At 44.0% G+C, this 238795-nt stretch overlaps 7 protein-coding genes and 1 non-coding gene across 22 annotated transcripts; 4 read left to right on the top strand and 4 right to left on the bottom strand.

Moving 5' to 3' along the window:
- The first annotated feature begins 4887 nt into the window (after positions 1-4887).
- Positions 4888-37288, top strand: LOC103764104 (E3 ubiquitin-protein ligase RNF103). 2 transcript variants are annotated; one of them, XM_018086549.2, is made up of 7 exons: positions 4959-5208; positions 7352-7491; positions 28549-28609; positions 32574-32753; positions 34828-34949; positions 35732-35846; positions 36740-37288. In XM_018086549.2, the coding sequence occupies exons 1-7, from the start codon at positions 4983-4985 to the stop codon at positions 36871-36873; spliced, it is 978 nt and encodes a 325-aa protein (XP_017942038.1). In that variant the 5' UTR covers positions 4959-4982; the 3' UTR covers positions 36874-37288. The 2 variants fall into 2 exon arrangements, with proteins under 2 accessions (XP_017942035.1, XP_017942038.1); XM_018086546.2 differs by lacking the exons at positions 28549-28609; positions 32574-32753; positions 34828-34949; positions 35732-35846; positions 36740-37288 and adding exons at positions 16987-17102; positions 18798-20945 and having other exon boundaries at positions 4888-5208.
- Positions 37289-39175: 1887 nt separating this feature from the next.
- Positions 39176-69188, bottom strand: KDM3A (lysine demethylase 3A). 3 transcript variants are annotated; one of them, XM_018086545.2, is made up of 26 exons: positions 69004-69188; positions 68136-68324; positions 65429-65578; positions 63207-63317; positions 61604-61706; positions 60607-60731; positions 60069-60141; positions 59896-59984; positions 57571-57722; positions 55998-56569; positions 54581-54782; positions 52266-52480; positions 49080-49232; positions 48766-48861; positions 48307-48434; positions 46828-47014; positions 46167-46336; positions 45559-45795; positions 44982-45153; positions 44373-44463; positions 43680-43810; positions 42771-42890; positions 42543-42682; positions 40621-40797; positions 40386-40520; positions 39176-39922 (listed from the first exon to the last, which is right to left on the bottom strand). In XM_018086545.2, the coding sequence occupies exons 2-26, from the start codon at positions 68304-68306 to the stop codon at positions 39842-39844; spliced, it is 3981 nt and encodes a 1326-aa protein (XP_017942034.1). In that variant the 5' UTR covers positions 68307-68324; positions 69004-69188; the 3' UTR covers positions 39176-39841. The 3 variants fall into 3 exon arrangements, with proteins under 3 accessions (XP_017942034.1, XP_029821181.1, XP_017942033.1); XM_029965321.1 differs by lacking the exon at positions 69004-69188 and adding an exon at positions 68833-68848; XM_018086544.2 differs by lacking the exon at positions 69004-69188 and adding an exon at positions 68704-68748.
- A 16159-nt stretch (positions 69189-85347) lies between these two features.
- Positions 85348-153830, top strand: REEP1 (receptor accessory protein 1). 10 transcript variants are annotated; one of them, XM_018086553.3, is made up of 10 exons: positions 85348-85448; positions 112342-112414; positions 115275-115351; positions 117175-117295; positions 118900-119013; positions 125869-125919; positions 131828-131996; positions 140336-140371; positions 148446-148585; positions 150002-153830. In XM_018086553.3, exons 1-10 carry the CDS (start codon positions 85417-85419, stop codon positions 150071-150073), a joined length of 885 nt encoding a protein of 294 aa, XP_017942042.1. In that variant the 5' UTR covers positions 85348-85416; the 3' UTR covers positions 150074-153830. The 10 variants fall into 10 exon arrangements, with proteins under 10 accessions (XP_017942042.1, XP_017942051.1, XP_017942044.1 ...); XM_018086562.3 differs by lacking the exons at positions 148446-148585; positions 150002-153830 and adding exons at positions 143984-143992; positions 144309-144357; XM_018086555.3 differs by lacking the exon at positions 125869-125919.
- Positions 153831-154628: 798 nt separating this feature from the next.
- On the bottom strand, positions 154629-157719 carry MRPL35 (mitochondrial ribosomal protein L35). Its single transcript, XM_029965325.1, has 4 exons — positions 157639-157719; positions 157422-157586; positions 155238-155495; positions 154629-154997 (listed from the first exon to the last, which is right to left on the bottom strand). Exons 1-4 carry the CDS (start codon positions 157717-157719, stop codon positions 154809-154811), a joined length of 693 nt encoding a protein of 230 aa, XP_029821185.1. The 3' UTR covers positions 154629-154808.
- Positions 157720-158636: 917 nt separating this feature from the next.
- On the top strand, positions 158637-179236 carry IMMT (inner membrane mitochondrial protein). Of its 3 annotated transcripts, none has more exons than XM_018086551.2 (15): positions 158637-158726; positions 163941-164017; positions 164123-164312; positions 164759-164879; positions 167527-167604; positions 168655-168756; positions 169308-169444; positions 170410-170513; positions 172375-172510; positions 173080-173209; positions 174925-174939; positions 175962-176185; positions 177477-177608; positions 177819-177948; positions 178277-179236. In XM_018086551.2, exons 1-15 carry the CDS (start codon positions 158682-158684, stop codon positions 178900-178902), a joined length of 2247 nt encoding a protein of 748 aa, XP_017942040.1. In that variant the 5' UTR covers positions 158637-158681; the 3' UTR covers positions 178903-179236. The 3 variants fall into 3 exon arrangements, with proteins under 3 accessions (XP_017942040.1, XP_017942041.1, XP_017942039.1); XM_018086550.2 differs by having other exon boundaries at positions 158682-158726; positions 167524-167604; XM_018086552.2 differs by lacking the exon at positions 167527-167604 and having other exon boundaries at positions 158638-158726.
- An 859-nt stretch (positions 179237-180095) lies between these two features.
- PTCD3 (pentatricopeptide repeat domain 3) lies at positions 180096-197142 on the bottom strand. The gene is made up of 25 exons (XM_029965319.1): positions 197004-197142; positions 196843-196954; positions 195387-195436; positions 194681-194720; positions 193964-194009; positions 193173-193241; positions 192625-192729; positions 192109-192232; positions 191310-191428; positions 190493-190566; positions 190102-190189; positions 189953-190013; positions 189585-189667; positions 188768-188912; positions 188121-188171; positions 187197-187280; positions 186386-186414; positions 185987-186090; positions 185212-185290; positions 185028-185118; positions 184275-184360; positions 183450-183598; positions 182553-182594; positions 181504-181662; positions 180096-180774 (listed from the first exon to the last, which is right to left on the bottom strand). Exons 1-25 carry the CDS (start codon positions 197140-197142, stop codon positions 180696-180698), a joined length of 2208 nt encoding a protein of 735 aa, XP_029821179.1. The 3' UTR covers positions 180096-180695.
- LOC112841382 lies at positions 189739-189880 on the bottom strand. Its single transcript, XR_003212977.1, has one exon. It is a non-coding gene; the product is annotated as a small nucleolar RNA SNORD94 (small nucleolar RNA).
- On the top strand, positions 197068-229374 carry POLR1A (RNA polymerase I subunit A). The gene is made up of 34 exons (XM_018086573.3): positions 197068-197217; positions 197863-198067; positions 199700-199849; positions 199940-200047; positions 200983-201068; positions 201178-201287; positions 202869-202955; positions 203596-203698; positions 204134-204293; positions 205495-205668; positions 205863-205985; positions 206565-206792; positions 208715-208969; positions 209313-209504; positions 210241-210384; positions 210853-211036; positions 212228-212310; positions 212422-212580; positions 212896-212994; positions 213884-214036; positions 214227-214309; positions 215068-215233; positions 215743-215964; positions 217195-217409; positions 218049-218216; positions 218891-219026; positions 220005-220162; positions 221106-221220; positions 221828-221944; positions 222648-222929; positions 223531-223731; positions 224478-224595; positions 225771-225935; positions 228367-229374. Exons 1-34 carry the CDS (start codon positions 197141-197143, stop codon positions 228465-228467), a joined length of 5127 nt encoding a protein of 1708 aa, XP_017942062.1. The 5' UTR covers positions 197068-197140; the 3' UTR covers positions 228468-229374.
- Positions 229375-238795: the final 9421 nt, after the last annotated feature.

The raw sequence follows: 238795 nt of genomic DNA, 5'->3' as shown, positions 1-238795 counted from the left end.
GCAGTGTCAGCGCTGAGGTGACCCCCCCGGGGTACACAGGGTTCGCTCCCAGCCAGGCTGCGAGGAGCGCGTCTCCCCTCAGACATCGCACAAGTGACACCGAGCAGCGGCTCTAAACAACGCCAGGAAACGCGCCGTGCCGGAAGCGAAGCGTTTAGCCCTTCGTCGGGTTGTTAATTGGTCGGTAAACTTCCGGGCGGTAAAGTTTTTGTGTTGAGTTAAAGGCTGAAGTGGCTTATTGGACTGGCGGCGTCTTGTGAAAAAATGTGCTCAAGGAGATGTCTGAGCTTGGACTCCACCTGGTGAACGCCAACTCCAGAGGATGCCACCAAGTTGATCGGAAGGATAGAGCACCTCTCCTGTGGGGAAAGGCTGAGGGAACTGGGATTGTCCAGCCTGGAAACGAGAAGGCTCTGGGGAAAAATTTCACCCTTCCAGCACCTGAAGGGAGCTTACAGCAAAGATGGGGAAAGACTATTTACAAGGGCATGTAATGACAGGACAGGGAGCAATGGCTTCAAACTGAAAGGAGGTTTAGATTAGATATTAGGAAGAAATTCTTCCCTGTGAGGGTGGTGAGGCCCTGGCACAGGCTGCCCAGAGAAGCTGTGGCTGCCCCATCCCTGGAAGTGTTGGTTAGAAGGCCAGGTTGGATGGAGCTTTGAGCAACCTGGGATAGTGGAAGGTGTCACTGCCCATGGCAGGGGGTTGGAACTGGATGGGTTTTAATCACAAATTATGTTTAAACACATCACACGTCTTCTGGTTTCATAGGTCAGCACAGTGGTTTAGTTTGTGAAGTTCTGTGGGCTTCTTGTTCATCTCAGCACACTCAAGCAAGGTCTCCTTGTTTATTTATTTGTTAACATTAAACAGAGCTTTATCTTCTCCAGGGGGCAACAAATCGTTTTTCCCTGTTACAAAAACAGAAAATTTGAACTGCCTAGGGAAAAAAATTGTCTTTATTTGAAGCTTTAATTAATCTATTCTGCTCCTGAAAGTTGTTTTGTCCTCGAATGGTGTCCGTTTCTGTGCAGTTAATCACTCCGTGTTTATGGGCAAATCAAATTGCCACAAGGGGCGACCACGAGGTGCAGCTGCGACTGTAAAAAGCCCCTGAGCACCTGCTGGGGTGTCGCAGCTGACCCTGAGCGGGGGGGGGTTGAGCTTCAGAACCTCCCCGAATTCCTGCGTGAAGCACCGCCAGGTCACCGAGATCGCCTCACCCGAATGGGAGGGGGTGGGACTGGGTGGGTGGGCGTTAAGGTCCCGCCCAACCCAAACCGCTCCATGATTGAACTTCCAGCGCCTTGGCTGAGGTGTCGGTGCTGGTCACTGTGTCACAGAGTCACCCTCTGTGTTAAATCTTTGGCCACTTGTACCTAGTAGGAAACATCTGATTTAAAATTCCTCTGCCTACAACACAGTAGTGTCTGAGCTGCTGCTGTCTTGCTTGGAGACTCACATAGGCTTGTTGGTTTATTTAATACCAGGCAATGACAGGGAGTCACAGTTTCATAGCACACATAAAAACGTGTTAGGATGTGCCCGTGTTGATCAAGAGGCACCTCAAGAGATTGTGTCAGTGAGCTCCTAAAAATTCATAGAATCAGGATATCCTGAGTTGGAAGGGACCCACCAGGATCATCGAGGTCCAAACCCTATCATTGAAGTAAATTGTATTTACAAAGTTGGCTCTTAGGAAAACTGGGTTTCAGGTCGTTTAAATGTTAGTTTGCTGAACTACATCTTGATAAACTCAAAAAAATTAAGACAAAAAAGGTATAATATTTTAATGTGGTAAAGGATTAAATTAAGATTTTAAATCCTTGGTTTTACTGACTTTGAAATGTTCCCTGTGGGGTCTGGAAAGTAGATTATTGTCTGAATTCCCAGGCTGCACAGTCAGCAACTGCTCCTAGGAGAGGGTGGGGGAGGAGAGGGAATCCTTGCCATTTATCAAGGGGCAGCAGATAAAAAGACTACAGGTTTGGCTGTCTGACAAGGGAAGGTGGCTGTCCCAGTTCTCAGGATTTGGGCTCGTTTGCTTGTAATCATAGTAAAAATACTTTTGCTGCCAAAAATATTTAAAACCAGATCCCTGGTTTGGGTTTTTGTTTAAAGGTGGAATTTATGTTCTCCATTAGCTTCACATTTGTAACATTTGCTCTGTGATCATAGAATTGACTGAGTGATGACTGTTTACTGCTGTTAATTAGTAGTGTTAACCTTGGGGTCTTTAAAAATGTCACTGTGTGTCATCTTTGTGTTCAACCCAAATGAATTTTAAGTCACTGTTAAAATATTTAGATTTTCCAGATAATTAAAACTCCCTGAAAGATCGTTTGCAGGTGACACGTCAAAGACATTCTGAGTTGTAACTGGAAACCAAATATCTAGAAAACAGCACATTTTCTGGTAGGGTCAGCTTAGAGCATCAGGGATGGAAAGGTGAGGAGGGAAAGGAGCACCAGAGAGCCTGGGAGAGGCACCGGATCCGTTTGGCTTTGCTCTGCCACGCCTTTGGTGAACTCATCACCTGCAATTCTTGCTCCTCCTTTGCAGCTCTGCCCTGGCCCATCCTGTCACCCAGGTGCTTCTCTGTTGGCAGCTGCTTTGTTTTGGGTTGTTCGGGGGGGGGTTTCGAGTAGAGGCCTGAAACATTATTTTTACTTTCCTAAAACGACTCCGAGGTTTTGAGTTCTGGCAGATGATTGGCTTGGTCTCTGCGGGGGCCTCGTCAGCAGTTACCACTGGGGAATGTTGCTGATGGATTTAGCTCAGCCCGTGAGCGCTGGGAAGTGACACACCGGTGACAGCCTCCCCAGCAGGCGGTGCTGCAAATAGTTCAGCTGTAATTGCTGTGAGGTACCTTCCTGGTGCCTTCCTGCCGAGGGAAGCGAGAGCATCCCCGAAGGAGTTACAGGGGAGAGAAACACGGATCGGGTGGAGACGGGTCTGTGGGGCTCTTGAGAAACAAACCAACAAACAATGTTTTCTAACTAAAATATACAAAGTTCCTTTTCAAATATGCAACTCCCACCCATCATTCACACTGGTGGGAGCCACTTTGCCGCTCACTTGAAACAAAAGGTAGAGAAATCAGGCAACGTCTTGAAGGTGTGACCAAAGCAATGGGCCTTCACAAAGCTTTTGAAAAAGAACCGTGTTCCTGGAGCAGCTCAAGGCTCAGAGCCTGCCTGGGGCCCTCTAAGTGTGTGTTTTATTGACTGTGCCCCGGCTCCACGAGCTGCAGGGACAAAGCCACTCCCTTGTATTTTGCCACGAGAGAAGGATTCATCTTATTGATGCTTTGCCACCTGCTCATCAGGGAATGGGCCCTGGCTTTTGCAGGGAGAGCTTCTCAAGCTGCAGTGGCTGTGGAGGAGAGAGCAGCACCTCACCTGGACTTGCCTCCAGTACCTTCCCTCCCAGCTGGACCTGCCACTTGAGGCTCGCTGCAACCCCAGCAGAGCTGCTGAAATCCCTTTGCATTTGCTTGAGCAGTGCCAGCAGGGACAGGGTTTGCAGCCCACTTTTATCTTTTCCACACAAAAAGGCTGAACAATAAAGTCGTATGTGACTCCCGGTGTGAGGCACAGCATTTACCAGCCCATAAGGGCTGTTTGTGAGGAACTATGTCTGCAATCCTTCCACTCTTCCCCTTTCAGGAGCCAAAATGAGCCCATTCCTGAAGAACATACAGTCGTGATTTTTCTTCTTGAAGAGGCTGTGGTGGCTCCCTGACAAAACAGGCTAAACCTTGGTTGTTTTTTTTTTCCTTTTTAAATCACATCAGCACACTGAGAACCCTGTAAATGTGTTTTAAAGGCTCTGAGGGGCACAGCGGTTTAAATGCTTTTTCCAGATCAATATTAGCGTGCCTTTCTGAAAATTGATAGTACAGAATTACAGCGCGTACGCTCTGGAGGGTTTGTCAGTATTTTTAAAATTAAGCTGTGCTATTTCTGTGCTCATCTCTATGAGCTGCCAATTTTCATGCAAATTATGGATTCTTAAAATAACTAAACATACAAAAGCAATGTTGAGTTTCCTTCAGAGGAGAGCCTTCATGTCAACGCAGCAGCTTGATTTTAGCATGCTTTTTGTAGCAGGCTAAATTGTATCTTTGCAGCCCAACGCTCCGTGTACAGCCTGGGATGGTTCTTTCTGGATCCACTTAAACGGGGATCCAGACTGTGCCCAAAACGCTTCCCATGTGAGCACAGACCCAACTTAGAGTCGTGTCAGAAGTCGCAGTGGTGCTCGCAGGTTGCATCGGGCTTTGGCACAAGTTCCCAGCGCCAATGCAAAGCTGCGGAGTCCGAGTTCCGACCCGTGCAGATGGAGCTCGCTGTGGAATTTGGTTTCGCGCCAGCCAAGGGCTGGGAGCAGGGTTGGGAGCAAGCCTAGCCTGCGGGAATGAGGAGTGGAGGGATCATCCCTACACCCAGCAGCCCGAATCCAAATAAACTGTGTCCACTAAGCTGTCCTAAAACTGCCCGAACAAATCGTCCCCGTTCTGGCTCCGTAAATATTTTTCTTCTCGTGAGCCGCGTGGGTCGGGGTCGGATCCTGCCCCCTCCCTCCCCGATATTCGAGGTATTTCTATATTATTTTCCTCGCAGGAGGCGCAGCCGCAGGGTCCAAAGTTGCCGCGGGGGGCAGGGACGCTGCCGCCCCCCGAGCGCGGCGATGCGGGGTCGCGCCGCGGTGCTGAATCACGGCGGGGGGGAGGAAGGGGAAGGGGAAAAGGGAAGAAGAAGAAGAAGGGAGGGGGGAAAAAGGGGAAAGGGGAAGAGGGAAGGGGGCGGGTGCCGGCCGCTCACGTCATTGTTATGTCTCCGCGGCTCCGCCGGCGGGGGGACAGCGCAAGCGCGCGGGCTGAGGGGGGGGGCCTGGGCCCCCGCTCCCCTGACAGCCCCCGCTCCCCTCCCTCCCTCCCTGCCCGGCCCGGCCTCCGGCTCGGCGCTCCCGGGAAGATGTGGGTGAAGCTGTGCTGTTTGCTGCTCTACTTCCTGGCGCTCTTCGTGCTCGCCCGGGTGTTCGAGGCCGTGGCGTGGTACGAGAGCGGCTTCCTCGCCACGCAGCTGGTGGACCCGGTGGCGCTGAGCTTCAGGAAGCTGCGGACCATCCTGGAGTGCCGCGGTCTGGGGCACTCGGGGCTGCCCGAGAAGAAGGATGTGCGGGAGCTGGTGGAGAAGTCAGGTACGCGGGGCTCCCCCGTGACCCGGAGGGACGGACGGAGGTCGGTCCCCGGCCACCCCGCGGGGCTCGGGCGCCCTTGGGATGGAGACCCGGGCGCTGCTTTCCCTTCGCAGGGCGGGTGTGGGGGAGCGGCTGGACCCCCCCAGCTCGGGGATTTAGTGAGGGAGGCCGGGGAGCTCGGGGGGACGGTCCAGACCCCGGCGGCGTTGTTTGAGCCCGGGCAGGCTGAGCGCCCGAGGGAAAGGCCTTGCCGCGGACGGGCACCAGCAGTGGCCCTTCCCTTTTCCTTCCCTTCCCTTCCCTTCCCTTCCCTTCCCTTCCCTTCCCTTCCCTTCCCTTCCCTTCCCTTCGGGTTCCGCTGCGGGCGGTCGGGTCACCCAGGGTGGCACAGATGGGAGCGAATGTCGCCTGCCGTGAAAAACAGAGGAAAGAACCCCAATAGCTGCAGTGGATCACTGTTTACAGCTGGGGCCAGGTCCCTTCCCTGTATTCCTGCCCGCTTCCCGGGGTTATTACAGGTACGGCTGTCAAGATGGGCCCCGAGGAAAGCGGTGGTTTCATAGATGAGGAGCAGAAGGGTTGGGTACCCAGGGATGAGGTGTTTTTATACAGGGGGAGCAGAACTAGATCTTGCATATAAAAAATAGCCTGGAAAAAAAAAAGCAGGGAGGCGTTTCGGGAAGAAGGGAAAACCAGGTGAAGGAGGTGGACTTCTGGGGGGAGTGATGAACAGCGGAGGGTGAAGAGCAGTGGAGATGCAAGGAATGGCAGAAGTGTCCTGAAAGTAAGGGTGCTGCCTGGAGCAGGGGGGAGCTGGCCCCGAGGACTGGGAGATGGGGCTGATGTAATAGCTGTAGTGCCAGCCAAGCAGGAAAATGTGAGTAGCTGCTTTTAAATCAATGATCGAAGGGCTGCTGATCCAGAAGAGAGAGAAATCCCAGCAATCAGGATAGGCAGTGAGGGTCTCTTAATGTCTGGACAGAAAGGGAGAAGGATTTGGATGGATAACAGTGAGTTCCATTTAACTTTAAAAATGCTAGTTTAAATAATTGATATTAATCCTGGGCATTTAAGTCCAATTTGCTGTTATTGTTCATTGTTTATTTATGTTTTTATGTTGTTTACTAGCTTTGCTGCTACAACAGTAAAAAGCAAAAGTAAAAAAAAGCGGTAGGTGTTTCCAATCCCTTTCACTCCTTGGCTGTCAGGTACTTTCATGATGTCATGATGTTTGGGTTGCATATGCTGCAGGGAAGTGTTTAACTCCAAATAAATTGTATTAACCAACTTCTTCAAATGTCATGGAAACACTTCTCATACCAGCAGGCTTTGCAGCATTTTTCCGTGTTTTTTTTTTTTTTTTCCTTTCCTCTTTTGGAAGCCCCTCAAGGGTTTCAGCTGTTACACTTATTTTTATATTTTGAAAGAAACAGCATTTTTGGACGAGACTTCATTTCTTAAAGCTTAATAGGTTAGTTACTAGAATGCTGGTTGTCATTAACAGCGTTTGTAATGATTGTGAAACGAGACATGAGAAGGAAATGAGATTATGAAGGAAACATTATCGGATAATTTTACTGTGAGCTCTTTAGGTCGCTGCAATTGGAGTTCATGGGAACTTTTCCCAACTGTGCAAACAGAAGCCAACAGCTAAATTATTCTGCCTGAGATTCTTAATTGCAATAGGATGAGCAACACTGAGTTTTGGTACAAAATTATTGATTAAAATTTTGGAAGTCTGAACTATCAGTGTAGCTTGCTGCAAAACTGCTATCCAGTGAAACGAAAGCAAAGATGCATCAAACTGAATTGCTCTCAGCCACTGAACGTTGTTATGTGCAGAGAACAAGGCTTAGAAAATGTTCTTCTATTCCTTTGTGTGCTCAGTTGCATGTGTGGTACCTCTGTGTAATCAGAAGCAGAGCATTCATGTCTTCTGTGGTCTGACAGATGAAGTCAGGTTGTTCATAGTCATATCACTAGAGATGGAATTATAATAACTTTAAAGTTTAGCTACCTTTGCACTGAAAAGGCTCTCTGAGCAACCACGCAAATACAGTTAGTTAAACTGTTACTAGAATTTATAAAGTGATCTTTCTCGAGTGCCATTTTAACTGAATTTCTCCAATTGTCTCTTTTTCAGGAGACCTCATGGAAGGAGAGCTTTATTCAGCTCTCAAGGAGGAAGAGGCCTCTGAATCGGTTTCCAGTACAAACTTTAGTGGTGAAATGCACTTCTATGAGCTTGTAGAAGACACAAAAGATGGGATCTGGCTGGTACAGGTATAGAAATTCAATCGTTCCTTTTTATATATTTATCACACTCCAAATGTGTTTCAAAGGAGGAGTTTATGAGGGTAGTTAACTAGCTGTAAAAATATATAACAGAGAGATCTGGTGACAAAGATAAATTATATCCGGGAGATAAGGAATAGAGGAATAAATCTGTTAAAAAAAAAAACGCAGGAGAGGCTGGAAGTGCCAGAATTCCTATACAATCAGGAAGAAAAATAAAACCTGTTATTCTGTGGATTGCTTTTTGAAAAGCAGGCACTTTAGAACCAGAAAACAAGCAAAGCAGCACACACTTAAGTACACAGAGTATGCAAGTCCTTGGCCCTGGTATTCTGAGAGCCTGTGTGATGTGAAGTAGGTGCATTAGCACAGATGCTCCCAGCTGGCACAGGAGAGGTGCTTCTGGTGCTGCTCTTCCTTTTGGCTGCCTTACAGGCTCAGACCCAACCGATTTAAGTTTCTGTTTATCTAAGTGGCTTAGAGCACTTGTAAAATCTCTGTTGGCTTTTCACAAAGGCAAGAGCTCAGTGTGCTGCTTCCCAGGCTTAGCAGGCTGCTTCTACAACACACTCTTGGGGCTTAAAGTTAACCTTCTCCCAAACCTGTTGGGCCCACCAGTTATGGAGTGTGCTCCCCCAGGGCTGCATGAGAATAAGAGATCAATTAGTAAAAGAAAGAAAGACTTTTTCAGATTGGATTCTGAAACAATTCATCATCACTCCTGAGAACATAAGTAAACCAGACCAAAACGTAGAATTATTTTCTGCGTCAACTTTTCTGTTAGTAAGAGGTTGTTTTTTTTTTTTTTAAGGCATAAGTTTCCTGCTAACAGTCACATCAGGCAATCAGAATTCCCCACCAGGCAATTAATTGTTCAGTTGATAGCTCCCACCTGGTTTTTCTGGTCTCGCTTCATGTTTTCTATGTAACAGGAAGTCATTAAATCTTGATAATCCATTTATTAGACCTGCACTGTCACCACATCACATCTCACCCCCAAATAGACAGTGAGAGAACAGATTACCTTCAGACTAGAAATGGCAGTTGTGTTTTGGAAAAGATGTATTTGCAGTTTATTGAATCCAAGCTTGAGGTTTAAATCATGCAGAAGAGCATTCTTGAAGCAGAGTGCTGAAAGGAAGTTTACATGTCTCCAAGCTAGTTGATAAGTACAAGCATGAATATGCTATGAAAAACCTTCCCTTCTCCCCATGCAGCTCAAAAGAGTAAAATATGGTAGTTCTCTGTTGTCTGTTGCTTGCAGAATTTTACTTGTAATATATTTTCCACTGGCTTCCTAATAGCAGATCAGATAGGCTGTGCTTTGATATCTCTAGTGTGATGAATGTTGTCATCATTCTGGGAATATTTGCACAGCTATTCAGTTGGTCACAATAGCTGTGGAAAAAAAATTAGTGGAATTTACTGAATAATTTACTGAACGCTATTTGTCTGTTTCTCTACAATAAAAACCACAAGACATGTCAAATTCCTATTTTTCATTCTTGCTTCTCGAGTTTTCATCACTTCTGAGTTTTCATTTGCTCCATTCCCCACTGTAACTCCTGTGCTGGGTTTCTTCATGTCCTTCCACAGGTTTTTCCTTGTTTTTTCTTAGGCCTTGTCCCTGCAGAGCCAGTTTTTACCATCTCTTCCCTGTTCTAACCCTTGCCCATCCTCCTTTACCGTTAGGCATCCTGTGGAAAGTTCACAGCTAATTAACCAGCTCGATGATTTAGGCAGGGAACAGTGGAGAGTGAGGATGTCTCGTGGATGGGCTTGGGAGCACAGGCAAGGTCAGAGATTCCCCTGCTTTGTTGCTACTGACTGGGAAGCAGAAGGGATCTCCAGATCCTTTTCAGGAGCAGAAGGAGAGGAGCAGTTCTGGCTCAGCTGGCGCAGTGGCTGTTGGTTGAGTTGGTTTTGAACACTTCATAACTCTGTATGGGAAGACTGGGACTCTGAAGATGATTTTTATTTTGTAAATGAAATGTCTGGTGTGGCACAGGCTGGCAGTGTGATAGCCGTCACTGTCTGCAGAGAATCAAAGGGAAAAGAGGAAACAATTTCTACTTCTTGATGTGTTTGACACAAATTGAGATGTGAATTTGTCATCCAGAGTCAGCGAGATGAATTCCTTGAAGAAAGTCCAAGTCAGTACACAAGGAATCAGTGTTTGTGGGTTTGTTTCTTTATTTTCTGGAAATCCACATGCAAAGCATCCCTGTTCAGTGGTAATTTGTTTACCAGTGTAGCTGTTCACAGCTCCTGTGTGGCGCTTCCGTAGAGCCACAGACAGCAGCATGTTCTTTCTCCTATTAGCTCATGATCTCATCACCTTTCCCTTTATGCCGTTCTTCTTGCTTGCCAGCTGCTGCTGTGCACTGCTCTGGCTGGCAGGGAGGGTGAGTGGTAGTTTGTGGAGCTGCTTCTCTTGTTGGTAGAGGAGTAACACGGAGTGTTCTTACTTTTCCAGACTCTGGTATGGCTCATGCTCTCTCGTTAGTCTCTAGAAACCTGTAACATCCAACAGTATCATAGCCATTGTGACTTTTTAAAAACCTGCAGTAAGTGAGCTGCAAATAAAAATCCTCTTTGAATGAAGTTAAAATCTAAGTTAATGTATATTTTTATTTTAAAAGTCCCTACTGTAACGTAGTGGTAGAGAGAAGTAAAGGGAACTTTCTTCTTGGCATTGAATTACGGGAACAAACATTTTGATTGTGTCTAGTAGAAGTGAAAAGACCATTATTATGGATGTAAAATGCTGCAGGCTATTCTGCATCTCAGCTCCTAGTTCAGGTGGTGTAGTCACAGTGCAAGGGATGTGCCTACAACACTTTGGTGGTGGTGGTCTGTTCGTTCTTTCTTTTGCTTGCAATTGCTATATTTGCCTTTTGGATTTTGCCAGGTGATTAGCTGTTCTTGCTAAAAGGAAATGAAGTAGAAACACTCTATTCATTTCAAAATACATCATTCAGTATTTCTGTCTTTTCCAATAGACCTTCAGGATCATTTACCACAGGATACCTGATTTTTAGCTTTCAGTTTCCTTCTTGAGAGGCTTCACATCCAGCCATGGGTGCAGAATACCATCAGCTGGAATGTAATAGTTCTCATGCTGCCTGTGAATTGGTGTTAATTCATTACAGAGGCTCATTTACTCTCAACCTCTGACTTAACTGACAGCTTAACTGAGCTGTTCAGATCAGGTGCATAGATCACCCCACCTCCCTTGAGAAACTCCACGTAATTTTGAGGTGGTTAATTGTTGTGTGCTGTGATGGATGTCATCCTTTGCCTATTTTGATCTGATTTCTCAAAATCTCTTTTCTCAGAAAAGCAAGAGATCTCCAGATATCTCCAGTCCATATGGGTGGATTCTGAACCAGTTGTGAGTTCTTAGGAAAGAGCAACTATGCAGAAATTCAGTTCCATCAGCACAATGAAAGATAATAAACAAGAGAGTGAGATGTCTCAGAGTTAATAAAAGTGCAGACAGTCATGTAGAAACTCATTGACATTCTCTGGAATAAGTGAGCTTTTTTCCAAGCTTTTTATAAGTAACTCACCAGTCCATTTATAATTAATTGTATTCCGAATGAGAATTTTCCAAGAACTTTTACTTCTCTTTTATCTACGGGAGCACAGTTGGCAACATAGCTGTTGATTAGAAAGGGCTCTATGAAAAGCACGTAAGAATTAATTAATTAATAGAGTTTTTGAATCTCTGTGGAGCCCTAAAAATCTTCCAGTGTGTGCATGGACTCTGTACAGTAATATTGGGCTTTCTCTGCTCGTTTACCCTCCGCAGGCACGAGGAGTTTGTGGGTATCTCAAACTGGAAACTGCTGAGCCAGACTGACAGTTCTCACATACATACAACCTTACCTGTTCATTAAATCAGTTAGAAATCAGTTTTGACTTTGGCAAAGCCATAGTTTTTTTCCAATTCGAATGTCTGTATTGCTTCGTGCAGAGAGTGACTTGCTGGGGCTGGGTGAGGACTCACTGCATCTGGGAGAACCCTCTGTATGTGTGTGTGTGTGTGTATGCAACAGGGAATAGTGTCTCTCACTTCATAGGTTTTGTTCTTCCTGAAAGTTTAAAGCCTGTCACAGTGCCCTAGTGCCCAGAGTTGAGGAGCACTTTGTGGCTAAGCTGTAAACCCACATTTTGGCTGTTCATGTGTATTGAAAATTGTGTGCTCTTGGTGTGAGCAGGTGTTTCTGACACCTGGAATCTCAGCTAGAATTGGTTAAAATAATGAGAGCTGGAATACCATGAAGAGCCTGTTCTACATTTGCCCCTCTCTGACTCATTCTCATGCTTTGTGATATTTTAACATTTTTAGTTGTGAGGGAGGTTCAAAACTTACTGAGACCAAATCTTGTTACTGTGACCTGTTTTGAGTTCTCTACATACCTGCCTGAAAGAGATTGAACAAGATCTGATTTAAATGCACAGAAAGCAGCAGAATGCTCAAGTGAGGTCACTATCATGTCATGCTGAAGTCCTTCAGGGGTACCTGAAGAGGAGTCTGTCTTTGCATTTTGCATTGTTATAGCAAACTCTTAACGTAAGCTCTGTTTCCTTGAGCCAATTTCAATTTTTACTTTTATTTTAACAATGTATGTTTGATAAAATAATCTTTAAAAATGCTTAATGATAACTGCAAATTAAGGAGCAGCTGGATTGATGATGGTTCTAAAGTAGCTGTTGCAATACCGACGCACCTACACAATACACTTTGGTTTTAGATTAGGCAAGAGAGGCAGAGTGCCTTGCTGACTTTGTCCTATTTTTCCAAGTGTTTGTATTTTTCTATGTCTGGGGTAGTTGCTCTTCAAGTCTGTTTGCTTCTTTAAGGTCATAACTGTGACTGCTTTAACATATAGATCAAAACGATTCTATTCATTACTTAATTAATCTCTTTTGGGATAATTCTGTGTAATTGAATGTCAGGAGAACTCTTCCAGTGCAAAAGCTCCCTATTCAAATGTTGGTTGAAATCAGGATTTCAGCAATTGCAGTATTGTGTGTCCCTAGTCAAATTCTATTTGCATTTTGTTTTCCTGGAAGCCACCTTCTTTGGGATTTGTGGAAGCTAAACAAGAAATCTCAATCAGAACATGTAGCAATAAAGGAGATTTCCAAACCCCCACCTTTCCATTTTTACTTTGCACATCTTAGTGGCATAACTTATCCTGCAGAATTTCATAGTCATTGGTTGAGAATCTCCCAAGCTCTTGGGATATGGTGTGGTCCTCCCAAATTCACAGATGGAGTATGAAGAAACTCGTGGTTGAGACTTCAGAGGAAGTTTGTGGGTGGATGCTCAGTGAGAGCCCGTCCTTCTCTCCAGCATCTTCTCCTACTAAAGAAGTGAATAATTCAAATACAGAGATGTGAGTTCAAACCCTGCAGTCAGAGCCAGTCCTCTGGCCTGTTTTAGGTGTAGTTTCGGGAGCAGATATGTTCTGTGATGTCAGGTTGTTAAATGGCAGGGTTACTGTGATCCTGTTGGATTCTCTTAGCCCATTAAGATGATTAATGGATTAATTGAGTTACCCTCATTGTCTTACCTGTCACTCTGACATGTGATACGTTACAGATTGTGAACATAGCTAATAATAAGAAAAGCTGGAAGGGTTTGTGTTTGTGTTCCTCCAGAGGTGGTGTTTGTTTCTCAGCTGTGCCAGCCTGCTCTTGTGAGCTCGGGCTTTATTTCTATAACATTAAATAGTGTGTCCCTCTTACATTGTAAATTGTCCAAATACTCCTGTCGACTGTTCTCTTCCTGGGAATGTGTGTCTGACTTCTGGCTTGGGTGTATTCATGGCTAATTTGTTCCTATCCGGCATAAATTGACATTGCCCTTTAGTTTCACTGACTCCTGATGTCAGCCCCACTCCTCCCAGTATGTGCAGTCAGTCAACCAGTGTGTTTTGTCGGGTATAATATATCCTGGGCTTTGCTTATTTTGCAGCCAGTTAATATTGATGGCTCATGTTTTCTTGTGGAGCAACTGATAGCCCCAGGCTTTTCCTCCCATTGCTGTTCCTGAGTGATGAACTCCCCGAGTGTCCTGTTCATTACTGAACTCAATTTCATGTGTGACACTCTGCATTACAAGATTTGTGCAGCTCTTCCTGCATGGTGTTATAATCCTCTTTCCTACACAGATGTGCCTTCCCAGTTTTATGTCGTTTACAAATGGCTTTGGGAGACTTCAGGCTCCCGCAGGAAGGGCATTAGTAGGAATATCTGCTGAACTGAGCTCTAAGGTAAATCTGTTAAGAAGCCTGTTAGCACCTTGCTGGCATTTTGATGTCTTCTTGCCATAGCCAATTTCTTACTCACTTTAAAGCTTTTTTTTTTTTTTACTCAATGTAGAAGTTTATCTCTAGTTCTCATGTAAATTTTCCATGTGGCATAATTCATGATACTCTACCAAACTACAAACGGGGTACTGCATTTTCTTACACTTGAAATGCGGTTCTTCTTCTCCAGGAAAAGAGGGATGTTTAGCTCTCAGTCAGGAATGATACATCTTCAGTAATTGCATGCTGGAATGGGGTGGAAAATGCAACCATCTCTGCAACTTTAAAATTTGTTCTGTAGTTTTGCATCCTACTTAGATCAAACTGGTGGGATTTTTTTTTTTTTCATTTGTTCTTAAATATAGCTACTAACTTGTTGTTCTGCTGTCAAAATGTGAATTAGCCTGACGGGGTTATAAGAAATCTTCACAGGTTCTCCTGTGATTTCGTGTGCTTGTGTTACAGTCCTGGGATGGAGGTTTCCTGCTTACTCTGGTGTGTGTTATTTGAGTTTTGTTTCCATCTTCGGGTGATAGTCTCTTCCCATGAAGTTGCTAACTGGTCCATGGCCAGCCATCTCCTCTTCATTGAAAGCTGAGTCATAGCAATAATTTAACTTTAAAAAGAAAATTATCTTACATTTCTATCCTGTCTTCATTGTATGGTGATCCTGCTGCTTTTCCCCCAGTTCTGTTCCTATTCATATGACTGAAGAACCTTTTGGTACAGCTTGTAATAGTCTTTGTACAGTCTAACTTGAATTGCTCATTTCTCCTTACTCTTTTTTTCTTGCATATCTTGCTTTGATAGCTCTTCCTTTTGACCTTTTCTTTAAATCCTTGTAGATTGTCAAACTACTTCTAACATCTCTTTGGAAGTGATTGCTAGGAAGAGGTACAGGACTTGACAACCCTTCTTTTTTTCCCCTTATTTAAAATCCTCATAGCTTTAACATTATGGACTTGAAGAATTTTCCAGGCCTCTTCCACATTCAAATTCCCGGACTCCTCAGTCACAGGTTTTTAAGCTACGTTTCTTTCTTATCAAAATTCACACTTCTTAAATAAAATCTGTTACAAGTGTTTGCAGGTTATTTTTAATTTAAACTGAATTGCATTGTGATTGCTTAACCTGCAGTATTTTCTTGGACTCCCTCATCCACAGAGGTGATGACTGCTTTCCAAAATTCCAAACCCTTGCCTCCATGTGGTGAACTCCCAGTGCTGTAAGTGGGTGTTGCCTGCGAGGAGCAGCTGCAGTGGATATGTTTATTTGGATTTTTTTTCCATAATGATATAAAAAAGCATGAGCCCAAGGAATTTTACAGAGCTTCAGTGTGCAAAACCACAGTAGGGTTCCTCTGTGTAGTTACAAAATACAGACTGCTGGTTCTGTCATTGTCCTTCAGCATAAATAACTTTCTCCAGAAGGAAAGACTTTTTCTTAGGAAGGGAATTAAACTGGTGCCAAAAAATTCACCAGTACAAACAGCCAGATGACAGTAAAACATAGCGATGACTCTTATTTGCAATAAATCTCCTTCTCTTGACACTTTAAGTGAATATTTTAGTGTCAGACAGAAGAAACAGTGAGCAGGATCTGTCTTCCTGTACATAACATTAAAATGCTCTCAGTAGTAGCTCTGAGGATATTCTGGCTTTAAGGTGTCTATGAATTTGTTCTCTTTTAATTGAAGTGTATGAAAGGAAGAAGTTTAAAATATACGAAGTAATTGCTTCAGTTACATTGGGTGATGTAAAGAAGCCTCAGTAATACAACAGATTTCCCAGTTGGTCGTCTTGGTGCTTGAAGGTTACATTTAGCTAATCAAAAAGGCTTTTCTATGTGATACATGTGTTTTGAGAATAACTTGAAGGATTCTTACCTAGATGTTCACCTCTGGTTTTATTTAAACATTCTAGGCTCAGTGGAATGGGAGTGTAATCTGTGACTTCAGTTTGTTTCCCTTTGTAGAGCGTTCTGCTTGGTGAATTATTTTAAGTTTCTGAGAGGATGTTACTTACCACAAAGCAGATAATATTTCTGAGTCTCAAAGGCCAGGCACACTTTCCAGGTCTGTACATAGAGAACTGTTAATCATGGTGACAGACGAACTTCCTGGGGCAAGCTGACATTTGAGGTTATTAAGTCAGAAGACGACTGGGATAAGTTTAATGGCGGGTAAACAAATATCTAACAAATGGAACTTTCAAAATTTAATTTAAAAATATATTTTAAGTGGTTGCCATTAAGCCTGCAGAGGCATGTGAGGCGCTTCTAAAATAGATAACTCGACGGCCGATGGAATAGTGCGTGATCAGTCATGTCATTCAAAATTACCTGCCAACTGCAGGCACAGGCAGGGTTTTCTTTTCCTTGTGGGATTTTTTTTCCCTTCCCTGTACAGTTATAGGTCGGAGGATGAGTGCTGCTTCTTTATCATCTGTGTCAGCAGAAGCTCACGGCGAGGTAACCTGAAGTACGACTTTAATATACTGGGTTAGAACAAATTAAACCTTGGGATATATCACGGCGAATTATCATCATGAAATGGCCAGATGGGGCATTGGAGTTGGTGGAACAGTCATATAAAGTTACAGAGTGAGTCACTGGCAAAGCTTGAAGGAGTCAAGATTTTTAGGCATTATCTGGGAGTTTAATCACTGTTTTCCACCACTCAGGAGTGGCTGTTGGCAGTTTAATCTGGTACCAGGTACGTGCATTATCCAACTCATTTAGTTGCTCCGAGACAACATTTCTTTGGCATGTTGTAACTTTTGATGGAGAATTATAATAAAATTATGGTCTTTTTTATTGCACAGAAGAGGAACCTGCTGCACCCTCTTCCTTTCTCCCCTACTATGAACTGGTTAATGATAGTTTTGTTATTTTCACAAGGGTTTTAGTAACTACCGCTCCTTTTAGGTACTTAATATTTTGATGCACTTCTGTCTTTCTGCAGAAACTGTATTTGTGTCTTAGAGCTTCACTCTCCTAAGACATTTAGGGTGATTCCCAGTTGTACACATCTATTCTATGTCCTGAGAGAAGGGGAAAGCAGTATCGAGTGTGACTAGCTCTCTGTTTTCATTGAATTTCCTTTTTATTTCAGGAAGCAAACTGACTGTGATACTAAACTAATATTTCCTTTTGGCAACAGGTCATAGCAAATGACAGAAGCCCACTGGTGGGTAAAGTCCATTGGGAGAAAATGGTGAAGAAAGTGTCAAGATTCGGAATACGTACCGGCACTTTTAACTGTTCCAGTGACCCCAGGTATATCCTTAAAGGATTATCTGAATCCCAAGAATATCTTAAGGCTCAGTTGTGTTCCCTTGTTGTTACAGCAAGGGCTCGCTGTGTTATAAAAGTAACTGTGACAGAAGGTGACTTTATTCATGTTTTTATCTCTACTAAAGTCTGCTCACAGTTCTCCATTACATTATTTATCAGCCTCATAAACACAGTTCTGCAGCTTCTTAAAGCATTGTGTGGGAAATGCATGATTAGACCATGGAGAGCATGACACAACAATGGAAAAGAATGAACAGGAGAGTTTGGCCTTACAGTCCAGGCATTCAGGGACTGGAACTATGCTTGCTCAGGACAAAGGCGAATATATCAGTTGTAGAGTTGTTGTATCACCATCTGGAAAGGGGAGACCAGGTTAGCATGAACCTTGGAAACAGTGCCTGCTTCCTGGAGTTACTGACAAATCCTGTTCCCTGACAAATGTATGTTTATATGTAAACTGGCACACACCCTTGGACAACATGCAGTGTGCTGTGCAGGAGTCACTGTGTTTGCATATGATTTCAAACAAGGAAGAAGAGGAAAGCCAGGGAAGCTATTAATAAATCTCTGCTGCTGTAAAAATAGGCTTTTTTTGAACATTTTGCTGGAGGCATTTGCTTTACATGACTGGAGACTTTGTCTAGAATTCCAGCAGCATGTATGGATACGCACATCTTACACAGCTTAAGTCCTAAATGCTTACAGAAATCTCAAAGTTAATTGTAAGAGGAAATTCTTAGGCTTTGTAGTGCTTATGCAAAATAATCTTGTCTTATTAAAACGCTGGTATTTGAACATCTTAAAAAATTGGCAGTGTTTCTCTTTGCACAGCTTGTAAGTAGTCTTAATGTTCTGATCAAATACTATGTTTTAAATGAATTAGATTTTTTTTAATACAAGAAATGTTTTGCTGAGTAAACCCTCGTGAATAGTTTTATTCAGATTGGAGCTGAAATTCAGCAGAACACTGCACCCTGCAGTAGTCAGGATACCTTCATTAGCAGGGTAATATCTTACAGCTCTTTCTAAAAATGTTACATTCAGATTCCTGAGGTGAGGAGTTGTCATTGTCTAAACACATGTTGACAGATCAAAACCAGAGAGAGTGTAGGTAAGATGGATGGTGAATGAGGCTGGTGGTTCCTATTTTCATATGCAGAGTTCTCGGAACAGTCTGGGTGCCTGTTGACTCTGTCATGCTTTGATTGTTGAAACTTGCCAGGCATTTCCTAAAAGGAGGACTACATAAATTGGGTGTAGTGATCCTGGTAAGAGAGAAGGGATCTTCTGAGTAATCAGGTTCATCTCATAGTTAGGGAGGTCTGGACCATGACTTGGGGTTCAGCCGTGAAGATCCTCTTCTTTTAGGTGTGGATTTGGGGTTCATCCATCTGCCTTCCAGACAGTGTGGATATTCTTTTAGGCCAAATAATCCAGCAGAATGTGTCTGCTTCCTGCTGTGCTGGTTTTGTGGCGAGCTCCCTCACCTCACCCTTTAGCCTGTCTGCATCCTGCCAAAATGCCCCAGTAGGAAGTGGACACGTGTCAGCTTCATTAAAGCAACTGCAAACAGACCAGGTGCTCAGCATGTCTCATTTTTGGGCTCAGAACGCAGATTCAAGGACTCAGCTCCGGGCCTGTGAAACTCTGTGGTCTAACCTGCCGTTTTCTTTGTAGATACTGCAAGAGGAGGGGTTGGCTGAAATCCACCCTCATCATGTCGGTTCCACAAACCAGTACCTCCAAGGGAAAAGTCATGATTAAGGAGTACAGCGGGCACAGGATCGAAGTGGAGCACATTTTCAAGTGGATCACAGCCCATGCCGCTTCTCGGATCAAAACCATCTACAACTCCGAGCACTTGAAAGAAGAATGGAACAGAAGTGACCAGTACCGGGTGAAAATATACCTGTTTGCCAACCTGGACCAGCCCCCGGCGTTCTTCTCTGCACTAAGTGTAAAGTTTACTGGGAGAGTAGAGTTTATTTTTGTGAACGTGGAAAACTGGGACAACAAAAGCTACATGGCAGAAATTGGTGTCTACAAGACGCCATCGTACATACTTAGGACTCCTGAGGGGATTTACAGGTATGGAAATAACACTGGTGAATTTATATCACTACGTGCCATGGATTCCTTTTTGCGCTCGCTACAACCAGAAGTTAACGATTTATTTGTTTTAAGCTTAGTTTTGGTTAATCTGATGGCTTGGATGGACCTGTTTATTACCCAAGGAGCCACTATAAAGCGTTTTGTGGTTCTCATAAGCACTTTAGGGACGTATAATTCATTGTTAATTATTTCCTGGCTACCAGTGTTAGGTTTTTTGCAACTACCCTACCTAGACAGCTTTTATGAGTACAGCTTAAAACTCTTCAGGTACTCTAACACAACTACTTTGGCTTCTTGGGTGAGAGCCGATTGGATGTTCTACTCCTCACATCCAGCCCTCTTCCTCAGCACGTACCTTGGTCATGGTTTACTAATCGATTACTTTGAGAAGAAGAGAAGACGCAATAACAACACCGATGAAGTAAATGCTAATAATCTGGAGTGGCTGTCGAGCCTGTGGGACTGGTACACCAGCTACTTGTTTCATCCTATTGCTTCTTTTCAACACTTCCCTTTCGACTCGGATTGGGATGAAGACCCGGATTTGTTCTTGGAGCGGTTGGCTTTCCCCGATCTCTGGCTTCACCCTCTGATACCAACCGATTACATAAAAAACTTACCCATGTGGAGGTTTAAATGCCTCGGCACCCATTCCGATGAGGAGATGCTGGAAACCTTTCCGGACAGCGAGAGTGACTCTGACAGTGAAAACAAAGAGGTCTTCAGCAGCGACAGGGAGGCCTCAGAGGACGATGAGCTGAGCACGTTTCACAGGTGCAGCGGAGCAGAGCATCGGTGCGGCGCCGGGCCCTGCCCGTGTGCCAACAAATATTGTCATCCCGAGCCATGCGGACGGAAAGCGAGGTCCTACGGCTCGTGCAGCTCCGCAGGCGACATGGAGCCAGACTGGTCGGCCTGGCCCCCCGAGATGTTGCACTGTACAGAGTGTGTGGTGTGTCTGGAGAATTTCGCGAGCGGCTGCCTGCTCATGGGCCTGCCGTGCGGCCACGTGTTCCACCAGAATTGCATCGTGATGTGGCTGGCGGGGGGGCGGCACTGCTGCCCCGTCTGCAGGTGGGCTTCCTACAAGAAAAAGCAGCCATACACACACCCTCAGCCTTTGTCGAGCGACCCGCCATCTTAGCTGTGTGTCCTGCGTAAGCTTTCGGGGTATTACTGCTTGCCTTTTAAATGTTAGTCACTTAAGAGATTATGTGGTTTGAAGTTTTTAGTTTAAATGTTAGTGCAGTGAACTAAAATATACATGATGCTAACGTTAACGACAGAATCATTTGGTTGCCTTGTATGTTGAACTGAATGCAAACTTGCCGTACAATAACTTGTTCTTTTCAACATCTGGAAACTTGATGCTGTTTTTTTGTAAGCACAAAAAAAAAAATCAAGCCTACAACAGAAGTGTATTCCAGCAAACGTTTACAAGTTAGGATGTAGGTGAAATCAAAATTCTAATCGGAGACAATTGCTTAATTTAAGTGTTTCTTATTTTAGAGTCTGTTCAGCACATCTTTGTTGAATAATGTATGTTGTAAGACAGTACCATTTAAAAAAGAAATCAGTGAAATAAATTATTTTAAAAGGAGATTTGTAATGTTAATTGTTTTGATAAATATTTTGTGTGTATGGTTACGGATGTCTTGCTGGCCTGATTTATCTGTGAAGATAATAAAAATATAACACAACTTTTGTGACTAATAAATCATCTCCTAGTGATACAGGAATTCATTGCTCCAGGGTTATCCACTGGCCAAGCAGAAGGCAATGGTGTTTCACTGGGAACTACTTCCTTCATAAGTCTGCTGCATTGAGGTGCTTCTCTGCTTGACCAGTGGTTTTCCAGTTGATTACAAACTGCTTTTCCACATGGAAACCTCTTCTACCAGCTGTCTCTGCAGCAGCCTCATTTGCAGATATGTAGGAAGCCTTTAGGGCAGCTCCTCTACAGCCTCAAAGTAGACTGTCGTGGGGGAGCAGAATATTGGCATACAGTGAGAAAAGTGGCTTGTAAAGGTAAAAATTTCCAGGTTCCTACTGTGCTGGTATTTTGAAGTGATTTATGATTTCTTTGATAGTTCTTCAATGCCATAAAAAATTGACTCTGTTATTTTCTTTATACTTCAGCATGAAACTGTGGGTTTGATTGTACCTTTCAGAAATCATCTGGCTGAAAATAACAGAGGAAATGTTGGTTGGAAAGAAAAAGTTGTGGAGGGGAAGAGCAGATGATGATGTAAGCAGAGGAAAAGGCCAAACTAGAAAGGTGTTTTTTCAGTTGTTTCATTGTTTATTCCTTTCCTAGATCTTGCCCATGTGGTATCAAAGGAGGATAATGAAATAAAGATGATAATAGGAAATAAAAGCACAGGTTCCTCTTGCAGTTACAACGCATCTCTCTGTGCCTTTATAGAGTTGGGAGGCTGTTCACAGAGCTCTGGCACTGTTTTATCTGTCCAGGGTACCTGGGCATTCTTGTTTTTATTAACAGATGTTTCATGGCTCCTGTCACCAGGTGTATTCCCAAGAGGATATCCATGTAATGATCAGAAGAGCTGTTTTTAATTGTGAGTCCTTTTTCCTCTTCTTGTTTCCTTTTTCCCCGTGGCAGCACTGAAGGAGGGAGGTGGAAGGGGCATAATATCAGCAACTCTCCTGTGGTCCAGAAAGTCATTTTTATTCCGCTTGAGGGCTGCCAGTACATGCCCTGTCTCTGTCATTACAGCCTCGGCAGAGCAGCGGAGAGGCATAATGAGGGCAAAGATCATTTCTGCTTCCAGTCTGTGCAGCAGTTTGGCGTATGTGCCTGTCAGGAGTAGCTGAAATCCACCTCGTTTCAGGACTGCTCTGAAACCTGCACTGAAATGAGGCCTTGCCAGGGGAAAGGGGGAGAAGTTCTGTGAGTATAAATAAGGCTGTAGCCGAGGTGCTGACGAGCCTCTGTGTTACAGCCCCGCTGTAGCGTTTTGCCGGTATCTCGGCAATTTGCCCAACGCTGTGAGTGCAAGGCTGTGTCCTCGGGGCACTGGGTGCTTGTGGAGCTCAGCTCTGCTGCTGAAGGCTCACCTCCTCACCCTCACACGCAGCCCCAGCAGCTCCACTCCTCTGCACAGGCTCAGCCTTGTTCGCAAACCTTCGTGCACACCTGCTTTTAGCTGAAGGCTTGTTTTAATGACCTCCGTTGCTTTACTCGCAAATTCTTTTGATGGATGACCCAACCTGCTGTTTAATTAGCAGGAGAGCCACTGAGGGCACATCCGTAGGAGCAGGTAATTATGACCATAGGTAGCTTTCGGTCCCCTCGTGTCTGGGTTATATAAATTGTTGTGATCCAGTTCCTGGCGATGCATCTGTTTCAGAATCTACAGCAGCTGGTGTAGTGTATTGGGAGTCCCAGCAGGAAAGAAAAAGCAGTTGGATGTGTTTATTTTACGAAATGCTCATGTCAGTAGCAGCAGAAGCATCCAAGTAAGATTGTTTTCTACCGAGTTCAGGATCTCAGACGCCCTTCCCCAACACGTTGACAGTTTCACATAAGGAGAAGGAAGCAAAGACTGTGCCTGTAACAAGGTCAGCACTTTCCCTGCTCGCCTGTTTTGCCTCGCAGGGCTGGGTTGTGCTGGTACTTGTGAAGAATCTTAGAACTGAGATGCTAAACATTCCTGAAGTGGTGTTTTGTTCCCTGATGTCTCGTGCCTGGAAGCTGGAGACCAATTATAAACAGAAAATTTCAGATGACTGAGGTTGAGGTTACCTATTTCAGAAGGTTTAATGAGGCTGATGGATGCTTTTGTACTGCTGTTAAAGAGGGTGGATTTAAATCATCTCTGAAGGTCTTTGCCAGTCTCAATTTCAGCTATTCCCGTTTTGTTAACACTGGCTTTCCCACTGATGGTGCCCAGCCCAAAACGAGAGCTCCCCTTTACAAAGCTTGTTTAGATCTTTGTTCTGCGTTAGACTTTTGGAAGGAAAAAAGACAAAGGTGAGCTGTGCATTTTTGTAACTGTCATTAAAATATCTTTCTCTGGTAATTAAATGATGAGGGTAAGTATAATTGTGAGGTATCGAGAGTTATGTTTAAGCTAATAGCACCTTTTTCTTCCTCAGCTTTTCCACTCAGTCTGTGCATCAGTGATTTATTTCTAGTCCTCTCTGCCTCAGCTTGTGCACCGGGGCGTGATTAGATGGAATGACTCGCTGGAGCTCCAGCGGGGCGGCTCCAAGCTGTCCCTTCATTTCGGCCAGGTGACCCTGCGGAGTGGAGGGTGGAGATGAGCCAGGCCTGGCCGGTGGGATATCTCGGAAAGAGCAGCTGGGGGCGAGGTGGGCACCGGCTTCTGTGAGCTTTCCCATCTGATCTCCCGTGGGACTGGAGCGTGGTGTGAGTGAGCCCTTGGACGAACAGGAGGTCACTGAGGTGCTGGAGCGAGTCCAGAGAGGGGCCACGGAGCTGGGGAGGGGTCTGGAGCCCATGTGCTATCATGAGTGGCTGAGGGAGCTGGGGGTGTTTAGTCTGGAGAAAAGGAGGTTCAGGGGAGACCTCGCTCTCTGCAGCTCCCTGACAGGAGGTTGCGGCCAGGTGGGGGTCGGGCTCTGATCTCAGACAACCAGCGACAGGACGAGAGGACACAGCCTCAAAGCTGTGCCAAGGGAGGTTTAGATTAGTCTTAAACTGCGCCAGGGGAGGTTCAGGTTGGACATTAAGGAGGCATTTCTTCACAGAAAGGGTGATTAGACATTGGAATGGGCTGCCCGGGGAGGTGGTGGAGTCAGCGTCCCCGGAGGTGTTTAAGGAAAGACTGGACGTGGTGGTGTTGGGTCATAGGTTGGACTCGGTGATCTCAGAGGTCTTTTCCAACCGCACTGGTTCTGTGAATACGTTACAAATACCCTCAGCCTGCGAGGTGCCAAGCGACCCTCGCCCCGCCCCCTCCCTCAGCCCGTTCCCGCCCCTCACGCGCGGGGCGGGCGCGGGCACGCGCCCCCGTGATTGGGAGCCGAAGGGCACGCGGGCAGTGGGCGGAGCGATGGTCTCGCCAGGGCCGCCTGCCCGCGCGCGGTAAAGGCGGGGGCCTGCTGTGGCAAGCGCGCAGGCCGCAGTGCGGGGGCCCCCGCCGTCCAACAGGGAACCCCGGACCGCGCCGGGCGGGGCGGCCGCCTGGGCTGGTGCGGAAGACCCCGCGAGAAGCCGCCCAAGGAAGACTGGTGAGGGACCGCCCGCCCCGGGGGGATCGGAGGGGGTGGGGAGGTTGCCTGGGCGGTGAGGCTTCGTGGCGGAGGCTGGGTGTGTGGCGTTGCCATGGCGGCGGGCGGGGGTGAAGAGGGGCCGGGCCCGGCCTAGGCTTGGGTACGCCCGGGGAGGCGGCGGGGGGAGACCGCACAGCACCGTCCAGTGTGTGAGGGGGCTCCAGGGCAGCCGGAGAGGGACTGTTCGTCGGGAACTGTAGTGACAGGACAAGGGGGAATGGGTGCAAATTGAAATAGGGGAAATTTAGGTTCGATATTAGGAAGAAATTCTTCCATGTGAGGGTGGTGAGGCTCTGGAACGGGTTATGCAGGGAAGCTGTGGCTGCCCCATCCCTGGAAGTGTTCGAAGCCAAGTTGGACAAGGCCTTGAGCTGCCTGGTCTGGTGGAAGGTGTCCCTGCCCATGGCAGGGGGTTGGAACTGGATGGCCTTTAAGGTCACTTCCAACTTCTTAACATCCCATGATTCTGTAATTTTAGCTCCCCTTGCAGACACAATTAAGAACAACTGCAATATTGGGACTTGGAGGGGGAAGGTGAGTCTGCAGACAAACTGAGTGAGCCTTGTTTCTGCCAACAACTTTCTCATGTCACGGTGAGATGAAATAGTCAAGCCACGGATGGATTTCATTGTTGCCTTTCATAAATCACTACTAATATGTTAATTTTAAAAAAAAACAGTGTGTTAATAAAAAATGTCTGCCATATGGTGAAGGGAAGATCAAATACATTAGAGATGCTGGAAAAGCAGCAGGATGGCAGGCACACGAGTTGAGGGCTCAGAAAAGCTGCAGTGTCACAGATCTTCCCTCATCTCATTTCCCAGATCTCCCTGCTTTGCAGCAGCCAAGTCCCAGGAGAGCAGGTTGTGGTTGTTGCTTGTTGGGTGACAGAACTGGATGAGGAATGTTCCTTTGGGAATGTCTTTTCCCTTCCTCCTCTGCCTGTGTTGGAGCACCACATGGGCTGGTCATAGTCTCCTCTGTTCCCAAGTGGTGGTACAAGATCCCACAGAGGGAGCTGGGATTGGAGACTGATGTAACACATTACACAGCCGAGCAGCCCACACCACGTGGTGGTGCTGCACTGATGAGTTCTTAGCTCATGTCTGATGGCCACTCTTTTGCCCTTCCTGACTGATGAGCTTCTCTGGTGTTTCCCAGCAGCACAGCATGTCTGTGGGTCACCTTGGAGCTCTTGGAGGATGGTGCCAAACTCTTCTCAGTGGTGCCCAGTGACAGGATGAGGATTAGTGGCCATAAACTAAAGCACGAGAAGTTCCACCTCAACATGAGGAAGAACTTCTTTACACTGAGAGTGGGAGAGCACTGGAACAGCTGCCCACGGAGGTCCTGGAGTTTCTCTCTATGGAGACATTCCAAACCCACCTAGATGTGTTCCTGTGTCACCTGCTCTGGGTGACCCTGCCTTGGCAGAGGGCTTGGACTGGGTAATCTCCAGAGGTCCCTTCCAACCCTGACAATTCTGGGATTCTTTGCAGAAAACCCTGCAAAGGCACTGTGGGACAGGTGTAGGGAGAGGTGACGTGGGTCCTCTGGCTGTCCTGAGCACTCCCTTGGGGTGAAGGCTGTGAGCACTTCACAGGCCCTGAGAGTGAGAGACCCATTAATAAGAAATGCCTTTCCTCCTGTGTGTAACAGCAGCTTTAGAAGGAAGCAGAAGTAGTTGTTTCTGCTCCCTAGCTGGTGGGGGAACAGCACCACTTACCTTGTGTCTGACTGCACAAGATGCAGTCCCAGGGTAGGGCTGGAGAGAGTGATTTGAGCACTGTAGGAGCTGGATGATGATGGGGAGGGGCTGAGATTTTTGGAGTGGCAGTGATTTGCCCTGGGTTCATTTGTGTGCCCACTCTGTTGATGGGAGATAATTCGTTCATGAATGATACAAGGCAAATGTCTTCATTCCTTGTGAGGGGCTGGTGCATTCTGGCCTGCCTAAAGCTGGGGATCTGCTATACATTTAATGCCACGTTGGGACTGTTTGAGTTTAAAAAGTGGTTTTCCCTCCACTGTAGTCCAAGTTGGCTCTTTCCAGCCGAGTGTTCTGTTGGCTGACTCTGGTGTGGTGCAGTGCTGTGAGAACGATGGTTTTGTTTAGATCAGGAGTGGAAGCAGAACAGTGTCATCAGTGTGGAGTTGTGCTCTGGGCCCCTGTGTCCTGGGTGAGATGGGCAGTAATGGCTTTTTTACAGCTCAGCAAATTGCTGTGTCTGATGTAACTGGAAGCATGGAGTAGCCTGGGTGAGAGACAATGGGATTTCCTCCTCCTCTTGCACACAAAACAGGAGATGAGTGTTGGGAGCACCAGGGAAGGCAGAAGCACCCAGCTCTGCCTTTAGGACAGTCCTGCCAAGCAGCTGATTGCTGGGCAGGGCTAGGGATGAGCTGTCCAAGAGGTTTCTGCTGTCAGAGTCAGCAGGGATTGGTGACAGCACAGAGCCAGTTGTGGTTTAATGGTGTCTTTGTGCTGGGTTGTACATCCCAGAGACAGAGGCTGCAAGTCCTGCTGTGGTTCATGTGACACTTGCTGATTGTGCTCCTGCAGGAAGGCCTAATATGTGTTGGTTTGTTCTAGAATAAAAGTTGTAGAGCAAATCTCTGTTTTACCTCAGTCTCTTCCCCTTGCTTTTTTCCTCCCTCACATAGCCCATACTCAAAAGAAGGACCTTCTTAGCTTCCTGTCAGGGTGAGGAATGACTCAACATGACATTTTCTCCTCTGTTCTGAAGAACAGGAGAGGAGGCTGCAGTTGGTCCTGCAAGGGTTGGGTATTTTACCCCTATAAAACCACAATTTAACTAAAGACTCAGGAGCTTTCTGAAACCCTTGGAAGCTTCTGCACTTCTGTATATGCACAGATCTCTACAGGGCTTTGGGTTTGTTGAGTTTTTTTCAGAAGATTTTGTGCTTGGGCACCTCAGCTGGTGGTTGTTGTTCTGCAGTCAAAACATGGTCTTGTTCATTGTGACCAAGAGCATTTCTGAGACCGGTAGAAGTCTAAATCTGTTGCCCTGCTGGGCTCATGCACTGGAGAGAACTTGTTTTACAGTTCTTTTGTACAGCTTATTAAGTTAGACAAAGCTTTTCATTTGAATTGAAAAAAAATAATCACATAAACATCGAGGTGGTTTTCATAGGAAACTACTTGTGCAGCCAACTAGACTCGTTGAGTGGCCTGGGCACGGGCAGGAACAGTGTGCCAGTGGGTCCATCAACTAGAGATCATTTAATACTTAGGGGTTTGTTTAGATAATGGGGCAAAATCTCTGCTGCAAAGAATAAAAGTAGCACCAAAGCTTGTACTCTAAAGGTCTAAAGCCTCTCAGTGCCTCCAGTGGGGTTGTAGTCAAGACAGAGAAGGTACTTCTGAGGTGTGCCCAGTGACAGGAGAGGGGCTACAACCACAGGGGGCCAGAGGAGAATTTTGAATCAGATGTGAGGGAAGGTCTTCACTACAGGTGAGATTCAGTGCTGGAACAGGTGCCCAGAGTGGCTGTGAAGTCTCTGCTCTCAAACAGTATCAAAACTCAGTGGAGGAGGCCCCAGACAACCTTTCTGAACTCTGAACTTGATTGTGCTTTGAGGAGAGGGCTGGCTTGGAGACCTCCTGTGGATCCTCCTGACTGAAATAGGGAGTAGCACTCTTGGTGCTGTCATCCTGCGCCAAAGTCTCTCTCTACCTTATGCTGAAATCCCCTGTGGCAAGTTCCCTCTGCACAGTGGCATGGGTGTGATGTGAGAAGTTTGCTCAGCAGGGAGTGTCTGATTCACAAATCACCTCATAGAATCATAGAAGCATTTCATTTGGAAGGGATCTATAAAGGGCCTTCTTAACTCCTTGTCTGAATGTTCAGAGCAGTGCAGTAGCTGGTGGTATCTCTGCAATGTTTTGGGGTTTTTTTATTTGAATAATGAAATCACTTAAAGCTTGGGCATTTTGAAGTTCTGCTTTTGATACCGAATGTTTAGGTTACATGAAAGTATAAAAGCATAGTTTTAAAGCTGGAATTTCAAGTAACTCTCACTTTCTCTTTTTAAGGTCAATGAATGGTCCTTGAAGATAAGGAAAGAAATGAGAGTGATTGATAGACAGATCAGAGGTTTGTACTTGTGTCTCATTTTTTGGTTTTCCTCTCCTTGTCTGTCTCCAAGGTTTTGGGTTTTTTTTGCTTTAATTGGGGCAGGCTATGAAATAGAGTACCTGCTGTACTCTCTCATGTCTGGAATAAAGATGAATGTGTTGGTCTGTGTTACAAAATGGTGTCGCTGTGAGGTTCTCCAGGTAAAATTTTCAAAATAACCTGAAACTGTATGCTCCCATTAAGACATAATGCTGTTAAATCCCTTTGGATAACATGAATCAGACCTATTGTCCAGAATTTCACCCATCTTGATTTAATGAGTAGTATCAGTGTGGTATGTAATTCCACAGGTAGAAAGTTCCACTGGTATGTGCTGCTGTGAAGTGCACATGCCAAACAAAAGTAGCTTGCTGGCAACTTGGGAAAATTACAAACAGAAGTGAGGGAGGGAAAAAAAGAGTATTTTCTCAGTGGGTGGGTGTTTTGCTCTTAAATTATGAGCATTGCACTGCTGAAGGTGTCCTGAAAAGCAGAGGAGTTGCTTAGTATTACACTGCTGTTTGTTCAAAATTTGTTCTCCCTTCTGCCTGCCTTCCCTGAACCTGAAAATGGGTTTGGGGCTAGGTTTTGTTTTCCCCTTTTTGTCTTCGACCCTGCCTTCAGGCTTTGTCCATAGGATGTGCTGGTAAAGGATATTTTGTGTCAGCATCTGGTTACCAGGAACATGCCTGCTTTGAGTGACTCCTCAAGGAGTACGTTCTCTCTTCCTAGTTTATCCCCAGCCAATGCCTCTGCAGTAGCCTGGCAGGGTTTGTGTCTTCCCCCACTTGTGGATTTATATGAATTGGTTGGAGAAAGATGCTTGTGGAGTACAGAGTCTGTCTTTTTCGTTATCTGTAAAATGAGGAGCAGAGTTTATGCCTTTTCCAGGAAAACTGATGTACAGGGATGTTCGTTATGCTTGTGAATTGTTTTGCATTCTCCAGGGCACTTTGTGTGGCTGTACCAGGCACAGAAGAACTGCAGTGTGACTGATCTTATTAGCAAAATATGTTTCAGAAGTCACATCTTTCAAAGGAGCAAACTACCCACGTGTTCACTATTGATGTTTTATGAAATTTTGTTTTCTCTTAACTTTATCCATGCCATAATACTTGTAATGGCTCATATAGGTATTGAGTTATGGGGTAATCTGATATTTTGGCGTGGATGTAAATGTGGTTATTGTAACAGCTTTAAACATGTCTGTATTTCAGAGTCTTACACTCAAAGAAATACAGTTCAGCACCAATCACCTGCTATTCTGATAATTCCCATTAAAGTACAGAACAGCTTCATGCCAGGATTTCACGTCTTACCAAGTGTCAGCTATAGAAGTTTGTGGTTCTGCTGGACACTTCCCAGGCTAGCAGGCTGCTCCTGAAGGGTGACAGGCACGTGCCACTGGAGGTTTTCTCAAAAATCACCTGCTGTAGTTGGATTCTGCTGTGCTTTGTCCTTTCAGCTGAGCCTTACACAGGAAATCCCTGCGGTCTTTGACTAAGGATGCTCAGCTGAGGCCTGTCTTAGTTTCCTTGGGGAAGGCTGTGCAAGATGTGTTTGGATATGGCAAAACTAGATCCACCTGGGATGAACTGAGTGGGCTTGGATCACTGGAACACTTGGCTCGCCCAGTCAGCGCAGTTACTAAAATAGCAACACACTGCTTGGAACCATCTGTTGTTGGACTCCTGTGTGTAGGCTGCTTTGGAGGGCTTAGAAGGTTTGGAGAAATGAAAGGTGTCCTTGTTACTTCAGAATGGAATTTTTTGAGTTGATGCAGTTGGAGTAATGCAGGAACTTTGTGCTTTGCTGGGCTTGCAAGCCCCTCTGGCAGGTGCTTTGAGCTGCTTTGTCCCTCTGTGCTGCAGAGGGACTGGGGTGGTGACTTTGGCTCACTTGAGGGGCGTAGCTGGCATTGACCTTCAAAGATGGAGCTGATTGTTCTTGCCTTCTTGTGCCTCTAATCTCATATTCAGCTGTTGGTCATGCCAGGGAAAGCACTCGAGTCTGGATGTAGTAACACAATACTTGTGGTCGTTCTCAGCCTGACAGAGTGAATGTTGTAATTCCCCAGTACTGCTGGGGTTCTTCTGGTGCTTTCTGCTTCCTGCTGGGCCACTTCAGCTCTTTCCTACCTACTTGGCTCAGTCCCGTGTCTGACATACAAATGTCATCAAGCTTGTGACATTACTGCAAATATTAGTGAGGAAGAAGCAAGGGTATGTTTTTCTAATTATGATCCTACAGTTTTCTGCCAGTCCTTCAGGATAAAGGCCCCCTTGATATTGAGAGAATGACTGGTCTTGAGTACAGGGTTCATTAACTCCAGCATGAAAAGCTGCATCAAAGTCTCCAGGTCAGCCTGTGCCAAAAAGTGTGTGTCAATGCCTTTGTTTTTATAAAAGGGCAACTTCTGGTTCTTACCAACGTGTAACTTGTCAGGCATAAACCAAGAAGACTCAAAACTAAATCTGAGCTGAGCCTTTTCTAGAAATAATTGTTCTTGTGGTCATTTCCATCAACTCTTTGCAGGAAGGTGAGCCTAACCCTTACTGTCTCAATTCTTTATTTACTCTGGGCTTTTTGGGGTACCTGGCTCCTGCTGTTCTCAGCCAGTGTTACCTGACAGGGCAGAATTGTGAACAGCCACATCAAATGTGCCTGAGAAACTGATGGTATTTAAGGAAGCCTATTTAGGGTCTAATAGTTCAAACCCACCTCTTTGGTGCTCATGCTTAGTTTAGTAGTCCTGCTCCAGCTCTCTCTTAAAAAAAGCTATTGAACAAAGCTGGATGCCAGGAGAGTTTGAACAGGCTGTTTTGAATCAAATCTAATGATTCTCCAGCCAGACTAGTTTTTCCTGATAAATTATCCATAGCTTCAGCCCTGGCCAGCCTGTGATATGAGTGTGCCAGTTTAGAGGAACACCTAATGCATGTGGGTTTAAAGTATGAGCAGTAGAAACTCAGGACCTTGACTCCTTAAGTGCAGGTGTACTGGCTGAGAGTTCAGTTGAGGCTCAATAAGTTAGACCTGACAGGGGAATAATTAAGTTTACCTGCAGGGATTAAGGCTTTTTTGGCAGTAATTAGCAAATCTGTGGTTCTAAGTAACTCCTGAATTTGTGGATACACCCTTATAAATTCACTATACAAGTGGTTATGCCTTATTTTTTTTTAAAGCAGTGTATATGTAAAACTTTCTAGAGATCAGCCTCCTACAATCTTACTGAACGTGTGTTTTTTCAGAAAAACACGATTCAGGGATTTAGGAAAGTGTCAACAGTTTTGCCTACAACAGCCCTCAAATTCACTTGAAGGTGGGCATGTGGGTGTAGGATTTGAATGTGGTCTGACATTTTTGCTAGTAAAATGCCTGTCTGTCTGCTGAGACTGATAGTTTGAACTCCTTGTGACATCTTTGTTCCTTCCTGGTGAAGTGGGTTTATCTGGTGAGGGACAGAGAAGAGGAAATCTTGTGAGCAGAAAATCAGTCCAGTAGTCTTAAACTGTGCATGTATATATTACATATGTGTGCATTTGTTTTTATATATTTATATCAGACCAGTTTAATAATCAGCAGGAAGTTATTTTGTAAGTCAAGTAGTCATCTCAGAGTGCTTTGTTCTTGCTGGACCTTTTTTGCTTCTTAAGAATTCCTTTTAGTCAGCTAAGCGTCATGCAGTAATATTCCCAGACAGTCCTTTAGGAAATTACAGAGCTGGATGTTCAGTAATGAGAATTTTCCTATTAATATTTAGTTGAATTCACCAGCTAACATGCAAATCAGCCTAGAACAAGGTCGTGGAGTAACAGAGAGAATCTGAAATCAAGCAGAAACAATTCTTTGTGGCACTGAAAACACACCCCAACAAATGACTGATCTCTCTTCCAAATCCTTAGCAGTTTGTCAGTACATGCTGTGTTTTTCTGTGCTCCAGATATCCAGAGGGAAGAGGAGAAGGTGAAGAGGTCAGTAAAGGATGCTGCCAAGAAGGGTCAGAAGGATGTGTGTGTGATCTTGGCGAAGGAGCTGATCCGCTCCCGGAAGGCCGTAAGCAAACTCTATGCATCCAAAGCCCACATGAACTCTGTTCTCATGGGGATGAAGAACCAGCTGGGTAAGAACAAATTCTGAGCCCAAGCACAATGACTGTTTCAGTGTTAGGGGTGAGGTCTGAGGTTTCTGTGTTCAGAACTGAGGTCAAATGCAGGCAGAGGTAGTTCCCCTAAAGTTCAGTCACGCTCCTGTAATCCCCTTAAAATATCCATAATAAGTTTTTCCTGAGTCCAAACATGCTCTTTTCCTTTGCATCCCATGATGAGTGGTATATTCCCGTAGGCAATAACCCCTGTCAGTTTGCAGGATATTCTGGAGGCTGTTTCCCCACTCCCCTGCCTGGATAGGTGTCCCACTCTGAGCTCTGAAGTAGTCAGGGAGCTCCCAGTTCTAGTTTCCTGGGGTTCCTGCCCCTTGTTTTTCCCTAGATCCTTGCTGGCTCCCCATTTCCTCTGATTAGCTGCTCAGCAGATCATCTCACACCTCTCCTCAGAGCCTGAGGGTTGCAGTGATGTGAGAATTGCGTGTGCTGAAACTGAACTCCCTTGCAAGAATTTGGGGCACATTTTTAGTGTGCATTCCCAAACAGTGTGAATGCATTCCTAATATTCCTTTATCCTTGTGGAGCCTGTGTTACTGATTTTGACAGAATCTGTAACAGGAGGTTAATTTCCTTCCACAGAATTCCCTTTGTCTTGTAGATGATTGTTTCTCTAGCAAGAGTCTGGGGACACTTAACAAGTGTTAAGTGGAGATGGGTGAACAGTGTTTGATTTTCTTGGTGTGGATGAATCCATTTGCCCCTTGCCTTAATACCTGTTCTCTGTAAACCCTCCTTGGTCCTCTGTGCACCTCCAGAACCACTGTATTTCCCTCATTCCTTACCCACATCAGAAATCTGTTGTAATAAGACTTCTTGCAGTGTTTTCCATAGCTGAAAACATTCCAGCCTGTAACAAGCAGAGCAGAAAGCTTTAAAGAGAGGGAAAGACTTGGTGGAGGTTAACATACAACTGAAATGTCTAAGTATTCTCCCACCCCAGCATTCTCAAAGTAGATTTTAACACTGGATGAGTGGTAAATCAGGAGCTGTAGCATGAACCTTCAGTGTAATCTTACAATAGGTGAGATGTGGCTCCCCATGTATTTCACTCAGGAAAGGGAAGCAGGACCATCTTTGCAGCTTTGAGGTGTCCCTTAAAGGGAAAAAACTCAAAGCACCCTCCTCCTTGTAACAACTGCCAGAATCTTTATCTTCCTGGAAATGTTGTGATACGCTTAGAGAGGAAATAGGAAGGAATCTAGAATTCAGTCTGGGATTTGTATTACCTTGGGAAATGACCACTCAAGGCAAGGTTTCTGTCAGTTTGTTAACATTACAAGTGTGAGGCTCTTAAAGACATTATTAAAATGAAAAATAATATATGCTGTACCTTCATTTTGCTTCGTTGAGGAGTGACCATTTTATATACAAACAGGTAAGTTCTCCATATCTAGGAAGCTACAAAGTTAGATGGCAGAATTCAAAAACCTCAAAGTTCCCTTAATTATTGCTTTTTGATCTTGGTGTATCGACACATATGAGGAGATCCTATAAATTACATTATGAGAATAGCCTCTGGAAAGAGTATTGTTAAATTCAGTTTGAACTGCTTCAGTATTAATTTTCTAGCTTACTCCTTGCTGTGGAACTATTGCAGTAGAACTTCTGCCAGAATTAGTTTCCAGTACCCAGTGTTGGGCAGGAGGTCCCAGCAGTCAAATGTGGGGCTGGACTGCAGCTCCACTGGTGAAACCCTCAGCAAGGCCTCTGGCTGCTGAGGGGCCTGGGCAGGAGCAGCTTGGGGTTCTCTGTTTGATGAACTGGTGGGTTGAAATCTCTCTGCAGGTCATCTGGGTTGCTCCAGATAATCATACAGGACCAGTAGATTTGCTGTAAATGTGGCTTTTCCAATGTGGGTACAAGCTGGGCTTTTCCAGGAAGATAGTGAAAAATGAAGAAGTGGGATGCCTGTTTCTTTTTTAAATGAAATTGGCTGAATGTAAACAAATTTCCATGCAGGGAGGATGTAATTTCTCTGCTTTCAGCAGTGCACAGATTGTTTAAACTTTTTTTCTATGCCTCTCCTTCACAGCTGTCCTCAGAGTAGCAGGTTCATTGCAGAAGAGCACAGAAGTCATGAAAGCTATGCAAAATCTAGTGAAAATCCCTGAAATCCAAGCAACTATGAGGGAGTTGTCCAAAGAGATGATGAAGGTAAGATCTAGCACACAAATCAGGCTTAGGGGAACAAGAGGTGGTCCCTTTTGGGTGGCCCCTTTGACAGAGGGCTTGTGTGAGCTCAGGGCATTCTGTGATTCTATGGCCAGTCTGATACTGGGTTTAAAACATCTACACATCAGTGTCTCCATGTGATGAAAGTGCTCCCATTTGAAAGGATACCAAGCCTCTGACATGACTGTTACATTTTCAATTACCAAAATTGTTTTGCTTTTTCCCCTCTTACCACTACAGACTGTTTAGTTCAAATCAGTTTATTTCCAAATAATTTCACCATTGTGCACCAGGCAGTTTGGCCAGCTCTAGGTTGCAGGCCCTGCAAAGGAATGTCTTCAAACGCAGATAGAGAAAAGGGCAAGCTGTGTCAAACAGCACTTTCACAGTGTGTTACACAGCTCATGCTGCATGACTGAGGTTTGCAGTTGTATTTCATATGCTTGGAGAAAGCTGGTTGGTGGTGTTTGGATGTGCAATGACAATGAGTAACAGCTTGAGGGTTTCAAAGTGAGAACACATGTATTTAATCCTCAGTTTTCTTCCTGCTTTTCCTGTGCAGCAGTTGTAGAGATATGTGCTTACACTGAGGTGTGTTGGCCACCCTCCTGCAACAGGACAGCCTTGATTCAAAAAGCTGGAGGAGTGACCAGGGGGTTATGAAATGCCTGGATAGGTGTAACTTGATCTCCAAAGCAGGAAGTGTGTCCTCTTACTCTGATGTTTCCAAGGGCATCACATACTGCCATGTTGTTTTCTGCTAGGCTGGAATTATAGAGGAAATGCTGGAGGACACCTTTGAAGGCCTGGAGGATCAGGAGGAGATGGAAGAGGAAGCTGAGATGGAAATCGACAAAATCCTTTTTGAAATTACAGCTGGTGAGTTTGTGGGTGTTGCTGAGAGCAGAGCCCCTGCTCTGTTCAGTAAGACACAGCAATTTCAATCTTCATCTGTTCTGCTCTCTCATCTCTGCCTTTGGTAATGGGCAGAGAGCTCTGACAAACTGGTTTCTCAGGGAATACTGGCTGAGGTGCCCAGTAGGGCTCAGTAAACCAGAACTAATATCCATCAGCTGCTGTCTGTGGTGTTCTGTAATTGAGGCTCTTAACAGATCAGTGTTGGTTTGTGCAGTGAATCTTCTTAACAAGGTGAAACTTATATGATTGACTAGATACTGTTATTAATGAAGCCAGGAAATAAACTCAGCTGCACTGCCTTCAGCTGTAGGCTGTGGGGTGAGTCCTGGCACTAAAATGCTGCATCTTGAGTTGTTGGGGGAGAAAAAACAACAAAACAAACACACAAAAAACCCTCCCAAAACCACATCTTCTGCCTTCCAGCTCATGAAGTAATGATCTGCTGGTTTAGTTATTTGACTCAGCTAATGCTTAGAATGCTGCTTATCCAAATTTCCTGTGACAAGCACAGGGCTGTGTTCAGCTGTACCACAGTGAAGACGCAGCTCTCTGGCTCTTGCCCTGCTGGCACCTCCTGCCCAGGGCCTGGCACGCTGCCCTCTCTTGTTTCTTGCATCCTAGTTTGCTTTTCCCACCCTGTTTCCTGGCTGGAGCAGCTCCCCTCCTGCCTGGCAGGCAGTGGATGCTCCCAGGCAAGCAGTGGGGCTGTGGGGGGAGCTGGGAGTGTCCTCCCAGCAGTTGTGGGAGCACAGAGGCTCCGAGGGCCTGGCAGGTCAGTGCTGCTGCTGTCCCTGAAAGCTGCTAATCATTAAATGAAGGTGTAGCACAACTAACAAGCCTGTTTGTTGTTGCAGGGGCCTTGGGTAAAGCACCCAGTAAAGTCACAGATGCTCTCCCAGAGCCTGAGCCCATGGGAGCAGCCGCTGCTGTGGATGAGGAGGAAGATATCGAAGCGATGCAGTCCCGGCTGGCCACACTCCGGAGTTAGGGACAGGAGGGATGTGTACAGCTGGCTTTGCCTGATTCTGTCCTACCCTCAAAATGCAAAACTTATGTGAGAATACTTTATGTAATATATATATTATTTTTTTTTCTTTCTGGGGATTGTATTCTCCAAGAAACTACTGTAATATACTTCTTGGGGAGTGCAGTCTGTGAGATTTGCTTCCCATTTTCTGTTCAGCCCGTGTTCCTGGGAGGGGCTGTGGTGACATGGCACTGGTGGTGTGATGTTGCATATTTTTAGATATAAAGTCCTGAAATATATTCTCAGCTTCAAGCAGCATCTCTTCCTAAAAGGCACTTTGGCTTAATCTGTTACCAAAACCCTTCAGTGGTGTAAGATCTTTGTTTTCCTGAATCACTATAGATTTTATTAAAGCTGCTTCTAACGGTCACTGCCATGCATCAGTTTAGTTTGCATCACTTCAGACTCTTAACAAGCAATACCTACTTCCTACACCCCCCTTTTGGTTTTATAAGACCCTTCTTTTGTTTCTTTTAACACATTTAGGCCTTTCACTGCATAGGAAAAGAGAAGCTTTCAGTCAGAGCAGCTGTTACAGAGCTGCTCCGTTCCAGCTCTGTATGATCAGAGGGGAGCCTGTCTGAGTCAAGGCAGTGTCACAGTGAGGGCAGGGCAGCTGGCATTGCTGGGAAGGTTTCTCCAGACCCTGGGGCCATGGCCAGCCCTCTCTGCTGCTTAAATGACACATTTTCGAGTCAGAGAAGAGGTGTGTCTTCCCAAGGGAAAGCTTCAGGAAAAATGGATGTTGTGGCTCACAAAAGGCAGTTTGCAAAGCCAACCATGCCTTTCACCTGAATTTGTCACTGCCCCAGGCCCCTCCCAGGCAAAGGACAGAGTTTCTAATTTTAAGGAAGAATTAACGAAAACTAAGTCTATAAATAATTGTATCACAACAACAAGGGTGGAGAAACAGATGAGGCAGAGATTCTCACATGGTGTCCAACTGCTCCCAGTTGCAGCCATAAAAAGCACCTTTGTGCCAGGGGGTGGCAAAATATCCCCACTGCTTCAGGGCTGTGCAACCCAGGTGCTCCATCTCCACCCCCAATGCAACAAGAACAGGCAAGTGGGACAGTTTACTTCCTGTGATCTTGAAAAATCCAGAAGGGACATATCAGAAACAAAAGCAGTTGAAGAGTGGGGTGGGTAAGAGCTGCAATAAAACTCGACTGAACCAGCGCCTTGGTAAGAGCTCAAAATCCAGCTTCAACAAGGAGTCTTTTAACAGACATGCACACAGGGTGTGATGTATCCTTCCTGATGTGACTCATCTCACTCTCCGGGCAGTACCTGTACTGCAGCTGCCCACAAAGCTCCAGCTGGCTCCAAGGAAAGCAATTAGCCTGCTTTATTTCATTTACTTCAACTTGGTACTGCAAGAGAACGTCCAGCTGAAGTGTTGCCTTTAAGGATACTCAACCAGTTCAAGCATGAAATGCCAAATCAAGCCAGCTGAAGGGACTAGGACAAGGTATTTACTGTCAGAGGCCTCAGCACATGGATGTGGGGGGAAGCTCCACTAAGCACAGTGAGGAGGTGTTGCTGCAGACAAACCTCCTTCAAGTCCACTTCAGTTATCCCCTTTAAGAGATTCCTACTCCTTGTGTGTCAGTGGAGCCTGTCCCCATTTCAGAGGGACAGAGCAGAGGAAGTTTCTCTGAAAAAGAATCCTGTCACCTGAGACAGACTGAGATCAGTTAATGCTGATGATAATCAGCAGGTGAAGTACTACAGAGTTCATCAATTTGTTGCATGAAACTCAGAAAAGGGACTTTTGGCTATCTAGGAGGAGGTTTCCTCTCCTGCCTGGCTCTTCCCAACAGCCATCCAGCACATTTCAGTGCCAGGAAGGAACTGAAGAAGAGAAAGGTTTGTTTTGTCTCAGGGTTGTCTTGGCAGATGAGAAATGCACTTTTCCACTCTTGTCCCCTGTGCCTGTTTTAAGTTTTGTGATGTTTTCAGTCTTTCTCCAAGTAATTCTAGAGTTCTGTCTGTGCCATTTCACACTGAAACTCATTTGACACAGACCACACAGCACTGGCAGCAGCTGAGAAGCAGCAGTCAGTCATCCAAGTCAATCTTGGGTTAACCAAAAGTAGCTATAAACAGATCTGTCACTAAATTCAGTACCCTAAGCCTTCAAATACTTTAGAACACAGTGTGAACAGTTTATGATACACCATTTTCTTTTGCGTTTCAAAGCACTGCATCAAATTAATTACACTTTAAAGAGTCAACTGAAAAGGGCAGGCAAGGAACAGTATCTGAAATAGAAGAATTTTTATGTAGACCATTCAGTGTTAAAAACCAGAGAATCAAACAGTTCAAATTAAAGAGCAGTTTCGAACAGAAGACATTTGATCAAAAACTTCTTTTAACATTTAGAAATTTAAATACATTTACCTAAAGATGGTTAACCCCCATCTCTATGTTACTATACAATAGCTTAAAGCTACTTTTAAATGCTAGTTCTATGTTAATGTGAAATTCCAGAACTGCATTCTTACTCTTTATGTAAATTGGTTATTGAATTCAGTGATTCCATTACTTCCTCCCACCCCAAAATAAATTTTGAAAATTGAAGCTTTACAATGCCTTGAGTAATATTTTTCAAACGAGTAATTTGGAATAGTTCCCAACAGTTCTATAGGAGGTATTTTGTACAGTTTGGAGAGCAACTCCATATAAAGTTCTATCGCAACTGAGCATTCACAGTATGCCACAGTCCATACATATTACTACATATACATATCAGGTTTGTAAACATTGGAAGAATACACAGAACATAGTACCACAACCCTCTGGTACTGCTGAAAGGAAGATGAGGTAACATTCATATAATCTCAAAGTCCACAGAGGTCCTGACTGAGTAGGTAAAACAGCTGCCAACGCTTCTGTTTCATAGTGTGTGTGGTTAAGGCGCTCTACGTCACGGTCTGCTAAGGCTGGATTCGTTAGCTCTCAGTATCCCAACTGCATCTTTAACAGCGTGGTATATGACATTCTTCACCTGGCAGGAAAGTAAGAGGTCTTTGGTTATACAAGCAAACAGCACAGGTCACTCCCCACCCCCTGTGCCACTCAGTTCAGACACAGCCTTCGCATAAATCACCAGCCTGTGAAAACAAGGTTCAAATTTTAACAGGACATCAAGTGAGCCCTGTGGGCCGAGGAGAGTGCTGCAAGCTCAGCTGGGGGGGTAAACAAGAAGTGACAGAAGGAAATAATTCAAAACAAGCTCAGGAGAAGCTTCAGATGGCTTCCTCAAAACTACTAAAAAAGCCAACAGTTCAAAAACTATAGAAACTCCTCTCCGAGGTCCAATGTGTTACAGCTGATCTGAACACAAAAGCATTTGGGTTGTGTGGCCACAGCCCTTCTGGGTTTGGTAGGGGCTTGTCTGTTGGGTTTTGGTGGAGGTTTTTTTTAAAGGGTCAAGGGGGACAGGGTTTTGTTGAGCACTAGGAAGTTACCTGCAGTTTATCTTCATGGTTCGTATGCGTATGCGACAGATACCTAAATTCCTGAGTGAGCCAGAAGCAGTGTTTGACATGCTCTGGGGATACAAAGTCTTCTGCAACTTTAATACAACTGTACAAATTATGAACCTAGAGAGAACAAACAAGCATTAGAGAGAACAAACGAGCATTAGCCACATGCTCAAAGGGCTGCCCAAGCAGTCAGGCCATAAATGTCCTTGGTCCTTGCCTGGTGTGGAGCTCCTGCTGGGATGAAAACTACGTCTCCTAGAAACTGTACAATAGCCCAGCCTTGAACTCCGTACTCCTGGTGAAGGCGTTTCCTCAGCGGTCGGTCCAGGTACCAGCTCTGGTCATGAATGGGATCGTGATCCACGGGGTTTTCTTGGCCTTGTTCTTCTGCAACCTGGAGAGTCACAAGACAATGGGCATTTTACCACACCAGTCTGACTGCACAGTCCAGCTGCATTCCACACACACATGTGCCAGAGTGACTTGCACCGTGTGTTCAAGTAGGAGAGTTACACAGTGGAAGTGTGGATTCTTTGTTTGTCCAGGTTTCTACATTTGTCAGGTCCCTCTGGCTTCACAGAGACATTGCAAATGTGGATACAGGACATACAGGTAATCCCAATTGATATTAGAAAGGAACAGAAGGGTTAAGGAACTGGTGTGTTCACAGTGGGAACAACTATCACACATGGGACTAATGTTCTGATGCTACTAAAGCTGCAGAGGAACTGTTTCCAAGGGCATGGAATGACAGGACAAGGGGGGGGGGGAGGGCTTTAAAACCAAAGAAGCACAGATTTAGATTAAAGTATTAGGAAAAAAATTAGTGGTGAGACACTGGACCAAGTTTCCCAGAGCTGTGGCTGCCCTATCCTTGGGAGTGTTCAAAGTCAGGTTGGATGGGGCTTGGAGCAACCTAGTCCACTGCAAGGTGTCCCTGCCTGTGGCAGGGGGGTTGGAACTGGATGATCTTGAAGCTTCTAACCCAAACCATCCTGATTCTATAGCCTGTAACTGGAAGAAACTCCCAAGTGTGGAATTCAGCAGGTGTCTGCCCTGGAGGCCACAATCAGTCAGTGTGCTCACTGACCCACATGATACAAACCAGATTTTCAGGAGATACAAGGCTGGGAGGTACAAGGCAGAAATTTTAGGGCTTTAGGGAGAAAGTTTCTGCACAAAATTCCTGTATAAATCCAACCTGGTGCAGCAGTCATTTACACCCAGGAGCATAGCCCAAAAACTCATTTGGGAGGAGATTACCAGCTTGGTTCTAACTCCATGACAAGATACTGAGAGCCTCACACCTGCCACTGAGTGAGCTACAAGGGACTGAGGTGTGAGACAGATGTCAAAACTCCAAGTGCTAATGCTTATCAAACTGATTATCCTGTTTTATCAACTCTAAGATTTGTTCATTTGTTAATACTAAACAGATCTGCTGCAGCCTCTCCAAGCTTCCACTAAGACAGCAGTCAGGCTGACCACGCCAACAGTTGTTAAGATCATCCCATTTATCCTTTTAAACTCAACATATTGTCCCTTTCCACTTCAGAGCACCAAAGAAGTTTCAGAATTAAGACCACAGAGAACTCTGGACTGTTGTGGTGAATTTAAACACTGAAACAAGCCCTTTGGATGTAGTAGCACATCTCTATTAAACCCTTAACTCCCATGAAAACATCACCCAAAATACCTCATTTTTCCTTTAACCCAAACCTTATAAAGGTATGGAGGAAAAAAAAGGTAGGAAGAGGGATGGAATAAGGAAGAACTTTATGCAGCATATATTGCTCTGACATTTCTCAAGAACATCTCACAGGCTGTTAAGGAGGGTCTACTTTAAAATTTAACTATGGTTTTGTTTTAAAGAAAACAGTTCTTTATCATTACAGAACATCATTAACCATGATGTAAGAAGTGTGGGTAAAAGGAGTATATCTACATACAAGGTGACTTTAAGCTTCAACTCCTCACCCTCCTCAGACCCTACAAGACTCATGGCACACAAGTTTTGTCTTGGATACAACTCGAGCATATTTGTTTCCAGAACTGCTGGCATAGGAAGGGGGAAAGCCCAAGGATATAAATACTTGCAGGGCCACACAGAAGGTCAGTCTCTAAGATGTAACAACTTACCTTTTTAAGGAATTCCCGGATCTTCTCTGTATCTTTAGCAGCATAAATGTGCCACAGAGCTCCGGGCTTTTCTCGGCTTTCAGTAAAACGTTTAATTGTCAGTTCATCAGAGTCACCATCTTGTATGGTTTTGAGCACTTCTGTTGAGAGTCAACATGAGCAGTTACACTAAAGGACCTTCCCTCCAACCACAGAAATACCCCCCTCAGAACACAGCAAAGACTTCACCTTCTTCCTGATCAGCCTGGCCTTTGGGGATCCCCACGTAAACCATGACATTGGCGGCATCAGACACATCCAAATGGAGGTTTGTTGTGCCATATTTTCTGTCCTCTGGTGTTATCAAGCCTGGGAGGGGGGAAAAAACAAAGAAAGAGAAGCAGATCCATTAGTAAGACAGAGATAAACATTATACCACTCTCAGCAGCACTCTCTGAAGAGATCAGAGAGCTTTTACTTCTACCAACAAATGCTTCCAGAACAGCAATATAGTTTCTGTCCAGGACCTTGCCCCATCTTGTGTCTTCCCAAGTGATCTGCTGACAAGCTGACACCATTGATCTGGATCTATATCTAGCCTGTATGATATATGGAAGTCATATTTAAGTCCTGCTAGAAAAGGGTTTCTGTAGCAGTTTAGAATAAAGCAGCCTCTTTCACTCTAAAAGGCAGCTGCTGCAGTATTTATCAGCCACAATCTCTATACTGGCCATGATGATTAGTTTCAAATGTCTTTCAAGTGACAGCAAAGGAACCAGCCATGGAAAACATTGCTGAAGAAGAGATTAAAAAGGAAATGACACAGCTCAAAAAGGAGAGTAACAAAAGCTATACAGCCAGAAGTAGAGAAACAGCAAATACATGTGGCCAGCTACAGGAAAGAGAGGCTGTGGAGCAAGTTGATTGGAAGACTGGGAATAACTGCTATTGGGCTTGAAACCAAGTGGACAAAAAGACACTTAATAAAATAAATCATATCATGCTCTGGATATCACTAATACCTATAGGTGAGCTAAAGTTAGGTTTTCAGATCCATGGGATTAATCAAATTACCTACAACAGCATGGATTCACACAATTTACAGTAAACTTCAATTTGAAATGTGTGGCCAACATGACCTTTAGAAAGATTCCTTACCATAAGCATTGTACATCTTGGGACCCAAATCCGGTCGCACAAAATAGTTGGGAAGTCGAGAGGCAAGGTTGAGCTTCCCACCTCTCCTGGTGTATTCTGGCAATGGAATATTCTTCATCAAATCATCAAACCTAATGTAATACAACAAAATATAACATTAGGAACTGATAAAAAAGAGTGCAACAAAAGCTTTCTCCAGTCAAGAGACTGTACTCCTTCCCTCAGGGAGTTTACTGGACGTCATGAAAAGGAACAAAAAAAGGCATAGCAGTATAGCAGATAAACAACTTTAACCTCTCTGGACTAATGCTATTTTCCTTATGTAATCATCTCAACTAATTCCACTCAGACTAAGTCAAAATACTTAAAAATGTTTGGAAAAAAAAATAAGCTCCAACTGAACTCTGGACTTCAAAATGATCCAGGCTTTTAGGAAGCTTCCAAAACTTAACCTCTCCTTAGCAATTTTAGGTGCTCACTTTACTTGGCAGTAAATACAACCAACTACATAAACTTTCAGGATGAAACTTTTTTAGGATTTCCATTTATGGCAGGCATCTCAGAAACAAAATGTGGCACACATGGCCAACTGCTGCTCAAAGTTGAAGCAGGTTTCTAAATGTGACAGTATTCCTACATTCCATTATTTTGGGGGTATACCACACAATGAACAGTTCCTTTGGGAATTCATACCGAGAAGGCATCATATCTCTGAAGTCTTCTCCTGGAGGCCAGTCTTTGAGCTTCAACACCATCGGCTCTCCCTCTTCTGTTCTCAGGCGACCTAATTTGAAATATTAGTAAGTCTTAGTTTTTAATACTTGTACTACTCAAATTCCAAAGATTCAAGACAAAGAAACTCTCATCTTAGTTTAAAATCATGTTCTTCCCACAATTATTAATCCAGAACCAAAGACACAGAAGTTTGTCACAACACTGATAACAAACTCTGGTGTCACATGAACTTGCCTTCTTGGCTCTTCTGCTTCACTCAACTAGGGAAAAAGCTGACCAGATGAACCTACTTGCTAGGAAGATTCCAGACTTTCTCAGAATGCCTCCCCAAAAGACTAAAGGCAGCCAAACATACTCCTGAAGGAGAGTCCTCCATGGGAACAACAGTTTCTATCCAGTCCACAATCCCACAAGCATAAATTGTGAGAATACATTGCAGACACTGTCCAAGGTGAAGAGGAAGCCTGGAACATCTTTTATGCTGCTTAAGGGTCACAAATCTGTCCTAGGGCAACATTATTGCCGCTGAATATTTTACCTATTGGAATGATGATTCATGGTACTTACTTGAAATATCTTCAAATCCATCCCAGAAGTCCCCCACAGTAGCTCCAGTGATGATTTCATTGGTCCTGCAGTTAACCAGATCTACTTCCTGTTGGCCAAACTCCTTCCTGAAGGACTCTGGTCTCCAGAGGTCTGCATTTAATTTGTGGTGTACTCCTGACACCATTACAGGCTAGGAAGAAAAAGAACATATTCTGAAGAATTATTAAATGCCCAAAATTCTAACTACAACAGCGTAATGCATAAAATACACTGAACTGAATGCTGGCACTTTGAAAACATATTTTCCAAACTAAGTGCTCAGCCTGCCTTAACCAGAATTCTGCCATGCATCTGATCATTCTTTATTTCAAACAATGAGGCAGCTTTTTATATAGAGCCATAATTTCACCAATATGTTTAGAAACTGATTTAAATAGTAAACCACACACCCTTTTATCAAAGGCTCTACCAGTGCTCATGTTGTACTTTGATGAAGGCTTAGTGTTGCTTATCATCACAGCAAGCTGGTACCTGTGCTTCAATCACAGAGCAAAGCACACTAACCACAAATGGAAAAACACAAAGCTTAAAGTACCTGTCCCTGCTTCCAGCACTCCCTGAAGACATTCCAATTACTTTCGTTGTTGGGATCTTGAAGACACAGCAAGCGGTTATCACACAACCAGTAGTGAGGGGTGTCAAAGCCCATTATCGTGGGCTTTATAGTCAGTCCTTGAGGCTTCTTAGGCAGGTCTGTAATGGCTCTATTTTGCACCAGGGAAGCAAAAATGTCATCAAGGATTTTGGGTGTACTCTTGAGTCCATTGTCTGTCTGATAAAAAAAAGGGAAAAGAGAAAGAACAACAAAAAAAAAAGTTGGTGCACTTTTCTTTTGCCTTGTCCTTCAGGCATTTAAGAAGGTATTTGCCACTTCCAAAATTTTAGCCTAAGGAAATTAATTTGCTTCATCACTTGGTTCCCAATTCCTTATCAAGCAAGACTTGCTGATAGTACCACTAAGCCACTACTCTGGAAAGCACTGACAGGAGCACTGAGACACAGAAACTGAACTAGTCCTTTTTCCCAAACAAAGACAGAATTTCACCTACTGTGACAAGTGCCTGTGGCAGTTGCTCACAAGTTTAGAACACCTCCCTAAGCCTGGAATGAACTCAAACCTGTAGAACAAATTTTTTCCTGTACCTTTCCTCCAGAAGAGTTCAACAGATTCCGCAAGAAGCCTGTGTTGTTGTTGCTCACGGGGGTCAGTATTGCACTGTTGAATGTCTGCAGGGCTGCAGTTGGCTTGGCTAAGCTGGGGAGTGTCTGCAGAGGTTTGTTTTCATTCTTTGAAATTGGTACGAGGAGTTTCTCTGAAGTGAAGGAAAGAAGACAACTGACAATGAAGCAAGGCTTAATCCTCTGAAGGATGAAAAGTATATACTTTGGATTTTTGCCCCTTTTTTTTAAAGACAAGATATTCCTATATGCATAAACAGATATGTATGCACATATATATAAATCTCCTGTCAATACATACAGATGAAATACTCCTTTCACTTAACTTTCTTCAATACTTCAAAGTTTTTAAAATCACACATTTAAAATAAATACATTTTCAAACTGAATTTTCAAGAATACTTGCATCAATGGGATTTTAATCCAGTTTTCAGAACAAAATATGATAACCCTGGTAGGTTTTACTCCCAGCCATTGCCATGGCCAGTTCTGCAGCACAGGCACTGAACATCCATCCCAGCAGGCAGATGACATCATTCTCAGCACAAGATGCTGCTGGGTCTGACCTATATTCTTCTGACAAACAGCCACAGAGGGTTTACTCTTCACATGGTTCTGCACATACCTTTGTTTTCTTTATTCACATTTCCACTTGTTAGATTTGAAAACCAGTTAAATGAAGGAGGAGAATTTACTGAAGCAGTTTGTTTGCTTCCAAGTGCTGATTTGAGAGGAGGATCATGCGTAGTGACTTGTGGGCTCAGGACAAAACTGTTATGTTGAAGGCTGGGCCTGTCTCCAGATGCCAAGTGCTGAAAAAAACCAAAGTGAGAACTTGATCAGACACAGACACGCTCTACTCAGAAAGGGAAAGCAGCAATAACATGTCCAAATACATTCTTTAAAAAAACAAACTAACATGGTTTGGCCTTTCAAAAAAATCTGATCTCCACAAGAGGTCAGCATTGCAGCTCAGTGTCACCCAGGGATGACAGTTCAGCAGGATTTGGGATCTCCCAACTTCAGGAGCAGCCAAGAAGGCACAGAATGCTGAGTTTCCCAACTGCATTTTCTGGGACTGCTTTGGGAACCAAATGCATTTTTAACAGCAGTACTTTCACAATTCTAGTGGTATTTGATGCTCACCCAGGGCTAAGCTGGAGCTCTAGTTCAGTGGACTAAAACAGATACTTAGCTCTCATAAACTTTTATCTTAAGGTGGCAGTAGAAGCCCACTCACCTGCCAGGTCTGAACTCCACCTGCATGAGCATAGCACCAGCCTGGCCAGCAAATTCCAAGCACAGGATTGTACATCCCCTTTGCAGTTGATTTATGTGCTTGTTTGGAGATTCTGGGTAACAGACTAACCAGAGCTACTGCTTTGCCCTGAGATTCCTGTGTGACTGGTGATGTTTCTTCTCTCTACTCAAAAGCTTTCAAGTCAAGAAATTATTCTGCTCCTTTGTCTGCTTATTGCTATGTTCTATATTTCATCTCTTATTGACTGCTGATGCTCAGTAAGAACCCCAAACATGACATAATAGGAAATGTTTCACACTTTAATGAGCTTATCCTCACACAACAAGAGCAGTACCTAATTCTACAGAGACAGCAATAAATTCCAATACAGCTGTTTGCCCAGTCACAGGAAATCTCAATGCAGAAGACTGAAGCCAAGTCAGTCACAGGTTAACTTTTGAATCATGTAACCATCTCCCTCACTTTTAACACTTCACAGTATTTTTCATCTCTTCTCTTCATTACTAACACCAAAATCAAGTTTAGCCACTTCTTAGACTTAAGATAATACATTTCTTTTCAAAATAAGTTTAAAAATAAGTATATGAGCATTTGTCAAGGACAGGTCACTACCAAGGCATCAGTGTGTCAAAGGCACAAAACGAGACGTTCCCCAAAACTTAAGGAAGGACTTAAAGACCCAGAAAGATGAACAGTGAATACAAACTGTCCCTACATGATGGGGTTATCACAGAGGTCAGGGTTGGCACACCCACAAAGACAAATCAGCAGTGGCTTCAAGCCTATGCAGTAGACTGACACAAACATATACTGCACAGACATGGTGAGAGGCAGTAACAATACCTGTTTTGAATCCTCCTTTAGAGTTGGCTTTGATAGTGCTTTGAATTGCTTATTTGCACAAGGACAATTTGCTTTTATTCCCCATTTTGTTCTCACTGAGTGAACGATATCACCAACATCATAGAGAGCTGCAGGAAGAGAGTCATTAGTGAGCTCACATGTAACCAGAACATCCAGCATTCACTGAGTTTTTAAGAAATTGTGTGTGCTGTGCAAGTAAACAATAGCATGTGAATACAGTTCATCATTAAAACAAGAAGTTCTGCTATTTCTTGGTAAAGATCAAAGATAATAAAATAGTGCCAAACACATCAGGCTGTTCCAGTCTTCAGATAATAAATACTAAGCTTTTATTAACATTATTACTAAAATAAAACCTCACTCAGTACAACATCAACAACGTACAAAAGACAGCAAAGCCTACAGAATGTTTCTATCCCAACCAATTACTCCAAATACCTTTTCCGGGAATTATTTGTGTAGGCATCAGATTCTCCGGTTCATGTGCCTGCCCCTTCACACATTTAAACCAGGAGAAAGTATCCGAGTCATCATCTGTAAAACAAACCGTTACACTGTTATTAGTGCACCCTGCTCTGGAAAGCCCCATATTTTACTGTTATTGATATATCAAACCACAGGTCTACAACACGCTCTTTTTGTTGGGAAGGCTTTTTGTCTTGTTTAAAGTTGTTACTGACTTCCAAGTTCAAAACACAGATTTTCCTTTCCCCTCCTCTCTCTTTGTCTACAGTAGCAATAAGCATTCCTACCTTCATGTGAGTTTTTTTTCCTCATCCTGTAGCAATCCACACAGACCCCAAAGCCACACTTGGAGCAGACCCAGTGGAGGTTGAAGATCGTGGTGTCACAGACGTCGCACATCTCTCGGACGCCGCGGACCGCGCGCTTCCAGGCCACCTGCCCTGTGGTCAGAGACACCTCAGTCACTGTCAGCTCAAACAAAACTCAGTATTTGCATGTTAAACACAGTTACTTAAAAACTACAGATATGACTCAGGCTTTTTTTTGCACTGGAACTCCGAAACAAAGCCTTTGCCCTTACAGACTCACAAAAGCAAGTCCGGGACAGAGTCTAAACAATCAAATCCACTTTGCTTCCTCCTGTGCAGAACCAACCACATCTCTTTCCTGACATGTATTTGCCCGAGTTAACAAGTCATCTGCTACCACCTTCCTAAGTGGAAATTCCACAGCTACTCTAGGAAATAAATTAAGGTACTGCAGCAAGCTAAGCTTAGTGTCTAGCTTGCCACAACCAACTTGTCCTTGTTCTCTATTCAGCAGCACAGTGGGCAGGTAATTCTCTTCCTTCTAGGAGGTTTTCTGTGTTTATAGGTGTATATTTGACTGTGTCAGAATGGTGAATTTTCCTCCCCAAAGCACTGAGCACTGCTGTTCAGGTTTCCTATTATACCCATTATATTCCACTTTCCTCACTCCAAGTCACTTTTTCAGCTCACTCCAAACATGGACAGTATCCTCCAAAAAAACCACATGGCAATACAGGGCTGTATTATTTTTTTCTGTGATTATATACAGATTTTAGCTTGATCTCCATTTCATTATGTTGCCAGGCAGAAAAACAGACTAGACAAAAAGCACACACCTGCCTCCTCCTACCACCTTCCACACTTGCAATTTCTCTGAAACTTTCCTGCCCACAACATTTCTTAATTTTAAAAGAAAGTTATGAGAGACCATGTCCTAATGTATGCTAAAAAAAAACACACCAGGATCCAAGACATCTGTTGCTTTTCTTCTGAATAATGCCTATTAACTATGTATGGAACAACACTGGAATAGCTTGGCACAATTTGTTCTTAAGTAGGAGGTAAAAATTGTTTGACTACTTGCTTCAAAATTCTTTCAGGAGACACAAGTCTAAATACCACCAGCTCCATTCTTCTCTGCCTTCTGAAACCATAGAGGATATTTACCATTTTAGAGGTCAACCCTCCAATTTCCCCAAAACAGGATGAAGTAATTTGTTATCTTTTGAATGTCACTTCATATTTCAGCTCTTGGAACCTCGTCCCTTTCTACTCCTCCTGTTTCTTTTGGTTTTCCTCTGTAGTTTGATCCTGTCCCTCCTTTTGGCACTTGGTGGCCAAGGAGCAGTGTGACCTAACAAGCTGTTCCTTCTACACTGGTCAATGTTTTACTGCACAGGGATAATTTCACTCCTGCTTTACTACCAATCCTTTAAAGGAACTCTCTTTAAGGAAGCTCTCCCAAAGAATTTTCTCCCTCATACTTGCTTTGTCTTGTGGCTTTACCTACCACTCACTGGTGTTTAAAAAATTGTCCCTTGTAATTCTATCTGGTAAAACAGAGAAGGGCTGGACTTGATATACACTGTGAAGTGCAAAAATATTCAAACAAATGATTCCCTTAAAGTAGCTGAACAAAATATTGTCACATTTTTTAAAAGGTCAGTTTGTCAAAGAGAGAATTCTTAAGAAAACGTATTATTTCAAGTGAATTCTACCAAGAAAAATTTATCATAACTTCAAACCACACTGGCAGAAAAATCTCCCTTTTCCCTGTGCTGAGTGAGCACTTTTTCACTGAACTGTTCAAAGAACAACACATCTAGACTGTAAATTATTTCTTTCCTACGCAGGGCATTAAAAATAACCTCCATTTTAATGAAACTGAGTTTCCTTACTCTCACCAGCCAGGGCAATAAACAATCAAAAAGGAATTAATGAGATTTTGCTCCTTTCACACCAACACCAGAACTCACATGTGATTGTTTTAAAGAAGAGGATGTTTCTGGTAGCTGTGCTAACAGGTGCATCTTCTGCTATTAAGAGACCCCTCCCCATTGTTGCATGAATTCCACCCAAAAATTCACCCTTCTGAAAGTGTTCCAGTATTCCAGTCTGCACCTCTCACTCTATCACTGGATACTTGGGCTCCACAGGCCAGAGTATCCTCCAGTTCAAGGGAAGAGCAGAGTTCACAGATTCCAAGTAGCCCAGGATCAGACCCCACAGCAAGCATTTCTGGAATATCTCAAGTCTTCTCTCCCCTTCTGAAGGGCATTTAAGCCTGTTCAGCTTTTCTCCTCTTCTATTCAGGGCTGAGGAGTGACTGCCAAACTCATACAGTCTTTATCTAATGTCAACAGCACCCAAACACAGTAGACAGTGGGCAGACAGTCTCCTAAACTGCACTGCAACTCAGTTGTGCACTTATAATCCAGAACACAAATATGGTTTTAAGAGTCATCCTACTTTGAGAAGTGATTATGCAAGATCACAGACTTCCCCCTTTGCCTGCTCACATTTGCTACAGAAAAGTTTCGATGTGGCCAAACCCAGTGTTTGGGGATGCCAGGTTTGCCCTGTCTGCACTAATGAAGTTGCAAGTCAGTCACCCCATCACCAGCCCCTGTCTGGTCTGTGCCCAGTAGGACTGGATATGATCACTCCTAACAGTGCCACTGGAAACTTGAAGGTGGAAGAAAAATATCTCTTTGTTGTCCTGACAGGCAGCATTAGGTCCATGATGCATTACCAAAATAGGACCAAAGCAACTTAACAAAACCTGGTCAAAGTCAAAGCTGTATTTCATTTACATGCTAAGAACAAGTTTTATTGTCAGCTACCTCCTGGTTTCCTTAAATTCTGGGGTTTCTTTACACTTTGTTTCATAACAGAATTACACTCTCTTTAACAGGAAAAGTAATTTGAGATATTGAGAAATGTCTTCTGACAAAGGGTAAAGTTACCTTTCCCCTTCCCTCTGCCTGCAAGCAAAGACTTGTTGACACAAGTTCACAGTGGCTCTCACCACTCCCGGTCTCTAAGAAGGAAACACTCAAATCTTATATGACAAATACATGTAATGTATTTTCACACAAGTCAGAAGCTTAAAGCTTCACATAAAGCTGTGAAAACACCCATTATTTCAACACAAACTGATCTTACTGTGTGGTTCAATCGTTGCCATAACTTCCTTTTCAGATATCACCAGCTGACAGAAGTGGTCTCCAATGTTGGCAAGGATGTACTTGGCTGTGTCAAGATCCAGACCCACAACATTTTTGGATAAAGGCAGCCACAAGCTAATAGCCTCAGGGTCATACTTATTTGGAGTTAAGAAGCCTTCCTCACGCAGTATTCCATGCTTATTAAACTGCAACCTGAGGAAAGAGGGGGAGAAGGAGAAAAACTCATAATCTGAAACGTTTTATTGGTTTAAATTCATTCCAATCAGTCAATGCTTGAACTGCAAACGTGTGTACTGTATGCCAATGAGTTTACTCAGTGGTTACAACAGACATGGGTAAACATACTGGTCACTAGGATGAGGCATGTTTAATGTACTGCTTGTTTTAAATAAAAAAGACTGAAAATATCTAGGTTTTGTAGTAAGGTAGATTTCCTAACTAAAATGTTTGGGTTTTTTTTTTTTTTATTCACATAAAACCAAATCAGGTTAACAATTTTTAAAATGCACTGGCATTAAGATCACATCTAGGAGGAGGCAACAGCAAGAGTTTAATCTAGAACTATGTACAACACAAGAGAAGTGAGAATGCTTTAAATATAGAATATATTTCACTAACAATTCACTTGGAAGTAGCTGTCAAAAAGCACCAAGCAAAATTTGAGTAAGAGATTCTTGAGTGATTCTGAGTAGGTGGAAAGAATGAGATCTGTACTCTTAGTAGTGTCTTAAATTAAAACATGAAAAAGTTCTGCTCAGGACTTCAGGAACCTTTTTACTAAATGCTGTAGAGGAAACTTGATTCTGATGACAACACGTGCTCACTTAGAGTGTTAAGTGTGGCATGAGAACATGTGCTGGCAACTGCCATCATCAGACAAATGCCATCTCCAGACTTGGGAGATTTCACATTCAATAAAAAGGGACAGTTCCACCAGCTTCAAGGTCTAAACTGAAGGATTCAACTGCTTTGAACTGCACTGCAAGTCTGGATTGTTACCCTGAGAAGATGAATTAGCACAGACTGTTGTTACTCTGGTCTCACACATCAGGTTATCCCAAGACTTAATATGGCACAATCTCTAATCTGAGGTTAAATAACAGATTATTAATACATCTTCAATTTTTTAAACTTTTAGCAACAAAACCTGGAAGGGAACAGTGTTGCAGTGATAAAATAAACCTCAATAAACAAATGAAAGAGTGGAAGAGTATTTTTTCATGATCTTTGTAATCTTTCTGCTTTCAATCTTTTCTCTTCAGAAGGTCTACAGGCCTACAGTGTTTTATTCTACCCAGAGACCCAAAAGAAAGGAATTCCTCTGAAAAAATATGATAATAAGTAAGGTTCCCATCTCCCTTGAGATCACTAGTATTTTTGGTATTTGAAAACAAAGGAAGAACATGTTAAAAACCAGTCAGGCACTGCAGTTTGACAACAACCACCCTGGGCTTACACGTGGGTTTCAAGTCACAATTTAACACCTTTCTGAAACTGTTCCTCATGGTGTCTTAAGAACTAAAGAGTTCAAACATCAAAAGATGGACTGTTAACTCAAGAATCAGGCCTGGAGGAGGGTTGGGGTGTAGGTGGGGAGGGTGTAAGGAAGTAGGTGGGGGAGTAAACGAGTGAAGTTGCAGATTAGGTTTGGAAAAGCAACCACCATTTATCACTCACTGTTTTCCCTGATGTTATCTCCTCCCCATCTGCCCTCCTGAAATCTAGTGAGTGCTGTGATGAAATGTTTCTGTGGCAAGCTTAAATGCAGTTCAGACTCCAGCTGAGAAGACCCAGCCACTTACTGCAACTCTTCCATAGCTGTGGATACATGGGTAACATTTTGTGTCCAACCAGTAAACTTCAGGAGACAGAATACTTCAGGGTAGATGCACAGAATCTACCCTCTTACTAGTATCTCCAAACTAAACTCACATTATCCCGCTGGCACTCAGCCCAGAACTGCAAAATAAAGAGCTTAAAGTCCTGCCAAAATACTTTCTACTCAAATTAAGCAGTTGTAACATTTCTAAGGGCTAAAAAAACCACGGGCAACCGCTCATTAGTTGGGTATATTGGCCTCATAGCTTCACACCATATCGAGCAGCTTTGAACCACAGACCTACAGGAGACCATTCTGTCCAAATAACTGGAGTTTTAGTCTGTCCTGGAAGATTAGATCCATGTCATCCCTAACACTGAGCACTCAACAGCCCCCCTTTCAGGAAAGGTCAGATGTCCAGCTCAGACACAGGCACGTTTTTCACACTTAAGGAGTATCCAAATTGTTCTTACCTTCTAAAGTGAAAGAATCTGCAGAAGACAGTGGAGTCTCTCTGGTCCTTGTTCTTCCTGTAGCTGTCCAGGCGGCACTCCCTGCACTTGTGCAGGTGAGGGGCGATGTTATTGCAGGAACCATCCTGCACAAAAGCCTCCCCACTCTGCTGCAGCTTCTTCACTTTGGCAGCATCGGATAAGATGGATTTGCGTGCAATTACTGTGGGGAAGAGCACAGATTAGAAAAGCTTCAGCTTCTCACACACAGGTGCCAGCAAATGTTATTTTAGCGACAGATCCACATAAACTTTTCACATTACATTGAAACAAAGTTATGCTAAAAATATTTGCAGTCGGCAGAAGCCTCTTCTCCAGTCCCCACAGCCTCAAGTTGTAGCTCCACTGGAGTCACACAGTCTGTGGACCCAAGTTTCACAGCTTCTTTTAGTCTTCCACAGAGGCGTACTTTGAAAGACCATCTGCTTTTAAAGGAAGTTCCTCAGCCATTAGAGCTGGAGGCCTGAGCAGATCAGAGCACACAGCAACATTTCACAAGAAATGAGGACAGAAGTAAAACCTGGTTGTTTCTCAGTCCTGTTTTCACCCTTCATGATGCAACAGCTTTCAGTATCTTTCTGTAACATGCCAAACATCTCCCTTCCTCCCACACTCCAGTGAGGCCTCACAGGGCACAACAGTGCCTGCCTGGCTGGCTATGTACATGTACTAATTATAGAACAGGACACAGTAATCCAAGACCAAGCAACATAAGATTGGAAAGAAAGGGAGATTTCCCAGAATCCTGAAGGATCAGCTACACCACCTGATACCCAGCAGGACACAGGACAGCAGGAGTGCGGCTCCTTAAACAACAACAGCCTTTCCCATTCTGTCCCATATGAAAAACTGAAGAGTTCACCAAGTGGAAAAGAGAAACAAGGTGGGTTGTTTTGGGGCGGGGCTTGATTTTTGATGGTGGTTACTGGGTTTTTGTTTGTTTTGCTTTCAGGACAGTTTTTTTTAAATGAAAGCTCCTCTTGAACAGAGCTTTGAAAAAAACTTCCATCTCTCACCATGCTTGTAAAACTTAGGACTGCTGCTAAGAAAAGGCAGTCTCATTATGCCATCACCATTTTATTGCAAACAGAACCTTGATTTTGTAACCTCTTTTGCCATTCTGTCCCTGCACACATTTTGTAACAACTTATTTCTAAGAAACTAATGATCAGTCCTTTTCCTTTATCAGAAAGGGACATTTTTCTCAAGTTTATTGCATTCTCTTTGTAAAAGAATGCACAAAATGACTTACATTCCTGATTCACTCAAACAATTTAAAGTACTGATTTTGCATATGCAACAAAGGACCCATCTGTACGTAGCTAGACAGAAAACACAAGGGTTTTCAAGTGACAGGAAATTTTAAAAAATAACTTACTATTATCCTGGACCTTGGCACTTCCAGTCCAAAAGCTTTCGCTTTCATTTCTGTCATAGAGAATCTCATTTGAATTTCTTCTAATAAAAAACTCCATGTCTGCAAGTTCATCGATCTTGTTTCCTTTGTGGCTGTTCTGGCCACTGCAGGGGCTCTGTGATTTAGCTCCAGACTCATTAAAGGAGAGAAGATGAGCATCTGAGGTCGAGGGTCTGCAGTCTAAAGTCCGCTGCAATTCAACAGTGCCACTGCTTCTGGGTATTGCTATGGAAGAGTTGGGATTCTGCAACTGTTTCACAGAAATGCATTCCTTGGGGAAGTTCGCTGTGGGCTTCAGGAGAGGTTCGTTTGCGTTTTTCAGGTTGGTTCCTTTTTCATTGGTTGGATCAGTCAAAGGTGAGGATCTTGAGGTTTTCAGAGAGGTGTATTTACCATTTTTACCATTAGGATTTTGCATTTGTTCCTTAGACACAAACCCCACTTTAGGAAAGGCCGTCAGATCTCCCTTCAGTGGTTTAATTCCAGTACTAAGACAGGAAGGATGAGTTTCCGGTAAGCTCCGTCTACATGTGCTGAAACACACGACAGGCAGAGAAAAAGGTGTCAAACAAATCAGGGCATCAGCTGCTCAATCGAGTCATGCTTAAAGCTTGAAAGAGTAAATTTAGTTATTTAATTCTAGTTACTTAGTTATTGAATTCTGATGTTTCAAGACTTTAAATTTTGTGTGAGGCCAAATAGGTTTGTGTTTTTGAGGTGGGTTTTTTGGGGTTGATTTTTTTTTCCAGAGTTAGACAGAATGATAAATCTCTACGCCTGTGTAGGCACACACAAACTTGGGTGCTGCACCTACTCCGCTACCTTTTCTCACAATTAAATAGTTGCTTTCTCGTTTTCCCCATGCAACTGCTGAATAACCAAATGCATTTAATTTGCATGTCTGTGTGAAAAGATTCTCAAGGAACTTCTGGTTGGCACCACAAGTCTATATCAGACACAGCAACACCTCTCAAACAAAAAGCTAAAAAGAAGAAAAATCATGTTTTCCACATTTAGCATGTGAGACAAGACACAAAACTAGTAGAACCAACCCTAAAGCACTTCAAATTTGAGTTCTCCTGTCACGCTATTTCTACCATTATGTCCATTTTGTGACAGAACTGGGGGTAACAGTTCAAAGCCACTGGTGTTCAGCAGAAATACAGCTGAGTAGGAGTACTTGATCTGCAAGGAGGTAGACACCTGCCTGAATGTGTTCTGGTTTTCTGGCAGGGGAGGAATGCATTTGACAAGCAGGGACCACACTTGTGCATCCATGTATGGATGGGTACAATGAGGCACTGACATTGGCCTGGGACACTGAAAGGGCCATTACCTCCAAGATAAAGATGAACATGGCATCAGAAAGTAAATTATTTATCCAGGGCAACTAAGTCTAACACTTTTCTACATCAATTTTACAGAAGAGTAATCACTACAGCTATTTAAAATGACCTCTGAGTTTGTTGTGCTAAGAATTGGGAGTTACTTCTGAAGGCAAAAACAGCTGCATAAGCACAAAGTCATTGCTTACCCCTGAGGAGTTTCTGCACCAAGGTTGGGTGGTGAGTTTGCTGGCAGGGGCAGCCCTGGGTGCCTTTGGTCTTTATTTGCAGGAGTACATCCCAGCAATGCTTCACCCAGCACAGTTGGTACTGACTGCACATGTCCCTGGCTGGGAGAAACCTGCAAGGGAGACATGGACAGTTAGGAAAAGGTCAGGATAACAGAAATACTGTTTTGCAGGGTTCAGCTTAAAAAGAAAAATATATTAATGGTCTTCCTACTATATTTAATAAAGCAAATTAAAGACTCAGTTCATAAGACGGAAGGACTTTAGAGTGTCCTTTTAGACCTCATAGGTTCCATGAAAGACTGTTCATGTCAATTCATTTTCCCCCAATAAACAACAAACTTTTTTGGGGGAAAGGAAGTATATTAAGCAAGTAGACAGGAAGGCAGAAAGCTCTGCTCTTGGTAACTGCCAGTGCAACAATGTTTCTAAAGTAATTGCAGTAGCTGGAATTCAGAAATAGATTTCTGAGCTCCTCTGAAAACCCCAAAGAAAATGAAAACTCTGAAGTTAGTCTGACAGCATTACCAAAAATCTAGATGTGAACTTCCTTGTAGCAAAAAGATCTTTGTACCAGGATTCTAGAAAGTGTTAAGCAAAGAAATCCTGTCTTGATTAAATCACCAGCCTCACAAATCTATAATCAATTTAGGAACACAACAGGCCCACCAAGTTAGCAAGTGTCTTGAAAACAGCAGTTTTCTGTGGGGGTCCTTCCTCAGCTCCAATGTCCATATTTTACTCCCACATGCTCAACTTACTGCTGGAAGTTACACTACAGGCTTGTTAGAATCAACTCCAAAATATTTCCTCTCTGCTCTGGTATTACACAGCTGTCAAGCATCAAGTCAAGCTCTCAAAAACAAATGCTGGAGATAATTAACTCCACATCAGAAATCCCAGTACTATCACATTCCAAGTAAAACAAAACAACATTACTTCAGCTTATCACTCCCATATATTCACACCCATCAAAACAAGAGAAACCAACACAGCTCATGCTTTCCTTTCTAGAAAGTACACTCACTTGTAATCCTTTTGAGAAAACAGTTGCAAAACATTTCCCAAAGAGTACAAAAGTGATAAGGGTTCTAGTCCTTCAAAGGAATGCAGACTGGAAAATTCAATGTAACTAACTTTACTACTTTAAGGAAAAATTATGTTGAAACAAGCTCTGAACGGAGATCATGGCAAATCTTCTGCAGGGGACTTGCAATGTGAAATAAAGACCAGCTTTGTGTGTATCAAGCAGGCTGCTCAATGGCTGGATGTGCAGAAAGCTGAAGAAAGGCAAACTGAACACCCCAAAGCTGCTAAAGGTGCTCAAGCACGAGCTGTAGAAACACAAGCAGACTATGACTGCAATGCACTGCTACTCCATTCTGACTTGCTGGTGGTAAATACAGGACAGGACACTCTCTTCATTGAGAAATCTTCTCCTGTACTTGCTGCCTCATGCTGTATCTTTGTGAAGCCACGGAAGATTGCTAATAATTATATCCACTGATAAATGAAATACACAGAGCTGAGTCTGCACAGAAGCAGAGAAACACAACCCTCCCACACCCCCACCATTCCAGAGCTTTCAGAAGTCTGGCTACTCCTGCCTGAAGTGCAGGTTTTAGCCTGAAACACTGGGTCAAAATAAGAGGGTAAGTCTGATGCACTGTTCTTCAGCCAAGCCATCATTTTTCATTTGCATTTCTACACTTAGCAACATTGTCTTTTGACCTTTGAGAGTTTATTTACCTCAGTGATACCTGGCAGGTCACTCACAAAAGAAATGAGAGTAGATATGGAAGTACCAGAAAAGCAGCCACACTCCCTTTCTGTACTGAAAAAACCTTCTTCTACACTGCTGCTTATGTAGCTTGAATCCCCAAAGGATGCAAGTGTAGCTGAAGATTTTGGGTTCAAGTACAAAACAGTTTAAGAAGGAACATGAAAAGCAAAGGTTATAGACTTGAGAACTGCTCTGTGTTTTCTCCCACTACAGAATACATGACCAGGCAGGCCAACTCCTAAGCAGAAAGAGGGGGTAAAAAGTGAAAAAAAAAAAAATAAACCAAACAAACAAAACCAACACACCACCAACCTTCAAGGCTTAGTAACTTTTGCTTCTATTCTCACAAGGCAAGATGTTCTACTCATGCCCAGACAAGTCTGAAAGGACTCAACACACCCTCCAAGAGATTTATTATTCTACTTTCCAATCTAATCCTTATTTGTTTTGAGAAGTGACATAACCATTACATAACAGTCATATATAACACAGCAAGACATTACCTCAGGAGAAGATTTTGTGTGTTTAGCATCACCACTTCCACCATTCTCAGATGACTTCCTTTTCACACCCCCAATTCTTTTTGATTTATCTGGAAGAGAAGGTGATCAGGATCAGTCTATTTATCACAAATACCCTACTTGGTGTTTGAAGGACAAACAATAATAGGTCTTACCACACTTTCCATTGTTGTCATATATGATTTCAACATGAATTAACTCTGGATCAAGAGTTTTTAAAGCTGGAATCTTGGAACAAGAAACAGAAGCAGTCATTTAGAAGGTGAAAGTTACTATTTGAATATATTTATCTCAGATATTGTGGTATGGACTTAAGACACTTCTAGGATCTCTGAATACCAAGCTGAGTTTAACAATATGCCCTGTGACAGTGTCTCTGCAGGAAAACACACACAAACTGGTGTTTCAGGGCACTGTCTGCACAGCACAGAGAGCAAAGAAACCAGAGTCACATTTGCTTCACTCTTCAAATACAAATTCCAGGTCTCCCTCATTTTGCATAAAAGGACATTTGTTACTTAACAATCTACCAGCAGCACACAGAAACACTTTGGGTAATTCTGCACTACACCAATCCCTGTGTTTTAAGATTACAGTAAAGACAGAAATAAAAATGGTGTTGGTGGGGATATAAATACAAGTTCTTACCCATTCCCCATAGCTGTTTGTAAACCCACAGCAACTGATTCCTACCTCCTGGCAGTTGACTTCCAGAGTCCTGGTAGCTGGATTGCCATTGACAACAACTGCTGTGAACCACTGAGTAGATGGATCCAGGCTATAAATTCTAATTTTTGAACCAATGATATTTTTTCCACCTTAAAAATTGGGAAAAAAAAAAAAAAAAAAGCTTGAGACAAAGGAGTCATGAAGATCATCATAGTTATCAATATGAATTTGCCAACAGTATTGCATGCAAAATGCAAGAAAGCAAAACAAACTGAGAACCTTTAGACAACTTCCACATAATCTGGAAGAAAAATTATACAACTATGTTCCAGCTACCTCCATCCTGGAATAGTTCAGTGAAGTTGTGTGGAGGCTAAGACACACAGCAGAGGCCAGACTAACCTCCAGATTTCAGACTGTGAGGCAGATCAGTGGACACAGAAATGAAGATTCAATGACTAGATGTGAATTTTTCCTTCCTTTCCAGTATTGGAAATAGCAACTCTTAAGTTGCAATATTTGCCTTTCCATAAAAGCAAGACATTCCTTGTACATGCAAGCACATGACTACAAATATGCTCATATGAACCCAGCAATTAAGAATTGGAAGCTGGCAAACCTAAACCCAACAAATTTAATTTGATGAAAAAGGAAGTCTCTATTCAAAGCTTTGGAGGCTTTTATAAACAAGCAGCAAACAAAAAAAAAAAAAAAAATCAAGTTACTTGAAACAATAAACTACTCCAGCTAACTTCAGTTGAGAATTTCTACAAGTTTGGTTTCTCTTTCACAAGTAGCAGGCCTTCTGTGTGCACTTAAATTACACACTCACTCTTACAAGGGAAATATCTGAAACTTAAATCTCTACAATCCTTCACATTCTGCATTCACTGTCAAAGCAAAATTAGTATTATTAAAAAGCTTTTATCCCCTAGAACAGGTTACCAATGAATTAAACCATCACTGAAGAGATTTCCCTTTGGACTTGTTGTCAGTTTGCTGCTCCAGAGTCTGCTCATACCTTGGACCAAGCGTGTCTCATCCAGGTGTTTCTTAACCAAAGCCTGGATTTCTTCATTGACATGTTGATCATCCTTAAGAGAAAGCCTGGAACTGTCCACATCCTATTTAGGAAAAAAAGAACATAAGTTTGTATTAAGGATAATGCTTTTGACTAACAAAACCCCATAATATTTAGAAACAAGATGGAAGCAACTGATACAAGTCCAACAAGTTTCTCATTACTGTTACTTCAGCTCCAGGATGTCAGATTTGAAGCAGACACCACTTTCTTACCACTAATTTGCCTCAACCATCTGCAACCCAGACTGAACTGAGCTCTCCAAGTCCACTTTAACACTGTTCTGAAAACAACCCAGTTTTGTTTTAGTAGATTGCTAAGTTAAATTAAGAAGTAGATGGTTCAATGTAAGATTTTAAGTTCCCAGAAGTAGTAAATTATTTGTCCTGAGCAGATGCAAATATTTAAGTTTTATGTTTCTATTCATGACATTAATGTCAAGATCCAATCCATCTCAAGATACCATTATAAAATGTACATATGAATGAAAACAGAGTCAGCTACATCTAAATCATCCATAATTATTGGGCAATCATGTATTTATATTACAGTTGAGGGGTTTTTTTCCCTTCCTTGGTATGTAAAACAAGCTGCTTGTTGAATTCTTGAATTAGAATTGATTCTGAAATGGAAAGTTCAGAGCAAATTTCCACCCAAGGCTCAAAGAGTGCTGTTAAGAAAAGAGTTTAGGGTTTTTTGGGGTTGGTTGTTTGGGTATTTTTTTTGTCCCATGCACTGCTCTGGTATTTGTAAGAGACAAAAGACTGAAGGGCCAGAAGTCAATAAACTTATTCCAGACGCCAGCAAAGCAACCTTCTCCTCTGCAGTGTTGAGATAAGGCTTCTACATAAAGACACCTCCACCCTGCTTGTTGAGCCAACACAGGCAAGACAACCACATACAGCTCAAATTTAGCTTTTAGTGATTCTTTGGTTAGTTTCTCAAGAGAACTTGTGCATTTGCTGACTGCTTACAAGCCAAAGCAGAAACTAATGATGGCACTACTGGCAGTCTCAACCTGGGACATCTATTACTATTTTTATTTCAGCCTGTTTATAGGTCCTGAGAGTAGTTTCCTGAAAAGGCTAAATCCTTTATCCTTAGCAGATACTATTCTTGTAAACACCTGACCAGCCAGTCAAACAGGGCAATCTTTCAACCCATCTGTACCTAATTTTCACTAATAAACTGTCCTCATGGTGCTCAATGAAGGGACTGTAATTCAACCATCTCATTTGCATTCTGCCCAATTCCTCATTTGTTTAGGATTAGCAGTGATGTGCTTCTGTTAAATAGCAAGATTAATTCCTGACTCCTTTTATGGTAATGACAGTCCTGTTCACAAGAACAAAGGGAAACTATTCCAGGTTATCCCCAAGATCAACATGATGCAACTGCTGTCACCTGAGCTGAGTAACTGTCCCAGCACACTCCCTCATCCAGCTCTCCTCAGTGACCACGTCCTGGATCAGCTTCAGGAGGTTTTTAATCGACACATCACATTCAGAACAGATATTTATGAGTTATGGCAATAAACACCTACCTGGATGGGTGTCAAAAGGTCCTTAGACAGAAAAATACATCTCTCCTCGCCCAGATAGCGCACTGAAACCAGTGATCCCATACCAGCTTTGTCCACCAAGGACTTGTAAGTCTACAAAAGTGATAAACATGTTCTTAGAAACAGAGTTAAGAAGACCTCATCATTCACCATTTGCATTTAAAAGATTACTTTAGTTTTGCATCTATTTCGCTGTTAAGCTACTACATCTACATGCAACTCTTGAAAGCAAATTTCTAATAAAACTTCTAATACATGCCTAATGAAGGAGTTACTGGACTACACTTGAAATTAATTTCATCTATTAGAATGAGTTTGGAATTCAGTGCAGGTGGTTGTCATTAGCATTCATTCATCTCAACATGAACAATTTACTGATATAATAATTCTAATGGTGCATGTGTTATTAAAAGCCCTCCTTAGAGCAGACTGAGGGAATAACCAGCAAATCAATAAATGGTTTACAATGAAGGTCTCATAACTTGTACACTGGCAATATACTGAAATCTTAATTTAGGCAGGTGTGATGACTTGGAGAGCCTCATAGTTATACCATGCAGTGCAATGATGAAGCTGTGTTCAGGTATACCAGAGGCTTCAAGAGCAGACAAGGAAAAAAAATTTCCTTTAAAAGCTTCTGAACACTTCCTAATATGTTCAAAGTTAAATTTTGCCTAATCCTGCAGTAACAGCTCTGAGTGGGAAGGCATCAGGAGCCTGGAACAACAGAAGTGCCAAGAATAAGATATATTTGTGCTCCATTTAAAAGAAAAAAAGAGAATCATTCTGGTAGAACATATACTTGGGTTTTCTAAGGACTGATCAAAGAAAGACCTTCTTCCCCCTTCTTGTTTTCACCTCAGTTAGGTCAGCATTGGCAGAGGGGCAGGATCACCCCAGGAGGGACAAGAGTCTCTCCAGGAGCAATTGGGCATTACAAGAGTTCTACAGAGCTACTCCACTTGTCAGAACACAAACCCACACAACCTCTTTTATGACCTTTTCTTTCCTGCCCTGCATGGTGGTAAAGGGAGAAGAAGCCTTTTTTGGTAAGGCAAGCTCCAGAATTGGGAATCACTTTACCCTACAGAGTCCCTCTGCTAAATGAGCTTTGGAATATGCACCCTGCACGAACTGGCATGTCAAACACACCAGGAAGAAAACCTTATGCACAAATTCTCCACTAAGAACTTTTCAGACACTTGGAAATGGACAACAGCTAAGTTTAAATAAGCAGGTTTTCAGACCATCTTATCAGCAAAATCACCAGCAGAACTGCTGATATTAATCCACAGCTCAGGAAATAAAATTAAGGATTCCTATTTCCACTTCCTCCCTCATCCCACTTGGCCCTATTTCCAATAAATATTTGCTTAGATTAGCTTTGCATAAGAAAAATAAAATCAGCTAAAACACAGCACTATGAATTCTACTGCACAATTTACACCTAGCAAAAAGTATTAAAACATGAACTACAAATTCAGCATAATTCATGTTCAGCAAGTTCACATGTTTGCATCTTCATTTATCTCACGACTACTTTCCTGAGTAGCAATATCCAAAGTAGTCAAGTAGAACTATACTGGCTGAATACATTAAGAAACATTCCCTGTTCACCTCTCCTGGGTAATTTGCCTATCCAGCCATGCATAGCAGTTACAGGAAGCTTAGTTCTCTGCCTTATACAGTGTATATCACGTTTTTACAGGCAAAAAATCCAAATCTCCCAAGTCACCTGTGCCAGGCAGACATCACATAAGAACTGTTTGAATTATTTTTGTCTCAGGATCAAGAACCACTGTAGAATTAACACTACTTGAGGCAGAGCCAAACAAGAATTTTAAAGTAAAAATACAGGCTTATCCTTAAAAACCTATTATTTACCCTTTTTCTCTATTCTTATCTGCAATTTCATGCAAGAAGGAAAGAGCCACGAGACCAGAGGGAGAAGGAATTAACACTGTACAGAACAGTGGTTTGGGAGAGAAGCAAAGTCATAAAAATACATTCTTGTGTCCACAGGCAAAACACACCAACTTCAAGTGCTGACAAGCTCTGTCCAGCTCCAGCTGTACAGACATTTAGTCTCTCTTCCCACGGCACCTAAAAGTGAGGCTGTACTGGAGAAATCCACCCCTGTGACAGGACCATCCCCAGAAGGTGGAACTGCAGAACCAAAGTGAGTCGACCCAATGTGTACTTGCCATTGCAGGCCACTGGACAGCAGGCATGGACTGGGATTTTCTTTCAGCCAGCACCAGCTTTTGCTCCACCAGGAATGCTATCATTGTATGGCTGTAGACTTCTATCCATCTTCGTTTTTCCCATGGCTCATCATCAAATTCCACACAAATCTACAGAAAGGAAGCAAAGCAAAGGAGTGACTAACCATAAAATTCAGGCACAGTCAACATGGAAAAGGAGAAACAAACACCAATTTACTCAAAAAAAAAAGAAATCATTGCCAGTACTACAATACTACTTGTACAGTACTACTATACAAGCATGATTATTGCCTTTCTGTCAACACAATCAAGCAATTGCTAAAGCATCCCAAGACTGACCTGGTATTTTATAAGTGATAATCAATGTTAACTGGCTTATCATCATTACTGTCACATAAAACAGTAATATTCCCACTTCACTTTACAACTTCCCATCTCAGAAAGTCCAGTGCTGCCCAAGGACAGTTAAATGTGTTAACACTGTCACCACTGTTCACAAGCAGGGAAAAACACAACCATAAAAACTACTAAAACCAACAGAAGGGACACACAGATTTTCCACAAACTCTAGAGCAGTTGAATAAAAAAGTTGTTTTTTCCAGAAATATTTTAAGAATAACAGTCCCAAAGAATACCTTTAGCCAATTTACTGACAGCACAAATGACAGTAAACCAGTAAAGGTGACCAAATTGTATAATGGTTGCTTTTAACTGCTTTTTATCCTTACAAATCTCAGAAGCAACTATACAAACTTTCCAAGGGGAAAACAACTGTCACTTCATGGCAAAAACACGGTGGTTTAACAAATTTCTTTGGGATGGCATTACCCTTCTTTCATAGGCAACACAGAGAGATCAGCAAATGACTGGGAAAGACCACAAATAAAACTTTGCCTGAATACAGGAATCAGAACATGTGGGAGAGGACTCTACTCTGGGAAAAAAATAATCATTCCCTCTTTTCATAAAACATAACATTCCAGTCTAAATACATTTAAATAACAGCAGAGAAATCTCAATTGAGTGAATCTTAGAAACATTTCCTGGTGTTTACCTTCCCTCTCAGGGGAGAGGCAAGTGAAAACCTGCACACAAAACAGCACTACCACAGCCAGGAGTCATCGAACTAATGGGTGCAGAAATGAACTTAGTCATTTTGAGGTGCACAGAAACAATGAAAGAGATAAGCAAATAACAAGTAACAGAACCAGAAGGGCTTGTTTTGTCTACAGCATCAGCACTGCACAAACAGGAAAATACAGTTGAGTCAATAATTTCAACAGCAGTTGACAGTCCTTCTACACAAAACGTAAAGTTTGAGAAGTAAGTACTTCTACTCCTTTACAATACAAATATTTAATCCCCCCTCTCAATCCATTACTATTTTGGGTCTATCAATCATTCTTCCACAGAGCCAGGAGAGGAAACGAGATGGGACGTGTTTTGGTACAAAGCCCTCCACGCCTCCATTGTCCGCCCTGCAACTTCTTTTAACACTTGAACTGGAGAACTCATCAACTCAATCGCTTCTGGCAGAACCGTAACCAGTCACAAAGCTCACAATAGAGTCCCGAACAGCACCTGCTCCTTCTCCTTTCTGCAGAGAAAGTCCTTAAGGAGAGCTTTCTGCACCAACCTCCTCCTCGCTCCAGGCACGGCACAGGCACAGCCCCGCGCCCAAAGATGGACAAAGCTCCACCCCCGCCGCAGATCCACAACAAGAAGCTCACAACAAAGTTTGCGCTTTCGAGAAAGAGTTAGAAACACCCACGGCTTCTTTTTGTTTGACAAGGAAGAGGTGCTTTTGCAGCTACTCAGAGGTCACCAAGTTCCTCCCATTACAAAAAAGAGGGAAGGAAACAGTTTAAAATGGAAAGATGGTGCTGTTCTTGCTGTCACAGGACAGGCACGGAAGTCCCTTGGAGAAACCAGGACAATGTACAAGACGCCACTGCTACAATGGAGTCTTGTCCTTGGGGAGTAAGAACTCGATCTATACTCGCTGTATACCCAGACACGGCTGAATACTTTTACTGACTACAGTTGCCAAATAAAGCCTCTTAAGAACTTCACAGTCAAACTGTAAAACGTCCCTTGACTTCCACACAAAATACACCGCTAACAAGTTACACCACACTTGCAAACCACTAACTCCGTGTTCAAAACCCCCGTTGGTAATCATTAATAAGAAGTGGCCACCATGCAAGAGGAGTCCGAGAAACCTCCAACACCAGACACGAATTTGGCACGTCTTTCAAGACCTACGTGCTTGTCCATGACCAGCTACTCCAAAGAGCAGGACAGGAAAGTCACCAAGCCCAACAACACTGGAAGGTTTCACTTTCATCTCTGGGGGGAAAAGAAACCCGTTCCCAACTGGCAAGACCTTAAAACTACAGAAATAAAACCTAGGCACGGCGGGTGCGGCAAAAAAACCTGGTTTTCAGAACGCTGGCGGAAGAAAAGCACATTTATAATTAGTTTGAGGTAGTTGCTGGCATTAGCAGGAGCACACCGGGGAATCCCTCGGCAGAGGTGCACATGATTCCAAGCGCGATGGCCAAGCAGACCTTCCCCCCACCGGGAGCAGCGTGTGCTCACACGTGTACACACACACCCACGGGGTTCCCAGGGCGCAGGTAAGGCACTCTGGATTTAGCAGGTCGCCGTGAAAGTTCCCGGTTACCTTCAGGTCTGGTTTGGATATGTCCGTGTGTGACACTGCCCGGATCCTGCCCGACTTCCAGGGCCATTCCGAGATGCGGGTGGCGTCCCACGACCTGTCCTCCTCCTCCGACAGGCACAGGAACCTCTTCCCCACGAGCAGCGACCAGCTCCCCTCGAGCCTCAGCACCATTTTAACTCATCGGGAGGCCTTCGGGGAGGAAACCGAGGGGAGGAGGAGAGAAACACATAGAGCGGGGCGGTGAGCGCTTCCTCCTTCCCCTCCTGGCCCCTCCCGGTTCTCCGAGCGACTCTGGACGAGCCCCTGACACCCCCCTGCCCACCGTCCTGTTAACCACTGCCCGGCGGGGGTGGGTGGAAGGCAACACCAAGAACGTATTTCCAGAATGGCTGCAGCGCAGCTCCCGGCCATTCCCACCCCCGCCGCCTCTTTGTTCCTTCCTCCGAGCAGCCGGAGCGCCGGGCGGCAGCCCAAGGGGAGGAAGGCAGGCGACCGGGCCAAGCTCCTTCCGCCTCACGATACCCCGTCCTGCTTGCCGGGGCAGCCTCCAGCCTGTCCTTGCCCTCACCTGCTCCCCCGGCCCCACTGCCGGTGCACCCCGCGTCACTCCGGGCGAGGGTCCCGCCCCTCCGCCCCCCCGATCGCCGCCGCGGCCGAACGACACTGTCGGCGCGGAGCCGCGCACACGCCCCCTCACCCGTGCGCGCGCCCCCCGCGCTCCTATTGGCTGCGCCGCGCCGCGGGGCGGGGCCCGCGGCGAGCCTCCTGCGCGATTGGACCGGAGGGGCGGGGCCCGCGCGCCCGGCCACGCCCCGAAAACCGTTGCTCAGCAGATGGCGGATAAAAAAAAATAAAAAAAGACTGTAACCTTCCGCGGGAGCTTCGAGAGAAGGAGTCCCTCAGGAGGGCAGCCCGCGGGGCGCTCACAGCCCGGCCCCAAGGGAAGCACGAACGCGCTTCGGGCCGCGGTGCCTCTCCAGGTCCGCGTTCCTTCCTCGGGAGTGCCGACCCTTCAGCTGTAGGGTCGCTTTCGGGGACGGCGGAAGAATCCGAGGGAGGCCAGAGGGTGTGAGACAACCGCTTATACGTGCGGCTCGCGGCGTACTCAGATATAGCACAGGGGGCGGTGGCACCCGCGGGGCGCTGCCGCGCATGCGCGCGGGGGCGGGGCCGCCACCTGCGGGAGTGCCCCACAGGCCGCCATCTTGTTGGGCTGAGGGAAAATGGGTCCAGACGGGCCCTCCGTGCTCAGAGAACGGCATAAGGCGAAATAGGACAAAAATAAGGCGTGCCTGAGGTTCCTGGGCAGGATGGCAGGCTGTGGAGGCGCTCTGGTTGTGGTTGGTGCGGCTTGTGTGGTTGTATCTGCAGGCAAATGGCTGCCACCAACTCATGCCTTTTAACACTAGACCTGTATGTTCTTAAAAAAGACAAGCCAAGGCCACAAAATCACAGAATGGTTCGTGATGGAAGGGACCTTAAACACCATCCGGTTCCAACCCCTTGCCATGGGCGGGGACACCTTCCACTACGCCAGGCTGCTCCAAGCCCTGTGCAAGCTGACTTTAAACACTTCCAGGGATGGGGCAGTCACAGCATCTCTGGGCAACCTGTTCCAGAGCCTCACCACTGTCACAGCAAAGAATTTCTTCCTAATATCTAACCCTACTCTCTTTAAGCTATGAGAACCAAGTAGTTAGAATATGGCAGTGGCTGGCTGATAGTGTTTAGCAGTGACCTAGCAGGACCCACATACACCTCGTTACCACAAGACTTTCCCACCAGAACGTGTGAGAGGAAGAAGACCAAAAATGAAGAAAGTACCTAAGGCCAAGAAGCTGTTGACTCATCCAGTTTGCTGGAAACCCTCAGTGCTCAGCTTGTGCTTTCTCCATGGCTCCATCCATCATCAGAGATGTCTGAGCACCAGAAATCTCCATCAGACAGCAGTGGGATATTTGTGCCACGTTCTGGTCTCACACTCCATTTTCTCCAAGAATCGAGCCAAAAACTTGTGTTAAATTCATTTTTTAAGCCTTTCTCACCAATTTGTGTCAAGACTCTCCACTGACCACTTGTCTACTACGTTCAGACAAACACATTTACATATGAAATCAAAAGGCACTAAAGCTTCCCCATGTGCCATGATGAGAGAAATGCTGTTCTTGTTCAGGCAGCCCAATTTTCCTGATGACTGTAGGCAATCTTCAGTGATTTCTATCAGTTGGATGAACCTATTTGCAGTATTTTCTGCAGGGAAAAACAAGGATATAAAATAAATAATAGAAAATTAATAGATGAGCAACTGCTTGTAGCCTGAAGAACTACCCATTAGCAGGTACTGGAAGAAGAAACAGCTATGCTTGCTTCTCAGATTTAAATATTTACTGTGTAGACCAGACCTACAAAGTGGAATTTGTGATAAGGTATTTCACGAAGCAAGCTAGATTTGAAAACACCAAATTACTTGTTTAATTGTAGGCATCAGACTCTTGTAACAGCAGCTGTACAACATAAACATCACACAATATTGGTGTTGCATAACCTCCTTATTTAAAACCCTTGGGTTTTATGCATACAGAACTCTTTGCCTCAAAAAGGAGCTGATTAATACACGCAGGGAGAGGGATGTCAGGCAATAAGGAAGCAACATTAGTCAACCCAATAAATCAAGCTGTTGGTAGCACTCCAGTTGCCTCATTAGGCATTCCATTGAACTTTTTTCCCATTAGCACCAGAAAAAAGGAAACCTTTAAGGAGAGATTTCAATGACAACGACGTGAATTTTGTGAATGAGCAGCTCCCACGTGCGAAGAGGAGCATGAAGGTTGGTCAAACTTGTTTTAAAATTTAATGGTTTGGGTAGGTACTGACCTAAAAGGCTGAGAGTAAGTGAGCAAGCATGGGATGACATAGTCCATGAATGCCCTTGAAAATGAACTTACACTTGGAGATCATGCAGTCAAAATGCAACATTCTGAATGTACATAAAGTAAAACAAATTGGCAGACACCAGAAGAGAAGATGGTGAAGCAGACAGAGCACAAGTTGACAGAAGCCTGGACAAAACTCAAGCATCCAGAGTAGAAACAAGTTTTCAGTCCTGAAAGAGTAGAGGTATTCAAAACCTAAGGGTAGAAGCCACATAATGTAAGATTTTTTTTCTTATGAAGCAGGGAAGATAATCAGCTACGTGCTTCACTTCCCTAGGATTCCTTATTCCTTGAAATTAGATCAGGACCAAATATCCTTTTTTAATATCTGGCTTCTTTAAAAGTTATACATTTAAGATAACCAGTAAAGTCCTGGGTCAAAAGGCAAAATATATAAAATTTAAAATTATGACTAAAGTCTCTGAACTTGTTGCATAGTTTATTTTTCCCAGGATTACAAACATACCATACTGAAAAATAAGTACCACTGTTTTTCTTACCTGGTTATTTTATCACCACTCACAGTAGTCTCCACAAAAAACTAATGTCTACTGGGAATATTTTGTGTGCATATGCCCACCCTCACTCTCACAGCGTGTCGATAGAAACATCAGCATGTTCAGAAATGACTTTCAAACCCACACTGTGGTAACGGCACAGCTGCATTTACCTCTGCAGAACACAATGTCTGTCGAGGTGCCTGCAAAACAAAGCAGTGCTGTAAATATGCAGAACTGATTAAACCTCAAAGCAGGAGATTTCAACCCTTTCTTCTGCCTGCAAGGAGAAGCCTTGAGCATATTTTTACCAGCTGGCTCTACCCGCTGGGTTGAACTGGTAATAGGTAAGCCTTTAGCACCTACATGGGAGAGGAGTAATCTCTGCAAACAGATGCTCTTTAAACAGTAACTTCAGAACACACTTGAATAAATTCGTCCTTTCAGCCACCAGTAAGTAACAGAACATTTCTCTTGTGCTGTGTGCCACTAGGAAAAAGCAGAAGAGGCTTTGAGTTTTGAATTTAATTCTTTGAATTTAACAATTCAGTTTAAATTTGAATTCAGCAGTAAAAGTCTATAGCCAATTTTATGCCTAAATAATTGCACGTTCAGGCATTTACGCCTACCTCTCTGCATATAAAATCTGAGTGTGCTATTCAAATATTTGTGCTTTAAAATTGGCCTCTCACTATCCAAAGTGTTTGATATCACCAATCACAGGCACTTGGCAAGAAATGGACATTTCAGTTGGAGTAGGGCCCACAGGTAAGTTAACTGTCATGGCATTATGTCCTCAGAAGTTGTTTTCCATGATAGGAGGGAGCAGATTGTTTTTCAGGGCTCTCCTGCATTTCCAGGATAAACCTCTTAAGTTTTTGTGCAGCTACAGCAAACAATGATCAGGGCACTGGCTTTTAAAATCTCTACTGTAGCAACATTTTAAAGGTCTCCACTCTCAATCAAAGGCCCTTTGGACAGGAGGCTGTACAAGCAGAGAGGGAGAATATGGAGTCCTTTATCTTCTATGATTGGTGATGGAGGTGTAAGGACGTGTAATTAAAGTTGGAAGTGCCTATGGTCAGGCTACAAAAATACCAGCTGTGCTAACTAGGAACAGGGCTTTGGGAGATGCCCAACAGTTCATTTCTCTGGTATGTCTTGAGATGTGATGCTAAAGAATGACTGAAAACAGACCACCAGAAACTTTCCTATTCACTAGCACCAAACTGCTGGAGGTAAGTTACTCCTTACTAAAGTAGATCAGTTAGTACTCATATCCAGCCGAGCTCTAGTTACAGCATGAAAAGATAAAAGCTGTACAAGCTCTTTCCTCGGGTCCAGCTGTGTCACCTCAGCACACCCCACCTGGATCAGCTTTGCAGGACTGGCAGGACTAGTTCCGGGTCTTTTTCTTCCACAATTATCTCTTTACCGTAAGTTAAAATGAAATATTTTGTGTCTCACATTAGTTTTGTCTCCCTGTCTGAAGCTGAAGGAAGCATGTATTTTGACACCAAGTACGTTACAGTTTTATGCAATTAAGTTTACTTGCTGAAGGAAAAACTCCATAAGAAATGGTGAACTTTTACTCTTTTCCACTCCCATACATACTCTGCAGTGGGGACCAACTTTCTTTTGCTAGTGATGAGCTAGTAGGACATAGATTTGCTATCCCAGCTGTAGAAACAGGAAATCATGAGAGGACTCTTAGGATGATAAATCAGGATCAATTATTAAATTTTAATTGAATATTAATTTAACATTTAATGATTTAATTATTTAATTGGATGTTAAGTATTGTCTGGGGATTGGGATTGGATATTAAATTTTGCAGATTAATTCTAAAGTCAAACAGGTATTTATAGGCAGAGTAATGCAATAACCTTTACAGAATAAACATTAGACATAAGGTGTGGTGAGTAATTCCATGCTGATTTTGTTCTTCCTCGGCTGCTTCAGAGGAAGAAGGCCTGTTTTGGAAGAAAAAAACCCCTTCCCCTCAGGTGTTAATAATTCAAAGGGTTTGGGTTATCATTCTTTAATAAAAGAATGCAAATCTATATAATCTTGATGGGTATACCCGAATCAAGTCTTAGAAACCACCACCACAGGAACGTCTCTGTGATGTGCAAAAGGAGCCACTGAAAGTCAGGTAAAGTAACACAGTGAACTTTAAACAACATTGTTTAATGAGCTGTGGGAACCATTCTTTGTTAATTTGCTTTATTTCCAAAAGCCTCACAACAAAACTGAAAGCACAACATGTTGGTCATATTTTGGTACTTAATAACAACCAGGCTCTTTCATCATTGAAACAACATAACCTGGCTCAGGCAAAGACCAGTTAGCCTTTGTACCGTTCCCTGCCAGAGTGGATCTTAAAGCTTATTACAAGTGCATCCTGCTCTTCCTTTTAAACAAACCTGTCTTGTGATTGAGTGTCTTCCCTCCAGAGAAATCTTACACCTTTCTCTTTTGGATCTGGCAGGAGATTTCAGCAGCTCCTGGGCATGTGTAGGTGTCAGGCCAGCGAGTCCTAGACTAGGTGATAGGAATTGTTCCAGTGTTGAACTGGCCTGCTACCTACTTTTCTAAGATCATTTGGACGAAATTCGCAGTGCTGCTTTTGATTATTCAAAATCACGTGTTTTCTCTTGAAAGTTCTCTCAGCTTTGGTAATTTAATGTAGTTTTTGACTGAACATGGGGAGAAGTGGTGATTGCTGTGAGTTATGTGCCATTGTGAGTATGTGCCATTTGGATAAGAATCTTGACTGTTCTTGAATGTGTATTCACTTAAAAAGAAGGTTTTTTAAATTCTGTATATTGTACTGATATAATGTTAACAAAGCTGAAGTAATGTATCACTAAAGCTAAAAAAAAAAAAAAGTGAAATATTAAGATCCCAGATATTGGTGAATATAGAACTGGGAATATTTAAAAATTGTATGTTGCTAAATGTGACCTAGTTGGTATAACACGGAACTGGGAGCCAAATCTGGAATCTAACACTGTGTCATTAGGCAGATAATTTAATTCACCTCATTTCTCTGTAAGATGGAGATAACAATAATCATTCTTATGAATTGCTTTGTGTTATGCACCTGAAAGATGATGAGTATTATAGGTACTAATTAAACATTATTTTAATCTTCAAATTTCCTTTCCCCTTTAAACTTTTTAATAAGTGTTTATGCTCCCTTAATGCCAGAGAGGAAAAAAGCATGATTGTGAAGCAGCTGCTAAGAATTTTTCCCAGAAGATATTTAATATTAAATTGGGATTGAGTCATCAGTTTCAGATAAAGGGGCAATGCAAGAAACAATATGTGAGAGTTGAGATTTTGAGTAAAATACATTCAAAGCAGAATCAGAGCAGCTGACACACCTGTGCCATCAACCTGGCTCCCACCTTTCTTGTACTCTCAGTCCAGAAATTGGGAATGGGCACTGTAATTTCTCTTCAGCTTAGAGAAATGTAACAGCATTGCTTTTGAACTGGGCAGTTGTGAGGCTACTAGGATGGCAGCTGGACTGCAGGCTGAAGCCTGCACTACAGCTGTACTGGTAATTGTATCACTCACTGTATTTGTCCTTGCAAACCACTCAGTAATTTTCTGCTCTCTGTAAAGTTCCCCAAGTCAAGTACATGTCAGTGAAACTTAGGAGTGCCCTTTCCCTGCCCATTTCTCTTTGCAGCTGTCACAGACTAATGGCTGCTCTCCAAACCCCAGTAGAGGTTTGCCTAAAATTAAAACAGTGGTTCTGAAGCAGATTTCTGACTCCAGTGAAACTAGGAATTTCATCCACTGATTTTTTGAAGAGATCATATGTCAGCCTTGACTTCCTGTAGGAGAAAAATTGCAATTTGTACTGTCTCTCATTTCTTCTTAAAAGCATAAGAAGGCAAATTTGAACTTCTGCTTCCCAATATCTACTACCCTAAACAGCATAATTATCTAACTGCAGTTGTCCAAAAAATGGAAATTACATCTTCCAGTTTCCTTTGCAGAGGAACTTTTGCTGCAGCATAGGTTTCCAGTGCAGCTCCTTACTCTTATTTCCACATTATAACAGAATAAAATTTACAGCTGCAGTTTTCTAATGAGAATGTAAGAGACACAGCCAAGTTACTCCAGGCTGTCTCTGTTATCCAACAAACTTGGACTTATAAACCATGAAGAGCAGCTTAAAACCTGTACGACTACCTTGGGATGGCTGGAGATGGATTTGTTTTAAAAGCAAGCAGGAAAATATTTTAGGTAATTGAAATAATTGGCAAGGCTGAAAGGGATTTTGTAAATGCAGTGTTAGAGAAAAAAAGTGAGCAGCTCATTGGAGCTCATTGAATTTTAGCAGGCATGGGTTGCATGTCAGGTGTTTGGTTCCCTGACTCACCCCATGAGATGATTAGCATTGTGCCTCTGGTTGCAGCAGAGGTAGCATGGGCCTCACTTTGTATAACATGTAGGTCACAAACTGGCAGTACAGAAAATATGCATTTAATGAGCTTCATCCACCAGCAGGCATCTCGTTGTCTAGGCCTACTCTTCAGGGAGCAAAGAAAGGCATCTCCAGAAGGAGATTCATACTAAAATAGATGTCTAGAATAAGTGGGACAAATTATCCTTCAGAGATGTCTGATCTTCCTCATTTGCTGAAGAGGTCTCTGATTATTGCCTTTTGTTCCACACTTTCTGTAAGAGTAAATGCTGAACTAGATACAAACATAAAGTGGGATGGTACCTGTGCTTTTCTGGTTTACATGTTGTTACCCAAATTAGGTAGGCATTGAAGTTTTGGGGGTTTTTCTTTATTGAAAGCTACTGCAAGTGAATGCTGGTATGAGGCAGTAATGAGATAACAAGGAGTATAGTGTATGCTCAGGGCTCACAGGTGTCCTGTGGTACCTGTGACCTTCTGCTCATTAAAGTAATAATGTCTGTAGTCAGGAATCACAGGACTTGGTTGTGGGTGTAAAGGATCTTTTAAAGAGGGAGGAAAATGACAGCTTGTGCTGGTTTAAAAGTTAACCAGCAGAGGGAATGAACTCAACTCAAAGGAGAGATTATAAGTCAGAATAACAATTTATTAAAATAATACAGTAAGTACAATAATACAAACAAACAATTGGTCTCAACCCACAAAAACCCAAATGTATAACCCAGTACCCTGGGGCCTGAACAAAGTGGTGTTCCTTGGGCCCTGTTTGAGTCCAAAGTAAAGGGAGAGGGGAAGAACCTGCTGGTGGGAGAGCTGCTGCAGTCTGGCCAGAACTGGTGATCGCAGTCCAGTGGTGGTCTAAGTCTGGTTGAGAGCGATGAGATGCAGCCGTCCTCTGGATCCCACGAGTGGGTTGAAAAATGTTCCAAAACTCCAAGATTATATATCCTCCAGTTCAGGCAGGAATGCTTGGTACTCCCCTCAGGGTGGGGAGTTTCACAAAGGGTGTGAGGACAGAAACATCCTTCTATCTCACAGGCCTCTTAACACCTAGTTTATAGCCTGAGGAGTCAGGCTCTATGGGCAGAGGGTGCGAATAGTCTATTGACAACAATAGTCTAGTTTCTGGGAAATGACATGGAAGGCTATAGAATACAGTTTTGGGTTACACCCACCATGATGAACTGATCTCAGTTGTCCTAACTAGGACACAGCTTTATTCTTCAGGTTCATTATTTTATCAGATTCCTTTAAACACATCTGTTGTTTGTACACAAAGAATGCAAAATAATCACTTATGAGCACAGGCTAGAAAAGACCTCAGAGAAGTTCTCAATGGTTCAGAATGTTTACATTTGGCTGTTCCAAAGCAGTGTGTTAGACATGCTACAGTGCAAAGGAGAGAATGAGCCCTTTTCTAGGTTTACTACTGTAAACTATGTGCTTGCTCCCCAAAAATGTGTAGACTCTTACAAAGTTAGTAAAAAGCAAGTAGTGAAAACAGAGGTTTAACTGACAATAGAAATGTTGCATGAGAGAACAGGATGTGCTGTCATTGTTAGGACTTTATGAGCAGGTCATACCAAATGATGGCTCAAGAAATGCTGTGTTAAAGCACGTGCCTGGGAATAGTGCTACTGGTTCACTGTGTGCAACTGGTGTTACTACTTAACCTCTTTCCACTTACATTTTCCCCTCTGGGATTAACAAATATTTACCCACCTTTAAAAAGTACCTCCTGTTCTTCAGAGAAGTGCTGAATACATATAGGGTAGTATTACCCTCAACAGCAGGTAATCCTGTTAATCTGACATGCACCCTGTGTTTATGTTGAATATGTTCCATGCCACTTGATCATTGTAGTTAGATTAACAAAGGATATTACAGGGATTAACTCTTAAGCAGTGGCTGCAGCTGCCCACCATGTGTGTTTACTGTAGCCCAAAACCAGGGCTGGAAATCCTCTTGTCTTTAGTGAATAGAAGGAATGCACTTGACTTCTGCAGAACCAATTTTCCATCCACAAGAACAATGTCTTGACCTCAGAGGTTTGTAACACAACCTGTTGCACAGTGCTCTGATAGCTGCTCTGCTGCTGGCACCAGGGGAGACAACCTCAGTGCAAAGACAGCTTCAGGTCTCTGCCCACCACAGCAGCTCTGCAGAGTTGTTGTAAGGTTAAAACTATCCCATTTCCCACTGCACTTTAAGTGCCACAGCTCACAAAGTCATGTGTAGACTACTTTGTAAAATATTAGCTGGAGATGGGGTCCTCCCCACTGTAACGGCCCTGCTTTGAGCTGGAGGTTGGACCCAATGACCTCCATGGGCTACTTCCAACCTCCATTAGTTATTGTACAGTCAGGTGTAGCTTCAGCATCGTGGAGCTCGGCAGGAGTTGAAAATCACACCCTGGCTCCTGAGGACATTCCCGTGTAGCTGTCTCAGACTAAGCTCTGTGTTGCTACAGCAACACCTTTATCAGCGCCCTGACTGGTTTCAGGGTAGTTCTGGGAAGACCATATGATGTGCTGGCACACTTCCCATGGGATACAGATACACCTTCCCAGTCCTGCTGTTGGCAGTGCTATTCTGTGGCTGTATTTTGTCCATTTCATTTTGGTGGCATTTGGAGAGTCTCTGGGCTGTACCAGATGTTGGAAGTATTTTCAACAGAGGATGGCCGAGCTGGGGTCTGAGGGAGAAGAGAGCACAGAAGACATTCATACCATTCATCCATTACCTTCCTAGAGTGCAATTGAGAGTCTCTTACTGGGGTGTGTAGGGAGCACATGTGCTTGCAAATGCAAGTGCTTCTTTTAGCACCTCAAGAGGTTGGAATTTGCAGTTTTCTGGATGGAGACTAATATAGAAAATAGGGTTGAGCGCAATATTGGGTTTTTTCCCAAGCAGTTGGCTGTTGTCTTTTTTTCTCTTCATCAGAGTACCTTGTGGTATTGGAGTTCAAATTTCCATTTTCAGCTGCAGCCTTTTCAAATCTTGTGCTAAGCAGATGGGCTGGATCACTATTTGTGGGGAGAAACTACTGCTGCTTTCCTCAGTCAGACACAAATGGTTCAGAAACATGTTAGAATATCTTCACTTCCCACATCAAGTGTTGGGAGTGCTCTCTATGCAGTTGCCACGCCACTCACTGGCCTTTGTGAGCTGTAAGCAGGTACCAGCCAAGAAACTGTTATCTGATCTCATTAGTAGTGGCATTAAAGTGAGATATTGTAAGGCTTCAAAAGGGAGTAACACTTACAGGGATGGGGGCCTCTATAAATAGCCTGTAGAAGGTAAATTGAAAACTCTTATCACAATGGTTGTATTTTTCCTTTGTCTTTTTTTTTTCTTCCCCTGAAGCCCCTAAGTGGTTGGTTTGCTTCTTTTTCTGTTTCAATTTTGGAATGTAGCCTTTTTTATCCCTGGGAAGACAATTAATTTTTGTCCCTACTGCACCATAATGAGAGGGAGAGAAGCAGGATGATGCTGCAAGTTTTTTCATACACCCTGCCTGCAGAGAAAAATTTAGTTATATAACTTGTCCATATAAAGAGGCATCTTTTTCCCTGACATCCATTAATTTTTTCCAGAATTAAATAGAACTGGAAGTAGCTTAGTGTGGTGGAATTTCATGTTCATGACTATGCATCATGTGAGAGTCGGTGTCTTTAATATGCTTTGACACTCAGCATTTCTCTTTGTATGTCTAACTGAGGAGAAGGCAGTTGTAAAGCAGTGGGTGGTTTACACACCTTGAGAGGACACACATGGGAGACACAGGTACATTGTGGCAGATGGGAGGAGAAGGAAAGTCCTGGTAGAGGCATGGGAAAACCCCTGGAGAAATTAGTGCAGTCACAGTGGGGTTGCTGCTCACCTGCAAGTACCTCTGAGCAGCTCCTGTGGGAAGGCATCTTTGCCAGGTGTGCCAGTGCAGCTCGTTTCCTTCTGCCTCCCTGGGGGCTTTGTGCAAAATTGAAACCACATCCCACTTTGTGCTGGGATTTAAGTTCATCCTGAAAGTCAATACCAGCGTTTTATTAAAACTTACCATGAAGTAGTATTTATACAGTTATTAAAATATGTTTTTACACAGCCATGTTAGCCTAGTAATTGCTCAGTGATTTCATCTGTGTACAGGATACTGCTAACTAGAGCAGTGCTCATGATTAGTTGGTTAAAGGTGATTCAGCAAGGGATGGCGAAGAAGCCCACTGTGCTTTCCTCTCTTATTGCCTTCAGTTCTTTCATTACGCCACTCTGTGAAGTCAGCCTGTCTCTAGACACTGCTAAGACCAGTCTGCAGCCAGTTTGCAGCCAGTCCCCTGCCTTTCTCCTGACAAGATTAGGGCTATCGATAGCCTCCTGCACATTACTTCTCTGTTTCCTCAAAGGCAGCTTCCCTTCTGCTCATCAGAGGGGCCCCTTTCATTATTTACAGCTTCTTGTTATCGTCAGCATTCCCATTTCCATGGCGCCTCAGTGAAACCTCAAGGCCGTGCATTGACCATTTTTCTCTCAACATCCCTCTTTAGCAAATGTCACGTTCACACTGGCACTTAATTGCCTTCCTCCTTTCTCTCTGTGTCTGCTTTAAGGACAAGAACATGGTCGAGTCATCCTTCTGTACATTTACTATTGCTGTCATCATTAAACACTACACAGTAATAAAATTCAAAACAGCCCGTCCTTCCAGTGCAAGAAGATAAGAACTGACCCACTGGATCAGACCAAAGCTCTCTGCATCTCAGTATGTCCTCCCTGGTGGTAGCTGATGATTAGGGCCCAGAGGGGCAAATTTAAAGAGTCTTGGTCTTGATTCAGTGTGCATCATCCACAGAAACTTGCCATGGCCATGCAGTGTCCTGTTTTAAAGCTAGAATAGGATTGGTCTTGCTGCTGGTTTCCAGTTTTGACAGGATGCCTTATTATTCAAAGTCACTATTGTAATTCTTTTTTTAATTTATTTTTTTTTTCATTGAACTGTTTCTTTTTACATTTCAGTTGTACACTGTCCATAGCAGAGTGCATTTAGGACATAAATTGTGACAGGCCATAAATTGGAGACATGAGGTGAAAAGATGGTAGCACCTAACAAGGAAACTAATCTGAGTAACAGAAGTACTGTAACAATAGTGGTAATTTATTAGTGTCTTTATTGACTTTTAAGGCTGAAAAAATAAGTCCCAGTCTAAGATACCGTCCTTTTTTTCACCAATTTATGTAATCCATGAATTTTTTTCACTCCTTGTGGGTCCCTTCCAGCTCAGTATATTCTATGATTCTGAAATAGTAGAAAGGAAAACATGCTGAACTGGGATGATTTCCCATGGAACTGGAGGGTCTGCAGATGCCTCAGAGCCACTAATGAATTAATCTAAGACACATGGATTTATTCCAAGACAGAGGCGTCTTGTCTCATGTAAGTTACATAAGAGGATATGGGAAGCAAAAAACAGGTGACTCAGAAGACACTTTTGATGCACAACTTCAGGTATTCAGAGCTTAATATTTGAGATACTGAGTACCAGTGACTAAGCTCTGTGCTGCAGAGTCTTGCATTAGGATATTTGGGGCTAAGCTGACCCATTTTGGTTACCTAAAGCCAAATGATACATTCAAACCCGCTGGTCTCCGTGTTTCCTCCAGGCTCTTGTAGTGAGTCATTGAGAATCAAGAGTATTTCTCAGAAATCACTGTTCCAGACCAAATGCCAGACCACACCACTTTTGAGACAAAATAGGCATTTCTTAATCTTTCTTTGCTAATGGCCATAGCTCTGAAGGAAGTAATTCAATAATAAAGATGGAAATGGCAGCCAGGAAATGCTGACTGTCTCCTTGTGCTTTAACAATACTCCCCATAGAGTAGGATTAACCTTTTCCTATCTGCTCTGTATTTGTTAGTAAAGTAGTTTTAGAGATGGGCAGTACTGTGTTCAGGAGCTGCATTCTTCTTGGATATTTGCTCTAATGTCCATGTTACCTCTTTAGGTTTTCATTTATTTGTTTCTTTTGTTTTGCTTCCCAAGTAGAAGTCAGAAGATAAATGCAAGGAATCACCTATTCTGTTCCAGTGGGTGGAACACCAAATATTTACCTTTCAGGAGGTTGAGTATATGTATCTATATATGTTTATATATTTATGTATGTGTGTGTATTCCTTGATGGAATGCAGAATATTTATTTCCTGATCAAACTATTTTTCTTCTCCTGATACTTTTTAGGTGCTGTAGCAATACTACACAATATATGTGTGCACCCTGGCTATCACATGTGTATTTTATTTATTTTTACATTCATTTTGTTGTTTTGGTTTTGCCACATGAACTTCAGCACCCAAACATCACCACAAGTTTTCTGTCTGATATTTTTCTCTATCCCTGGGGGCATTTCCTGGCTAGGTTGTCAGTCCTTCAGCTGTTCTGAAATGCCTCCAGTGTAGGTTCAGTCCACTGGAGGACTTAAGAGGTGTTTGCACTTGCCACTTCCTGGCCTTTTTTAGATCTGGTAACTGTGCATATATGCCAGTGACTCTTCTTGTTCTGAGAAGTCTTGGCTTGGCAGTTGTTCAGCTGTGAGGCAGAGATCCCCCCTCCCTGGGGCCAGAGAGGAACGAGTCTGATTATGGGAGAGCTGTTGGGGGGTCTGACATCTTCATGGCTGTGAACTGCTCAGGAAAAGTAGTTGCTAGGAGAAGGTTAAGTGGTATTTAGGGTGAGGGTGGTGGCTCTGCCATCATTAACAAAGCTGATATATTTTTTAATTTGGGGAACAGAGATCAAACCATCTAATGGTGCGATCTGTGTAGGATTTTTCACTGCCAGACCTTCTTCCACTGCTAAAGCTGTTTCAAAATGTTCTGCTGACATTGGGTGGCATCTCTGCTGAGCTGGCTGTGTAAATTAATTCATAGCTCTTCCTACAGCTTTAACTCTTCTTGTGTCTCTCTGTTGTTTTTTATAGACTGGATAGGGTGGTTTAACAGCAAAGTTCCCTTTTCCTTTCTTTAATCAGAGCCTCCTTCCAGGATGCTTGGGGTGTCACATGCCGAGCTCACAGTCACAGAGCTGTGAATTGTCCTAAGACACAGCTCATGAGGAGTAGATAGGGGGCATTGTCACCCTTCCACTGGTGACTATTGGCCTTTTTAGCCACCATGTAGTATCTCCATGATCCAGTATCTTCTCCTGTTGGTCCATTTTTCTATGCTTGAAACATGCAGCAAGTACTAAGTGGCAAGTTCTGTGTACTGTGGTGGTTTCACACATATTGGTGCAGGGGGATCTGTGCCTTGTAGTTGATAATATCTCACCGTCAACTGCAATAGTGTTATGGAGTGTCTGCCAACGTGCAGTCTAAAAGCTCACACAAAATAGTCCTGATACAAGAAAAGTCTTGGATAACAGACTTCCAAGTACTTATTTGGCTATGATACACAAAGCAAGACAGCCACAGGATGATTCACTGCCTTAGAGTTTTGGCTGCATGACCTAATGGCTTCTTTTGGAGAGAAGGCAGATCTTGCAGAGACAAAGACAGTTAATTTACACGTGCTTACTGCAGGAGACCACCCAGCCCTGCCTTGTGTGCCTGTACCGCAGTCAGAATGCTGGCTGGAGCGATGCGGCCGCTGCCGGCCCTTACAGTCCCTGAGGCAGGAGTGTCTGGTGCTGGCCCCATACCTGCAGCTGTGGTTCCCAGCCTATCTGTAACCCAAAATCCCGGAGTTTGGAGCAGAAGCGCTGCTGTACCCGGGATGTGGGTGCGGAGGTGGCGCGTTACGGGTCACAGCGCGGGGTGGAAGTTCCCCCTGGTGGAAGAACAGACCCACTGCGGCGAGGGGAGCAATGCGGCCGTGTAGATACTGCCCGAGAAACTAATTTTTAGAGGTGCTGAACTTTAACTACGTGTGCGTCCACACCTGCAGCATTAGCTGAAGACTGTGAGTTGTTAGTTCTGCCTGTCCCCAGACGTGTTGGTTTTCTGGGGACCAGATCCAGACAGCCTGCATAAGGAAAGGTGATCCTGTTATGGAGGACTTCGAGCTGAACAGAAGAAAGGTGTTAGATAAGGTCAGGCTGGATGGGGTTCTGAGCAGCCTGGTCTAGTGGAAGGTGTTCCTGCCATGGAAGGGGGTTGGAACTCGATGATCTACATGGTCCCTTCCAACCCAAGCCATTCTGTGATTCTCTGATAGAGGCTGGATATCGTGGGGAAACAGGACTGTGAGGGTATTTGTGGCCACCTGGGACCAGGAAGGTCTGTGATCAGCTCCTAGCTCTGCTACCTCTGTTTGAAATGTTCAGTCTCCCCCTACAAGGGTTCCTCACAGGTTACTCATGATACGTTAGGGATTTTCAGCCTCTTTCAACTACGCTGTCTCAGAATAACAGGGAAAATTTGCTGCAGATGCCAAATACTCCAAAAGAACAATGTGTGAGGCATGGAGGCAGGGATCCTGCAGTGCAACCAGGGTGGCTGGAGCCCTGGTCCTATTACCAAAAACCAGGCCAGCTGCTCCATGGACCAGCCTCCAAGTGAAGCTTGGGTGTAGACTGGTGGCAACCTTGAGATTTCTCAGGATTGCCACAAGACTAAACCACATCATGAATTGCCATGGGCGCTTGTGCTTCCAATAGAAGGGAAGAACCAAAGCAGGGAAAGGTGATTTCTGTCAATCTAACCACATTTGGCATGTGCCAGTGTAGTGAAGGAAAAGAAGGACCCGGGGGAAACTTGGGAAAAAACAACCTGTAGGTCAAGCCAACATCTGTTGTTTTGCGTGTGGGCAGATGTTCCTCATGGAGATCGGTCTTGACAGCCGTGAGACCCCCTAATGAAAAGTGATGTGGAGGAGAGATTGCTGGCAGTGATGGGAATTCACCTGGATTGTGTGGCTAATCCCTTGTCAGTTGTGCCTGGAAACTTTGGTGTGTGTGAGGAAATGAAGAAATCCGTCTCTTTCCTTATATCGAAGAGCCCGCGCCTTAGCTTTGCCCTTACTTTGATGTGAACAGTCCGTAGGGTTTCCCCCGTGCCCTGCTCGGCTGCGGTGGTGCTGAAGCTCACGCGTAACCCGCACGATGCCATGGGTGGGGCAGGGACTCCCTCCGCACCCCACAGCTCTCGCCCTCCCGGGGGTCGGCATCGGGGAGTTGGGGGTCTCCTCCTTCTCCTCCTCCTCCCGCGGGGGGCGGCCGCGGGCCCTGCCCAGTGTGGGCGGCCGAGCCCGGCTGCGCGTTGGCTGCGGGCGGCGCCGCCAGTGAGGCTGCGCTGAGGCTGCGGGCCGGATGGCCGAGCCGCCCGCCCCGCGCACTCGGGCGGCGGCCGGCGGCGGGCGAGCACACCGGGCGAGCCCTCCCAGCCGGGAGAGCCAGCCCCGCGGCACCCGGCAGCGCCATGGTCTCATGGATCATCTCCAGGCTAGTGGTGTGAGTAGCCGCCTGCACAAGCTCGGCACCTGCGGCTTGTGCGCCCGCGTGTCCGCGCGTGTGTGTTGCGCGGTGTCCGCGCCGCCCGCCCCGCTCGCCCCTGCCGGGGACACTGAGCTAAATTTAGCAGGTTGTTGTCGGGGCCAGGGCGCTCGGCTGCCCGGCGGGGGAGGCAGGTGGGTCAGGCGGGATTTTCCAGCGTGGGAAAACCACTGGATGGGTGGAGGGCAAAGCGCGGCCGCGCTGTACCAGCGCAAGGTGACAGCAGAGAAGGAGGGCGGGTGGCATCGCCTGGAGCTCGGCACTGGACGGGCTCGGGGTCGGGAGGGGGAACGGAGCATCCGCGGGTGGGAAAACGGACGTGGATTTGGGCATCGGCGCTTTGTTAGCGGGCTCGGCGCGGCTGGGGGCTCGCGAGGGGGCGTGGGAGAGGCGGCCGCGGGTCTCCCGGCCGCCACCACCGCTTTCTTCCCTCTGTTTTGCAAAAGATATATCAAATATTCCTTTCCTCTTTGCAACCTGCCGCCCACCCTCTCAAAAGACGGTGTCGATTTCCCTTTAACCTGTCAGCCTGAGAGAAGAAGCGTGTGGGTCTTTGCACTCGTCCTACAGCTTTTCCATGGATGGAAGTGCTCTAAGTGGAAATACATGGTAGCGATTCCCTGAAAATTCTTCCCAGGCAACAGGGGAAAAGGGACCAAGCTCGAGGTATATGTTCATCTGGCCAACCTGAGAAGAAGTTTATTGAGAAAAGGGCATTTTTGATGCCACTAGGAAAATTCTCGGGGAAGGGGGATTACAGGCTTAAGGTGGGGCAGCAGAATGGCTGATCTCCCTTCTGGAAATGTGGCAGGGCGAGGTTAGTACGCTGAATCAGATGAAACATTTGCCAGTTTTACGTGTTTCATACCTATATCTGCAGACTCAGGAGGTCATCTGTTGTGCCCTTAAGTTATTGTAGAGGGTCCGGGAGGGCCTGTCACTTTCTTTGTCTGAAAGAAACGTGCCATGATGTTGCACCATCAGCATAGTTCCAGCATTGAGAAAGCATTTTCAAGGTCTGTTTTGCCATATGAGATGAAACATCAAAAGGAAAACTCACCTTGATGTTAGCTAGCTCATTAAGACATTGGGTGGCTGTCAGATATGGAGATTTTGGGGGCTCTAGAGTTGAATTTAGCTGCTGGAGGTCTGTCATCTGGATTCAGCTGCAGCTGTTGCTGGGCATTACTGGGCTTGCACTTCCTTCTGGGAAAGCGTGTTAAATATTTAAGATTTAATTTGAACAGTATAACTTGTGCAGATATCTCTGTCAGCAATATGAGAGATAGCATGTATTGTCCAAGGCAGCTTTTCTTTCTTCTCTACTAGACTAATTCTCACTTTGAAAAAACCCTGTCATTGTGTTACCCAGCTAATGCTCAAGAACAAAGAATGTCTACACAGAGATGGTAGTTAACTTGCCTCAGCACATGCACAATACAAGGGTCATTTCATCTAAGACACATGAACTGAGTGAAAATCTGATAGGGGCAGGACAGGGAGCAGTTGACCAGTCAGGTAATTACCTGACCACACAGTCCTGCTGTCTGAATAACATGTCACAGCATGAAATCAGCTGTGTAGAGGGCAGTACCAATTATTTGTTATGCTACGATTTCAATAGCAAATAAGAATTTGAATATGCAGTGTAAATATTAATAATTTAGTAACCAGAATAATAATTAAAAAAGAATTTTGCAAGGAAACCTAGGGCAAGCTAAGCTTGGTCACCACTTTTATTGCACTGCTTAGTATGCCTCCATACATCCAAGTATTTTGCATCAGGAAATGGTCATCTGTTATGATCCCAGCAAGAAACTTGGACTTCACAGAGTATTGCTTAAAATACCATTTGCTAGAGCTAACATTGCAAAGAAAAAGAGGAGAGTATAAGTAGTCTTACGTTCCATCAGATGCTGGAAACCCCAGGCTGCCTGACATGGAAAAGCCCTCCAGTCTGATGCAGCACACCATGCAGATCTGTCTGTGGAAAGGTTACCTTACACTTTTGTCTTTTCAGCTCTCAGAGCATTTTCTTTTTATTTCTAAAGGTATTTCTATTCATCACTTCTACTGCCAAATGAAAAGGATGTTCACAGGAGACACTTTTAGATGAAGGCAAACAAGGACAGGCAGGTGGTTTAATTTCAGGTGATGAGTGAGTTGATCCTTCATCCAAGGGGTATGTACATCCCAACACTGGCCAGACATACATGCCAGGATACACCTGCAGCACAGCACAGACCTCCACCCATCCAGGTTAGTTTAGGTGGATCACTGACTCCTTAGTGTACAGTGGTCTGCAGATTAGGATCATGACAAAGATTTAATCTATGTAATCTGGTTTTCCCCATCTCATTATGAATCACTAGTTGATCCATCAGTACAGATAGCTGTGCTTTCAGTAGAATGGCCACCTGCTTGTGCTTTTTCCCCCCTGCTTTTGTCTATTTAGTTGTTTTTTTCATTAAATCTTGTTAGCTGATAAGGATTATGAGGAAAGTGCTGTGGTGTGGTTTAGTCACACTGTGAATATTGCTTTGTGCTCTTATGACTTCTGCTGATCTCCACAGGGGTTATGTCTGATATGACTCAGCTAACAAAAAGGGCTTTAAAAGAAAAGGCAAACCTTTGCTTTGGGTCTTGGGTGCTTTGCTGCTTCTGTTGTCTCTAATTTGTTTTTACTGACTCTGTCCTAGCAATTTCTATTTCTAAAATATTGCTGAATGAGAAGAGCCTGTGAGCACTTCTCACCCATTTCAGTGGGAAGTCAGGCAGTTTACTGCAAACCTCATTTCACCTTTAGTGTCTGGGCTTCGTATCCAGAGTGCTGGCTGGTTCTGTTCTGCCTGCAGAGCTGTGTGTTGGGAACCCCCAGAAGAGAAACCATAACTTCAGAGCAGCATCTTATACTGCCATAGCTGTGTGTTAAAGCTGAAGACTTTATTATGTTTAGGATCTGCAATAGGTACTGTACAAATGCAAAACAAAAAGATAATCCTGCCCCTGGATATCTTTTTCCTTTAAGAGCTCAGTTCTCATTGTCTTGTGGTTCCAGGTAGGTTTTTTTTTTTCACTGACCTCAGTGAGAACAAAATTGGAATTTTTTTTCCTCATGGTAGTGGCTCACAGGCGACTTTTCCACCAAGGGGGGTCTGCGATCACTGTAATTGCAATTGTTGCATCTTGGAGTTACTTTTTCCTGTGTCTCTCACAATAACTGGAATACGATAACATTATTACTTGTGGATTAATTACAGCCCCTTTTTTATTCATCATCTCTGAGTACATCTCAAAGGACATCCTGGAGCACCTGTATCTTGGTTTCCTCATCTGTGGAGTGTAATGAACTGTGCTGAATTTATCTTTCCTGAGACCGACCAGAAGGGACGAGTGGCGTGTCCTACCATCTGCACTTTATTGTTATTCATTTCAAAGGAGGTGGTGGAGGCCTCTCTAGGAGAAGGGTTTGGGATCTGTCTTAATTATTGCTGTCCAGTTCAGTTACAGTGCACAGCACTGGCAATCCTGGGAGGTTACTGGTCTGCTCTACTTTTTGGCTGTTGTCTGCAGGCATTTTGGAGTTTAAAGTGGTATATGTAAATACAACCTGTTGTATTGGCCTGGAAATCCTGTCCTTTCTCAGAAACATGGAACTTGGTTTTTTTGTGCTTGGGATCATGCAAAACAGAAATATAGGTTTTGACTGAGATTCTGAAAGTCAGGCACATCACACTGCTTGTTGAAAGCCTTCTGGAACATGTGGCAGAGGAAGGAGATGTCAGTAGGAATGAGGCTGGATCAGACAGATCATCAGTGGTTGAGGTGGTACTGTGTTACTTAAACACTTGAATTCCTGCTGTGAGAAGCTTAGAAGTGCATAGTAACTTACTATGAAATGGTTAAATATGTTCTTAGTGGTGAAACTCCACAGCCTTAATTATGTTTTTTTCGCCTGCATTTGTTTCCTTTTAAATCAAAATATCAGTAATGGCCTGGTTGATCTCTTATGGTTTGATGTGAAAGAGGATGGCATCCTTTCTTCTGGCTGTCCCTGGAAGTAGGTAGGTCTGAACAAAATCAAAGAGAAACCAAAGAATTCTTTAAATTGATAAGTGAAATTCCCTTCCCTGCCACAATTTGTCAGCCTTCTCTTTCTTGGTTACTGTGATGCTGTTTTAGCAAGGGTGTGTGAGATTGACCACCCCCATCCTCAGCTGGTGTCAATCCACAGTGCTACTGAGTCAGACACAGATTTAATCTTTACATCAGTAAGGAATTTCCATTTTAGAGAAACTTAGCAGATCTTTCCTCCTCCTGCTTTTCATGTGTACGGGAAGCCTCAAGAAATTTATGAATGAAACAGAACCTGAAAAGTCGTATCATAGTCATTATCTGATGGTAGGAAATGATAATTTGTGTCGTCTTAATGAGAGGCAAAGACAGGATCCACTCAAGTAGGCGAAGGCTGCCCTCATGAAAGCACAGCACAGCCCTGAGCTGTTGGTTACTGATATGTCAGCATTAGTGTTTCAGTTGATATGTGTCATATATGTGAAAGTCCTTTCTTTACAAGCTGCTTTATTTATTTGGTGCTGGCAGGTGAGGCGAAGGATTGAGGTATTTGCTGCTCTGTAAAGGCCTCATAGCAGCAATGTAAAATTATCTGAAAATACAGCAAAGGACCCAAAGTGTGGCTTGAGCTCTTGGCTAAGGCTGTGGGACAAGTTTGCAGTAAACTCAGGTGCTCTGGAGCTGGGAAGTGTGAAGGGCAGACCACTTGCCATACCTGCAGAGTTTGCTACAAAACTTTACTATACAAACGGTGATATAACCCCTCCCAAACATGCTGCAGCCTCGCACTGCTGCTGTCCTTCACGTGAAGAGCACGTGGTCTCTGTGGCTCCATCCACCACGTGCATCTCTGCTGCAGCCTCTGGCTCTGCTGAGGGGGCAGAACCTGTTGGTGACAGTAAGTGACAGAGCAGTGCCCAGCGCAGGTGCGACATTTGCCGTGCCCTTGGTGTGAAATGTGACCCTGTGATCACGCTGCAGGGGACAGCTCTGCCTCCTGCTCTGGCAGCCGTGACCCAGATTTTCCTGCCCAAGCACAGATGTGCTGGAAATGCTCCTGGCCCCAAAGGGGAGGTTTGCTTGTGTGCAGATCACAGATCCTGCTGGTGCTGGTGTGGTAAGGAAGGACGTTGTACCAAACTGGAAGTCATGGAATATAGCCAAGGGGCTTGATCTTCGCAGCTACCTTAGTACAGTATTTTGCCCTTGTAGGACCCTTTCCATTCACTGTATTAAAGCACTTAGAAGGATTAATTTAGTGTTGGATCATCACAATGGTTTTTACTGCCATTGTACTGGTAAGTGCACTGCGGCACAGGGAGATCAAGTGATGTGTCCAATATTCCACAGAAAATCTGTGGCAACAAGATTTCCTCCAAGGCTCCTTGGTCAATAAATTAATAAAAGGGAGTCTGATGAAGGGAATTTAGAAACATGTTTGTGATTCTTTTTATGGATTTGTGGCGGGTGTGAGAGGGATAGAGCAAACCTACAGACTTAAACACATGCTGCCTGAAGCAGTTAAACAACCAAAGGCTGAAGTATTTTGAATGATCACCTATTCCCTTCCAGATCCTCTGTGTCACAGACAGTAGGATACAACAGCCAGACTGCTTAATTCAGGCGACTAAGTCAGGCATTACACTACCTAAAATTGGTTTCCTGGTCCCAGCAGTGAGATTTATATCCAAGGTACTCAACCTGTGGTGCACAGATGACTGGCAGTCCACAAAACATCAAACAGTCCATGGAAATGTTTCAGCTCTGAAACAGAAACCCTTATACAGGCAATTATGTACTGACTGATGTAAAGAGAAGACACAATTTTTTACTTTATTTTTTTAGTTACAAGTTTTGTAATTATATCTACTGAATTGAAGTTTTGTAAAATATTAATATTTTGACATTTTACCAGTTCTGTGTGACTTATTATTCATTATCTCTCCTTAAGCAACAGTGCAAAAAGAGCTTTGAGTTCCTTTTAGAGGTTTGAGTGGTCCAGTGATTAGGAAAGGTTGAGAAACATTCTTCCATGTTCTTACTGCAATTGAGAGGGAAACTGGCATCTCCAAGGAGCTTCCATTAGAAGAGGCAGTGTGTTGCACAGGGAGCTGTTGGGTCAAGAGGAGATGCTTGGTACAGATGGGACAAAGGAGGATGTACAATTGTGCCTCCTACTTGAGCAGTTGCTTCTGAGTACTGAGCACTGCATTCGCCTTTCTGCTTCCGTGTTCTCAGCAGACAGGGATGGTATCTTGGGAACTTTCAGGCTAATCATAAAGATGGATGAAGACCTGAGTGCTGCACAAGTACTGGCCAGTTTGGGTTGCTGTAAAACTTTTGTATGACAAAATTCCTTCTATGTCCTCATTAGGTAGCAAGGATCTGAGTCTAAGAGTTCCTTCTGTTGACTTGTCCACTTGACTTGATCAGGGCCACTCAGATTTCAGGTAGGTCTTGTGAGGTGAAATGGCTAATGGAGGGATGCATCCATGTCATCGGGCTCTTTGCAAGCAAAACACTGATGTGGCAAAATCTCACTTAAATCACCTGTGTTGTTGAAGTTAATCATGTGCTGCTTTTTGCAGGGGAAGGTGCCACATACTTTTGTTATCACTGGTATGCTACTTAGATTGCAAACTCTGGGGAAGCAAGTCTCAGTATTTTTTATTTTACAGCACCTAGACAGTGGTTAGTCTCTAGTTGGTTCTCCTAAGTTCTTAGTAATAGAAAAATAAATGAGGTCTGAATACATACGACTCTGCCTTCTGGGTGAATCATTTATGAGGCTGATCCTGTGCTCCTTCATAATACCACTGTGACACCATTACTGGTAGAGAGTTCATGCTCTTTTTTTGGCATTTCACATGCATGTAGTAAGACAAGATTCCTGCCCTGAGGAGCTCCAAATCTAAATGGATGAAATACAGGCAAAACAGATGGTGAGCAGAGTGGTGAGAAGGAGCTAAAAGAAGTGACAAAATGAAAACTGTGTTTTATCTTCCCATGACTTGTGTGCTTTTGTAGAGAATGACTGAGATAACAGGACACGCCTGCTCATTCCACAGGCAGGACTTGGGAAGACACTCCAGACCTGGAATGCCATTCCAGAGCTAGAAACATGGGTGGTACTTTCCCAAACTTTGTACACAGAACCACTTCATCATTGGATATGAGCCTCGGAACAGGCGTAACTCCTTGGCAGAGTACCCTGCTTTTTGTTTCCTGTAGTCACATTTTGCAAGAGAAGGGGAGGACAGAGGACTTTTATTTGCTCTGCGTGGTAAAGCAGCGACCTGCAGGCTGGTAAAAGCAGTACAGAGCCAGAAGAAGGGCAAGGATGGCACCGAAGAAGGAGAGAAGCTGGTTGTACAGTAAGTAGAAATGAAGAGCAGGGATTATGTTTCAGAAGGGATGCACATTTATATGGAGGCAGAGGATTAGGTGTCAAGTTGGAGATTTACTCTTGGCAGTGACAGGGGGACAGCTGGTGTCACACTTAGCAAAGGCTTGTTCCTTCAAATGCTACTTGCTGTGTCCCTTACTGCTAATGCACTAATTGTTAATAAATAAACATCCGGTTTCGAAGAAGGAATCAATCAATAGGTCAATAAAGCTGCAGTCTCTCTTTCCCCTTTTTCTCTTATGGAGCCCATGGTAATATTTTGTTTTCCAAAATGGCAGATTTTACAGGACAACAAAACCAGTATTGAAGAACCTATTTGTGAGGAACTACAAAGAATGCCCCTCATGTCTGGAATTTTGTGCCTTTTTGGATGGGTCCCAGGGATGCCAGAGCAATGTGTGTAGCCTGCCTGTGAGTCTACCAGCCAATGCAGTGCTATCAGCATCAACAAACAGTTGCAGCTCCTACACAAGAAACACTTCTGTGGAGTTCATACTGCTGCTTCCTTTCATTCAGCTCAGTTGAGCTCATTTATTCTATTTCTTGCTTCCAGCTTCCAAGTAAGTGTTTATAGAGGAAAGCCAAAAACTGCCAGACATTTCTGGCCTCTTGTTTTGGAGGGAGGCTTATGACCAATAACCAACCTCATACAAGGAAAGGGCAGATTTTGTATGAGAACACTGGGTTCAGCAGTGCTGTAAATTCCCTGTGGGAAGAGGGCAAGTTATTTATTCTTTCTTAATTTGGTATCTGTAAAGTAGTCTTAGAGATAATCTCTGTCCATCTAAGCTACCAGTTCTGTTTTACATGTGATAGACCCTGATGTGGACATGAGGCACATTCTCTGGATCAGAATTGGAGGGGCAAGGTAAATATGAGTTTTGAGCTGAAATTTGCAAGTGAAAGGTCAAAAGTCCAGGGATGCTCTGGGATGTTTGTGGCAGAGCTCTCCTGACTGTTCAGTCCCTGAGGAGCACTCATGATGGAGTGAAAGCAGGAATCTTGGGTGGCATTTCAAGGACACCCTTCCAGGGAGGATAAATGGGAAACACCTGATGAAGGCAAAGAGCAGAGCAATGATAGGAAGACAAGCTTCTCTGGTCATCACGATATTACATGGTCACCTTTGTCTTGATATCTTCAGCACCAGTGCTCTGATACTTGATTTGAGCATTGGGGAGAGCAGCTCCCCCAGGCTGCAGGTCACAGCAAACAGCCCTAGTGATGAGGTTGCTGTTCTGCCTCAGGCAGTTCCCACAGGATTGCTCTGTGCCATGCTCTGCCTTAGGCTCTTCTGTGGATAAGCAGCTTGAGGTTCTTGAGCCTCATCCTGCTCATGGAAGGGTTCTGCTCATCCTGCTGTCTCTTCTGGTGGGGACTTGGGAGAACATGTTCTGTGCATGTCTAAACTTGGACCTGTGAGCCACCCATATTATGTGATCCACAAGAAACTATCCCCAGTGTTAAGTCAGCCTGAATAACACCATCTGGCTCCTAAAACCTACCTGCAGAATTCATGGTGACATGTGAAGGAGAGAGACGGATGCTGGAGCTGCCCTGAGGCTGAAAGGCTTTGGGTTTAGTCACATATTTCATGGGAGAAGATTGAGAGGTTAGACTGGAAAAGGAGCACAAGACAGGTGGTTCTGCAGAAGTAAGTTGATGGTCAGTGTTTAGATTCCACTAAACATGTTCCTCTACAAAAAAGCCCTCTATCCTAGCTGGTGTTTTTTGCTGGAGATCACAGCAGAGAGGCTGGGGCATGATGGACACAGGCACTGAATGAGACTTTCCCGCTAGCAGGTGATCTGTCTGGGTCTGAGTTGAAGCACATTGACAGGGTAGCTTGGAGGCTGCTTGCTTTTTCTCTGGTTTAATTGTACCTGTTTTGCAGCTGAACAAAGGACGCTGCTTTCCAGGTTTATTGTTTTCATTCTGCTTGTAAGGATTTCAGTCAAAGCAGAAGGATGTTGCTGTTTATAAAGAACATTAATAATTAAATTGAGATACTCCAGGGAATATACCCCATAAGGCTGGATTTGTTGAATTTAAGTAGATCATAATAATTTCCATGGCAACACACTCTGCTGTCCTATATACAGAAAGGGTCTTTCTCATAGGATCAGATGCGGAGGGGAAGCTGTTATTTAAAACATACCTTAAAAACCCAGACACTGAACTAAGAGTAAATGGTTTCCTGCATAAATGTTGTAGGAATTTTCTCATGCTTGTTACACTGTGCTCACCTCTTTTCATAGCTGTCAGAGTGCCATCAGTCAAACCAATCCCCTGCTGACTCTGATGATTTAGGGGGAAACTGAGGTCTAATGATCCTTTCTCAGGATATCATCTATCTCATACATATATCCATACCTAGGGATATATATAGCTATAACTGTCATGAGTCTGTAACATAGGCTGCTGTGGTCACCTGAACACTTAGAGATAATTGAGAAACCACACATTCACTTAGAAGATTTGGAGATTCTTTGATCTATCAGGAATTGCACCAAGTCTTTTTCTTTAGTCTAGCAATCAAATTTAAGTGTATCATTTTATATGCTCAAAAAAAGCCTTACAGGCACATGATCAGAGTTACAGAATCCTTGTGAAATGAAGTGTGATTATCCAAACAGAAAAGATGGAATTAAATAGAAAGCTTCTTGATGTAACCTTCTAACAAAAACCCCACAGTATATGAGGGAAAAAAAGTAAGTTCATCTCTGGAATAACCACAGCTTCTCTGTTTTGCCCATAGAAATAGGCTAAGTGGTCATTGCCCAATTTTAATGAGAACTGCCACAGAAATTCCAAGTCCTGGCTTGTGGTAAACCTGAAGGATCAAGGCTGGATATTTTGCAGGCAGACTGAATAAAGAGCTGAAAAATGCTGGTTCAGTGCAAACCTCGGTTGTTTTCTCATCCCTAAGGCAATACCCGGGCTACAAGTTGTGTCAGCTGGTGCAGCTCTGCTGAAGTCAGTGAGCAGTGTAAATCCACCCAGGTTAGAATCCCAAGGCTGTGTTTGTAGCTTGGAGTGGTGAGGGCCTTGTAGAGGGTGCCAGCTGGATCCTAGAAAACTGAATATTACAGGACAGAAGTTGGCTTGTTCAGTGGAGGACTTCTGTCCTTTATGAGCTTCAAGTTAAACTGCCTTTTGAGTGTTGACAGATTGAGGATAGAGGGCTCCTAAAAGCACGATTCTGTCAGGACAGTTACTTAATCCTTTCATTTTAGTATTGGAATTTCATCACTAGATAGGAGTAGGGGTTTACCTGCACTGTAGCAGCCAAAGCCAGTTGATTGGGTCGTCCCAAAGCCTCTAACCAAGACACCTCTAAGCTCAGCTCTGGAGTTCTGCTGAGCTTCACTCTCCAGCTTTTCTCTACCAAGTGTTAATACCCACTGAAAGCTGAGGATGAAGAGCATGACCATCTCATATTTAAATTCAGTCTGAAGAACCCTAATGCCTTATTGCACCCTACCACGTGTTTTTAAAGCTACTTTTTAATCATATCAGACAGGTAGAAACTGTAATGTCTCATGCTTTGTGCATGTGCCCTTATGTGAAGCTCTGTTACAGAGGGTGCTGGCTAACCATGGCCTGCTCTTAGCTTGCATCCCTGGTCCTGGCTGTCTTAAATCAGTGCTGCTTTGCAGCCTTTCCAGACCTGGGTATCCCAAGGGCTCACTAACAGCCATTTCCAGGGCCTGAGGGGATGTGACAGATGTGATTGATGATGCAGACCCTGTGCATGTTTCCACAGATTATTCCTAGATCTCTGCAGAATGAGCAGAGCTGTCTGAGAGACTGAACAGCCAGTGAAAGATCTTGCCTGCTGTCCATGAGGCAGGACATGCATTTTAAGTATATAAATACTATGCCAGATTTTACATGGTACTTGGAAGTGAACCACTTTGCTTTCTGTGTAGCTTGTGGTAATTCATAGTTAATCTCATGTAAACCCATTCTGTAAAACCACCATCCCACCCCCCACCCCCAAGGCTTTACTTATAAATTAGATATTTTTTTCCTCTTTGATATAGTGTGTCCTGAGGTTTTTGCCCTCAGATGTGCAATAAAACCACTGGAATAGCTCAGCATTCTTTTTCAATTATTATTCTGCTGAGGTTTGCAGATACTTGGCTGTAACAAATCAAGTCCCTATTCAAACAGTATTATAATTTAGGTATATTCTTGAAACCAAGAAAACTCACTCTGGGCAGTCAGTCCATAAATGGCTGAAGTCTGTGTAGACTCAGTTCTTCAGACACATTTTATACAGCTGTGTGTTGTGTTTGATGCAGTTTAACCATTTAATTTTAAAATAGTGATACTTTGTTTCTGAGAATGGCACTTGCAACACTGTCATCCTTCCATGTGAATCTTCTTGCCTGGGAAGGAGAACAAGCACTGGACTGTGGCATTTAAACCAGCAGTATTAATGAATAAGAAATGATGGAAAAGCATACATAAGCTAGCAGGCAGTGTGGGCGTTCCCACAAAAAGTACAAGCTGCCTTCTCAAGCAGCTGCTTGCCTAGAAATCTCTGTACTGGTCCTAGAAGCATTGGCTGTCTTCCCCTTTGCTTTCCTCTCAAGTTATTTCTATGAGGTCTCCATTTGGCTCCTGAGCGTCAGTTTATATTTTATTTTATATTTTAAGTAGCTGCAAGGTGTATGTGTGAGAGAGAAGGTGAGAATGGAAAAGAGGTGAAGTCACTAAACCAAAAGAAAGGGGAGAGGCAAAGCCTTTATAGTTTGGAATTGTGCAATGCATTGGCTTTTTATCCAAGCCTGAAACGAAGTGGTATTCCTCATGGTGTAGGAATGGAGCTGTGCCTGTGTCAGGCTTGATCTGAACACATTTGTGTTTGGGGAAATGCAGAATAGAAGAGAGTGGCATGGCTTATCCCTTTTTCTCTGTAATGCTCTCAGCCAAAGTCTGAAATTCAGAGAGATGTGAGAAGTCTGGGAGAGATCAAAATTGAATGCAAATGGGAACATGGCATCTTCTGACAGGAGGAGGATTGAGTATCTGGGTAGCAATACCGCTGTCTGGAAGCATTAAAAATAACTGAGTCAAACACCTGCATTTCTTCACCAAATTGTGAAACTGGATTTTAAATCCCAGCTTTTATAATATGTGCATATATTGCATATATCTGTGGGCATCAGATTCTTTGGTCTGTACTCTGAACCTGCGAGGTTGTTTGTGTGCTCTTTTCTGAGAAGCCATTGTCTGATACTTTATTCTGAACGGAGATGCTCCCCAAATAGCTTCCAGGAAATCACCTGATGAGATTAAATGAACAAATGTGGGGATTGGCAGTCCTGCCTTGCTAAGTTGTGCTCCCAGTGAGATTGTCTGGGTGTAATGTGGAGGTGGGAAAGGCTGGCACAGAAGCAGAGCCTGGAAACCGCGACTTCTCCCTCCAGCTCTCGCACTGGCTCTGCCTGGGCTCGGACCAAGCTGCTATTTGCAGTGAAAACCATTTAGTTGCCAGCATGGTCATTGGAACCTGTAGATACATGCCATCTCAGGTTTCTCTAGAGATTTTTACCCTAAGAATGTCTCTGTCCCAAACCTATAATCTCCAGATGTCATTGTGAAGCTCTCAGTGTGAAGTGCTGTGAGATGTTTCAGTAATATCCCTGTCCTCGCTCTTCAGTCCCCCCTGCACTTAAGGTAATAGCTGGTTGCTAAAAACTGTAATGCAGGTGAATAGTAGTTGTACTATGAAAATTGGTGGAAGTGGAAAAAAATCCCTTCCTCTGTCTTATCTTTAGTTAAAGACCCAAACTTCACTTACTAGGACACTACAGGGACTGAAATTTAGAGTATTTGGTGTAACAGGAAAGTGTTTAACCTGTTAAGCTTCAAGGAGAAGCTATGGTAAGACTGGAAAATAGCAGACGTTGAAAAAGGAAATGAATGTTGGTCAAGAAATACAAAACCTGGGGATACTTAATGAGATAAAATTATTTGGGAGGAACAGGGAAGGAATTGTCTTTTCGTAGCAGAATATATTCAGTTGTGGGATGAATCATTATGTAGGAAAATTAAATAGATGTAAAGAGACTCCAAAGTTCAGAACAGAAGCCTTGCATTTTAAGAAACATCCCAGAGTGGCTAAGGAAATGTGTCTAAATTCCAGTATTTCTGTCTTGAAATGTACACTTGTACGTATATCTTCTTTGTTGAGCGAAACCAAAGGTATTTTAGAATGCTCTGTACAAATTGCACAAGTTATATCTGTCACATGCACCTGCAAAGTGAATTGCAAGTCAGAAATGTTTTAACTTGGGCTGTGGTTCTGGGCAATATGCAAGTGTTACTCAGGGAATGGCATGAATTTTGGAGGCTGTGCAACTGCATCTCCTCCTGGGAGTATGTTGGTCCACCCACGCTGTGTGCTGGTATGGTCTGAGCCAGAAACAGCAATATCCTTCCCAACCCCAGCAAGTTAAAGGCACAACAGATGCAGCTGTTGTGTGTCAGCAGTGCATGATGAATGTCCAGCCAGGGGAATGCTCAGCTGGGCCCACGAGGAACCAAAATGTACAATGGGGATCTGAGAACTCAACTATTTCCCAAAGGCTTGGAGAGAAATAATTGAGGATGGTACAACTTACAGAGGTCCTGGTGTTTCTGTGCTTAGGGTCCTGCTATGCACTCAGTTATGGTCCTGAAAAGCCTCTGGGAATTAGAAGGTCAGAGAAATTAAAGCGTCCTGAACCCTGGAGTGTGTAGTTGTCCTGTTACTAACATAGATCAACCCTTTGAAAGTGCTGAATATAACACTTCTGATGATCAATTCCATTTAATCTTTCTTCATTTAACCTGCAAATAGAATTCACCAACTTCTAAAGGATGAATTTAGGGTCTCTGATGGAGATTGTCATTTAAGAAAGCCCTTTAAATCAATTTTAGCTTGATCAAGGCTTTGCTGGACGTTGTAGCCTCTGATCCTTTTAAAAATGTTTATAGCGTGACTATTAGCCATGTATGGGTAATTTACTTTCCCTATGAGGTTCCCAGCCCCAGCAGAAGAAAGGAGGTGTCATTTTATCTCCAGATATGTACCGTGGGTTATGGTGTTTGGCATGGAAGTAACTGGTGGCTTTATGTAAGAAAAGAACATGCAAGAGCATTACCATAAAACCATTATATTAAACTGCACACTTAATGACACAAAGCCTTACCCTGTGAGTATGTGGCTGTAGAGATAAGGGAAATCTAGCTGTTCTTCTAGCTCCCCCACAATGGCTGAGCAAGAGACTCAAAGCAGTGTTTGTAAATGTTCATTTCATCTCCTTACCCCTTGTTTTGAAGCTCTTTGCTAACAGCAACCCAGTGTATGTTAAGTCACAGAGTTAAACCAGTGTGGTGCTTCCCTTAGCAGCCAAGTTTGGTATTCCCCAGCTTATCTCTTTGGGGACAGCACCACTTGCAAAGGAAAGGGGGTGATGTGGCTGAGCAAGAAGGTTCTCTAAGCAGCAAGGAAGAGTCTCCTCATCATTTGGGCAGTGGGTCCCTTGTGCTTCTGTACTTCTCATGATATGCATGGCGCAGTGTTGTTGTTCTCCAGATCTTGACACAGAATTGGTTCAATAAGAGGGTTATCCAGCAGGTTGAGGAAAGTGGTTGTTCTCCTCTGCTTGGAAAGTGTGAGGGAGTGTCTGTCTGGAGCAGTGTGTCCCATTTGGGTGTCCCTAGTATGAAGGCGGCGCTGGCCAAGTGCAGTGAATCCAGTGGAAGAGAACTGGAGCACATGGTACTCCAGGGGAGGTGAGTGGGATGTTTGTTCAGCCTGAACAAGAGATGGTGAAGGGGAAGTGTCATTGCTGTCTTCAAAAATGTGGTGGGTTGGTACAGAGAACACGAAGCCAGGCTTTTTGTGGAGGCACACAGCAAAACGGTGAGAGGCAATGGAAACAAGTTGCAGCAAAGGAAATTTTGTTTAAATATAAAGAAAAAAATTCTCCAAAGGGGGTGAGCAAACACTGGAACAGGAGTCCAGAGATGGAGATACTGAAAATTTGACTGGGCAAGGCCTGTACCAACCTGATAGAAACTCAGAGTTAGTCCTATTTTGAATTAAAGACTTGTAGAGACCACTTCCTACCAAAATTACTGTGATTCCAGTCTAAAGGACACATTTGTATTTCTTACAGTACATTCACTGGACAGTTTCCAGTAGCACACTAAGTGATACCTGTCATGTAGGTTTTGCTCTTTGTCTTCTCAGGTGGGAGAGTGTGGGGAAGACAGGTGTTTACAGTGGTTTGGTTTAGTGTTGACGGGCTTTTTAAATATCTCACCTGCTGCTCGTTGATATGGGAGAAAATGGGCTCACAATTTATGTTTGGCAGGGGCTCAGTGTTGCTGCTTAGTTACCAGGTGAGTCTGTTCCTCCAGAGTCAACCCTGGAGGAAGTGCTCTTATTCTCTATTGAGCACTACTGATGAAGCTCCTTGGAAGTCCAGAAGCCACAGTGCTGGCTGTCCCCTGTGTCCTTCAGGAGAACTCCAGGAGGTTCAGTAGGTATTTTAACGTGGTGACCATCATGGGCGAGTATGTGAAGGAGCAAGATATGGAACAAGAGTAAGCAGGCTGCCACTCCTAGTCATGTTGGTGTGCTTCTCCTTTCGTGTGTGAGCCCTAGTCCACTGTCTGCCCATGCATCCCATAATGAGTCTCACAGCCCTGTAGGTACTAAGCACCCCCAGTCTGAGAAGTGCTCTAGAAAGCCTCTCCCGTTAACCTGTCGTGATCGGTGTCACTCTCACAGGACTGATGCTGTCCTGGAACAGCCCTAAGAGGTGACTGGTCAGTGTATTGTTTAGGCTCCCCTACCTGCTGTTTTGAACCACTTATCCTAACACTATGGTTTAGGATTAGCCACTAAATGGTCATTTTTCTTCTAATTAATTTTAATTAGAGACAAATAATTTTACTGTAGTTGAAGCTGAATTCTGAGGTGTAGCCAGCAGCTCTGACTGATTATTCATTAGTGATCCATGGCTTCAGTACAGAGGCTTGTTTCCCTCTGATTTCCTCTCCTTCATGTCTGGGTTAGACTGGGGGCTGGTCTGTATCAGTTTAGCTCCAGCTGGAGATCTCTCCCTCCGTGTTTATCTCAGTTGCACCATGCATTTCATTACAATGCTGTTATTAGCTGTATAAAATGGAGGGATTAAAAAAGATGAATGAAATGAGAAAAGACTCTGGAGGAAAGAACTCTATTAAATTCACACTAGAAATCCTTGTCAAATGCATGTGGGAAAAGACTAGAAGTCTTTCTTTTTCAAGCTGGGTGACAGTGTCTCATTTTCCTTCCTTTAGAAAAAAAAAGTAAAAAAAAAGTAAAAAAGCAGGTGCCCAGCCCCTCCCTCCCTGAAATGTTTATAGCACCCAGAAGAAATACCAATCTGTGTCTGTAGGCCAGAAAGAGAAGCGTGGTTTGCATGGCCCATGAACTCCCAGCAATGTCACAGCTGTTATATTTAGCATGTGGCATTCTGACACCCCTGCCAACCACAGCATGAGGATGGGCTGAATATTCTGAAATTACCTGTAGAATCATCTTACCCTAGTTTTTCTACACTCTTGCTTTAAAACTGGAGTTGAAAACTGGGCACAGTTCATGTTCCTGACATGATCTTCCCGTGTCATTGTAATATATCTCACTTTCTTGTAATTTAAAATAGACACAAAACTCTGTGAAGTAGAAATAATCAGAAATCAGTAGTAGTGCCATCAGCTTTGGTATTAAAGACAATAATATTTTTACTTTGAAATGTGTTATCAAAATGAGAAGAAATGTTTTAAACATGGATGTGGGGGGTTGTTTGTTTGTTTGTTTGTTTACTTAACTAGGAGGTAGAGCTTACAACTGAGTTGGGTCCCACACGTTTCAGTGTGATTGGTCCCTCCAAATATTTGGTCTTCTGGTTTTTCTGGTTAATGTTCTGGAGTACTCAGAGATGTAAGCAAGTCAGTTCCTGATGGAAGGAGTTATGCTGTTTATTGTTAAGTTGCCAGCATCCACCATATCCACCATACTAGTGGAAGGTGTTCCTGCCCATGGCAGGGGGTTGGAACAAGATAATTGTTAAGGTCCCTTCCATTCTGTGACTCTGTGGTATTTACAGAAATGCCCAGACAGTAAGATTTTCTCCTCAGGCTGTTTTGCACCAAGCTGGCCATGACTGTGCCTGATAGCTGTTCCTGTGCTGAACTGCTTTCCTTGGCTAGTGTAGAGATCTGCCTGGGGTTTCTGTCCTCCTCCAAGAGCTTGTGGAGATTCCCAAAGCCTACTGAAGCAGCCTTGGGACTACTAGATTTGTTTTAGTGGATCGAATCATTTGACATCCATGGGTAGTCAACATTTTTCATGGCTTTAGATGAATATTTGGGCCAAAGACGTCTTCTGGTTTGATTTTCAAATTACACTGGTGAGCTGAAATATTCCTTGCATTTAGTTGAGAACTTCTAGTAATGTTCTGTCCCGGGGAAGCTGAGGTAACAATACTCTAAGGAGGTTATGTTGCAATTGATTTGGATGGGTTATAGTTTAATTTAATTTTTTATTCCTGTTTTCTATCCCATGAGTACACAACTGAAAGTCTAAACCTGTCTTTCAGTGAGGGGTTGACAAACAGGAGCTTTAGTGTTTCTCACCACTTCCTCAGACATCAAACCACTTATGGTTTGATGGTGGAAGTCTTCCATAACCTGAACTGAGGTTTTGGATACACAGAATGTAGTAGGATTATGCTCTAAATTCCGATTTCTCTATGTGGTTACGCTTCCTAAAAGGTGATTCATAGTATCAGTCAAAATAATTCCAGAATAATACTTGCAGCATGATGGGGTATTCTATGAAAATAATGCAGAGCTTCTTTGTTGATATGCAGTCCATGTTTCATACCTTTTTTAGCCTAGAAATTAGTTTGGTTAGGTTATAAGTCTCTTTCTGTTCCTTTTCATATCACGAGCCTACCATAAATCTGTAGGCTAACTCACAATGCAGATTTTAGACCATCTGTCATTTCTGGAATATAATGTCAGTGCTGCTAAAAAAGCTTTTTCCCACATAAACATCCCCCTCTCCAGAGTCAGGAAAAGCAGCCCTTCCCATCTAAAACATACCATTTAGTTTTCAAATTGCCATTTATTTGGTTTGGGAAAAGGCAGAGCTCTCGAAGCAGGAACCACAGATTAGGGAAACCATTGGGGCTCACAGGTGCCGAGCCCTGGCTCTTTGGAGCAGCGAAGCTGGGTGCAGATCTGACCCGGTCACACAGCAAGAGAGTGTTTTCTTCTCTAGAAGGCACAGATTTTACTGCCCTCAGTATCACACTTTGATGCATTATTTCTCCGTCCCCGGAAGGGCCTGTGCCAGCGCTGGGAGAGGGCTCAGAGCCGCGGGCTGCTTTCTCCTGCCCTGCTGCTGAGCTGGAGCACCGAGAGGGGAGGAGCAGCGACAGGGCAAATGCCTCCGGGGAGGCCCACGAAACACTATCTCCTGCAGGCAGCTGCTCGGAGCCTCGGGCGTGTGCCAGGCACAGCGTTCCTGTCAAACACAGCTTTTCTCCATGGGGCCGGGCCCCACACCAGCCCTGCACAGCCTCCACGCAGACCCGCTTTAAAACATTGCCTCGGTGACAGACACGTTCCCCTCGTTTGTCAGCGCTCTGGGCCTGGCAGCCCCACTGAAGGCAGCGTGAAGTAGTACAGACCAGCTTAGTAAGCCTCTACCTGCGATGAATTTGCTTCCTAAAATAGCTGCAGAGCCGTGGGGTATTTTTATAGCAGCTACACAGGCCTTTTGTGTCCTGAAGGACTGTAAAGAAAACTTTGAAGCTTTGGCTTGTGCGTAAGCTGATGCAGTTCTACCTGAGTTCGAAGAGAGCCTGGAACAGTAACCTTGGGGAGGGTTAAGTACCTGCCTAATCTTGACTGGGCTTTAAATATGATACTTAAGGGTGTCAGTGTAAACATAACCCTGTGAGACCTTTCATTGCTGGTAGTTTTAGTGGGAATGTCAGATTTTAATAGGCATCACGTGCATTATCATGATAAGCCCAATATTTTACAAGGTCTCTCCCTCAACAGTAGTGTTATTTTAGCATTTCTGTCTTCTTCCTGTAACAAGAAGTGGGGGAGAAGGGAAAAGTGGGGACAAGTTTGTCTTCTTTAGACCTATCTGAACATAGGATCTCAACGTGAGTCAACATAATAGTTCACAGAATCATTAAGATTGGAAGAAACCTTCAAGAGCATCTAGTCCACCTGTCAATCCAGCACCACCATAATCACCTCTAAAACCATATCCCCAAGTGCCACATCCAGACACCTCTTGAAAACTTCCAGAGATGGTAACTCTGCCACCTCCCTGAAAAATTTACTCCAATGCCTGACCATTCTTTCAGTGAATTTTTTTTTTCTAGTGTCCAATCTGAACCTCCCCTGGTGCAACTTAAGGCCATTTTCTGTCATCCTTTCACTTGAGACATGGCAGAAGAGACCTTTCAGGTAGTTGAAGAGAGCAGTGAGGTCTCCCCTGAGCCTTCTCTTCTCCAGACTGGACAATCCAAGTTCCCTCAGCTGCTCCTTATAGGACGTGTGTTCTAGTCTCTTCACCACCTTTGTTGTCCTTCCCTGGACATGCTCCAGCACCTAAATGTCCTTTTTTGAAGTGAGGGTCCCAAAACTGAACACAGGATTCAAGGTGTGGCCTCACCAGTGCCGAGTTGAAGGGGACAATCACTGCCCTAGTCCTGCTGGCCACACTATTGCTGATACAGACCAAGATGCCTTGACCTTCTTGGCTACCTGGGCACACACTGGCTTCATGTTCAGCTGGCTCTCAACCAATACCCTCAGGTCCCTTTCTGCTGAGCAGCTTTCAAGACACTGCCCCCAGCCTGGAGTGCTGTATGGGGTTGCTGCGACCCAAATGCAGCTGTGTGACAGCTCCAGGCTGGCCAAGGCTGCTTCCTCCACCCGTCCCTGCTGCCACGTTGCTTCACCTGTTTGTGCCTGGCCATCTTCCAGCTCCCATGTGAGGAGTGCCCTGGATGGAGAAAACAAAAAAGGGCCATATCAACTGGAGAGCAGTATGTGCTGCTTTGGGAAGATCAAGACTGCTTAAATTAGAAGCACCAAGGACAGCCCTTGACTTGCTATTTCTGCTGGAAGGACAGTCAGGGTCCCTGTGCCCTGCAGTTAGAGCAGGAGGAGCGATTGGGTTTCCTCAGCCGTTAGGTTACATTAACGAAGATGAAGTTTCAGTTTGCTCCTTAGTATAGAAGGTGGATCTGGATGGAAAGCAGAGTCTTTGTGTTAGACACCGAGTTCTCCTTGGCCTGCCTTGGCGCTGTGGGTGTGCATGGTGCTTTGGAAGTGCTGATGAGGACAAGGACTGAGCAGATCACCCACCAAGATGGTGCAGAGGAATGTTTCCTGAAGCAGAGGGATGTGTGGGGTGACTGTTTAAGTGGAGCTTTACACCTTGTTGATACCTGTGGAGTCAGTGCACGACTGGCTGAGTAACATGGGCACATCTGCACAGTTGTGTTTGGGGACTGAACCAGCCCCACAAGGATGTTTGATTCAAGCTGCAAACGAGTGAGCCTGATCTGTCTCGGGGTGTAAGGACCCAGCGCTTTCCTTGGGGGATATTTTTGTCACTGATATTTTCAGAGTGTATCGGGATGTAGGTCTTGCATGGCCAGGTATCCACATCTCCTGGGGCCCAGGGTGGGGATGGTGTCAACTGTCACCCTGAGGGAAAATAGGCAAGTTCCTGACTTCCCTGGAGCCACCAACTTCCCTGGAGCCACCTTTCTGTTGCAAAATGGCCACAAAGAAACTGCAGGAACCACCTCCCAGGGAATATCAGCCCAGAACCTCCTCTGCAGCTGGTGCTTCCTCCACCCCAGTCCTTTCTTGAATATCAGGCATCTGACCTGTCCAGGGGCTCACATTAACCCTTTCCCTGGCCTTGTGCACTGCTTATTTTCACATCCCCAGCTGCTGGATTTAAACTGGGAACCTGTGGTGCAAAGACAGTGATGTTTATTTTTAGTCTGTGGCACTGTGTGAATGTTAATTAGGACTGATAATAAGGAACACAAACCTATTGGCACCCTTCTTGGTGGCTTCAGCAAGGAATCCTGGTGTGGTGACAGCTCAGCTGCTGCTCCATGTGTAAGAAGCTCACCCTAGCCAGTGAACATATTGAGGAAACAGGAAATATCTCAGTGATTCCCAACTGTGTCCATCTCTGGGAGCAGAAGTTTGTCATCTTGGCTGCTGTGTGCCAATGAAATGGAAACATTAGTTATTTATGGGCAAAATAAGGGCTGTTCTATTTGTGTTGGGGTAGTAAAATGTTCTAAGTGTTTGGGCAGCCTAAACACCACTGGTGGCATGGTAACCAGAGGAGCAAAACTTGGATGGCTTGGGATGTACACGGCGCCGTGCTGGTATATTTGTAACAGGTTACAAATACACAAACCCAGAAAATACCCCCGTGGTTAAAAATGCTCAAGGGAGTGGATGTGCAGGCGTTTCTGGAGGTAACCTGAGTCCTGGTGAGTACTCTTGAGAATCGCTGAGAGTCTTTCCATTTATTTAAGTGGCTGCTTTATGGAATGATAGAGTTAATTTTGCAGATAAATAACTTTTCCTTAGGGAAAGCAGCATCACCAAATCATGAGAACTCATGGGGGCCCTCCCAGGCCAGGGTAGCAGCTCTGAGGCTGATCCCCAGGCTATACCCTAGATGTTGTTAGGAATATTGTCACATCTGGGATAGCCTGTGCTATGTGCTGGTCAGATCCCTGTGCCAGCAGATCTGGAGAAGGAATAGAAGGATATAATAGCCAGGGCTGGCTGTGGCTGTACTGGTAAGTGGAGACAGAAGGAGCTTTGGTGCTGGTGCAGCTGCTTCCCTGGAATATGACAGGGTTTGCTAAAGAGGAGCCAACAGTTCAATTGCTTTACTATTCCCCTGATAATCAGGAAACCCCACAACATGGTAAGCTTCATCCTCTCCTGTCTTATTTAGTGGTAAACTTGAATAATGAAAACCAAAACCAAACCACAAATCCTACGTAATGTAATTATATAAACAAATACAGTTAGTCTGTTCCACAAATTACCTCCTGGGTTTCTCACCTTCTTTTGGTTTCATTGTCTTGACTGAGTTGAGCATCCCCTTCCACTGCATCGGGAGAAGGAGAAAATAATTTCAGTTATTTGTTTATGTTGTAAAAAACAATTGCAGCCCTACAATACGAAGATCCCTCATATGGATCTTCCCCAGTGCTCTTCCAGACACTTTCCTTGCCCTTCTCCTTTCCCCTCCTGCCTCCACTGTGTCCCTTTTGACAAAGAATGACCAGAAGCGCATGTAATGATCCAGACTGGGGATTGCTGCTGCTGAGGTACCTAATAGGATTATAAGATTTTCAGCATTAATCCTTATCCTATTCTTTAGGCAGACTAACCTTTTCCTTAGATTTTTGCCTTCTGTTGCACAATTATTTGACTCTTCAGTAATTTCTTTACAGCTGCTGTTCTGTCCTTTTTCAAGGCGATTGTAATTGGTGTAGACCTCCAGCATGGAGCACTGTAAGGGCTGTCAGGCTGCTGTGGTTATTTGTTTACTGCTGCAAGTGAGCTTTTCCTACCTCACTGATGGATGTCACCACTTCCTTTGCCTTTCCCCTTACCCCGAGGGTATGTGTTTGCTTTAGCCCAGGCTGCAGAACATGTTTCTGTAGCTTGAAATGTAGCAATTACTACCTCCAGCTCTGGGAGGTTTGCTGGTCAGGATATCTACTTCTGCACAGAGGGTAAGGGGGCCAAGGCTTTCCTGGGTACATGCTCATTCAAAGGAGCTTTGAAAGATGGAAGTGGGTGGGGAGTGGGTTGAACTCTGATTTCCTAAGGAAATGAGACTTAAGCAGTCTGTTTTTCCACTGCTGCTAGTTTTTTGGATCTGCAAAGTGATTGTGGCCAAAATAGATGGGTTACAGAAGTCTCAAATATTAAGTTTCTACATTATTTCTGAGAATTAGCTGCTGAATAAGAGATTGTCTCGTAGCAGTGTCCACCAGGAGGTGAAAGCTGCAGTGTTGACTCCATGGGTAGGTCCCTGATTTGGCTGGCCAGGCAGACAGTCGGTGCAAGTAACACTGGAGTCACAGCACGTGTGGGTCCCAGGGCAGCTGGCAGCTGTGGAGGGAACTGAGGGCCTGTGCTGCGATTTTGGGGATGTGTGAGGAAAGCTGAAGGTCCTGTGGTGTGGTTCAGAAAACACCAGGAGTGTTGCAGGAGATTATAGAGATGAGGAGGAACTAGGGAATGATACATTTGGAATTTTTGTGACTGGGCCTCTCAAACTGTGGGCTGTCAGGATAACTGCCAGGGAACAGCTTGTTTTGGAGGTGATGGGCTGATTTGCAGTGGGGGGAGAGGAGCACAGGAGCCTCCAGGGTGTGGGAGAAGACACACAAGGAACAGCAGAGGAAGAAGCTGGTGGCACTGAAAACATTAAAGGAGAGAAGGGACTGAGGTGGGATGTGACAAAAGGCCAAACCAACAGCATTTAGGAACAGGCACAGAAAGCAAAGTGAAGTTACTTTAGCTTGTTAGGCCAAAGGGGTGGGGGAGGAGGGAGCAGGGGAGAAGTTTAAACACTGGTTCATCCCGATGGGGTAGAGACCACACAAGGGAGGTAGAAAAGAGACTTGGACAAGGAATGATTTCGTGACCTGGGCAGAGGGACAAAAGATCAGCCTTGGGTTTGTGTATAGCGTGCAGGAGTGATTTGGCAACAGTCTGAGCACAGGGATGAAGGAAAGCAGGAATCAACCATAACTTGAATTACACAGGAAGCTTGGATGAGGGGGAAGCGAGAAGCATTGTCTTCAGCAAGGGAGAGGAACTGAGAGAAGAGATAGAGGATTGATGTGTGTGTTTGAATTAAATCAATTGTACTCAACCCTGATCCAAAGCCAAGTGAAGACAGTAAGTTCAAGAGACTATTTGAAATATCTCTTTGTGCAAGTATTTGTCTTTAAAACCTTGAGTATGCTCTAGAAAAATGCCCAGATATCTTTCATCTTCCATTTGTAGGGTGTGCCCAGAGGTTAAGTGATCCCAAGCCACATAGTAAGCCACAGCAGTGACAAGACTGGCTTCCAACATTCCTTGAAACAGTTTTTAGTCTGGTAGACCATAGCAGTAATAAATGTCCATATATGCACACAACATACCACAAGGCAAATCAGTGAAACTCTCAATCTCCAGTTTAGGGAGAGCACATCACCTTCTTAACTGTCCCTTACTCTGCCTGTGCAAAATTATTGCACAGTTTCCTTCCTTCACAGCATTTTTTCTTAGTTTTTTTTTTCCTCTATTTTTATTGTCAGCAACTAATTCTTTTCTAGTGATGCTGTAAACTGTTTTTTTCTTCAGGATCCAGTGACTTTCTGTTGCCAGCACAAACTGAGGAAATGAATATCAATCATTCAGTGATTATTTGCAGGAAATAAAAGCGTGAGATAGCAGCCAGCCCAGGCCAAGAAGGAAGGACAGCATTGCGGTGCTCTTTATAAGGAGAGCCAAAAATATTATCCATGTGCTCAGCTGTTTTCTGAATATTGTGGAGCTTTCTTCCTTTTGTGAGCTCTACTTTCTCTGGATTAGGTCCTGCTACGATTGAACTTGGAGTATTTGTTATTAGCCTCAGTGAGAACAGGATCAGACCATTGTCTGTCTGTCTGTCCTTGCCTTAACCCCTGTTGCTGTTTGGTAAGATACTGCAAGGGACAAAAACACGCTTGGTTTCCCAGATCCTCTCTGAGTGTTGGTGTCTGATCCTTGCAGATAGCACAGCCCCTGGGGGTGGAATAGGTTCGGAGCTGGCTGTTTGCTGCAAAGCTTTTTGAAGCCAGTGTGAAGCCTCTGTAAAATATCAGATCCCCTCACTCAGTAGCTGCTTTTCTGAAGTCTTCATTGTGCTCCAGGTTCTGCTAAGCTGTGCTACGGTGAGCATGATGAATAGCAGGCAAATTGCCTTCGGTCAGTGCTTTGGAAATCAAGATGTGTGTTGGCTCACCCCATTCTTTCATAAATACCTTCTTGAGCTACGGGAAGTACCGTGGAACACCATATCCCAGAGTGTTAATTTTTAATGTGTTATGCACGTAATGGACTTGGCTGTAATTGTGAGTCCCACGGCACACAGTCACTGCTGGCAGGAGGGAAAGGATGACTGCAGGTCTGTGTGGCTCCACAATTAGGGACTGAAACATTGATCATTTTCATTCCCAGCAGCAGTGGAAACAGTTGTATGAATTTAAAGCAAAAGCTTTAGTGGGAAAATGGGTACCTGCAAGCCAATAAACATCCCCCTGCAATCTATTAAATTTAGACTTTGCAGCATCATCCTCCTGCACTGAATAAAACCGACTGAAACCTGGGCAGGGCAAAGTGGTTTTGACAAGCCTATGCTTATGTCCGGAATAATCCAAGTGAATAAGCATGCAGGCAGTGATGCAGAGAGGAGTTAGTATAAAAAATTCTCAACCTTTTTTTCTCAGTAGTGCTATTTTTAACATACAGATCCTTATTTCTTTCTTACATGAAATCTTGAAGCTGACAGCATCCCTTTCAGACTTGCAAATGAAAGGAAACTGTCTGAAAGAACAGCAGAGCAGGGATTTTTAGGCCTGATTCTGTTGGTATATCTTGGTTGGCAGATTCTTCCTCCTTTGATGAGCCCAAATTGACTTTAGTGAACAGTGCAGGATTCTTCCCTTTATCAGTTTTAATGTAGGATAAGACCCTCAGCATTCAAACCCTTGTGCCAGGAGAACTTGGATCCTTCTTTATTGTCTGCCAGCATTTCAGAGTATTGAATAGAGGTGGAAGGGATTTTAGACAAATGATTCTCATTTTGCCCTGCCTCTGAAAGCAATACTCCTACATTCCTGGTGTCACAGTAGGTTGTTTTGAAATCAGATTCTTAATTTCCTTTTTAAAGTGTGGTGGCCTTGGTTTGGTTGTTTTGTTTTGTGTGTAACTCATAGAGTATGACCTGTGGAGACCATTCTGAAAGGAAATTCATCCTGAATCCCTGCTCTTCATTCATGTCACTGGCAATAGTTTCTCTGAATTCAGTGATGCAAAATCACTCCTGTACTGTACTTAGTGCACTCAAGCTTAAATCAAATCCTAACACTTTTTACTAGTGCAAAGAACACATTTAAAACACAGGGGGAAAAAACAGTTCTCTGTGACAGGAAATCAATTTAATCCATTTATTGTTTATTCGTTTTTTTCCAGGCTTATATTTGGCACACTTTACCCCGCATATTATTCTTACAAAGCCGTGAAATCAAAGGACATCAAAGAATATGTGAGTAATGAGGTTTGTGGCTGTGCTGTGGGTTTGTTTTCTAAGATTGCTCCTCACCACATTGTGAAGGTGTTGCCCATGTTCTGGGAGATCTCATAAACCAGTACAAGGGGCAGACTGGCCTGAAGGTGAACTGACTGATTGCTGGGCACAGATCTCAAATAAGAAGCCTTGGGTTTGTGCTTCTGGCTCCTCTGCTGAGTGGATGTGCTCCCTGACAAGTGTGTGCTGTTCCTCTGGTGGTGGGAGCTGAGCTATATACAGCAGACTTAAAAGGCATTTGGCATCCAGAGCTTTGTGTGCTCTCCTTTGTTTCTGAAGAGCAGCATAAATCAAAGCCTTTTCAAAAAGCCTTGAAGCTTTAACTGCTCATTCAAAACAAGGATCAGAGGAGGCAACTGGAAGCACATACCACTGAATCCTCAGACGGAAACATCCTGCCTTGCAGAGCGACCTATTTACAGGCAGGTCTGGCAGCTGGGTGTGCTCTCTTGTCCTTTTGCTGAGAAATCTTCCCTGGGCCCCGGTTTCTAAAGGCACATTGGGGCCATCAGGGAAAGTGACGTGTGGGAGAATCAAAAGCACTTGCATGCTGTTGGGGTCCTGTAGGATTTGTAGTGCCCTTCACAATCTGAGCTCTGTTGACTTCATTGAACCCAGCTCAGCCTCCAGATCTTGACTCTTCAATCCTCTCAAGATCCTAGGGATGACAAGCCCATTTTCTCCTCTGGGTAACAGCATAGATGGCTATCCCATTAAGTCCTTAGTGCAGGCTCAAACTGGGACTCATTGTGGCTGTCGAGATTTTTTTTTTTTTAATCATTCTCCTCCTTCAGAAAATTATTTTGGATATTTTGAGGGTCATAAGTGTTACAGAGCACAGCAGAGACTTCAGGCAAAATATCCCTGCAGCCCTTGCACAGCTATGCTTCTCAGGGTCTGTACACTCTTTGCTTGAAAATGCTGGAGACGTGCATGAACATCTCTAAGTAGTGTCTGCTACTGGTACTTAATGTTTCCATAGTCCCTTTCCAGAAAGTATTTTGCTGAAGGGTCCAATTCCTGTTGGAAATTCAGTTGCGAAAGAGGAACTCACATCAGACGCATGAGGTCATGACCCAAATGTGAGAACAGCTGATGTAGGACCTGCTCTGCACTTAACAATTGATTTTAGTTCAACACACCAGTTGTGGCACTATGTCCATTAGGGTTCGGTTAAAAAAAATAATAAATGAAGTAGTAATTTACACTGACAGTCAGAGCCTTCATTTTTTAGTCAAAACTGATATCACTTTAGGATATATTGTTTTCTGCTGGTAATATTTGTTTTGATAAATGTTGTTCTAAGCTGATCCAAGACCATCCACACCATGTCTTGGTTTATGTTTTAAAGTTTTGCTGGCAGTAATGTCTGAGAGAGCCGTGCTGGCACTGAGGCTCTGAGGAGTTGCAGTTATGTAAAAAGCCTGGCAGAAGCTGCCCTGGGAAGACAGTGCTCTCAGGCATTTGGCAATGCCATTATTGCTGTAACACTAAATATAAATATACATATAAATCCCAGGAGAGCAGTTATGTAGCTGAGTGACTGGTGCTCAGGAAATAATTCCAGTATCTACAGGGAGATGGAGAGAGACTACAGGTACTGTCCCCACTGTACTGGGGAGAAGATGGAGAAGCTGTTTCTGAGCTGGTGAGATCCAGATTTGTTGACACCTCCATCCTCCCTCCCCCAGAGCAACATCTGGTGTAGGAAACCTGCTTGTACTGCCTTCTTTCCAGCCTTCCCTTGCTCTATTGCAATTATCTCAGCCTTAGATAACACAGTCCAGTTCTTTAATTCATGGATTTTCATGGTTTTTGCTTCCTTAAACTTTCCAACATTCCAGCAAAGCTGCTTGGGGTACTCTGTTTTCAAATATACCTAATTAAAAGACAATTTTCACTTAAATTAACAATCTTTGTCATACTATCTCTTTCCAATCCCAAGAAGAACCAAAACTGCATACATCAGAATAGTTGAGCTGTGCTTCTGAATGCCATTTAGGGCTCAGAGACAAAAATCCCCAGATTCCTGAATTCCTTGAGATACTACAGTTCACCTGACCAGGTCATGGTCCCCAGAGAGTCCCTCTGTTTTTGTCATCCTAAAGGACACCATCCATGCATCAACCCCGCAGTGGAGTTTCCCTAGCTGAACACAGAGACAGCCCAGCACATGCTTGCACTGCCAGTGTGAGGTGAAACACTCTCACCTACGCCCCGTGTAAGGGATTTGAGCTAATGCCCTTGCCCTTATCCTTGCCCTGTGCTCAGGGTGTGGATGGGAGCAGGCACAGCCACTCAAGTGCTGCACACTGGTTTAGGAATTGTAGTGAGTTGATTGTTCTCCTGAGCCCTGGATCATGGGATGGGCACTCACCTCTTTACCTCTTCCGGGCTATAGATATTATGTGAGTAATTACAATTTATCTTAACTGTAGTTTGGCCAACACCCTAATAATAACATTTGCCATTAAGATGAGCCAAGTGAGACTTTTAATGCCCTGTGATAGGGCTGTGGTGCTCTGCTGGTCAGTGGAGCTTCTGTAAGGACAGAGTCAGGCTGCTCTTCTTCTCCTCAGACCAGTCCTAAAAGCCACAGTCGCTTTCCCAAGGGCTGTGAAAATCTGGTGTGGGTTATGTGCTGAAGTGAGGGACACTCTGGCACCTTCAAGTCCACAATGATTGCTAAATACATGAGGGAAGGCAGAGGAGGGGTGGGTAAGAATTTCTGTGAGAGTTATTTTGTGCACTTGTGCCTCTAAGAGGTAGTTTGAGGCCTTTGGGGAAAAATGAACCAGCTACTGTTTTTGTTTCCCAGGTCAAATGGATGATGTACTGGATCATATTCGCGCTCTTCACGACAGCAGAGACCTTCACGGATATCTTTCTTTGCTGGTGAGCACCAAAGGGAGGATCTCTGGCATGAGAGAGAAAGAAAATGGAAATGTTTACAAGGGGGGGAAAAGGGACACAAAGGTGCACTGACTCCTGAACACAGGGTTAACAGCTTCAGGTGTATAGAGGTGTTCTGTCTGGAGGAGCCACGCTTCCTTTCCCAGTGCTGTCAGAGGAAAAACAAGAAAGAAGTGGAAGTGCTCAGTGATATCTCATTAGTGAGAAATCATTACAGGAGTCTCAGTCCCTTCCTGTCAGAGAAAGGCACAGCTGATTGCCCCATTGGATGCTTGCAGAGGTCATCACATAAACAACAGTGGCTTTAGCTACAGGCATAGTTCTGGACTTGCCTGGCTGTATCCTACAGTAAATACACAGACTATGGGAGTCAGGCACAAACAGCCCTGCAACACAGGATTTTTTATGTTGCTGTGTGGGTGTTGTTCCTGGGATGTTTTGCTGTTCCTGGCTAGGCTGGGTTTATGGTTTGATGGGGGGCAGTTAACAGTCCATACTGATGTGGGCTTTCTGGTGCCAGTGAAAGGATTCCTGGTCATCTGTCAAGACCAGAGCGCATAAATGCCCAGTTATCAGATTCAGTTCCTTAAATTTGGATGCTCAAGCATGGAAGTGTTTTGTTGCTTGGTTGCTCTTTTTAGCAAGACCTTTCTAGTGGAAAACAGTGAGATCAATTAGACTTGAGGATAAAAATTTAACTGCAGAGCATGGCCCTCACTTACAGGCTGTTCCTACATGCCTCCAGTGAGTCTTCCAGACAAAGGGAATCGGGGGTACTTGGCAACATGTCAAATCTGTTGAAAAGGAGATAAAAGACATTACTGTCTATCTAATTTGCATGCAGATCTACCTCCCCTTTGTTCATCTGGAACTTTGGTTTTTGGAGGATGTATTATGTGGGTCTCTCAGGAGTTGTGACAGAGGGCTTGTCCAACCTGTGAAATCAAGTGTGCTGTAGAGATCCTCAGTGAGGTGGAAGGCCAACCTGGCACATCCATGCTCAGAGTGGAGCATCACAGAGGCCCACTGGATCAGACCTGGCTGGCTCAGTGACAGTGCTGTGTAGCACAGCAGGAGCCTGTCTGGGTCCAGCTGGGCTGGGCCACTGCCATCACAGGTCTCTGTGCTGCTCTTGCTGGTCCCTGCCTACAAAGGGTAACAATTGTTCATCACACTGCTGGCAGCAACCTGCCTGCCCGCATGAGGATGCTGCTGGCTGGCCACTCTTGAGCTCTGGGCTTTGTCCTCCAGGAAAGAGTCTGGATAGTTTAATCTCAGGGTGTCCCTGACTTGTTGTGACAGCTAAAGCATGACCTGTTGTCAGTTAGTGTCCTCTGTATTTTGCTGTACTACCTAAAAGACAGTGTGGATCTGCCCAACAAAAGTTCTTGTAGTTCAGTTTCAGTCAGATAAGTGTTATCTTAAAAGGAGAAAGGCAGAGAGGTGAAATGTGCCTAAATATATCAATGAAATGTTGATTTGCTGGTTTGGTCTTTGCTCCCTTACAATGACTGGGGATACTATGAAGGCAACACCAGTGCTTTTTGCATGTAGAAAGCTTCTCTTATCACACCTAGAGTCTCTTCCAGACCATTAAATAATGGTCCTGATAACCAAGTAAAGATTCACCCACATGCTTAGTTGAGATGTGTGCAAAGGTGAGTGAACCTGTTCTGGTCTTTGGAGTCTTTGGTAAGCAAAAGCTGCCCTGAGCTAGACTGGCCAGTCCTTTCCTATGCTGAGCATCTCTAATTAAGGGCAGTGGTTAAATTGGGAGTGGACAGTAACAGCTCTTTTTCTTCCAGGTTTCCATTCTACTATGAACTCAAAATAGCTTTTGTAGCTTGGCTGCTGTCTCCGTACACAAAAGGCTCCAGCCTCCTCTACAGGAAATTTGTCCATCCAACGCTGTCTTCAAAAGAAAAGGTAATCACAGGTGCCTTGGTCCTCTCTGGGTGGAGCAGAACTACAGTGTGTTTACTCCAGTCTCTGTATCACTCATTTTCCTGGAAGACTGAGAGTTGCCGATTCTCTTCCTTCATCATTTGATCACCTCCTTTTCATTGGTGCTTTTGTTTTTCATGGTTGTTGTGTTTTTAAATCCTGGCATCAGTTCAGTGCACTCACATGTATTAACTCATCTTTGTGCACTTGAAGTTGGGAGGGAGGGGGATAAAAATACCTCCTGAGCTGCTTTGCATGTACTGGCTGAATATAGCTGGAGAACTATGTTGTGGCTGGATATGACAAATAGAGAAACAGGGTCTGGCAGCCAGGACTCTTCAACTTTGTTCCCAGCTCTGCCTAAAACATTGTGCAGCAATGAGACAAACAGCCCAGGCAGTCTAAAATGGGCTTAGCAAACACATGCCTGGCTGGGAGACATAATATGGTGAAGTAAGGCATGTAATATGTCGAGGTCCTGGGTTAAAAAAATGTCTTCCTCAAATTAATGATGCTAATTATGGGAGGGGGACATTACAGCTTGGATCATTTGCCTGCCTAGGAGATTCCTGTGGCTGCGAATGGGGCATTGTCAGGCAAATCCATTTGGCTCATGTGAATACATGGGCCAAGTATAGCTATTGGTCACATATCAACATGCTAATTACTGAGTTTCCGACATTGGCAGCTTTGGAAATGAAAGCTCTGTTTAGGCACAGGCAATGCATGAACAGTTGTATCTCAGTTCTATCCAAGAAGGACAGTGGGGATCAGTCCCCTGTCTCTCTGCTTCCTGTGAACTTCTGCTCACTCTTCTCACAAGTAGTCTCATGCATTTTGGGTTGCCACCTCTTAGTTACTGGGAATAGGAAGAGAATCACTGAGCAGCCAACAACTCCTCACAGCCTCCAGTCCCCACTAACCCAGCAATCCAGCAGCTGAGTACTGAAGTCATTGTCATCGTTATCATCCAGACTCCTGTGTCTTGAGGGAGGGAGGGAGAGGGAAGGAACTTCTATGACCGTTTCACTGTATAATGAGCAGCATCAAAGTCCAGAAGCTCTGGGCCTACCAGTTCCATGGGCATTTGAAAGTGGGCACTGCTGTGATTGCAGAGATGACTTGGATACTTCTGAGACTACCAGTCCTGGACACAGGGCAATACAGCTTTGGCTGCCCAGAGCCATCATATGATTATTTTTAACTATGGGGCAATCCAATATGTCTTTAGAGTCCATAGTTTTCAAATAGCTCGTGGTCCATGCTGCCCAGGTGGATCCCTTGCTTCCAGGACTTGTTGGTGGTGGTTGCACTGTGCAAGTTTATCACAATTTTGGGTCCCAAATTTCCATTCACAGAATAAAGAGTTCCCAAAGCCTGCAGTGGGAGTTACTGTTCCCCTGCAAACTTTTCTCTTTGCAAACACTGGCTGTGAACTTCTCTCCAGCCATGGTGGAGGAGATGGAGGGTATCTGCTCCTCCCTAAAAGATGACCTGGCTCTGCCAAGAGCACAAGGCTGGGAGCATAGTCTGAACTTGCCCTTCTTGTGCTTATTTTTTGTTTGTTTTGCTGTCTGCTGTGACAGGAGATCGATGACTGCCTCATCCAGGCAAAGGACCGGAGCTACGATGCCCTCGTGCACTTCGGGAAGCGGGGGCTGAACGTCGCGGCCACGGCAGCCGTCATGGCAGCTTCAAAGGTAAAGGTGCGGGCCAGGATGGTGACTCCTTCACATCTCATCTGCATCCACTGCCCACAGCAGCCACAGTGTGGAGGGGGAGAGGTGGTGGGCGTAGGGATCCTCCCACTGGTTTTGTATAGTGACCTATAATTTGTGTGTAATTCTGAAGTTCGTGAAGGCTGAAAGTTCACCTGCAAGGCTTACACGCAGCATACCTGGTGTATAATTGTCTGCAGACATGTTTGTGTAAGAGTAAATGGGAAGTGGCATTAGTTGCTTTTGGGGAATGGGTAGATATTGTGTGAGTGGTCTCATCTGAAGGGCTGTATCCTGTGCTCTGTTCCTGGCTTAGAGCCAAACCCAGAAAATAGCTGTCATCTCTTGCTTGTTTGCTTGCATAAAAGCTGCCAGGACTTGATAACTGCATTTTGTGGTCCTGCCCTCTGGCCATGGGCTGTCATGGCTTAGGGTCGATGTGCACAGTGACTATATCCTTATCTTTGGGGGTGAGACTTGTATAAAAGGCATGGCTACAACGCCTGTTGCAAAAGGGTAGTAGAAACATATGGGCAAGGTGGGTACTGTGTTAGAAACAATATGAGAATGGAAGTTGAAGGAAATTATTTTGCTCTGCCAAATGCAAAATGATGTATTTTAGTATGTCTTGGCCTTTCCTTCTGCAAAAATGCGTAATACATCCTTAGGAGGCCAAATACCATGAAGTCTATAAAGCCTGTTGAATGCAAGGTATTATAGAAGTGGGGAGCCCAAGGGGTGTGCCACATTCATGTGGGATCACAAACCAAAACCAAAAATTACCTCCCTTTTCACTGCCAAGCACTGTGCAGACTGTGGTTGTCAGGCTTGGTACAGTTCTTCTCCTGAACTGTTGTTCTTCAGTGGGGAGGCTCTGCTGACCCAGGGGCTGCTAGATAACCCAAACCTGGACTGAAACCTGGAATAAGCATGGAGCTAAGGCAGAGCTGTGTATTGTATGCTGAATAAAACCACATTTGTGTGATGCCTTCATGGCACTTAACACTTTTGCTGCTGCCATGGAAGCCTGAAGAAGTCACACTATGGACATAAATAGGCTCTGGGAATGCCTGTTTTGCAGCACTGCCTTTGCTCTGAGCCCCTTCCTACAAGGAGCTGCAGAATCTCTGTGCTAGAGCTGTTTTTAGGACACAGTGAGAAACTATATGTGAATGCCAATGGAATTCTGGCTCCTGTTTGGGTAGCTCCTGAATATGAGAAGCTCAACAGTAACCCAAACCCACAGCACCAACCTGTTTCTCCACCAGGACTGCAACAGTGTTTTCATCAGCTGTGGAACTGGAATGAACAGTCAGCATCACAATTTTACTTCCCACTGTTCTGCTTTTCTGGTGTTTTTCTTAAGAATCTCCCTGCCCTGAAATGTGGCTCCAGTGGCAAGGGGGAAGAGGGGGAAGAGTCTCCATGGTATAAGGAAGCTGTTGTCTTGCATGAGTTGATGAAGCTCCCCATTCAGTGGTGGAAGAAAGCAACCCTGTGACTCGTGTGGTATTGTTATATTGCACATTTCTCTGCCAGCCCAACTGGAGAGAAAACTGTTAAGACACTGAAACCTGCAGATGGACCAGAAGAGTCTTTCCTGCACACTATTTTGGGGAGGGGAAAATGACATGTTAATAAGACTAAGAGGTTGTTATTGAATAGATTGGTTGAGTTTTACACCAAAGCAAGGAGTGTTCATGTATTTCCTTCAGCCTTGACATTTAAATTACTCTTGAGTGTCTGAGGGAAAATAGGACTCCTGGCTTCCTTCACTGCTTCGGCTTGTGGCCTCCAACAAGTTGCTGGTTTCTGTGTGCCTCAGGGTGCAGACCCAACAGAGAGGGTGAGCCTATTTGACAGCTCTCCTCCTCCAAAATGGAGTAATGCTCCTGCTCCCAGTGTGCACCAGCACTTTGAACCTCCTCAGATTATCTCAAATATTTCTCAAGTGCCTGAGCCAGCATAAGGGAAGGGGTGGAGCTACGTTGTGAGGAGTATGGCTACAGGAAAGGAAAGCAAGATCATCCCTTCCTGGCCATGGGAAGCAAACGGATTAACTGTGCTGCTCATGGAACTACACCCTTGATACATTTACACTCTCCACGGTGTGATGGTCAGGAATGGTTAAAGAAACTTCTGTCCCTTGCCCTTCTCAGGTGGTATGTGCTGTCTTTCTGGCAGGGAGAACTGACTGGTGTGAGTTACAGCCTGATGTGTTGCAGTACAGAAGTGCTGAGCTGGGGTTCCTCAGGTGTTCAGGATGTGATTGGGCAGGTGTGGACATGTCTCCAGGTAGCTGTCCCTGCTGCTGTGGAGGGAGCTGTTTCCCAGAGAGGAGTGATACAACAGGCATGGGTGGGAACAGTTTCTGTTGCCCTGGTTTTCAGCTGCTGTCAAATAGATGTCAACGCCCTTACTTGCTCACTTGAGGAGATGTAACAGAGCCAGATCGTCCTGCGTGAGAGAAGTTTAAGTGACTAATTATCAGGAAAACACTTTGAGCAGGCAGATGCCAGACCAGACTGAAGTGCTGTCCTCCGGGGGAAGTTTCCATGGAGGGAGGAAATAGAATACTATTTCTGAGGCTTATCATGACTTTCCCAGTGCCAAGATTTAAGGATATCCACCTACTCTGTGGTGAGTGTTGAGTATAGATGGGAAATTGAGTCCTTCATTTGGGTTCAGCCTTTAAAGGATTGTGTTAAAACTGGAACCTCTAGAGATGACCATCTATTCAGAAGCACTGAGCTCCTGCAGCTCCCGTGGAAAACGTGGCTTTTACCAACAAGTGAATGTGAGGACTATTTCCTGCTTCACTTGGATTAATGGATGAGGAAAAGATACTTTTATATTCAGAAATGGACTCAGACTTTGCAAATCAGCATCTTCTAGTGGCAAAACACAGTGAGCTTCTGGGCTGAAGGGGTACTCTGTACAGACCTGTTTTCAGTAAATTAGCTTAAATCTAAAAGCTCCTGTGCCTGGACATGAGTTTCCCACTGTAGATAGCCCTGTCCTCTCCTTTCTGTCTGAGCTGTGGTAACTGATCTTCTTGTGCTCCCACAGGATCCATCCTAATCTTTTGTCTTTCATGATAAGATCTTTGGGCAAGGCCCATCTCTTCATTCTTTTTATCTGTTATATTTTTTTAATCCATTCTGTTTATCTATCATTTTTATTCATGCAGCACAATGCATCTGGCTCTCTGATTACCACTTGTGTGTGACATGCTGCTACTTAGATATTTACTGCAGGCTGAGGTGCTGCAAGCTGTGCACAGCCACACCTTCCCTATCTCCAGTCCTCTGGCCCTTTCCCTTTTCTATCTTAAATAGCCTATGGTTTTAGCTAGCCAACTGCAGGCTTGTCCTTCCCCCTCCCCCCGCTCCCTTTCCCAGCTCTGTTTTGTTTTGAAGCCACAGTTGTGCTAATGCTGGCACAAACCTCTGCCAGGTCATTTTACAGGCTGAGGAGCTGCCAGTGTCCCAAGCACCCTGAGCCTGCCCGGCTGGCTCACTTGGGGGCTTTCTCTCTCTCCAGAGAGTCTATTTTTGATGCTCACTAAGCAGACAGAGCACTGGATATCTGGTCTTATTACCCGTGCTAGGGGCTCAGCAGAGATCTTTTCCCTGCCCCCAGCAGCTCATGTGCCCACCAAGGAGCATAATCTCATTTGGGACTCTAATCCTGTCCTCATTGCCTGGTGATTCTATCCCATGTGGTGACTTCAAGTGGGTCAGTCCTAAGGGGTGGGATTAGATGACCAAGCAGTAAATCCTGCTGCTCTTTTTTGTGTTTTCAATTATTTCCAGCTAGTTCAGCCATTCCCACTCCCAAAGGGCCCTGGGCACTGGCTGCCACCATCTTTCCAGCTCACCTCTGGGGAGGAGAGAAGCAGGAAAGGATCCTGCTTTTGGACCACAGTGGAAAGGAAGCAGCAGCAAGCTGTTACAGCCCAAGCAGTGGGGCAGCTACACGGCCCTGGCCAGGCAGTGGATCCATCACATGGATCCTGGGCATAAGTGGGATTTTCATTGGCACCAGTCAGGTTTCAGTGTAAGCAGCTGGGACGCGTCCGCAGCGAGGAGAGGTGCCGATGCCTTGGTGGGAGCACCAGCCTTCCCCAACACACTTGTATGTACTCCCTTGCAGCCACCATGGTCTCAGCACTTCCTTGTCCTCCACCTGTCACCCTGAGCCTCCTACAACCTACTGCCTTGCCCTGTCCCGAGTCCCCAACTCTTCTATCCCTGCTTACCTTCCTTGCCCAACCCTGACATTGCCTACTCTATCTCTACAACCCATCCATCACCAGTTTTACACCCTTCCCCAGCTCTCTGACCCTCTCTTTCAAGCTCCTGGGATTCCAAGATCCTGTTTGAATGTATCCTTATTCCCCACGCTGAACAAACCAATTCTGCCACTCAGGCCAGTGTGTTTCCCCACCCTGATTCCAACCACTTGACCATCCCCAAATTGCAACCCCAACTCTGCTTTTCAAAGGAGGTCCGCAAAAAACATCCCACTGCCAACAGATCAGCAGATCAGTGTAACCCAGGGGTTTCTGGCAATGTTCCTTCCTCTGCCTTTCTCCTGCCCTTCTGTGGGCAGGGCAGGGACTGGTGCAGAGCAGCTGGTGCTGTGGCCCGTTTTGTGCGCCCTGTGCACAGGGGAGTGGGGCACAGCGTGGCGCTGGCAGTGAGCGCAGTGCCTTGGCAGGAGAAGATAAATGAGGTGGAGGGAGCAGACACGCATGACTGGTGTCAGTGAAAAGCCCATTTGTGCTTAATAAGTCTGAGAAACAGTCCAGGAGCCTTTCATGCGTGGGGAAATATGGCTTGTGGTGCTGCTGGAGCCAGCAGTCACTCCGGGTATCGTTAAAAGGAGCAGGCACGCGGACAGGCAGGAGGGGTTCCCTGAGTGCATCTTCCTCCTTAGCTAATGCTCTGGAGTGCAGCCTCAGCACTTCACAAACCACCTGTCTGGGCCAGCATGTCACTCCTATTTCCACTTTTGGGCCTCATCTTCCCCTGGAGGGGTTGCAGCTCCACTGCTTTAGGGGCCCAAGAAATTTAGCATGAAGTTTCCCAGTGTATTTGCTGTTTTTTTAAACCAGGGCACTGGAAGGGAAATGCTGGTGGTGATTTAAGTTTTTTCCTCTGTGGACAAACAGCATCTTTTAATTACTTTCTAGTATCTGGTTGGTGTAGCCAGTGCAACTGCCTGAAAGTCAGTATTTAGATCCCTAATTTTCCATGGGAATTGAGACTTTTTTACTGTGGGAGTTTGGAGCAAAAACTTGAGTGGGAGACACGCTGGCTTTTGTGGCATGGCAGTGGAGAACTGCACTTCTACTTGAATTGGGAAAGAGGGAGGCAGGGGGTGGGGAGCATCCTTTCCCTTAAGACGCTGGATAAAGCCTCTTTGTAATGATTAGATCCAACTGCTTAGAGGGAGAGTGTTCCTGTGCTTACTGAACACATGGGAGCACAGTTCTGACCAGTATACTTAGTACTGTGCCTGTGATGGTCACACCATGTGCCCCAGTCAGTAACATGGCCAAGAGCTGCACAAGTCAGGAGTGATTTAGAGTTCACAGTTTGAGAAGCCTTTGGGGACACATTAGTGTTATCTCAGAGGGGCTGAGCTTGTTGCTTTTGAAAGCAGCTTCCTTTAAAGGATTTCCATTTGGGATCCAAAATCAAAGATCTCATGGCTGAGCTACGTTGCACCATTAAAGAGGAACTACAAATTGCTTTCTTGAAACTTATGGTAGTGTGCCACTGATCACAGTATTTAGTGAATTATTCTTGTCAGGGTGTGATGTATCTTTTATTCTGAAGTCCTTAAGAATCTGTTTTTCACAGACCTATAAAATCCCAATGCTGTTAAAGCTACAAACCAGGTAGCCGTTCCCAGTTTCCCTTTCTTTTTGGCTCCTTGGTTGGTGTCTCAGAGAAGCAGACAACAGTCAGTGAATGCACAGGACAGCAGAACCAAACAATAAATTTGTACAGAGAGACCAGACTGGGAGAAACAATAACAAACAGTTCCCAGGAGAGGAAATGAACCGCACAAACAAAAAGGGTGGATGAAAATAAGTTTCCACCATGAACATTAACGTCAGCTGGTTTCCCTTTGAGTCTCTAATACTGTCTGGCATCTCCAAACCAGGTAGTTGTTCCAGACTAGGCACAGCACGCAAGCCCTGGCCATAAATAAGGATGTTGCTTGTAGGATATTTGTGTTCATATGGTGGCAGAGGCAGTTCCCTTCTTCACTCAGGCCTTGTGCTGATGGTTTTGCTCGGGGCCTGCCTGCAGCCAGACACGATAAAGCTTCTGTGTGCAAACTTCTGCTCACTGCCATGAGTAATTCCCCAGTGTTACCCTACTGCTCGAGAGACCTGTCAGTCACCAGGACTAAAATGACTGCCATGTATCCCTCAGCTAATCCTTGTCTAAATTAGTCATTAGGCCAGACACTTGGGGTTTCTCCAGTGGGAAGCATCAGTCAAGTGCAAGGAGTGGAGTGGCAGCCCATTGTGTTTATAATCCACTTTACTCTTTAAACACACTTAGGGGGTAACACCTTGTCAGCTGGGGTTAGGGAGTGGTTTCTCTATCTCTGTGGGAAAGCTGAGGAAGGGAGAACCTGTGTTTAGAGGTGTAGTCCACAGGTGGGTGTCCCTGCTTTTTATGTGTATGTGAGTCCCTGCACGTGGTGCCCAGTGTCATGCTCATGTCTCACCTTGATTACTTATGCTTCAAATAGACCTTATTCTCAAAGCTTTTATGTGTGTTGCCACAATGGCTCTCTTTTTTTCCTTGCTAGGTCTCTCAGCTACTTCATTTACCCTTCTATTTGGACCAGAAAAAAGGGCAGGTAATCTGCTGAGTGCTTGCACTAAACCCTAACTAATGTCTGCTCCCTGTTAGACTAGTTTGAACTGTTTTCAGCTGAGGCTGGTCTGAGGCCACGTGCTGTCTCCTCCCTTCCAGTGGGTAGATCCTGCAGTGCTGAGCTTTAAAGCCTGTCCTTGATCTTATCAGCAAAATGCCTTCTAAGTCCTCTGCTGGCAATCAGAGAGAGTCCAGCAGCCAGGCAGGGAAAACACATCTAACTCAGGTGGTTGCTGCTGCTGCATTGGCCAAGCTGCTGTGTTTGCTGTTGTGTTCTCACTAATGGATGAAGGGAGCCTGTCTCCCACTGCTCTGATCTCTATGAGGATGGTTGGGGTTGCAGTGGAACTTGTGAGGCCAGGATCTCTTACAGGTCTGGTTGGGGCAGTCCTACTGACATCCTGGGAACATGAACTACACCTTGTAGTGGACATTGGTAGGATGGAGGCTGTAACATGCATGCAGACATGTCTGCTAGTGTGGAAGAGAACTACTAACCACAGCTACAGCAAAAACAGGGGAGAACATTAACAGGTTTAGTATTGTGCTGGAAGTGTGCTGAGCGTGACTTAGTGTTCCCTAGTGTTCCCTTGCTTGTCCATTAACTTCTGATCCTAAGATGCAAAAGGCCAGGAGGTGCCATCCTGCTTTAACAGTAATTGTATTAAAAGCTTCTCTTTTGTGACTTGGCAGCTTTTGGTTCCTGGTTTGTTTCAATTCAACATGCTGTGTCATAGTTTCCACAGCTGCCAAATGGAATTTGTAGGTATTAGAGGTGTTATGAAGCCTAAATAATGTGTACGGAATTCTTTCATATTTTCAGGCTGAAGGAATGATAAAATCTAGACACTGTTATATGTTTATATTTAGATTATATTTAGTGGGACTGTTATATAAATGGCAAATTTTTAAATTACGTGCTTAAATTTATTTACTTTAGCTTTAGCTACCTATGTATATGGAGTATTTATAATGAATAATCCCTTTAGATGTAAACACAGTTTTTCCTATACTCCTAAATGCGTCTCCCTCTAAAAAGCTTTACTTCATGTATGAATGCAGAGAGTAACAATAGAGAGGTAATGAAATTAAGACAGTTCTAGCTCTCTGGTGGAGTACCTTTTACAGTGCTTGTCACTCTGCAGTGTCAGTTGTTTGAAAGGATCAAAATTTCTGGTCCAGGCAAGTACAGTTTACATCAGTGTTTGTGCTCTGGGCCCACAGAATTTGATGTTTGTTTCTGGAGATGATGATGATGATGATGTCTACAACGGGTAGAGGAAGGCAGTGTTCAGGTTGCTGGCTTTAGAAGCTCAGTGTTCTGTCCTACTCTTTTAATCCAAAAGGAGAGAACATGCTAGATTTGGGACAGGAAGGAATGTCTATACTGCAGCTGTCATTTTGACTAAAGCAGGCAGATGTACCTAATTTAGTTTTAGATTAATTACTCTGCCACAGGGATGGGAGCTTTAACTTCCCTTAGAATCACAGATGAACTTCTGCAGCTCAGATGTCCATGTCTTGATGGGCAATGCCCCAATACCACTGGTGGTGTTATGCATCTAAATAAGGTTGATACCAAGTGATAGCAGTGACTGGGGAGTGATATTACTGTGCCCTTTGTAGTATTTGTCTTTTATCCTATTCCACTAGCACCGAGCTCTGGCCCTGAGAGAAAGAGCACTGTCCCTATGTGGACCTTGTGAGGTTGGAAGATCCTGGGGGAAGAAAAGGCAAAGGAAGCCTGAAGAGCTCTGCTTTCAGTTTGAGCTGTATCTTCTCTTATGGGGCAAACATCCCTATGGGCAAGAAGATCAGATGAATTTGGAAAGAACAGAGAACCTCTTCTGACTTGTGGTCACCAGAGCCTCATGATCTAGCAAACTCACTGTCTACAAAATCAGAAGTGCCATGGGGACAGTCCTAGGAGAAGCTGGGTGAGGTAGAAGTTGAGTCTAGGCAGGGAGTCTTGTGCTGGGTGAGGTAGAAGTTGAGTCTAGGCAGGGAGTCTTGTGCTCTGGGAGATGAAAGCTGGGTCTTCCAGCACCTCATCATGCTTGTATCCTCTAAAGTCCCCAAAACACAGGTCCCACACTGCCAGCACAGTCATCCTGACAGGGTAGTTGGTGTTCAGTGAGGGGAGAGAGGGAGATGGTGTCATCCATAGTCCCACAGCCCTCCCAGTCCCCATTTTCAAAGGCTGTATAATAACATTTTGCTGTTTTGCTGTTGACACAGCTACTGTCATGATATTGCTGCTGTCACACTTTCCTGGACAAAACTAGCCTGGATATGTGTGGACATGCTGCAAACATGACTGTGGCCTGCAGCCCAGGCATAGCTTCAGGACCTGGATCCTCTCTCTGTGCAGACACACTGTACTGAAATTGCTGGGATATCTCTCATGTTTGTAGCAGTTGGAAGAACACTGGCATGATCACGGCCAAGACAGTAAACAAAAATCCCCCAAACAGCTGCTCTTCATCTTCCACGTGATTGTTTTAATGAAACATGGCCCGAGACGTGTGCTGTGCTAAATCTGTGCTGTTCTGAAATAAAGCTATTAAGTTGTTTTTTTCTTTTGCTAACAAATGATAAGTCTTATTGTGGAATAATAAGTGTTACAGTTGGATAAAGTCTTTATTTCTAGAACATATAGCTGCAGCAATGCAAACCCTCACAGTGCTGGCTTTTCAAATGTTTGTGATTTCATATACAGCAGCTGCTTATCTGACAGGGAAATTAAGGTTGGTAAGAACATTTTCCATTTCACCTTGAAACCATCCTGATTCTGTGGTAATTACTGTTATGTTTCTATTTTGGGTCAGGTAAAAATGTGGTAACTGGGAGAGAATTGTGAGTGTTACATTGTGCCCTAGGAGCAATTAAATCAAGTCTATCCCTAAAAAGACTGAAGGTGCAGAAATTGGAAAAAAATTAAATGAAAGGGAAACCTGCAGGTTTTCACAGATGTTCAGTGCCCTCACTCAGCCCAGTCGTTTGCTGTTCCTGCCACTGCTGAGATTTGGATAAACTGTTTTGTGGAATGGTCGAAACAGTAACAGTAGTATTTTGCTATTATCTGTGTGGTGAGCAACAGATTTTATTTTTGCTGTTAGAAACTCAGGTTAAATTAAAGCAAAAATTAAGAAAATACTATTTTAATTTTTTTTTTCTTGGAGGAAGGTGAGGTTGTTTAGCAGAGGTGCTGTGAGTGTGTGCTCAAGGCCTGGTTGTGTATTGTATGCTGATGTAACGGACCCACAGATGACAGGCACGTATCAGGCCCTTGCTTCAAAGCTCTCTCTGGGGCCTTTGATGATTATGTGCCGCTATATCACAAGTTGCAATGCAAGAATATTAACATATCTTCTTCATTTTCCGTGCAAAAGGGTGTGTTGGTGTCATCTTCCCTGCCAGGTCTCTAACCTGACTCATGTCCACATACATAAATCGCTGACTGGAATGAAGTGGAATTTGGGTTAGCTGGCTGAGCAGAGCAGCTGGAGGAGGTTAAAAGCTTGAGTACTGCTGACACTTGAGCTGGGGGTGCAGGAGGAATGTAGCACTCAGGTTACAGCAGCTCATCAGTTGCTAACCCCCTGGCTTTGCTGGCCCAGCCATTCTGCAACAGCAGAATATTATTTAGTGATCTGGTTGCTCTCAGCTTGCCCTCACTGGGCAAGTCATCAGACTGCAGAGGTAGGATGTGTTGTGTTGGCTTTAAATCAGTCACTGAGAATAGAGTGGCTGTGCAGAAATCCAGTGCAAGCTCCAAAACCCATCCAGAACTGCCCTGAGCTCTGGGCAGCTGAGATCGCACCCAGCTGAGCAGCCATGCAAGGAAACTTCATTTGAAGGGTAAATGTACCTTACACTGGCCTAAGAGGATTACCTTGAGATTCCTCTTGGAGTGAGAACATATCCCAGGAGTGGCTCAGCCACTGGCAGGACTAGCCAAAATTCAGGTATGAAATCATATGGCAGGTTGGAGAATGAGATGGCAGAGGTGACAATTTAACAAAACATAAGTTCTCAGGACTCCACTGCCAAACATATAAAATCAGCAACATAAAATGTCTTGCTATACAAGCAAAGAAGCCCCATCCATTTAAAACACTTTCAAAAGCAAAATAGGCTAAATGAGAAAGAGCAAAGCAAGTCTACTGCTTCTCTGTAACAGTCTACAGGAAAGGAAAATGCAAAATCCCATCTCTGGAAGTGTGCAAGGCCAGGCTGGATGGAGCCCTGAGCAACCTGGCCTAGTGGAATGTGTCCCTGCCCATGGCAGGGTGGTTGGAACTAGATTAAGGTCCCTTCCAACCCACAGCATTCTGTGATTCTGTGAAATGCTGCCAAACACAGCATACACAGAGAGATCTTAGGAAACCACAGGTTCAGTAAAATTAATTAAAAAGTCTACTGCTGATGCTTTGGGACAGCACTGAGGAAGTTCTCCTTGTGTGCTGGTTGCTTCTGGCCGATGCAGAAAAGCTCTGTAGTCCAGGAGGTGGATGTGGTTAAACTGATATGCTGTGGAGGTGAGAAGAAATTTTGTACATTTTTCTTGTACAAAAAGCTTCAGGCTGAAAAGTTGGGAGATTACTGGTCTGCCAGTTTCCTTGAACGTAGAAAGTGCAGACTGTCCCATGGCTGTAGTTGTAAGCACCTGGTGCCTTGTCTACTTATGCTCCCTAGAAGTAAGGTACTAAGGAATTTATATGGGATAGAGGCACTGATTTTCCATTACTGCATATTGGAAATTTCTGAAGGGGTGTTGGTAAGTCAATAGGTAAATTAATGCATTGCCTTCCCAGTGGATCAGTGCCAGTCCAATAGGGGACAGATAGTGTTGCCTAACAGCTTTAGCAAGGAATGTGTCCAGTTTTGCCTTTGATTGTAGATGGTCAGGATGAGTCCTTTCTATGTGCCTTAGAATCAGGCTCTATGTGGTAATTTCAGTATTTTTTTTCAAGACTATATGCCATGAGGTATCTTTCAGATCCTCCTCCCTCAACAACTTGTTAAAACCTAAATGTATTTTTTATTAGTTAAGCAATTCGTATTCTGAATGTCACTTGAGGTAGCTTAAATGCCTTTTATAACCTTAACAATTCTATGATTCTGTATGGATTGAATTTTCTGGTGTTCCTACTTTATGGCAGTGGTGTAGTATGAGGGTCACAGAATACTTAAAGTCAGCTTTTTGATGGGATGTAGTTTTAATGAAAGATGTCTTCTAACCATCCTATCCTTTACAAAGTACAGTTACATTCCTTTCACCAAGGAATATGTTTGTTGCCTGGTTGAGAACTAGTATAAAAAGAAAGAAAAATATTGCGCTACTTTACTTCTTCCTTAAGCCGCGTAGAAAAACAGCACTGGAATATTTCTTTGCATATAGCAATATCTTTTTATTGCTTTAAAATTTCAAATTTTCTGTGCCCTGGAAATATTGTGTATGGCTGAGAACAGCTGGGTGAATACCATTAGAGAGATGTTTAACTTTAAAAGGGAGTAATTTTGATGCAGGCCGTTTCATTGTGATTCTGAAGCAAAGCAGCTCTTTGACTCAGATTCTGATGGAGAAAAGTACCTGCTAGAAAGATACAACAACATCCTGCTCCTTTGCACATGGCCAAGGCTACTCTAAGACCAAATGACTGCACTGAAGATTCAGAGATGCTCACCACAGAATCACTCCAAAAGGAAGAGCAAAGAGAGGGAAATGATGCTTTTAACAACTCATTTTTGTCCTCTCTAGGTTACTGGACAGGGCAGTTTTTTTCTCTTCCTATTGTTCTGATGGATTTCAATGAGGAAGGGAGAAAAAAGGCTCAAAGTACACTGTTGGGTCTAACTTTGTGTTATTTACTTGCTTGTTCAACCAGGGACAGGGAGCCCTGTCTGAGAGACTACGGAGCTTTAGCATGCAGGATCTGTCGACGATCCGCGGAGACAGCAGCAGCACTGTTCCTGCCTCGGTCACCGTACGGACAAGTAGCAAACAGAGCCTCCCAAAACCATCCAGAAGTGCATCAGAAGGCACTGGCAGCTCAGGTAAGTGCCAGTGTTATTTTCAGTGTTGTGTTGTCTGGAATATCACACCGTTCACTGAGGTCATGCTGTTGGCAGGAACAGACAGAAACAGACACTGCAGGCAGCACATACCAAAATTCACAGGACACAGACATGCTGTCGAGTCTCTTGGAACATAAGAGGCAAAACAGGATCATCATTTGATGGTTGCTATTCCTGGCTGGTACCAGAGATGGGACTTGGGCATGCAAGGGAGCCAGACTCAGTCCTTGCAAACTGAGCTGGAAAGTTGGGCTCTGGTCTGGGGGCTGCAAGGAGTGCTGGGCTTTCCATGAAAGGGGCTAATGGAAGTGCAAAAAGAAGGGATAACAACGTACAGTAGTGGACAAGGTCATTATTATCATCAGAGACCCCATATGGTGATACAGTCTCTCTGCCCTATGTCATCTAAACATAAATGTGAGTTCTAATGGATATCTGGTTTGAATGAGGCCCACTTATACTCCTCCTAAGCTGTACAGTAGCTGTTCCAACACTGAACAGTTGTGGTTCCAGAAATTTTATCAGTGATGAAGCCTACTGAGAAATAAAACCCATATAAAGCACTCCTAGGAGCAGAGACCAAGATCTGACAACTCTTTATGATACGAAGGCTGACTACATAAGCACTGGTATGGAAAAAATGTGTCTCTGAGGGACAATGGTTTGTTTTCAAATTCTGAAAGAACAAAGGGAAGAAACATCATGGTGTGAATAAGATCCATTCCTGAGGATTAAGTTATAAAAGAATATTTCAAGCTTGGTTAAAGAAATTTTTGTGAGTCCAAATCCAAAACATTTAATTGGAGATAGCTTTGCAGATTAGATCTCAAAAGTTGAGGCATGGAGGGTTATTCCAAGCAGGTGGTTCCAGATGGCTTCTGGGATTCCCACACACCACCAAAGATCACACAATTTGACTGCTGTGATGAGAAGCCATGGAAAGTTGCACTTGGTAGCTTGTGAAACATATGTTGGCAATTCAGCAGTTTCAGCTTGTGTGTGTTGAGGTCTGTGCAAACATTCAAGTCCGTGTAGTTGCTGCCCCTTCTAGTTTGCTTTAGTTTTGGAACGTATTAGAAATGTCTTGTCTTATCCTTCTTAAAGAGTATCCATCAAGCCCTCTGCAAATTCTGAGGATTATAACTCACAGTTATAATAAAGTGTTCACACACAGAATATAAAACTCTTAGAAGAGTCACATATTTAGAACAAAATAACTGGTGTCATAAAGAAAGCATAATTTAGTTATCTTAGTTCCATGTTGTGTAGAACAGCCTTTGTAGTTTTGCTCTTAAGACAGCTCACCTGATCGGCTCACCTGGCCACAAACCCTTGTCTCAACACACAAAAGTACTTTATTTTGGTCTGGTTTCATATCAACACTGTACAAGGATCTCTCAGAATGAATCTCTGAAAAATTGTTCATGAACTTTTCAAACTGAACCTAGTATTGATCACAAATTTGGGATCCAAGTAATTAGAGATTTTGATTTTTTTTCTTCTAATGAAAACTGCACAAATTTGCAAAATCTTCTGAGACCTCCATCTGTCCCATCTCACTTAGTGATTTCATTGAGTTCCCTAATTCTCTACCTGCAAAGATAGGGACAGACACCACTTGCAGGTGGTAGTATCGTGCTGTGTGGAAGACTCCAGCTTTGCTCTCACTTTGAATCGTATTAAGTCAAAGATGTGGTCCTGATCTCTCCAGTCCTTCTGCTGTTTCATGGATACAATTTTGTGCATAGTCAGAATGTCCAGAGGGGTGAATTGATCAGAGTCACAACTATTGTGTGTGTGTGTAAGAATGTGATCTGTCAGCCAAACTGACACGTCTTGAGGGCTGTGTTCGTGTGAGATGACACTGCTCTAGGCACACCAAGCCCAGACACAGTTCTATCACTGCACCTTTCATATTTGTTTAGTTGGAGAGTTGCACATAAGCAAGGGGCAGACAGAATTTGCCTCTGCCTATTAAGTGTGCTATATATATGTGTAACATATACATATATGAGTGTGTGCATGAGCTGTCGCTACAGAACAGCTGCCACACAGCTCTTTCTCCTGTCTCAAAGCCTTCAGATGCCACAGATGTTCCTGTCAGCAGTCCCCACTCCCTCACAGAAACATTAGCCTCCTCTTTTTTTCCTGCTTTAGAGACAGTGGGACATAGTCAGTCTGACATCAGATGGAGTCAGCAAAAATACCCCAGACTGTGTGTTTGACATGAGGGTGACTCAGCCAAAGACGTCACCTTTCTTGTAAAAGGTCTTTCTAACCAGCTGTTGGAAAGCCCAGCAGCAGTAGCTGTGATACAAAAATCAGCTTTAGAAACATTAATAGAGAGCCTGTCTGGGGCTGCAGACATTGCAGCCTTGCTCAGAGTAGAAATCCTACTTTATGGAGACTTTTGGGGAAGGCTTGAAGGAGCAGATCCTGTGTCTGCAGAAGCAGTGTGGTGGTTAGGATGCAAGACTGAGTTAGGACACAGTCCACAACCTGCTGTATTGCAAAACACTGGTATGACACTGGTATCTTTGCTCCTTGGTTTGTAAAAGAGAAGGAATTGTATTTTCCATGACCAGGTCTTGAAAGCCATGTGATGGTAGATATTTGTGTATTTTAAGGTCAATAGCTTACAAGATTTATGTGGCTTTCCTGTACTTGGAAGGGTCCCTGCCCATGGCAGGGGTTTGGAATGAGATGATGATATTTAAGGTGCCTTCCAACCCAAACCAGTCTATGATTCTATGATAAAGGCAGGGTCACCTAAAGCAGGTTACACAGGAGCACATCCAGGTGAGTTTTCAATGTCTCCAGAGAGGGAGACTCCACAACCGCCCTTGACAGCCTGTTCCAGTGCTCTGCCACCCTAAACATAAAGAAGTTCTTTCTCATGTTAAACAAAAATGAGCTACATGCCCCTGGGAACAGGCAAAACTGCTGCTCCCTTTTCTCTTCTCTTGGTTTCTTTTTGCTTGTACCCTGGGAGAAGAGTCTGATCCCCCACCCGGCTACAACCTTTCAGGTAGTTGTAGAGAGCAATAACATTCCCCCTGAGCCTCCTTTTTCTCCAGGCTAAACACCCCCAGCTCCCTCAGCTGCTCCAGCCCCTCTTCCCCCAGCCTGTAGTGCTGCAGGGCGTTGTGACCCAAGTGCAGGACACAGCACTTGACGTTTTTGAACCTCAGTCCGTTGGCCTCAACCCATCAATCCAGCCTGTCCAGATCCCTCTGCAGAGCCTTCCTGCTGCCCAGCAGACCAACACTGCCACCCAGCTTGGTGTCATCTGCAAACTGACTTGGTCTCCTTGTCCAGGTCATGAATAAAGATCCTAAACAGAACTGGCCCCAGTACCAAGCCCTGGGGAACACCAGTTGTGACCGACTGCCAGCAGGAGTTCCATCCATGCACTGTAGTTACCCAGGAGCAGGATATCAGTAGTGCATTCCAGAAATAGGGCATTTTATCTGCAGTTTCTGCCAATTAGTGTTGATAAGGAGAAGTTTTCACTCACCACTCACTGTATCAGTTCACAGTTTAAATAACCAACTTGTCCTAAGAATAACAGAACCTGTGCTGCACCTCTGTTCTCCTGATGCTCAATTACCTCTTACATCAGCAACCTGGCACCCAAAGCTGACTTAGATTTTTTTTTGAGGGTTTTTTGCTGGTTAGAAGTGTTTCCCTCTTTTTCCTTCTGTCCTACTTCCGCGGCAAATCCACAAATTATGTTAGCAGCATTAAAAAAAAATCCGACAAAAAAGGAAACGTCCTTGCCTTTTGCGAGTGTTTTATTCCCAGTGTTGCCAAGAGAAACCTTAAAATAGGAGATTAATGATTCCCCAAACAAAAACTAAAGTTTTATATGATTCAAAGAAGGCTTATGTTAATTGTCCTTGGCTGCTGCCAGCTAGAATTGTGCCTGCTCGTTGATCTCTTTGTGACCACACTAATTAAGAGAATTAGCTGAGGGCTTGAGTTAAAGGTTATGGTTATAATGAAGAACACAGAGCTCTGTTCTTACCCAGTGTGTTTTCTTTGACTGACAAGACAGCATAGCTCAATTTCTAAGGGGTAACAGCCCCTGCTATTATGGAATTTTGAGATGAAGCACTCGGGAAGGAAAAGCAAGTGGAAACCACCAACCCTTTTTAATCAGAGCTCTGAAACTCCTCAAGGCTGTGGAGATGCTTATGGTTAGAATTCAGGTATAGCTGGAACAACGATGTCTCAACATAAAAATGCATGTTAACTAAATCAGCCAATAAAAGCTAAAACCCTGTCATCATATGGGACCTGTCATGTAGGATGCTGAGAGCTGACCCCACTTGGGTCGCCACCTGGAAGTGGTGGCTTTGTGCTGTGGTGGTCCCTTTCTTCAGGCACTCTTTTGGGCTGAAGAAGGTTTCTTTGGATCTTATGTTATTATTGTTATTACTATATTTATCATTGTATTATCGGAGGGGCTTCAGGTTGCACCTGATGCCCAGTATCCCTGGAAGTGTCCAAAGCCAGCTTGGATGAGGCTTCGAGCAACCTGGTGTAGTGGAAGGTGTCCCTGCCCATGGCAGGGAGGTGGAGCTAGATGATCTTTAAGGTCCCTTCCAACCCACACCATGCTGTGATTCTGTGATCTCTTGGTGATAAGGATGTTTTCCAACATCTACAAGTGCAGCTCTCAAGGTCACTGCCTGAATTTACAACTGATCAGTAACTGTGGCAGGAACAGGAACCCAAAAATGTTATTTTGACTGAATGTGTTGAGGAGTGTTGCTGCACATGGGATTTTCCTAAGGAAGGGGCATTGCTAGACCACAGCCAACCTTACAGGTGGAAAAGCCAAGCACTGCTGCAGCAGTTGTAACCCTTTTTGCTTTGGGACTGGCATTCCTGTGCCCAGGAGTGTGTGTGAGCATCACTCATTCCTACAGGAGTCACAGTGTTTGGTGGGAGGGTACAAACACAAATTGCATAAGAGGCTGCTTGTATAACTCCCTTTTGTTATGTTTTGATATGTCTGTCAGGGATGTAAAAGGCTCAATTTTCTCAACAGTCACATCAGGGACAGTCACATCAGAGAGAGAACAGCAGCCTTGTGTTAAGGTGTAGGAACAGCCCAGCTCTGGCCAGTCAAGCTGTCCAGTAGTAGAGAGCTGTGAACTGAGGAAGAAATCCTGAGTTTGATCCAGATTAAAAGTACTTCTTGTACTATTTTTGAGGGATTATTTTTAGCTCAGGCCAATTTGCTAATCTGCCTTATTGGGAGCCTCCAAGATGTTTTGGGAGACATAAGATCAAGAGGCCAGGAGCTGGAAGCTCCTCAAGCCAGCTTTGCTGCTGAACAAATGGTGTGTGGAAGCACACCCTCCCTTAGAGTAATGAGGTAAAAACAAGAGAGGGCTCCTTAGAATGAGGTTACAGGAGTTTAGATGGGTCCCATTTCCTGAGACATGGAAACACAGCCAGATCTGGTGTGGAATTTGGTGTTGCTGGTTCCAGTCCTGTTGCATGACTGTGTTTAAGAGCAGATGTGATATCTGAAAGAAAGTGAGTTGGAAAGATGGGGGACAGAGAGAGGTCTGTTGTCTTCCCTGCACAGAGAAGGCTGCTGAAACTCAGGTCTGTTGATGTGTAACCCCCCAGTCCTCCTGTGAGCATCAGGAGCAGTTCAGGTTCTGGTTCCACATCTCTTGGGCGTGTTTCCAAGCCCACCAAAACATGTGAAAAGGCTCTGCTGACATGGGTGGGCTTTGGCCAAAAGCTGGCAGCAGGACCATGCTGCACTCTGCAATAAATAACTGCTCGGCTTGTTTCATTTCCATTGTTGTTATTTTTATAATGTGAATGGTGCTGGTTTAGACGGATTTGTGACTGTGTGAATCTCTTGAAACAAAGTACCATGTGAAGAGCTTGACACTCAGTAACAACCTCATGCAGACACAGCAGTAGGTTTATTTTTGCCTGCTGAAGAGTGTCTTGTGAGGCCAAGAAATAAAATATGCAAGAGCTGCCTTTGAGACAAGGGGAATTGTTCCTTTTCCTCTGCCTTTTCCTGCTTTTTTTTACCTTTACCTTTTGCTGTCTTTGGTGCCTTGCAGTGCTGCCTGTACATTGAGCAGTCCTGCTGTGAGGATAGTTCTTCCACAGGTGTGGATCTGCTCAGCACATAGCGGGCTCCAGCTACTCCAGGTGTATTCACACCCATCCCACAGAAAGACCCTTCTCCTCCTCATCACACCTGGATGACACGAAGGGGCAGAGGCTGCTTTTGCCATGATTTGGAAGTGGCTGCCGACCCCCCCAAAAGTACATTCCATGAGTCATCACCACTGCTCCCGGGAAGTGTGTGCACACCTTCCTTTGACACACACCAAGGAAACACAATGATCCCCTCCCTCCACGCAGCAGGCCCACCACCTCTTCATCTGATCTTTGCTTTGCTCTTAGTTCAGCATTTCTTGACTTAGTGTCCTGGCACCCTGATGATAGAATGTGATATTTTAGCTTCAGTGCCTGTTCCAACCTGTGCTTTTTCCACAGGCAGAACTGCCCCTTTCCTTTGGGGACTGTAAATGTCATGTGGCTACTCATTGTTATGGAAAACTGGAAACTCCAGAACAATATTTCCATGTATTTTTCAAGGCAATTTTATTGTTCTGGCGAATGTCCAGTAACAATCACAGACAAGACATGTCCTTATTAACAGTGAGGGGCTTTTGCATTTCTTAATCTTACAGCATTGCCTTAATTTGTGTTGCATCACAGGACCGTCAGTGTCCAGAGCTGATGCTGCCTGGGCCAGAGGATCACAAGCAGTGGAACCACCTTCTGTATTGCCCAGACCGAGTGTCCTTTCTGCTTAAGCTCTCCCCAGGCTGAGATCATTCTCATCTGGAATGATTTTGAAGCAGAAACGGGCAGTGTGCTTTCTGACACTCTCCATTCCTCTGTGCAGGAGACAGTCAAGGCTGTTTCTTGATTTTGCACTGAAGAACCAAAGGCTTTTCAGGACAGAACAAAGGTGGGGGAACATCAACAGTCAGGACGAGTCTGGTTAGTTCAGTCACCACAAACCAGAAAGGTGTGTGAGAACAACCCCTATGCATGTCTTGTCTGAGCTCTCACAGAATGAACTGTCATAAAACTGTGATCAACTCCCTTCTGTCTAAAATCAGAGGCTGAACCCACAGCAGATCTCATAAGGTTGGTTGAGGAAGCCCATAGTTTCACAGTAGCATCCAGCCAGTGTGAGGCAGCAGTTTCATATTGAAAGGGTGTGACCCATCTGTTTGCTTTTGGCCCATACTGGCCTTTCCTGTGGACACGTTCAAATTTTATTTTTACATATTGGCCCCAGTCAGGGAGCTGGTTCAAGTTAAATGCTGTTCCTTGCTTCCAGGTTGCTCTTGACCTGGGTCAGATCCTCAAGCCAGGAGAGAGCAGCAGCTCAGACATCAGTAAAGGGACAAGGAGGGTGGAGGCCAGAGTGTGAGATGCAGTGGGATGTCTCTTCTCAACAGCAGCTCTGGTTTGTGCTGGTTTAAAATGACTGTGAAACTATGGAAAAACTTTCAGTGTCTACAGTGCAGTATAATGATAACAAAAAAATCACACAGGGCTCAACCCTTTTTCTTCTTCAAAAGCTTTTTTTATATGGAGTCACTGATGCCAGTGTGAGCATTAAATTGAAAGGCTCCAACTGGAAATTATTTCTAGGCTGTTTCCTGGAACATAAGGTGTCCACAAGATGAAGTTGTAAAGTTCACACTTTCATGAACAGCTATGAATCACCTGAATTTGCACTGAAGGGTGCAGTGCAATTCCCTTGGTTGTTTTCACTCTTATGGCAATTCCACCAAGATCTTAATTGCTGCAGGACCTTCCTGATTTAGGAAGATCAGGGATCTGTGGATGATTTTCCTTAGAAGCTGTGTGAATGACTGCAGCAGCCAGACTTATACCAGAAGTCTAAATGTACTGAAAAAAGATCCAGGCACGTAGCAAAACAAGCCCACCCCATGTTTATTATCATACAGCTTTTTGCACTGTGTTACCCATTTCTTACCCACACTCCCAGGTCCCTCCAGTCAGGATTTATTTCTGCTTAGTGGTCTGAGAGCACAGCCAGGGAGCTGTACTTCATCCCATCCTTAACATCCATGAGGGACACAGCCTGGGATGAGTCTGTGCTCCATGTTATCAGTGGAGACAGTGCACACGAGGGCCTTGAAGTCCCCCTTCCAAATGATGCCAAGTGTTTTCTGGGAGTCAGTGGCTTAGCCCGATGAGTTCCTAACGCTCAGCTCCTCTTTCAGTGTGCACGTGTTGCTCGGTGTGCCGACTCCTCAGAGGTGAGTGCTGGATTTCCTGTGCCCTGGTATCCATGCATCCCTTTTGGGCATGGCTGTGTTACCCAGCCTGGCTTGCTCCCACTGCTCTTGCTCACTGGGTTTCCTAACACCAGGGAAACAAACACCGGGGAAGGCCAGGGTTTGGCAGCTGTGTGTGTGCTGATGGCAAGTGCTGCAGTGCTTCTCACCGTACTGACCTCTGTTACCCAAGGCTGGGGAATCTTTCTTTGGAGAAAAACTTCATTCCTTTCTCTTCTAGAGGATGTGCCATGTCCTTGCTGTGCAGTGTAACTCCTCTGCCATGTGTCTCCCAGTGCTAGTGTAAACCCACTGGGAACGCAGCAAGAGCAAACCCTCCTCAGTCCCAGCCCTGTTTTGCTCTGTTCCCTAGGGGTTGGCACGTGTTTCTCTTGGTGGAGAGGACATTTGTATTTGGGATAAGCAGAGTATGTAGCAAAGCCCAGTATGACAAGATAGGGTTGAACAGACTCTCCCTGTTCCAGTCTACACTACAGCCGTTTTTGAAAAATGTCCCCACTGTCCCCAGCGTTTATTGTGTTTACAAACATAGGAATGCAGTGAATGGTTTAGCTGCTGGTGGTCCTTTCAGTGCTGTGCCAGTTAGTTTGGTTGCTAAGAGCCGAGACGTGTCACTTCTGCATTTTGTCCCTGTGGCAGATGAAAGGAGTGGGAGACCTCCAATTTGGGCATGCCAGAGGATGGTGCTGCCAAGCAGCTTGTCTGAGAGAAAAAAGAAATCCAGACTGGCAGTGTCTCATGTTGGTGGAGGCAAAAGACCTTTGTAACTCCTTTTCTTCTCATCTCATGTGCTTTTTGTTAATTTTTGCACACCAATCAACCTGGGGACGGCAGCAGAGGGACTAGAGGGTCACAGTGCTGCCACCGTGCTGTGCTGCAGCCGTCTGTGCCATCCCACTGCCTTGCACCTGGTGCCACAGCCCTGTGCAGCACCAGTGCTTGGGGGCTGGTGATCCCAGTCTCCTTGCACCCTGCATAGGTGGCAAACCACCCTCATGTTTGATTTGTCACCCTCCCTGCTGTCCTTTTCTGTGTGAGTGTGCCACTGTGCAGGGCAACGAGGCCTGTTTAAGGTGGTGTCTGTTTAAGGAATTATGAAACACTCGTATTCACAGGGCATTTTATTAGCACCCTTCTAATTTTAGCCTAAACCAATTTTATGGATTTGACTTAGAAGTGTTATTTATAAAAAAAATCACTAAATCCTTATGGGCTTAATAGTCATGAGTTAATCTTAGGAAAGTCATTTAATGATGCTAAAGCGACGATCAGTCCAATATGTTTACAAATTGGACCCAAAATCATGCTGATCTGGCTGAAATTGTGTGCCCTTTCTTTCAGACTGGCTTGTCTTACTATTCCCACCCCCTCTCCAACATAATCCAGTCCCTTAGACCATGTCAATAGGGATGTGCTGAGGCTCTATCTCATAGAGGGTTCATTCTGTCTCCACAGGCCGCCCTTTCTCTGTCTCCAAGGCAATAGATGCATTAATGCACTCTCAGACACTGGCCTGCCGTTAAAGTGCTCCTTTGTAAATGCAGCTTTGGTAGCTTGGAGAGCTGACTACGTCATGTGAACGTTTTTCAATGCCACGAAAAGCTGGGGGAAGAAAGAATCTGAATTTGTTTAGCTAGGGCTAAGTTGCCCTGAGCTATTGGCACTCATCTTTCCTTGGCACAAACTTTTTTGTAGCCAGTCTCAGAGTCTCAGTTCTCAACAGTTCTCATTTCCAAAGAGTTTATAATCTAAATGGGCAGACAGTCAAGCCTTACCTCAAGGAGGAGTATTAAAGGCTGGTTTAGAGCCTTTTTGGCAGGAGCAGTTGCCTTAATGCTCTGGCAGGTGGAACTCAGTTGTTTCTGACTCACAGAAACCCCCACAGCTCTTAGGAGAGCACAGGCTGGTGGAGCAAAAGTCTGAGCATTCCACTCCCTAGATGGCATCCTGAGAGGAGGTTTCGTGAGGATGTGACCTGCAGGTGCCATGGAGTGTGCATTTCTGTGGAGCCTGAAGGCCAGGCTGAGCACAGCCTGAGCGCCCCTGAGCTGGAGCAGGTCTGTCCCTGTCAGCAGTGGTGGCTTCTCTGTGCTGGAGCTGTTTCCCTCATAGGAGATCCTTTTCCAGCCCAGTTGGATCACTCCCACTGGCCTCACAGTCCGCACATGACAGAGCGTTGACGCAATTCAGGACGTTCCTCCTTTGCCCTGGGCAGCTTCACCAAATACAGGTGTGTTCTACCAGATGTACTCAAGCACATCTTCCTGACAGCTCCTGTGCCAGCTCCTCTTGCTCCAGTTCAGTGGCAGGACTTTGCTGGTGAAACTCCTTCCAGGTCTTTACACAGGTTTCTGATTTATCCCCTCTGTGTTCTGTGGAAAGTCAGGCTGCAGCGTTCAGGAGCAACAGTACAATTATGTAAGAGCTCTTTTCCCCCTTCAGAGAGGACAGAGTGAAAATCTCCAGGGATATCTGTTTATCTTTTGGCAGTGCCTGGCAAATGCTTAATGCTGGTCAATATTAAACAATCTCGCTTGGGACTGGCATTTAAGAAGTAACAAATATTATGTGTGGTGGTATTCTGTCAACTAACGTCTCTTAGGTGCTGTTGCGAAGACCTGGGGCATGGTGAGAGGGAGGAACAATTTTAATCCTTGCAGACAGTAAATATATCTAGCAGGAATTGAAGAATCAGCTGTATATCAGGAGAACTTTTGGGGCTGCAAGTATTTGAGGAGGAGTTTAATACTCAAATGCTGGTCAGGAGCCTTAGGCAGGGTAAGAGATGTGCAAGGACATTAGTGATGAGCAGGACTGGTTTTGGGTGTGCACTGCAAGGTTGTGCTCCACAAGGTGACAGATCACACACAACCAGGAGCACAGCTCAGTGAGCACCTTGATGGACATTAGTGTTTTAAACAAATCACCTTATGGGTCTATTAGCTGTAACCAACCCCTTTGTGGTAGGCTGCAAACTGCACATGAGTTATTACAGTGGAAAGTGCTCTAAAAACACTAATTGGCTTTGTGTCAAGGGGGCTGATCATACATCTCTAAACTAATTCAATTAAATGCTGTGGGTGGTTTAATTTTTGTTCTTAGCCAGTTTTGCTTCCAGCTCTCATTAGGGGGATTTTTTTTTTTAACCTTTCTCTTATTGAACTTAAAGAACAAACAACAACTTTCTGCTGCTGTAGGCATTTTCTCCTTAAAATTTCCCTTTACTAAATACTGAATCAAATTTTTACAGGGCTGATTTGCATCACTTTGCACTGGTACTTCTGAATGGCAATTTGGGAGTTTCTCTTTAAAAAGAGTTTAATACTTATTTTAGTTATTTCAGGGAAGAAAAAAATTTCATCAAAAATCAGTAGGTTCTTTAAGTACGTTTGCGTTTTACCAACAGAAAGTTAAAATATTAATTGTTGTTTAATAAGCTCCAGCTGAGCCACAGATATGATAAAAGCAAAGATGAATGTTTCTGTGTTCTGAAACAATGTTCCTTCCCCCTCTGCACCCAAATGTTTTCCTCTAACAGTTTATTCTTTCCTTTTCTCTATGTAAATATTATGGGACTCTGATGTAAGTGTTACAGATTGCATGAATTTTCTTCTGAGGTGTTTGGAATAGACTAGCATTTAACAACTTACTCATTTGTGGGATGTGTTTTCATTAACGGATGACTTTGTTGATGTGATTAGACTTGTTTGCTTTGGTTGCATTTGACTCCAGCTTTGGAAAGGATGTCTGCCTCTGTTTTGTGGCTCTTGGGCAATGTGTGCTGGTGGAGTTGCCTGCTCCTTCCTAACTTCTTGGTTTGGCAATGAAAACTGCTGGGGAAGTACAGGACTTGGGTCAATGTCTTTTGGAAATGATGGTGAATTTATCTTTGTTGCAGGGGAAAGAAGCTGATGGCCATCGTATAATAAATATCTGTTTTCCCTGGCTTTTTACTTGGTGTGCAAACCTCTTTATGTGAATTATCCCCTGGAAAGGCTTAACTTTGGAGTGACCTTACCTTCCATTACAATAATACAATACCTTGCTCCTGTCTTGTGTAGTCTGTGACTGTGGTTTTCCCCATTGCTCCTGAGGAATTACAGTGATGGGAGGAAGAAGTATTGTGCCCAGCAAAATAAGGGGAGGTCCAATTTCTCTCAAAGTTGCCTGATTCCTACTGTAACTGTATTTAAGTATCCAGATTTTTCAGAGGGTCTAGATCCAATTAATTTGGTCACCTGTAGTTAGAGTGGGCCAGGTCCTGATCTCTGTTGTACCCATGAAAATCCATAGGAGTTACTCTGGATTTTCACAGCAGCACAGACCAGAGTCTGAATCAAAGTGATTGCTGAATCCCACTACTGAATCCAAGGAGTTACTGTAGAAAAAGCATTGCAAGTGAGATTTCTTAGCCCTTGTTTAATCACAAGATTAAAGATGATGATGACCTGGCCCTACATTCACCTGTCCGTGCTTGGTTGTTCCCTGTGGTGCATTTAACAGCTTAGATCCCAACTCTCAGAGCACTCGAATTTCTACTTTAACTTGAAATGTGCCCAGTTTCAGGACTTCCCACACAATGTGGCAAATACTGTGCTGTATCAGTGCCCTTTGGAGGAATTAAGATATAATGATAGGAACTGGAATTAAGGGGTCCATTTCCTTAGACTGTTTATAGTCAGATTCTGTCTTGCCTTAGTGGAGAGAGGAGTATAGTCTGGTCTGGGTGCTGAAAAGGTGTTTGCCAGAGGCCCTTTAGTCCTGGCACACGAGCCCATTTCCCATTTCTGCAGCAATCCAGCCCATCCACACAAAGGTGTGGAGCCACAAATGTAACAGGTGGAGACACCTGAAGCACAGCCTGCCCTGAGATGGGAGAGAGTATCTCCCAGAGAGATCCAGGGCAAAGGTCTGGTGTGTGATCCATGTTTTTACACAGCCACCTCCTGGCTGTGGCACAGTCCCTGGGGCCGTTGGCTGCTTCCCTGGAGCAGCACACGCTGCTGGCTCTGCTACTTTGTGGACATCTGATAGTGACCTGAGGCCCCACAGTCTCAGATCCTAAAGGTGTCTCTTAGAAACACTCAGGAGGTCACTCAAGGCCAAGTGCTGTCCTCAAGAAGCACATGCCAGTCCTGACAACACGTTTTGCTCCTCAGTCTTTACCTTCTCCAGTAACAAACTTTGGTGTCCCAGAACCCATCCATTCACTTTACACCTCCATCTCCTTTCTCACCAATGCCTCACATGTGTGTTTATTATTCTGGCTAATCCCCTGCTTTACATTTTCTCCTGCAGAGAGCTCACTCTCTTGATGTCAGAAAATTACTTTTTTGTCATGTCATGACCCTAGTCACAAAAAATAAACAACTTCAGAGTTGGCTCACACAGCAGCCTCCCTTCAGAGATGAGTTCTCTCCAGTTCCACACCAGCGTAACACTTCCATAAACATGGGACAACGTCTGGCACCCCAGATCAATACGAAGTTGGGATTGCCCAGAATACAGATGTCCTTCCAGAGGCAGGGTGTGCAGGGAATCTTCCCTTCTTGTCCCAGGTCTTAAGGAACATGCCCTATGTATTCCAGGTCTGCTCTCATCAATGGTCAGAAATGTAGTGGAAAGGCCTGGGATAGCCCTGCTTCTTCCCTTTTCCAGTTCAGTGAGGCTGAAGCAAAACTGGTTCCCATTTGGCTGGTTTGCAGTGCCTCATTCACAGTGAGGTGGAGCAGGGAAGAGGGTGTCAGACCTCTCAGGTGCAGGGATCAAAGCAATATGTGCCAGCTTGGAGGCTGAGCTCTCCTCTTGGTCTTCACGGAAGCAGCTCCAGGACGTGGATGTGACTACTCAGGCTGATGGGAAGAATGAAAGAGATGAAAGAGCCTGCAGGAAGCTGTGCCTACAGTGGATACAGGTGACATGGATGGCAGAGCTGCCTGGATATCTTTTTTGCCCAGTACCTAAATCAAGAGAGAGAACAATAAGTAAGGAAGTAATGTATGCTGAAAAAACACGGGAGTGTTATCAGGGCTGACAGCTGCTTCTGTCTCCTTTTGCAGCACAGTGGCTGCAAGAGAAGGGGAGCAGGACACATTTTCCTGATCCCATCTGCTCTCAGCCTCAGCTGCCAGTGTCTCATCACTCTAGTCCCTGAACACTCTGGTTCTCCAACACGTCTCCATCCTGTCCCATTCAAAGTCCTTTTTCCCTGGGGAAAGCCCTGGTCCCGTCGCAGTGGCACGTGGCTGGAGGTGTGGTGGTGTGCCACTGTGCAAACCTCAGTGAGGTCATTGAAAGAAATTCTGAACCACTTTTACTAAACTTGTCTCCTTTTTTTGGCATAGAGAGGCAACAATGACCAGCTTCCACATCCAAGATGGCCTAAGCTAGGCTGCTCCCGAGTAGCTCACTTCCCAAGTGGAGAGATAAAATAGTAGAATAAAACATTCCTGTACTGTTTTGCCCTATGGTCTAGAGAGCATTTAATTCTCCCCATGGTGTAATCTTCACACAGCAGTCACACATAGAAGAAAAACAATTCAGCATTACCCCTGGCCTCTCTGCAACGTGACTGTCAACATCTTAAGTACAACTGGGAAAAAAATCAACTTTCACCTCTTCCTGGAGACCTCTGTTGGTGTCTTCCACCCTGCCCATGCACCCCAACACAGGGTCAGTGGGCAGAGGATGGTGTGCACAGACCACCATCTCCAGCAGCAGCTGCATCCTGTGGGCTGAGGAGATTAATTGCTGACTTCAGTTTGGCACTGGAGGGAGCCCCAGTGACCTGCTTGTGACTTGTGGTGTTGCTGTAGCCAAATCACTTTCCTCTGTCTCTCTGTTACCCAACTGAAAGAGCAGTTGGGGAATTCAGTTCTTTTGGGCTTTAAGAATCAAAATGGATTAATAAGTATTCGATGTTTAAGAATCCTCTTTGGTTTCAGTCTTTGGGCTTTAGTCTTTGGTCCAGCAGACTCTTGCAGTCAGAGTGAGACAGGAAGCACAGAACATTATATCTATGTGTGTTCATGCAACAGTCAAAATATAGACCCAGTAATTGTGATTAGTGCCATCTACACAGCAAACACTTCCAGTCCTGACATGTTTCGGAATGAAAAAAAGCCGCCTCGGAAAGCTCCAGCCCTGCTGGTAAGAAACTGTGGAGATGCAGGAAGCTTGGTCATGTTGGGTTTCCTCTTATTCTCTTGCTTTGGATTGTTTGTTAAAAATGCTGTCTCATTCCACTGTCTGGATTTAAAGCAGCAGATTAATTTGGTTGTGGAGCGTGACCAGTCCCACAAAGATCATGCCGTAAGGTACAAGGATAAAACCAACTAGGTGTGTAGTCATGGGGCAATAATCTGCCTTCAGATCTATCAGTGGAGTTAATGCTCCATCACATTTACATTTACTTCAGAGTGACAGAAGAGAGACTTTTCCCTGCTCTGATCTTGCAGCAACACACCCACTTGCTGAGGGTCCATTCCATGCCTGGTGAAGCTTCTGGTGAATCTCAGGCTGGGTGCTTGCCTTGAGATCTCTCAGCTTCAAGTGTGTTAGTGCTTCTGTGCCTCGTGTTTCTGCATCCCAGGCAGCTTTCTGTGCCAACTGGAGGGCTTCAACACCCATTTGGAGTCTTCTAGAGGATACTCCTCCTGGAAGCAGTCAGTGTGCAGAAGCTATGGATGGAAGTCAGCAATTCAAGAAATCAGCTATTTTGTTTATCCCTGAGCCAAACAAAAAAACCTCTCTTTCTAGAATCAACCTCCCAAACATCAGGGACTGTGAATTTAGTCTCAATTCTATGTAAAATAATAAAAACAGAGCTTATAGTGGGTTTGTAAACAAGAGTGTTTTGGTTTCTAACCCCAGAGCTGCTATTACTAGAGTGTGTGTGTGAACCTTCTGCCAATTAATCCCTGGGAGATGCATGGCTTTGCAGTGAGGTGACATTTGGCAGCCTGTGAATCAAACCATCACTGATCTCTCCATCCTTTGTCTTCACATTTAGACTGTAAATGGCCATGTTAAATAGGTGAAATAGGTGTGGACAATAGGTATGAGAAGCCGCCTGAGACAAACTGTGAAACAAAAGGCTCAGTGTTCTCAGATGATGAAGAGAACGATTTTGCATCCATGAACAAAAGGCCCAAAAAGAAGGATCAACCCCTTGAGGTACTTCCATATTGTCTAGGCTTCTCCTTCTATGACATTCCTTGAACCTTCAACTGAACAAATATCTCTCTTTGGTCTAAAACCACACAGTCCAAGCAATACATTTCTGTTTTTTTCCGAGGGTGGGTCTTGCTGTGGGTTTGCTCAATTTTTTTCCATGTGTGGGTTTCCTTAAAGGAGTCTGAATTTGAGCCTGTAGAAAAATTAGTTATACAGGGTTTGGTCAGCAGTTGCCATCCCTTCTAATGGATTATCCTACCTCTGGGGGCCAGAAACTACTTTGTTTTATGGTCAAACTAGAAAAAAAGGAGATTTAGGTGGGGTCTAAATAAAACCTCACAGTGCTGCAGTTCCTTATCTATATGAATATTTATACCTTGCTGCATTGTGGGAATGCAGAAACATGGCACAGTCTTGGGTTTGAAAGTCCTGTAAAATAGAAATGACAGAGTCCTGGCTTTTGAATGGTAGGATCCTTTCAGAGCCTTACAGGTAAATAGATGGATGCTGTTAAAGAAAACAAGGCTTTGGATATTTATGTAAATAGAGTAGAAGAGCCTACCAGGCCTTGCAGTGTTACCTGGTGCTGTGACAGAGCTTCACGGTGAGAATTCGTGCTCCTTTACAACACCCGGTAACTTTTTCTTGTTGTGAAGCTTGCAAGACGCACTCTTTTGAGAGAAGTAGGCACTGCAGATAAGGGTTTTTCTTTTGTTTGTTTGCTAGTCTAACTACTTTCTGTCTCAGCATGGAGTACAGGGTTAATCACAGTAAACAGTTCCATGGAGTTACTCTGCCTCCTCCTGGGCATTCAAGGCTCCTTCTTGTTAAAGCTTTCTTTGTCAGCTGACTGCAAGGCAGAATTCCAATAGTTGCCTTCTAAAATAATTTCTGTGGATTGTGTCTGGCCTGTCTCCCAAGCAAGAGGCTGATTTTTAAGAGTTCTGCTTTCAGAGAATTACAGGTGTTTCACCTTGGGGACCCCTTCAGCTTTGTAATGCCCATGAGCTGTGCCCTCTGAGGTGCTGCAGATGGGTTGGACAGTGCAGGATGCACTATGAGACACCAGAGCTGGCTCCCTGCCACCAGTTGGATATCCTGACCCCTGAGCTGCTGTACATGGCACCAGTTTGACCTGGCTCTTTCAACTGTTGTGTTATTAGCAATCCTTAGCCACACCTCTAACCGGGCACCAGAGGGGAAGGTGTCGGTGTAACCTGAGTAAAGGGCTACAACAGGGGTTAGTCCTCAGCTGGTTGTTCATTAATGATCCTCAAGGCCAAGATCTGCTTCTCCATTGCTTCATGCCTGGAATGGCATCTTTGCCGCAGGAGTCCCTCAAAGATGGGTGAGTTGTAAGGAAAGAAAATACGTTTTCCTGTTATGCCACTGAAGTTTTGTCTTGCTTTCCCACAGGCACCGCCTAGGACCCTTAGACCTCGCTTCAGGAAGAAAAGTACCTCATCCTCTGCCACTGAAACAATGTGAGTGCAATGAACCAATAGCACCAAGATCCACAGAATGTCTCTCTTCTGCCTTAAAGAGCTACTCGTTAATAATGTAGGAAACAGCAGTGGGATGGATGTGCTTTGATGTCCAGCGTTGTAGACATGGCCTTTCTCTCTCCCCTCTCCATATCCCTCTGTGCCACGCTGCTCCTGTTGGTCCGTGACGTGGGTAGGACAGTCTGGCACACACCTGCAGGTGAGGGGTCCTGGTTTGGTTTGCAGAGTGTGCCCCCACCCACGCTGTACCTTCGTGATTTCATTTGTGTCTGCATAGCTCTTGCTCTGTGAATGCACAGCAGAAGCAACAATAATCAGTTACTCACGATGATACATTGACAGTGTATTTATTTATGGCTTTATCATTGATGAAGTGGATTTGCAGAACCTGTGGATTTCTCTTTCCTCCCTTCCTCCTCAAGACTGTGAATGATGTAACAAATGTCAAAGTACTTTGACTGTACAAAATGTCCAAGATTCGTTAGCGAAAGCTGAGCTGCAACTGCGATTCTGTTTCTGCAAGTAAATCACATGTTCTGAGAAAATCATTGTGCTAAACCCATAGAGACAGAACCACTTACAGAGGATGAGGAAGAGATGTGCAAGAGAAAATAAATAGTTTCAACGATGTAATGAAGGAGGAGTCTTAATTTTGATCAGCCTGAGCCAGGAGAGTATTTTGTGGAAAACAATGGCGGGTAGAAGAACTAGATCCCACTGCTTGTGGCCAATGTTCTACTGCCAGTTTTAAAGTGTGAGCAAGCCAGGCATGTGCCAGCTGCAGCCACAGAAGTTAGAATTGCTTTAGTGATGCATTTCCAGGGGAAAACAAACCTTTCTCCCCTGCTGCAACAGTGCCATTCTCAGCACTCTGCTCTCCTGGTGAGGGGCTGCTGTTCTGCTTGCATGAGCAGAGGAGGGCGCTGGGTCTGAGCTGGTTTTTAAAGCCTGGAGTTTCTCCTGTAGCATGGAGTTTGGTTAGAACCACGAGAACCAGATGGAGTGGTGTATTTGTATCCATATATAAATGAGACATATAAAAGGAAGAGGAAGACGTGGTAGGGTTTGTGTATTTGTGCTTCAAGTTGGTGTCTCTTGTGAGTGTTAAGCATGTGAGATTCACACATAATTTAATTACGTGGCCCTTTGTGTTTGCTCTTGAACCTGTCACATAGACTAGAAAAACATTTAGCATTATGTTAGGACGTGCCATCACCAGTGGATCAGCACACGGGCTCTGTGGTGAACACTGCTCATGTAGGTCAGGTGTTGCAGCCCAGGATGGAGTGTGTCAGGCTCAGAGAGAACTCTGAAGTGGCCTTTGAAACCTTTCCTGTCCAATGGGTCCCTGAGGTCTCCCCCACAGCTTCCTACACATGTGGGGAAGAAAGGAAGAAACTAATTACGTGCACACACAAATGTGTATCTGACCTGGCTGGGAAATGGAAAAAACAAGCAGGTATTTCCTGTGTCTGCCACAGTATTTGGCCTCATTACCTGAGAATTTTGTTTCCTTTACATATGCTGATTCAGTCATATTTTGCAATGTGCAAGAAGGAAAAATTCTTCAAAAAGTAAACCAACAAAACTGTCTAAATAGCAGTTACAGAAGAGTCAATCCTTGGAAGATACTCAGCAAAAGCTTTGAGGAGCTAAGCTTGTGTATTTTGTTTTTAAGCGGCTTTAGAGTTTATTTGATTTCTTTTGGCAAACATTAAAAATAAATAGAAAAACTGCCTGCACTGTTAGCAGAAAATAAAATCCTGTTGCAAGCAAGCCATGTTTCCCTGCTATGCAATGGGCTGCTGTAAGATAAAAAAAAGAAGCTGACAAGTTTGCACTCAATTATGCCAAATAACCCCAACAACATAGAGCTGCAAAACATCTGACAAGTTCTAATCTCAGACACACTGTATTAACATTGATTCTCACTAAAACTATTAAATGTGCGTCTAATCTGCTGTTTTACTGTAAACTTGACTGTTTAGCATTTCTTAAGTGCTGAGGTGAAATGTTGACAAGGGAGTTGCCTTATATCTCTCAAAACATTCACTGTATAAATGAGAAAAATAAACCTTTTCATATCTCTGGCAAAAATGTATCAGTTTATCAGTGGAGCTGTATATTTGTGTATAGACAGACAGACATGTCAATGCCTGACCACGTGCACTTGTGCTCTCGTGTTCTGTACAGACGAGAACGGCCACTCGCTTTTGATTCCTCACCTTCCTCACACAGGTTGTTTACAGGTCTTTCCCCAAGTCTGTCATTTCACCCGTTGGCTACGAGAATAAACAACACCAGTGAAGTCTTTTGTTCCAGTTTTTCTCTGGATCCTCTGCCAAGGAACAAGCCCGATTCCAGCGAGTCGCCTTCCTGTGCTGCTGCTGACCCCTCCTGGCACACCGGGGTGTGCAGGACCCGGCAAGGAGAGGACGCAGGGATGGATGGATGGATGGATGGACGGAAGGGGGCAGCCGTTCTTAGCTCCCTCCCAGCTCCAGCTCTGAGGGTGCAAGGCCAGCTGACAACTTCCAGATCTCTCCTCCTAAAATCAAGCAATCTTTCATCAGATGGTTTAAAATAGCAACAGATCTGGGTTAGGTAAAACCAGCCCAGTTTTGGGACCTTTCAGGCAGCTGGGCCCTACCATCAGTCCTGTAGGGCAGGCACCTCCTGATGTCTCAGGGAGGGCCGAGAGAGTGGAACCCTGAAGGGAAGAGGCCAGCCCATGGAAACAGCCTTTGCCCAGCTCAAGGCTCCAGTGAAATAAATGCGCATTATTTTGAGCACGTAAAATTGAGGCTGAGGGGAAGGAAAGTGCAGCTGAAGATGGTCTGTGGTAAACAGGCCTGTGAATTACCTCACCAATTTACCATAAATCCACTTAGTTATGAAGAGAATAACCTCAGAGCAGCCCAGTGCAGCCCTCAGTGCCTCCTCTCCTGCCACGGGGGCCAGTGTCAGCGCAGCTCCAGCGGTTGCCAGCTGCTGAATCGGGATCACATCTAACACAAGGCACACTTCTCGTGTGTTCCTGTCACCCTGGAATGAATCCCGCACTAACCTAAATTATAGAAGTGGAAACCCAGCACAGAAGGAATCAGGTAATTTATTCCTGCCAGGAGGGGAAAAAGCTGCTTGGAGAGAGATGATGCTCCTCCTGTAAACAACCTGCTGCCCCTGGCTGCTCTCTGACGCGTCCCCATGTCGTGATGAACCCTCGTGACCGAATGCTCGTTACCCACAGTCTCCTTTTTGCTGTTAGTTTCGGGTCCCCTTTTTGCATCCAGCACCGTATTTGAACTAGCAGAGAACACTACGTTGGGATTTGCGTTTAGACAAACTATTTAAGGCTCATTAATTGTGCACTTGGTGTGATTTTCTTTCCTGTGATGGGTAGAAAAGGTCTGTGATGCAGTGGTACACACTTGATGCCTCACAAGGACAACAGTATTCCAAAGGTTGATGTTTTGCTGGTTTTGTTATACTGCTTGATATACATCTTGAATAAAGTCTTAATCTTTTCTTTATTAAAAAAAAACAAAAACAAAAACAAAACATCTTTAGTCTGTTCAATGTATCTGGCAGGCCAGAATAATTCCTTTGATTGCTGTATTATTTTTATCTCGATTCTGGCTGACTGTATATAGATGTATTCACTAAGTGCTGCATGTCCTCCAGAACTTTCTGTATTATGAACTGGAAAAAGAACAAAATACAGCTACTGAACACTCTGAGTAATTAGTGAATTCATTGAAATGCTACAGCCTTGTACAGCAAACCACCTCTTGCTACACAGGCAGCTCTGGGGCTGATAACCAGGGACTGTCTGCTCAATAATGGTTTAATTATCAGTCAGTGTTTTGAAGCAAATGCTTTTCATACACTTTCTGCAAGTAAATCTCTGATGTATCCTGTAGCAAAACCGGTCTAGTTTCTCTGCACACTCCAAAAGGACCCTCTAATAAACCCTTGGGTTTGTTCCATTTATATGTGACCAGGAATATGAAGTCTGAGGTGTAGTTAGGCTTAAAGAAAGAATAAACAAGAAAATACTCATATTTGCCTGCTTGAGGATGTCGTGCAGGACCCAAAGAATATATTCTACTACTCAAAAGCCTACACAGGACACAAAATGTGAGTCCTGTAATGAAATTTGGTGGCCAATGCATTTTAAAATGAGTTACAAAAACTGCATGTAGCCATGAAACTCTGGGGTTTGAGCTTTTCTTTCTATGCTCTTCTAGTAGCATGGACACATGGCAAGTTTATCTAGTATCATGACAGGCAACAATGCTGAGATGGACCCTGCTCTCCTTTCTCCTCTTCCCCCAGGAGACTCCATTTAGTGAGACACCATCCGGTATGGACACAGCAAAAAAGATCCTGGGATTATTTAAAAATATTTCCTCAAAAAAATTTAAATATGTTGACTTACTCACTTTTAGTGTTACACACAATCATAGGAAACCACCAAAAATCAGAACACACAGGTGACCAGCCTGACCTTTGCTAAGTAAAACACAGACCACAGCTGAAGAGAATATTGGATGTTCCTTTATTTTGGGCATTGATTCCCATAATTCCGCTCAGATGATATGCACATGTTTATTTAGAAAAGTTACAGGCATTGGACATTTATGTTCCAACATTCAGAGCATGGCACACAACCACTTCCTCCTTCCTAGAGAGGGGCAAAAACCAACCTGAGGTTTCTACACCTGAAGATTCGTGCGATCCTGATACTTCTGGTAGGGATAATCAACGTACCAGTTCCTCCTTTTCCAGAAGGAAGTGGTCATTTTATCCAGGAGTTTACACTGTGTTCTGTTGCACAGCACGAACTCCCTCAGACGCTTCTTCTGGGAAGCCGACTTCTTCCACAGCTTCTTCTTGTAACCAGCCTGTCAGAAGAAAACACACACAGAGAAAAAAACAAGTTTTTAAGTAGGTCACTGCAAATACACACACAGGGCCACACTGCTCAGCACAGCACGATAAATCCCTCGCTTTCAGGCAAGTGGGAGTCTCTCTACAGAGCTTTTTTAACTTCCATACCAGCCACTGCCCTCCAAGGGAAGGAAAACAATTAGACTTTACACTGACTGTAAAGAACAGGTTCGTACTACCCAAAAAAGTCTCACCTTTCTCCTAACCCAGAGGCCGTTGTGCAGCCGGAGGAACCTTTTGACAACAGCTTTCACGCTTTTCCTCTTCCCCTTCCGTAGGCCGTAGTAGGTGAGAGTCCTCGCTGGCTGCTGGAGTATACTTGGAAGTAGAGGTGTGACACTAAAGAAAAAACAACCCCCAAAACAGGGGAAAAATAAAACAGGAATGAAACATCTTTTTCTAAAAGTAATCACTGCGCTTTTCACATAAAGAGAGATGAGAAGGGGCTGTGGCTTGCATGAAGGTTAACAAGGATTCATCTAACATTACAGCACAGCACCTGATGACTGAGGAACAGTAACTGCAGGGCTGGAGTCTTGCTAAAATTCAACTCAAAGTTATTGTTCCACACAGAACACCTTTTTTTTTTTTTTTTTAAATCTACTAAAAGCAGTCATACATCAAGCACAAACATTCAGCTGTTACTGGGATTCAGAAATTACTTTCAGAACATTATTCACAGAACAGTTCGGGTTGGAATGGGCCTCTGGAGATCATCCAGTCCAGCCCTCAGCAGCAGCAGAAGAAACAGCAGCGATTACAAGACTAACTGTAAATTGGGCTGCAGAGTATGTCCCATTTTACCTCCTGCTTCAAGCATTAATGGTACAGGAGGGGGAAGCTCGGGGCTAACACAGACCTGCTGCTGAGTGCAAAGGGGCCCGAGTGTCTCAGACAGAAGTATGTATATGCAGGTTGGGGTCAGTCTCTTCTCCCAAAAAACAAGCAGTAAGACAAGAGAAAATAGCCCCAATTTGTGCCAGGAGAGGTTCAGGTTGGATATCAGGGAAAATTTCTTCATTGGAAGGGTTGTCAAGCATTGGAAGAGGCTGCCCAGGGCAGTGGTGGAGTCCCCATCCCTGGAGACATTTAAAAGACACGTAGATGTGGCACTTGGGGACATGGGTTAGTGGCAGCCTTGGCAGTGCTGGGCTAATGGCTGGACTTCATGATCTTAAAGGTCTTTTCGAACCTAAATGTTCTATGATTTCATTATATTCATATAGAGAGAGGTGTTTCAATATAATATATATGTAATATATATATTACATACTATTTTATATAATTATATATAACAGTGTATTAATACTAAAAATATAAATGAGGAAAACTTAATACATTAAGAGAATACATACAATGTATATTATATATAATACATATGAATGTATCACATTATATTTTTATATAAAATAATATATTGTATATAAGTATATATAATATATATACAAATATATATATATTTTAAACATATTTTTACCTATCCATTTAAAGTAATAGGTCATAAATATGTTTGAAATAGTTCATATGCAAATAGGTAAAATATTTAAAATACTTAAATATGTAATTTATATATATTAAAATAGATAAGTAAAATATTTTACATATATATTAAAATACAGAAATAAAAATATTTTCTATCTAAAAATAGATGTTGAAATGCATAAAGATAATAAAAATACACAAAAGCATACATAAGTGTATAAAACTATATATAAATATGCAAAATGTATATAGATACATACATATGTACACATATATATACATGCATATACATATGCATACATATATACATATAAAAATATAAAAGCATACCTAAAAATATAAAAGCATATATAAAAATATAAAAGTATATATAAATATGTAGAAGTGTATATATACACATACATATACGCACATATATAGATACACACACACGTATATATACATATACACACATATATACACACATATATACATATATATACACATATATACATATATACACATATATATACACATATATACCTATATATACACATATATACATATATATACACATATATATACACATATATACCTATATATACACATATATACATATATATACACATATATACACATATATATACACATATATACACATATATACACATATGTATACACATATATACACATATGTATACACATATATACAAATATATATATACATATATATACAAATATATATATATACACATTATATATATACAGTATAACATATATGTATATATAACATACATTATACATAGTATACATATATAAATATATACAATATATAAGATGGCCCCAAGATATTACACACAAGAACTCATTTTAAGTGGATATTTTGCAGGAGGGACAACCCGCGCCAGCCGGGTAACCTGCTGAGCAACCAGAGGGTCCGCTGTCGGGCGCCGCGTCCCTCTCGAGCGGCCGCGGTGCCAGAGCGGGCCCGGAGCGGGCCGGGGCCGCGTCCGCTGTTCCGACACACCTGGCGGGGAGGGCGGAGAGCGGGAGCGCCCGGGGCGCCCAGCGCCGCAGGATCCCTGGGGGGACACGGAGAGACCCTCAGCACGAACTGTGACAACACACACGCACCCCCGAACCCGACACCACCCTGCACCGACACGACACCGACACCGACCCGACACCGCGCCCCGAGCCGCCGCCGGCCGCCATGGCCGCCGCTGCGCCGGGCGGGGCCGCGCCGGCGACGCCCACCGCGGCAGTGCCGGGGCTGCGGAGGGACCGCGCCGGGCTCCTCCCGCACCCAGGGCCCCGCACAGCCGCGGGGGTCTGAAGTGTCCCCAGCACACTCTCAAATTAATCGCAAGCTGTGGTGGAGGTTGACGTTGTATTGTCCTGGTCCACCCCCCCCACCTTCCCTGTTTTTAAGCCTTTTACTAAAATGTCTCGTAAAAGTCTCTACTAAAAAGTCTCGTCCACTAAAAAGTGGATTTAACTTGTTATTTCTGAACGTCACTGATGTATTCTTACATTTTTTTTTTCCGTTCTGAAATCTGGCTGGGCCCGCTGGAGGATGGGATGGAAATGGCTCCTCAGGGCTCCTCAGGAGAGAGAGTTTACGAGCTATTTGTGCGACCCGTGAAAGATTACACCTGCAAATTGTGCATAAAAGCTATATAATGTGCTGCGGTACATCTGTGTTACGTTCAGATTTCTTTCTTACTTTCTTTCTTTTGGGAAGTTTCTTTTTTTCTGTTATAACGCAGAAAATAAAGCCGTCTGGACACAATCCTGTGCAATGTGCTCTGGGATGACCCTGCGCGAGCAGGGAAGTGGGGCCAGGTGGCTCACTGTGGTCCCTTTCCATCCTGACTCATCCTGTGGTTCTGCGATTTTTAATTTTTTATTTTTATTTCACTCTGTCCCTCAAGGAGACGGTCCCAGGAGCGCCCGAATCCGGCGCGCGCACCGCCCCACCCCACCTCGCGCGACGGCGTCTCGCGACCCCTTCCCCGCGCTCCGATTGGCGGCGCGTGGCTCGTCACGCGGGAGCGCTCGCGCAGGCGCGGTGCGCTCTGAGGGGCGGGGCAGGGAGGGGGGGCGGAGGCGGCGCCGGCAGGACCCGCGCACGGCGCCTTCCCCGTGGGGCCGCGGCCGGCCGGCCGCTCCGAGTCATGCTGCGGGCCTGCCGCCGGGCGGGGCTCGCCGTGGCCAAGCAGGTGAGCGTTCGGCGGCGGGAGCCCGCGAGCCGCCCCCCACTTGTCACCGCTGAGCGCCGCGCCTGGCCTGCGGAGCGGGTTGGGGTGGGGTGGGAGTGTGGGGGGTTCTGTGACCGCGGCGCGCCGCGCGCTGAATGACTCGGCACACGCGTGCTCCGATAGGCTGCGCGGGCTTTTGACTGGCGCGGCCGCGACCGCCAATGGGCGGGCGGGGTGGGGTTGGTGGGTTGGGCGCGGACTGCGAGTCACGGCGTGCCTTGCAGGCCCCGCGCCGTTCCGTTACAGCGCTGCCCCGCCGTGGTGCGCGCCGGGACTCGTAGTCTGCGACGGGGGCTGCGGGGGGCGCCGCGGCTTGCACGCCGGGAGCTGTAGTCCCCGCCGCCATGGCCGCGCCGGGCCCGCCGCCCCGCTCCGCCGGCCGGACTGGGGTTAGCACCGGGGCCCGCGGGCAGGGCCTCGGGGGCGGCGGAGGCTCGGCGGGGCGCGCACGGACCACTGGCTCCGCGGGGCGGGGGTGGCGGGCGCGCTCCTCCGCGGGGAAGGACGGTGACCTTGCGTTCCCTGGCGCGGCCTCCCGCCCGCACACGGCGACACCGCAGGGTCGGGGCCGGCTCGGGAGCTCCTGTGCCCGGGGCGGGGAATGAGTAATTTGAGCGCTCGGGTGTGAGGGCATCCTTCTGAGCTCACGGTGGGACACCGGGAGGGCACAGCACGCCGGGGGGAAAGTGCCCGTGGGACCCGTGCGTTGTGTCCCGGACCTTTGCCTCTCCTTATCAGCAGAGATAAGGATGGTGATGTGCTGCAGAGCCCTTCTTAAAGCAGTCGGCCAACTTTAGGAAGCCACGGGGGTCTGTGGCGAGGGTGACTCCTCTAGCAAGGCCACAACTTTTGTTTCAGCTGTCTTCATGACTAATAAAAAGTGAGCTGATCAGATCATTTTTATTCCCTGCTCTCCATCTCATATTCTTTAGCCTCTATTCACGCCATTCAGCAAAGGAGAAGCTGTGCATACTCCCCTCCAGCACTGCAGCTGCCTTTCCTCTGCTGCTCCATAAGGCTGGAGAGTCCTCGGGCCAGGTCACCTGATGCCCACTGGAATAAGGCTCTGGGTTTGCCGGGCTGTGGAAAGTTTTAGCTGGGAGTTGAGAAGACAGAAACCAGGCTTTGGCAGATGTTTATCACTTGGGGCTATTTGCATGTGCTCAGCCTTTAACAGGATCTGGAACAGCCAGAGTGGTGCTTTGTGGCTGGAAGTGGGTCATCGGGCTATGAGTGAGAGGTGGAAGAATCACAGAATGGTTTGGCTTGGAAGGGCCATTAAAGATCATCTTGTTCCACACCCCCTTGCCACGGGCAGGGACACCTTCCACTATCCCAGGTTGCTCCAAGCCCCATCCAGCCTGGCCTTGGACACTTCCAGGGATGGGGCAGCCACAGCTTTTCTGGGCAACCTGTGCCAGGGCCTCACCACCCTCACAGGGAAGAATTTCTTCCAGAGAACTGTGCAAACACAGAGATGCCACAGCACTCCGTGAAGTTTGTTATCTATACCTTTACTGATTGTTTCCTTACTTAAAAAACCCCAACTTTTCTTTTATCCCTGCTTATATTTCTTGATGAGATCAAGTACAATGGAAGTCTAGTTTGGACAGAGAAAGTGGGCATGCAGTGACATAATTTTTATACATTTTTGCTTTTTTTTATTCATGTTGAAGGGAAGTTTTGTTCCATACTGTAGCACATGCACATGGAGACTGTTTCAGGTCCTGCAGACTTTCTGCAACTAAAACTTGTTTCTTTTTGGGTAGCAAAAAGAGACAGAAACTGGAAATTAGAAACCAGTGTTTAATTATAGTGCTTGTGTTGCAAGAGGTGCAGAGCTGGGGACTCTAATCAAGAAGGGCTTGCCTGATCTGAGATGGTAATAGGTAGATTTTTCACAGAAGTGAAAACTCCTGTCACGGAAATAAGACCCTCTGGCTGTTGGCATCTCTGTTATATAGAAGCTGACAGTGAGGCAGGTCTGCCTGTCTTTTGGGATGTTCAGATACTTTTTTACAGGTTAAAAAACCCAGTTGTCTGAGGACAGCTGGACCTGGTCAGGACTTTGGGGTAACAGGACCCTGATGATCCTCGGTGTCTTGAGCAGCCTTAGAGAGCCTGGAAGCAGAGTGTGGCTGGATGGGAGTAGCAAAGCAGCTGCTGCTCCCCAAAGCCAGAGCAGCATGAGGGTATAAGTATGAAAAATCCCAGTAGAGAACTCATGGTGGAGAGTGGGAAAACTTCTCTCTTACTGTGAGCTCTGTGTGTCAAGGATCACTAAGCTTGTTAACAAGTAAATTTAAGTTGTGGCTTTGAGAGAAGTTGTTCTTCATACCTTGATTTCCTAAATGTTTGATGCTACGTGTGCAGTGCTGCAGAGGGAGTCTTCTCTTATTTGAAGTATTTTTGTAGTTCTATTTAAAAGGAAACAGAGCTTTTAGTAAAAGTGTGTGATATATAGCAGAAGTCTTGAATGATGGGAGATCAGAGTTCTGTGGTCAGATGTCCTTGTTACACCTGACCTCTGTCATAACAAAAACAAACTTCCTCTGAAGTTTCTGGTTTGGTGATTAAATAGTAGATAATGAGTGTAAAATAATAATCATTTAAGAAGTTGGGTGAAACAAATACAATGTAGGACTGCTGGAGGAGGAGGAAGGAATGGAAACAACTGCCCCTGCAGTGCCCTTGATGTGGGGATCTGTGCTGTCTCTGTGCTGCCTCATCCAAAGGGTTTTCTCTGTCTTCTGCATGACAGCAAATGGTTTATTTCTTCCTTTTACACAGCATAGCAAAGCATGTGTGATGTATTTCCTCCAAATCTTTTGAGGCATTATTACTAAATAAATAACAGTGTTGTAAAAAATGACAAACTCCTGGGAATTATGCAAAGGGGAGATTAGAAACTACCTACAAGTTTCCGAGTTATGGTGATACAGCAAATAAAACCAATATTATTATGATGGCCAAAAGGGAGCAAGGCTTCTTTAAAAAAATTATTTTTAAAAAATCAGGGATTTTTTGAGGCAGTGCTGTACTTGGATGTATTTGGATGTGAGGGAAGACAATCAAACTTGTGTTCTTCTTCATAAAACCAATACCTACAGACTTTTGGTTGTTGTTGCACTGGCCAGCTGTGGGAATTTGTTGCAAAATCTTGAAAGAAAGTTGATGGGGGCTTGGTTTGGGTTTAGTTGTCACTGCCATTGCTACACGTGTGAGAGTCCAATGCCATACATTGAGGGCCTATGTTTTAGTTCCTCTCCTCTTGACAAAAAACAAATAAAAATGAGGGTTTGTCTAATCCTAGAACAGCCCAGCTTAGAAGGGACCTCAAAAGGTCATCTGGTCCAAAGAGCATCTGGACTAAAATCAATAATCCCACTGAAAAAACCCTCCTGATGTGCAAAGAGTAAATGCTGAGCTACGAGAAGCAAATGTTCTCCTGGCTCCCTGAGCACAGCCCGGTCCCAGGAGCAGGAACAGATGTGTTTACTGAGGGTGTAGAACTAAGTGTTGTTTGCCATCACTCAGTGTGAGTAGGGGTTTAGCCAACATGGACATGGCTGAGCTGGCCCAGGCACCAGGGTTGTGCTTGTGGGAGCCTCCAGGATCACCAAGAAGGCAGGTACAGCCTGAGCAGGGAGGTGGGAGTGACAGTGGTGCAGGGTGGGATAACCTCCAGAAAGGGAGTGATGGCTTATTTCCAGGTGAGCACTAGGCAAAATTGGGTAATCCAAAAGTGTTGGAAGGGACTGGAAATTCAGTCTGAACTGATTAATAGAAAATCACTTTATTTTTCCCTTCTCATTTCACTGGGTTGAGCTGTATGCATGATGCTGAAATACTCATGGTGAAATAGGGACGTACTGAGAGTCAGCAGCGTGTTCAGCAGTTGATAACAAAATTATTTACAGGGCTTTTCTTGGTGAAATTCCCCTTGAAAGTACCAGTGACGCCTCAGTAAAAAAGTCAGATAATCAAAAACATTACAGAAGTTATTTATTATTTTGTGACCTGTTTTATCCATCACAAACCAGAAAACCAACCATGGAGTACAGAGGAGGCTCCTGAAGGTCTCAGGGGTAAGAGGAGCACATTTCCTCTTACTGTACACGTGTTCCTGCTACTAATTAAAAATGTTTTGGCTGCCCTTCTGGAAAGAATAAGAATTCAGTGTTCCTGCCCTTTCCTGTCTACACTTTTGGAAAAGGATGGGACCTAAACCACAGAGTTGTGCCTGTTGTTGCCATGTGCAAAAGGAAATAGAGAAACTTGGCTTCTGGGGTTATGTTGTAGTGAAGGATCTCCCATTCTTTTCTTTTTTAAAGAGAAAATTCCCAGTTGGGCGAAATATCTCAACTGTGGGAAGAGTTCTTTTTGTGCCTTGTACTTTGATTTCTCATGAATCCCATATTTCTCTGTTAGTAATTCCCATGTGGGGAAAAAAAAAACCTTGGAGGGGGACAGCTCGTTTCCTTCTGAAGGCTTAGAGTAGCTTAATCAGTCCTTCTGGTAAATCCTAATTTCCAGCTAAAATACAAAGATAAAAATCTTGGGTATTGTGGTTTTTGTAAAGTAGAATTTAATGAAATATCACTCTTCATATACTAATTTAATTTCTGTTAAAATCTGATGCCTATCTGGAAAGTGTATGCGTTGTTAATTCTTTTAAAGGAGAAGTCTCGGTGTGGAAGCTCAGGGAGAATTGCTTGTGTGTCTTCAGAATTAAAAATAGTTTAAATAAGTGTTAAATATAGTTTTTGATATTTTTAAGTATCTAAACAGCTGCTGTTGTCTCCTGCACTGCTCACACTGAGCTGTTCTAGTGCAGGAGGTTGTTAAAGAGAATCTGAACTAACTGGGGGCAGGGAGCATAAATAAGCAAAATAAATGCAGAAATAAGCTGGGGTAGGGTTTTTTTTCCCCATATCATTTTCCAAAATGCCTAATTATTTCTTACAAAGCCCTCTCCCTGGAAGCTGCACAAGAGAAAGCTCTCCTCTCTGTTTAGGGAAGAGAGTCCAACGTCGCTGTCCTGGCGCCGGTCGTGCTTTCCTTCAGACGCGTGCGGGATGTGGTGATGGGGCAGATCAGTCCAATGCTGCTATTGAGGTGGAGAGATGTTCAGATGTGCTCACTGCTAACTCTTGCCTCGTCCACCCCCTGCAGAATAACCAGTGTGTGAGAGTGTCCCTCCGTCCATCACGGCTGTGCCGCGGATATGCCACCCACTCGGGAGAGTCCGGGTACGTTCCAGGGCTGGGAGGGTGGGACTGGTGACGACTCACAGGCTGTTTGATGTTTGCCATACAATACAGTGGACATGGCTTTGACTCCTCTTCCCTCCTCAGTGTGTCTGCAGGCAAAGTCATTGGTGCAGGTGTCCTGTTTGTGGGTGGAGGAATAGGTGGAACCGTCCTGTATGCCAGCTATGACAGACAATTCCGGGAGAGCGTGGAGAAGGCCATTCCCTACTCCGACAAACTCTTTGAGATGGCTCTTGGCCCTGCACCTTCCAGCACACCGATGCCAAAGAAACCAGTGAGTGTTTCCCATTCACCCCCACCTGTTCATTTTTCTGGTTTTTAGAGAGAGTGTCAGCTCTTAGGTTTCAAATTCTGATTAATTTCGGTGTGTGCTAAGAATTTAAAAAACTTGAGAATCTTTCAGATTTCTGAAATTAAGAAGGTTTAAGAATTACGAACTGAGGTGCTACTTTGTGCTGCATAAGTGGTGCTTGTGCGTTTCCCCAAATCATCTCGTGATTGTGGTCTGTGGGTTGTGAAACTGTTATTTTTATTTACAGTAAAATAACGTAGTAAAATCCCAACTGAATAGCTGCTCTGCTTACACCCAAAAATAGGAGAGACAGAGCCAGGTGATGGGCTGGAATTTAACGAGGTTTAGTGTAGTTAGTGATGTTGCAAGATTAGAAAACTCTTATTAGTTTGGAACATTGATGATATTTCTTGTTTTTATTTTTCAAGATACAGCAAGGTCCACTGAAGATCTCATCTGTAGCAGAAGTAATGAAAGAGTCTAAACAGCCTGCTCCTAAATCCCCAATAAGCAAACCAGAAGCTGCTGCTCCTTCAGAGGAAAAAGAAGGTAAATTTACAGAATGTCATGTACAGAGAAGCAAATGACCTAATGATCTCCTGTATCATGCATGCTAGAGTAGATTAAAATAGTCCTTTGAATGGTTGAAGATAAACATTATTATTTCTTAGAATTAATGTTATTTTGTCTTTGAGCCATAAAATTTGCCTAAAATAGCTTTAGCTCTTTTTTTCCCTATTTTTTTTAGGAAATGTATTTACTATATAGAATATTTGAAATCTAAGATAAACACTGACTAACCTGCATAGTTTAGATATGAGACTCAGCAGGAGGAGAACTTTGGCTGCTGGACTCTGAGGCTATTTGCCCTCTCTTCTTGCAAGCACAAGAAACTTAATTTTGGATAATTGCTGAGCTGCTGTAGAGCCAGATCAGGTGGAAGTGGTTTAGAGAGGAGCAGTTGCCATGTCTTTTTACGTTTACCTCCCATGGCTGTGTGTTTTTGTGACTAATATCTTGTTGCCATTTGTCCAGGAAATCCTCTTTTTCTGGAAATAACAACATCCGTGTCCAATTAATAGGTTTCTACAGAGGAAAGAAATTAAGTCTTACAACCCTGATTCTATGTTATAGAACATATCATAGAATCACAGAATGGTGTGGGTTGGAAGGGAGCCTTAAAGATCATCCAGTTCCATGGGCAGGGACACCTTCCACTAGACCAGGTTGCTCAAAGCTCCATCCAGCCTGGCCTTGAACACTTCCAGGGCAGAATCCCCTCCCTGGGCCTGCTGCCCACCCTGCTGGGGGTGCAGCCAAGCACATGGGGGGTGTCTGGGCTGCAAGTGCACATCGCTGGGTTGTGTTGAGCTTCTTGTCCACCAACACCCCCAAGTCCTTCTCCCCATATCTGCTCTCAATCCGTTCTCCACCCAGCCTGGATTTGTGCTCGGGATTGCCCCGATCCAGGTGCAGGACCTTGCACTTGGCCTTGTGGAACTTCCACGAGGTTCACACGTGCCCACCCCTCAAGCCAGGTCCCTGTGGATGCCATTCCTTTTCTCCAGCGTATTGACCACATCACACAGCTCAGTGTCATCCCCAGACTTGCTGAGGGTGCATCAATCCCACTGTCCATGTCACAGACACAGATGCCAAACAGCACCAGTCCCAACACCGACCCCTGAGGGACACCACCCTTCACTGGTGTCCACTCGGACATTGAGCCATTGACCACAACTCTGAGAGCAGCCATCCAGGGAATTCCTTATCCACCAAGTGATCCATCCATCAAGTCTGTCTCTCTCCAGTTTGGAGACAAGGATGTTGTTCAGGCCAGTGTCACAAGCTTTGCACCAGTCCAGGTAGATGGTGACAGTTGCTCTTCCTCATCCACCAACACCGTAACCCTGTCTTAGAAGGTCACCAGATTTGTCAGGCACAGTTTGCCCCTGGTGAAGCCATCAGTCTGTCATCAGTCACTTCCTTATTTTCCATCTACCATAGCATGGTTTCCAAGAGGATCTGCCCTATGATCTTGCCAGGCACAGATGGGACTGATGGACCTGTAGTTCCCTGGGTCTTCCTTACTTATGTTTTTAAAAATGGGAGCCAGTGGGAACTTCACTAGGCTGCCATGACTTCTCAAATGATGGGTAGTGGCTTAGCCAGTTCCCTCAGGACCCACAGAGGAATCTTATCAGGAGCCATGGACTTGTGCACCTTCAGGTTCCTTAAGTGGTCTCAGGTGGCGAGACTGGAGCACTTGACAGTGAACACTGAGGCAAAAAAGTTATTGAGTACTCAGCCTTCTCCATATCCCAGATAATTAAATCTCCTGTTTCCTTCTGGAGAGGGCTTACATCTTCCCTGAGTTTGGAGGAGGTGATCCTTGAATATCAGCCAGCTTCCTTGGCCTCCTCTTCCATCCGGGGCTTTATCCTATGGTACTCTACCAAGCAGATCCCTGAAGAACCCAGGGTCTGCTCTCCTGAAGTCCAGGGCACTGAGCTTACTGTGCACCCTCCTCACTGTCCCGAGGATCTGGAACTCCACCATTTCATGGTCCCTGCAGCCAAGGCTGCTCTTGAGCTTCACATTCCCCACCAGCCCCTCCCAGCTGGTGAGAGCAAGGTCCAGCATAGCACCTCTCCTCGTTGGCTCCCCTATGACTTGGAGAAGGAAGTTGTCACCAATGCATTCCAGGAACCTGGATTGTTTATATCCTGCTGTGTTGCCCCTCCAGTAGATATCAGTGGTTGAAATTCCTCATGAGGACCAGAGCTTGTGAACATGGAGCTGCTTCTGTTTATCTGTGGAGAGCCCCTTTCACAGGGCCTTCCTGCTCGGGTGGCCTGTGGCAGACCCCCACTGTAGTGTCCTCTGTAATCCTGACCCTTAAGCTCTCAGCCAGCTCCTCATCCATCCCCAGGCAGAGCTCCACAAACTCCCATCTGGTCACTGACATAGAGGGTGATCCTTCTCCTCATCTTCCCTGCCTGTCCTTCCTAAAGAGCCTCATCCTTCCATTCCATCACTCAAGTCATGGGAGCCATCCCACCATGTCCCCTGGCAGCTTTGGTGTAAAGCCCTCTTCACCAGCATGGCAGGCCCTGGACCTCTCCCTGTGTGACAGATGGACCCATGAGCCCCTCCTGTACTAACTGGTTTGTTCTGTAACTGTATTTGACAGCAGGCAAGGCTGCAGCACAGATCATCTCTGCAACAGGTGTGGCCATGTCGGTGCCAGCTCCGGGGATACAGACTGAAGAAGGTGAAAAAGATCACATGAATGCAATGAAGGAAACCCAAATCCAAATTTCAAGTGCACAAACTCTTGCTTCTGTGTTGGTATTTGTCAGTGTTTAAAGGTGTGAGTCTCTGTGGCTTTTGCAGAAGAAAACTTCCTTCATCACAGATTTTTAATGTAGTAAGAAGCTAAGATTGATGCCTGGGGCAGGTGTAGGTGTGAGCACCAGAGGGAATGCTGCCTTTATGCTGAACTGAACTTGTCCAGTCCAGTTTGCCTCTGCTCTTGGGGGCTCTCTGATTGCTGTTCAGAAAAGTGTCTCTGCCCAGGGCCAGGTGAAGAAACAGCATTTATTGTTAAACTCAGCAAGAGACACTGGCTTCCAGATGATGGTCTCTTTCAGATGAGATTATATGATACTGATTTCTTCCTGTATGAACACATTTCATAAAAAGTAGGCCAAGGGTAAGTAAGTACATGCTGCAGAGTAGCATCAGTGTTGCTCAGAGGTGACCTGGTGGGTTTTGCAACGTGGGCTCCCTCCTCAGTTTAGATGCAACTTGCTGTTGGTCTTGAGAGCATTAGTTAAGCCAGTGCTCACTCTCAGAGGCATTTTTAGGAGCTGTAGGCAAAGGAATAGAGGATAGTTGTGATTCAGCATTGTGAGTCACCACAGCCCTCTCATTAATCCTTTGTTGTTTTGGTTGGGCTCTCTAAGTGTGCCAAAGGGGAACTGAAAAAAAAAAAAGAATGGAGATTGACTTAAAATTTAAACTTGGCTCCATAAGTGTTTTTCACTTCTTGCTTTGCCTTTTACTTCTGAATCTTGTGTAATTTTGTGACTAGACAACATAAAATCTCCAGGTGCATGTGAGGTGTCCATCTTTGATTTTCAGATGTGAGGCTGACCTTTGTAATTAAAGATTCTTGAGGTAGTTTCAGAAGTCAGATCTACAAAGCAACACTGACTATAAAAATCAGTTTTGATAAGAAAGTTATTTCCCTGCAAGTAATCTGTATAATAATTTGGACTAAACAGTTTAAACAGTTTAACTCCTTTTTACTTCTGACTAGGCAAAGAACATGAAGGTTCCCATGCTATAAAGGAGCGGTCACCAGAAGAAGTTGCGGCCCGTCTTGCCCAGCAAGACAAAGAGGAGCAAGAGAAGATAAAAGGTGAGTCCTTACTGTCAGTGTCCCTGTCTGTGTTCTGTGGGACAGAAGAACTGTGGGACTGCATTGGCTTTAGAGTTCCAAGCTGCTTCCACACCCCTTCGTTGTTGTCCCCTGTTGAGGGGGCAGAATGAGTGGTGTTGGAAGCTTCTTCCACCCACTCAGGAGTAACTGAGAGTTGAAGAATAATAGAAAATCTGAGGTTGGAATGGACCAACCAGTTGAATGGTTCAAGGAAGACAGGAAAATTTACTTGTTTTCTCTTAAGAACCATTATAAGAAGTGAACATGGGATATACCTGCAGCCCCCTGCAAAATCATGGGAAAGGTCTCCCGCTGAGTAGAGTATTGCTTTTAGTGCAGACTTGCACCTTAATGCTCCTGCTCTAAATGAGGAGCATGTTTTGTGACCTTCTGTAGGCTGCTGTGCAGTTCCAAACTGACCAGCTCTTCTGGGTCATAGAAAACAATGTAAAGAGATGCAGTAACATGTCATTCTACTAATTATAAAGTTCTTTTCTTTATTGTCTAATTGACTTTATTATTTTTTCCAGCCCTTGCAGCAACTCTAGAAGGAGCCCTAAACACAACTGCCCGTGTAACCCTTCAGGCTATCACTGCCCAGGAGTCAGCTGTGCAAGCAGTGAATGCTCATTCCCAGATCCTGAAGGAGGCCATGGATAATTCTGAGGTGAATGGGACAATTTTTTCTTTTTTATTGTGTTCAGCAAATTTTAATCTCACAATTAAACTTGGAAACTTTTCTTGTAAGGTCCTTCCATTTATCACAGTTTTAACTAATCTTTCCTCTTGTGAAATGTGGTGTAGTCAAATAATACAGTGGTTTTGACTGGTTTTGATTTTTTTCGTGAACTCCTTTATTTCATTTTTGTAGGAAGAAAAGTTCAAGTTAATACATTAATAGTTTTCACATTATATTTTAATTAATTGTATTTTAATTCCCAAGACCTTTTTTTTTACCTAGTTAAGGGTATCACACTGTCCACCCCAATAATTCCATTGAACTTATTCCCTTTGCTGAAATCTTCTTGCTTGATTGTTCATTTCTTGTCTGGAAATGGGATGGGGATGTACAAGTGATACCTTTTGTGGTCCTGGTGTGCTCACACTGGGGTTTGTCTGGAACTACTGCTGCTCATTCAGTTCTGGAGCAGAGGATATAATTCAGTTGTTAATCAATTAGGGACATGTGGGCAACTAACCAAGCACCCAAGACTTAATCTAGTAGTTAGTAAAATAACTGTCTTAAGAGTTTGCTTTTAATTATTAATTATTAAGCTTGCTTGAAAAATAAAGCAACTTCAACGTATTATGGTACTTTAATACATGTAGAGATTTCCCCCCAGAATTGTTGTGCACCATACAGTGATCCTCATGTGAGCTCTTCTGCATGGACAAAGGTTCTGTGGCTCGGGAAAAAAACCCCATTAAGAATCAAATAAGACCAAAACAAAACATGGGAAGAGAAACATGATTTGTAAAGCTTCCAGCTGGGCTGTTGAAAAACACGAGAACCTTGCTCAGTTTGAGTGAATTGTTCAGCAACACACGAATCTCTGCAGGCTTTCATTTTTTCAGTATCTCTGACTTAGTGGTTGTAACGACCCTAATGAGGAATCTGTGCTTCCTTCTTAGGAGGCCGGGGAGAAGAAATCCTCCCAGTGGCGCACGCTGGAGGACGCGCTGAAGGACCGGAGGAGAGCCGTGGACGAAGCTGCTGACGCCCTGCTGAAAGCCAAGTGAGTTGCTTAGTTTAAGTCTTGGAGTAATAAGTCAGTACTGCTCATGTGAGGGCTGGCAAACACCAGAGGAGTTTCTACAAAGCAGGGACTCACCTGTGTTCGTACTGAACTGACGGGTTTGTGCCAAACCAAAAAATAGTTTTATACGCTAATGAGTATTTTAATTTGATGTGTGTAAATCTTGGGTGCCTGTGCATGTGGTCCTCACTGTACCAAAGAGTCTGAAACAGTCCTGCTCTTCTTTTAAAGCACTTGTTTATCTTCTTAGTACTTCCACATAGTTTTGGTAAGTTCAAGTTAGATTAAAAAAAACAATCCACAGTCCTTTTAGTATTATATTGGATCATTTTGTCAATATGAAACCTATTGTAAGAGAAGGCTCTGGGGAGACCTTCGAGCACCTTCCAGCACCAAAAGGGGCTACAAGAGAGCTGGAGAGGGACTTTGGACAAGCACATGGAGTGATAGGACAAGGGGAACAGCTTCAAACTGACAGGGCAGGGTAAGCTGGGATATTGGGAAGAAATTCTTTACTGTGAGGGTGATGAGAGAAGGTTGCCCAGAGAAGCTGTGGCAGCCCCATCCCTGGAAGTGTTGAAGGTCAGCTTGGATGGTGCTTGCAGCAACCTGGGATAGTGGAAGATGTCCCTGCCCCTGGCAGAGATTTGGAACTGGGTGATCTTTAAGGTCCCTTCCAACCCAAACCCTTCTGTAATGACTCCACAACTGCACTCCCTGTGTATTGAGTCAGTAACATCACCAGCTTCTTTTAGTTGCAACGAAAAATTAAACCTTCCAGCATCCCTTGGCAGTTCCATTTGCCCACAGAATTGCTTTTAAGGTTAGATTTTTACTAAATACCTGTCAAAGAAAAACTTAAATTCTGAAAGGGAGCTCATCCTGTGCCCAGTCTCTGTATGAACCACGCTGATGTACATTGAGGGTACAGGGGTCATTGCAGCAGAAAAAAGTTGACAGACAGTATCTCCAAGATGCCCTTGTAATGAGGTTAGAAATAAATCTGGAAACCCTTTGATGCTTCTGAGGCTGAGAGGGTAACATCATCCTTGAAGTTGCATGGTTGCTATTACATTATAAACTTCTCTTATCTTTGAAGTTGCTGTGCTGACTAAAATTAGCGGGAGGTGTAACTGAGGTTCCACTTTGTAAAACAAAGCTAATGCAAACCCCACATGCACTTTTCATTCTCTATTGCTCTACTAGATATCTTTGCTTTTATTTATTTTCCTAATTTATTTATTTTCTTAATGTATTTACTTTAAAGCCTGTTCCTTATTCCAATGAGATCACTGGAAACCTCCATTGGTTTTAATGGATTTGGAAAAGGAGCACTTTTCCCTTTATATCCAGTTGTGCTGGAGAAAAGCAGTTCTTTCCTAATTACAAAAACCCATAATCTGTCTTTGCAGAGCCCTATAAATTTTCTCCCATCCTCATTAATCTCCACCAGTCACCATGTCCAAAACACTTCTGCAAGCGTAAGCCATCTATATTAAAAATGTTTCTTTGCTGGAAATGTCTGCTGTCTGATTCTAACTTAGTTTTACTAATCCTAACTCCATTCAGTGAACTTTCATCTTCTCTCCAGGTAAATCTTAAATACTAATTCCAGTATAAATAATTCTCATTTTACATGGAATAGCCACAGTGGCATCTTTAGGTTTCGGGATGTGGAAAAAAAAATATCTTTAATCACAGCATCTTAGAGCTGGTAGATAGGAAGCAGCAGTAGAGTTACCCAGTAGTTCTTCCTATAAATACCAACAGCATAAAGTAAATTTTCTTTGGGGTGATAAGCCCTGCATGTGTTACATTCAGCAGCTGCTTCTCTTTCCAGAGAGGAGTTAGAGACAATGAAAGGTGTCATCGAGAAGGCCAAGAAGTCTCAGCTCACAGGAGCCAAACCTCACATTGTTGCTGCAGAAGAAAATCTCCATCATATGATCACTGACTTGGACAATGTGGTGAAAAAGGTAAAATTTCCTCACAGTGTTTGTAATTGCCATTAGTGTAGGGAATCCTTGGCAGCTTGCACAGAGCCCCCATTCCCAAATCCTCTGTAGGAGGTGAAATATTTATAAAGTGTAAATCGGTCCTTTTGTAGCTGCACTCAGCCTCTGAGCTGGTTGTATTGCCAATGATCAGACACCTCTCTTTGTGGAACTTGAACTCTGTCCTGAAAGAGCCTCCAGGCAGCTTGATTGGTGTCAGTCCTTTCTGGTGGAGATTTATAATTCTTTCAATTTGATTCCAAGAGGAATTTAACATGAGGTTAGGGAGGAGTTGGAAGAATGTATGCTAATGACTTGGGGGGTAAATCACTTTGCAGTTCAAAAGGCTGGGGAAGAAACATAAAGGTGGAATTTATCTCCCTTTGCAGGACGGCACAGGGTGGGTTTTTGTGCTCTCCCAAGTGAGTTTGCTTTGGTTGGGCTGGAGGGTAACAATATCTGCCACTAACCCAGGGCCTGTTTTTAAATTATGTGCATCTTCAATTTCAGTACTTGCCTTGAAAAATAAACTGGTGTCATTTTTATTACAGGTTCAGGCAGCACAATCTGAGGCCAAGATAGTAGCTCAGTACCATGAGCTGGTGGCTAAAGCCAGAGAGGAGTTCCAGAGGGAGCTTGACAGCATCACCCCCGACGTGAAGCCAGGCTGGAAGGGCATGAGTAAGTGTCCCACTGTGGGGTTACATCCTGCTTGTTGCACTTTGTTTGTAGTGCTTCTGTAACTACGGCCACCCAATGTCCAGCATCCCAATTTCCACATTGGTTGGTTGGTTTGAAGTGGAAATTAGTTCAGAATTGAAGTTATGAAGAAGATTAGTTCTGGGAACTGCCTGTGCTGTATTGGAAGTGTCATAAACTGTAGCTCTTGTATGATAAATACCATATGGTTTTATGAACATCTCTTCCTTTCCCTGGTACTCCAGGAAGGGAGCCAGGTCACTGCAGATTTGAGTCAAATCTGTTACTCACTGATCAAGTCTGGCTGACTGTGATTATAGGTATTGTAAAACATCATTATTACAGAGTGATAAAGAACTCCCTGAGTTTCTCTACATCATCACTGAAACCAAGAGATTTCATTGCCCATACCCTGCCTTCCCCAGGACATGTTATTTCTGAATTAAACTGACACTGTGACTTACCTGTAACAACAGCCAGTGCTGCACAAAGCAGTGAACAGGCATCTTCACAGTCAGCTCACCCACAGGAATCCCTCTGCTCACAGCTTCCCTTACTCACCTTAACTGCTTTGATTTTAAAGACAGAGTTGCAGAAGGTGGAGTGTGTGTTCACCATTACTGTGGATGAGCTACTGCAAGAACCCATGTGTGGTATATCCTTGGAGAAATTACTGCCTGTGGTATTTAAAAACTAATTCCCTGAAAAAAAACAAAAGAAAAACAAACCCCTTCTCAGATACTTCCAATCAGGGTTTAACCTAAATGCACTAAGTAATCTCGGACTTTTCTGACCTCAGTGTTGAGAGGCAGCTGTCATGGCTTTATTTATGAGTTACAGGGATTTTAATAGAAGTGATAATTGCCATTTGAAAAAAAAATGTGGTGTTAACATTGCCTAAATGTTTTTTCTTGAAGTATGCAATGAAGAATTAAACACTATTTCTTAATGCTACTTTATGCCTTAGAAAAGTGGACCTTAGTCCCCAGTTCATTTTCCTGGCTAAATGAACACACCAGGTCTCTGGAATGGTCAGTTTTCTTTTAAAAAACAGCTAACCACACACCCAGTATATGTGGGGAAAACATTTTAATTAACAAATCGTTTGTGGAGTTTGCTTTTGGGATGTTAGTTTTGAAGAAAACAACTTATTTAGACACCCTGGAGGTGGAGCTGCCTTTCCTTGCGAAGGATAAAAGGAGAACATCTTGGGTTTTGTGATCACTGCCCTTCTGTGGGAGGAAAGGGGAGCTCCTGGTGGCTTCCATGTGCTCCATTTCTTACTGGTGTGACCTACTTATGCATATGGGACGGACTCGTTGGGGTCCCTGGCTCTCACTGCCACTTGGGAATTTGTTTCTTTATGATCTGCTTCTGTTTGTAAGAACCTAGAAACATCAGACTGAAGTTTCCAGTGTCCTGTAGTACTTTCCTACTTCAGACTTGTGTCCTTGCTTTGGCTGAACTTAAAACATCCATCTGTGGGTTTCCGGGGGTGATTTTAGTGGTTGGGGTATCTTGGGCTACATCAGAGACTTTTATAGTTGACATCCTGTTCTTCCTGAATTCCTGAAGTCTTGGGCTCATGTTTAAGTCACTGTAGATAAGCTCTTAGTTTTCTGTTTTACTTTTGCATGATTGCCTTGCTGTAGTGAACGTGCATTAACTTTTCCAACCTCTCTCCTTTTCTGTTGCAGAGATAACTGACTTAGGTGAGTTACTGCCACTTGTTCTTGTCCTCTGAATGCCATCTCTTCTCTTTGTCCTGTTCATGTTTGTGTGGTGCATGTACAGGCAGTATCAACAAAGGGCTGAAACGTGGCATTCCTAGAACATTTCTGCACATTTGGCACAATTAAACCACAAACTCTGTTCTGTTTTAAGTGTTAAGTCCAACAGCTGAGCTTAGTGCTGCTGGTCACTTGCCCACTGGACACAAGCACTGCTGCTCCCAGTCCTCCCTGGGCCAGTCCTTTTCCCAGCACCCAGCACCAGAATAACTGAAGCACTGTGGAATTTAATTTCACTTGCTTTAGACCCTGCAGGAATGCTTTCCCAAGTAGTCCTGGTTTTCCATGCAGGCAATTTAGCTGGCAGCCAGTGCAAAATGAGCCTCAGCATTTCAGGTCACCAAATGCTGCAAGCATATCTTGGGTCCTCCTGTCCGAGCAGGAAAAGAGTAAAGACCTAGCAGATACAATGTGGCTGTGATTCCTCCTGCTCCTTGAGCAGCCAAACCTGAAAGGTACAAACTCAGGGGTAAGAAATCTGAGGAGATAATTGAGCCTGTCTCACACTGACTGCAGTGTTTTCAGGCACCCATTTCTATGAGCTTGTACCCACTGGAGGTGTCAGTGCTCAGGGTTTTACATCCCCTGCTGCTCTCTCTGCTGGCACAGGGGAAAACATGTGGTGGTGTAAAGACCAAGAAACGAACAGAGTTGTCATCAGTCCCCTCTAATCGAGTTTGACACATATATGGGAGTGTAAATAGCTGGGAATAATTTGGAAGAAAGTAAGGTGATTCCTCTCCCAGAATGAAAGCACTCGCCTGTAGGTGTGGTTCAGAAAGTGGTCTCGGGTGGGCATTGGCACCGGGCAAGGGCTTGAAGTGCTCAGAAAGTTTTCCTAGAACAAGCTCACTGGTCACAACCCCAGGGAGCCTCAGAGCACTCGGGTGGGAGGCGGGTGAGCCCCGTGGCAGCAGATTCCCTGACTCCCTGTTTCCCTTCAGCCGGGCAGTTGTCCCCGGACGACCTGAACTCCCTCATCGCCCACGCCCACCGGCGCATCGACCAGCTGAACAGGGAGCTGGCAGAGCAGCGTGTGAGGGAGCAGCAGCACATCGAGACAGCCCTGGAGAAGCAGAAACTTGAAGACAAAAAAGCATTTGAGGCAGCTGTGGCCAAAGCGCTGGAGCGTCACAAAAGCGAGATCGAGCTAGAACAGGAGAAGAAGGTAGAGTGGCCTGACACACCTGGTTGAATCTCTGGCTCAGAAGGGAGGTAGAAAAGGGAGGGGAAGCGCACAGAGGAGCAGCTGGGGTGTTCTGAGTGGTGGGAGAGTTCAGATGGGTGACCCCCAGGTCATGGAGAGGAGGTGTTGAGCAAGGAAACTTCTGCAAAGTTTGAATGGTAAAATCACACAGTGAAACAGGGAATGACTGTCGTGTTACTCGTCTGCTGTTGGAGATAGGATCACTGGGTCAGAATAAATCACAGAATGGTTTGGGTTGGGAGGGACCTTAAGAATCATCTTGTTCCAACCCCCTGCCATGGGCAGGGGCACCTTCCACTAGACCAGGTTGCTCAAAGTGCCATCCAGACCTGGTCTTTACCACTCCCAGGGATGGGGCATCCACAGCTTCCCTGGGCAGGCTGTGCCAGGGCCTCACCACCCTCACAGTAAAGAACTTCAGTGTCAGTCTGACCCAGTATGGCCACCATGGGGCTGTCAGTCCCTCCGTCCTGCCTCCAGGAGGTGTCTCCATGTTCTTCCACTCTTTATTTGATTTCTTTCCAAAGGACTGTGGAACCTCAGAATTTTAATACTGCTTTGGATGTGAGGCAATTGCAACTTAAAAATGTAGGAATTTGGGCATTGGAGGTTTTATCTTTTGAGATCCCATGCTGCAGGCTGACACTTTTGCCAAATACTCCTGTTTTTGAAAATGGGGTTAAACACTGAAAAATTTGCACTCACATGAGAGAAACTAAGGATTTCACCTGTAGCCTGTCATTGTAAAGACTGCAATACTTTACAGATTAAAGAGCCCTACTGATTTAGAGCTCTTTTAGAAGTTGCTTGAACTGTCATCTCTGTATTTAATGGAAGGTTGGAAATGAAACAATCCTTTAAAAAAAGCCAAAAACCAACAGAAAAAACTATTCAACCGCTCCTACATAAACCTATACCACCTCTCTTCTGCAGTCTCAAGTGGCTGTGTAGGGAAAAGGTAATGTGTTTTGTTTGGAAAGTTGTTTATAAACACCCAAGTGTTTCATTGGACAAGTTACTGTATTTATTACATACTGTTGTGATAGCTGCACTAAGGGCCTCCCGTGAAGCTATTCCTTAACAGCTTTACAGAAAAGCTCAGCTGTAAAACTGGACCTCAGCAGCTTTTTAGGATGAAACATGGGCTTTGTCAATGCCACTGCTGTAAATGTACCCTCAGCAATCCCTGGTGTGTGGTGCAGTCACGGTGGGACAGGCAGGGCTGTCCTAACAACATGTCATGTGTGTCCAGATCGAGGAGGTGCGGGAGGTGATGGAGAGCGAGATGCGGACCCAGCTCCGGCGCCAGGCTGCTGCCCACACCGACCACCTCCGGGACGTGCTGAAGATCCAGGAGCAGGATCTGAAGGTGGAATTTGAGCAGGTAAGGGAGAAGAGTGCACAGAGGAATTAAAGGGATAAGTGCAGTAACTGTTAAATTCCCCTCAATAAGGTTTCTCACTGGTATATTGTGTTTTCTGTACACATTGTCCCTAGCAAGAACAACAGATTTAAAGAAACATGTCTTAAAAGTAAGGTAAATATAATTAACCGTCTGTTTCTGGTCTGATACATGTATCTCCCTCTGTTTCAGAACCTAACGGAGAAGCTCAGTGAGCAGGAGATGCAGTTCAGACGCCTTACTCAGGAACAGCTCGACAACTTCACCTTGGACATAAACACTGCCTACGCCAGGCTGAAGGGAATTGAGCAAGCAGTTGAGAGTGAGCACTGAAATCCCATTTGTTTAAGGACTTGATCCCCAAAGGCCCATTACCCAAACCTGGGTGTCTAAACCCAGGCATGTAGCTCAGGGGCCCAGGTTTGCCACACTGCTGAGCACCCAGCAAAAACCAGATGAGCGAATCTAAAGGGGTTCTCCCAAAACCTGTTGTTTTGTTCTGGTTCTGAATTGTGGGGCAGACTTGCTTAAGAGCAGGTGCTGAGGGGGTGGCTGCTTTGGAAAGCAGAGTGTGGAGAGGAATAGCTTTTGCTGCTTGTGCTCAAAACCACGTGCCCCAACTGAGAGTCCCTTCTTGGCTCACCTTGCAGGTCACGCAGTAGCAGAGGAGGCGGCCAGGAAGGCCCACCAGCTGTGGCTCTCCGTGGAAGCGCTCAAATACTGCATGAGAACAGCCACGGGGGACAGTCCCACGGAGCCCCTGGGCAGTGCAGTGAAGGCCATCCAAGCCAGCTGCTCCGACAACGCCTTCACGGAAGCCTTAACAGCGGCGCTCCCCGAGGAGTCCCTGACGCGGGGCGTGTACAGCGAGGAGGCCCTCAGAGCACGGTTCCACACAGTCCAAAAACTGGCAAAGCGAGTGGCCATGATCGATGAGACGAGGAACAGCCTCTATCAGTACTTCCTGTCCTACCTGCAGTCGCTGCTGCTGTTCCACCCCCAGCAGCAGAAGCCGCCGGCCGAGCTCAGCCCCGACGACCTCGACACGTTTAAGTTACTGTCTTACGCCTCCTATTGCATCGAACACGGAGACCTGGAGCTGGCGGCCAAGTTTGTCAACCAGCTGAGAGGGGAGTCCAGGAGGGTGGCAACCGACTGGCTGAACGAGGCACGGATGACCCTGGAAACCAAACAGATTGTGGATATCTTGACAGCTTATGCCAGTGCTGTGGGGTTGGGAACAACTCAAGTGCAGAGTCAAGAGCCAGGATTGTAGCTTTGGAGGCAGCTCAGCAATTCTGTGCAGGAAGGAAATCCCATGAGCTCCCAAGGGTTCAGGCCGAGCTGTTGGCAGGGGCTGGAAGTGTTAAATCAAAGCACGGGTACCGTCTTGTTTCCTTGCACTGTATTTAACTTCACCATCTGTTGTATTTTTATTGGGTTTGAGTTGTCATGACAACCAACTTCAGGAAGCTTCCCTACAATTTGTGTAAGAATTAATGTTTCCCCATCTTACCAAGTGGGCTTGTGATTCCAACCAAAATAATGTTTGTAACCTGCCATTAATCATTTGCCACTTTGTCAGCTGAATAAAACAAGACTTCAACCACTTGCTTCTGCTGTTTAGTCTCCTGTTTAAACATAAACTACAGCTGGAGCAGTACAAGCTCAGCCTTTTTCCATGACCAGAAGAGTTAAAACTCCGGTTTACTCCTTTCAAGGAGCAAGAATTCACTGATGTGATTCAATTTGTACAGCTTTAACAAAAATAAATGAAAAAAAATAAATCCATGTTTGAGGACAGGATCCATAGACAGAAGCTGGAGTCAGAGCACATACTGTGGTGAATTTCTACCCTGGAATGTTTCCTGTCAGACCTGCTGTGATACAGTTTTAGAACACCAGCTATTTCTACCAGGAAGCCAGACTTGGTTCAACCATGAGAGCTCAGATTAAAACCCAAGCTCCTTCCTTCCTTCCTTCTCTTACTTTTCTCCTACTTCTTACCATCATTGAAGAGAGATTGATCAACTTAGAACTTGCTGAAATGAGGAACTGGGGCTTTGTCTACTTGTTCCCAGTTTTAAATTGTTGGTAGGATAAAGCACAAAGCATTATCACCACCCTTGGAAGCCCTTTCTCTTGACTCTATACCTGCAGCATCATCCCCATCAAGGTTTTATATTTCACAAACAGAATCAAATGTTAATTACATTTCACCAGAATATGGTGTAATTCTCTCAGGAGCAATCCTTTGCTTTATTCACAGTAATTACCTTAAAGAAACCCTTCAAGCTGAGCAGCACAATGCTGTGAGGGCCAGTTAATGGCACAGCACTGCCATATTTCTTCCCAGTCACCTTCTTGGCTTTAGTTCTCTGTTCTGCATGAACTTCACTTTCTCACAGAGCAGCAGCAACATTTTGTAATCACCAGTTTTGCTCAAGGGATTATCAGAACACGGTCAGCTTTAATGTCAGCCATTTATTAGACAGAGGCTCCAGCTGTACAAAGTGTAGTTTAATATCTACAGTCCAAAGCCTGTCCCAAAACACCGAAATGATGAGGAATAACACCACAGGTGATGAGTATTGCATTAACTGCAGTGTTCACATGCAGAGTAAACTCGGTATTTAAGCAGTTCATTTAAGTTAGATGGAAATGCATTAAATCTGTTGCAGGGTCAAGTCATAAGAGGCCCAGAGGAAGTCTTGCAACTGCTGAGCAGCCTCCAGGATGCACAGCACCCCTGTTCCTGCAGCCCCTGGTACCTCAGTGATGCTGTTCACACAGGCAGGAGCCAGCCCATGCAGGTGTGCTGTGGAGGAAACTGAGTGCAGCCCACACTGTGTCCCAAGTGACCACAAAGATTTAACAGGACAGTTCCTCACTTGCTCCAACAAGGACGTGTCTTTCCAAGCAGGTCCCGTATCAGAACATTCCCAGTGCTCAGCAGTGCTGCAGCACCTTCCAGAAGCCACTCCTTCAGGAATTCCACTCTTCACAGAAGCCTCCTGGCGTCACAGCAGTGGCTGCTCCCAGTTTTCCCAAGGAAGGCAAGAGGGACAGCTACTCACGGTCACTGTCACTGTCGCTGCTGTCACTGTCACTGCTGTCACTCTCCCACTTGATGCTCTCCAAAGTCTTCCTGTGATGTAAAACATTCAGTAAACAGTTGTAAACAATTGTGACTTTTGCTTGAAAAGAGAAATCCAAAACACAGGGCAAACACCCTCCAAGGAGAACATGATGGGCTGTTTGATGCCTATTGTCCTCAAAGGACAGGTCCGCCCAGCGTTTGGTGGAAGCACATCCACATCCTTTTGGAAGAGCAGACTACTTCAGTTACCTCCAAAGTTCTGGGCCAGCTGCTGGGCTTCTCTTTATTTATTCCCTTGGACCAGAACAGGCTCCAAACTGTGGTCCCTCAAGGCTCAGCCCATCATCTGAGCTCAGCTGCAGCAGCTCAGCAGTGAGCAGTGGTGCCTGGCCAGAGGTGACCATGACCCTCTGAACCTGGGGGCCAGTGCAGGGCCTCCCTGTACCAGCCCCCTGCCTTTACTAGGCTGCAGCAGGGTCTCTGAGGTGGATAGACCCAGCTAGGAAAAGATTCTGGGAAAGAAAGGTAATAGCAAGTCTGAGCAGTGGACAAGGCTAACTCCTCATCATGGACTCATCATCCCTTCCCTCCTAAGTGGGTGGATACAGCATGGAATCAAAAACTGAAGAGCTGTTTCAGTCCCCTCAACACACCAGCACATCATCCTGAAGGCAGTTCTCTGCTCCCTTGCCACAGAAATCTTTCCACAGGAATCACCCCCCAGCATGCTGTCTCTACTGTACCCCTTCAGCAGTAACATGAAGTGCTCCAACTTACTTCTGTGCTTCAGAGAGTTCAAACTCCTCCTCTGTTCTGCTTTTGAGCCTTTGGGATGAAGGCAGGCCGAGGGAAGCCGCCAGCTTTACCAGCTTAATGGCCTCATCTGGGCAATTGGTTTGCTTAGCACAGCTCAGGAACTCATCCATCACCTTGTCACTGCAAAAGCAAAGGCACAGGTGACTGTTCATGGGAGGTGGCCATTAATTTACAGCCTGTGCTTTAGACAGGAGAGGAGGTGACATTTTCAGATCACTCAACCAGCCCAATACTGCTCCTGCCTGGAATTTCACCTCAGCCTTCACCCTGAACCAATGTGGTGAGTTTGGGAACTCCTGTCCTAGCAGAGCAGGGCAGGCACTGAGTGACACCAGGTGTTTGGCCCTTGGTACCACACACGCTCATGGTGTTCACTTGGGCAAGCTCTAATTTTATACTTTTATGTTAAAAAACCCACCCATACAAAACACATTACTATTCCTTAGAAATTGTGTTCTACTTCAAACAGACTTCCCCCCCCTCAAAATCTTGAGACAAGCGAACTGTTGTAGCCTAACAGGAAATCACCTAAGATTTAGGATTTGACTTGATAAACTTGTCTTCAGGAACCCAGGCACCTCTGAAGCACCTGTGCTTGGTTAAGAGCACAGTGGATTTTTTTTGAGCACATGGGAAACCAGATGTTCTCAAGAGTCCTGCTCAGACTGATCTGTACTCCTGAGTTCATCGGCTCTCCATGGCCCAGAGCTTCATTCTCTGACATCTCAATGGCCAACCCCTTGACCCCCCTCCCACTTTACTTTTCAACATGTTTTGAGACAGAAAGGTCTTGGAATATATCTGTTGGATAAACAGCCATGCTCACAGAGACAGACACACACTCATGTTTTGGAAGCAAATGGACCACTATTGTCAGTTATTACTGGGGGTTGGACTACCTGACCTTTAAAGGTCCCTTCCAACCCAAACTGTTCCATGATTCTCTAACAGAAATGCAGGATCTCAGCCAAATGGGACACTCAGTACCTGAAGAACCCAAAGGTACTTACGTGGGAATCCTATTGGCTTGCTGGAAATGCTCCATCATGTTCCTATTCAAAAGAAAATTACATAATAATTAAAAAAAACCACATAACACAGGAACAGACAGGTATTAAATCTCTTGGATGAGCCTCCATTTAAACACAAGCAAGCTTACATTCATGAAATATTCCCCACAGATCTGAAAGGAGCCCATGCCATATTCTTGCAGGTGCAAGCTGTACCAGCTAACTTCATTGATTATTTTAACACAGAATATCTAAAACTAGTGCAGAATACATAGAAAATGTAGCTGGTGGCAAGTTTCCTTTAAAATATTACATATTTTTAGAAGGGTACTTGCCACTTCTTTGTTTTAAATGAATCAGTGCAAAGGGAACATCTGTATTTAACAAAAATAGCTCAAATCTTAAATTGGAGGCTGGGTATTTTTACCTCCATTCCAAGTTCAGAGCATGTAGGACAGTAAATTCTAGGTACTGGAGAGCTCTAAAATACAGTCTCTTTAGAGTTTGATTAGGGTTAATTCTAATTAAACTAATTAATCACTTTAGCAGTTTGAAATCCAGACAGTTCTAAAAAAATCAGAGAATGGGAAGCTGTGGGCAATCAGCAGCACTCAGGGAGGTGATAATCAAACCCCTCCTTGCCATAAGCAGCTGTATGAAGCTCTACACCACCTACTACATTAACTTCTAAACCATTTCTGAGAGAGACAACTGTAACCTGGTGCCAAGAATGAACAATACCATTAAAAAAAACCCCATCACATTCCCAGCAGGATTTATGCCCTCTCTTTGCCAGCACTAGCATTCCAAGGCAATCAGTCTTTAGGTTTTCATTTTTGTGATCAAGCTTTGAGTCACAGTGTCAGCAGGCCAAGAGCTCACATGGCCCACACCTACCAAGCATCCTGGATCCTCCCAGCCCTGGAGAACAGCACCACCACATTGCCCAGAGCGCTGCCTGTCCACTCCAACGGGAGCTGCTCCCTCCCAGCAGGCTCATGGGCAGCTTTGATGTCCTCAGCACACTTGGCAAACACCAGTTGAATCTGGGGAAATATTGTGCTGTTAATCCCAAAACCTCTAGAATTAATGTAACCATTTCAGTGCAATTTCTCCTACAGGTTTGCTCCGTATGTGATTTAAATTTGGGAATTAGCAGCAGTGAGAACCATCTTCCACTTCTGTCAGGGCAACTGTCCCCACTAGGCAAGATCCAAGGTGGCTTTGCAGGGACAGCTGGTACTTAGAGTACCAGCAGTACACATCTGCCTGCCTTTAACACTCTGAAGCTTGAGAAGCCAGTTACTGCAATGAAATCCTTGGCAAAAATCCCTGAATTCTGCCAAGTGCTTCCCCGAAGATTTGGCTGGCTGGGCTGGATTACTTTCCAAACCTTGTTAAGGAAGTGATCCTCCTCTGTGTTAATTTGAGGTTTCTCTACAGGGAGAGCTAAATTCTTCACAGTAGCTTCTATGGGGCTGTGTTTTGGATTTGGGATGAAAAGTATGTTGGTAACACAGGGTTATTACACTTGAGCTTTCCAGTAGCTCGGCTTTTCTGAGGATGGTTGAACACCTCCCTGCAGTGGGAAGTGGGGAATGAGCTCCTTGAGTTTTTGTACTTTTCCAGTCCCAGTTCCTTCCACCATCCATCCCACTGGAGAGGAGTGAGCTGTGTGGTGCTCAGCTGTTCACAGGGGTTAAACCACATCAGCTTCCTTACCTCATCTGGGTGCTGGTCCCTGCTCATCAAAGACAAGAACTCTTCCAACAGCTCTTGTTTCCTGGTAAACCCCAACTGTTTCACATCTGTTTAGAGAAAGGCAGTAGTTGGTAGGATTAAGATTTGACCTGATCTGCAGAGGGTCCAGGTGATTAGATACCTCAGGCCAAGGGTTGCTATGTAATTTTGTCCTTTACTACCTGTAAAATTTCACTGCACTGATTTTGCTTATAGAAATCCTGTGCTGTTCTGATTACAGATTCTGTGCTATGTTAATCAAAAAATCCTGTTAAGAAAATAAAGCTTTAATTGTAACTACAAATTAGTGCTGTCATCATTCCGCCAAGGATCCCTAAAAGAACCATCTGTCCCCTCAGTGTTGGTGACAGTTGGATATTTTCTGTGTGCTAAACCTGTATCTGCTTTATTGTCTCCTCTTTTTAAGGGGCAAAAAACAGGAAAATAATTTAGACAAGATAAACCTGGGCTGCAGGTTGAAATACTACTCTCTGTAAGCACTCAGTTTCCCAGGACACTGACACTGCACTGACACAGCCATGATCTCTAAGATAGTCTGTGCTCTTGGTTCTGCCTTTAATACAACAGCCTCACCACTGCACTAAGGAATAACATCCCTCATTCCAGTGCACCTTATCATGGCTACTCTGAGCAATGGGAAGTTCCCAAACCCACTCCCACTTTGCACTGCTCCTGACATTTGTCAAACAAACTGTCCATGTGGCCATCACTAACCTTCCCAGACTGAAGGGATGAATTCCAGCTGGTTGGCTGCATCCAGTGCTTGAAGGAGGTCCAATATATTTTTAGGAGTTGGATAGAAGAGCTGATGAAGGAAGAGAATCATTTCAGTCACCTGTAACTGCTCCATTTCTCCAGACTAAAGCTCTGAAGCTCATTTACCCCAGCAGGCACTTACTGAAGGTGACATTTCCTTGTACCACTTCAACACAACCTCAATTTGTTCCATCATGCACAACAAAGAAAAGAACTTTGACCTAGAGGAGAGACAGAATGTCCTAATTCAGTAATGGTTAGACAAACACTAGCAAATGATGGTGTGCTGATCAGACTTGTATTGCAGACCAGGGAAGTTTCCCTGTGTGATTTCAACATTTCATACAATCAGAAAAGCAGCAGCGAATTTAATGAGAGGACTTAATGCTGACACTACATAACTGGCAGAACTAATCAGAAGTTAGACCACTGCATTTTAAGATCTTAAAAAAACAAAAGCCATCTCCCTGCCTGATGCCAGGTTTGAGCTATGTGAGTCTGTCTCAAATACAACCTCTGGTTAAGAAACACTTTAAGAAATGAACTAAATTAACCTTGTTACTTGTCAAGTTCACAACACAAGCCTGGGTCCTTGATCCACTGCATTGACTAGGAAAATGTCCCCACACTAAGAAATTATGTTATTTTGGTGTTACCTCCTAAGCTGCCATCCTAACTGCACAAAAGGACTGTAAAAAATACATCTGGTTGGTCTAACTGCTGGATGGGTATTGAGATAAACTGATGCTCCAAGACAAGTTTGAAAACCGAAAATAAATCCTAAGAATCACTGTTCTTAAGAGGGACCCAATTCCCAAGCTGCACATGCAATAACCAGCTGGTGTTCCATGTTCAAATCCTAGTTTGTGCTCAAGCTGACAATACAAGATGCTGAGCATAAGCTGCACCTCACTCACCAGTAGCCATTTAACCGGTCCACATCCAAGAATTTCCAGTTGTCTCCCTTTGCCATTGTCTCATTTAACTGATAGGCAAGCTTGATATCCTTAAGATCACAGCACTGCAACAAACCAGTTGGATTTTAAAGATAGAAATATACCACGCCATACATCCCTCTGAGACTCACTTTCACAAAGGTACACACATTCATCACAGGCATGCAAGTTACCAATTTGGAAGGGATCAGGCCGAGAACTGCAGAATTGTGGGGGAAAGTTACAAGAAATAATGAAAACAGATGAAAACAGGAGATACTGAGAGCTCAGTCTTGTATGACAGGGTGGAAAAACTCACAGGCAATTCTGAAACAGCTGGAGAGCTCTAAGGAATGCTGGTGGCAGGGAAGAGGCACTTACCACTTGCATAGCAGTGGAAAAAAAGTTGGCTGAAAAGGAGAAAACAGTCTGTTAGCTTCAAACTTCCAAGGAGACACAGAGCAACTCATTAACCCATCCCCCCCAGAGGACAGACAAGTTCAATTAGAAAGCTCAATTTGTAACTCAGTTTGGCATTGTAGCAGAAACTTTCTAGGAAGAAACTTTGGTGGGGCAGGAGTTGGGTGGCTTTTATATCCTTCTGGCAACAGCTTAGAGCAGAGAAAGAAACAGTGTAACACACATAGCAGAGAGAAGCAAACAAAGGTGTACAACATTCTGCCTATTTCCATGATTCTTTCCTAAGACCAAAAAAAAACAAAAGCTGGTAGAATTACCTAATACCCCTTCTACAGACCCATGCTTCAGTTTTCCATGAAGTTTTATTTCCTGACATTTTCTGAAAAGGATTAGGAAGAACTAGAATAGGAAAACTCACACCACGCTACAACAAAAACCTGCCATTCACCAGATGCGTATCATGAAGCTGCTACCTGATGTTCCTCCTTAAACTAATCTTGTAGATAGCTTTGGGGTTTTTTTAATTCTGTGGAGCCCAAATGCTCATTCACATGGCTTACACTCCTACTTCCCCACAGAAGCTAGTGCACCAATGCACAGCACGATTTCTGGCACTGGAATTTGTCCTTCTTTGTCTCCAAAGGGTATCAGAAGGGACTGAGAAGCAAGGTGCATGCATTTTTCCTAACTGAGTAAAGCTACCTGAAATTCATAGGTATCTTTTCACCCAAGCTTACCCAATGCAGATTGTCAGATATATGGAAGACCTTACCATCATCAGGGTCCTGGGGAGTGAAACTTCTCTTTTCAACCTCATCTAACACCTCAGAGATGATGCCTGATTGGGGAAGATCAACTGTGGGACAAAGAGACAAAGCAACACATCTCAGTTGTGCCAATCACTTCCTTAGTGAAGAGCATCAGCCTGCAAATACAACATGGAAGTGGAAACAAGTAACATGATTTAAAACAAGTGTCATGATTCCCTTGGTGCTCCACACCAGCTGCAGCTTTGTGTGCTCTGAGATTTGCCCTACTATTGCCAGATTTCCAGAGCTGAATAGGGCAGATTTAGAAAGAGAAAAGTGCTTTCTAGCAAGGAATCAAATAGGCTGGAAGTTTGTCTCTTAGAAGGCTGCACTGGGAAAAGCAAAGCATTTAACGAACAAACAAAACAATTTAAAAGAGGAAAAACAAAAAAACCCACAACCAAACCCAGAGAGACTCCAGAGCAGTTCCTTCACATTTCTTAAAGCACAAGGACTGCAGTTACACTACTGTGCCTATTCTCTTCCTACAGCCAAAATTCTGTGGGCATGGAGTCTTGAACAGTTGGGCTCCTGCTTTTCTAACACAGTGATTTTTCACTACAGCTCCAGTGCACAGAACTGTTGCAGAAAGAGAATCCCTGTGCAATTTCATCCCTGTGCGTGGCACAGTCCATGAAATCACACACACTGGGGTCAGATCCAGCCCCCACCAAGACTGGGTAGCATTTGCTCCCTGTATGAGCTCATCATCCTCTGTAGCTTTTTTTTTTCCATCCAAGCAGAATCAGGCTGCACAGGTAACACTAAGACCACACACGTAGGAGCTTGTCTTTTAATCCATAAATCAATCACCCATGACATTTGGAAAGCATTTAAAGCAGATGCTGAGCAAGACACATCCATGGACAAGCCGATATCGCACGTACCGCCTCTGTAAAATATCGACAGGAGGTGATCGTACGTCGCGAGGCTGGGCTCTGAAAAGCAAAAACACTGAAGTTACTTCATCATTCCTGGCTGAGCTTTGTGCCTGACTCTAATTCAGTCTCTTCCCTCACAGTCAGGTGTGCATAAATTTACTCAAGTATCTCTCCCCGTCCACCCTAATGCTGGAGCAGACCTCATGTACACCCAGCTGGGAGAGATGGTATCTAAGTGGATCACCAGCTAGGACATCCCATTTCTATGGGGGGAGCAGCCAGGATTCCCTGCTCTAAATTAAAACAGAAAGTACTTCTTTAGCTACTTCCCCTTCTGCTCATGAATGTGTCTTTAGCCTACCAAGAAGCACATTACTGGGGCCCAGTACACTCCACAGGACATCAAATCAGTTGTGCAGATACTTCCTTGGTTTTTGCAGCATTTATTTGAAATCAAAAAACATTATTTAGATCAAAAGTTTTTTTCTGTAGAGATGCAGATATACAGACCTGAACTGGCTTGGGTGGCTTGTGAAGTACATCTTCCCTCCAACCAGGAATCCCTGTGTTGTGTGCTACTTAACTATTCTATCCTGCAGTTGGCACTGGAATATAATAACCATTGAATATAATAAATACCCTGGTTCTCTTACCTATATCAAGTGCTTCCATTTCCTTCAATACCATTAAACACATATTTCTGCCCACACCACCACATCTTCTCAGAGTCTTCAGTAAAGCATTAAAAGTTAGCAGATTTGGTTGCACTTCCTGTTGGGCCATGTGAGTCAGGAATTCCTTAAAAAAAAATACCCAAATCCTCAGTGCTTTACATGTTACAGGCTGCAGTTCAGCTTTCAGACAGGTTATACATATTTCCTCAACCTAGTCCTTCTCAGCCCCTTCAGATGACCAACTTTGCTTTAACTGATCATTTATTGAGGGAGTACTGTCTGATTTTTAGTTACTTTGACCAAATCCCAAGGCTACAACATTACAGAGGATCAGATCTTGGAGAATTGTGTCTAGAACATCAAGAAAATTTTTATAGTTACATACTACTTCTCCTTACTGATCTTATGTCATTAAAACTGGAGCCCCATATGTTATCCCTCAAAATTCCATTTCCATCACAACACCATGAATTACAATCCAAAGAGCTTTCATCTGAAATTGTTGATTTTATCTCCCAGTATAATTTCCTCAGTTACTTTCTGTCCAAGCAGTTCTTGGATCAGGTATGTTCTCAGAAGGCAAACCACTCTGCAAGGGCAAGGCTGGATTTTGTACATTTGCCACTCCTCCACAGTTGGCTTTTATATTTAAACTAGAGAACTTCCTTTGCAGAAGAAATTAGTATTTTGGGACAAAGCTCTTGCTTTTCTAGCAACTGCAAAATTTTAATGGTAAAGCAGACCCAGATCCTACACTCTTGCCCCTTCCCCACCTCTTTTGCTCTACCCTCCTTACCTTGGCTAATTCCCATCTTTCTATGAACCTCTCCTTTAGATATGGGACTGCCTTGATCAGTGCGTTGAAGGTGTGCACATCAGCTGGAAAAATGTAAGATAATCCACTTTAACTGACAATTTATTAAGCCTACAAGAAAACAGCTTGTTCCAACATGGCTCAGCTTTTGGCAAAGTCTCGTGCAGACCTGTTTGCAGTGAGCCAGCCACACGCCAGCTGCACTGAAACCACCAGTCTGCACTCAGCTCCCATGATCCAGCTGAGGTCCGTACCCCTGCGCCAATCATCACTGCCATGGGACACACACTCATGGACCCAACATGGGGTTCTGGTACTTAGGAGATCACAAAGAACCAGGAGACACTTACCCTTGTGCCTTTCATTCAGCATGTCTATGTACATGTCATAAGCTTTAGAAGGAGCCCCATGCTGAAAAAAAACAATAAAAATAAACAATCTCTATGACTGAGATTTCACAAGCTGAAAAAAATCCCTCAGCACTGAAGAATAACTTTACCTTCACCATCCCACGGATCATTGTGCAATAGGAGTGTGCATTCCTCTCTGGGATTATCTTAAATATCCTCTCAGCATGGTTGTTCTCCCTAGAATCAAGGAATAAGCCGAATGTTGAAGAATGAAATAAAGGATAACTTTATGAAAAGGATTCAACATGTAGAGCAAAACAAGGGGCTGTACCCCCAGTGGCTGACAGTCAAATACCAAATTACTTGTGATACTTTGAGCTGTTCTACAATCATCAGATTTCCATCAACACTTTAACACAGATGTATTTAACAAGTAACACCTGTGAGTATGGCCTGCTGAAGACCTGAATTCTGTTTTAGTAACAACCATGCATGTGCACAACCCATTGAATACGGGAATATTGGCAACATTTTCTATACCTCCATCTAGGGCCAGATGACTGTGAACCTCTTTGGAATTGTCTCTTTGGAGCCTTCTGCTCTGAAGCATTCACCTGGAGAGATTTTTGTAGAAATAAGTTTCTCAGAGCTCAAAATTGTGATTAAACATCAAATGACTAGATTTGGCAACAACACAGAAGTTCACCAGCAATTTATATTACCAAAGGTGTTTTTTAATAGGTTACATAAAAATAACTTCTATTATATTTTCTATTAGAATGTTCAGAAAACAGTAACTAGATTAAGAACATTTATGTTATTAAACGTATTAACATGATAAATTACATGTATTTGTGGAGTTGGTGGGAATCATTAGACTATAGCAAATACTCTGTAGAACCCTGTCTTCCCAGGGACAGCACATCTACTACTGTCCCCTGCAACCTAATACTCTGATGTCACACAAGGAGCCCTCAACTTCATTAAAATCCAGTCAACATGGTTCAGACTGGAAGAAAATTACCTAGGTGATCTACACTAGAGTTACTAGAGGTCTTCTTTGCAGGCAACTGTAAAAACAAGGCTGTCAGGGAGAAACCGTTAATTAAGCACAGCTCAGCAGAACTAAACCAAGACAGGGTTTCATCTACTTAGTTCAGCTTTACACCAACTACTGTTGTTACTAGGTCAGACACTGGTTTTTTATAACACTTATCTTCTGGGAATGCTGACTGCATCTGACCCCCCTCAAACCATCTATCAGGCAAGTTGTCAAAGTACAAAAAACTTGACATCATCTTGATACGCTCCCACTGCGTGTGAAACAAATTATTAGAGATCAACAGGTTTTTCATACCTCTGGTTCTTCCAAATCCTCTTTTGCTTCTTCCTCCTTTTCAGAAGTAGATTCTGCATCTCCATAGAAGGATAACAAATCTAAAAGGCTGTTTGTGGTCTCCAGAGATACAGGGGTACCTTTAGAAAAGGAGGATTTACGACAGTCAGAGAAAGTAAAAAGCACATTCTGCAGCCATATCAGAAAAATGTGGGCACCCAGTTACACCACTTTGCTCTCTTTCAACACAAGGACATTCTCTAGCAAGTCTGTAAACACTGGGTGTGACAACAGTACTGTCATGAACCCACTCATCACAGGAGACAATTTTAACACTGACTTAAGAGTATTTGTTTTTCTGCTGAGGCCACTGAAAGGGTAGAGTTTTCCTGATCAGGTGGAAGAGGGAAGTGGCAGCTGGTAGCCAGAACTGTGAGGCAGCATAATACCAAAACAATGTCTGAAATTTTTAGTGCTTTACAGAACTTCTCCTGGGATACACTTTGTTGTGAAGACCATTTCATGCATTTCACTTTCTATGAAACAGATTTAAAACCAACACAGGAAAAGGATTTCATCTGCTTCCTGTTGAAGAAATCAGTTGTTCTCCCTATGACCAAAGTGACACACAAGAGAAGCAGTGGCTAAGATTGGATTATTCTCCAATAACTCTAGAGAACCACTTTGCCAGACCAGAGTCGGTTGTGAAAGGCAGAAACACAGTCACAAAACTGTCCCCACAGCCTGTGACAGCTACTAAAACATTTTTGGCACAATTTAAGCAGAGCTCTACTGCAGAATCTGGCAGGTGACCACATACCTGCTTGTACAAGCTGATCGAACATGTCCACAGACTCTTTCACCCTTCTGAGGCGGATACGCTCCTTCAGAGCTTCCTCACTCACCCCTTCAATCTGAGGTGTAAGAGTCTCAGGCATCAAGCACTGAAAGCAAAGAGTGAAAGTTAGTCATGAGCTCAAACCTTGCCTGAACTATCACTTAAACACTAACCAAATACCCTTAGTCTTCACCCAATACACTGTTTGCAGCCTAACAACAGCAGTCCTTTTGCTGATGAAGGATCACACACATCCTCATCCCTCACTTTTGTGCCATCTAAACAACTTTGCTCTTCTTACTTTTGTCTCAAGAACCTGATATGATATCGAACTCCCAAGGCAAAATGTTCACTTCATAATAGAAACACGGTGCTGCTTTCATAGCAGTCTGCAAACCAGTTTACAAATCATCCTTTTATGTTAGCTTTGGACCAGTCTGACACCTGAATTCACTGACAAAGCACAAATACAATGAAAATTAAAAGCAAAAAGCTTACTGGTACATTGGGCTCTGCAAAAGTCTTGTCAAAATACTGAGGGAAGTTCTTAATGATGTATTTTGCAGCATTTCTCCCGGACTCCTTTGATAATGAATAAAGACGCTGCAGAGAAATTAGAGAGAATGACATTAATAAATAAAAATTACAAGGCCAAGAGTGAGGAGAAACATTTTCTGTAACTCTGAACATTCTGATGGGATCAAATTAAACTCATGCTTTGTTTTCAACTTATTAAAATCACAGGCACGAGACAGCATTCCAGGTAAACATTCTGGTATTTATGTCAGTATGTCTGTTCCTTAAATGTCACTGTACTTCTTTGTTGCTCAGTCAAGAGACACAGTTCTATATCACACATCTCAAATCCTGCACTACTACCTCAAGCTCAAAAGCATCTCTCATTTTAGAGAGAAAATTCTGAAGAAAAAATCTGACACTTCCATTTTCTTTTGTAATCAAACCCAGGCTCCAATTAGATAAGAGTCTTCATAGCCTAGACAAAGGTGGGGGGGAAAGCTATCAACGATCTGAAAGGAAATACTTACAGAATTGGCTGCATTTCTTGGCATAAGGAAAGGGTCATCTTGGAATATATAATGAGCAGCAGTGGGGTCCTGTAGGGAGAAGAACCCAGGACTGAAAGACTTCCAGTTATGTTCACAGGCCTCATGGAATTTAAGGCACAATAAATACTTCCACCATAACCACCACCCGATGCACATCTTACAGAAGTTCCCCGAATTCAAAAAGGCCTAATCTGTTTGGAAATAGTTTTAAAGTATTTCCATTTTACACACACATGCAGGTTAACATGGTGACAACAAAACTATAACATGGCAAGCATCAAGTGCTCTGCAAATGAAGTAGGACCCCAACTGTAACAGCCTTGGGAAGCTGAGAAGACCTGAAGGTTTTGATTCAATTCCCAGAAGTCAAGATAGACAAGATTAAAGAATGGCATCACAGCATTTCCAGCTGTTGCCCAGCAAGAGCAGACACTCACTGCACTTTACAAGGCTTGCTTTCTGGACTGAGATTGGGAAGAGACATTCTGGATTGGGAGGCTGAACTAGTAAAGGAACTTGCTCCTGATGTTAACAAAAGTCTTATTAAAGTACTGCAGCTTTCACTGGTAACTGCAGCTCTCAGCATGAGAATGAGGCTTTAAGGACACAGGAAAACATGTGGAGCAAAAGTGAAAATCCCATAAAGACCAGATGTAAAAGTCCCTTCTATCATTTATGGCCAGAGTAGAAATTAAGAGCCTCCTCAGCACAAGGCTATTGCATGAGATGGACAACCTGAGCCTATTTCCATGACCAACAGTACTACTCACCCTGTTCACAGTGGAAGCCAAGGTCTGGAGCACTGCCAGCTTATCCCTAAACACAGAGGAGCTTTGGTTAATACTCAGCTGCAGACTTTGAATGCTATGGGTTACACTGTACAGAGAACGAGCACAGGATTGTCCTGACCCATAACAATTTTCAGTTCTAGGAAATAATGCTTTTGCTGCCCTTAGAAAATAACACTTTTTGCAAAGGGAGGAAAAATTCAACTGCAAAAATGGTCTCAGTTCTGGAACCACCCCAGGAAAAAGAAAAGATTTCGAGGAAAACCAGAAGGGCATCTGTGTTTCCTGCTACAACTCCTGCCCTTGTAATACATTATCAAAAAAAAAACATAGCAAAGAGACACACAAAGAACTCCCCAGAATGCTCCTCTCAAGAGCCCTCTCCAAGATATGTCTTTGCAAGAAAAATAAAACAACACAAAACTGTAGATCCTTATTTGGTTCTTTTAAGCAAACAAGGAAAGGCCAATGGAAGTGTTTAGGTGAGGAAGGGAGCACACACAGGCTGCACAGAGAGTAAGAGTCAAGAATATTCCTAGAGTTCCCAGTCAGTCAGCAGAAAAACCACTGGTGGGACTTGGCATCGAGGAACACAGGAACCTGAGTTTTTGTTTTTTAAATTTGGTGGACAGACTACACTTAGCTGTCTAACAATGATTTGCTTCCAAGTCAAGAGATATTCCAAAAGTAAAGACTCACCATGTTTTCCTTCGGGGAAGCACAATTTCTTCTTGAGTTACTATGAGAAACAATATTAAAATGCTCTTTAGAAACAAACAGATGCCCAAGGGAAATCCTGACCTCATTGCTCTGGGTGTCAATCTCTTCTCCCAAGTAACAAGTGATAGGACAAGAGGAAATGGCCTCAAGTTGGACATGGGGAAGTTTACATTGGATATTAGAAAAAATTTCTTCACTGAAAGGCTTGCCAGGCACTGAACAGGTTGCCCAGGGCAGTGGTGGAGTCACCACCCCCAGAGGGATTTAAAAGATGTGCAGGTGTGGCACCTGAGGACATGATTTGGTGGTGGCCTTGGCAGTGCTGGGTTAAACATTGGGCTCAATGATCTTTTAGGTCTTTTCCAACCTAAATAATTCTATGAGAATCAATGTTTTGAGCTGATCCAGCTGGAAACCTCAGTCTAATGTAGGCCACAATTTATTGCAATGGTAGTAGCAAAGGCTGGCAGGCAGCTTAAGGGTCTTGTGTTCATGGTCTTGGAGCAGAGAGCTGCCTGGTGATGAGGTGAGGAACCAAATTACTCAAATCACAGTGAAGACAGGGAGAAAGGAAATCCAAGCAGAGGAAGGAGGGCATTCCCGTCCTCTTTATTTCCTGACACACTGTGTTGTTTTGGAGATTAAAAAAAACATATGCAAGGAACTAGCAATGAAGACATCTCACCTTCTGAATTGTCCACAGCCTTCTCAAGAGCTGTGCTGCTCGAAGAGCACCTAAAAAATAATCAGAGTTTTGAATTTATGGCAATAACAATAATAGGACAAAAGCAGATTAATGGAATTTTGTACAACGAGTGCACCTTAGAAAGAAAATCCTGAACATCAATCAGGAAAGGCATTTGTGTTTCAGAGGCAGGATCTTACTGAAAGCAGATTCAAAGTATTTTTTAAAAAATACTTTAGACCTGGGTACTACTTACACAAGCAGAAGGCCCTGAGTTGTGATGCAGAGTAATCAGCCCTGTTTAGCTCTACAGAGCTGCGTAACCACACAAACCCCAACTGCATGAGGTACATTAATATAAACTCAGTTCTGTCTATCACAAAGCACTGCTCTGAGTCTTTCTTACAACTGTTCACATTCGAGTGCTTTTAACGTAAACTAAGGCTTTTATTAAAATACTTTTACTCTTTTTCCTCATGAAGCAACCCAACACCAAAGCCTTGGTGCAACTCTGGCACTCAGTGCCTGCACTCTGACCTTGGCCCAGAGAGCTGCTGTTAAAGTGCATTCACAGTTCTGTGCTGCACAGTGGCATAATTCCAGCTGCTCCTGGAAGTCCCATAAACTGACTAACTGTGATTTTGCCACCCCAGATGTGAGTTATATTTCGCCTCCAGAGCACCCAGTGGAGTGAGGCCTTTTCATTTAAGGCACATCCGAACAAAACCTCCCAATTTCACAGAATCATAGGATATTAAGGGTTGGAACGGATCTTAAAGCTCATCCAGTTCCAACCCCTGTGCCATGGGCAGAGACACCTTCCACAGACCAGGCTGCTTTCTGCCCTTGGACACTTTCAGGGATGGGGCATCCACTGCTTCTCTGTGGAACCTGTTCCAGTGCCTCACTGCTCTCACAGCAAAGAATTTCTTCCCAATATCTAATCTCAATTTCCCCTCTTTCAATTTATACCCATTACTCCTTGTCCTATCACTACAGTCCCCCACAAAGAGTGCCCTCTACAGCTTCTCCAGGTACTGGAAGGTTGCTACGAGGTCTCCAGTCAACATTCTTTTCTCCAGGCTGAACAGTCCAAATTTCCTCAGCCTGTCTCCGTAAGGGACGTGTTCACCTGCTTTTTCGCAAGACTCAGCTCTAGGAAACGCTGAACAGCTAAAACTCTCTGCCAGACCGGCTCTGAGCCGTCAAAAGGTAGGGAAGAGTCCCAGGAAAGGCGACTGAAGACAGGGAAGAGCCCCAGGGAAGGCGCTCCCCTCACGCCGCCCCAGCCATGCCGGCCCCAGGCGCCACCGCGCATGCGGACTGCGAACGCCGGCACTGCGCCTGCGCAGCCGCCTTTCCCGCCTCATTCCCACACCCCCGTCACCCCCCGCCTCTCGATTCCTCCCCGATGCCGCCGCCGCCGCCCGGCCGTTCCCTCCCGGCGGACCCTCACCGGTAGCTCTCCCGCCCGCCCGGGAGGCGGCCCGCCCGGCTCAGCCACAGGGCCCGCTGCCAGCAGCCGCTCGACCCGCCGCGCCGCCATGCTGCCCCCCGCGCGCTGCCCTCTGGGAGCGGGGCGGCACCACTCCCGCGCCGGGGGGGTGTGGGCGGTACCGCCACTGCACGGCAGTGGTGCCGCCCGGCCCCGCCTCTCCCCGCGGCTCGGAGCGCGGTGGTGCTGCCAGTGGCGCGGCACCCCCGGCGGGAGAGCGGGACGAGGTGTCGGCCGGGGAAAGAGTCGCTGGTTCGCCATGAAGCCGCCCAAAGTGGTGCCGTGGCGGCGGCTGGTTGGGGTGACCTTCGAAATGTACACGGCCGAGGAGATCAGGTGAGGCGCCATGTGTGTGCGTCCCCCGCCGTGCGGATGTGCTGAGGACTACAAGTCCCAGCGTGCCCCGCGGCGGGGCGCCGGGAGCCGCTGCGGGCTTTGGCGCGGGGCGTGCTGGGACATGTGGTCCGGCTGAGCCGTGGCCCACACCGGCCCCCGGGGTGGAGGCAGCTGAGTTTTGTACAAACTCTCCCGCAGCTCGAGGAGACACACACAGACAAAATTACGTGACTTTTTAATAGAATGGCTAAAGATGTGAAAGAAATATTTGTTGCAGTGTGAATGATTGTGCTCAGACGATGGAATCAGTGATACAGAAATTCCCCTTGCATGCACACCTCAAAAAGATGTTTTCATCAACGAAAAAAATCATACAGCTGCTAAATGCGTGACTTCTTAATATTACGCGACTTCTTAATAGAACGGTTAAAGATTTAAAAAAAATATTTGCTGCGGTATGAGTTAAGTGTGCCCAGACGATGGAATCAGTGATGCAGAAGCTCCCCGTGTGCAAAGTGCCCTCAAAAAGATGTTTTCATGAATTAAAAAAACCCACGCAGATACTAAATGCTCATGCTAGCTGTACCATTAAAGGACACATCATGTTTGCTGCTGCTGATTTTTACTCTTTGCTTTCAACTTCAGGAAACTGAGTGTCAAACCCATAACGAACCCTCAGTACCTGGATAACTTGGGGAATCCAGCTGCCAATGGACTGTACGACTTGGCTCTGGGACCTCCGGACTCCAAGGAAGTGTGTGCAACTTGCATGCAGAACTTCAGCAACTGCCCTGGTCATTTTGGCCACATAGAGCTGCCTCTGACTGTCTACAACCCCCTGTTCTTCGATGTACGTAAGGTTAATTGTTGTCTTGCTGCTGCCCAAGCTGTCACACAGTTGTAGTCCTTGAGAACAGTAAAGGTGCCAAGATCTCTTTTCTCTCCCAAGTGTAATAACAGCAAATGTAGTAGAAAAGGTTTGTTGTGTCACAGTAGTTAAATACGAATAGACCTTTTGGAAAATACACACTTTGGTGTAACTATTATTTTACTCAGTATTGAGTGAGGGGGAATGTTGATCACTCACTGCAGGGTCTCATGCCTTAATTAAATGGATGACACAGTAAAAATTACCATTTACTTAAAACTTCTACACATGAACTTTTAGCTTAGGTTTTCCAAGTGCTTCCTGGGCATTCAGGGCTCGTTTTTGCTCCAAATAGCTGTGCTGTACATTCTGCCCAGTAGGTCCTCTTAATTCAGATGACTTATTGTAGAAAACTGGATCAATGTGGATAGAACTCAACAACCTATCCAGTAATAAACTGTGACACAATGGTGTGCCAAGTAAAGGAAAGAAAACAGCGTTGTAAGTTTGGTGGCAGCAGATAGTTGAAAAATACTGAGCTGTGTAGAAATCCGTCAGTATTTTTAATTTAAAATAAAGGTTGTCAAGAAGATATTTATTATAGTTTTACAGGTGTTGCATTTGCATGGTGTGTGGGATGCCTGTTGTAGAGCAGAGGTTTGACTTGGTGTGCATCTGTGGGGACAGGTGTTAGAAGCTTGTTTTGAAAGCTACAGGGAATGATCAAGCTGCGCTTTCTCACGAGTGCTTCGTGTAGGTGTTTTTCCGAAAGGTCATCTCTTAAATATAAAAGGAATCGTGGGTTGTAAGGGTAGGATTTGCCTTATTTTGGTCTTCTGAAAGTTAGATGCATAATCTGATTGTGCTTTTTAGCTCTTTCTGGACTCTGAGGAGTGGGGCTATTTGCAGAGGGATATTCATCCAGTCTGTAACAAACCTGAGCTGGGATGAATTTCCTGAGGTCCTGATCTCACCATTTACTGCCTTCTGCACAGGGCATTAACTGAGAGTAAAAAACCACACTTTGAAGTTAGATTAGGTACATCCCACTTCTAGTCTTGTTCCAGCTTGTGAGTAAAATACTTGTATTTGACCAAGGATTTGACCTGCAGCAGTAATTCCAAGCCTTGAGGCCACTGTGCAGAGCTATGTTAAATAATAAAAACCACTGATAATTCCCCAGATCTTGAGGAGAATGTGATTGTGTGAAGAATCTTGAAGGACACTGATGGTACTTGTGACCAGAATGTTTCATTTTACTAGTGTGGGGTTTCGGGCACGTCGTCCTTTTTGGGATGAGCTGTGAGGAACTGTAGTCACTGTGCTGTGTAAGAGCAGCCTTGGTCCCAGACCTGCTGTAGAAATGACAGGTGTTTCATGTATCTGTTATGTTGATGCCCTGCAAGTAGTTTTATCTACAGATCATGCTTTGCATATCAGTTTGTGTGGTTGAAAGATTCTTTTTTCCCCAGTCCAATTCTTTATGATTAACAATTAGTCTCATTTCTCAATTATAGTCACGCTGTCTTTAATTCCAAACAAATCTATCAACTTGCTTATTGTGCTGGTTAGTAAATCTACCAGGATAACCTTTTGTTCCCCTTTTCTTTCCAGAAATTATACCTTCTGATCCGAGGTTCTTGTTTGAACTGTCACATGCTGACATGTACTCGAGCCGTGGTTCACTTACTGCTGAGTCAGCTGAAGGTGCTGGAGAAGGGGTTTCTTCATGCTGTCTATGATCTTGAAGTCATTCTGAACAGGGCAAGTACTGTGTATTGCTCCATCCCTCTTGGAGTTCTTAGTCCCATAACTATAAAGCTGTGCCCGTTTCTGTTATTCTGTTCCTTTTAGTTTTTAGAGCAATGTGCAGACGCAACAGGTTCAGAAATCGAAGAGGAGCTTAATCGCCACGTTCAGGAAATATTACAGAGCTCTCAAACAAGAGATCAGTGTTCAAATGTAAGTACAATCAGTGCTTCTTCTGAGCTCTCGGGGTTTGTGCTCTTAAAATAGTAATGTGCAGAAGAGAGCCTGTCTTTGACTGTGTAGGTGCTGGATCTTGTCCTGGAGTTCTGAACTGTGTTACGTTTAGATGGCTTTTTGAGTGAAATGTCTGAAATTAAACATTAAAAAAAAGATTTTATTTCCTGTTAGCATAACTGCTAGGTTTGTGGAAAACAGTATTTTTTTTTTTGGTAGGGAAATATGTTGATGGTGTAAATACCACATAAAAGTCTGATACTGCTGTCAGTACATTGCTTACACTTTTGATACTTCTCTGTATGATGCTCCAGCTATTTTGACTGCAGAACATATTTTGAGAACTCATGCATCCAGCAAACTTGCAGAATTGCTTACAGTGAAATTTTTAGAAAGACTTTAGAATTTAGAAAGAATCTAGAATTCTAATTTCCATTTGAATGTAGTTTAATGTACGTTGTTAGTAAAGGCAAATATGAATGAAGAATATATTTAAAGTTTTAAGATCTTTGAGCAGATTTGTTTATAAGCCAAGTTTAATTCCTAATCACTTGTTCCAAATCTAAGCTTAAGCACTTGGTAGATCACACATTCATGAGCAGTCAAAAGAAGTGATTTTTATTGTTCTTCTACCTTCTTAAGTCATCATTAGAGAAAAACTTTGAATTATAACTATGAAATAAATTTAAAAAGGAGGGTGGTGAGCACTGAGGGATGTATATTTCCAGCAAATATGAGATGATGATGAACATAAGGCATGAATTAAATCAGTACAAGGGTGTGTGTGCATTGATACTAATAACATCCCTGTTGATAGTAAATGTTAACAGTATAATTTTTAATGAATAATTTTATTACTTTCATTTAATTTTACTATTTTCATTATTTTATGTTGGGGTTTTTTTCTTTATCAGGTCAAAAATGTATGTGGCTGTCGAAATAATCTGATAGCACAGTTCTGGAAAGCACATATGGGTTCAAAGAAATGCCCAAACTGCAAGTAAGTTTAATTACATGAGGAAGTAAATAGCTAGTATGAAGTTAAATATTGTACTTCTGTTAACTTTTGTCTGCCTTTCCTGTTTGATTTTTTGTTTTTTACCTTTAAGATCCAGGAGATCACTGGTGAGAAAGGAGCATAACAGCAAGCTGACAGTAACCTATCCTTCTACAGTGTACCATAAGTCAGGAGAGGGAGGCATTCTGGATGAAACAGCAGGTAAAATATTTGTCTCCTACTTAAACGTGTTTGCACTTTTTTTCCTGCATTAAAGGGGAACAGGTTCCTAGCAGTGACTATGCACTTGTGACTCATTTATAAAAAACGTAAATAAAGGAGTAAGCTCAGAGGTTGGGGAGTACCTTATTCCATTAAATTTCTCTTGACAAGTCTTCTATGCTTTGCACCTGCAAGTGTCTGTGTGTCAGGAAAAGACGTACAAAAGCATAAGCTGTGTCAGCTTTAGGGTGGTTTTGGGGCACCTCATTTTTGGCAGGTAGATGATTTTCTGCTAGATTTTTGAAACAGAGAAACTAGATTAAAAATTACCTAGGAGGAAGATGACCAATCTTACTTCAGAAAGAAAATCAGACAATACTAACTCTTATGAAAGAATATCCTCTTAAAGAGGAAAAGACAGAAAAGAAAGTAGGTGACACTTTTTGGGTTTCATTATTTAGTGTTGAATCAATTTAAACTTACTTTTTTCCTCTTGTATTCTTGATCGTTTACACAATGAGACAGAATTGAAGCAGATTTTTGTGCGTTCTTCAGCCCTCAGAAAAGGTCTACATAGAGAGTTTATTTTGTTTGCTACTCTGTGGTTTAAATACTAGATTAAATCTCTGGAGTTGTGGCTGAAGAAGCACAATCTGAAGTGTCTTATCTTCTGAAATGGGATGGATCACACAGTTATGTGCATTCTCCATAGCCTGTGTCACAGTTTAATCTCAGTGGGAGTGCTTTTAACCTTGACAGTGATGCATTTCTGTCTAAGGGATGGAAAGTTTTTCTAGGTGAATGGGGAATTGAAGTTTCAGTGTGGAAAAATCTGGTTTTCTGGACCGTAGCCAAAAGAAGAATAGGAAACCTTTATCTGAGGTCATGAAAGAATTGCCTTTCATCAAGTTGTGTACTCTGACTTCCCTGAGACACAAGGGGCTGGCCTGCAAGAGAAGTGGAAGTTGAGATCTAAAATCTCTGGCTGTGTTTTTGAAAAAATGACCTTTTTGCTTTTCAATGGCAAAACCATGTGCTTTCTTTCCTTTCTGAAGTACAGCCAGCCAGACTCTCACTTACAGTATGGATGGGTTGCTGACTGGTGCTATTGTCTGCTGCAGCTATTTCATGGGAACCTTGATCTCACTGGTAGTACCTGAAGCCCACTTAAATGTTCCCCAGCTGCAGGCTGACTCCTGGTTTGTGTTTTGGGCAGTGGATGAGATCATCATGAGAAAGGGTGCAGCTCACCGTTAGTCAAATAAAACATACACTTTAGATGTTAAGGATGAGTCTTGTTTCAGTTGCTTATATAGATATCCATTCATCACAGACATGGCTCCTTTTTTTTTCCCATTCTGAGAAGGCTCTTTCTTTGGTTAATTTCATGTTCCCAAAGCAAACATTTAAATGATAATTTTGATGTAAATGTCAGCCAGTATACTTTGTATGTATTTCCATTCCTTCTCTTAGCTAGAAGCACTTACCATTGTAAGCAAAAAAACCCTTTCAGATTAACCTCTTGAGATTTTCTTTTTTTTAAATAAATATTTTATTTTTATTTCATTTTTTATTTTTCAGTTATTGATGAAAACCAGTTAGGGAAGAGAGGATACCTGACACCAATGACTGCCAAAGAGTACATCCTGGCTCTGTGGAAGAATGAAGGTAATAATTGTTAATAGAAGTGTTACTTTGTTTTCTCTACCATTTGGTGGGCAATGTCTGCAAATGTTCCAGTATTAATTCCTTGTCAAATCTTTGCCTTTGGCCTTAAGGGCTCGTGGCTGCAAGATAGGTTTTGTGATAGGAGGACTGGTAGCTGGTCAGTGCAGGGACCTGGATTTAAGGAATAGTTTGATCCACTGTTCTCAAGTTGTGGCTCCCCACGAATCATGACTGTTGTTTACAGAGAGTGTGGTTTTTGTATGGTGCTGCAATTCCTCACAGATAAAGACCAGGAATGTTTTTATCAGTCTCTTGAGTTGCCTGTACTCTTCATCTGTCTGCAGTTGCCAGGAAAAAACAGCAGTTTCATGAATCACTGGCAGTTAGTTGCTGGAAGCTTTCCTCCTGCCGTTTTCCTTTTGCTATAATCTGTATTTCTGTTTAGAGTTGTTTCTAAAATACCATGTATGTAACCAAAAAGAAAGTGGCAATTCTTTCTAAAGCCTGAAAGTTTTTATTTTAAACAAGCTCAGTAGTGTTTAACTTAGCAGATTCTTTTGACTTGATTGACCAAATGCATCTGGGAATTTGGATTCCCAAACAATGAGAATGAGTTTATATTTCTGTTGTGTCTTCTTAGGTTTCTTTTTGCGTTATCTCTTCCCTGGGATGGATCCCCACGAGAGTTCAGGATTCAGTCCAGACATGTTTTTTTTAGATCTACTTGTGGTTCCGCCTTCGAGGTAAAATTTTCCCCAAAAAGCTTTTGTAGAAATCACAGGGTTTAGCACATATGCTTTTTGCAGGAGTTAGCAAACAATTACAGTACAGACACTGATCTGCTGAAGTGTCAGTGGAGTGTTAAAAAAAAGTTGTATTAGTAACTGATCATAACTTTTATGAGTTGTTAGAAGACTGAAATACTAATTATGGAAAAAGACAGTATTAGTATTTTAAATTATTTTAGAATATTATAACTGTAGTACTGGTAGAATTTCTTGTTAAGGATCACTCCTCTTTTATGACTGTCGCAGTAGAACGTGTGAATTTTGAAATGCTCACCTTTAGTTTACAGGGATTATTTTTCATGCATTGAAGACTTATCTTAGAATGTTAGAGGTTTATTATGCTGCTGTTCAGTGGCTTTAATCCTCTAAAGTGATTTTGACCTGCTGTAGGTACCGTCCCGTAAATCGCCTTGGAGATCGACTGTTCACGAACGGCCAGACTGTGAACCTGCAGGCTGTGATGAAAGATGCCCAAACGATACGGAAACTCTTGGTTTTCATGGCAAAAGAACAATGTCAGCCAATAAAATTTGCAGAAGAAATTCAAACAGTAAGAGCTGCTGGCTGTCTTATTCTTTGCTTTTTGGTTGTGTGCGTCGCGTTCAGGTTGGCTCCTGTTTAAACTGTCCCAGTAGCAGTTTTTGCCTGAGCTGTTGGAGCATGTGCTGGTGGAGATGTTCTCCACAGCTGTTTTATTTTTTTCCCCCTCCCCTCTTTCTTCTCATCTGCCTGGTGCAAAGGAAACAAACATTTTGCTCGCATTCTTTTAGTCGTGGGTTTTGGTGTTGGATGACTGTACGTGAGACATAACGGGCTCCTGTTTCTGGAGAAGGAAATATGCACAGCACAAACAGCTCACCATAAAACTTTGCCAGTATCTCATCACATGAAAAATGAATGGGGTGGGGGGAAAGCCCCTTTAGCTTCTGAACCTAGTAGAGCCAATTGTGATTTTGGTTATTTTTGACCATTGATGTCTAAATAGAACCAGATAACTTTAGTTAGTAACAATGCTTGTCTGCTGCTGACCAGTTCACGTGGTTGTATAATGGCAAATCATAATGTAGGTCCGTTTGCCTTATTTGTTCATCCGTTGTATCACTGAGAGTTCTTTGATACTGGGCTTCATTTCAGCTGAATTTGATTTATATTTTAAGTGTAAAACATTTTGAAAACATTCTTAGTTACTCAGAATGTAGCCACTAGGTGGAGATCCATTCTTAAGTGTGTGACTGACAGGAGGTTAATGCATTTCCATGTGACTGCTATACAGACATTTAGACTGAAAACAAAGTGATGTAGGTGATAAAAGCACTTGGATTTACATTATTTTTATCTAAGAACAGAATTTTCTAGTTACAGTGATTCATAGCACAGACTGACTAACCAGTAACATCTAATTTGGAAACAGGACTGTCACTTAACAGCAGATGATCAATTAGCAATCATCTTTTAAAGTCCCACTGGTATATGTAGCTGTGGTTTTTAGAGATCTCCCATCCAAGTCAGTTTTTAAAGCTTGACAGCAGACCTGTCTGAGGCTCTTGGTTGCAATAACTTGAAAGTTAAGTTTACACTGTTAATTCTTTGTTGTGTTTTTTTTTTTTTAAACTAGTTTCTTTAAGAAGGTGCAAAATAATGGTGAATGTTTTATTTGCTATATATAACACTCTAATTAATACTGTAATTTCAGCCTAGTAAATAGAAGATATTTTCTGTTAAGTCCAAGTTTCTAATTTCTGTTTCTGCAGGAGATAGGAGGGGATAATGAACCTTTGGACCGTTCTGTGCTGACAGCGATTCCAGGACAGAGCATTGCAGACAAGCTGTACAACAGTTGGATACGTCTTCAGAGCCATGTCAACATTGTATTTGACAGTGACATGGACAAACTGATAAAAGAAAAATACCCTGGTATTCGTCAGGTGGGTAGCAGGCAGAACCTTAAAAACTCTGGGGTTTTGTGTGTCACAGACAGCTAAATTTAGAGAACCTGATGGAGTAAGAAAAAAGTGAATTACTTGTGGGCATTTTCATGATATTCATCACTGTAGTGTCTGGAGAATCTGTCTGATGTTGCATACTTTCGCATTTTAATCGTTACCTCCTGTTTTCAAAGCTGTTGGAGAAGAAGGAGGGGCTGTTCCGGAAGCACATGATGGGCAAGCGCGTGGATTTTGCTGCTCGATCAGTCATTTGCCCCGATATGTACATTGGTACCAATGAGATTGGCATTCCCATGGTGAGAACAGATAAAAGAGTGTTTCCTTCTGGTGCAGCTGGGGGCTGAATTACTGTGTGTTGCTACTGTGTGTTAATAAGGAGCAGTTACACTGAACACCACATCTGAGAAAGAGCATTTAAAAAAAAAAAAGAAAAAAGGAAAAAGCTTCATGGGGTTAAGAATTGGTGCAAACTTTACAAGTAGATCCTGTTTCTCCTGTGGTCTTTGTGCAGTGTATTTTGCACAACTGTGGCCTTTAAGAAAGGCCATAATAACAACAGTAGTTTAATCCATCCTTAATGATTTTTAACCACACAGAGCCTGAATTTGATCTTTTCATTTTATCATCTCTTCTGGTTGTCTATTGGAAATTGTAAAAACAACATCCTTTCTACTCTAACAGCAGAGGTTTTTAAAACAGAAATGTATTTATCTGACAGTAGAGTAGACTGAAGAGGAGATACCTCCAGGAGCTTAAAGTAATTCATGTTTGCATTGTGTGAGTTAACATTTGACACTGTTTTATCAGTGGCTTTTTCGGTTTCAAGCTGAAGTTGAACAACATGTTATTTCTCATCTCTTTTCCCTCCTGTCCAGGTATTTGCTACCAAACTGACTTACCCTCAGCCAGTCACTCCCTGGAATGTCAAAGAGCTGAGGCAGGCTGTCATAAATGGCCCAAAGGTTCACCCTGGGGCCTCCATGGTCATTAACGAGGACGGATCTCGCACGGTGCTGAGCGCGACCAGCCTGACCCAGAGGGAGGCCATCGCCAAGCAGCTCCTCACTCCTTCTTCTGGAGCCCCCCAGTCAGGACTGAAGATTGTAAGTATGACAGAGGGATTGTCAGAGCCCTCCTGCACCTGTGGTGCTATTTTTTTTACATAGTAATACTTACTGTCCTGCTCACCAAGACTGCCAGGGCAGGGTTGTCTCGTCTTGTTGAGACAGCTTGTTCTCATGGCTGAGAAAAAGTTGTGGGGTGGGAAGGAAAACATGATCTTTTTTCAAATTCTAAACCCCATTTTTCCATTCTGAATATTACTCTTTCTTTTAATATGCACCTTGGTAAGATGCAGAGTAGTCTTTTGCAGCTAACTGTTCTTGAGAAGTTTAGCAGCATGGAAGATAAAATATTGCTTTCATTTCATGCTTTTACATCCTCCTTCCTCCCTGTCCTTCTCAGCAAGTTCTCAGCAATTGGAAGTGCACCCTCAGTCAGTTTTTGCAGGGGGATCTGGACAGGCTGGAGAGATGGGCTGAGACCAGTGGAATGAGGTTCAACAAGGCCAAGTGTGGGTCCTGCACTTGGGTCACAACAACCCCATGCAGAGCTCCAGGCTAGGGGCAGAAAGCTGCCCAGAGGGAAAGGACCTGGGGGTGCTGGTTGACAGGGGCTGAACATGAGCCAGGAGTGTGCCCAGGTGGCCAAGAATGCCAGTGGCATCCTGACCTGTATTAGAAATACTGTTGACAGTGAGACCAGGGCAATGATCTCCCCCGTGTTGGGCACTGGTGAAGCCACAGTGAATCCTGTGTTCAGTTTTGGGCCCCTTACTACAGGAAAGTGGTGCTGGAGTGTGTCCAGAGAAGGGCAACAGAGCTGTGGAAGGCTCTGGAGCACAAGTCTGATGAGGAGCATCTGAGGGAGCTGGGGATGTTTAACCTGGAGAAAAGGAGGCTCAGGGCAGAGCCTGAACTACCTGAGGAGGTTGTAGCGAGGTGTGGGTTGGTCTCTTTTCCCAAGTAACAAGCGACAGGACAAGGGTTGTGCCAGGGGAGATTTGGATTGGATTTAGGAACAACTTCTTCATCAAAAGGGTGGTGAAGCACTGGAATAGGCTGCCCATGGCGGTGGTGGAATCATCATCCCTGGAGATTTGTACAAGACATGTAGATGTGACATTTAGGGACATGGTTTAGTGGTGGCCTTGACAGGGCTGGGTTAAGAGTTGGACTAGATGATCTTAGAGGTTTTTTCCAACCTAATTGATGCTATGTCTGTTGTTTCTTTTCTTTGCTTCAGCTTAATCAACCTTTGAAACTTCTTAACTCTATCTCCCTCCATTTCAAGAATTAGGAACTTACTATTTAGCTGCTAGGGCAGAGGTTTTGGTGTTGAATAATCTTTTCACATTGTCTGTTATGTATTACCCTGTCTGTAAGAGAGGTATAGTGGATTCGATATTTAAGACTTGAGTATTGCTGTGCTGTCAGTCCTCTCAGAACCTGTCACAGAGGTAAACATGACAATATTTAGATTGTACAACTTGTCATACTCCTGTCGATAATCACTTTAGTGGATATATGAGTGTTACTGACAGAAAAATTAAAACGAGACTGTTTTGATAGACCCTGTTCTAAATAAGAATATATTGTGTTGTACTCAAACCTGAAATTATAACTCAGAAATCCTCTGCTCCACCTACTGAGTGGTATTATTGCCTTATTCTAGGATGTCCAGGGCTGGGTGTATTGTGGCAGGTATCAATTTACCCAGTGGGCTTTGGATAAATAGCTTATTGATTCAATCACTGTGGTTTGTAGGAGTTAATGTGTGATTTGGTGGAGAGCAGAGGGTGTTCAGGGGCAAGCAGTCTCGATTCTCTCTGAGTTTTGTGCAGAACTGCACAGTTTTGTGCATGCTAGAAATAAAATGGTTTGGGTGTGTGTATCTTTAAAGGTGCAGTCCTTTTGGAGCCATGCATGGAAATGCCATGTAGGCAGCAACCAAATTTCCCTTGCAGGTGTGTCGACATATTAAAAATGGAGATGTCCTGTTACTGAACCGCCAGCCCACCCTTCACAGACCTTCCATCCAAGCTCACCGGGCCCGAATCCTGCCTGGAGAAAAAGTGCTGAGGCTTCACTATGCCAACTGCAAGGCTTACAATGCTGATTTTGATGGAGATGAGATGAATGCCCATTTTCCACAGAGCGAGCTGGGTAGGGCAGAAGCCTACACCTTAGCCTGTACTGATGAACAGTATCTGGTGCCAAAGGCAAGTGAAACTGTCAGATAAATGTACTCCTACCTGAAAGCACTTTGGTTTGTTTGTTTTTTCTAATGATAAATGAGAGAATATTGAAACAAATCTATTTATTTACTTCTGAGATTTATTCCTGGTTTCTCTTCTTTCTCCATCTGTGGTTTGTTCATCTGAAGGAAGCCCAGCATGTCCAGTCTTGTTCCTTTGAATGTCAGTGTCCAGAAGAGCTTTAGTGGAGTTGTGCTGTAATGATGAGTTCTTTACAAATTACTTTAGTGCTTTTATCCAGGGGGAATAGTTTTGGGAGCTGGAGGCTTATTAACACCCCCAACCCTTTTTCTTGTTATCTCTTTAGGATGGGAAGCCACTTCCTGGCTTGATCCAGGATCACATGGTTTCTGGAGTCAGCATGACAATCCGGGGCTGCTTTTTCACCAGAGAGCAGTATATGGAGCTTGTTTACCGAGGACTGACAGACAAGAAAGGAAGAATTAAAACCTTTCCTCCTGCCATTATGAAACCACAGCGATTATGGACAGGAAAGCAGGTGGTTTATTAATTTACTGGGTTGAAGAATGCCAATGGTTCCATAGTAAGCAGAATGCTGATGCTAAAACCAGGGCTGCTCTAAAAAGCCAGATCCCATCATCTGATCCACACCACATAGATCCTGGTGTATGTTCTTGAGCTGGGAGAGTCATCTTTCATTTAAAATGGCAGAATTAGAATAGGTGTTGCAGATAAAAGTGTAGTGGTGCAGGTGACAGGCATGGGAGCAAGGAAGGTCATAGTAAACTAGGTTATGCCTGAACTTAAAGGCTATAGGTAAATATTCTGGTATTTTTTGAGATCATCATTAGATTGATGTAATATCTGGGAAACCTAAGTGAGTGCTCCATTTTGTGCTATTTAAGAGAGCTTAACATTCAACCCAAGTATCATGTTTTATAGCAGAGTAGAGGAAGTTCTCTGCCAGTTTTTCATGTAAAACCCAACAGACAGCTCTTTTTTGTTGTTGTTAATTTTAATCTATCTAGTTATTGGAAAAGTCTTTGCTTCCATACGTTTCTAAATAATTATGTGTCTCAGCTCATTGATCTTTCACAGGCTAGAGTAGCATAAGGATATTTCTGTCTTGTCAGATTTCCAGGCTTTTAAAACTTTGCTGTCAGTGGAGAAAATACATACAGGAAGTTGCTTGTCTCCTCCATGCCAAATTCTATACGTTGAGAAGGGAATATAGGAAATAAATAGTTCCTGCCACTCTTCCTGCTTCTTTATAGGTTGTTTCTACGTTGCTAATAAACGTCATCCCAGACAACCACATTCCACTGAATTTGACTGGGAAAGCCAAGATTGGTGGGAGAGCCTGGGTGAAGGGACCTGCAAGCAGACGTCTAAATCTTGATTCAATGTGTGAATCTCAGGTATGCAGCAAGTCTGGGACAGCAGAGAAGGGGGCAGCTCTGGAGGTTGGGGTGGGCTGTGTTGTACTAAAATTGTGTATACAGTAGAGGAATGGGAAGGGCGGTGGACGGATGACAAAGTTAAAAGCAGATATTTAGCAAAAGTTACTGCCAGAAGCGGGTGATTAAAAGATAGGCCTGGGGGTCAGGAAAAACTCTCATCTGGTCCTGACTGATGCAGATTCCATCTGTTTTTGTTAGGCCATGTGTCTTCATTTTTGGACTTTATGGGTGGAAAAACACAGATGGTGTTAGAAGTTTTATTTCTGCTATAAATTCTGGAAGTACAGATAATCTGACCATATTTAACTGTTATGTGAACTTTTTAAACTTAAACCTATTTTCACATGGATTACGCAGAAAAACCTGTAGAGGTCATAGTAAGATCAAAATTTCCATTTTCCTGAATGGCTGTGTTTTATTTTTCAGGTTATTATTAGAAACGGGGAGTTACTGTGTGGAGTCTTGGACAAAGCTCACTTTGGCAGCTCTGCCTATGGCCTGGTCCACTGTTGCTATGAAATCTATGGGGGTGAAACCAGTGGGAAAGTGCTGACGTGCCTGGGACGCCTCTTCACTGCTTACCTGCAGTTGTACAGGGGGTTTACAATGGGTGAGTAACTGCAGCACCTCCTGAGATATAAAGCAGACATTGTTGGGCATAATACGTGCTAATTCTGTAAAGAAAATTTAGCAAGACTGCCCTAGAGTGGTATAGCTGCTTGCCAGCCTTTTTTTGAACTTTTTCTTTCCTCTTCCTGGTTGGTGCATAAACATAAAGTACAATGTTGAGTATGTCCAACAAGTTCTCTCTTCTGTCCATCCTAGTCAAAGTGTACACAGTCTAAATGCCCCATGTTGAAATTTTGTTTAGATCAAAACCTCCTATGAATCTCTGTTATCTTTTTTGAAAAAGAATTGCTGCACAGAAAGCAGAACAACTGATGAAGCAAGATGGAAGAACTTTGAGGGGTTGTTAATCAGGTCTTGCACCACTCTACTGTAAAACTTTTGGTAAATGTCTGACTTTCATTACAGCTTTGCAAACTCATGCAAGAGTTGTGGAGGCACAGTCCACTATTAGACAGCAATAGTGAGGAACCAAGAGACTGCTGTGAGCCAAGGAAAAGGGAAGGATATCTTTGGAGTGAGGAAGGTGATTTGTTGACTGTAAGATACAGAACACGTGTCAGGAGAGCCAGGGTGCAAAAACTAGTTAGGAAAAGGTAACAAGCCTGGGATCACTAGGTAGTTAAAACAATAGAAAATGAAAAGTGGGACTGGAGCAGGAGTGACCATTTTAGTGACTCCTTACAAATAGCTTAGAGCAGTTAGGATTCCAGTCTTTAATTTGTCCTGTTGTTCTCCTTGTCCTGTCATCAGAGGGGTCTGCGTTTTTAATTTACCTTTTTTTAAAAAAGCTAAGAAATGCCAGATTGAGCAACGTTCAGCTAACAGGAATTTTGATGTGGATGGAAGAGGAAAACTAGATTGATGTGACCCATAAAACATTTGTTTGTGCAAGTGCACCAATTAAAAATTTTTAGAGACTGTTGAATTAAGACTTCTGAAGTTGATTTTGCACCCTTAATGCTTAGTTGATGTTGCATGTTTTTTTTTTGATGGCCTGCACCTCCATGAAAAAGCCACTCAATTTTTTTTCTTGTCAAGCTGCAGAATTATAACTTTAATTGTGACTTTCTTTTCCAGCTCTTTGCTCTCAAAATCCCTGACAGCAAATGTGGTTCCTTCCTCAATTCTCTTTCAGTTTAGATCATTGTGTTCTGGGTCTCTTCTTTAACAGGGATTGAAGATATTTTGGTTAAACCCGACGCAGATCACAAAAGAAAAAAAATCATTGAGAAGTCAAAGCAGAGTGGTATTGAAGTAAGTCTGTTTTGCAGGTGGTTTTTTTTCCCATAATTAAAAATTTTTGAAACCATGCCCTGTTTAATCATGACTGCTTGACACCTATAAACCCCCATATTTTACTTTCAGGCTGTTAGAGCCGCTCTTAATTTGCCAGAAACAGCATCATGTGAAGAGGTCCAAGGGAAATGGCAGGATGCCCATCTCTGCAAAGACCAGAGGGATTTTAACATGGTTGATATGAAATTCAAGGAGGAAGTAAACAATTACAACAACGAAGTTAACAAGGTTGGCATCGAGGCATCTGTGCATACTAATCTTGTTTGGAGACTTTCTTATTAAGTTGGTGAGGGGTTCCTGACTCTTCTGAAGGCTGAAGCTTTCCATCTGTCCCAGCATAAGGCTTCACACACTGCCTCTCCACCTCAGCCTTGTCCTCCCTGAGCGAGATGGCCTAATGTTCAAGATGCTTTTAAAATTATAAATAGAAATATTTGTGATTGTTTTTTCACTTCGTTAAAGCCTTCAACTGGAATTGCTTTGGTTCATTATTTTATTATTAATGTTTGGTTTTCTTCCCTTCCCTCCACCACAACTCTTTAGGTCTGTATGCCCCTTGGTCTCCACAGGAGCTTTCCAGAGAACAATTTGCAGTTGATGGTACAGTCAGGAGCCAAAGGATCCACTGTAAACACAATGCAGGTAATCACAGCCAGGATACTCAGCAACTACATATGTTGATGTGATTTGAACTAGAATGTGAGCTCTTGGGAAGCTCTTGTGGGGATATCTAATACCAAAGCAAGATTTTTATTCTGGACTGTGGCATGGAAAAATTTTAGAAGAATGTAATAAAGACCTCAGTGGGTGATGGAGGAGAGTCAGTGTTTATTATAATCTATTTTTGAATCACTTCTCAGTACATGAGGATTTATTCCAGCAGCAGACCTGCTTTTCAGAAGGAATGCTGCAGTTCATGCAAACAAATCTACTGTAGGAGAAAGGATTTTTCCTGGCCTCTGTTGGAGACTGACCCTTTTATCCTTCTTCCACTACTGAATAGGAACAATGAAATCTTTGATTTTGGTGGAAATGGCAAGGATGCTTCTTCATTTTGCTTTCTGCAACACAGACACCAAGCAAAAAACACTATAAAAATGCCATCTAAAATTCTACCTCTGATGAGAGGGAATGACCAAAGCTCAAGAGAGGAAGTGTTTTGGTTTGAGATTTTTGTTCTCTTTCTGAGAGGTGGTGAGGATCATGTAGGGACCCTCAAAAAATTATTTACGATATTTTTAGTTTCACATCTCTTTGTATTAAAATAAACATACACAATGAGAATGAAAATGTTGAGGATAAGTCAGAGGGCTAGCATAACTAAGAAGACCAGATGAAATCTTCATTCCTTTTCTGCCTCTGAGTAGCATGAACATTTCATGAAAAAGTTAACATTTAGACACTGAGCATGTAGTGAACATTTTACTTTTTTTTTCTTTTACTGTATTTTTCAAGAACATTTATTAAGCTTACGTGAGCAAAAAAGTTGGATGGAAAAGTTATGTTTCCTTTTTTTCCTGTCCACATTTAGATTTCGTGTTTGCTGGGCCAGATCGAGTTGGAAGGTCGGAGACCCCCACTGATGGCATCTGGCAAATCACTGCCCTGTTTCCAGCCCTATGATTTTTCCCCCAGCTCAGGAGGATTTGTGACTGGCAGATTTCTCACTGGGATCAAACCTTCTGTAAGTTTAATACTGCTTATATTGATACTGAAGATCATTTAATCTTGGTATTTTAATACCGAGTATCTGCAATTATAGATAAATTACCTTGTTCACCCTACTTTTATATGTAGCTTTTGAGGAATAGCTTAAATTTCCAGTCTTGGTGTACTTCTCAGCAGAATGATGATGGTATTGTGCTTGTATTTAGGAATTCTTCTTTCACTGCATGGCTGGCAGGGAAGGTCTTGTGGATACAGCTGTCAAACCCAGCCGCTCTGGGTACCTGCAAAGGTAAGAGGCTTGGTTTAGAACTGGAGCCTTTAAAAGGTCCTTTTGTTTGTTTGGTTGATTTTTCTCTTTTTGGTTTTTTGGGGGCTTATTTTTTGGAGAGTGCTGTAGACCAGAATTGCCTGTAGTGCTTAGACTAGCTTCACTGTACTTGACTTTTACAAAATTGTTTACTGTCTGAATGTTGAATGTGTGTTCTAAGTCCAGTTTTCTACAGGACTAGATCAAGTGGAACTGTATTATCTCTAGCTTATCTCTGGCACATAGCAGCAGCAGCTTCTCCTTTTGGAGAAATCTCTTTGCTGGTACAAGTACAGATGTAGAAACTCCAGGCAACTCTAGTTTTTCTTGGCCACATTGCATGACCCTCATCTTTAGTCAAGCAACACCTCCAGTATATGGAAGAAGATGGAAGCTTGTAATTGTTTCAGAGGGATGTCCCCTTCTTTCAGACAACTGTTAAAGAGTGACAGCAGAAATAGTAATTTACTGTTTCATTTTAAGTTGGGTTGGTCCAAGGAAACTGGAGGGAGCAACAAGCTGAAAACTTCACCAATATCATTATGCATTTCACTTGGTGGTTGTGTCTGTAGGATTTTTGGCTTCCAGAATTCCCATTCAGCCCTTAAGTACACTTAAGAGGTTAATGAAAACAGTATTTTTTGTGTTAGAGTTATATCATCAGTGTTGCTTTGTAGCCTCTTAATAGCATTTTCCTTTTCTTGTTTTTTTTTTTTAATGTCTTTTTTCCTCTGCAATAGGTGTATCATAAAACACTTGGAAGGACTGGTGGTTCAGTATGACCTGACTGTACGGGACAGCGATGGCAGCGTGGTGCAGTTTCTGTATGGAGAAGATGGGCTTGATATCCCTAAAACTCAGTTCTTACAGCCAGAGCAGTTTCCTTTCATTGCAGAAAACTACGAGGTAGAACACCTAAATCTTGTGTTTATCTGGGGTAAAGGGGAGACTGAAATGCATGGTTAACATCTGGCCTATCTGTCAGGGATCCAGTGGCAACAGTTGTTTCTCTCAGTCATTCTCAGACTAATCTACATTTTCCTTTTTGCCACTGTATCATTGTATTCAAAAGATGGAAGCAGATCTAAAGTCTTCAGCATGATTTAAGTCTCAGTTTCAGCAAACCACCAAGCACTGTGTTTCAACTCTGCACTTGAATTCAGCAAAAATTACTTTACAGTCTGTCAAGTTTGATTAACTTCCTTTTATCAGTGTCATCACTGCTTATTACAGAATGGTGATAATAACATAAAGTTATAAGGAGTTTTGTCTCAGTTGAGTTGAAAACCAGTTTTGTAAGTTGTTTTACAGCAACTGAGCATTTTGGGTAGCAGCAGATGACCATTTCAGTTTGCTTTGCCTTTTCTGCCACAATGAGCATAGAGAGAATAATCACACACACAACTTGCTTGTAGGTAATCCAGAAGACAAACCATCTGGATGAAGCTTTAGCAAGGATGGAGTCTCACCAAGCTAACCGGCAGTTCAAAGCCATCAAAAAGTGGCGATCCAGGCACCAAAGCTCTGTGCAAAGAGAAGGAGGTTTTCTGTTGTTTTCCCAAAAGAAAAGGGCAAGTGTGAAAGCACAGATTCCAGCAGGTGAAATAAAAAATGGAAGAGATCCTGCTACTTTACAGGTAACACAGAAGCAGCTGAAATGACCAAACCGTTCAAAAAAAGTTTCAGAATTCAGTATTTTTTTTTTTTAATTGCTTTGTATTTCCTGAAGTGTTTCACGGTCTACTTAAACAAGTTACCTTTTGAAGGAATCATATGTCAGCTGTGGGTGATGAAGCTGAGAATTATTTATTAAAGTCTGTGGGCCCTAGTACTGGGTCAGGAGCTAAAAACTCTGAGGTAAATCTAGTTTTAGAAAACAGCTCATGTTCATGGATGGTTTGGGGGGATTGTTCTTGTTTGGTTGGTTTTTTGCTGGTGGGTTATATAGGGTTTTTTTCATATACAAAGAGTAAGTCTCCCTTGCATGGACAGATATCTGCTAGCTGGATGAGAGCCTGTTTAAATACCAAAGATCAGAGGGCTGAGCCAACCCTGCCTAGCGTTTCCAAAAAATACTCTGGCTTAAGCCTCTTGTACATCATGGCACTGATCTATATGGTGTGGCTTCTAATGACGATTGTATGTATGGACACAAAATGCAAACAGGTCCTGCTTTTTGCTTTCAGTAGATATGTAGATGCAGATACTTGTTTGTCTCAGTATATTAGAAAGCTCGGTGGACAGATCTCCATGTCACAAGCCAATTCCTCCTTCATGAAACAGCAAGGCTTGTAAAAGATCAGGTTAGCTCATTTTCTGAATTGATTTTTGTTTTTAAGCTGGTATTAGCTATTTCTTTTATCAAACGTGACAGTTGAAATGTTACTTTAATAGCTAACAGACTGAAGAAGAGAAATAAAACCTGTCAACATGCGTAATAAGAGCTCTGCTGGACTATTGGACTTGAATGTTGAGAACTGAAAATCAGAGAAGCTCCTTTTTCATGCCAGCTTTGGATAGGCGAGGTGATAGTCAGCTAGAAGTAAAGATTTAAGTATGTCAAGGGGTTTCACTCCCAAGTTAAAATCATTCCTAGAGGCTGCATTTCACTGGTTTCTGGAGTAGTTACTGTGGTTATGTGTCAGACTATTTCAGACTTGAAAAGAATCTTGAAGTCATTTGGCTTCAAAAGTGTTAAGCATCAGATAAAGGAGAACACCATTATTTGTAGCTGAGCTGTTTGCTGTGTTGCATTCACCCTTACATTTTACACAGATTATCTTTTTCTCCTTCACTGCTGCTCCTGGAAGCAGTGTTAGGTGGTTGTGGAGAAACCAGTCTGCTTAAAAATCTCCTCTCCTTTTCAGTTATTGAAGATGTGGTATGAGCTGGATGAGAAGAAACGAAGAAAGTATCTGAAGAAGACAAATAAGTGTCCTGACCCAAGCCTTGGTGTTTGGCGTCCAGATACTCATTTTGCATCTGTTTCAGAAACATTTGAAAATGGAGTCGAAGGTTATATCAATAAATGGGAATCTGAGAACAGCCAAAGTTATATGCACCCAGCACTTTCTTCTGATAGGTAAAAACTTCTGTCTCTACTTCTCTCAACTGAGCCAAAAATTGAAATACATTTTTCAACTGAGTTTGCTAAAACTGAAAAACCTTTACCACATGTTGTTTTTGTTGTGGCCTTTGTGAAATAAAGCAGTGGGTTTCAGAATGGTTCCTGAAAGCCAAGTGTGCTTAGTGTGCAGTGGGAGGCCCTGGTTATCTGTTTCTTCCAAACCTGAATTTTCCATGCTGCTGAGGGCTTTGGCAAAGGCCTTCTGGAACAACAGCAGTGTATTACTGTCCCTGTACATATAAAATAATACTTTACAGTAACCTTAAAACCCAAAATATGCTCTTGACACACCTTGGAGTCATCAAGGCAGTTAAGAAGAGCAAGTGGGAGTAAATGGACTCTCTTCTGACATTCTGGGAATTGGCAGCAGAAATAAAATATGGTTTGGCCAAGGCCCCAGTTCTGGGTTAATGGTCTGTGTTTGTCAGATCCAATTGGGATAGAGAATTTTACAGTTTCTGGAGCATATTTATGCATAAGTTACCAGGAGAAATTGGCTGAAAGATGTAACTTTATTGAACTGAGCAATGTTTCGGTCTTGTCTGAGTTCTTAATTTTGTACATTGAGCTAAACCTCTTATTTCCTGTCTTCAGATTAAAGGATTTGTTGTATTTAAAGTGGCAGCGATCTCTTTGTGACCCAGGAGAAGCTGTGGGTCTTCTTGCAGCTCAGAGTATTGGGGAACCTTCCACACAGATGACTCTGAACACCTTTCACTTTGCTGGCAGAGGTGAAATGAATGTCACATTGGGTATTCCAAGGTGAGAAAACTGTGTCCTCAATGGGTCCTTTATTTCAGGCACTTGGATATATAATTGTGCTTAATCTCACTGGCAGGTATATGTGTAATCTTGAGGGTGAATGATCCTTCAGTTTAATAGAAAATTGTGCCTGTTAAGAACTAGTTTAATGTTTTCAAGTTTTACAGTTACTTTTTATCTGGAAAATGAACCAAAATATCTGTGAAGGCCCCTTACTTTTATCTGATATACAGCAAATCATCAGTTTGTTCTGAATTAACGTGGGTGCTGACCTGGCCTCGTGTGGGTGTGTGATGCCTTAGGTGGGAGGTCATTGTGTTACTTCAGAGAAGCAGGGAAGGGGGAGAACATGAGGAAGCATCCATTATGCATCTGTAGGAAACAGACTTCATTAGTTCTTCTGTTCTTGGAACCATTTATTATAATTTCTGTTCTTTTCCCACAACTGGGGGGGAATAATCTCATTGAGGCAGTGGAGCTGCTGTTGTGCTGTGCCTGGTGGGGAACCAGAGCAGTGAAAAGGAGCAGTGCAGTGGTAACCACACAGCTCTTGGTGCACACAGCTTTGGCAGAACTGGCAGCTGCTGCATGCTGCCTAATAGAATGAACTAGGCATTCATCTGATTGCAAAGTGCTTTTTTGGCTTAATTTGAAAGGTCATTCTTTGTTTAAAGGTTGCGGGAAATACTGATGGTGGCCAGTGCAAATATTAAAACGCCAATGATGAGTGTTCCTGTGTTCAATACCAAGAAAGCCCTCAAGAAGGTGAAACATCTTAAGAAACAGCTCACAAGAGTCTGCTTAGCTGAGGTGAGCCTCCTGTCCAGTGCATCCTTTGAAAATTGGCAAAACAAAATCTCCTGTTTGAGCTCATCAGTAGCTCTGGCTTAGTAGGAGTTTCCACATTTGAAGGTTTAACTGTGAATGCAAGATGAGAGGGTCCTTTCTCTTTACCTACTGAACCTGTAATACCTGCTAGGAAGTGGAGTGTTGGAAGGAATTGCAGTGACTGTGGCTGTGTAAAACTTAAATTCAATTTAACCTGTAGAACCCTGTCCTAGGCTGCAAACTCTGAAATGTAAAGGAAGGGAAATAGTTCAGAGAAAGCAGTAGTATAACGGCAGAGAGGATTTATGTTTGCTGCCATAGTCTTGCCTGGCTTTTTGTCAAGCTCATTTTTGACAGTCTTAGAATTGGAGGGGTTCTGTTTTGTCTTTGAAACAAGCTAACCTGGCTGTGACTGGCATAATAGAGACCTTTCTGTTTGCCCCCCACCCCTTCTCAGTCTCAAACAAGTGGCTGTGCTCAAAATGTGTGGCTCCCTGGAGACTCCATATACTGAAGTGTGATGTGTTCTGTGTTCCCTCTCTTCCTGGGAGTGCAGTCCTGTGCTCTCCTACATGCTGCACCCAATTCTGTCTTACTCTTGCAAGTTGAAAGCAGCAAGGATAAAGTTAAGACTCAGCTGTGTGCTGAAATACTGTCCTGTTCAATGAGCTGGGGTCATAAAATGCAGCTGTTGACCCACTAAGAAGGGTAGTGTCTTGTGAAGAAGTCAGGTGGGAGGTGAGGCTGTTCTCCCACTGTTGTCTTAAGCTAATTTTTGAGAAGAGTTTAAGCCAAAAACAATGCAATTGGGTAGAGTCCTGTTCCTCGGGAGCTGCCACAAAACCTCCAGAAAAGTTTGCCTTGTATAATTCTGGTCTCCAGTGGAAAATAGTGGAATTGCAGGGAGTGAATGAAGTGTCTTCATCAAAGAAGTAACATTTTCACTTGGGGCTTTCGTAGGTCCTGCAGAAAGTGGACATAGAGGAATCCCTGCATGTGAAGCACAAGCAGAACAAGCATCGCCTCTACAAAATCAAATTCCATTTCTTGCCCCATGAATATTACCGAGAGGAGAAGTGTGTGAGGCCCAGGCAGATCTTGCACTTCATGGAAACAAGGTGGGTTTGCTTTCAGGTATTTTAATATTTGCTCTTCTTTTGTCTTTTTATGAGCTCTGTATGTTGTTTATTACAGCTGATATGGCTTTCAGAGCACCAGTTTCCTGTGGATGTGCTACCAGGAGCATTTACACAGTTGTGTTTATGTCTTGAATAAACTGTGGATCTGTGGCATAGTGACAGTGTAGAATTGTATCAGGGCAGACTTTTCACATGTCTCTGATATAGTCAGAGAAGAGCCGAATAAGCAACATTTCATTCCTTATCTTTGGATGCTTAAGCACTTATTACCAGCAGAAATGTTTGAATACTTTAGGTATCCCTTGGTGCTTTCATTAAACAGAACTAAACATTTTAATTTTTTTTTCTTTTTTTTTTTTAGTATTTTAAAAAATAAATCAATCGGAAAATGCTGGCTTATTTTTCCCCCTTTGTTTTTTAGCCCCTGTTTCTATTCCCATGTCTGACCAAATTTGTCTAGTTAAAAGTAGAATATTTAATAAGGGTCTATGGAAAGCTATTTTTGTTTTGTAGAAAGCCTTCATTGATTTCTTCCTCCTTGAGTTCAAGCGGGGTTACTTTATTTTGTATGTACTTGTTGGTCTAAAAAAGAAAAAAAGTCCAGTAATGAACCATCTCTTCTGAAGGTCAATTTAGTGTGCAGATTTTATATCCAGATGAGCATATCATTTTAAGCTTTGGACTCATGGCTACATCTGTGATAGTAAGAGAGCTGATACCAACCTTTGATTCCTAAGGGAATGGAAAAGGGATGAGAAGAAAAATTATTTGCCTTATCCTAGAAATACTTTTGCATCCATCAGGGAATATTTCCTCTTTTGAGTTGACTGGCTTTTTAACCAAAATAAATTATTTTTCTGACAACTTCAGATTGACTGTGGTGCTGCTGAACTTTGATATTCTGGGTTGCTTCTTCTGTCAGGTTCTTCAAAATTTTTCTGGAAGCAATTAGAAGGAAGAGTGCAAAGATGGCATCTTTTATTGAAGTCAGCACTCGGAAGACAACTCGGAAGGATTTAGATGATGACCAGGACAAGGTACAGAAAAACACTTCCTGAAAAAAAACACCCCTTCCTTTACCTGTTTATCAGAACCAGCGTTTGGAAAAGTGTAGCATGTTTCAGTGTACACAAAGTGTGTCAAGTCTAAATTGCTACTTAAATATTTTCTTCATGCATAAACTGTCTTTGCATTCACATAAAATTAACAAGGAAATTAAAGTTTTTGTGTATTAAATCCTAATTCACTGTACTCTGAAAATGCCAGTTTATTTTAGCTTCACTGAGACAAAAGCATATTACTCTGTTTGCTCCCAGATCAATGTCCTGTTGTAGCAGTGCTTGTCAAAACTTTTGTAAAGGTCCTTTGTTTGTTCTTTTGCATGTTCCTTCTGCCACTGGTCTTCCATCAAGGACTGTCATTAGCAGTCTGATAGCTTATCCATCTTGTAGATACTCATCTTTTTTAGTGCTGAAGTTATTGTAAGTTCATTTCTGTATAGTAGTGGGCTTATAGAAATTAATTTGTCCTTAAAGATAGAACACTGAACGAGGGATTGTTAAATTCCAGATAATGATATAAAGCCTTTTGATGCTCTTGATGCTTCCTAACAGCCTCATTATCTGATCTGTCATGGGTTTCTAGAGACAGAGTAATGAGGAAGCTGTAGCAGAGGAAGAAGAGAACATTGTTGATGCAGAAGCTGATGAAGGGGATGGTGATGCTACAGAAAGTAAACGGAGGAAGAACCAGGAAGAAGAGGTAATGACTTTATAGGTGCTCAGCACTGTTCTTCAATTGTCTCTTTCTTCTGCCTGGGATTGAGTTGGGAAGGAAAACTTCCATTGAAGCAAAATGCTGAAAAAGCTCAAACCCCTCTTGAGAGGAGATAGGAAAATCTCTGCTTTGTGCTGATCAGTTTTCATTTGGACCTCCTTGGAAGCCTTTTTCTTCAGGCATTGGGTAGATGTGTCTTAACTTCACCTCTTGCTAATTTCATGCCATTAATTGTTTTTAAAACTTTACTGTTCTTAATAAATATTCTCCCTGGCTCTGCATGTTTCTCTGGGTTCAGTACTTCATAATTACTGCTTAAAAGATGGGTTGCTTTAACTTCAGCAAGAGGGTGGACTAATTGAAAATCCTGAGGGAATCCCATCTTCAGAGTTGGATTATGGGAAGAGATGAGACTTTTGCAGGGGGAGAAAACTAAATTCTGTTACAGTTCCAATAGCTTGTAGCATCCCAGACTGTGCTGAGGAATAATGGCAAGATTATAAAGGAATAGAGACTGAACTGAATCTGTTGTATTATTTTCTTTACAACAGAATTGCATTTTCCTTGTACCATAGGCGAGGTACTTGCAAATCAGCAATGAAGAGTATTCCTGAATTAAACTGTTCATGGTCTGCTTTGTTTCTGTCCAGGTTCTGGCTCAAATAAATACAACTTTGTTTCTTTGCAGGTCGACTATGAGAGCGAAGAAGAGAATGGGGAAGAAAATGTTGATGAGACTCCAGAAGATGAAGAGGCTGAATCAGAAAACGAAGAAAAGGCTCCTGGTGCTGAAGAAGATCAGAATGGAGCAGAGGGTGAAGAATCTCAACCTCTTTCATTCATGTCTCAGACTAAAAAAGAGAAAGATCAATTACTTCAGGCAGTAGAGGTGCGAGTAAATGCTGTTCTGGCCAGCCACCCATCCATACAGGATTACACATTTGACACTGAAAATGAACTTTGGTGTGAGGTAAGGTGCCTGGATCATCTGTGGGTGGTTGCATGCAGCTCCCATAACAAATGGATCTTTTCAGTGCAGTGCTGCTGTTTTATCTCAGCAATCCCATATGAATGCAGAAAGTGGCACTACAAATGTGCTTCTCGACAAAATTTTCAGTAATTTCTAATTTTCAGAATGCCTGATGAAACTTCTTTTTAAAAGCAAGTTTTTGACAGGTTTATCATGTTTTTAATCTTTAAATATGCAATGGACTGCTGTGCAGCTCTTGATGAACAAAAGTGATGGCTGGACTGTTGAAAAAAATCTCAGCACTTTAAAAAACCAAATAAAGCCCCTAACAAACAGATACCCATCCTCTCTCCCCAAAGAAAGCCACCCCAAATAAGCAGTGAATGTAAGTTCAGAGATCTTGAAAGCAATGTGCATGACTGATCTTGGCATGGGGAGTTCGTACTGGCATCGTTCGGCTCGGATTCCAGTCAGATGTTTATGTTCCTAAACACACAACTTGGGTGATTCCAGTTGTCTGCTTTTTGCCTCAAAAGAAGTGGGTTGTTTATTGAGCCTGGTATTCAAACTTCCTCACACTGTGTTGGTTTTTTCCTGCCAGGTTTCTCTGGCGCTGCCGCTGACGAAGGTGTACTTCGATCTCTCCTCCTTGCTCGCCTCCCTGGCACGCAGCACAGTGATCCATGAGGTGAAGGGGATCACAAGGTGCCTGTTGAATGAAAGCACCAGTAAGGAAGGAGAGAAGGAATTTGTTCTGCACACTGAAGGGATAAACATGGTGGAGCTGTTCAGATACTCTGACGTGTGTAATCTATTTATAATCCCAGACTTGAATGATCTTTTGTGTTCTAGGGGATGATGGATGCCATTTCAATTTATCAGGGCTGATCTGTAGCCTTTTCAGCTCTTAAACTCTCTTCCTCCTCCTTTTTACCCCCAGATCTGTTCAGAGCTCAGTAGAGCCTTTTCTCAAGGGCATCTTGCAAATCAGTGTTTGTGCAGCAGCCAGTGCCTAATGACAGATGATTTCACACCATGCTGCTTACTGAGTCTCTAAATGTTACCCAAGGGAGTTCTTCCATCTAAATGAATTGCAGTGCTTGGAAATGAATAGTTCTGTTACCCCATCTGGCCCATAACACAACAAATACAGGATTGGTTTAAGATATATCTTCTCTTTCGCTAAAAGTTCTGGCTGTCTGAGACACTGGGTGTTGCATTGTGTTGTTTGGAAGACTTTAACACATTCCTCTGCTGCTTGGGATGGTTTGTTAGTTTGCTTTTTGTAATTTCAGTTAATTTTCTCCTGTGGTGAGTTTTGATTCCAGTACTCCTATTCATGTGTATAATACTGCTTAAACATAAATCCCTGGAATCATTTTTGTCTGTGTTTGACTCTGAGCTGCTTCATAGTTGTTCTGTAACTGTTGATGCTGCTTAAGCTCATGAAAAATGGAGGAAAAAAGCTATCTTAGCTTAGCTTAAGTTATTTGGAAATACAGAGCAACTGCTGTCCTAATTTGCATCTCTATTTTTTTCTGCCTTTAGATTTTGGACCTGAACAGACTTTATTCCAATGATATTCATGCCATGGCTAAGAATTATGGAATTGAATCAGCCCTGAGGGTGATTATAAAGGAAATAAAAGATGTATTTGCTGTATATGGTAAGATTTCTTTGTATTTTTAAAGGTAGTCTTTAATACCATTAGATTGGAAAATGCAGCCACAGTGCTTACAGTTGTGGTTTTGCATGATCATTCCATTTATGTGCATATTTTTAAATTGCAGGTTTTCATCATTTTAATCATTCCAGTGTCTTCTGCACAGACCTTGTTAGTTAATTATTAGGTTTCTTTTAATCAATAGAAAATACACTAGATGAGTTTGAATTTATCCCCCTTTCACAGAGTTTTTCTATTCTGGTATATTTTTTGCAAGCTGTAAGGTCCAAACGAATTAATTATTGATGTCTGAGGAAGCTAACTGTTAGACTTGTATAGTGGCCCTGAGAACAGGATCAATCTTGCCTCATTCTGGCTTTTTAATGATGGGAATCTAGGCACCTGAGATTTTATAGCTTCCCTAAAATAGCTGCACTGTATTGTCTGAATGTTCTCTCTGCGTAGATTATTCAGAGGGTTCAGCCTGGGGAGGCTGCCTGACTTAGACTGCTCAAGTTAGGCATGTTGAATTGCCCTTCAGTGAGCTGTGTCTTGCTGTGAATTAAACTATTGAAAAGAGGGAAGATTAATACAGTGGGAATTTTAGCAAGCAGTTATATCAAACGGATTTGCCAGCTGGCAGCCCAGAACGGTCTCACCTTCAAGTTGTTCAAGAACTGCTTGGTAAATGTTGACAGAGCTGTTAATGATCCCCCATTACACAGTTATTTAGAAATCAGTGCTATTTCTTTTTAGCCTAAACAGGATTTTTTTCTGTGGATGCACAGAGAACATCAGAACCTTTCTGACTCCAGAGCCCAGGCCATCGAGTGAGAGGATAGAGCTCTGTCCATTCCAGATGGATGGATGTGTGATCCCCCTCTGCATAAACAGAGATGGTCCAGGCCCTACTGATTTTATGTAGAGAAACTCCCCTGCCTTACAGCATTCTTGACATTTCAGTTTCCCTGGAGAGATATTGTTTTGTATGATAGGTCTGCCTCTCTTGGATATTTGAGGGGAGCAGTTAAGGCAAACACACACTGCCAGAAGAATGTTAATGGAGATGTTCTCCATGTTGATTGGTTCAAGGGGTTTAATTTAGATCTGATTTATTTAAAAAACCCACACACTTAGCCCTTGAATGCTCTGATGATTGCTCTTTCTTGTGTTCTAAGGGATTGTGGTAGACCCTCGGCACCTTTCACTTGTGGCAGATTACATGTGTTTTGAAGGAATTTATAAACCGCTGAATCGTTTTGGAATTCAGTCCAACTCCTCCCCTCTGCAGCAGATGACATTTGAAACCAGCTACAAGTTCTTGAAGGAAGCAACAATGATGGGTAGGTGGTTTAGTTCGAGATCTCTTGCTGCAGCGTTTCACATGTGCTTGGTTTTCGTCCTAACTTTCCACTGTTTTGAGTAAAGCACAATTGCATTAGAAAAAAATGCCAGAGGCTAAAATTTTAATTAAGCCCTTGCCCAGGAAAATGTTCCAGGTGTTTTTAATAAAATTCTGTCAGCTTAAATGAAGTCAGCTCCCACATGTAATTTGTGGGGTCTGCGACTCCTTTCTTTAAGAATTAGATAGGCATTGTTATTTAGGTTGTTAAGGTTTGTTATAGCAAAGCTTTATAACAAGCTACTAAATCTGTCTTTTTCTGTCTCTGCTATTATCATCTCTGCTCTGTTTCTGTGCCTCTCTTATAACTTCCATATCTTCTCTAGACTTGCTATTCAGCATTTTATTGTGAGAACAGACCTCTTGGTTGTTACTTTGATTTACCACTTTACTATCTTTGCATTTTTCCTCAAACACAGACAAAGGGTCAGGCTCCTTTGTCTAATGGTAGGTTTCTGTGTGCCATTTGAGATTCCCAAGAGTATCCTTCTGCCCTCTAGTTGCCTCTCTGGAACGTGCAGATATCACATGGCTGTGTGGATCATTTAGGGCATTTGGAACACCACTAGCCATCCACATTTAAGGCCTTCTATCAAAATAAAACTTATACTTTAAGTCTGTCATTAGATTATGTGATCTCATGCTTTGGATGCTAATTACATCTCCCTTTTGCAAATAGACTTGGTGTCTGTCACTTGCCAGTTGGATGCTCCCCTTGGATGCTACTGTACTGCCTCCTTTCCTCCCAGTTACAGATGGGGAAAGCCCTCATCTCCTCAGCTTGTGCCTTAAACTGCCTTGCACAGGTGCCAGAGGTGCTTTTATCACTGAATTCCTTGTGGTTAATGCTGCTTTATACCTTTTCTGGGAAGGTAATTTGGGTTTTAATGAACAGTGTTGGTTACAATTGACTTAATTCATCTGAAAATCATAAAAGGAAAGTGTAAATCCAGGGTGAAATTGAGGAGAAGAGGATGTTCTCGTGCAGTTGCACTCCCTGGATTTATGTCATATCACACACTGACTTGGAAATGAAATCCCATGAGCTTTTTTGCCAAGTGAAATGTAGTTTTTGGATAATATTACAAATAAAGACATGCAGTGCATACTGACAGCAGGGCACGGTGACTTGGCAGGAATGCTGCACTGATTACAAAGCAGAGGGAGTTAATGATTTCACCACGCTGGAAATCAAAGTCATAATGGGGATTGCAGCAGCCTGGATCTAATCTGCTGTAGTGTAACTAATAACTTGACTGTACAGTTAAAGAGACACTGCAAGGGAGCCTCGGGGCAGATGGCCCTGAGCAGTAAGAAGGAAAGAGGAAGGTTTGTGGCTGCTGTGCACAGGTTGCTGATCAGGGCTTGGTGTGCAGGGAGCACATGGCAGCACAAGTGAGATCCCTTGGGCTGTGTGCTTGGAGAACAACTCTTTGTTAGCATCACGTGAGCAAACAGGGCAGTTACGACTGTCCTGTTTAAGGACCTTACAAAGGAGCTGTTTTTCCTTCAACTGACACACATTTAGGAGCAGCCACTTGGTTATCCAGCTGTGGCTGAGATCATAGCAGCAAGCACACTGTGCTGTGGTGCAGCTCTTCCCCACATCCTCTGCGTGATAGAAAGTTCAGCACATTTTGCTCAGTAGAATAAAAAGAACCAAACTTATTAAAAGTTTAACGGTTTTATTTCCAATATTCTAACTGTTCTAACGATAAAATTCCAGCTTGCTGTAGTCAGGATGAATGAAAAACAGCCTGGTTGCTTAGAAAAACAGTGGAAGCAAAACAATCCCAGCCAGACATGTCATCTGAATGCTTCCAAATTTCTGTGACATTATTTCGCTACAGTGAGCAACCACAAAATCGAAGGAATTCATGGAATGTCTCTCCAGTGAAAAGTTCTCTTCCTATCTAGCCAGAAGGATTTAAAATCCACATCAAAACGATTCACTCTAACAAAGGGAAAAGGCAGCAATGACAAGAGAATCTTTTTGGTTTTGCCTCACACGTATTTTTTTTAGTGATCTATTTAATCAGCAAAATGTGTTCACTGGAAAGTCAAATCTGTGTTCTCTTAGAACTCAGAACGTGTTGTCTTTCCATGCTGAATAGGGAGAATTTAGTAATGTGTGGCCTAATTCTTTGCTTGGACAAAGAAGATCGGGATGAGATAGTAGTTGTTGTAGGAGGGGTAGGAAGAGTTTTGGACTCCTGCTCCCAGAAATCCCAAGTCAGTGTGAACAGCAGGTGGCAGAGCCTCTCTGGGCCAGATGGCTTCTTGCATGTAAACCGAAATGCTTTCTTTCCAGCACTGACCTTTGAGAAACCTTTGGGCACCTCCTAACAGATTTTGTCTGAATTCCATTGCAGGTACCCACGATGAGCTGCGCTCCCCTTCGGCCTGCCTGGTGGTTGGAAAAGTTGTCAAAGGAGGGACTGGCTTGTTTGACCTCAAGCAGCCCCTGACATAGTGTTTTGGTGATAACTTCAGGATTCTGACTGAAATGTTCATAAGAGCTATGTGTGCTCTACAGCTACACAGTGAGGGCACGTGGCTGTGTCCCCAGTCATCTTCCCTGTGCCAGAAGGCTTCTCAATCTGGATACCCCGTGAGCCTTATCTATTGAATGAGTACAGGAGCTACCCTTTGATCCAAAGAAACATTTATTTACTGTTCATCAATGTAAAAAAGGAGATTATTGGTTTACATAGAAAGGAATAAAATGCAGGAGTCTGTCTGGATCTCAGAGAGGCCGCGCAGCAGCTGTGGCAGGCAGAAGTCAAAGCAGAATCTGTTTATGCTGTGTTAATTTTTGTGGGGCAGAATCCCATCAGGGTGGGTGGTGCCAGTTGCCTCATGGTCATTAACATGACAAATTTCCAGCACTGGAAATAGCATTCCAAACTGGCAGGTGTAGCTGGGCAGTGCTGTGCTTCACCTGCTACACTGTATTGGAGCATCTGTGCTTGAGTGTTGATTTCCTCATCTTTTGCTGCACTGGGGTGCACTGCCATGACTTGTATAAGCTTTGGAGGATGCATTTTCCTATTCTACTTCATTTAGTAAGAATAATGTGTCTGTGAAACAGACAGTTGTTAAATTTCTGTATTACCTGAACACTGGAATTCAGAGTTTTCATGGTTCCTATAGGCACTTTCCAGTGCCTACTCTTATAACTTCTTTGTATGGAACAGATCTCACACAGTGAGAGACCTGACTTTTGCTAAGGATTAATTCCTTGAATGCCAACATGAGCTGCTGTGGCAGTGACTACACAGAAGACTCCTGTAAGAATTACCAAAACAGAGATTGTAAACTATTTTTACTTACATCTTCTGTATCAAAGAGAATATTTAATAAAGGACATTGCAAAGAAATATCCTGAATGCCCTGTTATGTGGCTGTGTTACCAAGGGGAGTTCCCTATGTGGCCAACAGCCACCACTTGGACTCTGGTTGCTGTTAAAATCGTGTAGCCCAGAGCTGTTAGCCACTCCTTGGAAATCAGACTTGTTTATGCATTCAACTTTAATCAGAATGCACTGTGCACAAGTAGATGAATTCTTGAGAGTTTGATCACTACCATCTAGGCAAGTTCTCTTAAGAGTTTTCAATGCCTGATCGTTCCCACTGGTACCTCAGCGGGAAAGCACCAGAGCTCCCTTAGCCAGCTGAGAAGGGCCACTTCCAGAGGGGATCAGAACAGAGAGTGGGAGACGTTGGCTTGGGACTGTGAAAGAGCCTCTGTGGAGACTCTTGATGAACTGTTCTGCCTCAGCCCCTTAAAACTGTGTCACATGTCCTGCCAGTTGCACTGAAGCTGAACAAATGCGTTGGCTCAGCAGAGGTCCGGTTTCACTTTGCAAATCTTCATAAAAGATTTCCTTGTGTCTTTCTCCAGTCTTAGCACCTGCTATGTATTTCTCAAAAACATGTCATTCTGCAGACGATCGTAAGAGAATTAGTTGGATACAGTTTGGCAAATGGTTAGATGGGGATGAACAAACATTGTACAGAAAGACTTCTGCTTTCAGGCTGCTGGTCTGTACTGGTGAGTCCAGTACAGACCTTCTGGTTGAGAAAAATCCCCAAGAGGTGTTCACTGTCCCCCAGTGAAGAGCATCAGTGCTACACTTCCTATCTGGAGATGTGGCATCCTTCAGTTGTCAGAAGAGTTTGGCCTAAATAACTCATTCATCTGAGTAGGTGGTTAGTCACTCCTGCTCCCAGGTTCTCTAATACTGATGATTCTTTAAGTAGAGCTGTTTGGAAAATGTGCTCAGGCTGCGGCAGGATGAGCCAATCTACCCTTTCTGTGTTGAGTTGCCTTTAAAATTTTGGCACAGGTCAGGATCCAAAACCCAATTCTGATTATACTGAAAGAACTGGCACGGTAGGAAAGTCCTGAACACAATTCAGATCTTAGCCAGGAAAAAGAAGTAGGTGGCTTCTCCTGTTCATGGACAGAAGTGATAGGGGAGAGACACGACCTCAGATGAAAGTCCATGCCTTTCAGGCTGGAGAAAGGCAGGTGTTTTGGCATATAAATGGGTTTAGTTTATACTGTGAAGGAGAAGCAGCTGAGGTAGCAATTGCTCTTAATCCCTAGTGTGAGCAGGTTGGCTTGGGAATCTAGATCTAAACTGCCCTTTCTGAGGCAGGAGAAGTTTTGATTTGCTTAAAATTCACTTGTGTGCAGGAAATTGAAGAAGAAAAAAGTCCTACTCCTTGTGTCTAGAAGACTTCTCTTTCTTTTCATGTGCCATGAACCTCTGTGCATCTAGATCTTCTATTTTAAAGTGAATTTCTTCCCCTTGCACTGATTGCTGTCACTGTACGGTGTTTTGTGAGGAAGTGTGAAGTACTTATCCTCAAGCAGGGTCTGGGAGAAGTCTGCAGTAATGGATTGGGCTCTTGCTGCTTTGTCATTATGTAAAAAAGACAAATGGGAATCAGTTTTGGCATAAAGGACCCCAAAGAGCTGGCAGTAATGTGATTTTGTAGAGAGAAGGAGATAATAATTGAAAGGCCAGAAGAATGAGCTAGAAAGCCCCTTTGGATGGTGAGAATGGAGCTCTGCAAATATTTTAAGGTGGAAATTAATAACTGGGATTTCCTTTTTTTTTTTTCTAGTAAGTATCTTACTGCTCTGAATAAAGATTTCAGTGTGTTTTTTTGCTGCTGAGGAAACCTCCTGGTTCTCTCTGGTGGCAGACCAAGCTCAACTAGTCAGAAGTGAAGAAACACATCAGATGACCCTGAAAACTCTTCATGCTCTTTTTGGCTGCTTTCTGCAGGTTCATTTCGATTCCACACTATTTACAAGTCTTTCTTCAAATACTTTTGATGCTATTTTGAAAACTGTCAGAAATAATGCAAAACTAACACTGAACAGTCAAATCTTGAGGTGGTTTCCTCTAGTTTGTGTATGTCTGCAGCATTTCCATTTGCAGGTGGTTTAGAAGTCAGGTGCTGTGCTGGCACTGGCCACGCTCTTAATGCTTCTTCCCTGGTAACCATCCCTTCTCTTAACTGTCTGCTGCACTTTCTTTATCTCCAGTAATAACAGCAATCTGTCTGTTACTTAAAGGGGACTTATAAAAGAGGGACAGTGACTTTTTGCACAAGGCAAATAGTGATAGGACAACGGGAAAAAGTCTTGAATTAAAAGAGATTTAGATTAGATGTTAGGAATAAATTCTTTACTGGGAGGGTGATGAGACACTGGACCAAGTTACTCAGAGAGGCTGCCCCATCCCTGGAAGTATTCAAGGCCAGGTTGGATGGGGCTTTGAGCGACCTGGTCTAGTGGAAGGTGTCCCTGCCCATGGCAAGGGGTTGGAACTAGATAATTTTTAAGGTTCCTTCCAACCCAAACCATTCTATGATTCTACAGTACAAAACACCCACTTCTGAACCAGATTTGTTATCTGTAATACAGGGATAGCAAATATTTTCAGTGTGTTGGTAATGGTGAATCACATTTTATTCGCACAGCAGTTGGAATGTGAGTTATGTTCAAGCTTAATAAATCATAAGGGAAGGCTTGTTTTTGTCAGTAAATGATAAAAAAAATCTGAAATTGGGCAATGAGAATGGATACAAGTAGGAATTAGTTCTTTCACCTCCAAAGCAAAGCTAAATATTAGAAGACAGAGAGCAGAAATGTTTGTTTTCCCAGATTGCTGGTTCCCATGTTGCTATGCTTGTGTAGGTCAGTAACCAGGCAGTGGCCACAACACAGGTCCAAGAGACCTTTAATCATTTGGAGCCTTTCTGGACAAACCACTTGAAGTTTGCCAGTAAGTACTGGAATCTGGAAGCGACCTCATCTGCTGAGGAATTTGGCAAGTGGGAGGGCATGTGAGACCTCAGTGACACTTCCCACAAAGTCAGATTGTGGTGACCAGATCATGCTCCTGGATCTGTCTGGCAGCAGGCGGATCAAGCCAAAACAAAAACCTTTCTCTGGGGTTAGTTCAGATGAGAGAACTTGTGAGCATCACCCATGAGGGCTGAGATCCAAAATGTAATCTGGAAGTTTCGGTGCTGAACATGGCAGTCTTCATCTTTGGGGTGCACGTGAAGGCTGGGGTCTAGGGGTGTTTAGATGACTGGTATGAGGTGGGGGAGAATGAGATCTGCATCCCACAGCTTCCTGCATGGCAACCAGCTACCTCAGCCTGAAGGGAACAGCGGGAATTTTGTACATCCTCAGACCCTGATTTACCTTGCTGTTTATGTTGCGTGGATGATGCTTCACCCTGGAGACTCCTGAGTTTTGTTTTGTTTTGTTTTGTAGATAATGTAACTAAAAGAGAGCAAATGTGACTTCTTTGACAATGCACCCAGGGAAGAGGCAGTGACCCATGGCCAGTCAAGCCCATGAGCCCAGTGCTGAGGGCAGTCACTGAGGGCACAGGAGACCTGCTTTGGGCTCTCTGCAGTGCCCTGGGGGCTTCAAATACACCTCCTGAGTGCACTAACCGCCAGCCCAGGAGAGGAAAACTTCAGTTTTCCTGCTCTGAAACTCCTTGCTGCTTCTGGAAGTAACATGCTGTTCACAGAGACAAGGGCAGGAGGAGGTCAGCTCTGATCCCAGGGGAAGGGAGGGGAAACTAGGGCTTACTTGGAAGACCAGAGAAACCTTTCTCCTAGTGTTTGTGCAGCCTCATCCAGCAGGGCGGAGAGAAATCCTGCCTCAAAACAGTATTTCAGCCAGCTCTTTTTCAGAATTTAAGGCATTTTCCTGTGATGGGAAAGACAAGTGTTCTAAGTCCTCAGGGAAAAGAGGGTTATGAAGCTCTGTAAGCACTGTGACCCCCTAGTGAAGCAACCACCCAGCTCCTTCAGCCTTGCCTTTCTATATCCATTCTGATTTACAGTGCAGTACAGGTTTGGTGAGGCCTGAGGATGCTCCCAGTGGGAAGTGGACACCAGTACTGCAACGTCCAAGCCTGGATGCTGAGTTGGAGGCATGCAGGGGTATAATGGGGTACTCAGAGGGCTGTAGGGTGGGAAATGAAGGTACTTATAGAACTCTGCTGGCTGCAGGGTCAAGGGGCAGCTCAGCAGCTGTTTTCAGAATGCAAAGTTGATCAGGGAGTGCAGAGTTGATCAGGGAGGCATCCTTAGCACATCCTCCATGGAGGCCTGAGCTGAGTTGTCAGCCAGGGCCAGCCCAACAGCCTGTTCCTGCTTCTGTTACAGAGGGTGCCACAGAGCCAGGATTAAGCAAGCTGCTCATTAATGATGTTTTACAGTTTTCTGGCATAGATCCCTCAAAAGAGCTGACTGTCCAAATTGCCCTGGAAAAGTTTTAGGTCTGATTTATTGATGGAGAGGATGTAGAGCTGTTCCCGTTTTCCTAGGAGCAGTGTGCCCTGCCAGCTCTGGGAAGATAAATGATCCCCCTCAGTGGAGCTGCCTTGAGCCTGGTGGGGCTGTGGCTTGGTCTGTAGTAACACTGCTGCCGGTGTTTGGGTTTTGGAGCCTTGCCTGGCACTACAGAGAGAATAACGAGTGGTCAAGAAGTGACAGTGAAACAGTAACACAAACTGCAGTAAATACCAGGTGTATTATTAATGGGACATTAAAACCAAAAGGGCAAGTAGAGCAAATCATATGCTGGCAGTACAACAGCTCTGCAGAAAAATCTGAGGGCCGTCGCTTGGAAAAAAGTAAATCAGTGCTCTGTAAAACAGTTCATTAGAGGGTTCTTCTGCTTTTTTGTTATACCATGTTTTCTCTGCCTGGGAACCTGGGTTACTTGTGGAAGATGCAGAATTTGAGATGTCTTTTAGCCCCAGTAGCCTCCTGAATGTAAATAATGCTACAAACCAGGGCAGCATCCTCAGCCTGCCATGGGAATCAACTGCAACTTAATGGATCTTCATTAATTTTGGGTAAAGCTATAGAATTGAATTTTTACAGGAGTAGAAAGACAGCAGAATCTGAATTTCTGCTTTTGCAAAGCACAGGCAGGAGTTTGAGGCTGGACCCAGACTGGTGCCCAGTGAGGGGCAGCATCAGGGAGGGCCCATTTCATCCCCTCTGCATAAACATCAGCACTAGGGACAAAGTTGTGTAATTCTGCAGTAACTGAAGCTCGGGCAGCAGCTTTTGTGCTTTGCCTCAGGTTTGGGGGCTGGTCCAGGGCTCTGGACAGGAAAGAGTTGCTGAAACAGCTCTTTTAAGATGCATACACTCCTCTACCTACTGGGCTGTGGGTTTGCTCAGTTATCTCTGGTACAGCCAGATCACTACAAGCTCATCTTCCTCCATCAGACATAATGCCCACAGATGGTCCAGCTGAGCAGGCCAGCAGCAACTGGGTGACACAAAGCATGTGGTGGAAGCATGGACAGGATCTACCCCTTTACCTCGACCCAATGGGCTCTCATTGACCCAACTCTTAGCCACTGAGTGGCTTCAAGTCTCGGTGTTGGCCCTTGAAGCCAAGTCCTTCCCAGGCAGTGCTTTTACAGGCTCTCAGCTTTACCTTTCACTTGCAAAGGTTTCATAGGTGTTGCACAAACAGCTCTTGCACAAACAGGTCTTGCAGCTGAAGCTCCAGCCAACTCAAGCCTAACTGTGTCCAGCTTAACTGTGTTCCCCCGCTGTGTCCTCATTCCCAGCACCCCAAGAGCCTCCCCCTTGCTTAGTAATGATCATCCTCTCCAGAAACCCATGATGGAGCTGCCACTCCTCTTTGCTGTGGTTCATGTTGGATTGCCCAGGTTGCTGGTGGGGCTGGTGCTCTGGAGAGGGGGCACCAGAGAGGCAGGGGATGGGCCTGGGTCGCTGCTGCCTCCCCCTGTGCAGTGGCAGAGTGTGACCCCTCTGCCCAACAGCCTCCCCCTCTCTGTCTGTGCTGAAACCAGCTTCTCCCTTCCTGTGCTTCAAATTCAAGGAACTGAAATTAATTTGGTTCATTCAGGGCTTTTTTTCTCTCTTTCTTGCCAACATCTGTCATACCAAACTGTTTCCACGCTAAGCTATTTAAGGGAAATGAGTCTCTGCTGGTTCGTGAATGGGATGGGATGGAATGGGAGACCTCCATGGAGGGTGTATGACTGACGGCGCATCCACCTGGTCAGGCCACAGCACGTGAAGCCACGCTGGGATTCATCACAGCTAATCCCAACATTACAGCCTAGGAGTTGTGCTGCAGGGATCTGCATTTCCCAGAGCCTCTCTGACTGGGAATATAAGTTGGCAGCTGCGGTTTTTGTTCTGTGCAGTCCTACAAAGCCATGTGAGGCAATCCTCCTGGGATTCATGGATATCTTTTTAAAGGAAATGTTTAAAATGAGATTGAGATTTCTTCCTGGAAACGCTGAGTTGTTGCAAAGCATTCTTAATTGCAATGAAAGGATTATGCAATAGGACTTGGACTCCTGAGTACTGCACTGTCTGTGCCAGAAGAATCGATCCGTTAAAATAAGGTTTTGTGGATGAGAAAGTGGAAATGTCGACACGAGGAACACAGATGTCCTGAACAGTTGGTTTCAGTTCAGCTTTGCACCTTGCTGTGTCACCAGAAAGACCCCCAAAAAACCCCAGATGATACATCAAACCAAGAGACAGTAATTTTCCCGGTATAACAAAACCCAGCATTTCAGTTGGCCTCAGATTTCATCTGAGCTTCTGCTTCATGGAGGTATTTCAGACGTCCACAAGTTTTGAAGTGATTTTAGATGTGAAAAAGTTTGTGCCAGTATAAAATAAACTAGCCAGGTTTCAACATATGCGGTTCTCTATGATTTTTTCAGTCCTAATCTTGCTTGAATTAGTGGGGAGGGGTCGTATGGATAAGAGAGGGTTTATTTACTGCCTGACAAACCACTTGAAAAATGCCCATCTACATTTCAATAAATAAGGAAAACTCATGATGGATGTATGCTCTTATGGCTTAAGTTGCTTTCAAAAATTAACTTGCCTTTCTCAACACTGCCAGTTCCTCCTGTGCTAGGGCCAAACACCTGAGAGTTGGAAGCACTGTCTGAGAGTCACCAAGGTAGCCGACAAACACAAAGCATTCACTCTGTGATATGTCTTCCCTGTTTCCTAGGAAAACCTCCCACAGCTTAAAAATAGAGTTGTCAGACCTGGTATGCTTGAAACAGCTATGAGTTTAGATGGATGTCTGTCAAAGAGTGTATTTACAGTGGCTGTTTGGGACAAGAGACTGAGAAATCCTGGATAAACACACCGAGTTAAGCAGTAGAGCAAAAGAGAAGGGGAAAGGACCAGTGAAGTCCTGCCATTCCCATTTGAGCCAATTTTGCTGGTTTTAATATCTTTAAGGCAGGGTGAAGGTTACTGTGTCACTGACAAGCTATTTACACCATGCCACAAAAATACCTCGGCAGTTAACCCTAATGTGTACTGGGGAGAAAAGTAACCCCTTAATGTGCACTGAGGAAGACAATTACTCCTGAACTATGCATTTTTGCAATGATACATCTACCTGCAAGCCCACTAGTAATTAATTACCTTGGTACAGCCCAAAAATGGAACACAACCTGCAGCATTCAGCTGTGTTAGACTGCACAGGGGGGCAGTGCAGTGGCAAGCTTTAAGCCCTGATGGCCATTCTCATGCTACGGTTTGTGTTGTCTTTTTTTCTGGCTCAGTAGCAGAAACGTGCCTATCTTCCTTGCTGCCTTATTTCATGGCTGCTTCTCATTTTCTGAAGACCTGACATCACCTCAACAGTGCCACAGCATCAGGTCAGGGCAGAGCATCTCAGCCTTCACTTCCATGGAATGGTTTGGGTTGGAAGGAACCTTTAAAGGTCATCTAGTCCAGCCCCCCGCAATGAGCAGGGGCATCTTCAGCTAGATCAGGTTGCTCAGTGACCCTTCCAACCTGCCCTTGAATGTGTCCAGGGATGGGAAATCTACCACCTCTGCAACCTGTTTCTTCTCTGGTCTTGTGACAGATTGATTTAATGCAATGATGCTGGAGCAACTCAAAGCTTCCACTAAGTGAAAGGGAAGAGCTACAGGGTTAAAGTAAATGTTTTTAACGCTCACAAGACCTGGGCTCTGTTCCCAGCTCAAATGCAGATGTCTCATGATCTCAGACAAATCACATCACCCCTCCATGCACAGAGGAGGCCTCACTGGCGTTGAGACTTCAACAGACACAGCTGAGACTTCTTTACTACAGGCTCTTGACAGCACCCTATGACATTTTCCAGCAGAAGCCATTGCTACTAAATAAAGGCTTATAAACCTGTTTCCTGACTGCATTTGCTGACAATTTCTGCTCCAAATCTGATCACCCCAAAGACATGTGATGCTATTTTCATTAGCTCTGAAAGCCCCATGCAGGGCTTGCTGGCACTTAGGAGTCAGTCCTTGTTTTAGCACCCTGCAAACTACAGGTATCCTTTTTATTTTTTTGCTCAGCATGGCAAGAATAGAATTTTGGTTAGGAATCAGGCTGTCCAAACTGTACTTACTATATTGTCCTATTAAAGACAGAATAGAGGATGAGTGTGTTCATCATGCACAAGTCCTCTGCTGTGCTGGTCCAAGGAAGAGAGAACATCTAGCACAGAAGCTCTTTATCCAGCTGTAAGCAGAGCCTGTGCTTTTAGCATGAGGATTCCCAGTCCAATTTCCTACCTTCTGTCCACAAGGAAGTGTCAAAAACCATCCAGACCCCAAGATGATGGATCCTCCTGCTTGTGGGTCCTCCTGCCTTTTTGCTGCTTGCATTTGCCATCCAATTTTGGGTCAGCTCAGAAAGCCTCCAGGATGTGTGATGCTATTTCTGCAAATCTTGGGAGCATGGCATTTTTTTGGCACTACATAAATCAGTATCCTGCAGACATCCTGCAACCCTCTTGTGCTCTGCTCTGCTGAGAAAAACAGTGTGTTTGGGAAGTAAGCAGTCCATCCAACTGCAGTCTCCATCTGCCAGATAATCCCCTTCCAGGAGAGAGAGGTGCAATGATGCACTGAAGAGGTTTGACTCAATTCCCGGGCATCAATTACACTTGGTCTCATTAGTGTTTTACAGGCAATTACTCCTCACATTTAATCTTTCAAAAGGTAAAATACCTGGGAAGCAACCAGGCCCTGGAAGGAGAGGAACAAGGGAATATTTTTAGCTTTCATCAGTCACCTGCTCTATCTAAATCCACCACTGCATCACTGAAAGCTTGACAGCATTGCCTTGTAAGATGTGGGCTTAGATCATAGAATCATAGAATAATTATGTTGGAAAAGATCTCCAAGATCACTGACTCCAATCTTTGACCTTCTCTAATTCTCAGCTTTAGCT

The sequence above is a fragment of the Manacus vitellinus genome, unplaced genomic scaffold (genome assembly GCF_001715985.3).
Source record: "Manacus vitellinus isolate BGI_N305 unplaced genomic scaffold, ASM171598v3 scaffold_98_pilon, whole genome shotgun sequence".
NCBI lineage: Eukaryota > Metazoa > Chordata > Aves > Passeriformes > Pipridae > Manacus > Manacus vitellinus.
Note: the sequence above shows the minus strand (reverse complement) of the source record. Positions and strands in the feature narration are given on the sequence as shown.

Coding starts and splice junctions, on each gene's coding strand:
- REEP1 (XM_018086553.3), top strand. CDS start 85,417: ATGGTCTCATGGATCATCTCCAGGCTAGTGGT. Junction 112,415..115,274: donor CAAAGGACATCAAAGAATAT/GTGAGTAATGAG, acceptor TTTGTTTCCCAG/GTCAAATGGATGATGTACTG. Junction 119,014..125,868: donor CCGTCATGGCAGCTTCAAAG/GTAAAGGTGCGG, acceptor TTTCCTTGCTAG/GTCTCTCAGCTACTTCATTT.
- LOC103764104 (XM_018086546.2), top strand. CDS start 4,983: ATGTGGGTGAAGCTGTGCTGTTTGCTGCTCTACTTCCTGGCGCTCTTC. Junction 5,209..7,351: donor GGAGCTGGTGGAGAAGTCAG/GTACGCGGGGCT, acceptor TCTCTTTTTCAG/GAGACCTCATGGAAGGAGAG. Junction 7,492..16,986: donor ATGGGATCTGGCTGGTACAG/GTATAGAAATTC, acceptor TTTTGGCAACAG/GTCATAGCAAATGACAGAAG.
- KDM3A (XM_018086545.2), bottom strand. CDS start 68,306: ATGGTGCTGAGGCTCGAGGGGAGCTGGTCGCTGCTCGTGGGGAAGAGG. Junction 42,891..43,679: donor CAAGATGTACAATGCTTATG/GTAAGGAATCTT, acceptor CCCCCCTCCCAG/GCTTGATAACACCAGAGGAC. Junction 40,521..40,620: donor CAGCAGGAGCTCCACACCAG/GCAAGGACCAAG, acceptor TGTTCTCTCTAG/GTTCATAATTTGTACAGTTG.
- POLR1A (XM_018086573.3), top strand. CDS start 197,141: ATGAAGCCGCCCAAAGTGGTGCCGTGGCGGCGGCTGGTTGGGGTGACC. Junction 200,048..200,982: donor CAAGAGATCAGTGTTCAAAT/GTAAGTACAATC, acceptor TTTCTTTATCAG/GTCAAAAATGTATGTGGCTG. Junction 212,581..212,895: donor ACAACAACGAAGTTAACAAG/GTTGGCATCGAG, acceptor ACAACTCTTTAG/GTCTGTATGCCCCTTGGTCT.
- IMMT (XM_018086550.2), top strand. CDS start 158,682: ATGCTGCGGGCCTGCCGCCGGGCGGGGCTCGCCGTGGCCAAGCAG. Junction 164,018..164,122: donor ACCCACTCGGGAGAGTCCGG/GTACGTTCCAGG, acceptor TTCCCTCCTCAG/TGTGTCTGCAGGCAAAGTCA. Junction 164,880..167,523: donor TCCTTCAGAGGAAAAAGAAG/GTAAATTTACAG, acceptor TGTATTTGACAG/CAGGCAAGGCTGCAGCACAG.
- MRPL35 (XM_029965325.1), bottom strand. CDS start 157,719: ATGGCGGCCGGCGGCGGCTCGGGGCGCGGTGTCGGGTCGGTGTCGGTG. Junction 157,587..157,638: donor GGGTGGTGTCGGGTTCGGGG/GTGCGTGTGTGT, acceptor GTGTCCCCCCAG/GGATCCTGCGGCGCTGGGCG. Junction 154,998..155,237: donor GCCTCTGGGTTAGGAGAAAG/GTGAGACTTTTT, acceptor TTCTTCTGACAG/GCTGGTTACAAGAAGAAGCT.
- PTCD3 (XM_029965319.1), bottom strand. CDS start 197,142: ATGGCGAACCAGCGACTCTTTCCCCGGCCGACACCTCGTCCCGCTCTC. Junction 191,429..192,108: donor CGATCAGCTTGTACAAGCAG/GTATGTGGTCAC, acceptor CCTTTTCTAAAG/GTACCCCTGTATCTCTGGAG. Junction 189,668..189,952: donor GCTGAATGAAAGGCACAAGG/GTAAGTGTCTCC, acceptor ACATTTTTCCAG/CTGATGTGCACACCTTCAAC.